The sequence below is a fragment of the Anomaloglossus baeobatrachus genome, chromosome 5 (assembly GCF_048569485.1).
Source record: "Anomaloglossus baeobatrachus isolate aAnoBae1 chromosome 5, aAnoBae1.hap1, whole genome shotgun sequence".
NCBI classification, from domain to species: Eukaryota; Metazoa; Chordata; class Amphibia; order Anura; family Aromobatidae; genus Anomaloglossus; species Anomaloglossus baeobatrachus.
The window spans coordinates 307,299,617-307,543,966 of NC_134357.1; the positions used below are offsets into that span (position 1 = coordinate 307,299,617).

At 48.5% G+C, this 244,350-nt stretch overlaps 1 protein-coding gene across 2 annotated transcripts; it reads left to right on the forward strand.

Annotated features, from left to right (window-relative positions):
• Positions 1-12,241: 12,241 nt before the first annotated feature.
• Positions 12,242-176,750, forward strand: USP36 (ubiquitin specific peptidase 36). Of its 2 annotated transcripts, none has more exons than XM_075349682.1 (19): positions 12,242-12,486; positions 15,425-15,675; positions 19,056-19,274; positions 19,825-19,935; positions 27,340-27,442; positions 48,098-48,165; positions 48,249-48,319; positions 65,348-65,430; positions 88,725-88,836; positions 88,938-89,078; positions 90,309-90,409; positions 117,722-117,860; positions 121,475-122,080; positions 124,296-124,426; positions 134,157-134,732; positions 156,693-156,847; positions 157,548-157,712; positions 172,431-172,546; positions 175,108-176,750. In XM_075349682.1, the coding sequence occupies exons 2-19, from the start codon at positions 15,432-15,434 to the stop codon at positions 175,234-175,236; spliced, it is 3,270 nt and encodes a 1,089-aa protein (XP_075205797.1). In that variant the 5' UTR covers positions 12,242-12,486; positions 15,425-15,431; the 3' UTR covers positions 175,237-176,750. The 2 variants fall into 2 exon arrangements, with proteins under 2 accessions (XP_075205797.1, XP_075205798.1); XM_075349683.1 differs by having other exon boundaries at positions 12,242-12,376.
• Positions 176,751-244,350: the final 67,600 nt, after the last annotated feature.

Sequence of the window (244,350 nt, forward strand, 5' to 3'; positions counted from 1 at the left end):
TCGGAATGGTGTGTGGTTGAGAGAGCGACGCATTTATGTCCCGGAGGCCGTAAGACTTCGGGTTCTCAAGTTGGTCCATGACTCCGTGTTGGCTGGTCATAGGGGGGTACAGAAGACGCAGGAATTTCTGAACCGTTTTTTCTGGTGGCCTACCTGTTTAAAGGACGTAAAGGACTATGTCCACTCATGTGTGGTTTGTGCCCGGTGCAAGGTCCCTCGTGTGGCTCCTACAGGACTCCTCCAACCGTTACCCGTGCCATCTCGCCCTTGGGGGTCTATCTCAATGGATTTTATTGTGGAGTTGCCCGTCTCAGACGGTCACAATACCATTTTAGTGGTGGTGGATCGGTTGACTAAAGCTGCTCACTTTATTCCGTGTGCCGGTCTTCCCTCAGCCGCAGAGACAGTGGATCTGGTTATCCAGAACGTATTCCGATTGCATGGGGTACCAGACGAGATCATCTCTGACCGGGGCGTGCAGTTCACGTCTAGGTTCTGGAAGGGGTTTTGTACGGCACTCCAGATTGATGTCTGTTTGTCTTCTGCATACCATCCTCAGACAAATGGGCAAACCGAACGGACCAATCAAACCCTGGAACAATACCTTCGCTGTTATGTCAGCCATCTGCAGGACGATTGGTTGAAGATGCTTCCGTTGGCGGAGTTCTCGTATAACAACACTCAGAGCAGCTCCACTAAGGTAACGCCCTTCTTTGCTAACTTGGGTTACCATCCGACTATTTTGCCTAGGTCACCGGTTGCGGTCTCAGTGCCTGCGGTGGAGGACAGATTGACAGAGCTACGACAAAATCTGGAGGTTCTGAAGGACACTGTGGCTACAGCTCAGGAGCGTTACAAGAGGTCGGCAGACGTTCACCGGAAACCGGCACCCATGTATAAGGTAGGGGACTCTGTATGGTTGTCCACCAAGAACCTGAGATTGGGTGTCCCTTCGCAGAAGCTGGGACAAAAATTCATCGGTCCGTTCAAGATCACCGGGATCGTGAGCCCTGTGGCCTGTCGGCTGCGGTTACCGCACCATCTAAAGGTACACCCGGTCTTTCATGTTTCTCTCCTCAAATCCGTCTCTCCCAATACGTTTCATGGTCGTGTCGTGCCTCCTCCTCCGCCTGTGATGGTCGGCGGCGAGGAGCAGTTCGTGGTTGAGGACATTATTGACTCCCGGCTCCATCGTCGTCGGCTTCAGTATCTGGTACGTTGGCACGGGTACGCCCCCGAGGACGATTCCTGGGAACCGGTGGGTAACATTCGAGCACCCCGGAAGATCGCTCAGTTTCATCGACGGTACCCGGACAAGCCGGGCCCTGACCCGTCCTGAGGCCGTTTCTGGGGGGGGGGAGTAATGTCAGGTTTCCGGGTTTTCCAGTCCTCTTTGGAAAGAGCTTGCCCTCGGTTAACATGGAGTTTTATGTTCTGTTGCCCTACTTCCTGTCCAGCTGCTTAAAAGGCCGCCTCTAAGCCTAGTCCAGTGCCTGAGTATACTGCTTGCTGTGTGCTCCTGCTTTGCTGCTGCTGCTACTTGATTACCTTTGGATCCTCCTGAAAATCTACCGACCGACTCTGGACCATACCCGGTTTCTTCAAACTGTGCCCGGACTCCGTCTGCCGTCTTTGGTCAGTACGTCTGCCCGGTTTCTTCCGGTTCATAACCATTCTGGACTTTCATCCCGTACGGACACTTCTGGACTTTACCGCTTGCCCCTTGTGTCCCGGCTGCGGCGCATTTAGGCCTTCCGGGGTTGATTGCCGGACAGTCCCTGTATAGGGGTTCGCTCTGGTGGTCTCCCTGGGGGAGTCCGGTGCGTGGCCCCGGGAATTCCCTTCGCTCCGTTTCGGAAAGGTATTTTCATGTGTTTGTTATACTGTGTATTTCCGTTGTGTATTTACCGTGGTTACATATCATAAACATCTTGTACCACAAACTCGTCTCTGGCTGTCATTGCCCTAACGCTATCGAAATCCTCAAAACATACAATAGTATTACAACCTCATTCACAAGTCAGTATTTTTGTATCGGTGTTTGTATGCCAAAGCCAGGAGTGGAACTTATACAGAACAACTATAATTGCAAGATTGACACCTGTTCTGTGATTTCGAGACACTCCTGGTTTTCGCATATAAATACTGATGTGTGAATGAGGCCAAAAATCTAGGAATCTCATTAGGGTTTCATATCGGAATCGGGTCATAACAGCTGCAAATACAGGGGTACTGTGGACAGTTTTTATTGCCCAGAAGGAACAGAGAGGGTTTTTTCACTAAACCCATGGTCAGGGTAATACCCCCATTTTTTTCTATTTCAGGGACATTTGTGGGGATTCATAAATGGAAATAGAAACAAATGGGTTTTTCAGTAATATATTGACGGATATATACATTTGTTTGATGGGCAATTCTAGGACTTTTTGGGTTACAAAAATTTGGAAAAACTCGAAGTGGGGAAAATTGGTGACATCTACTTTTATACTGGGGGTTGCTAAAAATGAGGAAATTTGAGGGGAAAATGCAGTGTCTGGATACCACATTGGAGGGGGGGCTGCAGAATTTGGCTCTGCCTCCGATGTTTCAGCAGTGACAACTCACTCCGCTACCTTTTGGCTGTGGGATCCCGTGGAGGAAGAGAAGTCGTCACTGTTTGAAGACAGTTCTGCTTCAGAGGCAGATTCTGATTCAGTCTCAGAACTGCTGGAACAAAACAGTCTGTACATCTGCTCCGCAGTAAACATTCTGAGCGGCATTATCATATCATACAATGGCATATAAAGCTTGGGCACCCCTGGTCAAAATTATTGGTTATTGTGAACAGTTAAGCAAGTTGAAAATGAAATGATCCCTAAAAGGCATAAAGATAAACATGACATTTCCTTTGTAAAATAGGCAAAAAATATATATTTTTATATTTTACAGTTTAAAATTTACAAAAAGGAAAATAGACGGATGCAAAAGTTGGGCACACTTACGGCCGTTTCACACATCCGACTTTTCGCCGGATTGACGGATTCCGTGCACTCCAGTACAGTGTGATACAGTACAATGGCAGCACAACAACTTCCGGGTCACATGCTCCAGTCACATGACAGCATGTGACCGGACCTTGTCATGCTGCCATTGTACTGTATCACACTGTACTGGAGTGCGCCGAATCCGGCGAAAAGCCGTATGTGTGAAACGGCCCTTAGAGATCTGTGTGCTCAGATAATTTTGACCAAGGTTTCAGACCTTAATTAAACTGTTAGGCCTAAGTCACACGGCATGAAAATCGGTGCGAGTGGAGTACGATGAAAAAAATCGCATTCCACTCGGACCAATATTATCCTGTGTGTCAGCACCTATGAGCGATTATTTTCTCAGCCCTAATCGGACCGAGAAAACAATTGCAGCATACTGTGACTGTAATGTGATCCAGGTTTATCTTGCACCCAGTCAAGTCTATGTGGCGAGAGAAAAATCGCACTGCACTCGCGGTACACCGGTGTACCACGAGTGCAGGGTGAGAACTGTAATAGCCGGCTACGGAGGAGAGAGGGAGATAAATCTCTCCCCTCCGCAGCGCCGGCCCTCCCCTCCTCAGCGCTCATTGGACCTCAGTCGCAGGGACACTTACATGACACTCAGCTCTGCTGTATGGGCAGCGTGAACCGAGTGTCATGCGAGGGGATCGCAGTAATCCCTGTGTGGTCCCAGCCTTAGGGTACCGTCTCACTAAACGACGTACCAGCGATTCTGACCACGATACGACCTGGGCGGGATCGCTGGTGCGTCGCTACATGGTCGCTGGTGAGCTGTCAATCAGGCAGATCTCACCAACAACCAGCCACCAGCGACTCTGCGCTTGGTAACCAGGGTAAATAACGGGTAGCTAAGCAAAGTGTTTTGCTTGGTTACCCGATATTTACCCTGGTTACCAGGGTACACCGCTTAGCGCTGGCTCCCTGCACACGTAGCCAGGGTACACATCGGGTTGCTAAGCAAAGCACTTTGCTTAATTACCCGATATTTACCCTGGCTACGTATTCAGGGAGCCAGCGCTAAGCAGTGTACGCTGGTAACCAGGGTAAATGTCGGGTAACCAAGCAAAGCGCTTTGCTTAGTTACCCGATATTTACCCTGGTTACCAGCGTACGCTGCTTACACAGAGTCGGTGCTCGTTGGTCTCCCACCGTCAAACACGCCGATGTGTGCTGCACAGTGGGAGACCAATGAGCAAAAGATGAACCAGAACAGTGTGTAATAATCAGCGATTTCACAGCAGGGGCCAGGTCGCTGTTTAGTGTCACACACAGCGAGATCGCTGATGAGGTCACTGGTACGTCACAAAACCTGTGACTCAGCAGCGATCTCGCTAGCGAGCTCGCTATGTGAGAAGTAACCCTTAGGATTATTACTTATTCACTATCATTGTTAGGAAAAGCTAAGTGATGCAAATTTCACAGCTTTATAAAAATCAGCCTCCTCTAACCTTGTGCCAACAACAAGCAGCCATGGGTTCTTGTAAGCACTACCTAGTACTCTGCAAATGAAAATGGTGTAGGCCCACAAAGCAGGAGAAGGCTGTAAGAAGATAACAAAGTGTTTTCAAGATGCCCTTTCCTCAGTTTGAAATGTATTTAAGAAATGGCAGTTAAAAGGAACAGTAGAGGTCAAGATAAGGTCTGGAAGACCAAGCAAGACGTCTATGATAGCTGCTGGTGGGAATGCTAGAGAGCCAAATCAGAATCCCCGCTTACCTGCAAAAGACCTTCAGGAAGATTTAGCAGACTCTGTACATTGTTCTACTGTTCAAAGACACCTGCACAAATATGGCCTTCATGACAGAGTCATTAGAAGAAAATTCTCCTGCATCTTTCTCACCATAAAATTCAGAGTCAGACGTAAGCAAAAGAAAATCTACACAAACCTGATGCATTTAGGAAACAAGTCCTGTGGACCAATGAGGTTAAAATAGAACTCTGTGGCCACAATAATCAAAGGTATGTGTGGAAAAAAAAAGGGTACAAAATTTCAAGACAAGACCATCTCGCCAACCATTAAGCATGGTGGTGGATCAATCATGGTGGTGGAATTGTGTTGCAGCCAATGAAACAGGGAACATTTCACAGGTAGGGGGAAAAATGGATTCAAAGAAATTTCCCCAAATTATTGATGCAAACATAACACCATCTGTAAAAAAGCTGAAGTTGAAGAGAGGATGGCTTCTACAAATAGATAATGATCCTAAACAAACGTCAAAATCCACAATAGACTACCTCAAATAGTTCAAGCTGAAGGTTTTACAATGGCCCTCAAAGTCCCCTGATTTGAACATCATTAAAAATCTATTGCTAAACCTCAAAAGAGCAGTGCATGCAAGACAACCCAGTAACCTCACAGAACTGGAAGAGTTTTCCAAGGAAAAATGGATGAAAATCCTCAAACATGAATTGAAAGACCCTTGGCTGGCTACAAAAAGCATTTACAAGCTCTAATACATGCCAAAGGGGGTGCTACTAGGTACTAACCATGCAGGGTGTGTAAACTTTTGCATTGGCCCATTTTACTTTTTTGTTAATTTTAAAATGTAAAACATGAAAGTATTTTTTTTTGCCTAAAATAAAAAGGAAATGTGTCATCTTTACCTTTATGCCTTTTAGGCTATATTCAAACAGGGCGTTTTTTCAGCATTTTCTAGCATGGTTTTTGCCTTGGTTTTATGCAAATCCATGCTAATAAAACGCTGTCTTTCACAGTTCCAGAAAGCTTATGAAATTTCAGAAATCTCATGCATACACACGCAAATCACCTTCCTATAACCAATAATCAACAAGATCTTTACACTTTTCAACTGGATTTTTGGACCACTCTTCTTTTGCAAATACCTCCAGGTCTCTCATTTTTGAAGGTGCCTTCTCCCAACAGCAATTTTAAGATCTCTCCACAAGAATTCAATGAGATTTAGATCCAGACTCACTGCAGCCACTTCCGAACTCTCCAGCAATTTGTTTCCATTCATTTCTGGGTGATTCTTGAACTATTTTTATGGTCATTGTGCTGCTGGAAGACACATTCTTCAGCAGAATGCAAACCCAGCTTTCGGACATTGGGCTCTACATTGCAACTCAAAATCATTTCGTAATCATCAGATTTTATGATGCCTTGCACACAGTCAAGGCACCCAGGCCAAGAGGCAGGAAAACAACCCCAAAACATCTTTGAACCTCCACCATATTTTACTGTAAGTCCTGTGTTCTTTTCTTTGTAGGCCTCATTCTGATGTGCTTTACCCAAAAGCTCTATCTTGGTTTCATCTGTCCACAAGACACTTTCCCAGAAAGATTTTGGCTTACTCACCTACATTTTGGCTAACTGTAGTCTAGCTTATTTTTCTATGACAGCAGTGAGGTCTTCCTGGGTCTCCTGCCATAGCGTTTCAATTCATTCAAATGTCAACGGATATTATGCACTGACATTGATGCACCTTGACCCTGCAGGACAGCTTTAATTTCTTTTAAACTTGACTGGCGCTGCTTATCCTCTATCCAAACAACCTTGTATTGCAATTTTTCATCAATTTTTCTCTGCTGTCTACGCCCAGGGAAATTAGCTACAGTACCATGGGTTGTAAAGTTTTTGATTGTATTACACACTGTGGACAAAAGAACCTCAAGTTATCTGAAGATTACTTGTAACCTTGAGATTACTAATATATTTTGAGTTGTAATCTTGAGATTGCTGATATTTTTCAACAATTTCTCTTCTCAAGTCCTCAGACAGTTCTCTTCTCTTCTTTCTTTCTGTTCTCCATGCTTAGTGTGGTACACACAAACACACAATGCAAAGATTCAGTGAACTTCTCCCCTTTTTATCTGGTTTCAAGTGTGATTTTCATATTGCTCACCCTGTTACTAGCCACAGGTGAGTTTTAACGAGCATCACATAATAATTTTGGAATGATGACAACAATTTTGTCCACACCATTATTGGGGTATTGTGTGACATTATGCTCAGTTTCCCTTTTTTTCTTAATTTTTTTGTGTTGTTCCAATAAAGACAAAGGAAAAACATGTGTAATTGCAATAATTTTCATAAAAAAATTCTTCATTTTCTGAAACAATTTCAAGGGTGCCAACACTTTTGGCCATGACTGTGTATACAGAACTGTAGTATAAGATTATGTGTACACGTTAGGTATTTGCAGCAGAACTTTCTTAATCTCTTGGAAGAAAGACCATTGTGTAAAATAGCTGTTTTTTTTTTACATGAGTTTTTGGTGCAGATTTTTTCCCCATAAGGCCAGAGTCACACTTGCGAGTGCCTCGCGTGAAACTTGCGCGAGTCTCTCATCGCATCACCCAGCACTATCCCCTCTTCTTCCTCAGGAAAATCCACCAATCTTTTCCTGAGGAAGAAGAGGAGATATCTCTCCGAAACGCGTAGAATAAACCATCATCATTGCTTTTATTATTTGGAGTGATTCTTTGTACAGCAGCACGGAGTATACCACAATTATCCTGGTTTTTGTTTTGCTTCTGCCTTTGGCACGTGGGATCAGCTGCAGCTGTTATATGTCTCTATAGTGGTTATGAGTCTCACAACCATTCCAGGTGAGCAGTTTTCCTATTAAAAAGTCACCATATTTTACACTGGTAAGACCCTATTGCGCTCCTTATATCCACAGCTTTTTCCTGTGCTATCCGTAATAGCACACAAAGATCAGGCAGTTCTATACTCACCTGTCACTGGCGCTGCTGTCCGTGGTGCTGATATCTCCCGCGTTGCAGTTGCAGTCTCCGGCAGCCAGTGTCTCACCGCTGCTGTTACTTCCGGGTCACTGTGCAGTGAATATTCATGAGCATAATTAGCCGGCCTAAAGCAGGAGACAGCAGCGGCCGGAGACAGCATCGCTGGAGACAGGTGAGTATAAAAATAATTTTATTTCAAAGACACGTGTTTTCTATGGTACGTGTCACACAGATCACATCACTGCGGGGTCTGTGTAACATCAGTGATGCCAGAGAAAAACTGACTTGTCTCTGTGCGAAACACACGGACATGCATATACAGTTAGGTCCAGAAATATTTGGACAGTGACACAATTTTCGCGAGTTGGGCTCTGCATGCCACCACATTGGATTTGAAATGAAACCTCTACAACAGAATTCAAGTGCAGATTGTAACGTTTAATTTGAAGGTTTGAACACAAATATCTGATAGAAATTGTAGGAATTGTACACATTTCTTTACAAACACTCCACATTTTAGGAGGTCAAAAGTAATTGGACAAATAAACCAAACCCAAACAAAATATTTTTATTTTCAATATTTTGTTGCGAATCCTTTGGAGGCAATCACTGCCTTAAGTCTGGAACCCATGGACATCACCAAACGCTGGGTTTCCTCCTTCTTAATGCTTTGCCAGGCCTTTACAGCCGCAGCCTTCAGGTCTTGCTTGTTTGTGGGTCTTTCCGTCTTAAGTCTGGATTTGAGCAAGTGAAATGCATGCTCAATTGGGTTAAGATCTGGTGATTGACTTGGCCATTGCAGAATGTTCCACTTTTTTGTACTCATGAACTCCTGGGTAGCTTTGGCTGTATGCTTGGGGTCATTGTCCATCTGTACTATGAAGCGCCGTCCGATCAACTTTGCGGCATTTGGCTGAATCTGGGCTGAAAGTATATCCCGGTACACTTCAGAATTCATCCGGCTACTCTTGTCTGCTGTTATGTCATCAATAAACACAAGTGACCCAGTGCCATTGAAAGCCATGCATGCCCATGCCATCACGTTGCCTCCACCATGTTTTACAGAGGATGTGGTGTGCCTTGGATCATGTGCCGTTCCCTTTCTTCTCCAAACTTTTTTCTTCCCATCATTCTGGTACAGGTTGATCTTTGTCTCATCTGTCCATAGAATACTTTTCCAGAACTGAGCTGGCTTCATGAGGTGTTTTTCAGCAAATTTAACTCTGGCCTGTCTATTTTTGGAATTGATGAATGGTTTGCATCTAGATGTGAACCCTTTGTATTTACTTTCATGGAGTCTTCTCTTTACTGTTGACTTAGAGACAGATACACCTACTTGACTGAGAGTTTTCTGGACTTCAGTTGATGTTGTGAACGGGTTCTTCTTCACCAAAGAAAGTATGCGGCGATCATCCACCACTGTTGTCATCCGTGGACGCCCAGGCCTTTTTGAGTTCCCAAGCTCATCAGTCAATTCCTTTTTTCTCAGAATGTACCCGACTGTTGATTTTGCTACTCCAAGCATGTCTGCTATCTCTCTGATGGATTGTTTCTTTTTTTCCAGCCTCAGGATGTTCTGCTTCACCTCAATTGAGAGTTCCTTAGACCGCATGTTGTCTGGTCACAGCAACAGCTTCCAAATGCAAAACCACACACCTGTAATCAACCCCAGACCTTTTAACTACTTCATTGATTACAGGTTAACGAGGGAGACGCCTTCAGAGTTAATTGCAGCCCTTAGAGTCCCTTGTCCAATTACTTTTGGTCCCTTGAAAAAGAGGAGGCTATGCATTACAGAGCTATGATTCCTAAACCCTTTCTCCGATTTGGATGTGAAAACTCTCATATTGCAGCTGGGAGTGTGCACTTTCAGCCCATATTATATATATAATTGTATTTCTGAACATGTTTTTGTAAACAGCTAAAATAACAAAACTTGTGTCACTGTCCAAATATTTCTGGACCTAATTGTACACCACACAGAAACATGGTCAGTGAGAAAACACCGATTATGTGCAGACCCATTGATTTTAATGGGTCTGTGTATATCCATGATTCTGGTATGTATAAAAACAGTAACATACCAAAATCACTGTCGTGTGAAGGGGGGCCTTAGTATGAGTGAGATCTGCAGCACAAAGGCTGAAATAACTGGCACGATGCAGATTTAGCTCTGCTGTATATCTGCAAGTATAAAATAAGCAACGTGTGGTGGTGCTAGGATATCCTTCTGAATACGTGACATATCTGCAGAAAAGCTGCGACAAAACCTAAGTGTGCACAGGCCCTTACTGGGTCAGGACAAAAGCGATCAAACCATCATAGGTTCAAGTTCCCAAGGGAATGGGGAAAGTTTAAAAAAACTTAAAAATCATTTAAAAAAGTTTTAAAAAAAATATATGCACCACAAAAACAACACCCAACAATCAACAGTGGGATTGCGGGATTTTTTCCCCACTATTTTACCTCAGTTGTTTACCCCCCCCCCCCTTTTTATTTATATTACATAGTAAAATGAATGGTATCTCACATCACTATTTTACCTCAGTTGGATTTTTTTCACCACTTTTTCATTATATTACAGAGTAACATGGTATCATTCAGAATTAAAACAAAACCTGTAAAAAAAAAAAGTCCTCATATATCTACGTTATAATAAAAAGTTAGGGGGTGGAAGAGACGAACGCTCAAAAAAAAAATGTCTCAGCCCTGAAAGAGTTAGGCTCTGTGCGCACTGGGAAATGGAATTTTCTTGAGAAAATTCCGCATGCCCTCAAAGATTACCGCACCCGCGGTAAAAAACCGCGGGAAACCGCACCCGAAAACCGCATGCGGTTTGCCGCGGTTTGCTGCGGTTTTACCGCGGTATTATTCGCGGTATTGCCGCGGTTTTCCCGCGTGCGGGTTGGGATGTACTTTATTGCATTCAATGCAATAAAGCACATTGAAGAAAAAAAAAAAAAAAATTACATTTAATTCTGATAGTAGATAGACAGAAGAATAGATAGATAGATAGACAGACAGATAGATAGAGGGAAAGATAGAGAACAGATCGCTACATTTCCCACGGTCGGCAGTGAGTTCACATTACCGGCCGTGGGAAATGACCGGTAATTACCTCTGCTGTCTGCTGCATTCAGCCTGTGTCTGTGACAGTCGCGGCTGGATGTCAGCAGTGCAGGACGCTGGAGCTGTGGATGTCGGAGCTGTGGATTACGCCGGAGCTTTGTTTGGGGGGGTTAATAAAATGGTGAACGAGGCTTGTTGGTTTTATTTAAAATAAAGGATTTTTGGTGTGTTTTTTTTTCACTTTACTTACGGGTTGATCATGTCAGCTGTCACATAGACGCTGCCATGATCAAGCCTGGGGTTAATGGCGGTGGTCCCCCATCACCATTAACCCCTTGTATTACCTTGTCACCACTGCTACACGGCGGCAAGAAGAGCCGGGGACACGCCGGTGCTGCCGCATAATGTATGCGACAGTGCCGGGGCAGCTGCGGCTGATATTCTCGGCTGCCGGAGGGGGAGTGAGGCGGGGGACATTAACCCTTGCCCCTCTCCCTCCCCAGCCTGAGGATACCGGGCCGCCGCTGTGTGCTTACCTCGGCTGGATGGTAAATATGCAGCGGAGCCCACGTTCTTTTTTTCCTATATTTCCGTTTTCTTTCTATGTGTTCTATGTGTCTGTGTCTATGTGTTCTATGTCTGTGATGTCTGTGTGTGTCTGTGCTGTGTGTGTGTTTACTCTCTGCTCCGCTTCCTCTTCCTGTAATGACATCACTTCCCTGCAAAACCGCAAGCAAGTGATGTACATTACCGGAGGTAAACCGCGAAATACCGCAGGGAATAACGCAGGAAAACGCAGTGAACCGCACAGAATTTGCTGCCTGCGTTATTCCCTGCGGGATTTCATGATTAACATTGAGTCAATGGAGTGAAATCCCGCAGCGATGTGCGGAAAAGAAGTGACATGCACTTGTTTTTGCTGCGGGATTCCCGCAGCAAAACATGCAGCTGTCAAATTCCGCCCAGGATTTTTTTTCTCCATAGGATTTGCTGGTGATTCACTGCAGAGATGTTATGCACATTTTCTGCAGCGAAACATGCAGCAAATCCGCGGAAAATCCGCGGCAAAATCCGGTAAGTGCGCACAGGGCCTTAATGTACTTTATCTTTTGCCTGCGGAATAAAGCATATGTTTTCGCAGACGTCATACATGAGGTGACTACCTCAGAGGTAGCGCCATGTTTAGGTGGACCGCCACCATGCCCCACTACCCCCACCAGACTGCAGCACAGCCATCCCCAGCAATAACTGACGTCAGCAGCTCGGTTCCGTCACAGTCACACAGTACAGCACAGCAGCCCCGCTACTATTGGCTGTACAAACAACCCACAAAATGGCGGATTCCGCAGGCTCCTCCTATAGGAGGCCCCAGCAGCCGCACGCTGCAGACGACAGAGGTTGCGGCTCACAGTCATACTCCAGTCTACAGTAGCGCTCCCTGCACGGTCTGCCATAGCCATTGTTATACCGCCGGACTCCACCATCATGGCGGCAGCTCGGCCGTGATATCAGCGTTTTACCCCGAGGCTGGTGTGAGCGCAGTCCGAAGCAGTGCCATTCCCCAGACGGTATGTTTAGCGATACTGTATTTACAGCATAACTCCCCAGTGCCATGAGGTAGCCATCACCCCGGGGGCGGGACAGGAAGTACTAGAGTGGAGAGCAGAGCCTGGCCCAGGTGGGTGCTGCATGTCCGTGTGGAGTGTCACCTCTGTCCAGCTGCAGTGCTCCCTCCTGGTACAGAGGGTGTACGTATCGTCAGGGTGGTGTGCCCCTGGAGTATGGCGCTGCCTCACCAGCCTGACCTCCGCGCTAAAGGGCCTTTACCGCAAGTGTGCGGCCATTAGTGTGTATGTAGCATGCTGTCCACTGCTCTGAGGCGTATGGTGGTGTGTGTGCACGGCATAGGGAATACCCAGCACGTGTGTATACGTCATGGAGACTGACTGTGGGCCCTTAATAGTTATTAGAAGAGGCTCCTGTGGAAGAACAGTATCTGGGCCATTTGCAGCCCAATAACTCATCATATTGCCCAATGCCACCTGCTTTGCAGGTAGAAGTGTCCCCCTTACCTCCTGGGCCCGTGTGTGGCTTCACCAAAGATCTGTGTGCCCCTGGTAGAGGCCATGGTGCTGGTATGAAAGGGAACCTGTCAGCAGAAATTTTGCAATAAACCTAAAAGATTCCCCCCTCTGCAGCTCCTGGGCTGCATTCTGGAAAGGTTCCTGTTGTTATTGTGCCCCCTTTGAGACCTAAATAAATACTTTATAAAGTCTTACCTTTTTTGTATGCAAATCTTTTTTTCTGGACACGGGGGCGGGCTGTCTTGCGTCTGTTATTCTCCCTCCTGCCGCTTTACGCCGTCCCCCATCGCTCATTTCCATACTGAGGACGCCGCCCAATGCTCCCGAGGTCTCGCGCATGCACTGTGCCACTCTCTTGGTACTGTGCAGTGTGACCACTGGTGACGTGTTGCGCAGGCGTGAGATTATGGGCTGTGATTGTCATCAGCAAGTGCCCGCCCATAATCTCGTGCCCACGCTTTCCTCTGCCTCCACCATTCTGCGCAAGCGCTGGCCAGATGAACCCTGTTGATCGGTGGTGTGCTCCGCTCCTCCCATCTATTTCCTGCTCCAGGGAAAGATGGGTAAGAGGTGACGTGGGTTCATCTGGCCAGCGCTTACGCAGAACGGTGGAGGCAGAGGGGAAAGCATGGGCACGAGATTATGGGCGGGTACTTGCTGATGACAATCACAGCGCCGCCCATAATCTCACGCCTGCACAATCACGTCACCAGCGGTCACACTGTGCACAGTACCGCGAGAGTGGCACGGCGCATGCGCGAGACCTCGGGAGCACTGGGCGGCATCCTCAGTATGGAAATGAGCGATGGGGGACGGCGTAAAGCGGCAGGAGGGAGAATAACGGACGAAAGAGAGCCCGCCCCCGTGACCATAAAAAAATATTTGCATACAAAAAGTAAGGCTTTATAAACTATTTATTTTGTTCTCAAAGGGGGCACAATAGCAACAGGAACCTTTCTAGAATGCAGCCCAGGAGCTGCAGAAGGGGAATCTTTTAGGTTTATTGCGAAATTTCTGCTGACGGGTTCCCTTTAAAGTTGTGACCTATGCAGTGTTTATAATGTGCGACCCAAACTTACTGTCTGGCTGCTACATCGCAGTATAGTGCAGATATATGGGGTCACGTTGTGACCTGCAAATAGTCTAATTTTTCAGGACTTGAGGGTCACATTGGACCCCCACTCCCCTTCTTTATGCTGCGGTGTTTGCCTGCACTTTCTGTAGCCCCAGCTTAATCCGGACCTCTTTGATTTTTTTAAAACACCTGATCAGCAGGGGTCTAATATCTGAAGGATGGGCTATTAATTTTAAAAGATTACCCATTTACTGTAACATCTGGTCAACAGAAACAAATCCACGATGTTTAAAGCGTAATACGCCTCAATGCAGTGGACAGCACACTACATACCCAGTGATTGCCGCACAGTTGAAGTAAAGGCCTTGTATTCCGGAGGTCAGGCTGGTGAGGCAGCGCCATACTCCAGGGGCACATGTGCGGCATTGAGTGACGCACTAATTTCTCTGATGCTGTGTAAATCCATGAGGTTTAGGTGATCTCATGCAGAGCTCTTTTGGTTTTCCCCCTTTAACTACTTATGTAGTTGCCATTTGGCACTTCCAGTTCAGGTGCTCAGCTGTTCCCGGTGGCAGCCAGATCTGGTCAGTTGTGGACAGAAGAGAACTGCTCTGTCAACTGTATGTGGCCACTGTGGGGTACTGCAGATCCACCCTATTCTTTTAGATTTGGGCAGCAGTGCAGTACCCCGCTGGTATGATCACTATACAATTGAAAGAGCTGTGCTGTTCTACTTCGCAACTGATCACATCTGGCCGCTGCCAGCAACAGCTGAGCATCTACCCCCCCCATCCTCAAAAAAAAAAAAAATCTGATGCCCTTTACTAAGGCTAGACCATCAATATAAAAGTCCCGGACAAGCCATTTTAATAGCAAAAACAGTAACAATCTTTAACCTAAGTAACCTATGGTGCGGAAATTCTGCAGCGTCAAAACTCAACTGATCGTGGGAACGTAACCCCATAAACCGCAAAGTGATGAAAATGTTGCGGCGAGGATTAAACCCGCAACCATACTCCATACACATGGTGATGCAGTGTGCATTTACTCAGTGGCTGAACACCGTGTTTAGTTCCTTGTCATGGATCCGAGTCACAACGTGCTGCAATGGTGTACCAACAGCAAAGCTTGAATAAAGACCACTGCTTCAATATGCCATGTTTAGCTGCTTCCCATAGTTTACCCCCCCCCCTACTTTGAATCAGGAAAGTCTTATGTATCAGACCACAATTTGAGTAATTGCTGCAGTTTATAGGAGTGTATAGCGTGGCTTCCAACCTGGTGCAGTTGTGTGTAGCCCTGGCCTATAATTGAAGGTACAGTGCGAGTCTAAAGCTGTTTATAGGCACCATAGCATCTTTGTTCTATGTATCCTATATACACCCGTAAGGATAAGGCATTAGTGTTGTCAGATGTGGAATGTCTGTCTAGTCATATCTATTCTTCTTCTACTCTAGAGCAAACATGCCGATTGTGGAGAAACTAAAAGATGCCCTGAAGCCAGGTAGGAAGTACTCTGATGATGTAGACCTGGGGAAGCTGCTCACCTCCTCTGCTAAGAAGATACTGTTGCAAAAAATCGATTTTGAGCCTGCAAGTAAAAGTTTCTACTACCAGCTGGAGACACTGAAGAGCAAATATATCATACTGAGCCCCAGCCTACAGCCCACCACATCTCAGAGGGGCTTGGAAGGAGGCCTGAAGCAAAGTATGTAACTGTAAACTTTATTTTTTGTCCTTCAAACTGCTTTAGCATGTAATATATTTATATCTGGTATCACCATAATTGTAATAACACCTAAAAGTAATATAGAACTTAAGGCTATGTTCGCACTGGGAAATGGAATTTTCTTGAGAAAATTCCGCATGCTCTCATAGATTACCGCACCCGCGGTAAAAAACCGCGGCAAACCACACCCGAAAACCGCATGCAATTTGCTGCGGTTTCACCGCAGTATTGTTCACGGTATTGCCGCGGTTTTGCCGCGTGCGGGTTGGGATGTGCTTTATTGCATTCAATGCAATAAAGCACATTGAAGAAAAAAAAACAGTCATTTAATTCTGAGATAGTAGATAGATAGACAGAAGAATAGATAGAGGGATAGATAGACAGAGGGATAGATAGAGGACAGATCGCTACATTTCCCACGGTCGGCAGTGAGTTCACATTACCGGCCGTGGGAACTGACCGGTAATTACCTCTGCTGTCTGCTGCATTCATTCAGCGCTGTGTCTGTGACAGTCGCGGCTGGATGTAAGCAGCGCAGGACCTCTGGATTACGCCGGAGCTTTGGTGCGGGAGGGGTTAATAAAATGGTGAACGAGGCTTGTTTGTTTTATTTAAAATAAAGGATTTTTCTGTGTTTTTTTTCACTTTACTTACGGGTTGATCATGTCAGCTGTCACATAGACGCTGCCATGATCAAGCCTGGAGTTAATGGTGGTGATCCACCACCATTAACCCCTTGTATTACCTTGCCTGCCACTGCTACACGGCGGCAGGAAGAGCCGGGGACACGCCGGTGCTGCCGCATAATGCATGCGACAGTCCCGGGGCAGCTGCGGCTGATATTCTCGGCTGCGGGAGGTGGGAGTGAGGCGGGGGACATTAACCCTGCCCCTCTCTCTCCCCAGCCTGAGAATACCGGGCCGCCGCTGTGTGCTTACCTCGGCTGGAAGGTAAATATACAGCGGAGCCCACGTGTTTTTTTTTCTTTCTATATTTCCGTTTTCTTTCTATGTGTCTGTGTTCTATGTCTGTGATGTGTGTGTGTGTGTGTGTGTGTGTGTGTGTGTGTTTACTCTCTGCACGGCTTCCTCTTCCTGTAATGACATCACTTCCCTGCAAAACCGCAGACAGGCGATGTACATTACTGGAGGTAAACCGCGAAATACCGCAGGGAGTAACGCAGGAAAACGCAGTGAACCGCACAGAATTTGCTTCCTGCGTTATTCCCTGCGGGATTTCACGATTAACATTGGAGTCAATGTAGTGAAATCCCGTAGCGATGTGCGGAAAAGAATTGACATGCAATTGTTTTTGTTGCGGGAATCCCGCAGCAAAACATGCAGCTGTCAAATTCCGCCTAGTGCGCACAGGATTTTTTTTGCCCATAGGTTTTGCTGGTGATTCACTGCAGAGATGTTATGAACATTTTCTGCAGCGAAACATGCAGCAAAACCGCAAAAAATCCGTGGCAAAATCCGGTAAGTGCGCACATAGCCTAAGAGTCTGTAGTATTTGAGAGCCTATTTCTCATTCTGCCCTCTCAACGATGATTATAATTGCTATGTGTAAAGGAAGATTCTGCAGTGGTCAAGGGGAAAGGAGGGAACCATGCAAACTTAAAGGCACAATCATTAAAAATTAGAAATGTTCTATATAATCTTATATCATTGTTGGTTTAAAGGAGTTTTCCATTTTCAGAAAACTCCAGTCCTAAGTATTGAGTGTCCAACGCGGTTTCTTGTCTTCATCGTGTGCTGCGCTCGCATCACATAGATAACGCTGCAGCCCATTGGTGAGCTCACAGGCTCTTTCTGACTAAATATCACAAATTACTAACTTTACTTGGCTGCAGCGCTGTTGATGTGATGTGAGCACTGCAGACACAGAGTACTGGACTTGAGGAGGTTAAAGGGAACCTGTCATCAGAAATTTCGCCTAAAACCTAACAGATTCCCCCTCTGCAGCTCCTGGGCTGCATTCTATAAAGGTCCCTGTTATGATTGTGCCCACTTTCTGACCGAAAAAAAGTGTTTATAAAGTTGTACCTTTTTGGCTTCTGATTCTGTAAATCCGTCACGGGGGCGGGCTGCCTGATGGCCGTTATTCTGCCCCCTGGTTCTGTATGCCGCCCCCATCGCTGATTTCAATACTTCTGGACGCCGCCCACTGCTCCAGCCATCCCCGCGCATGCCCAGTGCTCATCTCTCGGGGATGAGCACTGTGCCCAGCGTCACCGCTGGTGACGTGCACGCAGGGTTAAGATTATGGGCGGTGCTGTGATGTTTATTCCTAAGCAACCGCCCATAATCGCGGGGCCGCGCTTTTCCCCTCGGCCTGCTTCGTTCTGCGCAAGCGCGCTGCTGGCCGAAGCAGGCCGAGGGGAAAAGCGCGGCCCTGCGATTATGGGCGGTTGCTTAGGAATAAACATCACAGCACCGCCCATAATCTTAACCCTGCGTGCACGTCACCAGCGGTGACGCTGGGCACAGTGCTCATCCCCGAGAGATGAGCACTGGGCATGCGCGGGGATGGCTGGAGCAGTGGGCGGCGTCCAGAAGTATTGAAATCAGCGATGGGGGCGGCATACAGAACCAGGGGGCAGAATAACGGCCATCAGGCAGCCCGCCCCCGTGACGGATTTACAGAATCCGAAGCCAAAAAGGTACAACTTTATAAACACTTTTTTTCGGTCAGAAAGTGGGCACAATCATAAAAGGGACCTTTATAGAATGCAGCCCAGGAGCTGCAGAGGGGGAATCTGTTAGGTTTTAGGCGAAATTTCTGATGACAGGTTCCCTTTAAGTAAAAGCACCGTTTTGTGTATTTTTTTTTTGTTAAACTGCAGCTAGGGGAATGGGATTTTCTAAAACTGGAAAAATCCTTTAAGTCCTGTGTATTGATAAATGTAAGGAAGGTAATGTATGATGGACCATTTGGTTTTTGAAACACAAGAAGTTTTAAAGGGAATCTGTCAACAGGATTTTGCAATGTAAGCAAAGAATAGCATGCTGCAAGGGTTAAAAAAAAATCCACTGTGTTTCTCTTATCTATGTGCCAGCTATTAAGGGTTTATTACCCTGTGATTAGCATTACAGGACTACAAAGTCATATGCCTTGTTGTCCAGCACGCCCCTTCCCCTCCTTGTGATTGATACCTCAGTGCCAATGTACAATCTCTATTGAGAGCTTGGTGTGGACAGGGACAGCTCTCAGCTAAACTCAAGGCTGCACCCTGTAATCTAAGTTAAATATGGTTAGTTTGAGTGTTTGCCTTCATCATGCTGCTCTCAGATGAAGTAGCAAAAACCTGCTGACAGATACCCCTTATGTTTCTAATTTGTATTTATTTTTTGTTTCAGGTAGTGACCATGCGTCTAGTAGCTCAGATGGAATTCCACATCCTCAAAAGGTTCTCTTTCCAGTCGAGAAGTTAACCATGAAATGGGAGCGAATCTCCAGGGTTGGAGCTGGCCTTCAAAACCTGGGGAACACTTGCTTTTTAAATTCTACTGTCCAGTGTCTGACATACACCCCTCCTCTAGCTAACTACCTTCTGTCTAAGGAGCATAGCCGCAACTGTAAGTATATGCAGATTCTATTTGCAGCACTTTTTTTTTTTTTTGATCACTATTTTAAAGAGATTTTCCCCTCTCATGAATTGATGACCTATCACTAGGAAGTCAGACTGCATTCCTTCTAATTTAGGCCTTCACTACAGAAGTCCCCCAGACCATTGGTCACAAAGTGATGCCATTTCCTAGCAATTCTTGATGAGATAAAGAAACCCTATTTTAAATATGTTCAGCTTAAATCCTAATCTAGCTGTTCAATTAAACTGTGACTTAAGGGTACTTTACACTCTGCGACATCGCTAGCGATCCCGTTAGGGATGTGAAATTCTAGATCGCAAGTGCGATCTTTCGAGATCGCACATGTGTAAAAAGACCTATGTGCGACCTCAAAAGATTGCACTTGCGATCTAGAATAACGAGATCGCTAGCGATGTTGCAGTGTGTAAAGCACCCTTTAGTTTAAGTGATGTTTCTGTTTTAAATGGTTACCTCCATATAATGAAGGCCTTTCTTCACAGAGCGCAGTGATTACAATACCTTTGTACCTTGTTTTCAGGTCAGCAGGGTGGATTCTGTATGCTGTGCATTATGCAGAACCATCTGATACAAGCCTTTGCCAACAGTGGAAACTCTATCAAACCTGTTTCTTTTATTCGGGAACTAAAAAGTAAGAACATGCGAGATTTTACTTTTTATGCAGCAATTAATGGGTTTATTATTATAGATTTGTTGTTACACTATGAAACTAGGATGCTCTCAGATGCTTTTATCTTCAAATATGATTTGTCATAGATGTTCTGATATCCTTCTTGGGCAACAATGATTTGTTTAGCTAATATTGCCTTTATAGGGCTGTCCAGTCTGAAACGACAAGTCTGCAGTCACTATTGTGACTGCAGACTAGTGAATCCTTTCATCGCATGCACAGTGCTCTGCGAGGATTCTGTGGTGACAGCGTCGGGAATGGTGGACATGTGACTGCAAGTATACGAAATGCATAATCCTGGCTAGAATTTTACTCAATTGGTTCTGTACAAGAGCAATATACCTGCATTGTGCAAGGCCGGAGCCAGTGTCGTCGGATCCTGTCCAGGAGAATGCATTTCACATACTTGCGGTCACGTGACCGCCATTCCCTGCTCTGACACCGGAGAATCCTCGCAGCGCACTGTGCGTGCGATAAGGACTCACAAGTCTGCGGTCACAGTAGTGATTACAGACTTGTTTCAGACAGGACAACCCCTTTAACGCTGTGATGACTAGACTAGCAGGTCTCTTGCAATATGTGCATCTTCCATAGTCTTCTGTACTGAAGGAGCCTGTTTGTGGTTTTTTTTTTATGCCGTCTATGATGTGTACAGCATTTCACTCCTAATATGTGTCTTGTAAATATGATTTTATGTCCCATGTTCCCTAAAAAATAATTTTTCATAGATTGTCCAGCTGCTGGACCCTCAGTGATTATATATTCAGTGAGGGGAATATGGCAATGGGACAACTTCTGCACCACTAGTAATGAGCCTAGATTTACACATCCGCATGTTCCCATCTGAGAAAATTGGGTTCTCTTTTGAGAAAAAAATCACTTTTTTCCTTTTTTTTTTTTTTGTGTGCGTCATCCAAGTGTTTGTAGCTTATTTCCCTTCTGTTGTGTTTTTGTTTTATTTTTCTTTACTTTTTACATTGAAGAATTGTGGTTGCTTCCAAGCCAGTTTTACTCAGATTCATCACTAAGCAATAGATACATGAGACAGAAGCTTTCCTTTCTTTGTCGCTCCATTGGGAGACCCAGACAATTGGGTGTATAGCTTCTGCCTCCGGAGGCCACACAAAGTATTACACTTTAAAAAGTGTAACCCCTCCCCTCTGCTATACACCCTCCCGTGCATCACGGGCTCATCAGTTTTATGCTTTGTGTTGAAGGAGGCACACATGCACACAATGCTCCACATTTTAGTCAGCAGCAGCTGCTGATTATATCGGATGGAAGAAAAGAGGGCCCCTAACAGGGCCCCCGGCATGCTCCCTTCTCACCCCACTGAGTCGGCGGTGCTGTTAAGGTTGAGGTACCCATTGCGGGTACACAGGCAGGAGCCACATGCCGTTTTCCTTCCCCATCCCTTAGGGGCTCTGGGGAAGTGGGATCCTAACCGGTCATCCAGCCACTGGGACCGGGCTCCCTCCGCAGCCCCTGGGGGAATCTGCCGGACAGGAGACGGAGTATCGTCAGGGACATGGCCCTGCATCTACAGGTACTCTGTGTCCCCGTTGGGACGGTGCATGAAGCACCTTGGCCTCAGACGCAGCTGCGACTGCGGTGTGGATTTTTTGTCTGGGACTACCGCGCCGACCGTGCCTGTTTGTCGGCCGCGGTTTTTTACTTTAGTCCCCGGCTTTTGCGGCCTAGTGGGTTAAACTCCCGCCCCTGAGCCTGCCAGTCAGGGAGAAAGGCGGGACGGTCGGTATGATGCCGACAGTGAGGGCTGGAGCACACTTCGCTGTCCTCCGCCCCCCTCACTGATCACTATGGGCCACCAGGTTCCCGCACTTTTGCGGTTCCGCCCACGGCTCTCTCCTCCCCTCGGAACGCCGGCAGCCATTGTTATAATTCTGCCGGTGGAGGATCTCAGAATCTGCTCCACTGCTCTGGGAGAGGGGGATCCTAACCGGTCGCCATGCACTGGGACCGGGCTCCATCCGCAGCCCCTGGGGGATTCTGACGGACAGGAGACTGGACATCATCAGGGACAGAGCCCTGCATCATAAGGTACTCTGTGTCCCCTGAGGGACGGTGCATGCAGCATCTGTGTTACAAATGCCGCAGCGGTTGCTGAGTGGTTTGTGAGACTGGGACTACCGCGCCGACCGCGCCATGTTTGCCGGCCGCGTTTTTAAATTTAGTCCCCGGCTCTTGCGGCCTAGTACCATATACCCGTTCTCGGGCCTGCCAGTCAGGGGTAACGACGGGACGGCCGACTGGACGTCGGCAGGGAGGGCTGGAGCATACGTTGGTATCCTCCTTCCCCCTCACTGAGCACTGTGGGGCACCAGTTTTCAGGTGCTGACCCCCCTTGGTGCCGCAGTGTATATATATATGTTTATTTATATGGTATATGATCTCACTGTTCGGCAGCATTATTTGCTTTTGGCTGTATACCCTCACTGATTACTCTGCGGACGACATGCTGTTGTCTGCTCTTAAAGAGTAAGGGTGCCAAGGCACTGGCTTATTTTACAACCTGTACCTCTTGTGCGGCTATATTACAGGCAGGGTCCACATACCCTCATTGCGTACAATGCTTGGCCCCGAGGGCACTCACTCAGCCGGAGCCTCCGGCACTGGTGGGACCCTCGGCCAGGTGGTACCGCCGGTTTCCACTGCACAGATGACAGGGACAGAGTTTGCATGTTGGAATCAGCAAATCTCTGAGTAGCTTTCACATTCCAGGACTCAGTCTATGGACAGAGGGTCTGCTAAGATACTGGAAGCCTTGCAGTCCAGACCGATAACACAGGGCCAGGGAGCTGTGAGTTCATCGCTCCCGGGTCCCTCTGGGTCGGTACAACAAGGGGCTCCTGGGGTAACACCCAGATCCCACGGTGAGAACTCCGTCACGTACCGCGGCCTCTGATAGGCTAAGCGGGCCCGCTGGGAACCTTCCCCGACTTCATCAGGAGTGCGTGTTTCGATCACTCTAACTCCAGAGGGGCCATCCAGAAGCACAGAACTTTACGGACAAGCGCTTACTAAGCGCCTTATTGACACGCGTTACCCTTTTCCCCCCTGACGTTGTTAAGGGTTGGGCTCAGTGTCACAGGGTGGATTCTCCAGTCTCTAGGCTGGCGGCTAGATCCGTAGTATTAGTGGCAGATGCCATCTCTCATGAATGCCACTGACAGGCAAATAAAGCTTATGATGAAATCCATCTATGAAGCCATAGTCGCATCTTTTGCTCCAGCCTTCGCAGCCGTGAGGGCACTCCAAGCTATCTCAGCTTCTCTGGCTGAGATTATTGCGGTTGCACATACCTCTGCCCCGCAGGTTGTGTCCTTCACTTCTCAGGCGTAGGTTTTTTCGTTCTACGCCATGAACGCCGTTCCTGGACTCTGCGAGCCGTACAGCGGTAGCATCCACCAATTCGGTGGCAGTCTGCAGGGCCATGTGGCTACGTGAATGGAAGGCAGGCTCTGCTTCCAAGAAGTTCTTAACCGGTTTGCCATTTTCTGGCGACCGTTTGTTTGGCGAGCAATTGGATGAAGTTCCTAGACAGTCCAAGGGAAAGGTCTCGTCCTTGCCCCAGTCCAAAGGTTTCGGTCATTTCGGTCCTCAGCAAAGTTCCGTTCCTCCACGTCCAACAGGTCAGAGGAGGGCTAGAGGAACTCTTCTGCATGGCGGTCTAAGTCACAAGGCGGCTTCCTCATGACTTCGGCCTCACCAAGACCGCGTCCTCGGTCGGTGGCAGGCTCTCCCGCTTTTGCGACGCCTGGTGGCCACATGTCCAAGACCGATAGGTGAGAGACATTCTGTCTCACGGTTACAGGATAGAGCTCTGCTCTCGTCCTCCGACTCGTTTCTTCAAAACATCTCCGCCCCCCGAGCGAGCCGATGCACTTTTTCAGGCGGTGAACACTCTGAAGCCTCGATGTCACAAGGAGACTTCCTAGCATCAATTGACATCAAGGATGCTTATCTCCATGTGCCGATCGCACCCGAGCTTCAACGCTTTCTGCGTTTCGCCATCAGCGACGAACACTTCAGTTCGTGGCACTGCCATTCGGCCTGGCGACAGCCCCACGGGTCTTCACCAAGGTCATGGCAGCAGTGGTGGCGGTCCTACACTCTCAGGGCCACTCGGTGATCACTTACCTAGACGATCTTCTAGTCAAGACACCCTCCTGGGTGGCATGTCAACACAACCTGACCATTGCTCTGGAGACTCTCCAGGGGTTCGGGTGGATCATCAAATTTCCAAGGTCAAAACTGACACCGACCCAATCACTGACTTGCCTCGGGATGGAGTTTCATACTCTCTCAGCGATAGTGAAGCTTCCGCTGCATAGTCAGCGTTCAGTACAGACAGGGGTGCAATCTCTCCTTCGGGCCCAGTCACCCCTTGAGGCGCCTAATGCACTTTCTAAGGATGATGGTGGCAGCAAGGGAGGCAGTTCCCTTGCGCAGTTTCGTCTCCGTCCGATTCTATCGGACACCGCAAATGGGACAGGAGGTCGACGTCCCTAGACAAGAACGTCTCTCTTTCCCTTGCAGCAAAACCTCTCTTCAGTGGTGTCTTCTTTCCACTTCCTGGGCGAAGGAAAAATCCTTCCGGCCCCCAGCTGAGGCTGTGGTCACGACGGACGCGAGTCTGTCAGGGTGGGGAGCGGTCTTCCTCCACCACTCGGCTCAGGGAACCTGGACTCCGACAGAGTCCTCCCCTCGGTTCAATGTTCTGGAGATAAGGGCAGTGGATCTAACCCTAAAGGTGTTCCAGCGGTGGCTGGAGGGCAGGCAGATCCGAATTCAGTCGGACAACGCCACGGCGGTTGCGTACATCAACCACCAGGGCGGCACACGCGCAGTCGTCAAGCCTTCCGAGCAGTTCGGCGGATTCGGCTGTGGGCGGAAGCCACAGACTCCACCATCTCCGCAGTTCACATCCCGGGCGTAGAAAACTGGGAAGCAGATTATCTCAGTCGCCAGGGCATGGACGCAGGGGAATGGTCTCTTCACCCGGACGTGTTTCTAGAGATCTGTTGCCACTGGGGAACGCCGGACGTCGATCTAATGGCGTCTCGGCACAACAACAAAGTCCCGGCATTCATGGCTCGGTCCAAGGATCACAGAGCTCTGGCGGCAGACGCGCTAGTTCACGACTGGTCGCAGTTTCGACTGCCTTATGTTTTTCCTCCTCTGGCACTACTGCCCAGAGTGTTACGCAAGATCAGGTCAGACTGTCGCCGCGCCATCCTAGTCGCTCCAGACTGGCCGAGGTGATCGTGGTACCCGGATCTGTGGCACCTCACGGTGGGTCAACCGTGGACACTCCCAGACCGACCAGACTTGCTGCCTCAAGGGCCATATTTCCTTTGGAATTCTGCGGCTCTAAACCTGACTGTGTGGCCATTGAGTCCTGGCTCCTAGCGTCATCAGGGATATCTCCAGAGGTCATTGCCACCATGAGACAGGCCAGGAAACCAACGTCCGCCAAGATCTATCACAGGACTTGGAGGATCTTCTTATCCTGGTGCTCTGATCAGGGTTTTACTCCCTGGCCGTTTGCCCTGCCCACTTTTCTTTCTTTCCTTCAATCCGGAATGGACAAGGGCTTGTCTCTCGGCTCTCTCAAGGGACAAGTATCGGCGCTTTCCGGTCCCACCTTACAAGCGTCCGTTAACACCCTCAGATCTTAACAGGGTGCTGACGACTCTTCAGAAGCCACTTTTCGAGCCGATGCGTGATCTCTCTATCTCGCCTTTCGCAAAGGGTGGCCTTCCTAGTGGCAGTCACATCACTCAGAAGAGTGTCTCAGCTAGCAGCGCTGTCATGCAAAGCCCCCTTCCTGGTGTTTCACCAGGATAGGGTGGTTCTACGTCCGGTCCCGGACTTTCTCCCTAAGGTATCCCCGTTTCATCTCAATCAGGATATCGTCTTACCCTCTTTGGGTCCGCATCCAGTTCACCAATGTGAAAAGGATTTGCATTTATTAGATCTGGTGAGAGCACTCCGGCTCTACATTTCTCGCACGGCGCCCCTGCGCCGGTCTGATGCGCTCTTGTCCTTATCGCGGGCCAGAGTAAGGGATTTCAGGTTTTCAAGTCAACCTTGGCTCGGTGGATCAAGGAACCGATTCTTGAAGCCTACCGTTCTTTTAGGCTTCCGATTCCTGCAGGGCTGAAGGCCCATTCTACAAGAGCCGTCGGTGTCCTGGGCATTGCGACACCAGGCTACGGCTCGGCAGGTGTGTCAGGCGGCTACCTGGTCGAGTCTGCACACTTTCACGAAACACTATCAGGTGCATGCCGATGATTCGGCAGATGCCAGCCTAGGTAGGCGACTCCTTCAGGCGGCAGTTGCCCACCTGTAAGAGGGGGCCGTTTTTCGGCTCTTTTTATCGAGGTATTCTTTTACCCACCCAGGGATTGCTTTTGGACATCCCAATTGTCTGGGTCTCCCAATGGAGCGACAAAGAAGAAGGGAATTTTGTTTACTTACCGTAAATTCCTTTTCTTCTAGCTCCTATTGGGAGACCCAGCACCCGCCCCTGTTCCCTTCGGGCTGTTGTTCTTTTGTGTACACATGTTGTTCATGTTGAATTGTTCTTTTGGTTCATGGTTTCAGTTCTCCGAACATCCTTCGGATTGAATTTACCAATTTATAAGTTTCCTCCTTCCTGCTTTGGCACCAAAACTGATGAGCCCGTGATGCACGGGAGGGTGTATAGCAGAGGGGAGGGGTTACACTTTCTAAAGTGTAATACTTTGTGTGGCCTCCGGAGGCAGAAGCTATACACCCAATTGTCTGGGTCTCCCAATAGGAGCTAGAAGAAAAGGAATTTACGGTAAGTAAACAAAATTCCCTTCATTTGCATCCATATTGCACAGATCCAAATAGACTTGACTGAATCTGTAGACTTAAAAGCATTAAGTGGAATCTGCCAGTAAGATCAATACCATCACATCTCCTGCAGATTTTGTATAATGGCATTGAGGTCTTATATTCAGTATTCTGGAATGCTGAATATAATAGCTTACTGGTTCTGGCCGCAGCTTATAGGGGAAAATCCTGGTGACAGGTTCACTTTTAACCTAGTTTCATTAATATATACTCTTAAAAACAAATGAAAAAAACATTAGGATCTACAGAACTGAGCATCGTTACTTAAACATTTAAGCATTTGTTAGCTTGTATGTTCCCCCTATTGACCTACTCCCCCACCCCCCATTTACTTTATCACTACCTGTGATGCACCAAAAAGGTATGACCATCTAATAGTTACTCCAAAACTGAAAAGAAATAGTCTGCCAAGCAGTCCTGAGCTAATCCATCCTTTTACTTTTATCATTCTCTATTTAGAAATTGCCCGTCATTTCCGGTTTGGAAGTCAAGAAGATGCCCATGAGTTCCTGCGGTATACAATTGATGCCATGCAAAAGGCTTGTTTAAATGGTTATGCCAAGTAAGGAGCCAAATATCGTCTGCAGTGTTTATTTTTTCCCATATCAGCCTATCACAAGTATCATATCAGAGGCATTTTACAAGGGATTATAACATCACTTGTAAGTCTAGTGGATATAAAGCCCCTTCTGCATGTCTTCCGGATCTCGAGATGTATGCTGTGGCTGGAATCCGTCTGAACAAGACTTTTGGGTGGTGCATAGTGAGCAGATTTTCTTTAAACTGGCTTCAAGCAGTGCTTTTCCAAATGTTTTTTTTTTTTTTTTTTATTTAAGCTGGAATCGCACATGCAGTTTTTTGAGCCAAAGGCAGTAGTGGATCTGAAATGAAGGACAGAAAGTTCTCCACTTCGTATCCATGCAAGTGTTTTTAAAGGGAACCTGTCACCTTGAATATGCGTTCTGACCTATCAGCAGACACATGTGTGCCCTAATTACACCTCCCTACCCATCCCTGTGTTGTAAAATTCTATAATATGAAAGTAATACCTTCATATTCCGTATGTAAATAGCAGGGAATGTGGTCACAGGGGCAGCGCCTTGCCCTATGGATGTCTGCATATTTCCGTGATATCACGCCCCTGTGTGTGTGGTACCATGGAGCTATGTCCCCCGTCGCTCATTCTATCCTGCGCACATTGCAGCAGGCTTAGTTTCCAGGTGTTCAATTAATTGCTGGCTTCAGACGCGTACTGCGATGCGCAGTGGGCGTCTGAAACTGACAAGGAGAACCCGGAAGAGAAGCCTGCCATAATGCGCACAGTATAGAATGAGCGACGGGGACGTAGCTCCATGGTATCACACCCACAGGGGCGTGATACCACGGAAATATGCAGACGTCCATAGGGGAAGACGCCGCCCCTGTGACCACATTCCCTGCTATTTACATACGAAATCTGAAGGTAATAAACATTTTTTTATTACTTTCATATTATACAATTTTACAGCACAGGGATGGGTAGGAAGGTGTAATTGGGGCACACATGCGTCTGCTGATAGCTCAGAACGCTTATTCTAGGTGACAGGTTCCCTTTAACAATGAAAAACTGTAATAAAACAGAATGTGAATCCAGTTTTGTTTCTGTCTAGAATTAGCTCATTCACTATGTCATGATACAAACTGCTTACATTGCTAAGTAGATCTTAGACCTGATGAGACTGGTGTAATTACTCTTCAAATATACACTACAGTTCAAAAGTTTGGGGTCACCCAGACAATTTTGTCTTTTTCCATGAAAAATCATACTTTTATTTATCAAATGAGTTGCATAATGAATAGAAAATATAGTCCAGACATTGACGAGGTTAGAAATAATGTTTTCTTTGTCGCTCCATTGGGAGACCCAGACAATTGGGTGTATAGCTTCTGCCTCCGGAGGCCACACAAAGTATTACACTTTAAAAAGTGTAACCCCTCCCCTCTGCCTATACACCCCCCCGTGCATCACGGGCTCCTCAGTTTTATGCTTTGTGTTGAAGGAGGCACACATGCACTCATGCTCCCATTTTTAGTCAGCAGCAGCTGCTGATTATATCGGATGGAAGAAAAGAGGGCCCTAACAGGGCTCCCGGCATGCTCCCTTCTCACCCCACTAAGTCGGCGGTGTTGTTAAGGTTGAGGTACCCATTGCGGGTACACAGGCCGGAGCCACATGCCGTTTTCCTTCCCCATCCCTTAGGGGCTCTGGGAGAAGTGGGATCCTATCCGGTCATCCAGGCACTGGGACCGGGCTCCCTCCGCAGCCCCTGTGGGATTCTGTCGGACAGGAGACTGAGTATCATCAGGGACAGGGCCCTGCATCTACAGGTTCTCTGTGTCCCCTTGGGGACGGTGCATGGAACACCTTGACCTCAGACGCTGCAGCGACTGCGCTGTTGGTATGAGACCGGGACTACCGCGCCGACCGCGCCTGCTTGCCGGCCGCGGTTTTTAACTTTAGTCCCCGGCTTTTGCGGCCTAGTGCCTTAAACTCCTGCCCCCGGGCCTGCCAGTCAGGGGGAAGGGCGGGACGGTCGGTCTGACGCCGACAGTGAGGGCTGGAGCACACTTGGCTGTCCTCCGCCCCCCTCACTATTCACTCTGGGGCACCAGATTCCCGCACTTTTGTGGTTACGCCCACGGCTCCCTCCTCCCCTGTGAACGCCGACGGCCATGTTTTAAGCACATTCTGCCGGTGGAGGACTTCTGGCAGCACCTCTGGGAGACCCGAGGCAGGGAATCTGGTGGCTACACACTGCTTGAGCGGTTGGTAAGCCAGGTGGCTTCTTCCCACCGGTGCTGGGCCCCCTAGAGTGCTGAACTGTATATATATATATATATATATATATATATATATATATATATATATATATATATATATATATATATATATATATATATATATATATATATATATATATATATATATATATATATATATATATATATATATATATATATATATATATATATATATATATATATATATATATATATATATATATATATATTATATTGTATACATTTTCTCGGTTCGGCTGTACTGTTAGCTTGTGGCTATATATCCCTCAGTGATCACTCTCCTGGGAGACTACAGCATGTCGTTCACAAGGAGCAAGGGTCCCAAGACACAGGGTTATTTTGCAACCTGTACCTCTTGTGCGGCTATGCTACCTGCAGGTTCCACCTACCCTCACTGTGAGCAATGCTCGGGCCATGTGGCACTCGCTCAGCCGGAGCCTGGGGCACTGGTGGGACCCTCGGCCCAGGTAGAACCGCCGGCTTCCCCTGTCCAGGCGGCAGGGACAGAGTTTGCAGCTTTTGCTGAGAAACTCTCTGAGTCACTTTCACAATCCATGGCTCAGTCTATGGACAAATGGTCTGCTAAGATACTAGAAGCTTTGCAGCCCAGACCGGCCCTTACACAGGCCCCGGGCACTGCGGGATCGCCCCCAGGCCCCTCTCTGTCTGCGACGAAGCGTGCTCCTGGGGTGGCCTCTAGTTATTACGTGGAGGACTCCGGCATGGACCGCAGTCCCAGACCGGCTAAGCGGGCTCGCTTAGAATCTTCCCCGACTTCATCACGCTGTTCGGGGTCTCAGCTTGAGGACTCTCTAGAGGATGAGGCGGAGGTCGCAGCCCAGGACTCTGACCCTGACGTTGCTCTCAATCTTGATACACCTGAAGGGGACGCCATAGTAAATGACCTTATAGCGTCCATCAACCAGGTGCTAGATCTTTCTCCCCCAGCTCTACCTATAGAGGAGTCGGCAGCACAGCAGGAGAAACACCAATTTAGGTTTCCCAAACGTACTCTGAGTTTTTTCTTCGATCACTCGAACTTCAAAGATGCTGTCCAGAAGCACAGGGCTTTCCCGGACAAGCGCTTTACTAAACGCCTTAATGACACACGTTACCCCTTCCCCTCTGACGTAGTTAAGGGTTGGGCTCAATGTCCCAAGGTGGATCCTCCAGTCTCTAGACTGGCGGCTAGATCCGTAGTAGCAGTGGCTGACGGTTCAACGCTCAGGCAGATAGAGCTCCTAATGAAATCCATCTATGAAGCCATAGGCGCGTCCTTTGCCCCAGCCTTTGCAGCAGTGTGGGCACTCCAGGCTATCTCAGCTTGTCTGTCTGAGATTAATGCGGTCACCCGTACCTCTGCTCCGCAAGTAGCGTCTTTAACGTCTCAGGCGTCGGTATTTTCATCCTACGCCATGAATGCTGTCCTGGACTCGGCTAGCCGTACAGCGGTAGCATCCGCCAATTCGGTGGCAGTCCGCAGGGCCATGTGGCTACGCGACTGGAAGGCAGACTCTGCTTCCAAGAAGTTCTTGACCGGTTTGCCCTTTTTTGGCGACCGATTGTTTGGCGAACAATTGGATGAAATTATTAAGCAATCCAAGGGAAAGGACTCGTCCTTACCCCAGCCCAAACCAAAGAGACCTCAGCAACGAAAAATTCAAGCGAGGTTTCGGTCCTTTCGGCCCTCAGCCAGGTCCCAATCCTCATCGTCCAACAGGCCACAGAAGAGCCAGAGAAACTCTTCTGCATGGCGGTCTAAGTCACGTCCTCCAAAGACCGCCGGAGGCACCGTCTCCAAGGCGGCGGCCTCATGACTTTCGGCCTCCCCAAACCGCATCCTCGGTCGGTGGCAGGCTCTCCCGCTTTTGCGACGCCTGGTGGCCACATGTCCAAGACCGATGGGTGAGGGACATTCTGTCTCACGGTTACAGGATAGAGTTCAGCTCTCGTCCTCGACTCGTTTTTTCAGAACATCTCCGCCCCCCGAGCGAAACGTTGCACTTTTTCAGGCGGTGGACACTCTGAAGACAGAAGGAGTTGTGATCCCCGTTCCCCTTCAGGAACGTGGTCGCGGCTTTTACTCGAACCTGTTCGTGGTACCAAAAAAGGACGGTTCATTCCGTCCCGTTTTGGACCTCAAATTGCTCAACAGACATGTGAGAACCAGGCGGTTTCGCATGGAATCCCTCCGCTCTGTCATCGCTTCGATGTCCCAAGGAGACTTCCTGGCATCAATCGACATCAGGGATGCCTATCTCCACGTGCCGATCGCTCCAGAGCATCAACGCTTCCTGCGTTTCGCCATTGGGGACGAACACCTTCAGTTTGTGGCACTGCCTTTCGGCCTGGCGACAGCCCCATGGGTCTTCACCAAGGTCATGGCATCCGTGGTGGCGGTCCTACATTCTCAGGGCCACTCAGTGATCCCTTACTTAGACGATCTCCTAGTCAAGGCACCCTCCCGGGTGGCATGTCAACACAGTCTGACCGTGGCTCTGGAGACGCTCCAGAGGTTCGGGTGGATCATCAATTTCCCAAAGTCAAAATTGACTCCGACCCAATCACTGACTTACCTCGGGATGGAGTTTCATACTCTCTCAGCGATAGTCAAGCTACCGCTGGACAAACAGCGTTCGCTGCAAACAGGGGTGCAATCTCTCCTTCGGGCCCAGTCACACCCCTTGAGGCGCCTCATGCACTTCCTGGGGAAGATGGTGGCAGCAATGGAGGCAGTTCCCTTTGCGCAGTTTCATCTGCGTCCACTCCAATGGGACATTCTCAGCAAATGGGACAAGAGGTCGACATCCTTAGACAGGAACGTCTCTCTTTCTCTGGCAGCCAAGACCTCTCTTCGGTGGTGGCTTCTTCCCACTTCTCTGTCGAAGGGAAAATCTTTCCTGCCCCCATCCTGGGCTGTGGTCACGACGGACGCGAGTCTGTCAGGGTGGGGAGCGGTTTTTCTCCACCACAAGGCTCAGGGAACCTGGTCTCCGACAGAGTCCTCCCTTCAGATCAATGTTCTGGAGATAAGGGCAGTGTATCTAGCCCTAAAAGCGTTCCATCGGTGGCTGGAGGGCAGGCAGATCCGCATACAGTCGGACAACGCCACGGCGGTCGCGTACATCAACCACCAGGGCGGCACTCGGTGTCGTCAAGCCTTCCAAGAAGTTCGGCGGATTCTGCTGTGGGCGGAGGCCACAGCCTCCACCATCTCCGCGGTTCACATCCCAGGCGTAGAAAACTGGGAAGCAGACTTTCTCAGTCGCCAGGGCATGGACGCAGGGGAATGGTCTCTTCACCCGGACGTGTTTCAAGAGATCTGTTGCCGCTGGGGAACGCCGGACGTCGATCTAATGGCGTCTCGGCACAACAACAAAGTCCCGGCATTCATGGCACGGTCTCAGGATCACAGAGCTCTGGCGGCGGACGCCTTAGTTCAGGATTGGTCGCAGTTTCGACTGCCTTATGTATTCCCTCCTCTGGCAATGCTGCCCAGAGTGTTGCGCAAGATAAGGTCCGACTGCCGCCGCGCCATCCTCGTCGCTCCAGACTGGCCGAGGAGGTCGTGGTACCCGGACTTGTGGCACCTCACGGTGGGTCAACCGTGGGCGCTCCCAGACCGACCAGACTTGCTGTCTCAAGGGCCATTTTTCCATCTGAATTCTGCGGCCCTCAACCTGACTGTGTAGCCATTGATATATGGAGATAAGGTATGCACACCAGTGACTATGCAAGGGGAATACATGTAATAGCAGAAACTGCTGTGTGAATACTGACATGAAAAATTCAATAGCTATGTGTAAGAAAGAAATGTGAAAAATGGAACCTGCATTACTGCCATGAATATATGAATAAAGAGAAATTTAGCTACTGAATTGATCAATGCAATAGAGCCCCAACACTACGCCAAAGTATTTCTCTACGTTGGGGTCCCTAGCTTGTGTGTGTCCTCTCATGCAGTTAAAAAACTTACCATGTATGGGAAGCTGAGACCCAGGCTATATATACGTATTATGTGGATTGGCAATAGGTGTGAGTGGGGTGGGCTCGACTTCATCACACTGTTCGGGGTCTCAGCAGGAGGACTCTCTGGATGATGAAGCGGAGGTAGCAGATCAGGATTCTGATCCTGAGGCCGCTCTCAACCTAGATACACCTGAAGGTGACGCCATAGTGAATGACCTTATAGCGACCATCAATCAGGTGTTGGATATTTCTCCCCCAGCTCCTCCAATTGAGGAGTCAGCTTCTCAGCAGGAGAAATTCCGTTTCAGGTTTCCCAAGCGTACATTGAGTACGTTTCTGGATCACTCTGACTTCAGAGAGGCAGTCCAGAAACACCGAGCTTGTCCAGATAAGCGTTTTTCCAAGCGCCTTAAGGATACACGTTATCCCTTCCCCCCTGACGTTGTCAAGGGCTGGGCTCAGTGTCCCAAGGTGGATCCTCCAGTCTCCAGACTGGCGGCTAGATCCATAGTTGCAGTGGAAGATGGGGCTTCACTCAAGGATGCCACAGACAGACAGATGGAGCTCTGGTTGAAATCCATCTATGAAGCTATCGGCGCGTCTTTTGCTCCAGCATTCGCAGCCGTATGGGCACTCCAAGCTATCTCAGCTTGTCATGCGCAGATTAATGCAGTCACACGTACGTCTGCTCCGCAAGTGGTGTCCTTAACCTCTCAGGCGTCGGCGTTTGCGTCCTACGCCATTAATGCTGTCCTGGACTCTGCGAGCCGTACGGCGGTAGCATCCGCCAATTCGGTGGCAGTCCGCAGGGCCATGTGGCTACGTGAATGGAAGGCAGACTCTGCTTCCAAAAAGTTCTTAACCGGTTTGCCATTTTCTGGCGACCGTCTGTTTGGTGAGCGATTGGATGAAATCATTAAACAATCCAAGGGAAAGGACTCGTCCTTACCCCAGTCCAAACCAAACAGACCTCAACCACGGAAGGTACAATCGAGGTTTCGGTCCTTTCGGTCCGCGGGCAGGTCTCAATTCTCCTCGTCCAAAAGGCCTTAGAAGGATCAGAGGAACTCCGATTCATGGCGGTCTAAGTCACGTCCTAAAAAGACCGCCGGGGGAACCGCTCCCAAAGCGGCCTCCTCACACCGCATCCTCGGTCGGTGGCAGGCTTTCCCGCTTTTGCGACGCCTGGCTGCCACAGGTAAAAGACCGTTGGGTGAGAGACATTCTGTCTCACGGTTACAGGATAGAGTTCAACTCTCGTCCTCCGACTCGGTTCTTCAGAACATCTCCGCCCCCCGAGCGAGCCGATGCTCTTCTTCAGGCGGTATGCACTCTGAAGGCAGAAGGAGTGGTGATCCCTGTTCCTTTTCAGCAACAGGGTCACGGTTTTTACTCCAACTTGTTCGTGGTGCCGAAAAAGGACGGATCCTTCTGTCCTGTTCTGGACCTAAAGCTGCTCAACAAACATGTAAAAACCAGGCGGTTCCGGATGGAATCGCTCCGCTCCGTCATCGCCTCAATGTCCCAGGGAGATTTCCTAGCATCAATCGACATCAAAGATGCTTATCTCCACGTACCGATTGCTCAAGAGCATCAGCGCTTCCTGCGTTTCGCCATAGGGGACGAACACCTTCAGTTCGTGGCACTGCCTTTCGGCTTGGCGACAGCCCCACGGGTCTTCACCAAGGTCATGGCAACAGTAGTAGCAGTTCTGCACTCTCAGGGACACTCGGTGATCCCTTACTTAGACGATCTTCTTGTCAAGGCCCCCTCTCGGGTGGCATGCCAACACAGCCTGAGCATTGCTATAGAGACTCTCCAGAGTTTCGGGTGGATCATCAATTTTCCAAAGCAAATCTGACACCGGCCCAATCACTGACATATCTTGGCATGGAGTTTCATACTCTCTCAGCGATAGTGAAGCTTCCGCTGGACAAACAGCGTTCACTACAGACAGGGGTGCAATCTCTCCTTTAAGGCCAGTCACACCCCTTGCGGCGCCTCATGCACTTCCTAGGGAAGATGGTAGCAGCAATGGAGGCAGTTCCTTTTGCGCAGTTTCATCTGCGTCCACTTCAATGGGACATTCTCCGCAAATGGGACAGGAAGTCGACGTCCCTCGACAGGAACGTCTCCCTTTCTCGGGCAGCCAAGGCTTCCCTTCAGTGGTGGCTTCTTCCCACTTCTCTGTCGAAGGGGAAATCCTTCCTGCCCCCATCCTGGGCTGTGGTCACGACGGACGCGAGCCTGTCAGGGTGGGGAGCGGTCTTTCTCCACCACAGGGCTCAGGGTACTTGGACTCAGCCAGAGTCCTCCCTTCAGATCAATGTTCTGGAGATAAGGGCAGTGTATCTTGCCCTAAAGGCGTTCCAGCCGTGGCTGGAAGGCAAGCAGATCCGAATTCAGTCGGACAACTCCACAGCGGTGGCATACATCAACCACCAAGGCGGAACACGCAGTCGGCAAGCCTTCCAGGAAGTCCGGCGGATTCTGCTATGGGTGGAAGCCACAGCCTCCACCATATCCGCAGTTCACATCCCGGGCGTAGAAAACTGGGAAGCAGACTTTCTCAGTCGCCAGGGCATGGACGCAGGGGAATGGTCCCTTCACCCGGACGTGTTTCAGGAGATCTGTTGCCGCTGGGGGATGCCGGACGTCGACCTAATGGCGTCCCGGCACAACCACAAGGTCCCGACATTCATGGCACGGTCTCAAGATCACAGAGCTCTGGCGGCAGACGCTTTAGTTCAGGATTGGTCGCAGTTTCAACTCCCTTATGTGTTTCCTCCTCTGGCACTGTTGCCCAGAGTGTTACGCAAGATCAGGTCCGACTGCCGCCGCGCCATCCTCGTCGCTCCAGACTGGCCGAGGAGGTCGTGGTACCCGGATCTGTGGCATCTCACGGTGGGCCAACCGTGGGCACTACCAGACGGACCAGACTTGCTGTCTCAAGGACCGTTTTTCCATCTGAATTCTGCGGCCCTCAACCTGACTGTGTGGCCATTGAGTCCTGGATCCTAGCGTCTCCAGGGTTATCTCAAGAGGTCATTGCCACTATGAGACAGGCTAGGAAACCAACGTCCGCCAAGATCTACCACAGGACGTGGAGGATATTCTTATCTTGGTGCTCTGATCAGGGTTTTTCTCCCTGGCCATTTGCCTTGCCCACTTTTCTTTCCTTCCTTCAATCCGGATTGGAAAAAGGTTTGTCGCTCGGCTCCCTTAAGGGACAAGTCTCAGCGCTCTCTGTGTTCTTTCAGAAGCGCCTAGCCAGACTTCCACAGGTACGCACGTTCCTGCAGGGGGTTTGTCACATAGTCCCTCCTTACAAGCGGCCGTTAGAACCCTGGGATCTGAACAGGGTGCTGATGGCTCTTCAGAAACCACCTTTCGAGCCAATGAGGGATATTCCTCTCTCACGCCTTTCGCAGAAAGTGGCCTTCCTAGTAGCAGTCACATCACTTCGGAGAGTGTCTGAGCTAGCAGCGCTGTCATGCAAAGCCCCTTTCCTGGTGTTTCACCAGGACAAGGTGGTTCTGCGTCCGGTTCCGGAATTTCTTCGGCGCTCCATTGGGAGACCCAGACGATTGGGTGTATAGCACTGCCTCCGGAGGCCACACAAAGCAATTACACTAAAAAGTGTAAGGCCCCTCCCCTTCTGGCTATACACCCCCAGTGGGATCACTGGCTCACCAGTTTTCTGCTTTGTGCGAAGGAGGTCAGACATCCACGCATAGCTCCACTGTTTAGTCAGCAGTAGCTGCTGACTATATCGGATGGAAGAAAAGAGGGCCCATATGGGGCCCCCAGCATGCTCCCTTCTTACCCCACTTGTGGTTTGTAAGGTTGAGGTACCCATTGCGGGTACGGAGGCTGGAGCCCACATGCTGTTTTCCTTCCCCATCCCCCTGAGGGGCTCTGAGGAAGTGGGATCTTACCGGCCACCAAGCCCTGAGGCCGGGCTCCATCCACAGACCCATAGAACCTGCTGGATGTGGAGCGGGAGTGCCGTTCAGGGACAAGGCCCTGCCACTTTCAGGTACTCTGTGTCCCCGTATGGCAGGCCACGCACACCCCAGGCTTGCTGGGTGTGCTAGTGCGCCGGGGACTGTAGCGCTGTGCGCTGGGCTTATAGTCCCCGCAGATTACTGGGGGACTTTATGTGTGTGGATCGCCGCGCCGACCGCCCCTGGAGCGGCGGCGCAGCTGCGACTTGTAGTGCGCCGGGGACGCGCCGACCGCGTTTTTACGGCGGCGGCGCTTCTAACTTTAGTTCCCGGTTTCCTGCGGCCTAGCTCCGCTTCGTTAACGCCCCCCACCCTGTCAATCAGGGTAGGGGAGAGACGTTGTTCAATCGGCAGCGCCGAGGGCTGGAGCACGATTTACATGCTCCAGCCCTCTCACTGAGCACAGTAGGACACAGGCTTCGCGCTTTTTCTCTGTGCACGCCCTAGGCCCGCCCCCAGGCTTGCAGCTCCCCAGGACGCCGGCAGCCATTATACACATGCAGTCTGGCTGGAGAACGGACGCAGGCTCTGAGGGACCCAGGCTAGGGGTTTCTGGCGACCACACACCCGCGCTAAGCGGGCGGTAAGCAGCACATACGTGCGGCCCCACTAGTGCCACAGTGTTATATTTGTGTACTGCACTGTAAGGTCGCTTCTTGGCTGTACACCCTATATTGCTTTGAGGAGACAACAGCATGTCATCCGCAAAACGCAAGGGTGCCAAGGCACGGGCTGTATACACTGCTTGTACAGCATGTGGGGCTAATCTACCAGCAGGCTCCAACGACTCTCATTGTGTGCAATGTTCAGTCCCAGTGGCACTTCGTCAGCCAGAGCCTATTGTGGTGGTAGCCCAAGCAGAGACGCCTGTGAACCCTACCCCGGTGACGGGGACAGAATTTGCAGTCTTTGCTGATAAAATGTCTGTGACTATGACAAAAATCCTGGAGACCTTGCAGTCCAGGCCAGTTGCTCAGACCACGGACACCGCTGTGTCTATGTTCCCCGGCCCCCCTCAGCTGGAATTAATCCGTAATTCAAGGGGGTCCCAGGCATCACAGGCTGAGGGCTCTGACTCCGATGACAGTCCCAGTCCGCCTAAGCGAGCTCGCTGGGAGAGACCCTCCACGTCATCACGCGGATCAGGGTCTCAGCGAGAAGGGTCTCTATATGATGGCTCAGAGGTGGGTGATCAGGAGTCTTGTCCTGACGCCGCACTCAATTTGGATACGCCAGATGGTGACGCCATGGTAAATGACCTTATAGCGGCCATCAATAGGCTGTTGGATATTTCTCCCCCAGCCCCTTCTGCAGAGGAGGCAGCTGCACAGCAGGAGAAATTCCATTTCCTGTATCCCAAGCGTAAATTGAGTACTCTTCTGGACCACTCTGACTTCAGAGAATCCATCCAGAAACACAATACTTATCCGGACAAGCGTTTTTCTAAATGCCTTAAGGATACCCGTTATCCTTTTCCCCCTGACGTGGTCAAACGCTGGACCCAGTGTCCAAAAGTGGACCCTCCAATATCCAGGCTTGCAGCTAGATCCATAGTTGCAGTGGAGGATGGGGCTTCACTTAAAGATGCCAATGACAGACAGATGGACCTTTGGTTGAAATCTGTCTATGAAGCTATTGGCGCGTCGTTTGCTCCAGCATTCGCGGCCGTGTGGGCGCTCCAAGCTATTTCAGCTGGTCTGGCACAGGTGGACTCTCTCATACGTCCAGCAGTGCCGCAAGTGGCGTCCCTAACTACGCAAATGTCTGCGTTTGCGACCTACGCTATCAATGCGGTACTGGACTCTACGAGCCGTACCTCAATGGCATCCGCCAACTCTGTAGTTTTGCGCAGAGCCTTGTGGTTAAAGGAATGGAAAGCAGATTCTGCTTCTAAAAAATGTTTAACCAGCTTGCCATTATCTGGAGACAGACTGTTTGGTGAGCAATTGGCGGAAATCATTAAACAGTCCAAAGGTAAGGACTCCTCCTTACCCCAGCCCAAGTCAAGCAAACCTCCACAGAGGAAGTGGCAGTCAAAGTTTCGGTCCTTTCGAGGCTCTGGCAAGCCCCAATTCTCCTCGTCCAAAGGGACTCAGAAAGAGCAAAGGAGCTCTGATTCCTGGCGGGCTTACTCACGCCCCAAGAAAGCAACCGGAGGTACCGCTTCCAAGGCGGCTGCCTCATGACTTTCGGCCGCCTCCCTCAGCATCCTCGGTCGGTGGCAGGCTCTCCCGCTTTTGCGACATTTGGCTGCCACAGGTCAAAGACCGGTGGGTAACAGACATTTTGTCTCACGGGTACAGGATAGAGTTCAGTTCTCGTCCTCCGCCTCGGTTCTTCAGAACTTCCCCACATCCCGACCGAGCAGATGCCCGTCTGCAGGCGGTGAATTCTCTAAGAGCAGAAGGAGTGGTGGTCCCTGTTCCTCTTCAGGAACGAGGTCAAGGTTTTTACTCCAATCTCTTTGTGGTGCCAAAAAAGGACGGCTCATTCCGTCCTGTTCTGGACCTAAAACTGCTCAACAAGCATGTGAACGCCAGGCGGTTCCGGATGGAATCCCTCCGCTCAGTCATTGCCTCAATGTCTCAAGGAGATTTCCTAGCATCAATAGACATCAAGGATGCTTATCTCCACGTGCCGATTTGCTACAGAGCACCAACGCTTTCTACGCTTCGTGATAGGAGACGACCATCTTCAGTTCGTAGCTCTGCCATTTGGTCTGGCGACAGCCCCACGGGTGTTCACCAAGATCATGGCGGCAGTGGTAGCAGTCTTGCACTCTCAGGGACACTCTGTGATCCCTTACTTGGACGATCTACTGGTCAAGGCACCCTCTCAAGCGGCATGCCAACTCAGCTTGACGGTTGCACTGGAGACTCTCCAGACGTTCGGGTGGATCATCAACTTCTCAAAGTCAAATCTGTCACCGACTCAATCACTAACGTATCTTGGCATGGAGTTTCATACTCTCTCAGCGATAGTGAAGCTTCCGCTGGACAAGCAGCGGTCTCTACAGACTGGGGTGCAGGCTCTCCTTCAAAGTCAGTCGCACTCCTTAAGACGCCTCATGCACTTCCTCGGGAAGATGGTGGCGGCAATGGAGGCGGTTCCGTTTGCGCAGTTTCATCTGCGCCCACTTCAATGGGACATTCTCCGCCAATGGGACGGGAAGTCAAAATCCCTGGACAGGAAAGTCTCCCTTTCCCAGACGGCCAAGGACTCTCTGCAGTGGTGGCTTCTTCCCACCTCATTATCACAGGGAAGATCCTTCCTACCACCGTCTTGGGCGGTGGTCACGACAGACGCGAGTCTGTCAGGGTGGGGAGCAGTTTTTCTCCACCACAGGGCTCAGGGTACGTGGACTCAGCAGGAGTCCACCCTTCAGATCAATGTTCTGGAAATCAGAGCAGTGTATCTTGCCCTACTAGCCTTCCAGCAGTGGCTGGAAGGAAGGCAGATCCGAATTCAGTCGGACAACTCCACAGCGGTGGCATACATCAACCACCAAGGGGGGACACGCAGTCGGCAAGCCTTCCAGGAAGTCCGGCGGATTCTGATGTGGGTGGAAGCCACGGCCTCCACCATATCCGCAGTTCACATCCCCGGCGTAGAAAACTGGGAAGCAGACTTCCTCAGTCGCCAGGGCATGGACGCAGGGGAATGGTCCCTTCACCCAGACGTGTTTCAGGAAATCTGTCGCCGATGGGGAAGGCCGGACGTCGACCTCATGGCGTCCCGGCACAACAACAAGGTCCCAACCTTCATGGCACGGTCTCGCGATCAAAGAACGCTGGCGGCAGACGCCCTAGTGCAAGATTGGTCGCAGTTCCGGCTCCCTTATGTGTTTCCACCTCTGGCACTCTTGCCCAGAGTGCTACGCAAGATCAGATCCGATTGCAGCCGCGTCATACTCGTCGCCCCAGACTGGCCGAGGAGGGCGTGGTATCCGGATCTGTGGCAGCTCACGGTCGGCCAACCGTGGGCACTACCAGACCGACCAGACTTACTGTCCCAAGGGCCGTTTTTCCATCGGAATTCTGCGGCCCTGAACCTGACTGTGTGGCCATTGAGTCCTGGATCCTAGCGTCTTCAGGATTATCCCAAGGGGTCGTTGCCACCATGAGACAGGCTAGGAAGCCCACGTCCGCTAAGATCTACCACAGAACGTGGAGGATATTCTTATCCTGGTGCTCTGCTCAGGGAGTGTCCCCCTGGCCATTTGCATTGCCTACCTTTCTTTCTTTCCTGCAATCTGGGTTAGAAAAAGGTTTGTCGCTCGGCTCCCTTAAAGGTCAGGTCTCGGCGCTATCCGTCTTTTTTCAGAGGCGTTTGGCACGCCTTCCTAAGGTGCGCACGTTCCTACAGGGGGTTTGCCATATCGTACCCCCGTACAAGCGGCCGTTAGATCCATGGGATCTGAACAGGGTACTAGTTGCCCTCCAGAAGCCGCCCTTCGAGCCTCTGAGGGAGGTTTCACTTTCTAGACTATCACAGAAAGTGGCTTTTCTGGTAGCGATCACATCTCTTCGGAGAGTGTCTGAGCTGGCAGCGCTATCATCCAAGGCTCCCTTCCTGGTCTTCCACCAGGACAAGGTAGTGCTGCGCCCCATTCAGGAGTTTCTCCCGAAGGTGGTATCCTCTTTTCATCTTAATCAGGATATCTCTTTGCCTTCGTTTTGTCCTCATGCAGTTCATCGGTATGAGAAGGATTTACATTTGTTGGATCTGGTGAGAGCACTCAGAATCTACATTTCCCGCACGGCGCCCTTGCGCCGTTCGGATGCACTCTTTGTCCTTGTCGCTGGTAAGCGCAAATGGTCGCAGGCTTCTAAGGCCACCCTGGCTCGATGGATCAAAGAACCAATTCTTGAAGCCTACCGTTCTGCTGGGCTTCCGGTTCCATCAGGGCTGAAGGCCCATTCTACCAGAGCCGTGGGTGCGTCCTGGGCATTGCGACACCAGGCTACGGCTCAACAGGTGTGCCAGGCAGCTACCTGGTCGAGTCTGCACACTTTCACCAAACATTATCAGGTGCATACCTATGCTTCGGCGGACGCCAGCCTAGGTAGAAGAGTCCTGTAGGCGGCAGTTGCCTCCCTATAGGGGAGGGCTGTCTTGCAGCTCTAACATGAGGTATTCTTTACCCACCCAGGGACAGCTTTTGGACGTCCCAATCGTCTGGGTCTCCCAATGGAGCGCCGAAGAAGAAGGGAATTTTGTTACTTACCGTAAATTCCTTTTCTTCTAGCTCCTATTGGGAGACCCAGCACCCGCCCTGTTGTCCTTCGGGATTTTTGGTTGTTTTTCGGGTACACATGTTGTTCATGTTGAACGGTTTTCAGTTCTCCGACGTTACTTCGGAGTGAATTTGTTTAAACCAGTTATTGGCTTTCCTCCTTCTTGCTTTTGCACTAAAACTGGTGAGCCAGTGATCCCACTGGGGGTGTATAGCCAGAAGGGGAGGGGCCTTACACTTTTTAGTGTAATTGCTTTGTGTGGCCTCCGGAGGCAGTGCTATACACCCAATCGTCTGGGTCTCCCAATAGGAGCTAGAAGAAAAGGAATTTACGGTAAGTAACAAAATTCCCTTCTTCTCCCTAAGGTGGTATCCCCCTTTCATCTCAATCAGGATATCTCCTTACCCTCTTTTTGTCCTCATCCAGTTCACCAATGTGAAAGGGATTTGCACTTGTTAGATCTGGTGAGAGCACTCAGACTCTACATTTCTCGTACGGCGCCCCTGCGCCGCTCGGATGCACTCTTTGTCCTTGTCGCTGGCCAGCGTAAAGGGTCACAGGCTTCCAAATCAACCCTGGCTCGGTGGATCAAGGAACCTATTCTCGAAGCTTACCGATCTTCTGGGCTTCCGGTTCCCTCAGGGCTAAGGGCCCATTCTACCAGAGCCGTGGGTGCGTCCTGGGCTTTGCGGCACCAGGCTACGGCTCAGCAGGTGTGTCAGGCAGCTACCTGGTCGAGCCTGCACACTTTCACGAAACACTATCAGGTGCATACCTATGCTTCGGCAGATGCCAGCCTAGGTAGGCGAGTCCTTCAGGCGGCGGTTGCCCACCTGTAGGAAGGGGCCGTTTTACGGCTCTATTTCGAGGTTTTACTTTACCCACCCAGGGACTGCTTTTGGACGTCCCAATTGTCTGGGTCTCCCAATGGAGCGACAAAGAAGAAGGGAATTTTGTTTACTTACCGTAAATTCCTTTTCTTCTAGCTCCAATTGGGAGACCCAGCACCCGCCCCTGTTCCCTTCGGGCTGTTGTTCTTTGTGTACACATGTTGTTCATGTTCAATGGTTTCAGTTCTCCGAAATTTCTTCGGATTGAATTTACTTTAAACCAATTTATAACTTTTCCTCCTTCTTGCTTTTGCACCAAAACTGAGGAGCCCGTGAGGCACGGGGGGTGTATAGGCAGAAGGGGAGGGGCTTTACACTTTTAAGTGTAATACTTTGTGTGGCCTCCGGAGGCAGAAGTTATACACCCAATTGTCTGGGTCTCCCAATTGGAGCTAGAAGAAAAGGAATTTACGGTAAGTAAACAAAATTCCCTTCTTTTCACATTTCTTTCTTACACATAGCTATTGAATTTTTCATGTCAGTATTCACACAGCAGTTTCTGCTATTACATGTATTCCCCTTGCATAGTCACTGGTGTGCATACCTTATCTCCATATAGTGATGTTTTTTTAGGTTTTTTGCACCCAGTTCAGACATAGAATGGAGTTCCAAACGTTATTCCTTATTTGTTAGTTGTTTTTCGTTTGAGAACCCACCCCACTCACACCTATTGCCAATCCACATAATACGTATATATAGCCTGGGTCTCAGCTTCCCATACATGGTAAGTTTTTTAACTGCATGAGAGGACACACACAAGCTAGGGACCCCAACGTAGAGAAATACTTTGGCGTAGTGTTGGGGCTCTATTGCATTGATCAATTCAGTAGCTAAATTTCTCTTTATTCATCTATTCATGGCAGTAATGCAGGTTCCATTTTTCACATTTCTTTCTTACACATAGCTATTGAATTTTTCATGTCAGTATTCACACAGCAGTTTCTGCTATTACATGTATTCCCCTTGCATAGTCACTGGTGTGCATACCTTATCTCCATATAGTGATGTTTTTTTAGGTTTTTTGCACCCAGTTCAGACATAGAATGGAGTTCCAAACGTTATTCCTTATTTGTGTGGCCATTGAGTCCTGGCTCCTAGCGTCCTCAGGGTTATCTCAAGAGGTCATTGCCACTATGAGACAGGCCAGGAAACCAACGTCAGCCAAGATCTATCACAGGGCTTGGAGGATCTTCTTAGCCTGGTGCTCTGATAAGGGGTTTACCCCCTGGCCGTTTGCCTTACCCACGTTTCTTTCCTTCCTTCAATCTGGAATGGACAAGGGTTTGTCTCTCGGCTCTCTCAAGGGACAAGTCTCGGCGCTTTCCGTGTTTTTTCAAAAGCGTCTAGCCAGGCTTCCGCAGGTCCGCACGTTCCTGCAGGGAGCTTGCCACATAGTTCCACCTTACAAGCGTCCACTGGAACCCTGGGATCTCAACAGGGTTCTACGGGCTCTTCAGAAACCACCTTTCGTGCCGCTGAAGGATGTCTCTCTATCACGTCTTTCGCAGAAGGTGGCATTTCTAGTGGCAGTCACATCACTCCGAAGAGTGTCAGAGCTTGCAGCGCTGTCATGCAAAGCCCCCTTCCTGGTATTTCACCAGGATAAGGTGGTTCTGCGTCCGGTCCCGGACTTTCTCCCCAAAGTGGTGTCCCCTTTTCATCTCAATCAGGATATTTCCTTACCTTCATTTTGCCCTCATCCAATTCACCAATGTGAAAAGGATTTGCATTTGTTAGATCTAGTGAAAGCACTCCGGATCTACGTGTCTCGCACGATGCCACTGCGCCGTTCTGATGCGCTCTTTGTCCTTGTCGCTGGCCAGCGTAAGGGGTCGCAGGCTTCCAAGTCAACCTTGGCTCGGTGGATCAAGGAACAGATTTTTGAAGCCTACCGTTCTTCTGGGCTTCCGATTCCTTCAGGGCTGAAAGCCCATTCTACCAGAGCCGTGGGTGCGTCCTGGGCATTGCGGCACCGGGCGACGGCTCAGCAGGTTTGTCAGGCAGCTACCTGGTCTAGTCTGCACACTTTCACGAAACACTATCAGGTGCATACCTATGCTTCGGCGGATGCCAGTCTAGGTAGGCTAGTCCTTCAGGCGGCGGTTGCCCACCTGTAAGAGGAGGGCCGTTGTTGGCTCTTTTTCTCAGGGTATTCTTTTACCCACCCAGGGACTGCTTTTGGACGTCCCAATTGTCTGGGTCTCCCAATGGAGCGACAAAGAAGAAGGGAATTTTGTTTACTTACCGTAAATTCTTTTTCTTCTAGCTCCTATTGGGAGACCCAGCACCCGCCCCTGTTCCCTTCGGGCTGTTGTTCTTTTGTGTACACATGTTGTTCATGTTGAATTGTTCTTTTGGTTCATGGTTTTCAGTTCTCCGAACATCCTTCGGATTGAATTTACCTTAGACCAATTTATAAGTATCCTCCTTCCTGCTTTTGCACCAAAACTGAGGAGCCCGTGATGCACGGGGGGGTGTATAGGCAGAGGGGAGGGGTTACACTTTTTAAAGTGTAATACTTTGTGTGGCCTCCGGAGGCAGAAGCTATACACCCAATTGTCTGGGTCTCCCAATAGGAGCTAGAAGAAAAGGAATTTACGGTAAGTAAACAAAATTCCCTTCTTTTACTTGAAATAATAATTTTCTCCTTCAGACTTTTATTTCGGCACAGAATGCTCCTTTGCAGCAATTCCAGCTTTGCAGACCTTTTGTCATTCTAGCTGTAATGTGCTGATGTAATCTGGAGATATTTCACCCCATGCTTCCAGAAGCCCCCCACAAGTTGGATAGGCTTGATGGGCACTTTTTGCGTACCTTACGGTCAAGCTGCTCCCACAACAGCTCAATAGGTTTGATCTGGTGACTGGCCTGGCCACTCCATTACAGATAGAATACCAGCTGCCTGCTTCTTCCCTAGATAGTTCATGCATAATTTGGAGGTGTCTTTTGGGTCATTGTCCTGTTGTAGGATGAAATTGGCTCCAATCAAGCGCTGTCCACAGGGTATGGCACGGCATTGCAGAATGGAGTGATTGCTTTCCTTATTCAAAATCCCTTTTACATTATACAAATGTCCCACTTTACAAGCACCAAAGCAACCCCAGACCATCACATTACCTCCACCATGGTTGACAGATGGCGTCAGGCACTCTTACAGCATCTTTTCTGTAGTTCTGCGTCTCACAAATGTTCTTCTGTGTTATCCAAACACCTCAAACTTTGATTCGTCTGTCCATAACCTTTTTCCAATCTTCCTCTGTCCAATGTCTGTGTTCTTTTGCCCATATTAATCTTTTCCTTTTATTAGCCAGTCTCAGATATGGCTTTTTCTTTGCCACTCTGCCCTGAAGGCCAGCATCCCGGAGTCGCCTCTTCACTGTAGATGTTGACACTGGCGTTTTGTGGGTACTATTTAATGAAGCTGCCAGTTGAGGATGTTTGAGGCATTGATTTCTCAAACTAAAGACTCTAATGTACTTGTCTTGTTGCTCAGTTGTGCAGCGGGGTCTCCCACTTCTCTTTGTACTCTGGTTAGAGCCTGTTTGTGCTCTCCTCTGAAGGGAGTAGTACATACCGTTGTAGGAAATCTTCAGTTTCTTGGAAATTTCTTCCATAGAATACCCTTCATTTCTAAGAACAAGAATAGACTGTCGAGTTTCACATGAAAGTTCTTTTTCTGGCCATTTTGAGAGCTTAATGGACCCAACAAATGTAAAGCTCCAGAATCTCAACTAGCTCTAAGGAAGGTCAGTTTTATACCTTCTCTAATCAGCAAAACCGTACAGTGTAGTGTGTGTGTGTGTATATGTGTGTGTGTGTGTGTGTGTGTGTGTGTGTATATATATGTAATATATATATATCTCTCTATCTCTCTAATCTATGGAAGTTTTTCTGTCTTATAATAAAATTAGCAGCTAGAGTAGTGCTTCTCTTAATATCCGGTTTGTACAGTCATTCTGACATGGACTTTTAGCGTAAGGTATAACACCTTTAGCAATGTATGAGGGTTATATTGTGAAAGCTAGTGGCAGATCTGTTTAATTGTGTTCCAGGCATTATATACATAAATACTTCTACCCGGATTCCAGTTTTGGGAGCTCAGAGCACTCACAAATTTTTATTTTTTTTTTTATTTATTTTTTTTTTGACACCTCCTAGATGTTCTTGTCATATGGCCTTTAAACCAATAATAAAGTATTGACACAATTTTCAATCTTCTTTGTTGTAAAGCTCTTTGTAAGGAAGGTTGCCTGAATGTTTGTGTTCTTCCTAGGCTGGACCGCCAAAGTCAAGCAACAACTTTAGTTCATCAGATATTTGGGGGCTACTTGCGTTCTAGAGGTGAGTGAGGATATTACAATATACTTTGACAAAAAAGATGATTGTAATATATTTCAACAATTTTCTACTTTTATCTCTTTTAGTAAAATGTTCAGTTTGTAAGAGCGTCTCTGACACATTTGACCCATATCTGGATATTGCGCTGGAGATACGGGTAATTTTTAACTTTAACTACTTGTATCTGTATGGGGTTTTTTTTTTGGGGGGGGTGAGCTCTACTCCAAGCCTTATTTCTCAGGAAACTATTGTACATATCAGTTATCTGCTGCTAGGTAAGAACTACATTGGACACAGGACAGTGTCTAAGTACCGTGTCATTCCAGTTGCTGACTGTATCAGAAAAGAGTAGTTGTGGGAGAGACAGTACATGCGGTATATCCATTATTCAGACTTTGTGAGCTGTGATTTGATTGTGGTTATAGGATTCATACGATTAGTATAAATATACCAGTAAATGGAAAGTTAAAGAGGTTGTACACTTCCCTGACTCTGTTACAGGTTTTGACATAATGCCACTAAATAACCCAATTTCGTGTTGTTTTAAGCCTTTCTGCTTCGCTTCCTCTGCCTTGGTACCAGACTCTTGTTGTTATAGCCATCACTTCCTCTTCAGAATCCTCCACTCCCTTCTTACTTCATTTCCCATAATCCCGTGTGCTGGGCTGCAAGTGAGCACAGTCCTGTAACTCTGCGTAAACTCCTCCCACTCCTCAGCCGGAGTCACACAGCCCAGCACAATCTGTACAGGTCAGTGGTAGGGGAAATAGAAGTAATGCACAAAGAACCAGCCCTGACAATAAAGATTATAATCTACTTATTGCTGACATGGGTGGATGGACCGGATCAATGGATGGGGAGAGATCTGAATGTATCCATGTTATAAAGGTAATTAAGAAATAACGTCTGGAACACCAATTCTGAGTCTGAACTGGGTGCAAAAAAACTAAAAAATCTACACTATATGGAGAGAAGGTATGCATACCAGTGACTATGTAAGGGGAATATATGAAAAGCAGAAACTGCTGTGTGAATACTGACTTGAAAAATCCAATAGCTATATGTAAGAATGAAAATATGAAAATTGAACCTGCATTACTGCCATGAACATATGAATAAAGAGAAATTTAGCCATTGAATTGATCAATGCAACAGAGCCCCAACACTACTAGTTTTTTTAACTGCATGAGAGGACACACACAAGCTAGGGACCCCAACGTAGAGAAATACTTTGGCGTAGTGTTGGGGCTCTATTGCATTGATCAATTCAGTAGCTAAATTTCTCTTTATTCATATGTTCATGGCAGTAATGCAGATTCCATTTTCATACTTTCATTCTTACATATAGCTATTGGATTTTTCATGTCAGTATTCACACAGCAGTTTCTGCTTTTCATATATTCCCCTTACATAGTCACTGGTGTGCATACCTTCTCTCCATATATTATAAAGGTAAAACAGCAAGGTGTATATACATTAGGGCATACAGCAGTGTGTACATGTATATACATGCAGGGGTATGCATACATGTATGAGAGAGCTGGAGCTACACTAACCAAGTGAGCTCTGCTGAATGCAACCCCTTACCACCCCTTTCAGTTTCCAAAGCACAGAGTGAAGGAGAATCTGAGCACAGGAGATTCTCGGCCACAGATGATGTGACTAGATGAGCTGTTAAAGTAGCATTTGAGAAAGCAAACTTGGTGAAATTATTATCTATTGCAGGTAATCCACCTGAAAAGGGACATGTAAACCGGTGGCCAACCCCTTTTAACTTCTTATTAAGTACTTGCATATATGCGCTTGCCTACAGCAGGCCGTCATATAGTGAAGGAGCTCACCGTAGGGCCAGTGACACTGCAAAGTAAGGTCTTTCTTTGTCGCTCCATTGGGAGACCCAGACAATTGGGTGTATAGCTTCTGCCTCCGGAGGCCACACAAAGTATTACACTTTAAAAAGTGTAACCCCTCCCCTCTGCTATACACCCTCCCGTGCATCACGGGCTCCTCAGTTTTATGCTTTGTGTTGAAGGAGGCACACATTCACGCAAGCTCCACGTTTTAGTCAGCAGCAGCTGCTGACTATATCGGATGGAAGAAAAGAGGGCCCTAACAGGGCCCCCGGCATGCTCCCTTCTCACCCCACTCAGGTCGGCGGTGTTGTTAAGGTTGAGGTACCTATTGCGGGTACACAGGCTGGAGCCACATGCCGTTTTCCTTCCCCATCCCTTAGGGGCTCTGGGGAAGTGGGATCCTATCCGGTCATCCAGACACTGGGACCGGTCTCCCTCCGCAGCCCATGGGGGAATCTGCCGGACAGGAGACGGAGTATCGTCAGGGACATGGCCCTGCATCCACAGGTACTCTGTGTCCCCGTTGGGACGGCGCATAAAGCACCTTGGGCCCAGACGCTGCAGCGACTGCTGCGTGGGTATGGGTCCGGGACTACCGCGCCGACCGTGCACTGCCGGCCGGCCGCGGTTTTAACTTTAGTCCCCGGCTTTTGCGGCCTAGTATGGGATTCTCCCGCCCCCAGGCCTGCCAGTCAGGGAAAAGGGCGGGACGGTCGGTCTGACGCCGACAGTGAGGGCTGGAGTACACTGAGCTGTCCTCCGCCCCCCTCACTACTCACGCTGGGGCACCAGATTCCCGCACTTTTTGTGACTACGCCCACGCCTCCCTCCTCCTCAGAGAATGCCGTCAGCCATGTTTTCAGCAACTTCTGGCTGCAGCTGAGGGAGACCCGGGGCAGGGAATCTGGTGGCCACAAGCCACATCCGCAGCCCCTGGGGGGATCTGCCGGACAGGAGACGGAGTATCGTCAGGGACATGGCCCTGCATCTACAGGTACTCTGTGTCCCCGTTGGGACGGTGCATGAAGCACATTGGCCTCAGACGCAGCTGCGACTGCGGTGTGGATTTTTTGTCTGGGACTACCGCGCCGACCGTGCCTGTTTGCCGGCCGCGGTTTTTACTTTAGTCCCCGGCTTTTGCGGCCTAGTGTGTTAAACTCCCGCCCCTGAGCCTGCCAGTCAGGGAGAAGGGCGGGACGGTCGGTATGATGCCGACAGTGAGGGCTGGAGCGCACCTCGCTGTCCTCCGCCCCCCCCTCACTGATCACTATAGGCCACCAGATTCCCGCACTTTTGTGACTACAGGGACAGAGCCCTGCATCATAAGGTACTCTGTGTCCCCTGAGGGACGGTGCATGCAGCATCTGTGTTACAAACGCCGCAGCGGTTGCTGACTGGTTGGTGAGACTGGGACTACCGCGCCGACCGCGCCATGTTTGCCGGCCGCGTTTTTAAATTTAGTCCCTGGCTCTTACGGCCTAGTGCCATATACTCCTGTTCTCGGGCCTGCCAGTCAGGGGTAACGACGGGACGGCCGACTGGACGTCGGCAGGGAGGGCTGGAGCATACGTTGGTATCCTCCTTCCCCCTCACTGAGCACTGGGGGGCACCAGTTTTTTTCAGGTGCTGTCCCCCCCTTGGTGCCGCAGTGTATATATATATGTTTATTTATATGGTATATGATCTCACTGTTCGGCAGCATTATTTGCTTTTGGCTGTATACCCTCACTGATTACTCTGCGGACGACATGCTGTTGTCTGCTCTTAAAGAGTAAGGGTGCCAAGGCACTGGCTTATTTGACACCCGGTACCTCTTGTGCGGCTATATTACAGGCACTGCACAGATGACAGCGACAGAGTTTGCATGATGGAATCAGCAAATCTCTGAATAGCTTTCACATAACAGGACTAAGTCTATGGACAGAGGGTCTGCTAAGATACTGGAAGCCTTGCAGTCCAGACCGATAACACAGGGACAGGGAGCTGTGAGTTCATTGCTCCCGGGTCCCCTCTGGGTCGGTACAACATCCTGGGGTAACACCCAGATCCCACGGTGAGAACTCCATCACGGACCGCGGCCTATGATAGGCTAAGCGGGCCCGCTGGGAACCTTCCCCGACTTCATCAGGAGTGCGTGTTTCGATCACTCTAACTCCAGAGGGGCCGTCCAGTAGCACAGAACTTGACGGACAAGCGCTTACTAAGCGCCTTATTGACACGCGTTACCCTTTTCCCCCCTGACGTGCTTAAGGGTTGGGCTCAGTGTCACAGGGTGGATCCTCCAGTCTCTAGGCTGGCGGCTAGATCCGTAGTATTAGGGGCAGATGTCCATCTCTCGCGAATGCCACTGACAGGCAAATAAAGCTTATGATGAAATCCATCTATGAAGCCATAGTCGCATCTTTTGCTCCAGCCTTCGCAGCCGTGAGGGCACTCCAAGCTATCTCAGCTTCTCTGGCTGAGATTATTGCGGTTGCACATACCTCTGCCACGCAGGTTGTGTCCTTCACTTCTCAGGCGTAGGTTTTTTTCGTTCTACGCCATGAACGCCGTTCCTGGACTCTGCGAGCCGTACAGCGGTAGCATACACCAATTCAGTGGCAGTCTGCAGGGCCATGTGGCTACGTGAATGGAAGGCAGGCTCTGCTTCCAAGAAGTTCTTAACCGGTTTGCCATTTTCTGGCGACCGTTTGTTTGGCGAGCAATTGGATGAAGTTACTAGACAGTCTCGTCCTTGCCCCAGTCCAAGACCGATGGGTGAGAGACATTCTGTCTCACGGTTACAGGATACAGCTCTGCTCTCGTCCTCCGACTCGTTTCTTCAGAACATCTCCGCCCCCCGAGTGAGCCGATGCACTTTTTCAGGCGGTGAACACTCTGAAGCCTCGATGTCACAAGGAGACTTCCTAGCATCAATTGACATCAAGGATGCTTATCTCCATGTGCCGATCGCACCCGAGCTTCAACGCTTTCTGCGTTTCGCCATCAGGGATGAACACCTTCAGTTCGTGGCACTGCCATTCGGCCTGGCGACAGCCCCACGGGCCTTCACCAAGGTCATGGCAGCAGTGGTGGCGGTCCTACAGGGCCACTCGGTGATCACTTACCTAGACGATCCTCTAGTCAAGACACCCTCCTGGGTGGCATGTCAACACAACCTGACCTTTTTCTCTGGAGACTCTCCAGGGGTTCGGGTGGATCATCAAAATTCCAAGGTCAAATCTGACACCGACCCAATCACTGACTTATCTCGCGATGGAGTTTTATACTCTCTCAGCGATAGTGAAGCTTCCGCTGCATAGTCAGCGTTCACTACAGACAGGGGTGCAATCTCTCCTTCGGGCCCAGTCACCCCTTGAGGCGCCTCATGCACTGTCCCAGGAAGATGGTGGCAGCAAGGGAGGCAGTTCCCTTGCGCAGTTTCGTCTGCATCCGATTCTATCGGACACCGCAAATGGGACAGGAGGTCGACGTCCCTAGACAAGAACGTCTCTCTTTCCCTTGCAGCAAAACCTCTGTTCAGTGGTGTCTTCTTTCCACTTCCTGGGCGAAGGAAAAATCATTCCGGCCCCCAGCCGGGGCTGGGGTCACGACGGACGCGAGTCTGTCAGGGTGGGGAGCGTTCTTCCTCCACCACTCGGCTCAGGGAACCTGGACTCCGACAGAGTCCTCCCCTCGGTTCAATGTTCTTGAGATAAGGGCAGTGGATCTAGCCCTAAAGGTGTTCCAGCGGTAGCTGGACGGCAGGCAGATCCGAATTCAGTCGGACAACGCCAAGGCAGTTGCGTACATCAACCACCAGGGCGGCACACGCAGTCGTCAAGCCTTCCGAGCAGTTCGGCGGATTCGGCTGTGGGCGGAAGCCACAGCCTCCAACATCTCCGCAGTTCACATCCCGGGCGTAGAAAACTGGGAAGCAGAATTTTCTCAGTCGCCAGGGCATGGACGCAGGGGAATGGTCTTCACCCGCACGTGTTTCTAGAGATCTGTTGCCGTTGGGGAACGCCGGACGTCGATCTAATGGCGTCTCAGCACTACAACAAAGTCCCGGCATTCATGGCTCGGTCCAAGGATCACAGAGCTCTGGCGGCAGACGCGCTAGTTCACGACTGGTCGCAGTTTCGACTGCCTTATGTATTTCCTCCTCTGGCACTACTGCCCAGAGTGTTACGCAAGATCAGGTCAGACTGTCGCCGCGCCATCCTCGTTGCTCCAGACTGGCCGAGGTGATCGTGGTACCCGGATCTGTGGCACCTCACGGTGGGTCAACCGTGGACTCTCCCAGGCCGACCAGACTTGCTGCCTTAAGGGCCATATTTCCTTCTGAATTCTACGGCTCTAATCCTCACTGTGTGGTGGCTCCTAGCATCATCAGGGATATCTCCAGATGTCATTGCCACCATGAGACAGGCCAGGAAACCAAGAGTATCTCAGCTGGCAGCGCTGTCATGCAAGGCCCCCTTCCTGGTGTTTCACCAGGATAGGGTGGTTCTACGTCCGGTCCCGGCCTTTCTCCCTAAGGTATCCCCGTTTCGTCTTACCCTCTTTGGGTCCGCATCCAGTTCACCAATGTGAAAAGGATTTGCATTTATTAGATCTGGAGAGAGCACTCCGGCTCTACATTTCTCGCACGACGCCCCTGCGCCGGTCTGATGCGCTCTTGTCCTTATCGCGGACCAGAGTAAGGGATTTCAGGTTTTCAAGTCAACCTTGGCTCGGTGAATCAAGGAACCGATTCTTGAAGCATACCGTTCTTTTGGGCTTCCGATTCCTGCAGGGCTGAAGGCCCATTCTACCAGAGCCGTCGGTGTCCTGGGCATTGCGACACCAGGCTACGGCTCGGCAGGTGTGTTTATCGAGGTATTCTTTTACCCACCCAGGGATTGCTTTTGGACATCCCAATTGTCTGGGTCTCCCAATGGAGCGACAAAGAAGGGAATTTTGTTTACTTACCGTAAATTCCTTTTCTTCTAGCTCCTATTGGGAGACCCAGCACCCGCCCCTATTCCCTTCGGGCTGTTGTTCTTTTGTGTACACATGTTGTTCATGTTGAATTGTTCTTTTGGTTCATGGTTTCAGTTCTCCGAACATCCTTCGGATTGAATTTACCTTAGGCTATGTGCGCACTAGACCGTTTTTCCCGCGGATTTACCCGCGGATTTGCCCCGGAAATTTCTTGAGAAATGTCTGCAATCTTTGTGCAGACATTTCCCATGAAATTCAATGAGAAAAAAAAATAGCTGTGCGCACTGTGCGGATTTTTCTCAAGAAAATTTCTTGAGAAAATTTTCTCGAGAAACTTTCTTGAGAAAATGTGCATGTCCATTAATTTCCGCAGGTACCGGGGGTATTCCGGGGGTATTCCGCAGGTAGCAATGATGTGCGGTATACCACCGGAATAGCCGCGATTTACCTGCGGTAATGCCCATCGCTGCCTGCGGTTTTGCAGGAAGCGATGTCATTATGCCAGGAAGAGGAGCAGAGGAAACACACGTCGCACTCCCTGGACGCCGCACAGAAGCACTTCCGTGCGACCTCCAGGTGTCTGTGCAGTCTGTGTCCTGCTCCGGCCTCGCGGCTGCCTGCATTGCAGGGTATCAGTGTCTGCTCGCAGTGTCAGCAGCCTGTCACACGGCAGCGCAGGCAGACATGGACATCCTGCAGTGCTGGGAGCCGCGGGGATGACGATCGCTGCTGTCAGGAGGTGAGATCATTACCTGCTGTGACGATCTCCTGCCTCCTGACGTCAGCGCTGTCACTGCTGTCTAGGGCCGACTCGCGAGCGGCCCGAGACTGTCACTAGCGGTGACGTCACGGGCTCTCGCAATAAGTCAGTGACAGCGCTGACGTCAGCAGTACAGGAGATGATCACAGAAGGTAATGATCTCATCTATGCTCCTGATGGCAGCGCTCGTCATCCCCTGCAGTGACCTGAGCTGACCTATTGATGTTAGCTCAGGTCACTGCATTGCTCTCCCAGCCAATGGGGAACATTCTGTTTTTCATTGACTGGGACAGCGACTATGGTATGGATCGCCGTGCCCCCCCCCCTTATTGGATTACGCCGGACGTGGAATTGATTGTGCTCTTTTCAATAAATTGGTTAAAGAGGGAATGTTTTGGGGAGTGTTTTTTCAAATAAAACTTTCTTCAGCGCTCTATTGGGAGACCCAGACGATTGGGGTATAGCTACTGCCCTCCGGAGGCCACACAAAGCACTACACTAAAAAGTGCAAGGCCCCTCCCCTTCTGGCTATACCCCCCCGTGGTATCACGGGTACTCCAGTTTTCAAGCTTTGTGCGAAGGAGGTCAGACATCCACGCATAGCTCCACAGATTTTAGTCAGCAGTAGCTGCTGACTATTTCGGATGGAAGAAAAGAGGGCCCATATAGGGCCCCCAGCATGCTCCCTTCTCACCCGTTGATGGTGTTGTAAGGTTGAGGTACCTATTGCTGGTACAGAGGCTGGAGCCCCACATGCTGTTTTCCTTCCACATCCCCTTGTAGGGCTCTGTGGAAGTGGGATCCTGCCGGCCTCAAAGCTCTGACGCCGGGCTCCATCCACAGACCCATAGAACCTGGTGGATGCCGAGCAGGAGTACCATCAGGGACATGGCCCTGCATCATACAGGTACTCTGTGTCCCCGGCAGGCACAGACACACTCCGGGCTGGCTGGGTGTTGTAGTGCGCCGGGGACCGTAACGCTAGAGCTAGTGTTCCTACAGTTTAACTGGGGGACTTTTTTCTGTGTGTGGGAACGCAGCGCCGACCCCCGCTGGACCGGCGGCGCTGCTGTGACTTTTAGTTCGCCGGGGACACGCCGACCGCGCTTTTACGGCGGTGGCGTTTATAAATCTAGTCCCCGGCTTTTGCGGCCTAGGACGCCGGCAGCTCCGATTCGTTCCCGCCCCCACCCTGTCAATCAGGGTAGGGGAGAGACGCTGTTTCACGGCAGCGACGAGGGCTGGAGCCTGATTTACATGCTCCAGCCCTCTCACTAGGCACAGAGGGAAGCAGGCTTCCCGCTCTTAGCCAGGAACGCCCAGGGCCCGCCCCCCCTCCTCTCTCAGGACGCCGGCAGCCATTACATGCATGTCTGGCTGGAGGAAGGACGCAAGGCTCTGGGAGACCTGGACTAGGGGGCTTTGGAGATCACACACCCGCTCTTAAGCGGGCGGTAAGCGGCTTTTCAGCTGGCCCCTCTAGTGCCTCAGTGTGTATTAGTGTACTGTGTCACTGGACATATATATATTTCCTTATTGCTTGCACTGTGAGGTCGCTTCCTGGCTGTATACCCAGATCGCTCTGAGGAGGCAGCAACATGTCATCCGCAAAACGCAAGGCTGCCAAGGCTAGGGCTGTGTACACTGCGTGTGCTGCATGTGGGGCTGCTCTACCAGCAGGCTCCAAGGACCCCCATTGTGTGCAATGCTCAGATCCGGTGCTGCTTCGCCAGCCGGAGTCAGGAGAGATAGTGACCCAGGCTGAGACGCCTGTAAGTCCTGCCCCGGTGTCAGGGACAGACTTTGCAGTTTTTGCGGATAATATGTCTGTGACTATGGCAAAAATCCTTGAAACTTTGCAATCCATGCCTGGGGCTCAGTCTATGGACACGGCGAGGTCTCTGTCCTCTAATCCCCCTCAGTTGGATTTAATCCAGACTGCAAGGGGGTCCCCGGCTTCACAGGCTGAGTATTATGACTCAGATGATAGCCCCAGCCACCCTAAGCGAGCTCGCTGGGAAAGACCCTCAACGTCATCACACTGCTCAGGGTCTCAGCGCAATCAGTCGCCCTGTGATGCGTCTGATGAGAGTGATCAGGAGTCTTATCCTGGAACCCCTCTCAATCTGGATACCCCGGATGGGGACGCCATGGTAAACGATCTTATCTCAGCCATCAATAGACTGTTAGATATTTCTCCCCCAGCCCCTTCAGCAGAGGAGGCAGCTGCAGAGCAGGAGAAGTTTCGTTTCCTCTATCCCAAGCGTAAATTAAGTGCTTTCTTGGATCACTCTGACTTCAGAGAGTCAATCCAGAAACACGACGCTCATCCAGAAAGGCGTTTCTCTAAACGTTCTAAGGATACACGTTTTCCTTTTCCCCCTGATGTGGTCAAGCGCTGGACCCAGTGTCCAAAAGTTGACCCCCCGATTTCCAAACTTGCAGCTAGATCCATAGTTGCAGTGGAGGATGGCGCTTCACTTAAGGATGCCAATGACAGACAGATGGACCTTTGGTTAAAATCTGTCTATGAAGCTATCGGCGCGTCGTTTGCTCCAGCATTCGCAGCCGTATGGGCACTCCAAGCTATTTCAGCTGGTTTAGCAAAAGTGGATGCTATCTTACATCCAGCGGTGCCGCAAGTGGCGTCCCTTACCTCGCAGATGTTCGCGTCTTACGCTATCAATGCGGTCCTAGAATCTACCAGCCGCACCTCAATGGCGTCCGCCAATTCGGTAGTTTTGCGCAGAGCCTTGTGGTTAAAGGACTGGAAAGCAGATGCTGGTTCCAAAAAATGTTTAACCAGCCTGCCTTTATCTAGAGATAGACTGTTTGGCGAACCATTGGCTGACATCATTAAACAGTCCAAGGGTAAAGACTCTTCTTTACCCCAGCCCAGAACAAGCAAACCTCAGCAGAAAAAGTGGCAGCAGAGGTTTCAGTCCTTTCGAGGTTCGGGCAAGACACAATTCTCCTCGTCCAAAGGGACTCAGAGGACGCAAAGAAGCTCAGATTCCTGGCGGGCTCACGCGCGCCCCAAGAAAGCAAATGGAGGAACCGCTTCCAAAGCGGCCACCTCATGACTTCCAGCTCCCCCCCTCCGCATCTCCGGTCGGGGGCAGGCTCTCCCGCTTTTCCGTCATTTGGATGTCACAGGTCAAAGACCGGTGGGTGACAGACATTTTGTCGCGCGGGTACAGAATCGAGTTCAGTTCTCGTCCTCCAGCTCGGTTCTTCAGAACCTCCCCACATCCAGACCGAGCAGATGCCCTGCTGCAGGCGGTGGACTCCCTAAGAGCGGAAGGAGTAGTGGTTCCTGTACCGCCTCAGGAACAAGGGCGAGGGTTTTACTCCAATCTCTTTGTGGTTCCAAAAAAGGACGGCTCGTTCCGTCCTGTTCTGGATCTAAAGCTGCTCAACAAACATGTGCACGCCAGGCGGTTCCGGATGGAAACCCTCCGCTCTGTCGTGGCCTCAATGTCTCAAGGAGACTTCCTTGCCTCAATAGACATCAAAGATGCTTATCTCCACGTGCCAATTGCTACAGAACATCAACGTTTTCTACGTTTTGTGATAGGAAACGAACATCTTCAGTTCGTAGCTCTGCCATTCGGTCTGGCGACAGCCCCACGGGTTTTCACCAAGGTCATGGCGGCAGTGGTAGCAGTCTTGCACTCTCAGGGACACTCGGTGATCCCTTACCTAGACGATCTACTTGTCAAGGCACCCTCTCAAGAGGCATGCCAACTCAGTCTACATGCTACACTGGAGACTCTACAGACGTTTGGATGGATCATCAACTTTCCAAAGTCGAATCTGTCTCCGACACAGTCACTAACGTATCTTGGCATGGAGTTCCATACTCGAGCAGCGAGAGTGAAGCTTCCGCTGAACAAGCAGCGGTCACTACAGACAGGGGTGCAATCCCTCCTTCAGGGCCAGTCGCACCCCTTACGGCGCCTCATGCACTTCCTCGGGAAGATGGTGGCAGCCATGGAAGCAGTTCCCTTTGCGCAGTTTCATCTGCGCCCACTTCAATGGGACATTCTCCGCCAATGGGACGGGAAGTCAACGTCCCTGGACAGGAAAGTCTCTCTTTCCCAGACGGCCAAGGACTCTCTACAATGGTGGCTCCTTCCCACCTCATTGTCTCAGGGAAGATCCTTCCTGCCCCCATCCTGGGCAGTGGTCACGACAGATGCGAGTCTGTCAGGGTGGGGAGCAGTGTTTCTCCACCACAGGGCTCAGGGGACGTGGACTCCGCAGGAGTCCACCCTTCAGATCAATGTTCTGGAAATCAGAGCAGTGTATCTTGCCCTACTAGCCTTCCAGCAGTGGCTGGAAGGAAGGCAGATCCGAATTCAGTCGGACAACTCCACAGCGGTGGCATACATCAACCACCAAGGGGGGACACGCAGTCGGCAAGCCTTCCAGGAAGTCCGGCGGATTCTGATGTGGGTGGAAGCCACGGCCTCCACCATATCCGCAGTTCACATCCCCGGCGTAGAAAACTGGGAAGCAGACTTCCTCAGTCGCCAGGGCATGGACGCAGGGGAATGGTCCCTTCACCCGGACGTGTTTCAGGAAATCTGTCGCCGATGGGGAGTGCCGGACGTCGACCTTATGGCGTCCCGGCACAACAACAAGGTCCCGGCATTCATGGCGAGGTCGCGCGATCAAAGAGCTCTGGCGGCAGACGCATTAGTTCAAGATTGGTCGCAGTTCCGGCTCCCATACGTCTTCCCACCTCTGGCACTCTTGCCCAGAGTGTTACGCAAGATCAGATCCGATTGCAGCCGCGTCATACTCGTCGCCCCAGACTGGCCGAGGAGATCGTGGTATCCGGATCTGTGGCATCTCACGGTCGGTCGACCGTGGTCACTGCCAGACCGACCAGACTTACTGTCCCAAGGGCCGTTTTTCCATCAGAATTCTGCGGCCCTGAACCTGACTGTGTGGCCATTGAGTCCTGGATCCTAGCGTCTGCAGGATTATCTCAAGGAGTCGTAGCCACAATGAGACAGGCTAGGAAGTCAACGTCTGCTAAGATCTACCACAGGACGTGGAAGATTTTCTTATCTTGGTGCTCTGCACAGAGAGTATCCCCTTGGCCATTTGCATTGCCCACCTTTCTTTCCTTCCTGCAATCGGGGTTGGAAAAGGGCTTGTCGCTCAGTTCCCTTAAAGGGCAAGTCTCGGCACTGTCTGTGTTTTTTCAGAAGCGTCTAGCACGTCTTCCTAAGGTGCGCACGTTCCTACAGGGGGTCTGTCATATTGTGCCCCCGTACAAGCGGCCGTTAGATCCATGGGATCTGAACAGAGTACTTGTTGCTCTGCAAAAGCCGCCCTTCGAGCCTCTAAAGGACGTTTCCTTTTCTCGACTGTCACAGAAAGTGGCGTTTCTTGTCGCGATCACATCGCTTCGGCGAGTGTCTGAGCTGGCAGCTTTGTCATCCAAGGCTCCTTTCCTGGTGTTCCACCAGGACAAGGTAGTGCTGCGCCCCATTCCGGAGTTTCTCCCTAAGGTCGTATCCTCGTTTCATCTTAATCAGGATATATCCTTGCCTTCCTTTTACCCTCATCCGGTTCACCGGTATGAAAAGGACTTACGTTTGCTAGATCTGGTGAGAGCACTCAGAATCTACATCTCCCGAACGGCGCCCATACGCCGTTCCGATGCACTTTTTGTCCTTGTCGCTGGTCCGCGCAAGGGATTGCAGGCTTCTAAAGCCACCCTGGCTCGATGGATCAAAGAACCAATTCTAGAGGCCTACCGCTCTGCGGGGCTTCCGGTTCCTTCAGGGCTAAAAGCCCACTCAACCAGAGCCGTGGGTGCGTCCTGGGCATTACGTCACCAGGCTTCGGCTCAACAGGTGTGCCAGGCAGCAACCTGGTCCAGTCTGCACACTTTCACCAAGCATTATCAGGTGCATACCTATGCTTCGGCGGATGCCAGCTTAGGTAGAAGAGTCCTGCAGGCGGCAGTGACATCCCCGTAGGGGAGGGCTGTTTTTTGCAGCTCTAACATGAGGTATTTCTTTACCCACCCAGGGACAGCTTTTGGACGTCCCAATCGTCTGGGTCTCCCAATAGAGCGCTGAAGAAGAAGGGAATTTTGTTACTTACCGTAAATTCCTTTTCTTCTAGCTCTTATTGGGAGACCCAGCACCCGCCCTGTTGTCCTTCGGGATTTTTTTGTTGTTTGCGGGTACACATGTTGTTCATGTTGAACGGTTTTTTCAGTTCTCCGATGTTTCTCGGAGTTAATTTGTTTAAACCAGTTATTGGCTTCCTCCTTCTTGCTTTGGCACTAAAACTGGAGTACCCGTGATACCACGGGGGGGTATAGCCAGAAGGGGAGGGGCCTTGCACTTTTTAGTGTAGTGCTTTGTGTGGCCTCCGGAGGGCAGTAGCTATACCCCAATCGTCTGGGTCTCCCAATAAGAGCTAGAAGAAAAGGAATTTACGGTAAGTAACAAAATTCCCTTCTTTTTTGTTGTCCATTTTTTAATTATTACTGACTGGGTTGGTGATGTCGGGTATCTGATAGACGCCTGACCTCACCAACCCCAGGGCTTGATGCCAGGTGACATTACACATCTGGCATCAACCCCATATATTACCCCGTTTGCCAACGCACCAGGGCGCGGGATGAGCTGGGGCAAAGCGCCAGGATTGGCACGTCTAATGGATGCGCCACTTCTGGGGCGGCTGCGGCCTGCTATTTTTAGGCTGGGGAGTGTCCAATAACAGTGGACCTCCCTAGTCTGAGAATATCAGACCCCAGCTGTCCGCTTTACCTTGGCTGGTGATCCAATATGGGGGGGACCCCACGTTTTTTGTTTTAAATTATTTATATAATTTAAAATAACAGCGTGGGGTGCCCATTGTTTTGGATTATCAGCCAAGGTGAAGCTGCCAGCGGTGGTCTGCAGGCTGCAGCCGTCTGCTTTACCCTAGCTGGCTACAAAAAATGGGGGGACCTCACGTCATTTTTTTTTAATTATTTATTTATTTTATGGCTAAATACAAGGCTAAGCACCCTTTAGGCTACTTTCACACATCCGGCTTGAGCTCTGCGGCTCAATCCGGCTGTGCAAGCTATGCAACGGATGCGGTGAAAACACCGCATCCTTTGCATAGGTTTTTCCTTTGCGGCCAGTCCGGTTTTTGCCGCTTGCGGCATGCTACTGAGCATGCGCAGTGGCAAAAACCGCATGCGGCGGCCGGATACGGTTATTGCCGCATCGCGCCGCATCCGGCCGCCATAGGCATGTATTGAAAAATGTGCCGCATCGGCCGAATGCGGCGCGATGCGTTTTTTTTTTGCCGCACGAAAAAACGTGCCAGGCAACGTTCCATCCGGCCGCCGCATCGGCTACATCTGCCGCATGCGGCAAAAAACGGACGGAACGCAAGGCCATGCGGCACAATGCGGCACTAATTAAAGTCTATGCAGGAAAATCGCAACCGGCAGCAAAAAAAACCGGTTGCGATTTTCATGCAAAGTGCCGGATTGTGCCGCATAGCAAAAACCGGAGGTGTGAAAGTAGCCTAAGTGCCACATGAAAGTCACTAAAGGGTGCCAGCTTAGAAAATGCAGGGAGGTGGAACATTATATAGGTTTTTCTCATCTATCTATCTATCCCTCTATCTATCTATCTATCTATCTATCTATCTATCTATCTATTTATCCCTCTATCTATCTATCTATCTATCTATCTATCCATCTATCCCTCTATCTATCTATTCATCTATCTATCCCTCTATCTATCTATTCATCTATCTATCCCTCTATCTATCTATCTATTCATCTATCCATCTTTCCCTCTATCCATTATCTGTCTATCGATTATCTTTATTATTTATTGCAGGGACAAACCTGCGGTAAATCCGCGGTAAATCCGCGGCAAATTCGCGGCAAATCCGCGGCAAAAACGCATGCGGATTTGGTGCGGATTTTTTCCGCAGGTCCGGAAATCTTTCACTGGCAGAAGTTTCTCAAGAAATTTTCTTGAGAAACTTCACATTTCTAGTGCGCACATAGCCTTAGACCAATTTATAAGTTTCCTCCTTCCTGCTTTTGCACCAAAACTGAGGAGCCCGTGATGCACGGGAGGGTGTATAGCAGAGGGGAGGGGTTACACTTTTTAAAGTGTAATACTTTGTGTGGCCTCTGGAGGCAGAAGCTATACACCCAATTGTCTGGGTCTCCCAATAGGAGCTAGAAGAAAAGGAATTTACGGTAAGTAAACAAAATTCCCTTCTTCTCCCCTAGAATAATACTTTAGATTGGCATTGAAGGCCCCACTCCCTCTCACGCAAAAAAAAACCTTTTAGGTTTGAGGGCCACATTTGCAGATCGAACCAACACTGCTGCTATATTACCTAAAATCATCTTCTCAGACATTTTACTACATATTTAGAAGATGTGCCATAAGCATGTAATAGGTGCTGGTTCCATTTATAGGGCTTCCTCCTATAGAGACGGTAGAGGTACCCTTCTCATGGGTGCGGGCTTAGCAAGGAAGAGATCATACACTGTAGCATATGCCAGACTCTGAAGCAGGAGAGGGTATCCTTTCTGCCATAAAATACAATGAATATAGTAGCACTTTTCCACCTCATCTGCTCCTTTGTACGCTATAGGAGTCAAGACTGATAAAATATGGCTGGTCCGGAAATGACCACACAGCACCCCATTGAGAATTAACTGTGCCTATGGTGCTTTGCACTGACCTTCTCTATGCTTTGCACTGATCTTCTTCTCTATGACATGGAAAATACATGTGATCAGACATTATGTAGATGCTTGATAACCACACCGAAGGATATCGCTGGTTGAATGTGGCTGTGCACCGTTGCTTTAGACTAACATCGTCAACATTGATGGGTTTGGCAGTTTAATGTGTACGGACAGATGATTAGCAGGAGAGTTAAGGACCCTGCATGTCCGAGTTCGTATTGACAAATCCTTTTGCTATTAAAGAGATAAGCAGTTGCTAGAGATGTCTAGCAGCAGCTCCCTCATAGAGGATATGGTGAGCGCTTGGTGCGTGGGAGAGTCGGGTGAGATAGTAGCTGTCAGCCAAACTATGGTTTGGCAGGCAGTAAGTATGGGGTGCTTAAGAGTAGGTAAATGGTTATCATGGCTGCATCATAACATGAGTAATTGGATTTAAAGACATTGAATGAGATTTATTAATCTAAATGGACATGAATGCTGTTTCAATTCCCACAAAAAATAAAATCTGTCTTGTATCAGTTTTAGTCTTTTGGACAATTTCAGCTCTTTACCACAGTTATTTCAGTTTTGGAAAGTGAAACCAAATATTGGTGTAAAGTAAGCCAAACAGCAGGTGGCTCAGGGAAGAGCAGCATCTGATATGTCTGGCAAGATGGGCCAAATGTATGGGCCACAGTGTCAACTCTGGAGCACTTTCTACTTTGCTACTAAGGGTAGATTTGGACTTGACAGTAATAATCCCCTCCATTCTGTACAGATGTACACGGGATGTTTTGTATAGTTTAGCATGTTGCAGTTATTCTTATTGTGAGAGATCTAGAATATAAGTATAAAACAAACCTGTTTTTTTTTTCTTTACAGCATTCTGCAAACATAATTCGAGCCTTGGAGTTGTTTGTAAGATCTGACATTTTAAGTGGAGAAAATGCCTACATGTGTGCAAAGTAAGAAATCTTTAAATGGTTGGCTTTATTAGCAACATCCCTATAGAAGTGTACATTTTGTGTAGCACTTTTAGTCAACATAGGTTTACAATGCTCAGGATATTTATGAAATTTTTCCTGAATGACTAAAGGCATTCACACTATAAGGCTGGGGTCACATTAGCGTATGGCATTGGTTGCGAGAGCAACTAATTCCTTATGCTAATAACCCCCGGATCCTGTTCTGCTGCGTGAGATGAGTGTCATGTGACTTTGATCCGATCTTGCGATTGGATCACAGCTGCTGCGGAGGAGGGGGAGGGATTAATCTCACCATGTTCTCCATTGTCAGCCTGTGCATATACCGAACTGCACTTGGATGACTTCCGAATGCAGTCTGATGTTTCCTTTGCACCCATAGACTTGTATGGCTGCAAGTGACACTGCTCTCTGACAATCACAGTATGCTGCGATTTTTGTCTTCGGTCTGATTAGGACTGAGGAAAACTCGAAGACCTGAGCTGTAGCATTGTCTTAAATGGGGCCAAGAAAAAATTCTATCAGCTGAAAATTATAAAAGTAGGAAACTGTCTTATTGCTTGCATTACCCAAATGCACAGGAATACTAGTTTGTAAATGGGTTGGTCGTGTGATCGCTCCTCTGTTAATTTAGTGAGCCGCTATACGGCCATCACATGGTGCCTCCAATCTGGATCTCATGTGACTGTCTGTATCAGTGATCATCTCCCCCTGATCAATATGAGTAGAGACCCTGGTGTTAACCCCTTCACGACCGGCCGATTTTTCGCTTTCCGTTTTTTTCTTCGGCGCTCCATTGGGAGACCCAGACGATTGGGTGTATAGCACTGCCTCCGGAGGCCACACAAAGCAATTACACTAAAAAGTGTAAGGCCCCTCCCCTTCTGGCTATACACCCCCAGTGGGATCACTGGCTCACCAGTTTTCTGCTTTGTGCGAAGGAGGTCAGACATCCACGCATAGCTCCACTGTTTAGTCAGCAGTAGCTGCTGACTCTATCGGATGGAAGAAAAGAGGGCCCATATAGGGCCCCCAGCATGCTCCCTTCTCACCCCACTTGCGGTTTGTAAGGTTGAGGTACCCATTGCGGGTACGGAGGCTGGAGCCCACATGCTGCTTTCCTTCCTCATCCCCCTGAGGGGCTCTGTGGAAGTGGGATCTTACCGGCCCCCAAACCCTGAGGCCGAGCTCCATCCACAGACCCAGAGACCCTGCTGGAGGAGCTGAGTACAGTCAGGGACAAGGCCCTGCAACGTTCAGGTACTCTGTGTCCCCGCACAGACAGGCCACGCACACTCCAGGCTTGCTGGGTGTGCTAGTGCGCCGGGGGCACTAGCGCTGCGCGCTTGGGTTAGAGTCACTGCAGCGTAGCTGAGTGATTTTATGTCTTGGGAACTACCGCGCCGGCCGCTCCGGGAGCGGCGGCGCCGCTGGGACTTGTAGTGCGCCGGGGACTCGCGCTGCCCGCGCTTTTACGGCGGCAGCGCTCATAAATCTAGTCCCCGGCTTTTGCGGCCTAGCTCTGCTTCGTTCCCGCCCCCACCCTGTCAATCAGGGCAAGGGAGAGACGCTGTACGTTTATTCAGCGCCGAGGGCTGGAGCCTTATTTACATGCTCCAGCCCTCTCACTGGGCACAGTGGGGACGCAAGTTTCCCGCTCTTGGTCTCGCCCAGGGCCCGCCCCTCTCCACAGGACGCCGGCAGCCATTCCTGCATGCAGTCTGGCTGGAGAACGGACACAGGCTCTGGGGGACTCAGACAAGGGACTCTGGCGACCGCACACCCGCGTTTATGCGGGCGGTAAGCTGCACATAAGTGCTGGCCCCACTAGTGCCACAGTGTTATTTGGTGCATTTTTTCCCTGTACCATATATATTTATATTGCACTGTACAGTCGCTTCTTGGCTTATACCCTCATTGCTCTGAGGAGACAACAACATGTCATCCGCAAAACGCAAGGGTGCCAAGGCACAGGCGGTACGCACTGCTTGTGCCGCATGTGGGGCTAATCTACCGGCAGGTTCCAATGACCCCCATTGTGTGCAATGTTCGGTCCCTGTGCCACTTCGTCAGCCAGAGTCTATGGTAGTAGTGGCCCAGGCAGAGACGCCTGTGAACCCTGCCCCGGTGACGGGGACAGAATTTGCAGTTTTTGCTGATAAGATGTCTGTGACTATGACAAAAATCCTGGAAACCTTGCAGTCCAGGCCAGTTTCTCAGACCATGGACACTGCTGTGTCTATGCTCCCCGGTCCCCCTCAGTTGGAACTAATCCGTACTTCAAGGGGGTCCCAGGCATCACAGGCTGAAGACTCTGACTCGGATGACAGTCCCAGGCAGCCTAAGCGAGGCTTGCGGCTAGATCCATAGTTGCAGTGGAAGATGGGGCTTCACTTAAAGATGCCAATGACAGACAGATGGACCTTTGGTTAAAGTCTGTCTATGAAGCTATCGGCGCGTCGTTTGCTCCAGCATTCGCGGCCGTGTGGGCACTCCAAGCTATTTCAGCTGGCCTGGCACAGGTGGACTCTATCATACGTCCAGCAGTGCCGCGAGTAGCGTCCCTAACCTCGCAAATGTCTGCGTTTGCGACTTACGCTATCAACGCTGTCCTGGACTCTACGAGCCGTACCTCAATGGCGTCTGCCAACTCTGTGGTTTTGCGCAGAGCCTTGTGGTTAAAGGAATGGAAAGCAGATTCTGCTTCCAAGAAATGTTTAACCAGCTTGCCACTATCTGGAGACAGACTGTTTGGTGAGCAATTGGCTGAGATCATTAAACAGTCCAAGGGTAAGGACTCCTCCTTACCCCAGCCCAGATCGAGCAAACCTCAACAGAGGAAGTGGCAGTCGAGGTTTCGGTCCTTTCGAGGCTCCAGCAAGACCCAATTCTCCTCGTCCAAAGGGACTCGGAAGGAGCAAAGGAACTCAGATTCCTGGCGGGCTCATTCACGCCCCAAGAAAACAACCGGAGGAACCGCTTCCAAGGCGGCTGCCTCATGACTTTCGGCCTCATCCCTCCGCATCCTCGGTCGGTGGCAGGCTCTCCCGCTTTTGCGACATTTGGCTGCCACAGGTCAAAGACCGGTGGGTAGCAGACATTTTGTCTCACGGGTACAGGATAGAATTCAGTTCTCATCCTCCCCCTCGGTTCTTCAGAACCTCCCCACATCCCGACCGAGCAAATGCCCTTCTGCAGGCGGTGTGCTCACTAAGAGCAGAAGGAGTGGTGATCCCTGTTCCTCTGCAGGAACAAGGGCAAGGTTTTTACTCCAATCTCTTCGTGGTTCCAAAAAAGGACGGCTCGTTCCGTCCTGTTCTGGACCTAAAGCTGCTCAACAAGCATGTGAACGCCAGGCGGTTCCGGATGGAATCCCTCCGCTCTGTCATTGCCTCAATGTCTCAAGGAGATTTCCTTGCATCAATAGACATCAAAGATGCTTATCTCCACGTGCCGATTGCTACAGAGCACCAACGTTTCTACGTTTCGTGATAGGAGACGACCATCTCCAGTTCGTAGCTCTGCCATTTGGTCTGGCGACAGCCCCACGGGTTTTCACCAAGGTCATGGCGGCAGTGGTAGCAGTCTTGCATTCTCAGGGACACTCGGTGATCCCTTACTTGGACGATCTACTTGTCAAAGCACCCTCTCAAGAGGCATGCCAACACAGCCTGAATGTTGCGCTGGAGACTCTCCAGACTTTCGGGTGGATCATCAACTTTTCAAAGTCAAACCTGGCACCGACTCAATCACTAACGTATCTTGGCATGGAGTTTCATACTCTCTCAGCGATAGTGAAGCTTCCGCTGGACAAGCAGCGGTCTCTACAGACAGGGGTGCAGTCTCTCCTTCAGGGTCAGTCGCACCCCTTAAGGCGCCTCATGCACTTCCTAGGGAAGATGGTGGCAGCAATGGAGGCAGTCCCGTTCGCGCAGTTTCATCTGCGTCCACTTCAATGGGACATTCTCCGCCAATGGGACGGGAAGACAACTTCCCTAGACAGGAAAGTCTCCCTTTCTCAGACGGCCAAGGATTCTCTGCTATGGTGGCTTCTTCCCACCTCATTATCGCAGGGAAGATCATTCCTGCCCCCATCCTGGGCAGTGGTCACGACAGACGCGAGTCTGTCAGGGTGGGGAGCAGTTTTTCTCCACCACAGGGCTCAAGGGACGTGGACTCAGCAGGAGTCCACCCTTCAGATCAATGTTCTGGAGATCAGGGCGGTGTATCTTGCCCTATTAGCCTTCCAGCGGTGGCTGGAAGGAAAACAGATCCGAATTCAGTCGGACAACTCCACAGCGGTGGCATACATCAACCACCAAGGAGGGACACGCAGTCGGCAAGCCTTCCAGGAAGTCAGGCGGATTCTGATGTGGGTAGAGGAAAGAGCATCCACCATATCAGCAGTCCACATCCCGGGCGTAGAAAACTGGGAAGCAGACTTCCTCAGTCGCCAGGGCATGGACGCAGGGGAATGGTCCCTTCACCCGGACGTGTTTCAGGAAATCTGCCGCCGCTGGGGGGTGCCGGACGTCGACCTAATGGCGTCTCGGCACAACAACAAGGTCCCGACCTTCATAGCGCGGTCTCGCGATCAAAGAGCTCTGGCGGCAGACGCCTTAGTGCAAGATTGGTCGCAGTTCCGGCTCCCTTATGTGTTTCCACCTCTGGCACTCTTGCCCAGAGTGTTACGCAAGATCAGATCCGATTGCGGCCGCGTCATACTCGTCGCCCCAGACTGGCCGAGGAGGTCGTGGTACCCGGATCTGTGGCATCTCACGGTCGGCCAACCGTGGGCACTACCAGACCGTCCAGACTTACTGTCCCAAGGGCCGTTTTTCCATCGGAATTCTGCGGCCCTGAACCTGACTGTGTGGCCATTGAGTCCTGGATCCTAGCGTCTTCAGGATTATCCCAAGGGGTCGTGGCCACCATGAGACAGGCTAGGAAGTCCACTTCTGCTAAGATCTACCACAGAACGTGGAAGATTTTCTTATCCTGGTGCTCTGCACAAGGAGTATCTCCCTGGCCATTCGCGTTACCTGTCTTTCTTTCCTTCCTGCAATCTGGGTTGGAAAAGGGCTTGTCGCTCGGCTCCCTTAAAGGGCAAGTCTCGGCACTATCCGTGTTTTTTCAGAAGCGGCTAGCACGACTTTCTCAGGTGCGCACGTTCCTGCAGGGGGTTTGTCATATCGTACCTCCGTACAGGCGGCCGTTAGATCCGTGGGATCTAAACAAGGTCCTTGTTGCTCTCCAGAAGCCGCCCTTCGAGCCTCTGAGGGATGTGTCACTTTCTCGACTCTCACAGAAAGTGGCCTTTCTGGTAGCGGTCACGTCTCTTCGGAGAGTGTCCGAACTAGCAGCGCTGTCATCCAAGGCTCCTTTCCTGGTGTTCCACCAGGACAAGGTAGTGCTGCGCCCCATTCAGGAGTTTCTCCCTAAGGTGGAATCCTCTTTTCATCTTAATCAGGATATCTCCTTGCCTTCCTTTTATCCGTATGCAGTTCATCGGTATGAAAAGGATTTACATTTGTTGGATCTGGTGAGAGCACTCAGAATCTACATTTCCCGCACGGCGCCCCTGCGCCGCTCGGATGCACTCTTTGTCCTTGTCGCTGGTAAGCGCAAAGGGTCGCAGGCTTCCAAAGCCACCCTGGCTCGATGGATCAAAGAACCAATTCTTGAAGCCTACCGTTCTGCTGGGCTTCCGGTTCCATCAGGGCTGAAGGCCCATTCTACCAGAGCCGTGGGTGCGTCCTGGGCATTACGACACCAGGCTACGGCTCAACAGGTGTGCCAGGCAGCTACCTGGTCGAGTCTGCACACTTTCACCAAACATTATCAGGTGCATACCTATGCTTCGGCGGACGCCAGCCTAGGTAGAAGAGTCCTGCAGGCGGCAGTTGCCTCCCCGTAGGGGAGGGCTGTCTTTGCAGCTCTAACATGAGGTATTTCTTTACCCACCCAGGGACAGCTTTTGGACGTCCCAATCGTCTGGGTCTCCCAATGGAGCGCCGAAGAAGAAGGGAATTTTGTTACTTACCGTAAATTCCTTTTCTTCTAGCTCCTATTGGGAGACCCAGCACCCGCCCTGTTGTCCTTCGGGATTTTTGGTTGTTTTTCGGGTACACATGTTGTTCATGTTGAATGGTTTTCAGTTCTCCGACGTTACTTCGGAGTGAATTTGTTTAAACCAGTTATTGGCTTTCCTCCTTCTTGCTTTTGCACTAAAACTGGTGAGCCAGTGATCCCACTGGGGGTGTATAGCCAGAAGGGGAGGGGCCTTACACTTTTTAGTGTAATTGCTTTGTGTGGCCTCCGGAGGCAGTGCTATACACCCAATCGTCTGGGTCTCCCAATAGGAGCTAGAAGAAAAGGAATTTACGGTAAGTAACAAAATTCCCTTCTTTTTCGCCATTCTTTTTCTGAGACGTAACTTTTTTATTTTTCAGTCAATATGGTCATGTGAGGGCTCATTTTTTGCGGAACGAGCTGTACTTTTAAATGAAACAATCAGTTTTACCATATAGTGTACTAGAAAACGGCAAAAAAATTCAAAATGCTGAAAAATTGCAAAAAAAGTGCGATGGCACTATGGTTTTTGAGATATTTTATTCACTGTGTTCACTATATGGTAAACCTGATGTGTGGGTGTGATGCCTCAGGTCAGTGCGAGTTCGTAGACACCAAACATGTATAGGTTTACTTTTATATAAGGGGTTAAAAAAAAATCGGAAGTTTGTCCGAAAAAAGTGGCGCACGTTTTACGCCATATTCCGTGACCCGTAGCGTTCTCATTTTTCGGGATCGTTGGCTCAATGATGGCTTATTTTTTGCGTCTCGAGCTGACGTTTTTAACGGTACAATTTTTGCGCAGATGCTACGTTTTGATCGCCTCTTATTGCATTTTGCGCAAAAGTTGTGGCGACAAAAAAACATCGTTTTGGCGTTTGGAATTTTTTTTTGCCGCTACGCCGTATACTGATCAGATTAATTGATTTGATATTTTGATAGATCGGGTGTTTCTGAACGCGGCGATACCAAATGTGTGCGTATTTTTTTTTTTTTTTTTTAACCCTTTAATTTTCAATGGGGCGAATGGAAGGTGATTTGAACTTTTTTTTTTCTTCATCGTTCCTTATGGGAGACCCAAACCATGGGTGTATAGCTTCTGCCTCCGGAGGACACACAAAGTACTACACTAAAAGTGTAGCTCCTCCCTCCGAGCATATACACTCCCCGGATGACAAATCCAACCAGTTCAATGCTTTGTGTTCAGGAGGTCACACACACACACATGCATCCTCTGATTTTTGATTTTTGATTTCAAAGATTTGGAAGAAAAGCGGGTCCAATCTGGACTCCCGGCATGTCCCTTCTCACCCCACTGTGTCGGCGGTGCTGTTAAGGTTGATGTTACAGGGCTGGAGCCTTCACATGCCGCGCTCCTTCACCATCCCTTGGGCTCTGGCTTGAAGTGGGAGCCATCACGGTTCTCACTGCTTTGCAGGAGACCGGTCTCCATCCGCAGCCCTTTCAGGACCCTGACGGATGGAGCGATCATCCCCCAGGGACCTGGCACCTGCGTCTCACAAGCTAAGTACTGAGACGTTATTACCACAGACGGTGGTCATTCCAGGGGTCCCTTGTACTTTAATATTGGGGGAGAGTGTGTTTTATAACTGTGTTAACATTTCCGGCCGGTTCTCCAGTTTTCACTGGAGAACCGCGCCGATGGTGCCTGCACGCTGGCCGCATGTTTAAATCTAGGCCCCGGCTTCGCCTGAGGCCTAGTTTCGATTCTCTACCCCTGCATGTCAGTCAGTGCAGTGGGACAGTGTGGCTCCGCCCAGCGGCTATTCAGCACAGGGAAGGGACACTCCTCACTGAGGAAAGATTCCCTCCCCTGTATGCCTCATTTGCCCTCCGTCCTGCTCTCAGAGTAGGCCCCGCCCCCTCTCCTCGCTGCGGACGCCATTTTCTCAGCGTTCTCAATGTGTCATAACACATTGTGGCAAATGGGGGCCTGGGACAGAGCCCCCACTTCTGGGGGATCTGGAGGGCACAGAGATTGTTAAACGGTCTGGCAAGCCACAACCTCCGGTTGTGCAGCTGCTCATATACTCTGTTTATATACTCTGCTGGGGGTCATTCTGGACAGAGCCCCCACTTCTGGGGGATCTGGAGGGCACAGAGATGTTCCTATGTTAAACGGTCTGGCAAGCCACAACCTCCGGTTGTGCAGCTGCTTATATACCCTGTTTATATACTCTGCTGGGGGTCTTTCTGGACAGAGCCCCCACTTCTGCAGCATGTCTTTTATCAGAGCAGGGCTGCAAGGCTGTTTTTTTTTTTTTTTAAATTCTTTATTTTTAAGTGAAAACCTTCAACATAACATAATACAGTTCTTATGACCAATCAGGCCAATTTGCACTACAATACATATATCATTAATAAGATGCCAAACGGGAAATATATATTTGTATCTTGCTGAATCACGTTCCTTCATATATCTCCTCCCGGGTTCCTGATAAGTCTAGGTTCCACCACATTTTTGCTTTAATACAGATTCACATTAAAACAGATAACGAAGGTGACTCACAAATACATGTAAAACAAGAAAGATAGAAAGGCTAGAGAAGAAAGAGAAGTTATTAGGCAATCAGTGTGAGAAGAATAGAAAAGTAGGAAGAAAAATGGGAGGGGGAGGGGAAGAGAGGGGGGGGAGAGAGGGAGGAAATCGGGGGGGGGGGGGGTAGGGAGGGGAATTCAGCTAAGTGTTGCAAACTGCGGTTCCATCGGTAGCCACATCGCCCCCCACCAGGACGCTATATTCCTCTGAATGTTGGAAGTCCAACCATTCTCGCCAAGTGGACCAGAATTTCTCATATGTATCATGCAGCGAGGAGGTTAAATCCTCCATGTACATGAGGTCATTGACCTTATTGATCCATTGGACCAACGTGGGAGGGGTCGTGCTCCTCCATCTTTCAGGTATGCATACTCTCGCAGCCATAATAAGGAATTTCCTCAAAGAATTCTTATAGGTTTTTTCAGGGACCCCACAGTGATGCAATAGGGCAGCAGCAGGTCCCAGCTCCTCGTCATTGCCAGTAACCTGGCGAATGGTGTCGGACACTCCCTTCCAGAAGGGCCGGATCGCCTCACACCCCCAAAACACATGTAAAATGTTACCCTCTGCTGTGCCACATCTCCAACATGTGGGGTCTACTGTTGGAAACATGACATGTAACCTGGAGGGTACTCTGTACCATCTGGATAACAGTTTATAGCTAGCCTCCTGGAACCTGGAGCTGATGGAAGATGTGTGTGCCAATCTGAAGATCCGTTCCCACTGTATTGGTGTCAGCTGAATACCCAAATCACATTCCCATTGTGAAGCAAACGGGGGAAGTTGTTGGTCAGGGGACGAAGACAAAAGTGAATAAACCACTGAAAGCGAATGTCGTATTGTGCCTGAACCCATACACAATTTTTCAAACTGTGTCTTAGGACGTTGAAAGTGGGTCCTAGCTGGGAGACTACTGAAAAAATGCGTCAATTGTAAGCATCTCCATAGACCCAGTGGGATGGGATCCTGTCTAACCCCCAAACCCTCCACCTGCGGCCAGTTGTCCCGAATCCCAAAGTCTTCCACCCGGTCCACCCCGCCCCGAACCCATGCCTGAAATACTGGGTCTGTTCTACCTGGTTCAAAAGCAGGATGGCTCAAGATCGGTGTCAGGCTCGAGTGTCTGGGTATCAACTCCGATTGCACCTTCCCAGTATTGCAGTATGTCACGGTTGGTCCGATAGTTGGATGTGATTTCAATCTTGCAGGGACCTCAGAGAGTACCCACGGTAATTTGTTGAGGGGTATTGGGGAAAAGGACTGCTCTATCTGTACCCACGCCTTCTGAGACCCGTTCCTGCACCAGTCAATCATTCTAGTAAGATGCCCAGCTAAGTGATATCTTCTTATATCTGGCAACCCAATCCCCCCACCCCCCTTGGTCCTGTGTAAGATAGCTCTTTTTATGCGTGCCGATTTACCTCCCCAAATGAACGAAGACTGAATGGATTCCAGAGATTTGAAGAATCCAGACGGTATTTTGATTGGGAGCGCCTGTAACAGGTAAAGAATTCTGGGTAGGACATTCATTTTATATATCTGGCATCTGCCAAACCAGGAGAATAATAATTTCCCCCATCTGTCACAGTCTTTCCTGATACTAGATAACAGAGATGGGAAGTTCTGTGAGTAAAGTAGACCCAAGTCACTGGTCAGACGTACCCCCAGGTAATTTAGGGATTGGGCTGCCCATCGAAAACTAAACGATGTTTTCAACTCTTCCACTTCTTTAAAAGTAAGATTTATGTTGAGAGCCTCAGATTTTGTGAAATTTATCTTAAAGTTTGATAGGCTGGAGAATTTCTGAAACTCCCTCATTAAGTTTGGGAGCGAAATCCTTGGTGCCGAAACGAAAAACAGAAGATCATCCGCATATGCAGCTACTTTATGTGTTGCCTGGCCAACCCCAATGCCTGTAATATCAGAATTGGCTCGTACATGTCTGAGGAAGGGTTCTAGCGTCAGGATGAAGATTAGCGGAGACAATGGGCATCCTTGCCGGGTGCCGTTAGATATTTTAAATGGGTCGGACAGAATCCCATTTACCCGGACTCTTGCCGAGGGTACCGAGTATAAAGACATGATCCAATTCATCATGCCGCGTCCCAACCCAAGACAACCGAGCGTGGCTTCCATAAAGGTCCAGTCTACTCTGTCGAAAGCCTTTTCGGCATCTGTTGACAGAAGCATAGACGGTAGACCCCCCATTTTAGCTTTATGTATCAGATTAATGGCCTTAACAGTATTATCCCGTGCCTCACGGCCCGCCATGAAGCCCGCCTGATCTGGATGAATTATTGAAGAAAGAAAAGGAGCCAACCTGTTCGCTAAGATCTTGGCAAATAATTTTGTGTCCACATTCAGCAGGGATATCGGGCGATAACTGGCGCATTGTGTTGGATCTTTCCCTATTTTTGGTAATACCGTAATATGTGCTCTCAACGAATCTGCATTAGGGGTTGAGCCCTCTGAGGCCCTGGAATTTAATGCTGACAGGAGGTGTGGAGATATCATCTCTGTAAATTTTTTATAGTAAATCAGGGGAAGGCCATCCGGCCCTGGAGCTTTTCCCGGTTTTGATGACGTAATTGCGTCCACCAGTTCTTGCTTTGAGATTGGAGTTTCTAACATAGCTATGTCAGAATCTTCCAACCTCGGCATTTTTGCTTCTCTGAGGTACTCTGAAATTTTTCTTTCAAAAGATGATTTTGACTTCGCAGGGTCATTTGTCTCTAGATTATATAAGGACTCATAGAATTTTTGGAACGCCTCCGCTATTTCTACCGAAGAGTGTAATATTGAACCCTGGGGATGTGATGGGGATATTTTTGATATAAAGGTTGTCGCCTGTTGTTGTCTGAGTGCTCTCGCTAAAGTCCTGCTGCACTTGTTCCCGTATTCATAGAAGTGTCTACGGCATCTATTAAGGACCCCCTTTGCCTTGTTGTTAAGTAATTTCCGCAATTCATCCCGAACTTTAAATAAGGATCCCCCCAACTCTGCTGAGGGCATCTGCTTATGTTGTGTCTCTAAATCCCTCAGCTGTGTGAGCAACCTGTTAACCTCCAATTCCCTTTCCCTTTTTCTCCTTGCCCCTTGCTGTATGAGCACCCCCCTAATGACGCACTTGTGAGCCTCCCAAACCGTTGTTGGTGAAGTGTCCCCACCCGCATTCATTGTAAAGTATTCTGTCAAAGAATTCTGTACCATCTGCAGGCTTCCCGGGTCCTCCAGCAAGGAAGTGTTCAGCTTCCACTGCCACTGCTGTGGAATCGGGGACTGCAACAAGACCGACACTGTGCAGAGTGCGTGGTCAGAGAAGGTTATGTTGTCTATCTGGGCTTTAGAGATCCTTTCAAGGTCTTTGTGTTTCACAAAAAAGTAATCCAGTCTGGAGTACACTCCATGTGCATTTGAATAGAAAGAGTAGTCTTTATCGGACGGGTGCAGAAGTCTCCATGTATCCACAAGCTGCTGTTCATGTAACATGCACCGCAGCCTGCGGAGAGCTGATGTAGGATGTGCCGAAGTGCCTGTCGAAGTGTCCTGCGCTGGGTTTAGAGCAATATTGAGATCCCCCCCTAGTATGAGTGTCCCCTCCACGAAGTCCTCCATTGACTCCAGAAATCCCGCCAGGGTGTCAATCTGCCCTATATTGGGAAGGTATATGGATACCAGAGTGTAAATATGCCTGGCGATCCTGCCCTTCACCATTAATAGTCTGCCCATGTCATCACTGCGAGAGTCCATGAACTCCCAGGGAATTGCGCGAGCGATGAGGATGCTAGTTCCTCGGGACTTCGGGTCTGGTGAGAAGCTATGGTATGCCTCAGGGAACCAGCGTGATGTTAGTTTGAATGGTTTATGTTTGCATAAATGCGTTTCCTGCAGAAAGGCAACTTGGACCCCATTTTTTTTTAACGAGTTTGCCAGGATAGACCTCTTACCCGGGCTATGTAGTCCTTTTACATTTAGTGTCCCATATTTCACTTCCGAGACCCCTGATCTGTGCATAGTTATGTCAAGAGCTGTGGTGTACCCCCTACGGGAGAGGACGGGATATGAGAGAGTGGGATAGGGGATGGAAGGGAAGAGGGGGTCAGAAAAGTCAGGAAGGAGAGAGAAGGGTTCAGACCCTACAGAGAGAAAAAACGCAGAAGAAAGAAAGAAACCAAGAAGGAGAAAAGGATAATGAGTTAGAGAAAGAGTACGTTAAGAGTTAGACAAAATATAATTATAGACCGTACCGGCTGGCCTAAAAGAACGACCAGTACAATTATACACTCTAAAACTATACAGTCTCACTGAAACTTTCGGAGACCTGGTGTCCTCCTAACGGGAGAACCACCCTTGGGGTGCGTGGAAGACCAAGGGCAGAAGCTGAACAGGCTCTAGGCAAAAATGACATTGCTATTTTAAACTACAAACCCACATCTCACCCCCCCATACTGGGACAGGGCGGTGAGAGGCACAGAACTTAGATGACTACCAAAATTTCCAGACTATCCTCAAAACTTAACAATTCAAGGGTCCTTATAACCCACATGGAGAGGAGGGGGGGAGAGAGAAGGGGGGGGGGGAAGAAAAAAAAAAAAAAAAAAAAAAAAAAAGAGCGAAAAGCATGAATACTTCAGGACATTTCGCAAGACCTTAATACAATATTATGATGACCACACCAGGCCTAAAAATATGGCCTATCTCCCGCTCCTCCCACCATGAGACAAAAAACCATGATCAAACCCGAGTCATCAATCTGGCTCCTCCTGGGAACAATAACCGATCGGCACGAAGTCCCTGGAACTTTTCTGATATCTCGCAGGCAGACGTCTACTTCCTCTTTTTCTTTGGGGTAACCCGGCAGGTCTGTCCATCAGTAGCCAGTTAGGAATTTCCACCGCAGGCGTATCAAGAAATTGGAAGAGACTTTCCACTTCCTCCGGACGCTTCAGCAGGAATTGGTCCCCTTTGTGGCGAACTATTAGGTGAAATGGATGTCCCCATCTGTAGGATGCTCCTTTATCTTTGATCTTTTGCAAAATTGGCATAAGTTGGCGTCTCATGTACAGGGTTCTGGATGATATGTCAGGAAAGAGCTTGACTTCAGACCCTTCATATGAGACAGTTCCATAGGTCCATGCATTTCTCAGTATGGCTTCTTTATCGGTGTAGTAATGTAGTCTGCACAGAACATCTCTTGGTTGGGCAGTATCCCCCGGGCCTTGGCGGAACACTCTGTGGACCCTATCAATCACATAAGTGGTATCCTCAGCAGCCCCCATCACCTTGTTGAATATTAGAGTTACAGACTTGAGCAGGGCATTGGCTGTTATCACTTCTGGAATGCCTTTCAATCGGATATTATTTCGCCTTCCCCTATTCTCTTGATCATCTAATAGATTGGCGACATTTTGCAGGTGTGTTCTGGAATTGGAGAGATCTTGCTCCAGTGTGTTAACTCTTTCAAATAATGTAAATACGTCTTTTTCCACTGCTGTTGTGCGTGTATCCAGAGCGTCAATGTCCCCTTTCACAATAGACAGGGCCCTTTCATGTGCCGCCTCCATTTTGGTCACTAGTATGTCTAGATCATTTTTGGTAGGGAGAGCTGACAGTAATTGCAATATGCGATCTGTTTCTGCAGAGAGACATCCAGGGTTAACTATAGGTGTGATTTGGCCTCCAGTTTGCTTCCCCTGATTGTTTGGGGATGAGTTTTCCTGGGAACCTGATATCCCTTGAGAGTTCATGCTGTCTGTGCTTACAGGGTTAATTCCCTCAGCACCCACGCTCCTGTTCTCTGCATCAGCCTGACTTCCTGATCTTTGCTGTGAGGTTGGAATGCAAGGCTGTTTTTATTATGCACCGCATGTAGACTCGTACTGTCTGTACCGAGCACATAACCACATTGTGATGCCTGTTCTAACATAGTGGTGCCGCAGCCTGGCAGCTCATCCCCAGTGGTCCCTCCGGCTGCTCCGGCCCCGGTGGCTGAACCCCCCGGCTTGAGTAGAATCCCTCTCTCCAGGGGACAGCTGTCCCGGACACTGCTGAGCATGCATCAGCCCCCTTCTCAGGGCGCTTCTGCTGCTACGGCTCGCTCAGCAAAGCTCACAGAGGATTCTTCATCTGGCTCAGACCCCGTCCTAAAATGGAGACGCAGGGTCCCCTTTCCTTCCTCGTCCCGCGGCTCTGATTCACGATCTGACTCGCAGTACGGGGAGGATGCCTTTACTAGGGGCTCGGACGCTACTCCATGTACCATTTTGTCCGAGGGTGACGCAGATGCTAATCATTTGATTGCGTCCATTATATTTGTACTGGACCTCAATCTGCCTGTATCAGGGTAGCAACCCCCTCTAGCAGAAAAGCATCAGTATACCTTGCCTAAGAGAACGGGGAGTGTGTTCTTTAACCACTCCAGTTTTTTCAGGCCACTGTGACCAAACCCAGAGCCTGTCCTGACAGACGCTTCCCAAAGCGTAGTTCTGATGACTGTTTCCCCCTTCCACCAGTGGTGGTCAAGGAGTGGGCTCATTCACCAAGGGTGGACGCTACGGTGTCTAGTCTCTCAGCCCGGACAGTTGTGTCAGTGGCTGACGGCACCTCTCTAAAGATCCCACTGTCCGCCAAGTTGTCCTTCTGGCCAAATCTATATATGAGGCGGCAGGGGCCTCGTTCTCCCCATCTTTTGCAGCAGTGCGGGCTCTCAAAGCCATCTCTGCTTCTCGGGAGAAGAAGCGTTCCCTTACCAGGGTCTTTATGCCCGACATGGTTGTCTTAACTTCCAGGCTTCAGTCTTTTCATCCTATAGCTGGAGACTGTCACCGCACTGCGGTGGCCTCGGCTATTTCCCTCGCTATCCGCAGGTTCCTGTGGCTTCGAGAGTGGAAGGCAGATGCTTCTTAAGAAGTTCCTTGCTGGATTCCCTTTTGCTGGGACCAGTCTATTCGGTGAACAACTGGATGAAATTATTAAGGAAGTTTTTGGCAGGAAGAGTACTTCCATGCCACAACCCAGGAAACCTTTCCAGGGCAGGAACCAGTCGAGGTTTCGTTCCTCTCGTTTCCTCTAACTGGTCGTCCTCTAAGCCCTCGGCCTCGTCCACTAACTCGGCCAAGGTCCGTAAACCAACTGGCGCATGAAGCCGCGTCCTAAGTCGGCAGGAGCTGCTGCCACCAAGGCAGCCTCCCCTTGATTATCTGGCTGCGCCAGTAACGTCCTTGGTCGGTGGCAGGCTCTCCCTCTTGGGCGACGTGTGGTTTCAACACGTCTTCGTTCAGTGGGTGTGGGTTACCATCTCCCACGGCTACAGAATAGAATTCTATCCAGCCGCCAAACAGATTTTTTCCGTCAACTCCCCCCTGCTCCAAGGCCGCCGCCTTCTCACAGGCCGTGGCACTCTTGCAGGCCAATGGAATAATTGTACCAGTTCCCGACTGGGAACGGTTCTGAGATTTCTACTCAAATCTCTTCCTAGTCCCCGAGAAGGACGGTGCTTTCCGACCTGGATCTCAAGCTTCTCAACAAGCATGTTCAGGTGCGGCAATTTTGCATGGAATCTCTGCGATCAGTCAATGACCCAAGGAAATTTCTTGGCATCCATCGACATCAGAGATGTCTATCTGCATGTGCCATTCGCAGTTTCACACCAGCGTTGGCTACGTTTTGTAATTGGAGAGGAACATTTCCAATTCGTGGCTCTCCCCTTTGGGTTAGCCACGGCCCCTCGTGTATTCACCAGTTGCGGTTCAGCTCCTCCAGGGGTTGGTAGTGATTCCTTGCCTGGACGACTTTCTAGTCAGGGTTTCATCCAGTGCAGACTGTCAGCGGAGTGTCTCGCTCACTCTCAGCGGAGTGTCTCGCTCACTCTCAGCGGAGTGTCTCGCTCACTCTCAGCGGAGTGTCTCGCTCACTCTCAGCGGAGTGTCTCGCTCACTCTCAGCGGAGTGTCTCGCTCACTCTCAGCGGAGTGTCTCGCTCACTCTCAGCGGAGTGTCTCGCTCACTCTCAGCGGAGTGTCTCGCTCACTCTCAGCGGAGTGTCTCGCTCACTCTCAGCGGAGTGTCTCGCTCACTCTCAGCGGAGTGTCTCGCTCACTCTCAGCGGAGTGTCTCGCTCACTCTCAGCGGAGTGTCTCGCTCACTCTCAGCGGAGTGTCTCGCTCACTCTCAGCGGAGTGTCTCGCTCACTCTCAGCGGAGTGTCTCGCTCACTCTCAGCGGAGTGTCTCGCTCACTCTCAGCGGAGTGTCTCGCTCACTCTCAGCGGAGTGTCTCGCTCACTCTCAGCGGAGTGTCTCGCTCACTCTCAGCGGAGTGTCTCGCTCACTCTCAGCGGAGTGTCTCGCTCACTCTCAGCGGAGTGTCTCGCTCACTCTCAGCGGAGTGTCTCGCTCACTCTCAGCGGAGTGTCTCGCTCACTCTCAGCGGAGTGTCTCGCTCACTCTCAGCGGAGTGTCTCGCTCACTCTCAGCGGAGTGTCTCGCTCACTCTCAGCGGAGTGTCTCGCTCACTCTCAGCGGAGTGTCTCGCTCACTCTCAGCGGAGTGTCTCGCTCACTCTCAGCGGAGTGTCTCGCTCACTCTCAGCGGAGTGTCTCGCTCACTCTCAGCGGAGTGTCTCGCTCACTCTCAGCGGAGTGTCTCGCTCACTCTCAGCGGAGTGTCTCGCTCACTCTCAGCGGAGTGTCTCGCTCACTCTCAGCGGAGTGTCTCGCTCACTCTCAGCGGAGTGTCTCGCTCACTCTCAGCGGAGTGTCTCGCTCACTCTCAGCGGAGTGTCCTCGCTCACTCTCAGCGGAGTGTCTCGCTCACTCTCAGCGGAGTGTCTCGCTCACTCTCAGCGGAGTGTCTCGCTCACTCTCAGCGGAGTGTCTCGCTCACTCTCAGCGGAGTGTCTCGCTCACTCTCAGCGGAGTGTCTCGCTCACTCTCAGCGGAGTGTCTCGCTCACTCTCAGCGGAGTGTCTCGCTCACTCTCAGCGGAGTGTCTCGCTCACTCTCAGCGGAGTGTCTCGCTCACTCTCAGCGGAGTGTCTCGCTCACTCTCAGCGGAGTGTCTCGCTCACTCTCAGCGGAGTGTCTCGCTCACTCTCAGCGGAGTGTCTCGCTCACTCTCAGCGGAGTGTCTCGCTCACTCTCAGCGGAGTGTCTCGCTCACTCTCAGCGGAGTGTCTCGCTCACTCTCAGCGGAGTGTCTCGCTCACTCTCAGCGGAGTGTCTCGCTCACTCTCAGCGGAGTGTCTCGCTCACTCTCAGCGGAGTGTCTCGCTCACTCTCAGCGGAGTGTCTCGCTCACTCTCAGCGGAGTGTCTCGCTCACTCTCAGCGGAGTGTCTCGCTCACTCTCAGCGGAGTGTCTCGCTCACTCTCAGCGGAGTGTCTCGCTCACTCTCAGCGGAGTGTCTCGCTCACTCTCAGCGGAGTGTCTCGCTCACTCTCAGCGGAGTGTCTCGCTCACTCTCAGCGGAGTGTCTCGCTCACTCTCAGCGGAGTGTCTCGCTCACTCTCAGCGGAGTGTCTCGCTCACTCTCAGCGGAGTGTCTCGCTCACTCTCAGCGGAGTGTCTCGCTCACTCTCAGCGGAGTGTCTCGCTCACTCTCAGCGGAGTGTCTCGCTCACTCTCAGCGGAGTGTCTCGCTCACTCTCAGCGGAGTGTCTCGCTCACTCTCAGCGGAGTGTCTCGCTCACTCTCAGCGGAGTGTCTCGCTCACTCTCAGCGGAGTGTCTCGCTCACTCTCAGCGGAGTGTCTCGCTCACTCTCAGCGGAGTGTCTCGCTCACTCTCAGCGGAGTGTCTCGCTCACTCTCAGCGGAGTGTCTCGCTCACTCTCAGCGGAGTGTCTCGCTCACTCTCAGCGGAGTGTCTCGCTCACTCTCAGCGGAGTGTCTCGCTCACTCTCAGCGGAGTGTCTCGCTCACTCTCAGCGGAGTGTCTCGCTCACTCTCAGCGGAGTGTCTCGCTCACTCTCAGCGGAGTGTCTCGCTCACTCTCAGCGGAGTGTCTCGCTCACTCTCAGCGGAGTGTCTCGCTCACTCTCAGCGGAGTGTCTCGCTCACTCTCAGCGGAGTGTCTCGCTCACTCTCAGCGGAGTGTCTCGCTCACTCTCAGCGGAGTGTCTCGCTCACTCTCAGCGGAGTGTCTCGCTCACTCTCAGCGGAGTGTCTCGCTCACTCTCAGCGGAGTGTCTCGCTCACTCTCAGCGGAGTGTCTCGCTCACTCTCAGCGGAGTGTCTCGCTCACTCTCAGCGGAGTGTCTCGCTCACTCTCAGCGGAGTGTCTCGCTCACTCTCAGCGGAGTGTCTCGCTCACTCTCAGCGGAGTGTCTCGCTCACTCTCAGCGGAGTGTCTCGCTCACTCTCAGCGGAGTGTCTCGCTCACTCTCAGCGGAGTGTCTCGCTCACTCTCAGCGGAGTGTCTCGCTCACTCTCAGCGGAGTGTCTCGCTCACTCTCAGCGGAGTGTCTCGCTCACTCTCAGCGGAGTGTCTCGCTCACTCTCAGCGGAGTGTCTCGCTCACTCTCAGCGGAGTGTCTCGCTCACTCTCAGCGGAGTGTCTCGCTCACTCTCAGCGGAGTGTCTCGCTCACTCTCAGCGGAGTGTCTCGCTCACTCTCAGCGGAGTGTCTCGCTCACTCTCAGCGGAGTGTCTCGCTCACTCTCAGCGGAGTGTCTCGCTCACTCTCAGCGGAGTGTCTCGCTCACTCTCAGCGGAGTGTCTCGCTCACTCTCAGCGGAGTGTCTCGCTCACTCTCAGCGGAGTGTCTCGCTCACTCTCAGCGGAGTGTCTCGCTCACTCTCAGCGGAGTGTCTCGCTCACTCTCAGCGGAGTGTCTCGCTCACTCTCAGCGGAGTGTCTCGCTCACTCTCAGCGGAGTGTCTCGCTCACTCTCAGCGGAGTGTCTCGCTCACTCTCAGCGGAGTGTCTCGCTCACTCTCAGCGGAGTGTCTCGCTCACTCTCAGCGGAGTGTCTCGCTCACTCTCAGCGGAGTGTCTCGCTCACTCTCAGCGGAGTGTCTCGCTCACTCTCAGCGGAGTGTCTCGCTCACTCTCAGCGGAGTGTCTCGCTCACTCTCAGCGGAGTGTCTCGCTCACTCTCTCCACGCTTGCAAGTCCACTCTGACCCCGACCCAGGAACTTATGTCCCTAGGGATGCAATTCGAGACTCTGCTGGCACTTGTGAAGCTGCCCTTAGTCAAACAGCAGTCCCTTCATCTGGCGGTTCGCTCTCTGCTGAGGCTCCGCCGTCATTCCATCAGGCACCTCATGCAGGTGCTGGGTCAGATGGTGGCGTCAATGGAAGCGGTTCCCCTTGCCAGTTCCATCTGCGTCCCCTGCAGCTGGACATTTTCCGCTGTTGGGACAAGGGACCTCTTCCTTGCACAGGCTGGTGGCTCTGTCGCCACAGACCAGGAGCTCTCAAGTGGTGGCTTCGGCCCCTCTCTCTGTCCCAGGGACGCTCCTTTCTGGCCCCGTCCTGGGTGATTCTCACCACGGATGCCAGTCTATCCGGCTGGGGAGCAGTGTTTCTCCACCACCGAGCACAGGGCACTTGGACTCCGTCCGAATCAGCCCTCTCGATCAATGTGCTGGAGATCAGGGCTGTACTCCTAGAACTCGCAGCCGCCTAGCAATGTTGGAAGTTCAACGTATCCTTCAGTGGACGGAGGACTCCAAGTCCTCCATATCCGCAGTCCACGTCCCAGGCGTAGAAAACTGGGAGGCAGATTATCTCAGCCATCAAACCGTGGACAGCGGCGAGTGGGACCTGCATCCGGCAGTGTTCCGGTCAATTTAGCAGGCGGGGCACTCCGGAAGTGGATCTAATGGCATCCCGGCACAACAACAAGGTCCCGGTTTACGAGGCTCGCTCCCACGATCCTCAGGCCTTGGCAGCGGACGCGCTGGTTCCAGATTGGTCCCAGTTCCGTCTGGCCTACGTGTTTCCCCCTCTAGCTCTCTTGCCCAGAGTCCTGCGCAAGATCAGAATGGAGGGCCGTCGGGTCGTACTCATCGCCCCAGACTGGCCCAGGCGAGCTTGGTTCCCAGACCTGCTCCGTCTGTCCGTAGAGGTGCTGTGGCATCTCCCGGACCGGCCAGACCTTCTCTCAGAAGGTCCGTTTTCCGACAGAATTCTGCGGCTCTCAGATTGACGGCGTGGCTCTTGAGCCCTGAATCCTTACGGCTTCAGGCATTCCTTCCGAGGTCATCTTCACTATGACTCAGGCTCGGAAGTCTTCCTCGGCCAGGATTTACCACAGGACTTGGAGAATTTTCCTGTCCTGGTGTCGTTCTTCCGGCCATGCTCCTTGGCTGTTTTTTCCTTGCCGACCATCCTGTCCTTTCTACAGTCCGACCTGCAGCTAGGACTGTCCCTCATTCCCTCAAGGGACAGGTCTCGGCTCTGTCAGCGTTGTTCCAGCGGCATATCGCCCGACTGGCCCAGGTGCGCACCTTCATGCAGGGCGCATCTCACATCATTCCGCCTTACCGGCGGTCTCTGGATCCCTGAGACCTTAATCTGGTCCTCATGGCCTTACAGAAACCCCCCTTTGAGCCTCTTAGGGAGGTTTCGTTGTTTCGTCTTTCACAGAAAGTGGTCTTTCTGGTGGCCATAATTTCTCTCAGGAGAGTCTCTGATTTGACTGTGCTCTCTTCGGAGTCACCCTTTTTGGTTTTTCACCAAGACAAGGTGGTTCTCCATCCGACTCCGGGCCTTCTCCCTAAGGTGGTGTCTCCTTTCCACCTTAACCAGGACATTTCATTGTCTTCCCTTTGTCGGCCCCTGTGCATCGCTTTGAGAAAGCGTTGCATGCTTTAGATTTGGTGCGGACGCTCCGGATCTATGTGTCACACCGCTGTTTTTTTAGGCGGTGCACCTCTCTTTTTGTGCTGACCACACGTCAGCGCAAGGGTTTCTCGGCTTCTAAACCGACCCTAGCTCGTTGGATTAGGTCGGCCATATCCGATGCCTACCAATGTTCTCAGGTGCCTCCCCCGCCGGGGACCAGAGCTGTCGGTGCCTCTTGCGCTACGGCTCAGCAGGTCTGTCAGGCTGCCACTTGGTCTAGTCTGCACACCCTTTCGAAGCACTACCTAGTGCATGCTCATGCTTCGGCAGATGCGAGCTTGGGCAGACGCATCCTTCGGACGGCTGTCGCCCATTTTGTGAAGTTAGGTTTGCCTACTTCTCAGTTTCTGTCTATTTCCCACCCATGGACTGCTTTGAGACGTCCCATGGTTTGGGTCTCCCATAAGGAACGATGAAGAAAAAGAGAATTTTGTTTACTTACCGTAAATTCTTTTTCTTATAGTTCCGACATGGGAGACCCAGCACCCTCCCTGTTGCCTGTTGGCAGCTTTCTTGTTCCGTGTGTTTTCACCGGCGGTTGTTGTAGACAGAGGTTCCGGTTATTCCGGGTTTTACTCTATCTCTACTTATGGGTGGATGTCCTCCTTCAGCTTTGGCACTAAACTGGTTGGATTTGTCATCCGGGGAGTGTATATGCTCGGAGGGAGGAGCTACACTTTTAGTGTAGTACTTTGTTTGTCCTCCGGAGGCAGAAGCTATACACCCATGGTTTGGGTCTCCCATGTCGGAACTATAAGAAAAAGAATTTACGGTAAGTAAACAAAATTCTCTTTTTTTTTAATTTTACTAGTCCCTCTAGGGGGCTATTGCGATCAGCATTCCGATCGCTCTGCAGTATCTGCTGACCACAGCTACAAGGCTGTAAACAGCAGATACGCTGTCTTTCTCTTTTGCTGTGCCGCTGGCACAGCGAAAGTGAAACCAAGTCAGGTGTAGTACAGGAGTCATCACATGACCCTGTACTACCATGACAACTATCGGGAGTCACGTGATCGCGTCACGTGACTTCCGGTATCGGGCGGTAAATAAAACATTACCGCAATCGCGCTTATAATGGCGCTGTCACGTATTGACAGCGCCATATAAGGGGTTAATCGGCACGAGCAGATAACGATTCTGCTCGTGCCTAGCAGGCACACATCTCAGCTGTGAAAATCAGCTGAGATGTGCGCCGATTGCGGCATGCTGCCGCCGGAGGACCGCGGGCAGTAACATTATGACATTTAGGACGTAATTTTACTGCCCACGGTCGTTAAGGGGTTAATTAGCACTGGAGAGGGGGTGGTGTGTCAATAATGTAGAGGAGAATCGTAAGATTTGTTGGCTTTTGGGGGGGGGGGAGAATTTTGTTTAATTTTTTTACATTTATCTTTAAACTTGATTTCGTTTTCTGATACATTTTCTTTAGGGGGAACTTGACGGTGATAAGATCATGCTCGGACTTAAAGCAGCATGCATCAGACACTTTCTGTACGATCACAGCCATGTGTGTTTGACTGAAATGTTGCGGCGTCAGAGGAAGTTATAAAAAGCCGTTCGACTAGTCACCTGTGCAACTGTCTCTGGTGCTTTTTTAAGTGTGTTTTTCTTCTGACATCAAGTCAACATACCTGGCTGAAATTATATAGCCCAGTGCCTGATTAATGCTACCTGTGGATCGAGCAGCATGTATCAGCTGTCGGGTTACCTTTAATGGGGAATTGAACATTGATGGCCTACAATCAGCCCTTTCTGCTTTTTCTGCCATGGATTCTAACCATTTTTATTTTCTCCTGGGAGATGTAAGAGGAAAGTTCCTGCCACAAAGAGATTCAGCATTCATCGAGCCTCAAATGTCCTCACACTGTCGCTGAAAAGATTTGCCAATTTCAGTGGTGGCAAAATAACCAAGGTGAGAAACTAAAATGTACTTGTGTCTTCTAATAAAGTGGGATTAAGGTTATAATAGACACCTTTTGGCTGTACATTAATTATTACTTATGTGCTTTGTAGGATGTTGGATACCCAGAATTTTTGAATATCCGTCCATACATGTCACAGACGAATGGTGACCCTGTTATGTATGCACTCTATGCTGTTCTTGTACATTCTGGGTACAGTTGCCATGCTGGACACTACTATTGTTATGTAAAGGTAAGTACATCTACAAAATGTCTCCATGAAGCAATCAAGTATTGTGATGAGATGTATCAAATCCCTGTGATTCAGAGATCTGAGACTTCAAGGGGTATTCAATCTCCAAGATCCCAATATCTAGTAGGTATACCGTAATAATTATAGCAAATACCTCTAATTAGAAATATAGTATAGTTCTTCTTCTGATTCACTTTATCACTTATCTCATGTTCAAGGCATTGCAAGACCTTGGGTACCCATGATTATGGCCACAAAAAACTGACTATATGCGTGGTTGTAACCATGGATAACTAAGGTCCTGCAATGCCCTGAACATGAGGTAAGTGACATAGTGAATGAGAAGAACTATACCACATTTCTAATTAGAGGTATTTCCTAAAATTATTATTACACCTACTACATATTGGGATAGAATCTTGGAGATGGGAATACCCCTTTCTGGAGCCTATTGGCTGATTATTGAGGTACCTATCTTTAAAGGGGCTGTCTTCATTGATATTTTTATATAGTCTAAATGGGTCCCAAATTTTATTCATTTTAATAAAATATTTTTTAAAACCTAAAATTACTGCTGCTGGCCAGCCTGGTCTTAAATGTCACCTCTATAGTAGTCAAAACTACTGTGCCCTCCCCAGAAGCCACAACTCGGCCTCACTGATCCAGAAGTCACTGTACATCTACTCTTTCTCCTTCGCACCCAAACCAATCCCCTCTTCGTACTCCTAGTTGGCGTTCTGCCAGCTGAGCTGATTGTGTGTCCGGACCGGAGCTGTCTGACTGCTTCTTCTACGAGAGATGGAACTTGATGCTTCCAGTAAACGCCTGTAGCTGTATTCGCCCATTTGCTGAATGCACAGATACAAGAAGCATGAGGAGAGATTTTCTATTTCTCATTATGCTTTGTGTCCAGCAAAAACATATGGAAGCAGGGATTGAATGATAAAACAGAACAAAATCAATTTCCTGAAAATGTAAAAAGAGCTGTTCTAGCGTCCAGCAAGACTACATCAGAACACATGACAATACTAAAATGACATTTGTTCAAAAATATATTCATGCCGTACAGAGTTGCATGAAGTCTTCCAATGAATAAGGTGTGTTGCTGAGAAATCGGCTACCACAATAGATTTCTCAGTATTTTATACACATCACCTTTTGAGTGTTTTGTTTGTTTTTTTTGTTCTTTTTTTTTTTTTATTTTAATATTTGTGACTATTTCTTTTTCAGGCGAGTAACGGACAGTGGTATCAAATGAATGATTCACTTGTTCATGCTAGTAACATCAAGGTTGTGCTAAATCAGCAGGCTTATGTTCTCTTCTACTTAAGGTTTGTATGTCAGTTTGCTTTTTTTTCTTTTTTTTTTTGACATCTTTAAAATATTGAGGAATACATCTTCACAGATGAGACTGCATGTACAGTATAACAAAACTGCAGAGAAATATATGATAAATTAAAAAAACAGATATTGTCCTCTGCACTTTCTAACTTGTACTTTTCTTACTTTCACTTTTGTTTTTAATATAGACATGTATGTATATCTATGTGTGTGTATCTGTGTGTGTGTGTGTGTGTATATGTATATATATATGTATATATGTATATATATGTATATATATGTATATATATGTATATATATATATATATATATATATATATATATATATATATATATATATATATATATATATATATATATATATATATATATATATATATATAATATTTTATTTTTTTTTTACATTTTTGGCAATATATTTCAGAATTGTTTTGACTCAATAAGCATATTTTGAGTATGCCAATCAGTATTCATTCACCTCTTAACTGTTAATTGACTGTTATTGAGGGGGGAGTTTTGGCAGCCTTTTATTTCCCTTACTGTGTCCTCTGTAACGGTGCTCAGCACTGTGTGCCAACTGTTAAAGACAGGATTGGCATTAACTCCTCCAGTCTCGGCTGTTTACCCTCTCAAGATAGATTTTTTTTGTTAGTATGAACCTGTTTGATTTAAAAAGAGTTGGACGATTGTCTTCTGGGTTGTCATCCATGTGCAATCCGTGGGTTTTTTTTTTGTTTTTTTTAGCAGCAGCTATTAATAATTTAAAGGACCCCTTAGTTTAGAAATGCAATATACCAGTAAAAGTCAGATGCAATACTGTGGCATCCAATTCTTGTTGACAGACCATAACGGTGTAATACTGAAATGCGTAGTAGTGTCCATTTTTTATTTTTTTTTTCTACATGTAAACGCTGGTTTCCGATCTAATGATTTTACGAAAGAAATAAAGGTGAAGTTTTATATTAACCTGGGAGCCCTTTTGGGGCTGGAGTTTTTTCTCTTTTTCTCTAATAGTAATGTCAGGTTCAATACACTGCAGTATAATATCGCTGTGAATGGATTACATAGTCAGGTACCATAGTGGGACCAAATTGAAAGTAGTAAACCTTTAGGCTATGTTCACATACAGCTAAATTCTGCTCCTATAGCCGTAAAAATGCTGCAGTCATAACTCGCGTTTTTGCCTCGTTTCACTTGCCGCGTTTTTTGAATGCATATTACATCCTGTGCTTTTGCCACCTGTTTAATCAAGTTAGTTTTATTCAGCTTTCCCATTTTCTCAATGGTTTTGATGGGGGGAAAAAATGGTGCAAAAATGCTGGCAGAATTGACATGCTGCAGTTATCAAAAATGCTACATGTCTCAAATTTAGTCTGGAAAAATAAAAGCGAAATCTCATAGCTTTTGTTTGTAATGTAAAAGCTGCTTTTAATTTGCATAAGAAAATGCTACATATGAACATAGAAGAATAGTTGTTTTACATTGTACCTGAAATGACTTTGAGAATATTATTTCTCTGACGCCTCATTGGGGGACACAGGACCATGGGTGTTATGCTGCTTATCCATAGGAGGACACTAAGTAGATGCAAAGATGTTAGCTCCTCCCCTGCAGTATAAACCCTCTGGCCCAGCCAGGCTACTTCAGTTTTAGCTTAGTGTCTATAGGAGGCACATCTCTGCAGACTACTGCAGCAAGAATTTTTTGTTTCTTTTTCGCTCCTAATTGGGAGACCCAGACAGTGGGTGTATAGCTACTGCCTCTGGAGGCCGCACAAAGAACTACACTCAAAAGTGTAAGGCCCCTCCCCTTCTGGCTATACACCCTCCCGTAGGAGTACGGATTCCTCAGTTTTAGCTTTGTGCGCAGGAGGTCAGACACGCACGCATAGCTCCATTGTTTTTAGTCAGCAGCAGCTGCTGACTATGTCGGATGGAAGAAAAGAGGGCCCATACAGGGCTCCCAGCATGCTCCCTTCTCACCCCACTGTATGTCGGAGGTGTTTGTAAGGTTGAGGTACCCATTGCGGGTACGGCGGCAGGAGCCCACATGCTGATTCCTTCCCCATCCCTTTTTACAGGGCTCTGGGTGAAGTGGGATTTACTGGTCTCCAGGCACTGAGACCGTGCTCCATCTACAGCCCCTGGAGAAGATGCTGGATGGAGCGGAGTACATCAGGGACATGGCCCTGCTTCCTCAAGGTACTCTGTGTCCCCGTGCATTTGGCGCTCACACCGCAGCATGCTGGGTGTTGTAGTGCGCCGGGGGACATCAGCGCTACGGCGCTTGTGCCATGGCCTCATTCAGCTTCGCTGAAGCAGGCACACTTCTGGGAATCGGTCGCGCCGGCCGCTGGGACTGCGGCGCGGCTGGCACTTGTGGTGCGCCGGGGACTTCAGCGCGGCCCGCGCTTTTACGGCGGCCGCGCTGATAACTCGAGTCCCCGGCTTTTGCGGCCTGCTTCCGTTCGTTCCCGCCCCCAGACCTGCCAGTCAGGAGAGGGGCGGGACGCTGGCCAGTGCATCAGCGCCGAGGGCTGGAGTCGTTTTTACATACTCCAGCCCTCACAATCGGCACAGAGGGGACACTGTTTCCCGCACTTTTGTTTGGCAACTCCCACGGACCGCCCCTCTCCACAGACGCCGGCAGCCATTCCTGCTGACACGCTGAGCTGCAGAGGGGAGCCGGGGAGACCCAGACAAGGAATTCTGCGCCTCTTACCCGCTATTCAGCGGGCGGTAAGCAGCCCTCAGGGCTCACCCCCTCTTGTGCCAGTAGTATTCTTAGTATTTTGTTTCTACAAATACTTGGTATTACATAGCGCTGGTCGCCCTTTGGCTATAGACTCTCTCACATTGCAGAGAGCCAGCAGCATGTCGTCCGTAAAACGCAAGGGTGCCAAGGCACAGACATTATATGCTTCCTGCACCGCATGTGGGACTTTTCTACCGGCAGGCTCCACGGACCCCCATTGTGTGCAGTGCTCGGCCCCTGCGGCGCTTGCACAGTCGGGACCTCTGCTGGACGTGACCCAGGGTGTACCACCTGTGAATGCTGTCCAAGTGACAGGAACTGAGTTTGCAGCTTTTGCTGACAGAATGTCTCTCACTATGTCACAAATTCTTGACACATTGCGAGCTAGGCCTGTACTTCAGGCCACGGACACTGTGCAATCATTGCCCCCTGGTCCCCCTCAGCTGAATTACCTCCAAGCTCCGGGACGGGCATATACACCTCAGGGTGAAGACTCTGACTCGGACGATGGCCCCGGGCAGCCTAAGCGGGCTCGCTATGACGGGCCTTCACATTCATCTCAATGGTCAGGATCCCAGCGAGATGAATCTATGGGTGATGAGGCGGACGTAACTGATCAGGATTCTGATCCTGGGACCGCTCTCAATCTAGATACACCAGATGGTGACGCCATAGTTAATGATCTTATATTTATCATCAATAAGATGTTAAATATTTCCCCACCAGCTCCTCTTGTAGAGGAGTCAGCTTCGCAGCACGAGAGAATCCATTTCAGATACCCTAAGCGTACATTAAGCACTTTTCTGGACCACGCTGACTTTAGAGACGCAATCCAGAAACCCCACGCTTATCCTGAAAGGCGTTTTCCTAAACGGCTTAAAGATACACGCTATCCTTTTCCCCCTGAGGTGGTCAAGGGTTGGACCCAGTGTCCAAAAGTGGATCCTCCAATTTCCAGGCTTGCAGCTAGATCCTTGGTTGCAGTTGAAGATGGAGCGGCACTTAAAGATGCCACTGACAGGCAGATGGAGCTCTGGCTGAAATCCATCTATGAAGCGATTGGAGCGTCATTAGTGCCTTCTTTTGCGGCCGTATGGGCACTCCAAGCTATCTCAGCCGGGCTTGCGCGAGTCGACTCAGTCACACGTGCATTTGCCCCGCAGGTAGCACCATTGACCTCGCAAATGGCGGCATTCGCGTCGTACGCGATTAATGCTGTTCTTGACGCTACAAGCCGCACGGCAGTGGCGTCAGCCAACTCCGTTGTTTTGCGTAGGGCCCTGTGGTTGAGACATTGGAAAGCAGATTCTCATTCCAAGAAGTGCTTAACCAATTTGCCTTTTTCTCGTGACCGATTGTTTGGAGAGCGTTTGGATGAAATCATCAAACACTCCAAGGGTAAGGACTCATCCTTACCGCAACACAGACAAAACAAACCCCAACAGAGGAAGGGTCAGTCTGGTTATCGGTCCTTTCGAGGACCGGGCAGGTCCCAATTCGCCTCGTCAAAAAAGACTCAAAAAGACCAGAGACGCTCAGATTCTTGGAGGTCTCAGTCACGCCCAAAAAGGACAGCCGGAGGAACCGTTGCCAAGACGGCGTCCTCCTGACTTGCGGTCTCCGATTCCCACACCCGCGGTCGGTGGGAGGCTTTCCCACTTTGGCGACATTTGGCTGTCACGCGTCAAAGACCGTTGGGTGAGGGATATTCTGTCTCACGGGTACAGGATAGAGTTCAGTTCTCGTCCGCCAACTCGTTTCTTCAGAACTTCTCCACCACCAGACCGAGCCGATGCTCTGTTGCAGGCGGTGGCCGCTCTAAAGGCGGAAGGAGTGGTGACCTCCGTCCCTCTTCAGGAACAAGGTCACGGTTTTTACTCCAATCTGTTTGTGGTCCCAAAAAAGGACGGATCGTATCGACCCGTCCTGGATCTAAAGTTGCTCAACAGACACGTAAAAGTCAGGAGGTTCCGGATGGAATCCCTACGCTCCGTCATAGCCTCAATGTCTCAAGGAGATTTTCTAGCATCAATAGATATCAAAGATGCGTATCTCCACGTGCCGATTGCACCAGAGCATCAGCGTTTCCTACGCTTCGTCATACACGACGAACACCTGCAGTTCGTAGCGTTACCTTTCGGTCTGGCAACAGCCCCCCGGGTCTTCACCAAAGTCATGGCAGCAGTAGTAGCTGTTCTGCACTCGCAGGGTCACTCGGTCATCCCGTATCTAGACGACCTGCTTATAAAGGCACCCTCTCAAGAGGCATGCCAACACAGTCTGAAGGTGGCACTAGACACTCTCCAGAGTTTCGGGTGGATTATCAACTTTCCAAAGTCTCATCTAACCCCGACCCAATCTCTGACTTATCTTGGCATGGAGTTTCATACTCTCTCAGCGATAGTGAGGCTTCCACTGGACAAGCAGTGCTCGCTACGGACTGGAGTGCAATCTCTCCTTCAGAGCCAGTCGCACTCACTGAGGCGCCTCATGCATTTCCTAGGAAAGATGGTAGCAGCAATGGAGGCAGTCCCGTTCGCGCAGTTTCATCTGCGCCCTCTACAATGGGACATTCTACGCCAATGGGATGGGAAATCGACGTCCCTCGACAGGACTGTCTCCCTCTCTCAGACTGCCAAGGACTCTCTGCGTTGGTGGCTTCTCCCCACCTCATTGTCACAGGGAAAGTCGTTCCTTCCCCCGTCCTGGGCAGTGGTCACGACGGATGCGAGCCTATCAGGGTGGGGAGCGGTGTTTCTCCACCACAGGGCTCAGGGGACGTGGACTCAGGAAGAGTCCACCCTGCAGATCAATGTTCTGGAAATCAGAGCAATCTATCTTGCCCTGCGAGCCTTCCAACAATGGCTGGAAGGAAAGCAGATTCGGATTCAGTCGGACAATTCCACGGCGGTGGCGTACATCAACCACCAAGGGGGAACACGCAGTCGCCAAGCTTTTCAAGAAGTCCAGCGGATTTTGACGTGGGTGGAAAGCAGAGCGTCCACCATATCCGCAGTTCACATCCCAGGCGTGGAAAACTGGGAAGCAGACTTTCTCAGTCGCCAGGGCATGGACGCAGGAGAATGGTCCCTTCACCCGGACGTGTTTCAGCAGATCTGTTGCCGCTGGGGGACGCCGGACGTCGATCTGATGGCGTCACGGCACAACAACAAGGTCCCAGTTTTCATGGCACGGTCTCACGATCACCGAGCGCTGGCGGCAGACGCCTTGGTTCAGGATTGGTCGCAATTCCGACTCCCCTATGTGTTCCCACCTCTAGCATTGTTACCCAGAGTTCTCCGGAAAATCAAGTCCGACTGCCATCGAGCCATACTCGTCGCTCCAGATTGGCTAAGAAGGTCGTGGTACCCGGATCTGTGGCATCTCACGGTAGGCCAACCGTGGACACTACCAAACCGTCCAGATTTGCTGTCTCAAGGGCCGTTTTTCCATCTGAATTCTGCGGCCCTGAACCTGACTGTGTGGCCATTGAGTCCTGGATCCTAGCGGCCTCAGGTTTATCTCATGAAGTTGTTGCCACAATGAGACAGGCTAGAAAACCATCCTCAGCTAAGATCTATCACAGGACGTGGAAGATATTCTTAGCGTGGTGCTTGGCTCAAGGGTTTTCTCCCTGGCCATTTGCATTGCCAATTTTTCTTTCCTTCCTGCAGTCTGGGTTGGAAAAAGGTTTGTCGCTTAGCTCGCTTAAGGGTCAAGTCTCCGCGCTATCCGTATTCTTTCAGAAGCGCTTGGCACGGCTTTCTAAAGTACGCACGTTTCTCCAAGGAGTTTGTCATATCGTTCCTCCTTACAGACGGCCATTGGAACCCTGGGATCTGAACAAGGTTCTCATTGCTCTCCAGAAGCCGCCTTTCGAGCCTTTGAAAGAGGTTCCCCTTTCTCGGCTTTCACAAAAGGTAGTTTTTCTTGTGGCGGTCACGTCTCTTCGAAGAGTGTCCGAGCTAGCGGCGTTATCTTGCAAATCTCCCTTCCTGGTGTTTCACCAAGACAAGGTAGTACTGCGTCCAATTCCAGAGTTTTCTCCCAAGGTGGTTTCTTCCTTTCATCTCAATCAGGATATCACTTTGCCATCTTTGTGTCCGCATCCAGTTCACCAATTTGAAAAGGGTTTACATCTGTTGGACCTGGTGAGAGCACTCAGGATTTACATTTCTCGCACGGCGTCTCTACGCCGTTCTGATGCGCTCTTTGTCCTAGTCGCTGGTCAGCATAAGGGATCGCAAGCTTCCAAATCCACCCTGGCGCGGTGGATCAAGGAACCAATTCTTCACACATACCGTTCTGCTGGGCTTCCGATTCCATCTGGACTGAAGGCCCATTCTACCAGAGCCGTGGGTGCGTCCTGGGCATTGCGGCATCAGGCTACGGCTCAGCAAGTGTGCCAGGCGGCTACCTGGTCGAGTCTGCACACGTTTACCAAACACTATCAAGTGCATACCTACGCTTCGGCAGATGCCAGCCTAGGTAGACAGGTCCTTCAGGCGGCGGTGGCCCACCTGTAGGAAGAGGCTGTCTGACAGCCCGTTCATGTGGTATCTTTTTACCCACCCAGGGACTGCTTTTGGACGTCCCACTGTCTGGGTCTCCCAATTAGGAGCGAAAAAGAAGAAGGGAATTTTGTTTACTTACCGTAAATTCCTTTTCTTCTAGCTCCAATTGGGAGACCCAGCACCCGCCCTATTTGTTCTTAGGGTTTCGTTTTTCGGGTGCACATGTTGTTCATGTTGTTTCTTAAGTTCTCCGATCTTGTTATCGGATTGAATTTGTTTTTGAAACTGTTATTGGCTTTCCTCCTTCTTGCTTTGGTACTAAAACTGAGGAATCCGTACTCCTACGGGAGGGTGTATAGCCAGAAGGGGAGGGGCCTTACACTTTTAAGTGTAGTTCTTTGTGCGGCCTCCAGAGGCAGTAGCTATACACCCACTGTCTGGGTCTCCCAATTGGAGCTAGAAGAAAAGGAATTTACGGTAAGTAAACAAAATTCCCTTCTTTTAGAGGGCGATGGTTTCCTTCGGGGACCGATTTCCCAAAACCATAAACAGGCGGGAACGCAGAGTGTCGCCTCCCCGTACCCCTCCTGCGATGCTGGTTCCTGGGCTGTTACTCACTGGACGACAGGTCTCATGGCACTGATTTTCCAGAGCCCAGAGCAGATGAAAACTTCCTCAGCCCCTCTTGCAGGCTCTGAGTTGATACATGTTCTGCACCAAGTGTGACCAGGCAGCAGACTGCCATCTCCACAGGAGTTGAGGTGAGATCCTTCCGATTTTTCCCAGAGCAGATGAAAACTTCCTCAGTCCCTCTAGCAGGATCTGAGTTGATACCAGCAGGCGTCAGACTCTCCACACTGAATTGGAGCAAAGGTCACACTGACTGGATGCACATGAGCTGTGATTGCAGACTCCTGCAAAGCATTCCACCCGTGGCGGGGGGAGGGGAGAGCCCCCAGGACTCAGTGCACCCGCAGCTGCGGTACACTTATAGAGTTTTTTCTGTTCACCATTGTTGTGCAGGGCTGGAGAGGGGAAGGGGAGTCCCTTTCCACCATTTTTTTGTTTATTATATTTTCTCATGCCTTCTTGTCAGAGCTAAGCCCCGTCCCCTCCGACACTCGATAAGAAAGCGCGCGTAACCCTCCTCACACAGGATCTGCAGAGCATTGCTCCCTCTTGTTGTGATGAGAGCCTGTGGGCGTCTCTCAGAGCTGGCTTCCTCCTTCCCAGAACTGGGACACAGGAGGAGGGGTCATCAGGGTTCTGGGTGAGTTATAGCCTCACTTGCATATTAGCTCTGCAGAGCATTGCTCCCTCATTACAATCAGAGTTTGTGGCTCATCAGCCAGGGGCTGCAGTCACATGTTTTATGCCCTGCACAACTACAGCAACAACTATAAGACGCTGAGCTACTAGGGGATGATAGCACCTCTTCCTTCTGTGAGTCCGGTGCCCCTCTAGCTTGGCTGTCTCTAAGGGCTGGGCTGATCCGGCCTCGGTGGACCCTCACCCGGCTTCCGCCTGCCTGAAGGACCACTCCTGTCTTTTACTTGATGGATCCTCCTTCAAGGACCCGACAGACAGACAAGTGGAGCAGCTCGGTCGCTCTGCCTCGAGGCCGCGGGTCCCTCTCCCCTTCCGTGTGGGTCGCACAGGCACCAGGACTACCAGTTTCCCTCAGGTCCCTCAGACCCTCACAGATGTAACAGTTCACATTGCTGCGGCGGCAGAGTACCTCATGCAGGCCTCCCTCGGCGCAGTTATTGCCGCCTCAAATACCATAGCCATCCTAAGGCCCTCTGGTTCCGATAATGGAGAGCGGACTCTCTCTAAGAAGCCTCTCACAGTACTCCTTTTTTTTTTTTTCCCAGACCGATGGTTTGCCGAACGTCCGGACAGGCTTTTTTTTTTTTGTCTGACGCCACGGGAGGAAAAGAGTACCTCCCTCCCCCAACTCTAGCCCAGGATGTTTTTTACTAGACACGCAGGGCCCGACCCTCTCAGCCCTCCCCGAGTCCACCTCGTCCTGGCAGTCTAGACAAAGACCGAGGGGTCTCGTCGTCCTCCATCTGGGCCGCCGCCTCAGACCACAAATGGGTGTGATACCTTGTGTCTTCCGGTTACAACATTGAATTATGGACCCGATCCCCTGGTCAGTCTTTTCTCTCAAACCCCCCCCCCCAAAGGCTCCAAGACACCACGAGGCCTTCACCTCAGCGATCCACTCCCGCCAAACAGCGGGGGTGATGGTACCTGTTCCGGACGGCGAGAGGTTCAAGGCCTTCTATTCTAACCTCTCGTGGTCCCCAAAAAAGGACGGGTCAGTTCGTCCCATCCTGGACCTCGAATACCTGAGCAAACATGTGCACATAAGGAGATTCAGAATGGACTTCGAAGGAGAATTCCTTGCCTCCCTAGCTATCAGGGACACGTACCTGCACATACCCATCGCTCCAGCTCACCAAAAGTTCCTCCGCTTCGCGGTTCAGGACTTCTTCTTTTTTTTTTTTTTTCATTTGTGGCCCTACCCTCTGCTCTGCCACAGCACCAAGGGTCTTAACTAAGGTCATGGCAGCCGCCATGAGTGCCCTTCATGCCAGGAGAGTGGCTGTTCTCCCTTGCTTGGATGACCTCCTCATCAAGGGCTCAACCAGCGTGCAGATCTCTGTGGGCACCCTATCCCGCTTAGGGCGGCTTCTGACTCCAGTCAAATCATCCCCGATCCCGTCAAAATCAGTCACCTCACTGGGCATGTCCCTGGACACTCTTCGGGGCTTGATATTTTCCCCTCCAGACAAGGCGACCACTTTACAACAAGCGGTACACTGCCCTCTACGTACTCCTCTCTCTCCATATGATACAATATGAGAGTGCTAGGTAGGATAGTGGCGGCTATAGAGGCAGTGCTGCTCGCTTAGCCACACTTCCGCCCACTGCAGCTTGCGCTTCTAGCTGCCTGGGACAAGAGCCCCTTTTCCTTGGACGAACTTTTCACCTGACACCTTCAGTCAGGTATGCGCTTTGCTGGTGGCTTTAGTCCTCTTCCATATCGAGAAGGAGTTTTTCTCCCCCAAGTGGACTGGCTGCTCCTGACCACGGACGCCAGCCTCTTAGTCTGGGGAGCAGCGTACTGGCTCCACACTGCTTCGGGACGTTGGACACCCCAGGAGTCTTCCCTTCCCAGAAATCATCCTGAAAATCAGCGCGATCTTCTCGCGCTCAGGTCATTCCCCCTTCTGCTAGCAGGTCGTTTGATTCGGGTCCAATTGGACAATGCAACAGATGTGGCCTTTGTCAATCGGCAGGGAGGTACCAGCAGCAAGACAGCTTATCTCGAGGTCCTCAGGATCCTCACCTGGGCCTAATCGACGGGGGTCTGTGTTTTCAGCGTTACACATACTGAGAGTAGGGAACTGGGCAGCGGACCTTCTAAGTCGCCAAGGCCTGGCCGCCGGAGACTGGTTTCTCCACCCAGAAGTGTTCCCACACATCTGCACTCACTGGAGTACACCAGACGTGGATCTAATTGCCTCAAGGTTGAACACAAAGGTAACCGCGTTCTTAGCCAGGTCACGTGATCCACAGTCCATTGGCACGGATGCTCTAGTCTCCTGAAGTAGTTTCCGTCTGCCTTACATGTTTTTCGCCTCTGCCCCTGCTGCCGCGAGAAATCGGGAAGATCAAGGCAGAAAGAGTCCCGGTGATACTAATAGCACCGGACTAGCCCAGGTGCGCCTGGTATGCTGAATTAGTACAATTGCTCGTGGCGCCTCGTAAGCATCCCAGACCTGCTGACCTAAGTACCCATTTCCCATCAGAACTCCAGAGCCCTGAAGCTGACGGCCTGGCCATTGAGACCTGGACTTTAACAAGAGCGAGATTCTCTCCTGCGGTCATCTCCACCATGTACAGTGCCCGAAAGCCGGCCTTCATCCCGTATTTACCACCGTACGTGGAAAACTTTCCTTTCCCATTGCAGGGAATCTTATGTCCAACCTATGCCTCTGGCGATCCCCAGAATTCTTGATTTTATTTATTTTTTTTTTTTTTTGCAGTCAGCTCCCTTAAGGGGCATGTTTCATCTCTCTCAATATTCTATCAATACCGCCTAGCTTGCAATCCGCAAGTCAAGACTTTCCTCAAGGGTGTTTCCCATCTTGTTTCCCTGTATAAACGGTCGCTGGACCCATGGGACCTCAATCTCGTTTTGGACAGTATCCAGAGGTCCCCTTTTGAACCTCTTAAGGAATCTTCTCTTGCTCTTCTCTCCTGGAAGGTAACATTCTTAGTGGCGATTACGTCAATCAGACAAGTTTCGGAACTGGCAGCACTCTCTCTTGCTGCAAACCCTTTCTGATCTTTTATCAGGACAAGGTGGTTCTACGCCCCCTTCCGGATTTTCTTCTCAAGGTTACTTCCCCGTTTCATATGAACGAGGACATTGTTCTGTCTTCCTTTTGTCCACACCCAGTCCATAGGGTGGAAAGGGTTCTATATTCGCTAGACCTTGTGAGGGCTCTCAGATATTACGTATCCAGGACCGCCCCTTTAGGAACATGGACTCCTTGTTCGTCATTCTTGAAAGGCCTAAGAAAGGAGAGGCAGCTTCATAGGCAACACTGGCTCGCTGGATTCGCTCTGCGATCCAGGAGGACTACCGCTTGCAACTCAAGCCCATTCCTAGTGGGCTTCGGACTCATTCCACGCGAGCAGTTGGCGCCTCTTGGGCCATTAGGCATCAGGCTTCAGTCGAACAGAGGTGTAAGGCTGCGACCTGGTCTTGCCTACGTACTGTTTCAAAGCATTACTGAGTCCATACCCAGGCTTCGGCTGAGGCGAACCTAGGTAGGAAAATTCTGAAAACGATAGTGGAGTACCTATCTCAGTAGGCGCTCCTGGCTATCTGGGACTGGTTCCTAGTCCTTGGGTTGCTTTGTTTATTGTTTACCCACCCATGGACTGCTTTAGGACGTCCCATGGTCCTGTGTCCCCCAATGAGGCTTCAGAGAAAACGGATTTTTGTGTACTCACCGTAAAATCGTTTTCTCTTAGCCATCATTGGGGGACACAGCACCCTCCCTTTTGCCCTGTTGGGCCTTAGCTTTTTTTCTGTCTCAGTACTTTTTTTGTTATGAGTATTCACTCACATTTTTTGGTTACTTGTTCTCCTACTGCTTGTGTGTATACTGCAGAGGAGGAGCTAACATCTTTGCATCTACTTAGTGTTGTCCTATGGATAAGCAGCATAACACCCATGGTCCTGTGTCCCCCAATGATGGCTAAGAGAAAACGATTTTACGGTGAGTACACAAAAATCCGTTTATTGCCACACAAAGAACACAAAAAAAACCCCCTAAAAATGTAAATTGCTCTTATTTTCCATTACGTGGCATAAAAATGTAGAAAGTAAATAATTTCATTATAAACTGCTCACAAAACGTTAGGGCTTTCTGATGAACTTTCAGGATGATTGTAGAATGCACCCTAACCTTTTCAGGTGAACTTAATATGACCTGCTCTAAACTTTTGATTACAACTGTTTAATGTCTTTGAACTACAAATAACCCGATACATTTCTGGGTTCAATTAGGATTGGTATTTAAATAGTCCTCCTCTTCATGCTGTTCACATTTTGACATCATGAGACTAAGGCTATGTGCGCACGTTGCGTAAATACATGCAGTTATGCTGCGCTTTGTAGCGCAGCGTAACTTCATGCGTCCTGCGTCCCCTGCACAGTCTATGGAGATTGTGCAGGGGCCGTGCGCACGTGGCGTCTTAGAGCGCAGCGCTTCGGCTGCTGCCCGAAGCGCTGCGTTCAAGAAGAGACATGTCACTTCTTCCGTGCGCTTTGCCGGCAGCTCCTGCTCTGTCTATGGCAGGAGCTGCAGGCAGAGCGCATGGAATCGGCTTTTTTTTTTTTTTTCTACGGACATTTTCTGCAGCGATTTGAAGCGCACGTGTGCTCTTCAGATCGCTGCAGAAATTTCTGCAGGGCTAGTACGCAACGTGCGCACATAGCCTAAGATGACACGTAACAGTTGTTCAGGAGCGTCTCACCATTGTCACAGAAGTGACCACTGAGCTTAGAGTATCACAGAGTGTCATCAGCAGGTTGTAACAGAGAGACTAAGGGGTACTTTACACGCTGCGACATCGCTAACGATTGCTAGCCATGTTGAGCGCCCCCCGTCGTTGGTGCAATATTTGGTGCTCGCTGCTGTAGCGAATATTATCGCTACGGCAGCGTCACATGCACATACCTGGTCAGCGACATCGCTGTGACCGCCGAACAATTCCTCCATCAAGGGGGACGTGCGTTCGGCGTCATAACAACATCACTTCGGCGTCACTAAGCGGCCGCCCAATAGAAGCAGAGGGGCGGAGATGAGTGGGACGTAACATCCCGCCCACCACCTTCCTTCCGCATTGCCGGTGGACGCAGGTAAGGAGATGTTCGTCGCTCCCGCCGTGTCACACATAGCGATGTGTGCTGCCGCAGGAACGAGGAGCAACATCGTACCGGTGGCAGCAGCGATATTAAGGGAATGAACGTGTCAACGCTCACCGTTTTGGAACGATTTTGTGATCGTTGATCGTCGCTCATTAGTGTTACACCCTGCGATGTCGCTACCGACGCCGGATGTGCGTCACTAACGATGTGACCCCAACGATATATCGGTAGCGATGTCGCAGAGTGTAAAGTACCCTTAAGAGTCACAGAAAGGCACCCAATTGTAACATCAGACCATTTGAAACCATTTACATCAGTATAATCTGCATGCAAGACAACCTGCAAGGGTACCTGACCACACCACAAGGCACAGTTGTCATCGTCTTATTGGACAAGGTACCAGTGGGCCTCAGTGCTGTTCACTCATGAAAGTCAATTCATGCTGAGCAGAAATGATGGACACCAACAATGTTTTTGACATCAAGGAGAGTGTTATGCATCAGCTACTGTTGTCGCCAGATGAGCCTTTGGTGGTGTTAGTGTGGGCAAGTGTGTAGTCCATTCAGAACTGCCCTTCACTTTGTGAATGATACAGTAATAAGCCCCTACTACTGGAATAACATTACTAATCCAGTCATTGTTCCTCTACATAAACAATGCAGGCCTAATTTCATCTTCAAGTATGACAATGCAAGGTCTCATCATTAGGGAACAGCTGCTGGAGACTGAGCTAACTCAGATTGAGTGGCATGCACTTTCTACAGACCTGAATCTTGTAGAAAATCTATGGGAGCAGCTGAGTCGCTGTATAGAGGCTCGTAATTCTGTACCCCAGAATCTCAATTACCTGAGGGCTGCCCTTCAAGAAGAGTGGGATGCCACGCCTCAGCAGACAATAACTCCACTTGTGAACAGCATGAGACGTCATTGCCAAGCTGTAATTGATGTTCAAGGCCACTTGACAAGTTATTGAGACCTTTCACATTTCTTTATCGTTCCTTTGGGAGACCCAGACCATTGGTGTTTAGCTTCTGCCTCCGGAGGACACACAAAGTACTACACTAAAAAGTGTAGCTCCTCCCTCTGAGCTTATACACCCTCTGGTAGCCAGTCCTAGCCAGTTTATTGCTTTGTGTCAGGAGGCATACATCCACACATGCATTCTCATCTGATTTGTTTGACTTTTGGAAAGAGTTTGAAGAAAAGCGGGTCCATGTCTGGACTCCCGGCATGTCCCTTCTCACCCCACTGTGTCGGCGGTGTTGTTAAGGTTGATTTACAAGGCTGCAGCCTTACATGCCGCGCTCCTTCACCATCCCTTCTGGGCTCTGGCTTGAAGTGGGAGCCAGCACGGTCTCCATGCCTGACAGGAGTCCGGTCTCCATCCACAGCCCCTTGAGGATTCTGTTGGACCGGAGAACTCATCCCCAGGGACATGGCCCTGCGTCTCAGCAGCTAAGTACCTGAGACGTTTATGTTGGGGGTCCCGGTTCTTTATTGTAAGGGGAGAGTATGCTGTATGATATTGTTTTAACTTTTCCGGCGGGTTCTCTAGCTTTTGCCTGAGAACCGCGCCGATGGTGCCTGGTTGTCGGCCTCGCCGCTTAAATTTAGGCCCCGGCTTCGCCGGAGGCCTAGTTTCATTTTCCTGCCCTCGCATGTCACTCATGCAGAGGGACAGGTTCGGCTCCTCCCGGCGGCTGTTCTACACAGGGGAGGGACACTCCCCACTGCTGGGGCATCCCTCCTTCCCTGCAGGTCTCTATAGCCCTCCAGTTCCCGCTCTTTTATAGGAACGCCTTTCTCAGGCAGAGTTCACTCTGCTCTGGGACATCCTGCATTCTGCATCTCTGCTGCGGTGCTGCGACTGGGGGACCGGGCTTCGGGATCTGGAGGGCACACAACACCGTGCTCAGCGGTCTGGTAAGCCACAGCCTGTCTCCGGTTGTGGACCTCTGTATACCAGCAGCATGTCTCACACAAGGAGCAAGGCTCCAAAGCTTTATTCTGCATGCACTGCATGTAAGCTCCTGCTGCCTGAGCCGAGCATTTATCCACACTGTGATGGTTGCTCTAACTTGGCGGTGCCACAGCCTGGAGTCTCACCCCCAGTGGTCTCTCAGGCTGCTGCTGCACCTGTGATTGAACCCCCGGCCTGGGTAGAGTCCTTTTCTAGGTCCATATCCCAGTCATTTACTGAGTCCATGGGACTTTTGTCCAGGACTTTGAATATGCATCAGCCCCCCTCACAGGGTGCCTCTAATACTCTTGACAGAGGACTCCTATCCTCTGACCTCCGTCCATCAGAGCTCACGGAGGATTCATCATCTGATCCCAGACCCCGTCCTTCTAAGAGAAGGCGCAGGGTTTCCTCCCCATCCCACGGCTCTGTCTCAAGAGCTGACTCTCAAGATGAGGAGGATGCCCTCACTGGGGGCTCGGAGGCTATGTATCCCATCGATTTCTCTGAGGGTGACTCAGATCTTAGTGATTTGATTGCTTCTATTAATTCTGTGCTGGATCTCAATCCGCCAGTGTCAGAGGAGCAACTCTCTTTGGCAGAAAAACATCAGTTTACCTCGCCTAAGAGAGCAAAGAGTGTGTTCTTTAACCACTCCAGTTTTCAGACCGCTGTGACCAAACCCAGGGCCTACCCTGACAAACGCTTTCCAAAGCGTGGTTCTGATGACCGTTTTCCCTTTACACCTGAGGTGGTCAAGGAGTGGTCTCACTCCCCAAAGGTAGACCCTCCGGTGTCTAGGCTCTCAGCCCGGACCGTTGTGTCGGTGGCTGACGGCACCTCACTTAAGGATTCCACTGACTGTCAGATTGACCTTCTGGCCAAATCTGTGTATGAAGCTGCGGGGGCCGCGTTTTCCCCGTCTTTTGCAGCAGTGTGGGCTCTCAAAGCCATCTCTGCTTCTCTAGAGGAGATGCATTCCCTCACCAAGGAATCTATGCCTGAGATGGTTACCTTAACTGCTGAGGCTTCAGCCTTTTCATCTTATGCCATGTCTGCCATGCTAGAGGCTGCTCACCGCACTGCGGTGGCTTCAGCTAATTCTCTTGTTATCCGCAGGATTTTGTGGCTTCGAGAGTGGAAGGCAGATGCTTCTTCCAAGAAGTTTCTTGCTGGGCTCCCTTTTGCTGGTTCACGGCTGTTTGGTGAACAGCTGGACGAAATCATTAAAGAACCTACTGGCGGGAAGAGTACTTCCATGCCACAAACCAAGACAGGAAACCCGCCCAGGGTAGGAATCAATCGAGGTTTCGTTCCTTTCGTTCCTCCAACTGGTCATCCTCTGTCTTGCTAAATTCTACTAAAAAGGGGGCTGAAAGCCCGTACTTACGAAGCGCTCACTGATATCCTAATCAGGCACGAATACTAATATTCTTTATAGCAAGATACTATTTATTTTAATAGCACATGAATATAATCAATGGTACATAGGCATTTAGAATCTTATAGTCATAGAAACGTATACAATAACAGAAATATGCATCAACATTACCGTTATGTTGTAGCAATCCTTTCACATCGGAGGGAACTCGAGTTAAGATAAGGAATCAAAATGGCATGGCATCACAGGAACAGTGCGTACGTACACTTCAATGTCCTGGAAGGTATTTCCCTACCTTAAGCGAGTTCGGTGTATATTTTATAGGAAAATATTGTAGGTTGTGTCTAAATGGTCACCAGCATATGACAGCTGAGTCATGTTCATGTAACTTGACCACAAAATGTTGTAGGTAACGGCAGCTTCCTGCACATTTCCAGCACATCCTGTCAGTTGACAACTGGCTGACCACAGTTTGACCAGTATTAGTGAAATATTGCAATGAGCCGTAAATTTCATCCTTAAAACTGTCTTTAAGCTAACCACAAGTTTCCTGTAAGTGGAACTGTAAATGTTACTTCCTTATTATCTAAAACTGCTTCAAGACATGTATTCCTTGGCATTAGTGAAATATTATCCAAAGGACATCTTCTTTGATACTGAATTATTGATGGATCAAATAATATCTGGGATCACTCCTATCTTATGATTATGATCCCTATCTAATAGTCATTCAAACTTCAGTCATATCACATTGGTATCACAATCGGTCCTTGATCCCAGGGATTATTTTCCATCATCAGTATTCCACTAGAAGAAGATCACTCGGAATATACCATACCATGACCAAGAAATATTGTTTGCCACAAATTTTGTCTTTGTTTAGATAAACGTTGAATCACAAATATAATCAGTTTCACTACTTTTGTACAGTATATTAAAACTAAAAGCAATATTATCTGAAAAGCTCCCTTGAACATCATATGTTTTGGCATTTGCTCGATATTCAAAGGAATCATTACACATTACATTTCCCGATATGTTGCTACAAGTTTCACTAGACCCATTTATGAACATATTGGCATAAGGCCATAACATATCATGAATTGTCCTTTCCACTAAGCTGGGTTTAAAAGCATCTACAGTATTTATAGCTGTCCCAAAACTTATTTTTATATTCCCCATAGGGATGAATCCCAGGTTAGTCAGTCCAGTCTTATTTGTTGGTACCCAAATTCCTCCCTTAAAAGCCAGATATTGCAAATTGGTGACTGTTGCATTCAAATTGCCTTGCCACCATGGAAGATTGATCCATCCCACTATGGAAATGGGTACTGTAGTATTCTATAGACGAACACTTTGAGTGTCTTTATCAGCAAGATGATCAGAACAACTTTTCTACTTTAAGATTTCCTCCATCGATACCGGGACATCCAGATAAGGGATACTGGTGGCTGTAACCGGAGAATGTGTACAGATCCAGCAATCTGTGTGTTGAAAATGTGATGGTGCATCAGAAATTCATTCGCCACAGGTTCCTCCTGATGTAGACTTGTCCATCCAACGACCAAAGAGGCAAACATCGAACACAGGAATTTCTCCATCTCATCACTATCGAGCTCTTCCCAGTAACCGATACCATGGATTCCGCTTATTTACAACACCATCTGCAAATAAAGATACACTATTATTCTCGTAAATAACATTTTTCTTGTGGGACATATTCCCACTTCTCCACTCCTGGTCTCATTATCAGGAGAGTACGATCTTTTCCGACCGCTATTACCTCTGTCTCTGAGGGCGGTCCTTGGAGGTTTTGAATCCATATTTTTGCTCCTACATTTTTAATATTAGAGGATCCAAATCCTTTAGTACCCCGTATTGTTAATTCTGCTGGGGCAGTTCCTTCTCTTATTTCAGACAAGTTTATTGGGATTATCAACATCTGAGCAACCTTCTGGTGTTTCATCAATATCAAAGGTTCATTTCCCAAATTTAGCATCAGTACCTTGATTTCTCCCTGATAATCTGCCTCTATTACCCCTCCCACCACTATGGCTCCTTTTAACGCTAAGCTAGAACGAGTGGCTATTTGACCATAATGATCCTTTGGTGTATGGCAACCCAATCCTGTTGAAATTGGTTTTACCTTACCTGGGGGTACCACGACAGTTTCCAATGTACTGAGGTCTAAACCTGCTGAATAAGGCGTCGCTCTTTCTGGTGTGCCCAAACAGCTGTACCTTGCCTTGTCAACTGTTGGACTGACTTGTCTGATGGCTGCTGCTTTATCTGCTTCTGAATTAAACAAACGTTCAAGTGAGTTAGTAGGGACATGAGCATCGACATGAAATACAGTGGTCTTGGTAGATTGAATAATTCCTTCAATGTATTGCCACACTTCCCTGACCATTTCAAACACATTTTGCTGTTCCTCTCCCCATTGGAACTCATGTTTTTTCCTCGTTACGTTGTACAAATGAGCCAACATTTGTCCCAAATGAGGGATATGTTGTCTCCAAAAATCAAACAATCCAATATAAGACTGAGTCTCCTGTTTGGATTTAGGGACCAGAAAATTAATAATTTTCTGTCTGGCATTGGGCAAGATCTCTCTGTGCCCCTTGTTCCACTGAATCCCTAGACATGTTACCACCTGAGACGGTCCTTGAACCTTGGCATCATTGATTTCCCATCCTTTACTCCTCATATGAGCAACCAGTTTTGTCAATTGATCTTTCACACTTTGCTCATCTTGTCCTTGTATCATTATATCATTGATATAATGTGAGATCTGCATTTCCTTATGACAAGACATAACCCCAAAGGAGAATTTTCCTTCGGTTAGATTAAGAGTCATCCATTTTAGGATATCAATTCCCAAAATATATTCTGGTATAGGTACTACCAGTACCGTATACTCCTTGATAGGTAAATTACCTATCTTCAAAGCTACCTGTGTCTGAACCCCAGTGATCACTTGACCACCTAGTCCAGCAATTTTTACTCTAGGTCCTTTTATTTTTTCTGGGTTTCCATGAATTAAAGTAGCCTCCGCCCCCGTGTCAATCAAAGCTGGGACTCTTTGAACATGTATGCTAAGATTGACGTAGGGACGTTCGTCCCTTTTTATCAATAGGGGGGCTTGGCTGGCTACCTATGGTAAATCACTTCCTTCTGAACTTTCATTTACACAGACTTCAGTCTGTGCATTAGCCCTTCCTTCCGTGACCTTTGTGGCCACGGCTGCAGCCAGTTCTTCCCATGGATAAACTGACTGAAAATCTTCCCAAGACACATTCTTTGGGGTTTTTTCCCCTTTTCCCTCTGATTTCTTTACCTTGGGGGTTTTTGAACCCCCTTCCACATTTGTAGTGGTCACTTTCTTTGCAGATAGAACTTTCTGTTTGTACAACTTCCATAATTCTCCTGTCTCCTTTCCATCAATCGTTTCCTTATTGATCCCGGCTTTAAGCAAAGCCTGGAACATGTCTTTGCGAGACACTCGTGGGGCCTTCCCTACTGATTTCTCTTTACAATCAGGATTGTTTGGCTTACTGTTACCAAGATGGCCTCCAGGGGACGATTTATCCCACTGTCCCATATCCTGTAACTCCCTCATCCTCCCTAGAACTACACCGATTGATTCTCCAGTCAGCGCTACAGTTAAGGTTAAAATAACTGAGTTGTATGCTGGAGGAGCATGTTTAACCAGCCTATTTCTTATGCTGGCTGTCAATGGGTACTGGAGATAATCATCATCCATTCCCAAAAGAGGAAGAGCATTCCTCATTGCTTCTTCCTTCAGCCTTTCCATACCATCTTTTAAGGTATACCAAGGTTTATCATTGATAGGAAAGTCTGCTTCTGATGGGTATTTGTCCAGAAAAGCATGGGCTAAGATCATGATTAAGTTTTGAGTACCATGCTCATTATGATCAACAAAATAATTTTTTATTGATCTCTGAATTACTGGGTCACGAGACATGGTGACAAATTTTGCCACGTCTCCAGCGTCAAAGTGCACTCCACCTCCTCCGAGATCGTGCACCCTGACCAACCAGGGAATTTCTCCTTCTCCTGGTTTTTGTCTAAACTGTGTTAAAATGCTATCAACTTCTCCCTGAGAGTAATCTTCAATGGTTACTCGATTTTTTACATGAGGAATCGTTCTCGCATTTGTGATGGCATTACCATCTTCGTCATATTGCAGATTCCCCTGACCATCCCGGACATGTTCCCGGATGATCTCATTTTCTGTCCTCTCTAGGCGCCTCCGTACGGGATTAGCCTGAATCTTCCCTTTATGGTAATCCTCCTCATCAGATGATGAAGATGAATCCCACACATCCCCATCCCAAGTATCGGGATCCCAGTTTATAGAAGCTGAGACAATACTTTTATGTACTTTGGTTTTATTTACCTTTCCTCTTTTCTTGTACTTATTTTGAGCAATTTTTATGGCAGCTTTTTCTGCCACATTCTGATAATGTTCCAATTTATCCTTCAACAGTCTGGTATTACTTTCCAGAACTGTTTTCAGGCCTCCTAATTCTATCATCTTTTGTTCCATCTGGGAACTTTTCTTCTGCATCTTTAGAATACGCTCATGCATTACACTATATGCACTTGCCAAAATCCAGATGTGCCGTGCTAAAGACACTACATCACCTGCTTTCACAGGGATACTACCGAATACATTCACAACATCAGTAGCTTCACTACCCTTAAGCTTATCCTGCCATTGTTTGCGCCGTGCTAAAGACACTACATCACCTGTTTTCACAGGGACACTACCGAATACATTCACAACATCAGTAGCTTCACTACCCTTAAGCTTATCCTGCCATTGTTTGTGCCGTGCTAAAGACACTACATCACCTGTTTTCACAGGGGCACTACCGAATACATTCACAACATCAGTAGCTTCACTACCCATAAGCTTGTCCCGCCATTGTTCTGCCAATCCACAATTGACCAATTCATGTGCTATAAGATTGTATGGAGCCTCAGTCCAGGTGGGGATCTCCACAACAACCTCCTTAACATTATCCTTACGTTGTCTGAACATTTTGACACTATGCAAAAAGATTGAAAAATATCTGGAAATTTGCCAAATATATGTTTTTAATTTCCAAATTACAAAAATTTGTTAAATTACTTCTAATAGAAGTAATCCTGCCGACTACGCCAATTTATGTCTTGCTAAATTCTACTAAAAAGGGGGCTGAAAGCCCGTACTTACGAAGCGCTCACTGATATCCTAATCAGGCACGAATACTAATATTCTTTATAGCAAGATACTATTTATTTTAATAGCACATGAATATAATCAATGGTACATAGGCATTTAGAATCTTATAGTCATAGAAACGTATACAATAACAGAAATATGCATCAACATTACCGTTATGTTGTAGCAATCCTTTCACATCGGAGGGAACTCGAGTTAAGATAAGGAATCAAAATGGCATGGCATCACAGGAACAGTGCGTACGTACACTTCAATGTCCTGGAAGGTATTTCCCTACCTTAAGCGAGTTCGGTGTATATTTTATAGGAAAATATTGTAGGTTGTGTCTAAATGGTCACCAGCATATGACAGCTGAGTCATGTTCATGTAACTTGACCACAAAATGTTGTAGGTAACGGCAGCTTCCTGCACATTTCCAGCACATCCTGTCAGTTGACAACTGGCTGACCACAGTTTGACCAGTATTAGTGAAATATTGCAATGAGCCGTAAATTTCATCCTTAAAACTGTCTTTAAGCTAACCACAAGTTTCCTGTAAGTGGAACTGTAAATGTTACTTCCTTATTATCTAAAACTGCTTCAAGACATGTATTCCTTGGCATTAGTGAAATATTATCCAAAGGACATCTTCTTTGATACTGAATTATTGATGGATCAAATAATATCTGGGATCACTCCTATCTTATGATTATGATCCCTATCTAATAGTCATTCAAACTTCAGTCATATCACATTGGTATCACATCCTCTAAGCCTTCCGCCTCGTCCGCTAACTCAGCCAAGGATCAGAAATCCATCTGGCGCCCAAAAGCGCGTCCGCAGAAGACCGCAGGAGGTTCTGCCACTAAGGCAGCTTCCTCATGACTCTCGGCCCGCTCCAGCCACGTCCTTAGTCGGTGGCAGGCTCTCCCACTTTGGCGACGCTTGGTTAAAGCAAGTCTCCGATCAGTGGGTGAGAGACATCATATCTCACGGCTACAGGATAGAATTCTCTTCCAGCCCTCCAAACAGATTTTTTCTCTCAACTCCCCCCTGCTCCAAGGCCGCCGCCTTCTCGCAGGCCGTGGTGTCCTTGCAGGCAAACGGAGTGATTGTCCCAGTTCCCGCTCAGGAACGGTTCAGAGGTTTTTACTCAAATCTCTTCCTAGTTCCAAAAAAGGACGGTACCTTCCGGCCCATCCTGGATCTCAAGCTTCTCAACAAGCATGTCCGGGTGCGGCATTTTCGCATGGAGTCTCTGCGATCAGTCATTGCCTCTATAACCCAAGGGGAGTTCCTGGCGTCCATCGACATCAGAGATGCCTATCTACATGTGCCAATCGCAGTGTCACATCAGCGTTGGTTACGTTTTGCGATATGAGAGGATCATTTTCAATTTGTGGCTCTCCCCTTCGGGTTAGCCACGGCCCCTCGGGTATTCACCAAGGTCATGGTGGCAGTGATTGCGGTCCTGCACCTCCAGGGGTTAGCAGTGCTTCCTTATCTGGACGACCTTCTGGTCAAGGGTACATCCAGCGCAGACTGTCAGCGGAGTGTTTCGCTCACTCTCGCCGCCCTAGGCCAATTCGGGTGGATTGTCAATCTTCCCAAATCCCATCTGACTCCGACCCAGAGTCTCACGTACCTAGGGATCCAGTTCGAGACTTTGCCGGCACTTGTGAAGTTGCCCTTAATCAAACAGCAGTCTCTCCGGCTAGCGGTGCGCTCTCTCCTGAAGCCCCGCCGTTATTCCCTCAGGCGCCTGATGCAGGTGCTGGGTCAAATGGTGGCCTCCATGTAGGCGGTTCCCTTTGCCCAGTTCCATCTGCGTCCTCTGCAGCTGGACATTCTCCGCTGTTGGGACAAGTGGCCTTCCTCCTTACAGAGGTTAGTGGCTCTGTCGCCACGGACCAGGAGCTCTCTTCAGTGGTGGCTTCGACCCCTCTCCCTGTCCCAAGGGCGCTCCTTCCTGACTCCGTCCTGGGTGATTCTCACCACGGATGCCAGCCTTTCCGGCTGGGGAGCGGTACATCTCCACCACAGAGCACAGGGCACTTGGACTCCGTCCGAGTCAGCCCTTTCAATCAATGTGCTGGAAACCAGAGCTGTGCTTCTAGCTCTCCTAGCCTTTCACCACCTGTTGGCGGGCAGGCACATTCGAGTCCAGTCAGACAACGCGACAGCGGTTGCCTACATCAATCACCAAGGCGGGACACGCAGCCGCCTGGCAATGTTGGAGGTCCAACGCATTCTTCAATGGGCGGAGGACTCCAAGTCCACCATATCCGCAGTCCACATCTCTGGCGTAGAAAACTGGGAGGCAGATTATCTCAGCCGTCAATCCGTGGACGGTGGCGAGTGGTCCCTGCACCCGGCAGTGTTTCAGTCAATCTGCCGCAAGTGGGGCACTCCGGACGTGGACCTAATGGCATCCCGTCACAACAACAAGGTTCCGGTTTACGTGGCTCGCTCCCACGATCCTCAGGCCTTCGCCGCGGACGCTCTGGTTCAAGACTGGTCCCAGTTTCGTCTGTCCTACGTGTTTCCCCCTCTAGCTCTCTTGCCCAGAGTCCTGCGCAAGATCAGAATGGAGGGCCGTCGAGTCATCCTCATTGCACCGGACTGGCCCAGGCGAGCTTGGTATCCGGACCTGCTCCAACTGTCCATGGAGATGCCGTGGCATCTTCCGGACCGTCCAGACCTGCTCTCGCAGGGTCCGTTTTTCCGCCCGATTTCTGCGGCACTCAAATTGACGGCGTGGCTCTTGAGTCCTGGATTTTGACGGCTTCTGGTATTCCTCCTGAAGTCATCTCCACTATGACTCGGGCCTGTAAGTCTTCCTCCGTCAAGATCTATCACAGGACTTGGAAAATTTTCCTGCCCTGGTGTCGCTCTTCCGGCCATTCTCCTTGGCCATTCTCGTTGCCGACCCTTCTGTCTTTTTTACAATCCGGTCTGCAGCTAGGACTGTCCCTCAACTCTCTCAAGGGACAAGTCTCAGCTCTATCAGTGGTGTTCCAGCGGCGTCTCGCCCGGCTGGCTCAGGTCCGCACCTTCATGCAAGGTGCGTCTCACATCATTCCGCCTTATCGGCGGCCCTTGGATCCCTGGGACCTTAACTTCGTCCTCACGGTATTGCAGAAACCCCCTTTCGAGCCCCTTAGGGAGGTTTCTTTGTATCGTCTTTCTCAAAAGGTGGCCTTTCTAGTTGCCATAACTTCTCTCAGGAGAGTCTCTGATTTGGCTGCGCTCTCCTCGGAGTCACCTTTTTTGGTTTTTCACCAAGACTAGGTAGTTCTCCGTCCGACCCCGGACTTTCTTCTTAAGGTGGTCTCTCCCTTCCACCTTAACCAGGATATTTCCTTGCCTTCCTTCTGTCCGGCCCCTGTTCATCGCTTTGAGAAAGCGCTGCATACTCTAGATCTGGTGCGTGCTCTCCGGATTTATGTGTCTCGCACCGCTGCGCTTAGGCGGTGCACCTCTCTTTTTGGGCTAACCACAGGGTGGCGCAAGGGTCTCTCTGCTTCTAAGCCGACCTTGGCCCGTTGGATTAGATCGACCATTTCGGACGCCTACCAGAGTACTCAGATGCCTCCCCCGCCGGGGATCAAAGCACACTCGACCAGAGCTGTCGGTGCCTCTTGGGCTTTTAGGCACCAGGCTACGGCTCAACAAGTCTGTCAGGCTGCCACTTGGACTAGCCTGCATACCTTTTCGAAGCACTACCAAGTGCATGCTCATGCTTCGGCAGATGCGAGCTTGGGCAGACGCATCCTTCAGGCGGCTGTCGCCCACTTGTGAAGTTAGGCTCCGCCTACTTCTTAGTTTTTCTGTTTATTCCCACCCAGGGACAGCTTTGGAACGTCCCATGGTCTGGGTCTCCCAAAGGAACGATAAAGAAAAAGAGAATTTTGTTACTTACCGTAAATTCTTTTTCTTATAGTTCCGTATTGGGAGACCCAGCTCCCTCCCTGTTGCCTGTTGGCAATTTTCTTGTTCCGTGTGTTATCACCGGCTGTTGTCGTGGACAGAGTCTCCGGTTGTTCCGGTTCTTACTCGGTTCTACTTGTGGGTGGCTATTCTCCTTCAGCTTTTGCACTAAACTGGCTAGGACTGGCTACCAGGGGGTGTATAAGCTCAGAGGGAGGAGCTACACTTTTAAGTGTAGTACTTTGTGTGTCCTCCGGAGGCAGAAGCTAAACACCCATGGTATGGGTCTCCCAATACGGAACTATAAGAAAAAGAATTTACGGTAAGTAACAAAATTCTCTTTTTTTAGGGGGTGTATCCACCACTGTTGTTGGCTTTTGTTTCAATAAATTGTTTTAGATGAGGAAATCACCATTGCATGCTTTTACTTAAAGGGTACCGACCACCAGGATTTTGCTATATTAAGTAAAGACAGTGCCATACTGGCACTAGTATTTGGAATCCAAGCATACCTTTTGTTGAAAGATCGAATGCTTGGTTGCTGAAATATCTGTAATCAAAGTTGCAGAAATGCATCGCACCTTTTGATCTGAGCCTTTGTGGGTTGGGTCCTCACTGTAAAGTCGTCCTGCGTCCCCTATGGCGCCCCCCCTGTTCTTTATTTAAATAGCTCTGAAGCTGGAACGTGTACACCTGGCTTCTGAGGTACCCTGATACTGTCAACATAAGGTGCGCGCATTCTCAAGATTTCTAGGAGTCATCTCCTGGAATTAATGTTAAGACCCCACAGGGGTTTGAGAACATGGAGAGAAGGTCGACTAGTTTGGGGAACTAATGAACCTTCAACTAGTCAAAGGCCTAATTAGCAAATGAAAAATGGAGGCAATAAATGCTTTTGATAAAGTTTTTATTTTAGAGTATGATGTTCTACAGGGCTGGTTAGGAAGGGGATTTTAACATGTAAATGCTGCTGGCTTGGAGGGCATAAGGGACCTGTCAGGTTCCCTTTTAATTACTGAATTCAAATGCCAGGCAGTATATCTCTAAAATGAAATATTGAGACTCCTGTTTTACAGGGTTCCAGAGTCCAAGAAGAGTTTTGATCCCTCTGTCTATAAAGTGTCACAAAACCAAATGCCTCGTCCCAGCTCTGTCCCTCCTACTTTGAAGAAGACCCAGTCCAATGGCAGCTTGTCATCCCCTCTTATTGGGAAGGTAAGTAACTCAAAGGTCCTTTTGAATGTTTGAATTTCATCCTCCCAATAGTGACTAGATTCTCCCTTGTGACTGCACAGTGTATGTTTACCAGGAATCTGTGACCAGATGTGTAAGCAGTTTGCCACTAACTTGTCAATATGGTGTAGTTTCCATAAAATCGTGATCCAATAATTGAGGTTCTGTGCCTGTATTATTTATGAGGTGTGGACTAGCCCTGCCCCCCGCACCAGCTTCCCGCTGCTGACAGCTTTTTAACTATTATGCCAGTTTACGATGAATGTTTGAAAAAAACCATCAGTTTTTCAGCCTGAAAACAGATAATTTTTCATCCGTATTGGTTTCCATATGTGAACTGTTTGTTATTTATCTGTTTTATACATCAAAAATAAGAAAAATTTAAAGAATAATTTCCATTTCCTATATTAAGCAATTAATCTGTTAAAATTGGTTGCCATTGGGGTGGTGCTTACAAGGCATCCATAGAGCGGTATATATGACTGCGACGTTAGTTACGCTGCACCTGGGAATGGGGAGCTGGACGAATACAAATTGTTTTCAGCAATCATTGCATATGCTTGGTTCATGTGCTGTATCCATATGATATCTGTTATGTATATGCTCCTCTGAACAAAACCTTAGTTAGGGTATGTGCGCACTAGGCGTTTTTTTCACGCTGCGTTTTTATGTGCGTTTTTGTCTCAAAAAACGCACCCGCGGCTAAAAAAAACGCGATAAAAATGCATGCGTTTTTACCGCGATTTGATGCGTTTTTTGAGGCGTTTTTGCTCACTGCGTTTTTAATCAGTGCACAATGCCATTAAAGATTGTTGATGAAAAAAAAAAAGGGTCTGATGTCATTTCCTAAAATGTTCATTGTATGCAGGAGAGCAGACAGCAGCTGCAGAACTACAAGGCTCAGCATCCTCCATCCAGGACTGTATGCAGGAGTTTTTTGCCCCCCCAAAAAAATGACGTGGGCTTCGCCATATTTTGGTATGCTAGCCGGGTACAGCAGGCAGGTACAGGCTGCCCCAACCCCAGCTGCCTATTTGTACCCGGCTGGGAACCAAAAATATAGGGAAGCCCTTTTTTTTTTTTTTTTTTTTTTTTTAATTATTTCATGAATTTCATGAAATAATTAAAAAAAAAAATGACGTGGGCTTCGCCCAATTTTTGAGTCCAGCCGGGTACAACTAGGCAGCTGGGGATATGAATCCACAGTGCTGGGTGCCCATGCTTTCTGGGCACCCCCGCTGTGAATTGCAGTCCCGCAGCCACCCCAAAAAATGGCGCTTTCATAGAAGCGCCATCTTCTGGCGCTGTATCCAACTCTTCCAGTTGCCCTGATGCCGGGTGGCTCGCTGGGTAATAATGGAGTTAGGGCTAGCTGTATATTATCAGCTGGCCCTAAGCCCGAAATTCATGGTGTCACGCCAATATTAGACATGGCCACCATGAATTTCTAGTAATGATAAAAAAAAACAACACACAGAAAAATATTTTTATTAGAAATAAAACACAACACAATTAGTGACTCCATCTTTATTGAAATAAAGAACCCCCCTCCGCAGTAATCCTGGGTCAGGGTCCCGCGCCGTCCAATCCGGATCCAATATCATCTGATCGGTTTGCTGGAAGGCAAAGCGATCAGATGATGTGTCAGGTTCTAGGGGCTGAAGCACATCACACATCAGCTGATTGTATAAAAGCCGATTATACAATCAGCTGATGCATCGGTGCAAAAAAAAAAATAAATAAATAAATAAATACTCACGTCTGTGCTGATTACCGGGAGCTCCTGCAGCGATCGGATGAGAGTCTGATCCTGTCCCATCGCTGCAGGAGCTGCCGGTAATCAGCTGATGAAGTCTCCTGACGGCAGGATCAGCTGATAGCCGGCCAGGCGCGAAAAAGCCGGCGACACCGCGAGAATTACAATCAGCTGATGCGTCAGGTGACTGCATCAGGTGATCCACCGCCAGGTCCTGCAAGCTTCGTACGTGCCCCGGGGAGACTGCACACAGCCAGAGCGGCGGGACCGGGACAGGAGCGGGCATGGCACCGGGAGTCTGCAGACAGGTGAGTATATATGACATTTTTTTTTTTTCTACTGTTCACTTTGGTGTTCGCCGCTGCCTCCACCTCCCGCCCAGACATGGCGCCGCACGGAGCGGACATGGCACCGGGCGGGTTGTAGAAGCAGCGGTGACGGTACCGGGAGGATTCATGCTTCTGTGTTTACCAACAGAAGGAATCCTCTTCCTGTACACGTCACTTTACTGCCCACCCCTTGCGTTTATAGCTGCGTTTTTAGTCATAGAAACGCGGCTATATGCGGTTTTCATTGCGTTGTTGAACATCTCATTGAACTCAATGGGTGAAAAACGCAGTGAAAAATGCAGAAATAATTGACATGCTGCATTTTTGTGGTCACCACTAAAACGCAGCTACATAAAAACGCTGTGTACGGACAGCACTTCTGAAAACCCATAGACATTGCTGGGGAAGCAATGTCACTGCGTTTTCAGCACAAAAACGCGGCAAAAACGCCTAGTGCGCACAAGGCCTTAGGATAGGAACAAAAAGCTTTGGATCAGCGATGGCTAGAGCCCGCAGCCCATGATTATGGTGATGAACACTTAACATGGCATTGTGAGGCGTCCAAATCGCAGCCCTCAATTAATAAAATGTGATTCTGACACCAGAGAGAGTGCAGCATAAACGTGGTGACTGACCCTATTTATGTATGATTGTTGTTTCCATTTGTATTTTATGCTATCATTGAGACTTAATTCTGTCACTGTTGCTGCAGGAAAAGATTACTCAATGATAATACAGTGTAACCTTGGTTTACGAGAACAATCCGTTCTGGGAATGTGCTTGTAAACCAAGTTACTCATCCAGCAAAGCAAAATTTCCCATAGGAAATAATGCAAGCTCAGACAATTCTTTCCACAACTTGTTAAATGTCCCATTCTGGTCCCCTATTGTGCCATTCCACACACACAAACACGCACATTTTGCTCACCTTACCTTCCGATCCATCGCTGGCCTCCCGGTTCTTGTAGTTCGCCGGTACACAATGTGTATCTGGTAACTATTGCGACCGATGCCGGAACTTCCGCTGTCAGAGCGCTGACATCAAAGGCAGGAGCCGCTTGCCTCTGATTGGTTAGCACGCTGCCTTTGAGAAGCGGCTGACAGCGGAAGTTCCTCCCTCGTCGCCATGGTTACCCGATACACATCCTGTACTGGCGAACTACAAGTACCAGGAGGCCGGTGATGGAACGGAAGGTAAGGTGAGCATAATGTGTTTGTGTGTAGACTGTAAGAGCGGGTCAGAGCGCGATGGATGTACGGAACCGGAATTGTGTGCGGGGAGTATTTTGCTCGTACGGCAAAGCATTTTTCGTAAAGTGAGTTACAAATTTACAGCAAGCTTTGTTGGTAAGCGGAATACTCGCACACCGGGTTACTTGTTAAACGAGGTTCCACTGTATTGCATTGTCAGGGTGTGTAAAGAAAAAGAAAACGCCCTTTTTTCTTTTTTGTACATGAGTGTTTAATCTGAACTGATTTGTCCATGATTTTTTTTTTTTTAATATTACCAGAAACCCGAGGGTTTACATGAAAAGAAGCCACAAAAAGTGGAAGACATTGGGGTCCCAGTTGGTAACTCGCACACTTTGCCTTGCAACAAGGACCATAATGGAGTTAACCGTCCACGACCTCTTAGCGCAGGCCCTTCTCCTAAGCTCAGCTGTAAAACGTCATATGCCCCTTATTTTTTGGACGATCAGTTGAGTAGAATGAAAAAGCCTCTTCATGCCAAGTTAAAGGCTTCTAATGCCACAAGCCCCACTAATGAAGCAGTAATGCAGGAAGATTCCAAATCAAACTGGGACAATGAGGATCTAGCTCAATCTTCTGCTGCTAAAACTGGTAATGGTGAAAACCAGGCAAGTAGTAATAAGACAAAGCAAGAAGAAATGGAAAATGGAAAACAAGAATCTCGCATGAATGGCCAGTCTTCAACTCAAAGCTCCCCCACTAGTGGGAACCTAACTTCCCCATGCTGCTCCCCAACAATGGAAGCTGAGCAACCTGGGACAAGCAGTACTATGAAATCGAAGTCACCCACGCTAGCCAGTGTATGTGAGGCTTTGACGACAATGTCACCACCACCTGCCAAAAAATTAGCCCTATCAGCTAAAAAGGTGAGTTTGCAAAGAGGGCAATCATAAGGGCACATACGCTGTATAGTCAGACCTTGACCGTACACCGATGGGGTAAACTGTTTTGCTTAACTGCTAAGAACACATTAAATCCTATGAAGCCATTGTGATTAAATTAACATGAATTTCATTTTGTGTAAAAACCTCTTGTTTTAACAGTAAAATGCACACTTACCTTGACACAAAAAAACAAATCAGTGCCTCGATTCATCCATAATCTAAGCTTTGGAGGCAGGTACTCGGGGAGTTCGGTGTATGGCCCATGGATTTTAATAGCTCATTTATAGGTTAAAAAAAAAGGTGAATTTCTCTGCAGTAAGACATCAGATTGCAGATATCAAGTGCCATTTTATTCAGCTTTCTATGACTTCTAAGCCATCTATATGGGCATTGTCTCCTGACAAATCCCTTTTTAATGAAAAAAAAACAGGTTTTGTTCCAGAAACATTTCCACTTGTGTGTTTTTTTTACATTATATTGCAGTTTTGCTCCCTTTTAAAGGGAATCTGTCACCAGGTTTTTGCCACCTAATTTGATAACCGCATAACATAGGGGCAGAGACCTTGATTCCAGTGATGTCACTTACTGGGCTGCTTAGTGTAGTTTTGATAAAATCACTGTATAGTCAGCAGTAGATTATCAGTAGAGCACTACTTGGTGTGCTGCTAGATATGCAGAGCTCATGTTAGATCTGCAGCAGAGAAAACGTTGCTTTTATCAATATGACAAATAGCTCAGCAAGTGACACATCGCTGGAATCAGGGTCTCTGTCTCTATATTATACTGCTCTCAGATGGGGGAGCAAAAACCTGGTGACAGATTTCCTTTTAAAGTGAATACAACTCACAACGTTTGCATATGTTGATTCAATACTAGAAACTCCATCAAAGGGAATCTGTCAGCAGGTCATGGAGAGGTTAATAAATTGATACTTGTGATCTGAAGAGTTATTGCAGTGAAGCCCACGTTTCTCTTTCGTTTCATTGGGGGACACAGGACCATGGGACACAGGACCCCTGTGTCCCCCAATGAAGACTCAGAGAAAAAGATTTTACGGTGAGTACACAAAAATCCTTCTTTTTTTAATATGTAAATATGCTGTTCAGAATTCTGGGCATTGCAGTGTTATCCCATAGTCTGTCTCCTCAGCTTATGTCCATAGTTTTGGCCCCCTCTGTATGTAGATGGATCCCCTCTTAGCATGCGTAACATCAGTCTCCTTTGTAGAAATCCCAGGGTGTCCAGATTGCTGTCCTTGTGTTTGCGCAGTGCTCTGCCCTTCTATGGCACTGGCGTCGCGTTCCTTCCGTGCAGGAGCTGCTCAGCCTCACGTTTTTCCTGGATGAAGAAGAGTGAGTTGGGCAGCACCTGCGCAGAGGGAACTTTCCAATAGAAAATGTACCAGCACATGTGATGTTACCTTGCATGCGTGTGATTTGTCTACGATACAAGTAGTAATAGTGGCTATGTGGAGAAAAATAGGATTGGCGTGGTCCTGGATAGGCCTACATATTAATGTAGCATTACCATATGTAGTATTAGGTGGCTCGCGACTGAATAAGCGGACTAGTTAGACCTGTGGCACGGGTTAGGTTCAGGGGCTTACGGGGAAAGTTATTGAGTGAGTAGAATAACCACAGTGTTGCTGTGTGGTGCAGTCTACTACCTCTGGGTTTCCACCTACAGTAGGCGTATTCGCTCAAAAACGGTACACGCCAGATCACAGGGTGACTGTCTGCACCATTGTGGTCAATGGATCAATCGGCGCATTTGGAGGAATCTCGTTTTGCTGGAGGTTCATATGTAGGCCCCAAACTCACTTCTATACACAGCTGAGAACACAGGATTCATCATTTTCATTATTGTGGAATTGTGTAGGAAATAGAATGTTACAATTGAGAAGCCTTGTATTTATTTTTGTTTGATACTTTAATATCCTCATTATGTATCTTTTTCTTTATCCCCTATGTATTGTTTTTGCTCTGGCTGTGGTCTACCATTTCCACCTGTCGCTGTCCTTTTCTCTCTCATCTTGATATCCTTTCTTGACATCCCTATATTTCACATTTATTTACGTGGCTTATAGAAGTATATATAAAATCTCTATTTTTCCCCTTCTTTTTCATTTGTTTTAATTTGCCTCAAACCTCCCTTTTTCTTTACACCACCAAGATTTTATTTATGTCAATAACTACAGGGCAGCATGCCGCAGAAGGGAAGCAGAAATGACGCCCGCTCCCTTCCTCCTCACTCCATCACTGCTGGCTCCACTCATCCCATCTCAGTTTCCCCTGGTCCCACCGCAATCAAGCTGCTCCATACACATCGGTAAGTGAGGCCGTCTCATCTCTGAGAAATACCATATCATATGCTTTTCACTTTTCTTATTAAAATATTGTGGTGCATTAGATGCAAAGTTATCCAGTATCTTTTACCAATTTTTCTATTTTTTTTCAGCATTTTTATAATGCACTTTATTCTTGAGCAGGAAGGTTACTAGCCATTTGATCAATACTTTTGGCTGCATAGTATACACTGATCATTATTGGACATGCTAGTATTGTGTGGGAATCGGAGTGCATTGGATCCTCCTATTAGATTGAGGAACCAACGTTTTTATCTGCGCCGCTTCTGAGCGTTTCTCAGTGTGGGTCATGTAACCCTTTGGTGTCCTGTATGGTATGCATCCGGTATATTTTTGGTCTTGAATGAAATGACAAGAGCACATCACTGACTGGGTATAGCTGCATTTCATTGAATGACTGTGTTGGAGCATGCATGCCCAGATCGGTCATCACTGTCCTCTACTGCAGTGATCTTGCCACTGCTTTGAACCTTCGGATAAGAAGGGCTGCTTCCATTAGCAATCCTATCGTAGTGCTTGTCAGCTCTAGGGTATGGCGCTCCAAATCATTGGCAAGATACAGTGCTGGCCAAAAGTATTGGCACCCCTGCAATTCTGTCAGATAATACTCCATTTATTCTTGAAAATGATTGCAATCAAAAATTCTTTGGTATTATTATCTTCATTTAATTTGTCTTCAATGAAAAATAAATAAAAATTGTCATAAAGCCAAATTGGATATAATTCCACGCCAAACATAAAAAAGGGGGTGGACAAAAGTATTGGCACTGTTTGAAAAATCATGTGATGCTTCTCTAATTTGTGTAATTAACAGCACCTGTAACTTACCTGTGGCACCTAACAGGTGTTGGCAATAACTAAATCACACTTGCAGCCAGTTGACATGGATTAAAGTTGACTCAACCTCTGTCCTGTGTCCTTGTGTGTACCACATTGAGCATGGAGAAAAGAAAGCAAGACCAAAGAACTGTCTGAGGACTTGAGAATCCAAATTGTGAGGAAGCATGAGCAATCTCAAGGCTACAAGTCCATCTCGAAAGACCTGAAAGTTCCTGTGTCTACGGTGCGCAGTGTCAAGAAGTTTAAAGCCCATGGCACTGTGGCTAACCTCCCTAGATGTGGAAGGAAAAGAAAAATTGATGAGAGATTTCAACGCAAGATTGTGCGGATGGTGGATAAAAAACCTCGACTAACATCCAAACAAGTTCAAGCTGCCCTTCAGTCCAAGGGTACAACAGTGTCAACCCCTTACTATCCGTCGGCATCTGAATGAAAAGGGACGGTATGGTATGGATACCCAGGAAGACCCTACTTCTTACCCCGAGACATAAAAAAGCCAGGCTGGAGTTTGCCAAAACTTACCTGAGAGAGCCTAAAACGTTTTGGAAGATTGTTCCCTGGTCAGATGAGACAAAAGTAGAGCTTTTTGTGAAAAGCCATCAACCTAGTTTGCAGGAAAAAAAAAAGAGGCATTCAAAGAAAAGAACACGGTTCCTACAGTCATACATGGTGGAGGTTCCCTGATGTTTTGGGGTTTCTTTGCTGCCTCTGGCACTGGACTGCTTGACCGTGTGCATGGCATTATGAAGTCTGAAGACTACCAACAAATTTTGCAGCATAATGTAGGGCAGTTTGGAGAAGGCACCCTTCAAATCTCAGGGACCTGGAGCAGTTTGCCAAAGAAGAATGGTCTAAAATTCCAGCAGAGCATTGTAAGAAACTCATTGATGGTTACCGGAAGCGGTTGTTCGCAGTTATTTTGGCTAAAGGCTGTGCAACCAAGTATTAGGCTAAGGGTGCCAATACTTTTGTCTGGCCCATTTTTGGAGTTTTGTGTGAAATGATCAATGATTTGATTTTTGTTTCATTCTCTTTTGTGTTTTTTCATTGTAAGCAAAATAAATGAAGATAATAATACCAAAGAATTTGTGATTGCAATCATTTTCAAGAAGTAACTGAGTAATATCTGACAGAATTGCAGGGGTGCCAATACTTTTTGGCCAGCACTGTAACTACAAAGGAAGACTGATCTGAGCATGTCACACTGAACATGAACACTGTCAATTATAGAAAGGCAGCTCACTCTCCCATCAGTGACACCCTCTTGTCGTGTCTGATTCCGGTGCCTAGATCAAAAGTATCATACAGGAATCTGTGCCTGCAAGACAACAAACCTTTATATAATCCTCACCGAGATGCGCTCATAGAAGCAGAGCAGGTAATAAAAGTATAATAATAATTGATTTAAGAACATTTAGGTCAAGTGAAAGGGAAGGTCGAATAGTAGTGGAAAACCCTTTTCTTTGTCGCTCTATTGGGAGACCCAGACAATTGGGGTGTATAGCTACCGCCTCCGGAGGCCACACAAAGCACTACACCCAAAAGTGTAAGGCCCCTCCCCTACTGCCTATACACCCCCCGTGGGATCACGGGTTCCTCAGTTTTCATGCTTTGTGCGAAGGAGGCTAACATCCACGCATAGCTCCACTGTTTAGTCAGCAGCAGCTGCTGACTTTGTCGGATGGAAGAAAAGAGGGCCCATACTAGGGCCCCCAGCATGCTCCCTTCTCACCCCACTTTTGTCGGAGGTGTTTGTTAAGGTTGAGGTACCCATTGCGGGTACGGAGGCTGGAGCCCACATGCTGCTTTCCTTCCCCATCCCCTTAGGGCTCTGGGTGAAGTGGGATCCTATCGGTCTTCAGGCACAGGAGACCGTGCTCCGTCCACAGCCCTGGGGATCTGCTGGACATGGAGCTGAGTATCGTCAGGGACAAGGCCCTGCTACATTAAGGTACTTTGTGTCCCCGTACAAATCGCGCACACACACACCAGCATTGCTGGGTGTGTTAGTGCGCCGGGGGCAGCAGCGCAGCGCGCTCGTGCTATACTCACTACAGCTTGCTGAGTGAGTTTGTGTTAGGAACTACCGCGCCGACCGCTGATAGCGGTTTTTACAGCAGCGCTGCGACGCGGCTGGGACTTGTGGTGCGCCGGGGACTTCCGCGCTGGCCGCGCTTATACGGCGGCCGCGCTTATAAATAGAGTCCCCGGCTTTTGCGGCCTAGTTCCGTTTCGTTCCCGCCCCCAGGCCTGCCAGTCAGGGGAAGGGCGGGAAGCTGTGCTGAACTTCAGCGCCGAGGGTTGGAGTCTGCTTAGCATACTCCAACCCCCCTCACTGGGCACAGTGGGACGCCAGTTTCCCGCACTTTGTCTGGGGCACGCCCACGGCCCGCCCCTCTTCACAGGACGCTGGCAGCCATTCCTGTTTGCAGTCTCAGTGGAGAAGGGAGACAAGCTCTGGGAGACCCAGACACGAGATTCTGGCGACCACACACCCGCTTGGAGCGGGCGGTAAGCGGCACCTCGGGTGCTGACACCACTTGTGCCGAAGTGTTCATTTGTATATGCTTGTATTCTATACATTGCCCTGTACGGTTGCTATTCTTGGCTATATACCCTCCTAGGTTGCTAGACAACATGTCGTCCGCAAAAGGCAAGGGGGCCAAGACACAGGCTTTCTATGCTACCTGTACCATATGTGCGGCTGTTCTACCGGCTGGTGCCACTGACCCCCATTGTGTGCAATGTTCGGCCCCTGTGGCACTTGCTCAGCCGGGGCCTCGGCTAGAGGTGGCCCAAGGAGAACCACCTGTGAACACTGTCCAGGTGACAGGGACGGAATTTGCAGTTTTTGCTGATAGATTGTCTGTGACTATGACTAAAATCCTTGAGACTTTGCAGTCCAGACCGGTACATCAGACCATGGGCACTGTTGATTCAATGCTCCCTGGCCCCCCTCATTTGGAACAAATCCGTGCTCCGGGGGGGTCCCATGCATCCCGGGGTGATGGCTCTGACACGGACGACAGTCCCAGACAGCCTAAGCGAGCTCGCTACGAGCGACCCTCGACTTCATCTCACTGGTCAGGGTCCCAGCAAGAGGACTCTCTATATGATGAGGCAGAGGTAGCTGATCAGGAGTCTGACCCTGAGACCGCTCTCAATCTGGATACACCTGATGGGGACGCAATAGTGAATGATCTCATAGCGTCCATCAATAAAATGTTGGATATTTCTCCCACAGCTCCTCCAGTGGAGGAGTCAGCTTCACAGCAGGAGAAATTCCATTTCAGGTATCCCAAGCGTAAATTGAGTACTTTTCTGGACCACTCTGACTTTAGAGAGTCAGTCCAGAAACACCACGCTTATCCGGATAAGCGTTTCTCCAAACGTCTTAAGGATACACGTTATCCCTTTCCCCCTGAGGTGGTCAAGAGCTGGACCCAGTGTCCAAAGGTGGATCCCCCAATCTCCAGGCTTGCGGCTAGATCCATAGTGGCAGTGGAAGATGGGCCTTCACTTAAAGATGCCACTGACAGACAGATGGAACTCTGGTTGAAATCCATCTATGAAGCTATCGGCGCGTCGTTTGCTCCAGCATTCGCAGCCGTATGGGCACTCCAAGCTATTTCAGCTGGTCTTGCGCAGGTTGACACTGTCACACGTACATCTGGTCCGCAAGTAGCGTCCTTAACCTCCCAAATGTCTGCATTTGCGTCTTACGCTATTAATGCTGTCCTAGACTCTACGAGCCGTACGGCAGTGGCGTCCGCCAACTCCGTGGTTTTACGCAGAGCCTTGTGGTTAAGGGAATGGAAGGCAGATTCTGCTTCCAAGAAGTGCTTAACCAGTTTGCCATTTTCTGGTGACAGACTGTTTGGTGAAAGATTGGATGAAATCATTAAACAGTCCAAGGGTAAGGACTCATCCTTACCTCAGCCCAGACCAAATAAACCCCAACAGAGAAAGGGACAGTCGAGGTTCCGGTCCTTTCGAGGCTCGGGCAGGTCCCAATTCTCCTCGTCCAAAAGGACTCAAAAGGATCAGAGGAGCTCAGATTCTTGGCGGGCTCAGTCACGCCCAAAGAAAGCAGCCGGAGGAACCGCTACCAAGGCGGCTTCCTCATGACTTTCGGCCTCCTCTCTCCGCATCCTCGGTCGGTGGCAGGCTCTCCCGCTTTGGCGACATTTGGCTGCCACATGTCAAAGACCGTTGGGTGAGAGACATTCTGTCTCACGGGTACAGGATAGAGTTCAGTTCTCGTCCTCCAACTCGATTCTTCAGAACTTCTCCGCCTCCCGGCCGAATCGATGCTCTTCTGCAGGCGGTGTGCTCTTTAAAGGCAGAAGGAGTGGTGATCCCTGTTCCTCTTCAGGAGCAAGGTCACGGCTTTTACTCCAATTTGTTTGTGGTGCCAAAAAAAGGACGGGTCTTTCCGTCCTGTTCTGGACCTAAAACTGCTCAACAAGCATGTGAAAACCAGGCGGTTCCGGATGGAATCCCTCCGCTCCGTCATCGCCTCAATGTCTCAAGGAGATTTCCTAGCATCAATAGACATCAAAGATGCTTATCTCCACGTGCCGATTGCTCCAGAGCACCAGCGTTTTCTACGCTTCGTTATAGGAGACGAACACCTTCAGTTCGTAGCCCTGCCTTTCGGTTTGGCGACAGCCCCAAGGGTCTTCACCAAAGTCATGGCAGCAGTAGTAGCAGTCCTGCACTCTCAGGGTCACTCTGTGATCCCTTACTTGGACGATCTACTTGTCAAGGCACCCTCTCAAGAGGCATGCCAACACAGCCTGAACGTTGCGCTGGAGACTCTCCAGAGTTTCGGGTGGATCATCAACTTTTCAAAGTCAAATCTCACCCCGACCCAATCGATAATATACCTTGGCATGGAGTTTCATACTCTCTCAGCGATAGTGATGCTTCCGCTGGACAAACAGCGTTCACTACAGACAGGGGTGCAATCTCTCCTTCAGGGCCAGTCGCACCCCTTGAGACGCCTCATGCACTTCTTGGGGAAGATGGTAGCAGCAATGGAGGCAGTCCCTTTCACGCAGTTTCATCTGCGTCCACTACAATGGGACATTCTCCGCCAATGGGACGGGAAGTCGACGTCCCTAGACAGGAACGTCTCCCTTTCTCAGGCGACCAAGGATTCTCTTCATTGGTGGCTTCTTCCCACCTCATTGTCAATAGGAAAGTCTTTCCTACCCCCATCTTGGGCGGTGGTCACAACGGACGCGAGTCTATCAGGGTGGGGAGCAGTTTTTCTCCACCACAGGGCTCAAGGTACGTGGACTCAGCAAGAGTCCACCCTTCAGATCAATGTTCTGGAAATCAGAGCAGTGTACCTTGCCCTACAAGCCTTCCAGCAGTGGCTGGAAGGCAAGCAGATCCGAATTCAGTCGGACAACTCCACAGCGGTGGCATACATCAACCACCAAGGAGGGACACTCAGTCGGCAAGCCTTCCAGGAAGTCCGGCGGATTCTGACGTGGGTGGAAGACACGGCATCCACCATATCCGCAGTTCACATCCCGGGCGTAGAAAACTGGGAAGCAGACTTCCTCAGTCGCCAGGGTATGGACGCAGGGGAATGGTCTCTTCACCCGGACGTGTTTCAGGAAATTTGTCGCCGCTGGGGAATGCCGGACGTCGACCTAATGGCGTCCCGGCACAACAACAAGGTCCCGGCCTTCATGGCACGATCTCAGAGCTCTGGCGGCGGACGCCTTAGTTCAAGATTGGTCGCAGTTCCGGCTACCTTATGTGTTCCCACCTCTGGCACTGTTGCCCAGAGTGCTACGCAAGATCAGGTCCGCCTGCCGCCGCGCCATCCTCGTCGCTCCAGACTGGCCAAGGAGATCGTGGTTCCCGGATCTGTGGCATCTCACGGTAGGACAACCGTGGGCACTACCAGACCGGCCAGACTTGCTGTCTCAAGGGCCGTTTTTTTCCATCAGAATTCTGCGGCCCTGAGCCTGACTGTGTGGCCATTGAGTCCTGGATCCTAGCGTCTTCAGGATTATCTCAAGAGGTCATTGCCACCATGAGACAGGCTAGGAACCTAACCTCTGCCAAGATCTACCACAGGACGTGGAAGATATTCTTATCTTGGTGCTCTGCTCAGGAAGTTTCTCCCTGGCCATTTGCTTTGCCTACTTTTCTTTCCTTCCTGCAATCCGGGTTGGAAAAAGGTTTGTCGCTCGGCTCCCTTAAGGGACAAGTCTCTGCGCTATCTGTATTTTTTCAGAAGCGCATAGCACGACTTCCTCAGGTACGCACGTTCCTGCAGGGGGTTTGTCATATCGTCCCTCCTTACAAGCGGCCGTTAGAGCCCTGGGATCTGAACAAGGTTCTAATTGCTCTTCAGAAGCCGCCTTTCGAGCCTATGAGGGATGTTTCCCTGTCTCGCCTTTCTCAGAAAGTGGCTTTTCTAGTAGCGGTCACGTCTCTTCGGAGAGTGTCCGAGCTAGCAGCGCTGTCATGCAAATCTCCCTTCCTGGTATTTCACCAGGATAAGGTGGTGCTGCGCCCGATTCCGGAGTTTCTCCCTAAAGTGGTATCCCCTTTTTCATCTCAATCAGGATATCTCCTTACCTTCTTTGTGTCCTCGTCCAGTTCATCAATGTGAAAAGGATTTGCATATGTTGGATCTGGTGAGAGCACTCAGAATCTACATTTCCCGCACGGCTCCTCTGCGCCGCTCGGATGCACTCTTTGTCCTTGTCGCTGGCCAGCGTAAAGGGTCGCAAGCTTCCAAATCCACCCTGGCTCGGTGGATCAAGGAACCAATTCTTGAAGCCTACCGTTCTGCGGGGCTTCCGGTTCCCTCAGGGCTAAGAGCCCATTCTACCAGAGCCGTGGGTGCCTCCTGGGCATTACGGCACCAGGCTACGGCTCAGCAGGTGTGCCAGGCGGCTACCTGGTCAAGTCTGCACACTTTTACCAAGCATTATCAGGTGCTTACCTATGCTTCGGCGGACGCCAGCCTAGGTAGACAAGTCCTTCAGGCGGCGATTGCCCACCTGTAGAAAAGGGTCGTTTTTACGGCCCTATCATGAGGTATTATTTTACCCACCCAGGGATTGCTTTTGGACATCCCAATTGTCTGGGTCTCCCAATAGAGCGACAAAGAAGAAGGGAATTTTGTTTACTTACCGTAAATTCCTTTTCTTCTAGCTCTAATTGGGAGACCCAGCACCCGCCCCTGTTTTTTTGTATACACATGTTCAGGTTGAATGGTTTCAGTTCTCCGATATTCCTTCGGATTGAATTTACTTAAACCAGTTTATTGGCTTTCCTCCTTCTTGCTTTTGCACTAAAACTGAGGAACCCGTGATCCCACGGGGGGTGTATAGGCAGTAGGGGAGGGGCCTTACACTTTTGGGTGTAGTGCTTTGTGTGGCCTCCGGAGGCGGTAGCTATACACCCCAATTGTCTGGGTCTCCCAATTAGAGCTAGAAGAAAAGGAATTTACGGTAAGTAAACAAAATTCCCTTCTTTATAAAGAGGTTGTCCAAGACTGATCAACTGTTGACCTGTCTACTCAAATGATTTGGCGATGAGGTCCAGTACTCGGTGTGACCACTAAACAATGTATGGCCCTACAGTGCTCCACTCTGTACATTGCTTTCATCTGGAGATATCAACTAATTGATAGTGGTGTCAGACACCCACAGATCTCATATTTCTGATCGATCCAGGGAAAGGTCATCCATAGGTGAGTCTCGGACAACCTCCTAAGGGTACTTCTCACAGCGAGATTGCTAGCGAGATCGCTGCTGAGTCACAGGTTTTGTGACGTACCAGTGACCTCATTAGCGATCTCGCTGTGTGTGACACTAAGCAGCGACTTGGCCCCTGCTGGGAAATTGCTGTTCGTTACACACTGTTCTGGTTCATTTTTTTTAATCTTCGAGCTCCACAGGGCAGGACACATCGCTGTGTTTAACACTGTGTGACAGGGTCCCAATGACCGCTGAGATCGTTATACAGGTCGCTACTGCGACCTATATAGTTATTGGTCGTTGGTAAGGTCTGACTGTGTGACATCTCATCAGCGACCTCCCAGCGAGTTACCAGCGATCCTGACCAGGTCGTATCGTGGTCGGAATCGCTGGTACGTCGTTTATTGTGACGGTACTCTAAGGCTACCGGTCATCTTAAGATGAAAATGCCTCATCTGAGTGCAGAATGCTAAATGTTAGTTGTAAGGCCTAAGACACACTGCATAAAAATCGGAGCGAGTGGAATGCGATGTTTTATCACATTCCACTCGGACCAATATTAGCCTATGTCCCAGCACCCATGAGCGATTATTTTCTCAGCCCTATTCGGACCGAGAAAACAATCGCAGCATGTTGCGATTGTAATGCGAGTCTTGTTTCTCTCGCATCCATTCAAGTCTATGGGGCGAGAGAAAAATCGCACTGCACTCACAGTACACCGGTGTACCGCGAGTGCAGGGCGAGAATCGCAATAGCCGGCAACGGAGGAGAGAGGGAGATAAATTCCTCCCTCTCTTCCGTAGCGCCGACCCGCCCCCCGCAGCTAAGGTCTGATTGCCTGATTGGTCCTTAGTCGCAGTGACACTTGCACGACACTCTGCTCTTGCTGTGCTGCCAGCGTGACCAGAGTGTCATGCGAGGATCTCAGTAGATCCCTGTGTGGCCCCGGCCTTATACATACCTCTTCATGTAACCCTTGTAGTAGACGTCCTTTGAATTATCGCTAAATGTTACCCATGCATTAGCCAAGAACAATGGGTGGTACATATATATTCAAGCAAAAAAAAAGTTATCCCAGCTTGGTAAAGGCAACTCAATTATTTCTTGTCTTTTATAGGGAATCTCAAGCTGCAGACAACGGTCATGGGACTTGTAGCAATACTTTTAAACAGAACTCTTTCAAATTCCATGTAAAACATACACAGCATAGTGTCCAACCATCCCCACATCTTCCTCCACTTAGCTACCATGCCAGCCTTTCTTCAGAGAAGACTTCTTCCTCAGCCATGGCGCTCCAAGGCACTGTAAGTGACCAAGCTATACAAACATTGGCTTTCAGGTCCTCAAATGTAAGGGACAAATCCCAGTTAGAAGCGCATACCGAACATTGTAATGGGGACGTTGGAGTCCATAATATTCTGAAGAAAAAAAAGAAGAAAAAGAGGAAAGCTTTGGTAATGGAAGGACGGACGGAAAGTATTATATCTCACTTGGAGACACAGACTATAAATGATCATGAATTAAAAGAAGGCAAAGTAAAACGTAAGAAGTCTAAGTCTTCACAGGCCAAAAAACGGACAGACCCTATATCAGAAATGCACAACCTAACTTCACAAGAGACAACAATTAGAAAGAGGAAGAGTTTGCATTCTACTCGGCATGAGATGGAGAAGCCCCTGATGCACTTAAATGGGTAAGATCTCTGCCTGTTACTGGGTTGTGCTCAGGATTAGAGATGTGTGAACTCAGATATTTGGATTCAGCAGGTCCAGCCGGACTTAATCCCACACTTGACACTGAACCCCATATAAGTCTAAGGGACCCGGAATTAACTGTTATAAAGTGGTGTTAGTAAGGGCTAGGGGGCTGCAAAAGACAGCAAAACTGTGATAAAAGCAGGACAGTTATACTTTCCGAGCTTCCACGTAGCGGTCATACTGCTCCTGGTTCGCTCATTAAAGGTTATAAATGTTCACTGCTTCCCCTGTCCACTCACTGTGGATCACTCTGTGATTGGATGCAGTCAGACTGCCAGTGCCAATGATTGGTTGTCCTCACACTAGCTGTCTGGGTCCCAGAAGAAAATGAAATAATTGGAAAAAGTGGTGGTGTCCCCCATATTTTGATAACCAGGACAGATAAAGCAGACAGCTGGCGGCTGCAGCCCACAGCTGTATGCGTTATTCTGACTTATGTACCAAAATACGAGGGACCCCAATTGGCTTTTTTTATTTTATTTATTTTTTTAATTTATTAAAATATATGATTTAAAAAAGTCTTGGGTCCCGTCCCTAATTTTGATCCCCATGATAAAGCAAACAACTCGGGGCTGGTATTCTCGGGCTGGGGAGGCCCCCACCCCTTTCATTGCTAAGTGTGTAAGTAAAAAGAAATGCACACAAACAGATAAAAATCCTTTACTAAAAAAAACAAAACCTTTTTCTTCAATTTTATTAACCTCCACCCCAAAACGCCCCTGCAGGTCTGACTTAATCCACACCAAGACGTCCCATGACGATCCCTGCTCTGCTACATCTGAGGCTGCAGTGCACGGTCATATCATCTTAGAAAAATGTGACCGAGCACTGCGGCCAAGGTACATACGGGATTATTTATTTAAATAATTTTAAAAAAAGCCACATGACGTCCCTTGTATTTTGATACATAGTCAATATAATGCACACAGCTGGCTCCAGCTGGCTCCTTTCTTTGCTGGGTATCAAAATACAGAGGACCATATGCCATTTTTTCCAATTATTTATTCATTTTTACACTTCACTTCAGGGACCAAGACAGCTAGTGTGAGGGCAACCAATCACAGACATCGGCGGTCTGATTGCAACCAATTACAGACTGTGTCAGAGGCTAGGCGGGGGGAATCGGTGAATATTCATAACCTTTAATGAGTGAACCTGGAAGCAGTGTGACACCACGTGGAGACTCTAAGTATATTGTCCTGCTTTAATCCCCATTTTACTTCCTTATTTATTTTTTATCTGGTGACTGCATTTGAACAGTAAGGCCCTGTGCGCACACTGCGTTTTTACCTGCGGTTTTACCCGCGGTTTTGCTGCAGACATTTATTGAGAAATGTTTGTAATCTTCCTTTCAAACATTTCCCAGCAAAACCTATGGGAAAATAAATAGCTGTGCGCACACTGCGTTTTTTTCTCAAGTAAATTCTTTCTGCAGAATTTCTTGAGAAAATTTCTTGAGAAAATGTGCATGTCACTTCTTTTCCGCAGGTACCTGTGGTATTTCACTCCATTCACTGTAATGTAATCGCGAAATACTGCGGGTATACCGCAGGAAGCAAATGATGTGCGGTATTCCCTCGGTATAGCCGCGGTTCACCTGCGGTAATGTTCATCACTGCCTGCGTTTTGCAGGGAAGTGATGTCATTATGACAGGAAGAGGAAGCGGAGCAGAGTAAACACACACATCACACTCCCTGGACGCCGCACGGAAGCACTTCCGTGTGACGTCTGTCGGGTGCCCGTGCAGCCTGTGTCCTGCTCCAGCCCCGCTGCTGCCCGCACAGCAGTGTCAGTGTCTGCCTGCCCTGCAGTATCAGCAGCTTCTCACACTGCAGTGCTGGCAGCCTCGGGGATGACTAGTGCTGACTTCAGGAGGTTAGATAAGATCATTACCTGCTGTGAGGATCTCCTGCGCTGTCAGTGCCTTCTATGCCTGTCTCTCGGGCGGCCCGAGACTGTCACTAGCGGTGACGTCGCGGGCTCTCGCAATACTGCTGAGAACGCGGCGGGCATAGAAGGCAGTGACAGCGCTGACGTCAGCAGTGCAGGAGATCGTCACCGCAGGTAATGATCTCATCTAATTTCCTGACAGCAGCGCTTATCATGCCCTGCAGTGACCTGGGCTGACCTATTGATGTTAGCTCAGGTCACTGCATTACTCTCCCAGCCAATGGGGAACATTCTGTTTTTCATTGACTGGGACAGTGACTATGGTATGGATCGTCGTGGGACCCCCTTATTGGATTACGCCGGACCTGGAATTGATTGTTCTTTTCAATAAATTGGTGAAAGAGGGAATGTTTTCGGGAGTGTTTTTTCAAATAAACTTTTTTTTGTTGTCTATTTTTTTTTTTTCTTACTGACTGGGTTGATGATGTCGGGTATCTGATAGACGCGTGACATCACTAACCCCAGGGCCTGATGCCAGGTGACATTACACATCTGGCATCAACCCCATATATTACCCGAAGCACCAGAATTGGCACATCTAAAGGATGCACCACTTCTGGGGCGGCTTTGGCCTGCTATTTTCTTTATCGTTCCTATGGGAGACCCAGACATTGGGTGTATAGCTTCTGCCTCCGGAGGACACACAAAGTACTACACTCAAAAGTGTACCTCCTCCCTCTGAGCTTATTCACCCCCTGGAGAACCAGATCTAGCCAGTTTATCGCTTTGTGTTCAGGAGGCATACATCCACACATGCATTCTCATCTGATTTTTCATTTTTGGAAAGAGTTTGAAGAAAAGCGGGTCCAAACTGGACCCCCAGCATGTCCCTTCTCACCCCACTGTGTCGGCGGTGCTGTTAAGGTTGATTCCAAGGCTGGAGCCTTACATGCCGTGCTCCTTCACCATCCCTCCTGGGCTCTGGCTTGAAGTGGGAGCCAGCACGGTTCTCCATGCTTGGCAGGAGACCGGTCTCCATCCGCAGCCCTTCAGGATCCTGCTGGACCGGAGCACTCGCCCCCAGGGACTTGGAACCCTGCGTCTCAGCAAGCTAAGTACCTGAGACGTTTATATATGGGGGTCCCTTGTACTTTATTGTTGTGGGAGAGTGTGCTGAGTGTTTTTTGTGACATTTCCGGCGGGTTCTCTGGCTGTCGCCTGAGAACCGCGCCGATGGTGCCTGCGCGCCGGCCGCACCGCTCAAATTTAGGCCCCGGCTTCGCCGGAGGCCTACTTTCGGTTTCACTGCCCTCGCATGTCATTCATGCAGAGGGACAGTGCGGCTCCGCCCAGCGGCCATTCTACACAGGGGAGAGACACTCCTCACTGAGTTCATGTCTCCTCCCCTGTAGGTCTCTATGGCCCTCCAGATCCCGCTCTCAGAGTGAGTCCCGCCCCATCTCTTCACTCCGGCGCCATTTTCTCAGCGTTCTTCCCTGCGATCAGCGCTGGCTGCAGCATCCCTGCTGAGGTGCTTGGGGGTCCAGGCTTTGGGATCTGGAGGGCACACAAAAAAAAAAAAACACTCCAGCGGTCTGGTAAGCCACAACCTCCGGTTGTGGACCTTCTGTATATACTCTCTGGGGGTCATTCTGGCAGAGCCCCCACTTCAGCAGCATGTCTCACACGAGGAGTAAGGATCCAAAGCTGTATTCAGTATGCACTGCATGTAAGCTCCTACTGCCTGAACTGAGCACCTATCCACATTGTGATGCCTGCTCTAACCTGACGATGCCTCAGCCTGGAATCGCCCCCCCAGTGGTCTCTCAGGCTGCTCCGGTCCCTGTGGCTGAACCCCCGGCCTGGGTAGAATCCTTTTCTAGGTCTATCTCCCAGTCTTTTGCCAACTCCATGGGACAGCTGTCCAGGACTTTGCTGAACATGCATCAGCCCCCTTCACAGGGTGCCTCTGCTGCTAGGGCTCTCTCAGCGGAGCTCACAGAGGATTAATCATCTGGTCCCAGACCCCGTCCTCCTAAAAGGAGACGCAGGGCTCCCTCTCCTTCCTCGTCCCGCGGCTCTGATTCAGGAGCTGACTCGCAGGACGAGGAGGATGCCTTTACAGGGGGCTTGGAGACTAACTCCATGTACCCCATTGATCTGTCCGAAAGTGACTCAGATGTTAGTGATTTGATTGCGTCCATTAATTCTGTACTGGATCTCAATCCGCCAGTATCAGAGGAGCAACCCTCTCTGGCAGAAAAGCACCAGTTTACCTCGCCTAAGAGGACAGAGTGTGTTCTTTAACCACTCCAGTTTTCAGGCCGCTGTGTCCAAGCCTAGGGCCTGTCCTGACAAACGCTTCCCAAAGCGTGGTTCTGATGACCGGTTTCCATTTCCACCTGAGGTGGTCAAGGAGTGGGCTCGTTCACCAAAGGTAGACCCTCCGGTGTCTAGGCTATCAGCCCGGACCGTTGTATCAGTGGCTGATGGCACCTCTTAAGGATTCCACTGACCGCCAGGTCGACCTTCTGGCCAAATCTGTATATGAGGTGGCAGGGGCCTCGTTCTCCCCAACTTTTGCAGCAGTGTGGGCTCTCAAAGCCATCTCTGCTTCTCTAGAGGAGATGCATTCCCTCGCCAGGGAATCTATGCCCGAAATGGTTGCTTTAACTTCCCAAGCTTCAGCTTTTTCATCCTATGCCATGTCTGCCATGCTGGAGGCTTCTCACCGCACTGCGGTGGCTTCGGCTATTTCCCTCGCTATCCGCAGCATCCTGTGGCTCCGAGAGTGGAAGGCAGATGCTTCCTCGAAGAAGTTCCTTGCTGGACTCCCTTTTGCTGGGTCCAGGCTGTTCGGTGAACAGCTGGATGAAATTATTAAGGAGGCTACTGGCGGGAAGAGTACTTCCATGCCACAAACCAAAACCAGGAAACCTGTCCAGGGTAGGAATCAGTCGAGTTTTCGTTCCTTTCGTTCCTCCAACTGGTCGTCCTCTAAGCCCTCGGCCTCGTCCACTAACTCAGCCAAGGACCAAAAATCCAGCTGGCACACAAAAGCGCGTCCACAGAAGACCGCAGGAGCTGCTGCCACTAAGGCAGCCTCCTCTTGACTATCTGTCCGCGCCAGCAACGTCCTTAGTCGGTGGCAGGCTCTCCCACTTTGGCGACGTGTGGTTTCAACACGTCTTTGATCAGTGGGTACGGGATATCATCTCCCACGGCTACAGGATAGAATTCTCTTCCAGCCCGCCAAACAGATTTTTTTCTGTCAACTCCCCCCTGCTCCAAGGCCGCCGCCTTCTCTCAGGCCGTGGCATCCTTGCAGGCCAACGGAGTAATTGTACCGGTTCCCGCCCGGGAACGGTTCAGAGGTTTCTACTCAAATCTCTTCCTAGTCCCCAAAAAGTAATATTCTTGTAAGGAGAAGGGTATTTAGGTACCGCGCCAACGACCACTCATGCAGGAGATGAATTTAACGTAACTTTATTCCATGCTCAGGTCTACGCGTTTCAGGAGCATCCGCTCCCTTCCTCAGGACAATACAGGCACAAGCAACATCAAAATCAGCAGTCAAAGAATGGGCCGAAAACATATACCTTCAAGTGTGACGTCATTGATCCGCCCACTTAAACAAGAAAAAAATCGGCGGGAATTCCATACATTCATTGTATGACGTAGTCACATGATTTCAATGCAAAATCCGCTTTTCTTTATCATAAACATGTCTTATTAAAATTACCATCAGACTTCCAGTTTAATAAAGGGAAAAAAAGACAAAATGAGTCCCGTGTATTTGTGAAATGTGACAAAAATGTGAAGGATTAGTGGTTATAATGAGTGGACCGAACAGTGAGTCGGAATAGAACCCACAAGACATCGGGTCAATATGTGAAAGAAGTGTAACAGGGGATAGGACCATTAGACCAAACAGTGCAGACAGCGGTGCATATAGAAAAACCGACTCCTGCTTCAACGAAAAACTCAGATCTAAGGGCATTGAATACACTGTGCAAAGTCCAAAGGGAAGAAGCCGCAATTCTCAGAAAAAATGGGGTCGTGAAAGTTCAAGACCGTGGGAAAGGAACTAATGCGCATGCGGGAGGAAAGGTAAGAAGCCGGATTGATGTGTGGGGTCGAGAAAGTTCAAAGCGTGGGAAAAAACACTAAGGCTACTTTCACACTTGCGTTGAACGGTATCCGTTGCATTGCGTTGTGTAACGGATGCAACGGATGTGTTGCATATAGTGACACAACGGATGCTGCAAAACAACGCAATTCGTTTTGATTTTTTTTTTTTTTTTTTTCCCGGTTTTACCAGCGGCAGACTATAGTGAACGATCAGCTGATCGTTCCCTGCAGCCGGCCGCTGGGTGATCAGCTGATTGCTCCCAGTAGCCGGCCGCCGGGTGATCAGCTGATCGCTCCCGCCCGCCGGGTGATCAGCTGATCGCTCCCGGCTGCCGGGTGATCAGCTGATCGCTCCCGGCTGCCGGGTGATCAGCTGATCGCTCCCTGCAGCCGGCTGCCGGGTGATCAGCTGATCGCTCCCGGCCGCCGGGTGATCAGCTGATCGCTCCCTGCAGCCGGCCGCCGGGTGATCAGCTGATCGCTGTCACTTGCCGGCGCCCGGGCATGCCGGCGGGCGGGCGCTCAGCTGAGCGCTGTGACTTGCCGGCGGCCGGGCATGCTGGTGGCCGGTCATTCAGCTGAGCGCTGTCGCTTGCCGACGGCCGGGCGCTCAGCTGAACGTTCGGCCACCGCGAGCCAAAATAAAGTTTGATTTAAAAAAAAAAAAAAAAAAAAAAAAAAAAAAGAGCATGCGCAGTGAAATCCAGAGGATTCCGCTGCTCAAAATAACGTTACATGCTGCGTTCCTCCCGCTGGGCGGAAGCAACGGAGCGTCGCCCAGCGGAAGCAACGCAGCTCCTTTTGGTACAATCCGTCAACCATACAAGTCTATGGGAAACAGCGGAATCCGTTAACGGATTCCGCTGTTTCCCAAAAGGGCGGATTGTAACGGAAGGAAAATAACGCAAGTGTGAAAGTACCCTAATGCGCATGCGGTGAGGGGTAAAAGGGATTGCCATGCTGAATATGCACGGGAAAAATATACTAAGCACAGGAGCAAGTATAAGATAGTGAAGGAAACAGTAAAAATGTGCCAAAGCCAGAATTAAACACCTAATGGCAAGGACTGGACAGCGGACAATAAATACAGACAAAATTACATTGGAGTTGATATATAAATATACAATTTTTGTGCTCAATTGAAATTATACAAGAAAAGACATGGATACTAGCAAGGAATTAAAATGAGGAATAAATAACTGTCAAAAATTATTTAAATATAATTATAAAATGGTACCATATTAAAATATAGGGTAAGACCTGATCATGAGCTATAATAAAACCATTAGCCAGAAAAAACAGGCATAAAAACAACACAATGATTTGCAATTACACGTGTATATCAATACAATTAATTAATTGTGTAATTGCAAATCATTGTGTTGTTTTTATGCCTGTTTTTTCTGGCTAATGGTTTTATTATAGCTCATGATCAGGTCTTACCCTATATTTTAATATGGTACCATTTTATAATTATATTTAAATAATTTTTGACAGTTATTTATTCCTCATTTTAATTCCTTGCTAGTATCCATGTCTTTTCTTGTATAATTTCAATTGAGCACAAAAATTGTATATTTATATATCAACTCCAATGTAATTTTGTCTGTATTTATTGTCCGCTGTCCAGTCCTTGCCATTAGGTGTTTAATTCTGGCTTTGGCACATTTTTACTGTTTCCTTCACTATCTTATACTTGCTCCTGTGCTTAGTATATTTTTCCCGTGCATATTCAGCATGGCAATCCCTTTTACCCCTCACCGCATGCGCATTAGTGTTTTTTCCCACGCTTTGAACTTTCTCGACCCCACACATCAATCCGGCTTCTTACCTTTCCTCCCGCATGCGCATTAGTTCCTTTCCCACGGTCTTGAACTTTCACGACCCCATTTTTTCTGAGAATTGCGGCTTCTTCCCTTTGGACTTTGCACAGTGTATTCAATGCCCTTAGATCTGAGTTTTTCGTTGAAGCAGGAGTCGGTTTTTCTATATGCACCGCTGTCTGCACTGTTTGGTCTAATGGTCCTATCCCCTGTTGCACTTCTTTCACATATTGACCCGATGTCTTGTGGGTTCTATTCCGACTCACTGTTCGGTCCACTCATTATAACCACTAATCCTTCACATTTTTGTCACATTTCACAAATACACGGGACTCATTTTGTCTTTTTTTCCCTTTATTAAACTGGAAGTCTGATGGTAATTTTAATAAGACATGTTTATGATAAAGAAAAGCGGATTTTGCATTGAAATCATGTGACTACGTCATACAATGAATGTATGGAATTCCCGCCGATTTTTTTCTTGTTTAAGTGGGCGGATCAATGACGTCACACTTGAAGGTATATGTTTTCGGCCCATTCTTTGACTGCTGATTTTGATGTTGCTTGTGCCTGTATTGTCCTGAGGAAGGGAGCGGATGCTCCTGAAACGCGTAGACCTGAGCATGGAATAAAGTTACGTTAAATTCATCTCCTGCATGAGTGGTCGTTGGCGCGGTACCTAAATACCCTTCTCCTTACAAGAATATTATTTCATCCAAGGGGTGACTGCTGCCGCTGATCCAGTATATGTGCCTGCATAGTGGTTGTGACTTTCACAACTCCACTTGGTGAGTAACCTCTGTGAATTATACCCTATTTTTTTGTAGGGTAAGACCCTATTGCGCTCTCTTTCCACAGTGTTTTCACGATAGTCCCCAAAAAGGACGGTTCCTTCCGGCCCATCCTGGATCTCAAGCTTCTCAACAAGCATGTTCAGGTGTGGCATTTTCGCATGGAGTCTCTGCGATCAGTCATTGCCTCAATGACCCAAGGGGATTTCCTGGCATCCATCGACATCAGAGATGCCTATCTGCATGTGCCAATTGCAGTTTCACACCAGCGTTGGCTACGTTTTGCAATCGGAGAGGAACATTTCCAATTCGTGGCTCTCCCCTTCGGGTTAGCCACGGCCCCTCGGGTATTCACCAAGGTCATGGCAGCAGTGGTTGCGGTTCTGCACCTCCAGGGGTTGGCAGTGATTCCTTACCTGGACGACCTTCTAGTCAAGGCTTCATCCAGCGCAGACTGTCAGCGGAGTGTCTCGCTCACTCTCGCCACTCTAGCCCAATTCGGGTGGCTTGTCAATCTGCCCAAATCCACTCTGACTCCGACCCAGAGGCTCACGTACCTAGGGATGCAGTTCGAGACTCTGCCGGCACTTGTGAAGCTGCCCTTAGTCAAACAGCAGTCCCTCCAACAAGCGGTGCGCTCTCTGCTGAGGCCCCGCCGTTATACCCTCAGGCACCTGATGCAGGTGCTGGGTCAGATGGTGGCGTCAATGGAGGCTGTTCCCTTTGCCCAGTTCCATCTGCGTTTTCTGCAGCTGGACATTCTCCGCTGTTGGAACAAGCGGCCTTCCTCCTTGCACAGGCTAGTGGCTCTGTCGCCACAGACCAGGAGTTCTCTTCAGTGGTGGCTTCGGCCCCTCTCTCTGTCTCAGGGGCGCTCCTTCCTGGCCCCGTCCTGGGTGATCCTCACCACGGATGCCAGTCTATCCGGCTGGGGAGCGGTATGTCTCCACCACCGAGCGCAGGGCACTTGGACTCCGTCCGAGTCAGCCCTCTTGATCAATGTGCTGGAAACCAGAGCTGTGCTTCTAGCTCTCCTAGCCTTTCACCACCTGTTGGCGGGCAAGCAGATCCGAGTCCAGTCAGACAACGCGACAGCGGTTGCCTACATCAATCACCAAGGCGGGACACGCAGCCGCCTGGCAATGTTGGAGGTTCAACGCATCCTTCAAAGGACGGAGGACTCCAAGTCCACCATATCCGCAGTCCACATCCCAGGCGTGGAAAACTGGGAAGCAGATTATCTCAGCCGTCAAACCGTGGACAGTGGCGAGTGGTCCCTGCATCCGGCAGTGTTTCAGTCAATCTGCCGCAAGTGGGGCACTCCGGAAGTGGACCTAATGGCATCCCGTCACAACAACAAGGTTCCGGTTTACGTGGCTCGCTCCCACGATCCTCAGGCCTTTGCAGCGGACGCTCTGGTTCAAGACTGGTCCCAGTTTCGTCTGTCCTACGTGTTTCCCCCTCTAGCTCTCTTGCCCAGAGTTCTGCGCAAGATCAGAATGGAGGGCCGTCAAGTCATCCTCATTGCTCCGGACTGGCCCAGGCGAGCTTGGTACCCAGACCTGCTCCATCTGTCCATAGAGGTGCCGTGGCATCTTCCGGACCGTCCAGACCTTCTCTCACAAGGTCAGTTTTTCCGCCAGAATTCTGCAGCTCTCAGATTGACGGCGTGGCTCTTGAGTCCTGGATCTTGACGGCTTCTGGTATCCCCCCTGAAGTCATCTCCACTATGACTCGGGCCCGTAAGTCTTCCTCTGCCAAGATCTATCACAGGACTTGGAAGATTTTCCTGTCCTGGTGTCGCTCTTCCGGCCATTCTCCTTGGCCTTTTTCCTTGCCGACCCTTCTGTCTTTTCTACAGTCCGGTCTGCAGCTAGGACTATCCCTCAACTCTCTCAAGGGACAAGTCTCAGCTTTGTCAGTTCTGTTCCAGAGGCGTATCGCCCGGCTGGCTCAGGTCCGCACCTTCATGCAAGGTGCGTCTCACATCATCCCGCCTTACCGGCGGCCCTTGGATCCCTGGGACCTCAATTTGGTTCTCACGGTTTTGCAGAAAACCCCCCTTTGAGCCTCTTAGGGAGGTTTCTTTGTTTCGTCTTTCACAGAAGGTGGTCTTTCTAGTGGCCCAACTTCCCTCAGGAGAGTGTCTGATTTAGCTGCGCTCTCTTCGGAGTCACCTTTTTTGGTTTTTCGTCAAGACAAGGTGGTTCTCCGTCCGACTCCGGACTTTCTCCCTAAGGTGGTTTCTCCTTTCCACCTTAACCAGGACATTACCCTACCTTCCTTTTGTCCGGCTCCTGTTCATCGCTTTGAAAAAGCGTTGCATACTCTGGATCTGGTGCGGGCGCTCCGGATCTATGTGTCTCGCACCGCTGCTCTTAGGCGGTGCACCTCTCTTTTTGTGCTAACCACAGGTCGGCGTAAGGGCCTCTCTGCTTCTAAGCCGACCTTAGCCCGTTGGATTAGGTCAACCATTTCGGATGCCTACCAGTGTTCTCAGGTGCCTCTCCCGCCGGGGATCAAGGCACACTCGACCAGAGCTGTCGGTGCCTCTTGGGCTTTCAGGCACCAGGCTACGGCTCAGCAAGTCTGTCAGGCTGCCACTTGGACTAGCCTGCATACCTTTTCAAAGCACTACCAAGTGCATGCTCATGCTTCGGCAGATGCGAGCTTGGGCAGACGCATCCTTCAGGCGGCTGTCGCCCACTTGTGAAGTTAGGCTCCACCTACTTCTCAGGTTTTCTGTTTATTCCCACTCATGGACTGCTTTGAGACGTCCCAATGTCTGGGTCTCCTATAGGAACGATAAAGAAAAAGAGAATTTTGTTTACTTACCGCAAATTCTTTTTCTTATAGTTCCGTATTGGGAGACCCAGCTCCCTCCCTGTTGCCTGTGGGCAGTTTCTTGTTCCGCGTGTTATCACCGGCTGTTGTCGTAGATGGAGGCTCCGGTTGTTCCGGTTCTTGCTCTGTTTTTACTTGTGGGTGGCTATTCTTCAGCTTTTGCACTAAACTGGCAAGATCTGGTTCTCCAGGGGGTGTATAAGCTCAGAGGGAGGAGCTACACTTTTGAGTGTAGTACTTTGTGTGTCCTCCGGAGGCAGAAGCTATACACCCAATGTCTGGGTCTCCCAATACGGAACTATAAGAAAAAGAATTTACGGTAAGTAACAAAATTCTCTTTTTTAGGCTGGGGAGTCTCCAATAACAGTGGCCCTCCCTAGACTGAGAATACTAGACCACAGCTGTCCGCTTTACCTTGGCTGGTGATCAAATTTGGGGGGTACCCCACGTTTTTTCTTTTAAATTATTTATTTAATGTAAAATAACAGCGTGGGGTGCCCTCTGTTGTGGATTACCAGCCGAGGTAAAGCTGTGAGCTGTTGTATGCAGGCTGCAGCCGTCTGCTTTACCCTAGCCGGCTACAAAAGATATGGGGGACCTCACGTCGTTTTTTTTTGTTTTTTTTTTCATTTTATTTATTTTTTGGCTAAATACAAGGCTAAGCACCCTTTAGTGCCACATTCAAGTCACGAAAGGGTGCCAGCTTAGAATATGCAGAGGGGTGGGACATTATATAGGTATTTCTCTATTATCTATCGATCTATTCATGTATCCATCTTTCCCTCTATGCATTGTCTCTGTCTATCTATCGATTATCTATCTATTATCTATATTATTTATTGCAGTTACAGCATAAAAAAACCGCAGGGACCAACCTGCGGCAAAAACGCATGCGTTTTTCCTGCGGTTTTGGTGCGTTTTTTTTAACGCAGGTGCGGTAATCTTCATTTCCCAGAAGTTTCTCAAGAAATTTTCTTGAGAAAAATCACTTTTCTAGTGCGCACATAGCCTAACAGACTTCCCTGAGACTACTACTGATTCATCTTGGTCTGAGTGAATCTGCAGTGAAAAAACACAAAATGTATGCACTAGAATGAGTATTAGGCCGGTGTCACACTTGCGATTTCCTTGCGTGTATCGCGCTTGAGTTTCTCGGTGCATCACCCGTCAGACTCACACTCTGCTCACAGGAGCGGGTCGGTTGCATGCATCCTCTATGTGAGGAAAGTGTGAGTCCGTGACGGGTGATGTACCGCGAAACTCGCGTGAGATACATGCGAGGCAATCGCAAGTGTGAAACCGGCCTAATGTGGATTTCATCAGCATGTTAATACTAATTGCAGGGCTTTTCTGCTATAAATGGATATGGAAAACCTCTTATCCACCATTAATTGTACTGCAATGCTGCACCCCAGGGTCCCATGTCTAATTTCTATATAGGAAAACGCCCCAATCAAGGACAGATATCTAGAATAGAGTGACCATTAAAGGGGTTGTCCGACATAACAAAAATTTTTGAGTTTAAGCTAATCTGTGCTGTATTGTCATATAAAACACCCCTACATTGTTATTTTTTGTTTTCTAACTTTTGTTCCTCTTGAATTCACCCTTTATTCTCTGCAGCTCCTTGTTTACATTCAGCTCCAGCAAACATGATAACTTCCTGTGCAAAACCTCAGTCAGAGCTGGCACTGCCCGGCCTCAGGGTTCAGCCCCTCCCCAGTGTCCAGCCTCGCCCCCTGCCCGCCCCCTGCACACAGTCCGTCAGTATATTCTGCCCCAGCACCTGACCTGTTATCACTACAGCATTGCAAATAACAGCCCCACATCAGGCTCTGCACCGCACGCACACGTCGGGCTCTGCACCGCACGCACACGTCGGGCTCTGCACCGCACGCACACGTCGGGCTCTGCACCGCACGCACACGTCGGGCTCTGCACCGCACGCACACGTCGGGCTCTGCACCGCACGCACACGTCGGGCTCTGCACCGCACGCACACGTCGGGCTCTGCACCCCTATAGGGAACACATGTAGGGAGTACATACTCACCCGTCCTCGGTCCCTGCCGCTCCTGCACGTTCGTCCGCTGTCTGTGCTGTGGACATATCAGCACAGTAGTGACGTCACCGCTGTGCTGAAGAGAGCACAGACAGCGGGACAGTGATGAGAAGCAGCGCTGCTTCTCATCAGCACTTTCAAATGTACCGGCATCTGTGATCTGTGATGCCGGTATATTTGAATGTGTGACCCTGCGCAGGGGCCCGGTGCTGGCGCTGACACCACGGCAGCCGCCGCCAGGCCCCTCCCCCAGGTCACGGGTCCCACAGAAGTGCAGGAGGAGGTTGTGGGCAGAGTACGGGGTGCGGGGGAATGTGTGGGAGGGTGCAGGGAAGGGGGGCGGGGACTCCACGCACTGTACAGCCCAGCAGGGAGGCGACATGCTGTTTCCACAATTGCATGTCAACATGGCCCTGCCCATGTTGACATGAAATGACTGGAAGCAGCAAATCGCGGCAGGAGCGGTCACATGAGCACTCTGAGCCTGGGGTGAGGGGCTGACAGCAGGGCAGGAAGTGCTCTCTATCTACTTACCTGCCCCAATGTAGCCCAATAGGGTAATAATGAGAAAAACTCAAAATAAGCCGGATAACCCCTTTAAGTATTTCTTCGTCGCTCCATTGGGAGACCCAGACGATTGGGTGTATAGCTACTGCCTCCGGAGGCCACACAAAGCATTACACTAAAAAGTGTAAGGCCCCTCCCCTTCTGGCTATACACCCCCAGTGGGATCACTGGCTCACCAGTTTTCTGCTTTGTGCGAAGGAGGTCAGACATCCACGCATAGCTCCACTGTTTAGTCAGCAGTAGCTGCTGACTATATCGGATGGAAGAAAAGAGGGCCCATATAGGGCCCCCAGCATGCTCCCTTCTCACCCCGCTGGTGGTTTGTAAGGTTGAGGTACCTATTGCTGGTACGGCGACTGGAGCCCACATGCTGTTTTCCTTCCACATCCCCCTGAGGGGCTCTGAGGAAGTGGGATCTTACCGGCCCCAAAGCCCTGAGGCCGGGCTCCATCCACAGACCCATTGAACCTGCTGGATACGGAGCTGGGTACCGTTCAGGGACATGGCCCTGCACCATTCAGGTACTCTGTGTCCCCGTACACACAGGCACAGCACACTCCAGACTTGCTGGGTGTGCTAGTGCGCCGGGGACAGTAAGGGGTTACAGTCACTGCAGCCTAGCTGAGTGACTTTATGTATGGGGAACTACCGCGCCGGACGCTCGGGAGCGGCGGCGCGGCTGGGACTTGTAGTGCGCCGGGGACTTAGCGCCGACCGCGCTTTTACGGCGGCGGCGCTTATAAATCCAGTCCCCGGCTTTTGCGGCCTAGCTCCGCTTCGTTCCCGCCCCCACCCTGTCAATCAGGGTAGGGGAGAGACGCTGTACAATAAGCAGCGCCGAGGGCTGGAGCCTTATTTACATGCTCCAGCCCTCTCACTGGACACTGTGGGACGCCGGTTTCCCGCTCTGACTTGGGGGCACGCCCACGGCCCGCCCCTACTCACACGAGCTGGAGAAGGACGCCGGCAGCCATTCCTGCAGTCCGAGCTGAGAGATCGGACTCTGGGCAACCAGGCACAGGACTAGGGCGACCACACACCCGCTTATAGGCGGGCGGTAAGCGGCACATGAAGTGCTGACCCCACTAAATACCGCAGTTGTCCATTTGTATTTTTATGCTTGCACTGCATAGGTCGCTATTTTTGGCTATATGCCCTCTTAGATGGCGACACATCAGCAGCAGGAAAGCAGGGGTGCTAAGGCACTGGCTTTCTATGCTGCTTGTATTGCATGTACTGGAGTGTTCATGTGTATTTATGCTTGTATGCTATACACTGCACGGTACGGTCCCTAGTCTGGGCTATTTTCGCCTAGAATGACTAGACTACAGCAGCAGAAAAGCAGGGGTGCTGAGGCACAGGTTTTTTCCATGCTGCTTGTATTGCAGGGGTTGCAGTGTTCATTTGTACTTATGCTTGTATGCTATACATTGCACTGTATGGTCGATATTCTGGGCTATATTCCCCTAGATGGCTAGTCTACAGCAGCAGAAAAGCAGGGGTGCCAAGGCACAGGCTTTCTATGCTGCTTGTATTGCATGTGCTGCAGTGTTCATTGTACTTTATGCTTGTATGCTATACATTGCATTGTACGGTCGCCATTCTTGGCTCTATGTCCTAGATGGCTAGTCGGCAACAGCATATAAGCAACACAGGCTTTCGATGCTGTTTTTACTGCATGTGATACTGTTCCACGGCACTGAACCCCATTGTGTGCAATGCTCCCCTGGAGCGCTTGGTCAGCCGGGGTCTCTACTAGACGTGGCCAAAGGAACCACCTGTCAACCCTGTCCAAGGACAGGGATGGAGTTGCAATGGGATAGAGACTTGCAGTCCGGACAGGCCATGGGCAATCTGGAATTGCTCCCTGGCCACCCTCATTGGGAATAAAATCGGTGCTCCGGGGGGGGTCCCAGGAGGCTCTCTGTATGATGAGGCAGACGTAGCTCATCAGGACTTTGATCCTGACAACGCTCTCAATCCGGATACACCGGATGGTGACGCCATAAGGAATGATCCTATAGCGTCCATCAATGGAATGTTGGATCTTTCTCCCTCAGCTCCCCCAGCGGAGGAGTCAGCTTCACAGCAGGAGAAGTCCCATTTCAGTAGCTCAAACGTATATTGAGTATTTTTCTGGCCACGCTGACTTCAGAGAAGCAGTCCAGGAACACCACGCTTACCAGATAAGCGTTTTCTCCAAACGTATTAAGGATACACGTTATCCTTTTCCCCCTGACGTGGTCAAGCGCGGGACCCAGGGTCCAAAGGTGGATTCTCCAATCTCCAGGCTTGCGGCTAGAGCTATAGTTGCAGTGGAGATGGGACTTCACTTAAAGATGCCAGACAGATGGACTCTGGTTGAAATCTGTCTATGAGGCTATCGGCGTGTCGGTTGCTCCGGCATTTACAGCCGTATGGGCACCCTAAGCTTTTCAGCTGTTCTTGCACAGCTGGTCTTGAGCATATGTACATTTGTGCCGCAGGGGCGTCCGTAACCTCGCAATGTCTGCATTGCGACTTACCCTATTAATGCTGTCCTGGAAGGACAGTCGAGGTTTCGGTCCTTCCCAAGCTCGGGCAGGTCCCAATTGTCCTCGTCCAAAAGAGCTGAAAAGCCTCAGAGGGGCTCAGTTTCCGGGGGCTCAATCACGCCCAAGGAAGGCAGACGGAGGAACCGCTACCAAGGCGGTCTCCTCATGACTCTCAGCTCTCTCATCTCTCCGCATCCGCGGTTGATGGCAGACTCGCTCGCCTTTGGCGACATTTAGCTGCCACAGGTCATAGACCGGTGGGTGAGGGACATTGTGCCCACGTGCACAGGACAGAGTTCTGTTCTCGTCCTCCGACTCGATTCTTCAGAACGTCCCCACCTCCCCACCGAGCCGATGCTCTTCTGCAGGCAGAAGGAGTGGTAATCCCTGTTCCTCTTCAGGAACGAGACACGGTTTTCCTCCAATCTGGTTGTGGTGCCAAAAAAGGATGGCTCTTTCCGTTCCGTTCTGGACCTAAAACTGCTCAACAAGCACGTGGAGGCCAGGCGGTTCCGGATGAAACCCTCCGCTCCGTCATTGCCTCAATGTCTCAAGGATATTTCCTAGCATCAATAGACATCAAAGATGCTTATCTCCACGTGCCGATTGCTACAGAGCACCAATGTTTTCTACGTTTCGTGATGGGAGACGACCATCTTCAGTTCGTAGCTCTGCCATTCGGTCTGGCGACAACCCCACGGGTGTTCACCAAGGTCATGGCGGCAGTGGTAGCAGTCTTGCACTCACAGGGACACTCTGTGATCCCTTACTTGGACGATCTACTTGTCAAGGCACCCTCTCAAGAGGCATGCCAACTCAGCCTGAATGTTGCGCTGGAGACTCTCCAGACGTTCGGGTGGATCATCGACTTCTCAAAGTCAAACCTGTCACCGACCCAATCACTAACGTATCTTGGCATGGAGTTTCATACCCTCTCAGCGCTAGTGAAGCTTCCGCTGGACAAGCAGCGGTCACTACAGACTGGGGTGCAGACTCTCCGTCAAGGTCAGTCGCACTCCTTAAGACGCCTCATGCACTTCCTCGGGAAGATGGTGGCGGCAATGGAGGCGGTTCAGTTTGCGCAGTTTCATCTGCGTCCTCTTATTGGGACATTCTCCGCCAATGGGACGGGAAGTCAACATCCCTGAACAGGAAAGTATCCTTTTCACAGAAGGACTCTCTGCAATGGTGGCTTCTTCCCACCTCATTATCACAGGGAAGATCCTTCCTACCACCGTCTTGGGCGGTAGTCACGACAGACGCGAGTCTGTCAGGGTGGGGAGCAGTTTTTCTCCACCACAGGGCTCAGGGTACGTGGACTCAGCAGGAGTCCACCCTTCAGATCCATGTTCTGGAAATCAGAGCAGTGTATCTTGCCCTACTAGCCTTCCAGCAGTGGCTGGAAGGAAAGCAGATCCGAATTCAGTCGGACAACTCCACAGCGGTGGCATACATCAACCGCCAAGGAGGGACACGCAGTCGGCAAGCCTTCCAGGAAGTCCGGCGGATTCTGACGTGGGTGGAAGCCACGGCCTCCACCGTATCCGCAGTTCACATCCCCGGCGTAGAAAACTGGGAAGCAGACTTCCTCAGCCGCCAGGGCATGGACGCAGGGGAATGGTCCCTTCACCCAGACGTGTTTCAGGAAATCTGTAGCCGCTGGGGAAGGCCGGACGTCGACCTAATGGCGTCCAGGCACAACAACAAGGTCCCAACCTTCATAGCACGGTCTCGCGATCACAGAACTCTGGCGGCAGACGCCTTAGTGCAAGATTGGTCGCAGTTCCGGCTCCCTTATGTGTTTCCACCTCTGGCACTCTTGCCCAGAGTGCTACGCAAGATCAGATCCGACTGCAGCCGCATCATACTCGTCGCCCCAGACTGGCCAAGGAGGGCGTGGTATCCGGATCTGTGGCATCTCACGGTCGGCCAACCGTCGGCACTACCAGACCGACCAGACTTACTGTCCCAAGGGCCTTTTTTCCATCGGAATTCTGCGGCCCTGAACCTGACTGTGTGGCCATTGAGTCCTGGATCCTAGGGTCTTCAGGATTATCCCAAGGGGTCGTTGCCACCATGAGACAGGCTAGGAAGCCCACGTCCGCTAAGATCTACCACAGAACGTGGAGGATATTCTTATCCTGGTGCTCTGCTCAGGGAGTGTCTCCCTGGCCTTTTGCATTGCCTACCTTTCTTTCTTTCCTGCAATCTGGGTTAGAAAAAGGTTTGTCGCTCGGCTCCCTTAAAGGGCAAGTCTCGGCGCTATCCGTCTTTTTTCAAAAGCGTCTAGCACGACTTCCTAAGGTGCGCACGTTCCTGCAGGGGGTTTGTCATATTGTACCCCCGTACAAGCGGCCGTTAGATCCATGGGATCTGAACAGGGTACTAGTTGCCCTCCAGAAGCCGCCCTTCGAGCCTCTGAGGGAGGTTTCACTTTCTAGACTATCACAGAAAGTGGCTTTTCTGGTAGCGATCACATCTCCTCGGAGAGTGTCTGAGCTAGCAGCGCTGTCATCCAAGGCTCCTTTCCTGGTCTTCCACCAGGACAAGGTAGTGCTGCGCCCCATTCAGGAGTTTCTCCCGAAGGTGGTATCCTCTTTTCATCTTAATCAGGATATCTCTTTGCCTTCTTTTTGTCCTCATGCAGTTCATCGGTATGAGAAGAATTTACATTTGTTAGATCTGGTGAGAGCACTCAGAATCTACATTTCCCGCACGGCGCCCCTGCGCCGCTCCGATGCACTCTTTGTCCTTGTCGCTGGTAAGCGCAAAGGGTCGCAGGCTTCCAAAGCCACCCTGGCTCGATGGATCAAAGAACCAATTCTTGAAGCCTACCGTTCTGCTGGGCTTCCGGTTCCATCAGGGCTGAAGGCCCATTCTACCAGAGCCGTGGGTGCGTCCTGGGCATTGCGACACCAGGCTACGGCTCAACAGGTGTGCCAGGCAGCTACCTGGTCGAGTCTGCACACTTTCACCAAACATTATCAGGTGCATACCTATGCTTCGGCGGACGCCAGCCTAGGTAGAAGAGTCCTGCAGGCGGCAGTTGCCTCCCCGTAGGGGAGGGCTGTCTTCGCAGCTCTAACATAAGGTATTTCTTTACCCACCCAGGGACAGCTTTTGGACGTCCCAATCGTCTGGGTCTCCCAATGGAGCGACGAAGAAGAAGGGAATTTTGTTACTTACCGTAAATTCCTTTTCTTCTAGCTCCTATTGGGAGACCCAGCACCCGCCCTGTTGTCCTTCGGGATTTTTGGGTTTTTTCGGGTACACATGTTGTTCATGTTGAACGGTTTTTCAGTTCTCCGATGTTACTCGGAGTGAATTTGTTTAACCAAGTTATTGGCTTTCCTCCTTCTTGCTTTTGCACTAAAACTGGTGAGCCAGTGATCCCACTGGGGGTGTATAGCCAGAAGGGGAGGGGCCTTACACTTTTTAGTGTAATGCTTTGTGTGGCCTCCGGAGGCAGTAGCTATACACCCAATCGTCTGGGTCTCCCAATAGGAGCTAGAAGAAAAGGAATTTACGGTAAGTAACAAAATTCCCTTCTTTTGCACTATTTTCCCACACCGCATAAACACATTTTTATTTTTTGTGCTCAAATTCGGCTATACTCAAGAACATTTCAAAATGCTTCAGAAAAGGTTTTTGTTTTTGCTTTAGACTTTTATGGGGAGTCTGAGAAATGCATTTAAAATCACAACTGCCTTTTTAAGTGTGGAATCGCAGCATTTGTGCTCTAAGGGAAAAAAAGGAATTAACCCCTTCACGACCTTTGACGTGCTGGTACGTCATAGGTCGTGTCCCTACCTTTGATGGCTTGCACGCTTTCCCTGCACATGTCTGATTTATTAGGCCATCATGTGCCTCTAACAGCCGCTGGTGGATCGTAGATGCGCCCTTAGCTGTTTACCAGTTAAATTCTATCACAGCGAGATTTCAACACACTTTCGCTTTCTGTTTTCAAAAGTTTTTATTAATCTCTAATAAAGAATCAAGTTGTATTAGGGTACTTTCACACTTGTTTTTTTTGGGGGGTTTTGGCGCAATCCGCTGTCTTGGGAATCAGCGGAATCCGTTAACGGATTGCGCTGTTTCCCATAGACTTGCATTGATGACGGATTGTGCCAAAAGTACCTGCGTTGCCTCCATTGGCCGACGCTGCGTTGCTTCCGCCGAGCGGAAGCAACGCTGAATGTAATGTTATTTGCTTGTGTCAAAATGACGCCGACCAGCGCATTCCGTTGCTTCCATTAAAATTTATAGTGGCTCCCTATGGTAGCGGATTCTGTTGCAAAGTGCTTTACAACGGAATCCGCTGCTGGATTCCGCTAATTTCTACTGGACATGCCCAGAATGAAAAAACTGGAAAAAAAAAACAAGAGCCGACGCATTCCGTTAGACGGACACCAAACGGATGCAACGGGTCCGTTATTTCACAGGAATCAGCTAATGGATTCCTGTGAAATAACGGGTCTGTTGCATCCGTTGACACCGCAAAAATAACGGATGTGTCAAAACGACGACGCAGCAACGGACCCAGCGGATTTCGCCCAACGTAAGTGTGAAACTAGCCTTAGTTTCTTACATTTTTGAATATACAGTACATAGGTTTATGAAAACAATGCAATTGAAATAATTATATTAAACCATTTATGAAGGCATGGGTATGGTAAAAATCAGGGAGGATTTATATTGGGTCAGGATATAATTTTATTGGGGGTAAAAAAGGAACAAAAGAGGTAAAATGGTGAGGGAAGGAAGGCTTTTTCCCTCTTTCACTTCTCGCTTTCCAGTGCATCACATGACAAAATGAATGATGACATTCAAAAGTACAATTTTGTCCTACAAACAACAAGTCCTCATACTACTATGGGAACAGAAAGTAAAATAATTATGGCTCTTGGAAGAATGGGAGGAAAAAACAAAAGCGCCAAAAGGGAAAATCTAGTGAAGGGGTTAAAACACAATCTTGCACTAAAAACAACACAAAGGAAGACAGCATGAAGAAATGCCATAAACAAAACATATTACTATAGCTTCATTTGAGGCAGATCCCTTCGGAGAACATGGGGGGGGGGCTGGTTGGAGTAGTGGGAACATGGCCTTAATATCAAAATGTAAAATATTTACACTGGAAAACTAAAATCTTTAATTATTAAAATAGTGAAATGTATCCTGAAATTGATTGTCAAAAAGAAATCCTAAACTAGCTGCTATACAGATAGTAATCTACATCTTGACTTCATCTTAGTACCACAGACCGTTCACATGATGACAAAGGAGTGGATTGTGTTGCTAAAAAAGCAAAGAAAATGAAGCGGAAAGGACAAAAACTGGACAGCGTTAAGACTGAGGAAACGGCATCTAGTGGGAAACAGAAGCTGAAGAATCAGGGCGAAAATTCTGGTAAGATGAAGTTACTATTTCAATGGGATTCTAGGTTCAAATTCCAGGAAGGACAACATCTGTCTGACGTGTGTTTGTTCTCCGTGTATTTGCGGGGCTTTCCTCATGGTGCTTGGGTTCCCTTTCACACTCCGCAGCCATACTGATAGAGAATGGGGACAGTATTGGCAACATATGTAAAGAGCTGCAGAATGTCTGCATTGTAGAAGTAAGGATAAGAACTGTAGCTGTCTTGCAAGCACATAGTGAACCTTCACCTTGGACATACTTCACATATAAGCAGTTTCTTAAAGGGAATCTGTTACAAAGTTTTCTTTATATAATCGAAAGCCACCTTTAACTGGTCCATTTCCACAGTCCATCAATCTGTATACAAGCCTACCATTCCCTCTGCATATCTCTCACCATATGCTTATCCGTCTGGTCCCATGGATGTGTGCCTATAGATAGTTGACTGACAGCTGTTTTTCCCGAGTTGTGTTTTCAATGGGGAGAGGGTGAAAAGCTGCTGCCAGGAGGCTTATCTCCAGCAGGAACAAAGGATCGTTGTATGTTAATAATCTAGCTATTTGTGACTTTTTACAACTCAATAAAGATAAAACTGTTGCCCAGTCCTATTGATTTTTATACAACCCTATATAGGCACCTTAAGGTCTTCTCTTTCAATCTAGGAAACTAGTCTTGTTCCTTCCCTACTTAGATTCTGTTTTTGTATGGGACACCCACATCAAAGATGGATACAAGCGATCTAATTCAATTAATGGTGTGGAAAAGAAATTTCGCCTAAATTGGGATGGTACGAGAAATTCGTCAGTTGTTCAAGAACTGCTGAAGAACTCAAGTAATAAAGCCTATGGGATGGAAGGTAAGATTTGGTGGAAGGGTAAGATAAACCATTTTATTCTCATATACAGTTACGTCCAGAAATATTTGGACAGTGACTGAATCTTCGTGATTTGGCCTCTGCATACCATAATTTTTTATTTCAAATGAAACAACTGTGATACTTTTGAAGTGTAGACTTTCAGGTTTCATTAAAGGGGTGGAACACAAATATCCTGTGAAATGTTTCAGGGGCTCACAAGTAATTAGACAAATTACTTTACCATAAAAAAAAAGTTAATTTTTAATACTTTGTAGAGACTCCTCTGCAGGCAATTAAGAAATAACGTCTGGAACACCAATTCTGAGTCTGAACTGGGTGCAAAAACCTAAAAAATCTACACTATATGGAGAGAAGGTATGCACACCAGTGACTATGTAAGGGGAATAATGAAAAGCAGAAACTGCTGTGTGAATACTGACATGAAAAAACCAATAGTTATATGTAGGAATGAAAATGGAACCTGCATTACTGCCATGAACATATGACTAAAGAGAAATTTAGCTATTGAATTGATCAATGCAATAGAGCCCCAACACTACGCCAAAGTATTTCTCTACGTTGGGGTCCCTAGCTTGTGTGTGTCCTCTCATGCAGTTAAAAAACTTACCGTGTTGGGAAGCTGAGACCCAGGCTATATATGCGTATAATGTGGACTGGCAATAGGTTGGTGGGGCCGGGTTCACAAACGAAAGACTACAAATCAATTAAGAAATAACGTCTGGAACACCAATTCTTAGTCTGAACTGGGTGCAAAAAACTAAAAATCTACACTATATGGAGAGAAGATATGCACACCAGTGACTATTGTAGGGCGTAGTGTTGGGGCTCTGTTGCATAGATCAATTCAATAGCTAAATTTCTCTTTATTCATATGTTCATGGCAGTAATGCAGATTCCATTTTCATATTTTCATTCTTACATATAGCGATTGGATTTTTCATGTCAGTATTCACACAGCAGTTTCTGCTTTTCATATACAGTCATATGAAAAAGTTTGGGCACCCACGTTTATGTTAACCTTTTTTCTTTATAACAATTTGGGTTTTTGCAACAGCTATTTCAGTTTCATATACCTAATAACTGATGGACTGAGTAATATTTCTGGATTGAAATGAGGTTTATTGTACTAACAGAAAATGTGCAATCTGCATTTAAATAAAATTTGACCGGTGCAAAAGTATGGGTACCTCAACATAAAAGTGACATTAATATTTTGTAGATCCTCCTTTTGCAAAAATAACTGCCTCTAGTTGCTTCCTGTAGCTTTTAATGCGTTCCTGGATCCAGGATGAAGGTATATTTCTTGTTTACAAAACAATTCCAGTTCAGTTAAGTTTGATGGTCGCCGAGCATGGACAGCACACTTTAAATCATCCCACAGATTTTCAATGATATTCAGGTCTGGGGACTGGGATGGCCATTCCAGAACATTGTAATTGTTCCTCTGCATGAATGCCTGAGTAGATTTGGAGCGGTGTTTTGGATCATTGTTTTGCTGAAATATCCATCCCCTGCGTAACTCCAACTTCGTCACTGATTCGTGCACATTATTGTCAAGAATCTGCTGATACTGAGTTGAATCCATGCGACCCTCAACTTTAACAAGATTCCCGGTGCTAGCATTGGCCACACAGCCCCAAAGCATGATGGAATCTCCACCGAATTTTACTGTGGGTGGCAAGTGCTTTTCTTGGAATGCCGTGTTTTTTTGCCTCCATGCATAACGCCTTTTTGTATGACCAAACAACTCAATCTTTGTTTCATCAGTCCACAGGACCTTCTTCCAAAATGTAACTGGCTTGTCCAAATGTGCTTTTGCATACCTCAGGCGACTGTTTGTGGCATGCTTGCTGAAACTGCTTCTTTCGCATCACTCTCCTATACAGCTTCTCCTTGTGCAACGTGCGCTGTATTGTTGACCGATGCACATTGACACCATCTGCAGCAAGATGATGCTGCAGGTCTTTGGAGGTGGTCTGTGGATTGTCCTTGACTGTTCTCACCATTCTTCTTCTCTGCCTCTCTGATTTTTTTCTTGGCCTGCCACTTCTGGGCTTAACAAGAACTGTACCTGTGTTCTTCCATTTCCTTACTATGTTCCTCACAGTGGAAACTGACAGTTTAAATCTCTGAGACAACTTTTTGCATCCTTCCCTTGAACAACTATGTTGAATAATCTTTGTTTTCAGATAATTTGAGAGTTGTTTTGAGGAGCTCATGATGCCACTCTTCATAGGAGATTCAAATAGGAGAACAACTTGCAAGTGGCCACCTTAAATACCTTTTCTCATGATTGGATACACCTACCTATGAGGGTTAAACTCAATGAGGTTACAAAACCAATTTAGTGCTTTAGTAAGTCAGTAACAAGTAGTTAGGAGTGTTCAAATCAAGAAATTGATAAGGGTGCCCATACTTTTGCACCGGTCAAATTTTGTTTAAATGCGGATTGCACATTTTCTGTACAATAAACCTCATTTCAATCCAGAAATATTACTCAGTCCATCAGTTATTAGATATATGAAACTGAAATAGCTGTTGCAAAAACCCAAATTGTTATAAAGAAAAAAGGTTAACATTAATAGGGGTGCCCAAACTTTTTCATATGACTGTATTCCCCTTACATAGTCACTGGTGTGCATACCTTCTCTCCATATCCTCTGCAGGCAATGACTGCCTGAAGTCTAGAAGACATGGGCATCACCAAATTCTTTGTTTCGTCCTTTTGTGATGCGTTGCCGGCCTTTACCCGCAGCTGAGTTCAGTTGTTGCTTGTTTGTGACTTTTTTGGCCTTAACTTTTGTCTTAAGCATGTGAAATGTATGCTTGATGTGGGTTGAGATCTGATGGTTGACTCGGCCATTGCAGAATATTCAATTTATTTACCTTAAACTCCTGGGTTGCTTTCGTAGTATGTGTTGGGTTATTGTTTATCTGTACTGTGAAGCACCGTCCAATCAACATTGCTGCATTTGGTTGCATTAGAGCAGAAAGTAAAGTACAGCCCTGTTCACTTCACAATTCATCCAGCTGCTTCTGTCTGTAGTCACATCATCAATAAACACTAGTGACCTAGGGCCATTGAAAGCCATGCATACCCATACCATCACACTGCCTCCACCATGTTTTATAGAGGATGTGTTGTGCATTGCATCATGAGCAATTTCAAGCCTTCTCCATACTTTCTTCTGTCCATCATTCTGGTACAGGTTAGTTTCATCTGCCCAAAGAATGTTTTCCAGAACTGGGTTGGTTTGTTTACATTTTTTTTTTTATATAGATAGATATAGTTTGCATCTTGTGGAAAACACTCTGTATTTGCCCTCATGAAGTCCTCTCTATATTTTAGAATTAAATACTAAAACACCTACTTATTGGAGAGTGTTCTTCACTTGGGTTTTTCTTGACCATGGAAAGGATTCTGTGATCATCCACCACTGTTGTCTTCGGGGGTTTTTTAGTTCCCAAGCTTACCAGTTCGTTTGTTTTGGGGTTTGTTTGTTTTTTGTTTTTGCACAGTAACAACATTTTGATCTGGCCACTTCTAACATTTGTTATCTCTGATTTTTATTTTCAGCCCATTGATGGTCTGTTTCTCTTCCACTGAGCGCTCTTTCTTTATCGTTCCTTTGGGAGACCCAGGCCATGGGGTGTTTAGCTTCTGCCTCCGGAGGACACACAAAGTACTACACTAAAAAGTGTAGCTCTTCCCTCTGAGCTTATACACCCCCTGGTGAGCAGACCCAGCCAGTTTATCGCTTTGTGTTCAGGAGGCATACATCCACACATGCATTCTCATACGATTTTTGCCTTTTGGAATGAGTTTGAAGAACTGTGGGTCCACGTCTGGACCCTCGGCATGTCCCTTCTCACCCAACTGTGTCGGCGGTGTTGTAAGGTTGATTTCCTAGGCTGGAGCCTTACATGCCGTGCTCCTTCACCATCCCTCCTGGGCTCTGGCTTGAAGTGGGAGCCAGCACGGTCTCCATGCCTGGCAGGAGACCGGTCTCCATCCGCAGCCCTTCAGGACCCTGCTGGACCGGAGCACTCATCCCCAGGGACATGGCCCTGCGTCTCAGCAGCTAAGTACCTGAGATGTTTATATTTGGGGGTCCCTGTGCTTTATTGTTGGGGGAGAGTGTGCTTCTTGTATTTTCTGACATTTCCGGCGGGTTCTCTAGCTGTCGCCCGAGAACCGCGCCGATTGTGCCTGCGCGTCGGCCTCGCCGCTCAAATTTAGGCCCCGGCTTCGCCGGAGGCCTAGTTTCGTTTCACTGCCCTAGCATGTCACTCATGCAGAGGGACAGCGCGGCTCCTCCCGGCGGCCGTTCTGCACAGGGGAGGGACACTCCCCACTGCTGTGCGTGTCTCCTCCCCTGTAGGTCTCTATGGCTCTCCAGATCCCGCTCTTCATGCAAGTCCCGCCCCCTCTCTCCGCTCCGGCGGCCATTTTCTCAGAGTTCTCTCAGCGTTGGTCTGCGTTCTGCATCCCTGCTGAGGTGCTGTGTTTGGGGGTCCGGGCTTCGGGATCTGGAGGGCACACAAGACCACTCTGCACAGCGGTCTGGTAAGCCACAACCGGCTCTGGTTGTGGACCTCTGATATACTCTCTGGGGTTCATTCTCTGGCAGAGCCCCCACTCCAGCAGCATGTCTCACACGAGGAGCAAGGCTCCAAAGCTTTACTCTGTATACGCTGCATGTAAGCTCCTGCTGCCTGAACCGAGCACCTAGCCACATTGTGATGCCTGCTCTACCTTCGCGGTGCCACAGCCTGGAGTCTCTCCCCCAGTGGTCTCTCAGGCTGCTCCTGTGGCTGAGCCCCCGGCCTGGGTAGAATCCTTTTCTAGGTCTATCTCCCAGTCTTTTGCTGAGTCCATGGGACTTCTGTCCAGGACTTTGCTGAATATGCATCAGCCCCCCTCACAGGGTGCCTCTGCTGCTAGGGCTCTCTCAGGACCAGAGCTCACAGAGGATTCATCATCAGGTCCCAGACCCCGTCCTCCTGAGAAGAGACGTAGGGTTCCCTCTCCCTCCTCCTCCCGCGGCTCTGATTCAAGAGCGGACTCGCAGGATGAGGAGGATGCCTTTACAGGGGGCTCGGAGGCTAACTCCATGTACCCCATTGATCTGTCCGAAAGTGACTCAGATCTTAGTGACTTGATTGCTTCCATTAATTCTGTTCTGGATCTTAATCCGCCAGTATCAGAGGAGCAACCCTCTCTGGCAGAAAAGCACCAGTTTACCTCGCCTAAGAGGGCAAAGAGTGTGTTCTTTAACCACTCCAGTTTTCAGGCCGCTGTGTCCAAGCCCAGGCCCTGTCCTGACAAACGCTTCTCAAAGCGTGGTTCTGATGACCGTTTTCCCTTTCCACCTGAGGTGGTCAAGGAGTGGGCTCAGTCCCCAAAGGTAGACCCCCCCCGGTGTCTAGGCTCTCAGCCCGGACTGTTGTCGGTGGCTGATGGCACTTCCCTTAAGGATTCCACTGACCGCCAGATTAACCTTCTGGCCAAATCCGTATATGAAGCGGCGGGGGCCTCGTTTTCCCCGACTTTTGCAGCAGTGTGGGCTCTCAAAGCCATATCTGCTTTTCTAGAGGAGATGCATTCCCTCTCCAGGGAATCTATGCCCGAAATGGTTGCCTTGACTTCCCAAGCTTCAGCTTTTTCATCCTATGCCATGTCTGCCATGCTGGAGGCTTCTCACCGCACTGCTGTGGCTTCAGCTAATTCCCTCGCTATCCGCAGGATCTTGTGGCTTCGAGAGTGGAAGGCAGATGCTTCTTCTAAGAAGTACCTTGCTGGGCTCCTTTTTGCTGGGTCCCGGCTGTTCGGAGAACAGCTGGATGAAATTATTAAGGAAGCTACTGGCGGGAAGAGTACTTCCATGCCACAAACCAAAGCCAGGAAACCTGCCCAGGGTAGGAATCAGTCGAGGTTTCGCTCCTTTCGTTCCTCCAACTGGTCGTCCTCTAAGCCTTCGGCCTCGTCCACTAACTCAGCCAAGGACCACAAATCCAACTGGCGCCCAAAAGCGCGTCCACAGAAGACGGCAGGAGGTGCTGCCACTAAGGCAGCCTCCTCGTGACTATCTGCCCGCTCCAGCAACGTCCTTGGTCGGTGGCAGGCTCTCCCACTTTGGCGACGCTTGGTTTCAACACGTCTCCGATCAGTGGGTGAGAGATATCATCTCCCACGGCTACAGGATAGAATTTTCTTTGTCGCTCCATTGGGAGACCCAGACAATTGGGTGTATAGCTTCTGCCTCCGGAGGCCACACAAAGTATTACACTTTTTAAAAAGTGTAACCCCTCCCCTCTGCCTATACACCCTCCCGTGGATCACGGGCTCCTCAGTTTTATGCTTTGTGTGGAAGGAGGCACACATCCACTCATGCAATCTCATAACTTAGTTGTCGGTTGGAAGAAAAGTGGACCCCCACGGGGTCCCCGGCATGCTCCCTTCTCACCCCACTATGTCGGCGGTGTTGTTAAGGTTGAGGTACCCATTGCGGGTACAAAGGCTGGAGCCACATGCTGTCTCCTTCACCATCCCTTATGCGGCTCTGGGAGAAGTGGGATCCTGAGCGGTCATCCATTTACTGGGACCGTGCTCCATCCGCAGCCCCTGGTGGAACCTGCCGGACCGGAGCCTTTTCAACCCCAGGGACCGGGCCCTGCTACTTAAAGGTACTCTGTGTCCCCTTCGGGGACTGTAGAGGGAGCGCACCTTCTTCCCGGAAGCCGCGGTAGTCGTAACACTGAGGAGACAGGTGGACTTCCGCGCCGACCGGGCCTGCTTGTCGGGCGCGGCCTCAAATTTAGTCCCCGGCTTCACCGCGGCCTAGTCGCGAAAATCCCGCCCCTGGGCCTGCCTGTCAGGGGTAAGGCCGGGATTACCGACATGATGTCGGATGTGACGGCTGGAGCATCCTGCATGTCTTCCTCCCCCCTCACTGGCCACTGTGGGGACCCCAGACGGTACCCATTGCGGGTACGGAGGCTGGAGTCACAGGCCGTTTCCTTCACCATCCCTTATGCGGCTGGGAGAAGTGGGACCTGAGCGGTCATCCATTGAATGGGACCGTGCTCCATCCGCAGCCCCTGGTGGAACCTGCCGGACCGGAGCCTCTTCAACCCCAGGGACCGGGCCCTGCTACTTAAAGGTACTCTGTGTCCCCATTGGGGACTGTACAGGGAGCGCACCTTCTTCCCGGAAGCCGCGGTAGTTGTAAAACTGAGGAGGCAGGTGGACTTCCGCGCCGACCGGGCCTGCTGGTCGGGCGCGGCCTCAAATTTAGTCCCCGGCTTCACCGCGGCCTAGTCGCGAAAATCCCGCCCCCGGGCCTGCCTGTCAGGGGTAAGGGCGGGATTACCGACATGACGTCGGATGTGAGGGCTGGAACATCCTGCATGTCTTCCTCCCCCCTCACTGACCACTGTGGGGAACTCAGACTCCCGCTCTTTGCTGGCGCCGCCCTCGGCCCCACTCCTCCCCTGAGAGCTCCGGCGGCCATTTTCTGGCATTCTGCCGGTGGGTGCTTCTCAGGGGAGCTCAGGGTGAACACAGCACTCGGTGCTGGTCCCCCTAGGGTGCCGGATACATATGTATATATTATATATATTTCTGTTCGGACAGACTGTATACCCTTTTGTTCAGGGGTGCAATCACATTTGCCTTCAGTGGTCTCTTGATACTCCTGAGGGGGACGCCTTAGTAAATGATCTTATCTCGATCCATCATCCAGGTGCTGGTTCGCTCTCCTCCGCCTCCTCCTGTAGAGGAGTCGGCTTCTCAGCAGGAGAAACACCAGTTTTGGTTCCCCAAACGTACAATACGTTTTTGATCACTCTAACTTCAGGGATGCTGTCCAGAAACCCTGAGCGGTCCCGGACAAGCGCTGGGTTACACGTCACACTGACACGCGTTACCCCTTTCCATCTGAAGTCGGTAAGAGTTGGGCTCATTCTCCCAAAATGGATCCTTCAGTCTCCAAATTGGCTGCTAGGTCCGTGGTGTCTGTTGCAAATGGCTCATCCCTGAAGGATGCCACTGACAGAGCTCTTGGTGAAGTCCATCTATGAGGCCACGGGCACGTCATTCGCCCCGGCCTTCGCAGCCGTGTGGGCTCTCCAAGCAATCTAGGCTTGTCTGAAGGAGTTTAATGCTGTCACATGGAATTTTGCTCCGCATGTTCCGTCTTTGACTTTCGGGCATCAGTTTTTCCGTCCTGCACCATGAACGCCGTCCGGGACTCCACTAGCCGCACAGCTGTAGCATATGCTAACTCCGTGGCAGTTCGCAGGGCCATGTGGCTGCGCGAATGGGAACCAGACTCGGCTTCAAAAAGGTTCTTAACTGGTTTACCTTTTTCTGGCGACCGTTTATTTGGTGAACGATGGGATGTTATTATTAAGGAATCCAAGGAAAAGGTCTCCTCCTTACCCCAGTCCAAACCTAAGAGACCTCAGCAAAGAAAAATCCCATCGAGGTTTCGGTCCTTTCGTCCCTCCGCCAAGCCACATTCTTCTTCGTCCAACAGGCCGGAGAAAGGCCAGAGGAACTCATATGCGTGGCAGCCCACGTCACGACCCCAATAGGCCGCAGGGGGCACTGCCTCCAAAACGGCCTCCTCATGGCTCTCGGTCTACCCTAGCCGCATCCCCGGTCGGTGGCAGGCTCTCCCGCTTTGGCGGCGCCTGGTGGCCACAAGTTCAAGACCGATGGGTGAGAGACATTCTGTCTCATGGTTACAGGATAGAGTTCAGTTCTCGTCCTGCGGCTCGTTTCTTCAGAACCTCTGGGCCCCTGCTCAGGTGGCGTGTCAACACGTTGCTCTGGGACTCTCCAGGGACAAACAGCTTTCCCTGCAGGCGGGGGTGCAATCACTTCTTCGGAGTCAGTCACACCCCTTAAGGCGCCTCATGCACTTCCTGGGGAAGATGGTTGCAGCTATGGAGGCAGTGCCGTTCGCGAACCAAGGCGGCACTTGCAGTAGTCAAGCCTTCCAGGAAGTCCGGCGGATTCTGCAGTGGGTGGAAACCACAGGCTCCACCATCTCCGCAGTTCACATCCCGGGCGTAGAAAACTGGGAAGCAGTCGTTTTTCAGTCATCAGACATGGACGTGGGGGAATGGTCTCTGCACCCAGAAGTGCTTCAAGAGATCCATCGCCCCTGAGGAACGCAGGACGTCGATCTCTCAAGGTCCCGGCCTTCATGGCACGGTCTCAGGATCACAGACCTCTGGCAGCGGATGCTTTTGTCCAGGATTGGTCGCAGTTTCGACTGCCTTATGTGTTTCCCCCTCTGGCGATGCTGCCCAGGGTACTACGCAGGATCAGGTCCGACTGCCGTCGCGCTATTCTCGTCGTGGTATCCGGATCTGGGGCATCTCACGGTGGGTCAACCGTGGGCACTTCCAGACCGCCCAGACTTGCTGTCACAAGGCCCGTTTTTTCCATCTGAAATTCTGTGGCCCTCAACTTGACTAGGGGCCATTGGCCCCTGACTCCTAGAGTCTTCAGGGTTATCTCAGGATGTCATTGCCACCACGAGACAAGCTAGGAAGCCAACGTCCGCCAAGATCTATTACAGGTCTTGGCAAGTCTTTCTATGCTGGTACGCTGATAACGGCTTTCCTCCATGGCCGTTTACCTTGCCCACATTCCTTTCATTCCTACAATTTGGAATGGACAAGGGTTTGTCCCTCGACTCTCTCTCTAGGGCCAAGTATCCACGCTCTCCGTGTTTTTTCTTTCAAAAGCGTCTAGCCAGGCTTCCGCAGGTCCGCACGTTCCTGCAGGGGGTCTGCCACATGGTCCCACCTTACAAACGTCTGTTGGAACCCTGGTATCTTAGCAGAGTCCTGACGGCTCTTCAAAAGCCGCCTTTTGAGCTGCTGCGGGATGTCTCTCTCTCCCGTCTTTCACAGAAAGTGGCCTTCCTGGTGACAGTCACATCTCTTCAGAGAGTGTCTGACCTTGCAGCACGGTCATGCAAGGCTCCCTTCCTGGTTTTTCCACCAGGATAAGGTGGTTCTTCGTTCTGTCCCGGAATTTCTCTCTAAGGTGGTATCTCCTTTTCATCTAAATCAGGATATCTCCTTGCCTTCCTGTTGCCCTAATCCAATTCACCAGTGTGAAAAGGCTTTGCACTCTTTGGGCCTAGTGAGAGCACTCCGGTTCTATGTGTCTCGCACGGCACCCCCTGCGCCGTTCAGATGCGCTTTTTGTCCTTGTCGCTGGCCAGCGTATGGACTCTCAGGCCTCCAAGTCGACCTTGGCTCGGTGGATCAAGGAACCGATTCTTGAGGCCTACCGTTCTTCGGGCCTTCCACTCCCTTCAGGGCTGAAAGGCCATTCTACTAGAGCTGTAGGTGCGTCCTGGGCATTGCGGCACCGGGCAACGGTTCAGCAGGTGTGTCAGGCAGCTACGTGGTCTAGTCTGCACACTTTCACGAAGCACTATCAAGTGCATACCTATGCTTCGGCAGACGCCAATCTCGGTAGGCGAGTCCTCCAGGCGGCGGTTGCCCACCGGTAAGAGGGGGCCTTTTTCGGCTCTTTTTATTGAGGTATTCTTTTACCCACCCAGGGACTGCTCTTGGACGTCCCAATTGTCTGGGTCTCCCAATGGAGCGACAAAGAAGGGAATTTTGTTTACTTACCGTAAATTCCTTTTCTTCTAGCTCCTATTGGGAGACCCAGCACCCACCCCTGTGCCCTTTGGGCTGGTTATTTTTTTGGGTTATGGTCTTCAGTTCTCCGAACATCCTTCGGATTGAATTTACCCTAGACCAATTTATAAGTTTCCTCCTTCCTGCTTTTGCACCAAAACTGAGGAGCCCGTGGTCCACGGGAGGGTGTATAGGCAGAGGGGAGGGGTTACACTTTTTAAAGTGTAATACTTTGTGTGGCCTCCGGAGGCTGAAGCTATACACCCAATTGTCTGGGTCTCCCAATAGGAGCTAGAAGAAAAGGAATTTACGGTAAGTAAACAAAATTCCCTTCTTCTTTCAGTCCGCCAAACAGATTTTTTCTCTCAACCCCCCCCTGCTCCAAGGCCGCCGCCTTCTCACAGGCCGTGGCATCCTTGCAAGCCAACGGAGTAATTGTACCGGTGCCCGCCCGGGAACGGTTCAGAGGTTTCTACTCAAATCTCTTCCTAGTCCCCAAAAAGGACGGTACTTTCCGGCCCATCCTGGATCTCAAGCTTCTCAACAAGCATGTTCAGGTGCGGCACTTTCGCATGGAGTCTCTGCGATCAGTCATTGCCTCAATGACCCAAGGGGATTTCCTGGCGTCCATCGACATCAGAGACGCCTATCTGCATGTGCCAATTGCAGTCTCACACCAGCGTTGGCTACGTTTTGCAATCTGAGAAGATAATTTCCAATTTGTGGCTCTCCCCTTCGGGTTGGCCACAGCCCTTCGGGTATTCACCAAGGTCATGGCTGCACCTACAGGGGTTGGCAGTGATCCCTTACCTGGACGACCTTCTAGTCAAGGCTTCATCCAGCGCAGACTGTCAGCGGAGTGTCTCGCTCACTCTCGCCACTCTAGCCCAATTCGGGTGGCTTGTCAATCTTCCCAAATCCACCCTGACTCCGACCCAGAGTCTCACGTACCTAGGGATGCAGTTTGAGACTTTGCCGGCACTTGTGAAGTTGCCCTTAGTCAAACAGCAGTCCCTCCAACTGGCAGTGCGCTCTCTGCTTAGGCCCCGCCGTTATACCCTCAGGCGTCTGATGCAGGTGCTGGGTCAAATGGTGGCGTCAAGGGAGGCTGTCCCCTTTGCCCAGTTCCATCTGCGCCCCCTGCAGCTGGACATTCTCCACTGTTGGGACAAGCGGCCTTCCTCCTTACACAGGCTAGTGGCTCTGTCGCCACAGACCAGGAGCTCTCTTCAGTGGTGGCTTCGGCCTCTCTCTCTGTCCCAGGGGCGCTCCTTCCTGGCCCTGTCCTGGGTGATCCTCACCACGGATGCCAGTCTATCCGGCTGGGGAGCGGTATGTCTCCACCACAGAGCGCAGGGCACTTGGACTCCGTCCGAGTCAGCCCTTTCAATCAATGTGCTGGAAACCAGAGCCGTGCTTCTAGCTCTTCTAGCTTTTCACCACCTGTTGGCGGGCAAGCACATTCGAGTCCAGTCAGACAACGCGACAGCGGTTGCCTACATCAATCACCAAGGCGGGACACGCAGCCGCCTGGCAATGTTGGAGGTACAACACATCCTTCAATGGGTGGAGGACTCCAAGTCCACCATATCCGCAGTCCACATCCCAGGCGTGGAAAACTGGGAGGCAGATTATCTCAGCCGTCAAACCGTGGACGGTGGCGAGTGGTCCCTGCACCCGGCAGTGTTTCAGTCAATCTGCCGCAAATGGGGCACTCCGGACGTGGACCTAATGGCATCCCGTCACAACAACAAAGTTCCTGTTTACGTGGCTCGCTCCCACGATCCTCAGGCATTCGCCGCGGACGCTCTGGTTCAAGACTGGTCCCAGTTTCGTCTGTCCTACGTGTTTCCCCCTCTAGCTCTCTTGCCCAGAGTCCTGCGCAAGATCAGAATGGAGGGCCGTCGAGTCATCCTCATTGCACCGGACTGGCCCAGGCGAGCTTGGTATCCAGACCTGCTCCATCTGTCCGTAGAGATGCCGTGGCATCTCCCGGACCGTCCAGACCTTCTCTCGCAAGGTCCGTTTTTCCGCCTGAATTCTGCGGCTCTCAAATTGACGGCGTGGCTCTTGAGTCCTGGATTTTGACGGCTTCTGGTATTCCTCCTGAAGTCATCTCCACTATGACTCGGGCCCGTAAGTCTTCCTCCACTAAGATCTATCACAGGACTTGGAAAATTTTCCTATCCTGGTGTCGCTCTACCGACCATCCTCCTTGGCCTTTCTCCTTGCCGACCCTTCTGTCTTTTCTACAGTCCGGTCTGCAGCTAGGTCTGTCCTTCAACTCTCTCAAGGGACAAGTCTCAGCTCTGTCTGTTCTGTTCCAGCGGCGTCTCGCTCGGCTAGCTCAGGTCCGCACCTTCATGCAGGGCGCGTCTCACATCATTCCGCCTTACCGGCGGCCCTTGGATCCCTTGGACCTTAATTTGGTTCTCACGGTTTTGCAGAAACCCCCCTTTGAGCCTCTTAGGGAAGTTTCCTTGTATCGTCTTTCACAGAAAGTGGCCTTTCTAGTGGCCATTACTTCCCTCAGGAGAGTCTCTGATTTGGCTGCGCTCTCTTCGGAGTCACCTTTTTTGGTTTTTCATCAAGACAAGGTGGTTCTCCGTCCGACTCCGGACTTTCTTCCTAAGGTGGTCTCTCCTTTCCACCTTAACCAGGACATTACCCTACCTTCCTTTTGTCCGGCTCCTGTTCATCGCTTTGAAAAAGCGCTGCATACTCTGGATCTGGTGCGTGCTCTCCGCATCTGTGTGTCTCGCACCGCTGCACTTAGGCGGTGCACTTCTCTTTTTGTGCTAACCACAGGTCGGCGCAAGGGTCTCTCTGCTTCTAAGCCGACCTTAGCCCGTTGGATTAGATCGACCATTTCGGACGCCTACCAGAGTAGGCACATTCGACCAGAGCTGTCGGTGCCTCTTGGGCTTTTAGGCACCAGGCTACGGCTCAACAAGTCTGTCAGGCTGCCACTTGGACTAGCCTGCATACCTTTTCGAAGCACTACCAAGTGCATGCTCATGCTTCGGCAGATGCGAGCTTGGGCAGACGCATCCTTCAGGCGGCTGTCGCCCATTTGTGAAGTTAGGTTCTGCCTACTTCTTAGTTTATTCTGTTTATTTCCCACCCAGGGACTGCTTTGGAACGTCCCATGGTCTGGGTCTCCCAAAGGAACGATAAAGAAAAAGAGAATTTTGTTTACTTACCTTAAATTCTTTTTCTTATAGTTCCGTATTGGGAGACCCAGCACCCTCCCTGTTGCCTGTTGGCAATTTTTTCTTGTTCCGCGTGTTCTCACCGGCTGTTGTCGTGGACAGAGTCTCCGGTTGTTCCGGCTCTTGCTCTGTTCTACTTGTGGGTGGCTATTCTCCTTCAGCTTTTGCACTAAACTGGCTGGGTCTGCTCACCAGGGGGTGTATAAGCTCAGAGGGAGGAGCTACACTTTTTAGTGTAGTACTTTGTGTGTCCTCCGGAGGCAGAAGCTAAACACCCCATGGTCTGGGTCTCCCAATACGGAACTATAAGAAAAAGAATTTACGTTAAGTAAACAAAATTCTCTTTTTTGACCATATGTTGTGGGCGTACAGTAACCGCTTCCAAATGCAACACTTGAAATCAGCTCCAGACCTTTTATCTGCTAAATTGATGATGGATTAATGAGGGAATAGCTTATGCAGCCAATAAGATCTTTGAAAAGGAAGCAGCTACATAAAGAGTTGTAATTGCTAAACTCTTGCTTGAACTAGGATGTGAATACTCTCAAATCAAACCTGAGGGTCTGCGCTTTAAGTCCATATTGATTATATAACTGTATCTTAAATATATTTTGTAAACCCCTAAAATGCCAAAACTTGTCACTGTCCAACTAATTCTGAAGGTAACTGTATGCAATAACTAAACAAATGTGAGGGAATGCAATTTAAAGCAAAATGCTACACTCAGGCTGGCATGATGGAGTATAATGAAGTGGCATTTCTTGCAATTTGTTGGAATTCAGTGCTCACTATATATTCTTTTTTGCTATAGTGCATACTTGGGATGGAGAAGCGTCTGCTGTGAGCCGAGATGCTGTGAATTATGCAGAGGAGGCAAAAAGTAGCACCGTTATAGATGAATGGGATGAAGAATTTGACAGAGGAAAGGTAATTATCCTAAGTGTGGTTTGAATTTGATATTAAATATAAAGAGGTTTTCCAATTTTTGCATTGATTGTCTCTCCTTTAGAGGATAACTCATCAATGTCTGATTGGCCAGGGTCCAAAACCTGTCGTGTCCCCCTCCCCCCACCGCTTTCCGACACTCGGCTATTCTCTGTGCCAGCTCCCCTTCAAATAAATAGGAGGCGGATGTTGTGCAGTACCCGGCTGTGGCCACTATTATTTGACAGGGCAGGTTCAGACCTGAACATTTCTGCCTACCTGCAGTGGCAGCAGCATCAAGAGCACGTGATCGGCAGCTGGCTGTTGGACCACGGCCGTTCAGACATTGATGACCTCTCCTAAGGATAGACTCACCAATGTAAAAGCAGTGGACAACCCCTTAATGACCAAGGACATACCGGTACATCCTTGGTCATGTCAGGGTAATCACTGCTGGCTACTGCGGTGATCCTTGCATATGTCTGCTGATTTGAACAAGTGTGGCTAACCCGCTGTCAAAATGTGACAGCGCAAAATTAAATGGCCACGGCAGGGAACATGCTGTTCATCGCTGCCATCGGAGGGCCCTTGACTTGATCACTGGGAGCCAATGGTTGCCATGGTAACAGGTCATGTGATGGCTCCTGTTGCTTTATAATGTTCTAACAGGAACTGATAAACAGAAATGCACAGGTGATCCATAAAGTCCCCTAGGGGGACTAGTAAAGTAAAATAAAAGAAATGTAAAAAAAAATCCAAACGACAAAAATACGTTTGGTCGCCGCAAAATATTTTTTAAATGCAATAACGGGCGATCAAAACATAGCATCTGCACAAACATGGTATCATTAAAAACATCAGCTCAAGACGCAAAAAATAAACAGTCACTGAGCCCCAGATCCTAAAAAATGAGAATGCTATGGGTCTCAGAAAATGGAGCCAAACGTGCAATTTATTTTTTTTTTTTTTTTAACAAACTTCTAAAAATTATTAACTGTTTAGATAAAAGTATACATGTTTAGTATCTCCCTGAGGCATCTCGTGGACAAATCAGTTTTACCATTATAGTGAATACGGTGAAAAAAATGTCCCAAAAACAATTGTGCAATTGCACTTTTTTTGCAATTTCACCGCTCTTGGTGTTGTTTTTTTTTTTTTCCTGTTTACCAATACACCATATCGTAAAACTGATTACTTCTTTCAAAAGTACAATTTGTCCCGCAAAAAACAAGCCCTCATATGGCAAGATTGATGGGAAAATAAAAAAAAGTTATGGCGCTCGAAAGAAGTGAAGCAAAGAAAAAAAAAAAAAAAAAACAGAAAATTGCTTGGTCCTTAAGGAGTCAATTGAGGCAATTTAACCCCTTTCTGACATAGGACTTATAGTAGAACAAAATAGTAAGTGCAACTGTATTGAACTGGCAGGGGACTGAGTCCACTCCATACAAGGCAGGTGCTGGCCGTATCATACAGTCCGTATCGGCGTCTTAACAGCAGCAATCAGACCTCTTAAATAACTTACATGAAACTGTCAGTCTCTGACCTTTAAGTGGTGCAGCGTTGCTGGGGTGTGCTGTCTCGTGTCAATCGCTTTTACTTTGACCCCACTAACACTCAGCAATGGTGGTGATCAGATTCCATGGTAGCCAGTAGCTTACTGATTTTTACTACCGTGTTTCCCCGAAAGTAAGACCGTGTCTTACATTCTTTTTACCCCCAAAAGTCCCACTATGTCTTACTTTCAGGGTATGTCTTATATTGGAAAAAATCCCACAGCAATCGCAGCAAGTCTCCATGCAATGTACCGTATGGGGACTTGCCGCGATTGCGCCCTAAGTGTACCGCAAGTTAAGGAAACTTAACCACCAGCGGCTGCACATGAGGGCACTGAGGCAGCGTGATTTTGTATGTTGTCCATGGTCCTGATGGACCACGGACAACATTACTGCAACATTTCAACATTTCTCGGTAGCCGAGCGTTCAGCTGAGCGCCAGACCGCCGGCATGTGTCAGCTCTCAGCTGAGCGCTAAGCCGCCGGCATGTCAGGGCGCTCAGCTGAGCGCTCGGCGGCTGGCATGTCAGGGCACTCAGCTGAGCGCTCAGCCGCCGGCATGTCAGGGCGTTCAGCTGAGCGCCAGACCGCCGGCATGTGTCAGCTCTCAGCTGAGCGCTCGGCCGCCGAAATGTCAGGGCGCTCAGCTGAGCGCTCGGCCGCTGTAACTGTACTGTAAAGAAGAAAAAAAAAAATTTTTTACTACGTCTTACTTTCGGGGTACGTCTTACATTAGCCGACCCCCCCCAAAACCCCCACTACGTCTTACTATCGGGGGTGTCTTACTGTCGGGGAAACACAGAATATAATACAATATTGATGTATTACAGTTTATAGTACAACTCCCCTAGAAGGTCTGTTAAAAAAAAACAAAAACCTAGCCATATGCCTCGTATAATATATAAGGTCAGCCCTTTAACTCTCACCGCTAAGTAAGCATATTTTTTATATACAAGGAAAAAGTAATCGGAAAAGATGTCAGTCTTGCTTATGTATCCATTTTTTTTTCAGGAGAAAAAGATCAAAATTCGTCGCGACAAATGGAGAATAAAAAATGGTTTTCAGTCTCTACAGAGCCGGCGTAACTTCTGGTCAGTCACTCACTCCCGACAGTTCTCCGTGATGGCATACAAGTACTGACTACAAGATGCAAGGTCACTTGTGTTCTGATTCCCTACATTTATCTTCTATACAAATTATCAGTAATAAAAATAACTGACCGAGAGCTGTGCGCTGTGTAATGGCTCTGTTATTGTCAGACATGACAGAGTCTGCTCTCCACAACAAACAATATAAGAAAATTGCAATGAAAGCTTTCTAAATCGAAGGTATGTGATTAGAGTAATGGAGATTTACAGCAGGTAAAGGACAAAGAAATCATCGAGAAGCAATATTTCCCAGTCCCTGCACACAAGGAGCTAACCATACACTCTTCACCATTATGCCATGTAGACTGATCAGTCAAAGGCTGTTTCACACCACATTTAGTGTGTATACCCTGCATAAATCTGATGTGTGCAAGGGCATTTATCTGGTATTGATTACCATTGTCAGCAAAGCTAAAGCTGCATCCCTGTAAGATATATCCCAAATGTTCTATGAAAATGTCATGCATATATGTTGGATGTTTTTGACAATGGGAAATAAAGTGCACACTTCGAGGACAATGCACATATCAGCAATTTTCCCACCTGCTAAACCCTTAAAGGCAAAAGTGTTATCAGAAAATAATCTATATTGTTTAAATCAAGATTTTATCTTAAAATATTTTTAAAAAAAGTGAGTGATTTATTATTTCTTTTGTTATGTTTGTTTATTTCTATAAAAAACAATCCCAAACCGGATTACAAAGAAGGGGAATGTCTGTATACAGATAACACCAGATTACAATATTCAAAATAGCTGATGGTCACAGCTCACCACCTCTTTCTCTCTGCAGTGAGCTCTGCACAGGTCACAGAGCATGCCTAGAAAACTCCTATCGAAGTCAATGAACATCAGCAGTTGCAGATTCTTATTGTCCAAGTAACCGCTGTAAAAGCATACGTTGGAGTACTGTTAACAGCTTAGTAAAAATGGCTGATGGATAATAGACGAGGGGGAAAAAAAATCAGTATCTGCTTATTAGTAAAAAATATGGTTGATACATCGTTGTAAAAGGGAACCTGTCATGTAGTGTGTGTGTGTGTGTGTGTGTGTGTGTGTGTGTGTGTGTGTGTGTGTGTGTGTGTGTGTATATGTATGTGTGTGTATATGTATGTATGTGTGTGTATGTATGTATGTATGTATGTATGTATGTATGTATGTATGTATGTATGTGTATATATATGTATATATATATTATATAAATATAAATAACCGCCCCTGATTTGTATTTTAAATGATGCAATATGTGTCACTAACATGGGTTTAAAACAAAAATCCATGTATTTGTCTTAAAAAATATATAATAAAAAAAAAAAAACTTTATCTGCTTAGGTGAATGCAGCAAATAAGAGGTTTCAGTCATTGGGGTGGAACTTTTGCTGGGATCAGTCACTGTCACTCAAGTTCAGGCATGATTCTTTTTAACTTGGTCATGCCCCCAGTATTGTAATTGATTACACCACAGGTCCTTCAACATTACTTCTCTGCTGACCTCCGCCCGTTACGGTCACATGACCGTGAAATCAGCACAGGTCCTTCACCACCACTTCCCCAGTGCTGAGCTTCGGAGCTCAACATTGGAGAAATGGTGGTGAAGGACCTGTGCTGATTTCACGATCATGTGACCGTATTGGGTGGAGCTCAGCAGAGAAATATTGAAAGACCTGTGGTAATCGGCAGATTAGAAGTGGTTCTGCAGGTCCTGTGCTGATGTCGTGATCATGTGACCATAATGGGCGGAGGTCAGCAGAGAACTGATATTGAAGGATCTGTGGTGTAATCAGTTACAATGCTGGTGGCATAATTAGGTTAAAAAATAATCATGTCTGAACGTGTGACTGATCCCAGCAAAAGCTCCGCACCTATGACCAAAACCTAAGTATATAATGTCGTTTTTTTGTTTGTGGGGGTTTTTCGTTTTTGTTTTTTTTTATATATGGATTTTTTTTTCCTTTTATTTTATTTAAACCATGTTAGTGATACACATTACATAATTTTAAAATACATTAGGGCTATTTAATATAAAAAAACGACATGATAGGTTCCCTTTAAATCCCAGACTAGTAGTTAGTTAAGAGTTTTTAAGGAGCAGAATAAAACCTATTCCCTGGTGCTTTAATTTTCCAGGACAGGATACAAGACCTCAGGTGATCATATTTTTTTTTCATAACTTTGGAGGCCTGCTTGACTATTTTATATTGGAAATATTTGAAACATCTTTTACCTGTTTAGTTAACTAAATATATTTTTTATTCTGTGTAAAAGTCTTCTTTTACAATACCCTTTTTTTGTTTTGGCGACTTTTGATGTATGCCAACTAGGTCATTTTAAAATACAAAGTGATGTACTTTTTAGTCCAGCAGCCTGTAGCACTTCTCTGTACTTTGCCCATTTAAAAATTTACATTTTATTAAGAAAGGTCCATTTTTCACGTTTAGTTGATGCCATATTATAAGTGGTTGACTCGTGAAGACAACCCCCATCCATACATATGTCCTGTTTGGGATTCTAACTGCATCAACGAGCAGAGAGCTGAACATTTAAAGCTGCTTCTGTACTAGTGACCAAGGGTTCCTCATATGTATCCATTCATTTAAATTGGGGCCATATAATGCTACATTTCTCTATCATGACCTGTGTGGCCGGATTCAACATTGGAAAAAGGAGGGTGTTTGTCCAGCTCCATCCAATGGATGGATGAAGCCTTCCCTGGTGAGAACTGAAGGACCCCTGGCTTTTATTTTTCTCTTTAACGATTAGGCAGTCTTCATGAGACAACCCTTCTAAATAATTTTAATGTATAGTATTTGTTCACTCCATTTCAGTGTACAGAATTGAATAGATATTGTAAGTAAATATTGGCTGGACGTAAAAGAATATCTATTCCTTTTTATACATTAGAATTCTTTACCTATATATTAGTATATGTCCCGTATATTAAATAATTTATAACTTTTACATGGAAAAAATTAACATGACATGTATTAAACTCGTACTAAGGCTAGGAAATGTTTGCCCTAGGAAAAAATGAGGAATATTCTATATTTACCAGATACTGAAATGTATGAACAGAAAGTTTAAACCTCAGCGTTTTGTTAATGAATGTGCACTTAACTTATAAGGTTGGATTCACATGATGGTATGGCATCCGATGTGAGTGCATCAGATGCGATATGCTAATAACCCTCTGCTCCCGCTGTGCTGCGTGAGCCGAGGGTCATGCTACTGTGATCCGATCCTGCAATCGGATCACAGCTGCGGAGGAGAGGAAGGGATTAATCTACGCATCGCTTCCATTGTCAGCTGATGTGATTATCAGAGTGTAGTTCGATGTTTTTCTCGCAGCCATAGACTTGTATGGGTGCGAGTGACATGGCTCTCGCTGACAATGGCAGCATGCTGGCATGTTTAAAATCAATCATATCCGATACTTATTTATAAACCTATGGATTGCCGACAGACCTAAAACTGCCAATGTTTATTTAATGTGTATAACCTGCTATAGTTTGGTTAAATTCCTGTAGAGCAATATTTCAAATAAACATATGCATTAATGGCATTCATCTGTTTAGTTATCCTCTTTACATTTTTACTAAATTCGGACAGTCAGAGGGAGGTCATATCTTTTTGCCACCAAATTGGCAGCAGCTTTGGGGAGGGTCACATCACTTTTGGCTCCACACATCTCTTTCCTGTTGCTGCAAGAGTTTCAATCAGCTTGGATCATACATTGGTGTCATATCCCAGTCCTTTACTAGTATGCTAGACTGCCAATAGTATGTTGTGCCAAGCACAGTTGTTTTTTCTCTATCTTTACACGCAGGCCTACCTGCCAATGGACTGCAAATGTTCTCATTTTTTGTGTAGTAAGTGTAGGGCAAGATATTCACAAGCATGATATATTTGTCAGTGCTGGAGGGGGAGAAATGATTCTAAACATGGTTACAAAATGCCATGTTTGTTGCCATAGCTTTATTTCATAGTGGTCTAGTTGTGCTATTTGGGGGATGAATCTGCCACAGTTCTTTATCCGTTAAGAGCCCTACTGCCCTGATAGTTGGCTATGATGTCCTAATAAAGTGTCCATATTTTTTACTTTTTTTTTTTTTTTTTTTTTTAACACAATGTGCAAAATGACTATACTACTATGTTCACAATCATATTGTGAAGATTCCGAATGATTGTCCTTCTAATGGTCTTCGTCTTTCAGCTTTATCCCAAGAACCACTAAGTTTTCTCCTTTGAGATTATAATGTGAATTCTAATTTCTGATAAAAATAATAAAATCTAATGTGTCCCTTTTATTCATCAAAGGGAGATGTTTGCAATGTGTTTTTTTGCATCTTTTTCTACTGCACTATTGTTCAGGTAAACAGTTTTATTGTTAATGCATCCCCTGGATCTTCCTATGTATCATACATACTGTAAGACACAGCACATGTGTATAAGTACAAATAAATATTCAAGTATATAGATTGGTGTCGGTTGTGTTTTTTGTTTTTTTGGGTTTTTTTTTTTCTTGTTGTTGTTATAGGTACAATACTGCATTGATCACAAAGCCTACAAATTTAAAGGGCAGGTAGGATTCATGGCTTATTTAAAAACATCCCTAAGGCTATGTGCCCACGGGACAATGTACCCCCGGATATATCCGCAGGTTTCCTGCAGCAGCTCCCCGGAATCCGCAGCTATCCATTGCTGCGGGATTCCAGTGAAATATCTCCGGTAAACCTGCGGACATTCATGCGACTTACCTGCAGAAGTCCCGCCCTCTCTTCATAGTGGAGGGCCAGGAATTCCATAGCTATTTCCGCAGGAATAATTGACATGCAGTTACGTGCGGCTGCGGGACATTCGCAGCATATTCCGCAGCCGCACATACCGCAGCATGGACATAGACACTCCCCATGTCCCATAGGAAGTGTCTGTACTTGCTAAAACCTGCGAAAATCCAGATAAAGCCGCAGATTTCCTTGGCAAAATCCGCGGGTACATAGTCCATGGGCACATAGCCTTACAGTCTATGAGGAAATAGGGGAGGCACAAAAGGTGAATGAGGGAGGGGGGGGGCAAGAGAAAAGCTTGTTATATATAGTCCAGCCATCGATTTTAATAGGGGATTCAAAACCAGCTGCGTGAACCGGTTGCCAGCCAGAATTTATACAGGTACAGAGTGTAAAAAAAAAAAAAGTACCTGACAAGGGGACAAGAATTGGAAGTAAATTTTATGAAGGGCAGAATGGGACTAGATTTAGATCCGGGAGGTGAGGTGATAGGCTAGTCTAAAGAAATGCGTTTTTAGGGCCCGCCTAAAGGTGTGGATGTTGGGAATTAATCGGATTGTTCATGGTAGTTTGTTCCAGAGCATAGGTGCAGCTTGTGAGAAATCTTGATACTGGAATAGGAGGTTCGAATTGTTAAAGATGTCAGTCTTAGGTCATTAGCAGAGTGGAGGGCATGGGTAGGGTGATAGACAGAGATAAGGGAGGAGATGTAGGGTGGTGCAGATCTGTGGAGGGCTTTGTGAGTGAGATTGAGTTTTATATTGGATTCTGTAGCGGATAGGCAACTAGTGCAATTACCTGGCACAGAGTAGAGGCATCAGTGAAGCGATTGGAGAGGAAAATGATCCTGGCTGCGGCATTCAGAATGTATTGGAGAGGGGAGAGATTAGTAACAGGGCGACTAATTAGCAAAGAATTACAATAATCCAGGCGAGAATGAATAAGAGCGACAGTAAGAGTTTTTGCAGAGTCAACGGTAAGAAAAGGACGAATTCTAGAGATGTTTTTAAGGTGGAATTAACATGAATGAGCGAATGAACGAATATGGGGAGTGAAGGAGAGATCCGAGTCAAATATAACCCCAAGTAATGGCAGAACCACGCACAGAAATGGCAATATTGGGTTTTAGAAGGTTGGGGGACGGAGGAAACATGCGTTCAGTTTTTGACAGGTTCAGTTTTAGATAGAGGGAGGACATGATGTTGGATATGGCGGGCAGACAATCGGAAGTATTTTGTAGTAATGCAGGGTGATGTCAGGATATATGTACAGTTGGGTGTCATCAGCATAGAGATGGTACTGGAAACCAAATCTGCTGATCGTTTGTCCAATAGGGGAAGTGTATAGAGAGAAAAGTTGGGGGCCTAGGACTGAACCCTGAGGAACCCTGACCGTAAGGGGAAGAAGAGCTGGCAAAAGATAGTGAATGAGCGGTCAGAGAGGTGTAAGGAGAACCAAGAAAGAACTGTGTCCTTGAGTCTGATAGAGCGGAGCATAGTAATGAGGAACTGCAAGGAGCAGAAATCGGATTGTAGAGGTTCAAGGAGAGATTTATCTGACAGTGGATTAAACGAGAGTGGACCAAGCGTTCCAATAGTTTAAAGATGAACCCTAAAGAAGAAGAGGTCAAGCATGCACATAGCTCTACAATAGATCATGTTTCTGTGGGGGGGTTTGTATTTTTTTTTTTTGCTACCTAATGATTCTGAACTCCCATAAGCTACAGTGAAGCGAGCTACCGACACAAAGGCCACGAGTCTAATTCACATACTGCTCTCTGTGCAAAACAGGTGACAAGACCCCCCCATTCTCCTGGTATGAGGCTTCCAGAGAGGTCTGCACAGTGCACCATTACTATTTGCCAGTCTCAGCTGCTTACCACTACTCTTAATCGGAGTGCTTCTTTAGCTATATGTGAGCAACCACACCCAGAAGTTTTTTTTTTTTATTATTCATTAAGTGTGTGTAATGTAGTCTGGATGTGTTATCCCTGGTGTCCAGCTCCCTTCTACTCAGTAACATCACCCTTTTGCAGACTACAGGTCACGCTGCATTCTGCATAACCCTATGGAGCGCCAGAACAAGGCTCTATTATCATTTATTTATAGAGCACCATTAGTTCCACGGTGCTGTACATGAGAAGGGGTTACATACAGAATACATATCCAAGTTACAATAGACAGACTGGTACAGAGGGAAGAGGACCCTGCCCTTGCGAGCTTACATTCTATAGGATTTTGGGGAGGAGACGATAGGTGGGGTGTTGGTTGGGTGGCGGCTCCGCACGGTAGTGAGGCAGTAGCTGTGGTGGTGATGAAGCAGTGCGGTCATTGAAGATTATAGGCATTCCTGAACAGTTGAGTTTTCAAATTTCGTTTGAAGCTTGCAAGGTTAGCAGATAATCTGACGTGGTGAGGCAGAAAATTCCAGAAGACAAGGTCTGCACGGGGGGGAAGTCTTGGAGGCGGTTGCATGAGGAGCAAATGAGAGAGGAAGAGAGAAGGAGATCTTGGGAGGACGGGAGATTAGTTCAGAGATATACGGAAGAGACAGATTATCGATGGCTTTGTAGGTCAATGTTAGTTTGAATTGGATACGGTGGAAGATTGGGAGCCAATGGAGGGATTTGCAGATGGGAGAAGCTGGGTGGTATTGAGGAGAGAGGTGGATCAGTTGGGCAGCAGAAATAAGGATGGACTGGAGAGGGGCAATATGGTTAGCAGGGAGGCCACAGAGGAGGATGTTGCAGTAATCCAGGCGGGAGATTGAGGGCATCCACTAGCATTTTTGTAGATTGCGAATTGAGGAAGGTACAAATTCTAGAAATGTTTTTGAGTTGAAGACGGCAGGAGGTGGTGAGGGATTAGATGTGTGGTGTGAAGGACAAGGCAGAGTCGAGAGTCACTCCAAGACACCGAACTTTGGATACTGGGGAGAGCATGATGTTATTTATTGTAATAGATCAGGTAGAGAGTGAAGTTGAGATGAGATGGAGGAAATATGATTAGTTCAGTTTTGGCCCCATTGAGCTTTAGGAAGCGAGAGGAGGATGTAGCCAATAGACACTGGGATTCTGGACAGCAGAGATGTGACATCTGGACTACAGAGGTAGATCTGAGTGTCATTGGCATATAGGTGGTACTGGAAACTATGGGACTTTGAGTTGTCCCAGGCCAAATGTATAAATGGAAAAAAAGTAAGGGTCCCAGGACTGAGCCTTGAGAGACGCCAACAGAGAGAGGGTGGGATGAAGAGGTTGTGTGGGAGACACTAAAAGTGCGATTGGAAAGGTACGAAGAGATCCAAGAGAGGGCAAGATCTCTGACACCAAGAGAAGAGAGTATTTGTAATCGATTCGAGTTGTCGACAGTGTCAAAGGCTGAGGACAGGTCTAGAAGTAGGAGTATAGAGAAGTGATTGTTAGCTTTGGCAGTAAGTCGTTTGTGATTTTAATCAGGGCAGTTTCAGTAGAATGACAACCTACAGTCTGGCTTCCGTCCACATCAAAGAGAGTTAGATGAGAGGTGGGAGGAAAGTTCAGCATGGACGTGCTGTTCGAGGAGTTTTGAGGCGAACGGGAGTAGTGATATGGGGCGATAGCTGGTGGTAGAGGTTGGATCGAGGGAAGGTTTCTTTAGGATGGGTGTGACTGTTGCGTGTTTAAAGGCAGAAGGGAAGGTTCCAGATGTTAGGTTGAAAAGATGGGTTAAAGGGGTGGTTCACCCATTTTTTTTATTTTCTGTAGGAGTTCTACTTACCTTTCTAGGCGTTTTCTCCTTTGGCTTCTGTTTCCAGTTCTGGCACTGAGCGGCGCTATCCTGCACGCTCAGTGCCGGTCACATGACCCCCTGGAGCTGTGGCCGCCAGCATCCTCTGACGTCCCGGCATTTCCGGGCTCTCAAACAAGACGGGTACGTCAGAGGAGGCTGGCACCACTCAGATTGACTGACAGGGCTGTGGGCGGTAACTACCGCACATCACAGCCCAGCATCGAGGGGAGGAGCCGGAGGACGTCAGTGTGGAGCCGGCCGTCCTGCAGATGGTGAGGCACGGGGCGCCAGTGTGCAGTACAGGGGGGGGGGGGGGGGGTTATTCAGCTGAATCCCCCCCTGCACGTAAGTATGTGCTCACACTGTCCACCCGCCCGCTTTGCTGCGATGTCAGGAGAGCGGCCGGTGTCGGGCAGTGTGATCATCTGCTCCTCCCAGCAGCAAGACACTGACAGGCATGTCACCGCTGTGCTCTGCCATCTGTCCTGCTGCATGGGACCAACTGTCTGCACTCTGTCACCTGCACCACAAGTCATAGAGTGGAGACAGTTGGTGACAGAGCACCTCTGCCCCCCCCCCGTTCTTTCCCCACTCTCTTCTCTCCCCCCACTCTTCTCCCCCTCCCCTCTTCCCCCTCCCCTCTTCCCCCTCTTCTCTGCCCCCTCTTCTCTGCCCCCATCTTATCCCTCTCTCCCCTCTCTTTTCCCTCGCTTTCTTTTCCTCCCCCTCGCTCTCTTTTCCTCCCCCCCTCGCTCTCTTTTCCTCCCCCACTCGCTCTTTTCCTCCCCCCCGTGCGCTCTTTTCCTCCCCCCCGTGCGCTCTTTTCCTCCCCCCCGCGCGCTCTTTTCCTCCCCCCCGCGCGCTCTTTTCCTCCCCCGCGCGCTCTTTTCCTCCCCCCGCGCTCTTTTCCTCCCCCCCGCGCTCTTTTCCTTCCCCCCCCGCGCTCTTTTCCTCCCCCCCGCGCTCTTTTCCTCCCCCCCGCGCTCTTTTCCTCCCCCCCGCGCTCTTTTCCTCCCCCCCCGCGCTCTTTTCCTCCCCCCCCGCGCTCTTTTCCTCCCCCCCGCGCTCTTTTCCTCCCCCCCGCGCTCTTTTCCTCCCCCCCGCGCTCTTTTCCTCCCCCCCCGCGCTCTTTTCCTCCCCCCCGCGTTCTTTTCCTCCCCCCGCGCTCTTTTCCTCCCCCCCCGCGCTCTTTTCCTCCCCCCCGCGCTCTTTTCCTCCCCCCCGCGCGCTCTTTTCCTCCTCCCCCGCGCGCTCTTTTCCTCCTCCCCCGCGCGCTCTTTTCCTCCCCCCCGCGCGCTCTTTTCCTCCCCCCCCGCGCGCTCTTTTCCTCCCCCCCCGCGCGCTCTTTTCCTCCCCCCCCGCGCGCTCTTTTCCTCCCCCCCCGCGCGCTCTTTTCCTCCCCCCCCGCGCGCTCTTTTCCTCCCCCCCCGCGCTCTCTTTTCCTCCCCCCCCGCGCTCTCTTTTCCTCCCCCCCCGCGCTCTCTTTTCCTCCCCCCCCGCGCTCTCTTTTCCTCCCCCCCGCGCTCTCTTTTCCTCCCCCCCGCGCTCTTTTCCTCCCCCCCGCGTGCTCTTTTCCTCCCCCCCGCGCGCTCTTTTCCTCCCCCCCGCGCTCTCTTTTCCTCCCCCCCCCGCGCTCTCTTTTCCTCCCCCCCCGCGCTCTCTTTTCCTCCCCCCCCGCGCTCTGTTCCTCCCCCTCCCTCGCTCTCTTTTCCTCTTTTCCCTCGCTCTCTCCTGGCATGGTCAGTACAGAAATCTCTCCATCGTGGAGGGGTGAGAGGGAGTAATAAACATGGAGTACCTACTGTGTCTGTGTATTTATTTCTAATAAAGTATTTTTCTCTGTGTGGTCTTTTTTTTTTTTTTAACCCTTTATTGGAGATTCTTAATGGCCAGGTCAAACTTAGCCTGACATTAAGAATCTCGGGCTTTATACCAGCTGGTAAAACATAGCTGGTATTAACCCCTTATTACCCAGCTTGCCACCTGCCACCAGGGCCACTGGAAGAGTTGGATACAGCGCCAGAAGATGGCGCTTCTATGAAAGCGCCATTTTCTGGGGCGGCTGTGGACTGCAATTCGCAGCGGGGGGCCCAGAAAGTTTGGGCACCCTTCACTGCGGATTCCAATCCCCAGCTGCCTAGTTGTACCTGGCTGGACTCAAAAATTCGGTGAAGCCCATGTCATTTTTTTTTTTTTTAAATTATTTCATGAAATAAAAAAAAAAAAGGGCTTCTCTATATTTTTGGTTTCCAGCCGGGTACAAATAGGCAGCTGGGGGTTGGGGGCAGCCCGTAGCTGCCTGCTGTACCTGGCTAGCATACAAAAATATGGTGAAGCCCACGTCATTTTTTTAAAAAAGTTTTCAGGCAAAAACCTTTATAAAAAAAAAAAATGCTTCCCTGGATTTCTATTGCCAGTGAAAGTAACACCAAGCAGCGGGGGTTAGCAGCCAGTAGCTGCTTGAGTTACCCTTAGCAATAGAAAATGCAGCGGGAGCCCACAAACAATGTGATTTTTTTTTTTTGTTTTTAATGAATTTTTAAAAAAAAAAAATCGACATGGGCTTCGCCCATCGAGCACCAGAGCATTTTACTGCTCAATTCATCCCAAGTAATCAGATGACTGCAGTGTCTGCCAATTACTTGTTCTGTGTCCCCCTGCAACCATTGCAGCGTGTACGGGCTGTGAGGTCAGCGGAGTTCACTCCAGCACTGGAGTCAGATGATCTGAACTCAGCTGAACTTCAGCCTGCACACGCTGCGATGGATGCAGGGGGACATAGAACAAGTAAGGTCTAAGCCACACGGCGAGAAACACAGTGCGAGTGGAGTGCGATAAAACATCGCATTCCACTCGGACCAATATTAGCCTGTGTGTCAGCACACATGAGCAATTATTTTCTCCGCCCTAATTGGACCAAGAAAACAATCGCAGCATGCTACAACTGTAATGCAAGACTCTCTCTTTTACCCATTCAAGTGTATGTGGTGAGAGAAAAATCGCACTGCACTTGCGGTACATCGGTGGACTACGGAGGAGAGAGGGAGAGAAATCCCTCCCACCACTCCTCCGTGCTGGCCCACCCCTCGAGTGCCGGTCCGCCCCCGCAGCTGAGGTCTGCTCGCACAGTCGGACCTCAGTCGCAGGGACACACGCATGACACTCAGCTCTGCTGTACTGAGCATGAGCCGAGTGTAATGCGAGGGGATCGCAGTAATCCCCGTGTGGCCCCAGCCTGATCGGCCGACACTTGAGTCAGCTGATCTGAACTCAGCTGAACTCCTGTACACACAGCCCGCACACGGTCACATGTGATCGGCAGCAGGCAGCGACTGCTGTTAAGGCTACATTCACATGACCGTTCCGTTTTTGCGGGGCACAAAAAACTGTCCTTTTTGTTTCACGGATGCATCCTAGTGGCATCCGTGTGACATCTGCGTGCCTTCCGGGTTTTTTTGCGGACCGCAAAAAAACGGAAGCAGCAAGAAAGATAAATAGATGAGTAGATATAGAGATGGATAGATAGATATAGAGACAGAGGGATGAATGAATGAATGAATAGAGGGCTGGATAGATAAGAAAGACATATATAATGTCCTACCCCCCTGCATATTCTAAGCTGGCACCCTTTTGTGACTGTCATGTGGCACTAAGGTGCTTAGTCTTGTATTTAGCCAAAAAATAATTAAATAAAAAAAAAATGACATGCGGTTCCCCTATCTTTTGTAGCCAGCTAGGGTAAAGCAAACGGCTGCAGCCTGCAAACCACAGCTGGCAGCTTCACCTTGGCTGGTAATCCAAAACAGAGGCCCCCCCACACTGTTATTTTAAATTAACTAATTTAAAACAAAAAACACGGGGTCCCCCGAAATTGGATCACCAGCCAAGGTAAAGCGGACAGCTGTGGTCTGGTATTCTCAGACTAGGGAGGTTCACAGTTATTGGACACTCCCCAGCCTAAAAATAGCAGGCTGCAGCCGCCCCAGAAGTAGCGCATCCATTAGATGTGCCAGTCCTGGTGCTTCGCGCCAGCTCATCCCGTTGCCCTGGTGCGGTGGCAAACGGGGTAATATATGGGGTTAATACCAGATGTGTAATGTCACTTGGCATCAAGCCCTGGAGTTAGTGATGTCAGGCGTGTATCAGATACCCGACATCACAAACCCAGGCAGTAATAAAAAAAAAAAAAGACAACAAACACATTTTTATTTGAAAAAACACTCCCCAACACATTCCCTCTTTCACCAATTTATTAGAAAGAAAAACAAATCCAGGTCTGGTGTAATACAAGGGGGTCCCACGATGATCCATACCATAGTCAATGTCCCAGTCAATGAAGAACAGAATGTTCTCTATTTGCTGGGAGAGCCCGTGCAGTGACCTGAGCTAACATCAATAGGTCAGCCCAGGTCACTGCAGGGCATGACGAGTGCTGCTATCAGGAGGTTAGCGAGGTATATTACCTGCGATGATCGCTGAACTCCTGACAGCAGCGCTGTCACCGAGTTCAATGACCGCCGCCTTCACAAACAAAGTATCGCGAGCGGCCCATGACGTTACCACTAGTCACAGTCTCGGGTCGACAGCGAGAGGTGATGTGACAAGCGGCGGGCATAGAAGGCAGTGATGACCGCTGACGTCAGGAGGGCAGGACTTCATCATCGTATGTAATGAACTTACTAACCTCCTGACGGTAGTGCTTGTCATCCCCGCGGCTGCTGACACTGCTGAGCGGGCAGCCGCGGGGCTGGGGCTGGAGCGGGACACTGACTGCACGGGCACCCAACGGAAGTCACATGGAAGTGCTTCCGTGTTGCTTCCGGGAATTTTGCGGACCCATTGACTTGTATTGAGTCACGGTTCGTTATTACGGAACAGAATAGGACATGTTCCATAATAACGGAGCGGACATACGGCATCCGATGTGTTTTTTTTTGTAGGATCAGATGCACATGGAAGTGCTACCGCGTGCCATCCGATCCTACACAAAAGACATTGAAAAGATGGTCCTGTCTGTGGGGCCGCAAAAAAACAGGAACTGACCAGGACAAACGGAACGGTCATGTGAATGAGCCCACCTGCAGCCATTGCAGCGTGTGCGGGCTGTGAGATCAGGAGTCAGCTGACTCCAGCCGATAAATTCTGTGTCCCGCTGCAGAAGGATCCGGTAAAATAACAGTTGCATGCGCTGCACATTTAATCCACAGGATCCGGTCATATGCGGTTTGCGGATGATACAGACGACACACAGACTAGGCAAGAGGGGAAAAAAAAAAGCAATCTCATCACCCCCTCACTTTTTTTCCCCAATTATTTTTTTCACATGTTGCGCCGGCTAATAATCATAATTTCTGTGTACACACACACACACACACACACACACACACACACACACACACACACACACACACACACACACACACTCACGCACAAATACACACAAACAGACACACACACTCACACACACACACACACACTTTCTTCTCCTGGTTGTGTGCAGAGCTGGCAGCTTCGGATGTCTCTGTGTGATTTCTCTCATCCACACAGGGAGGAGGCTTTGGGTGGAGATCTGAGGGGGGTGTGTTAGATAAGCTAGATACCACCCTAGAGCCACAAAGAATTCTGGAACTTGTAGGAACTGAAGACAGGAAGTCAGAGGAGAGATTAACCCCATCAGAGCTGGAGCCAGCAATGAGCATGTGCTGCTAGTTCACAATAAAACCTAATTTTGCTGAAAAAACATAATAGATGTGTTGAGGGGCACATATTAGCAAGATTTATCAGAAAAAAAATCAGTTTTGGTAACTGGACAACTTCTTTAAGGCTGAAATAAGGATAGTGAGGAGGAGGAGGTGGGATGGGGTCAAGTGCGCAGGTGGTGAGGTGCGCTTTCGAGAGAAGACGTGTGAGCTCTCCGGTGATGGTGGGGAGGAAGTTTATGGGGGAGGGGTAGTGGTCTGTTGTTTGAGGGGGTTGTGGAGGTTGAGCAGAAAAGACTTGCCTGGTTTGGTCGATCTTTTCTTTGAAATATGTGGCAAAGTCTTCTGCAGAGATGAGGGCGGTTGGGGTGGGTGAAGGAGGATGTTGAAAGTATTGAATAACTGTTTGGGGCTGTGTGTTTAAAGAGGATATGAGGTTCTAAAGTAATCCTGTTTCACAGCGGTGAGGGCTGAACGAAATGTGTGAATTGCATTTTTCTCATTTATCAAGTTTCAAATAAGATAAACAGAAACATTCATGTTACATGGGAAAATAGTACATTGCCACACTTAATCACAATAAATGAGGGTCAACCAGCAAGAATACACTTCTTCTTTTAGTGACCACAACCAAGGCCACTTTAACGACTGTAACAAAGTGACCCACTCATTTTTCTTTCCCCTTTTATGTTTTAACACTAGAAGTCCCAGAAATTTCGAGCTCCCCCCCCCCAAAAGGTAGAAATGTTAAATGACCCCTCTCTGGGTCTTCTAGTGTTAAAACATATAAGTGAAGAAGGAAAACCATTATTCCCCAAACACACGGAAAAGAAACACCTAAATAAAAGATCCATAGAAGGAAAGATAGTGTAAAGGAGAAAGGGGAAGAGGGATTAGGATACCACGGGCACCCTCACCTACCAGGTCCATAATACATAACCGAGAGGCGTACAATCTCCTCTCATCCCAAGTATGGCTGCAAAACCGCGCACTAACTCGTGGCGCAGAAGCCGGGACTGGTTAAGAAAGATACCCAGAGGAACCATTTTGTGGCAGTGGACGCTACATCGTTGCGGGTCTGCGCCAGTATCCTGTCCATCCGATAGGTCACGTCTACTTCACCCACTTATTCCTCCAGAGACAGGGGATCCACCGATTTCCAGTGTCGGGAAATTACGGTCTTGGCAGCGTGAAGGAGGTCTCTAAGCAGAGATTTTTTTGTATAGTTTTTTAGATAAGGAAACCTATATAGGAGGACCGCCTCTGGTCGACTGGGCACCACGATCGCTTTCAGGACCCCATCCCAGAAAGCCGCCAAGACCGCACAAGACCATTATATGTGGGTTATGGTACCCCCCTGCTGCCCGCATCTCCAGCAAACATCCTGAACCTCAGGAAACCATCTGTAGAGCAGAGTGGGGACCCTATACCACCGTGATAAAATTTTGTAACTCGTCTCCTGAGACCTGGTGGCGGTTGCTCACTTGTGGGATAGATGAAAACAGCGGTCCCACTACTTTTTGGAGAACACCTGTCCAATCTCGCTCTCCCAAGCCTTACAAAAGGGGGGGGCGATGAACTAAACCATTGGTAGTCAGTAACTTGTAGATGCTCGAAATAGCATGTTTGGGGCTAGAGTTCACGGCACACAGGGCCTCATAAGGTGTCAGCGAAAGAGAGAACTAATTTGTCTGATTGACCGAGGAGAGGAAGTCTTGCAGCTGCGCATGCTCGAAGTGGTAGCGTGGTCTCTGTGGACGATCCCCCAAAATCAAGGGGAGCGACAGAACTGTACCCTGGGGGGCAACATGCAGTACGCGCAGAGGTGTCCATTTGGTGGCCCCTAGGAAAGAGGCAGTGGGTGCCCCAGGGGGAAACCTCGGGTTGTCCGTTATTGGCATTAACGGGCCCATGGGTTGTAGTAAAGAGTGTTTCCCCTCTGCAGTAAACAATGTTCGCAAAGTCTGCTCCACACCGTAAGCAACAGTAAGTTTACGTTTGTTCAGCAGGGGCCAGGTCCATGGCAGAGTTGGGTCTGACAAGGAACAGGTGTCCTGGGTAATGCGCACCCATAATTTGGAGTTTCTATTATGTAGCAGGTCAAGGGTTCTCGCATGCGCTGCCGCCAAATGGTATCTCCTACCGTCCGGTAGTCCCAGTCCACCCGCGTGCCTCGGACGGGTCAAAACAGAGCCTCATATCCTTGGATGACCCTTGGATCAGACAAATTGTGTAAATAGCTACTGGACTTTGCGCCAGAACGACATGGGGATATGGACAGGCACCGTCTGCAGGAGATATAACAACCTAGGCAGAGCTGTCATCTTAAGGGCTCCAACCCTGCCAAACCAGGACATGACTCCCTGATGCCACGTGTTAAGATCCCTCTCCAGCCTAATGAAAAATTGTTGAAAGTTAAGATGGAATAGCCTGGAAAGGTCAGAGGGTATAGTAATGCCCAGGTAGCCAATGCTATTACTTTGGGGCCACTTAAAGGGGGAACCGGACTGCAGCTCAGAAACTTGACCCCGAGACAGGGTCACACTTAGGGCCTCCGCCTTATCCAGGTTAATTTTAAACCCTGACCATCCACCAAATTGTTCCAACTCGGACATCAGAGCAGGGAGTCCGACCATAGGGTTGGAAAGATAAATCAACAAATCATCCGCAAATGCAGAACACTTACATTCATTATTCGCAATATTAATTCCTCGGATATCCATGTTGTCCCGAACGGCCGCCATCAAATGCTCCATTACCAGAATGCATAATAAGGGGGACAGGGGACATCCCTGTCTGGTCCCATTGCGTATCGTAAGGGGGAGGGATAGGGTACCATTTATTTTAATGCGGGCAGACGGGAATCGATAAAGCGCTGATAGTTTGGAGGTGAGGTTGGGCCCTAAATCCAAATGACTTAGCGTTTGCCCGAGGGCCTCCCATGATATTCTGTCAAAAGCCTTTTCGGCATCTAGGGACAGAACCATGAGAGGGACCTCTTTTTCATGGGAGTAATGAATGATATCCAGAGTCTTCAGAGTGTTGTCCCTGGCTTCTCTTCCGGGGACAAAACTGACCTGGTCTGGATGTATCAGGTCTGACAGGCGGGGATTCAATCTATAAGTTTTGCGTAGAATTTGAGATCTACATTTAGGAGAGAAATTGGTCTATAGCTACCGCATGCATTAGGGTCCTTGCCCGCTTTGGGGATGACCGTAATATATGGTACCGTGGAGTCTGCTAGGAAAGAGACAACCTCGGAGATTGAATTAAAGGATTCCAGCATCAAGGGGGCGAGAAGTTCCGGGAAACATTTATAGAATTTTGCCGTCAGACTCGGGACCCGGGCCCTTATTTACCGATGCTCCCTGAATGACCCGCATGAGTTCCTCCAGTGTGAACGGGGCCTCTAGATCCTCAGTTATGGCTGTAGACCTCTTTTTAAAAGGGGAGTCAGAAGCATAGGTGACGCCTCTGGGGGCCGCAGGGGGTGGGTTTAAGTTATATAGTTTAGAATAATAGCAATGAAAGGCAGCTGCGATGTCGGGTGTAGTATGCACTAATTTATCCATTGAATTCTTAATGCATGGGATTAAAGGATGACGCCTGTTTTGCCTGGATCGCGTTTGCTAACAATCTCCCCGGCTTATCTCCAAATTCATAGAATCTGCTTCTACCTATTTGAATAATGTGCCTATAAGCAGAGTCCATCAGTTTCTTAAGCTCCAACCGGGCTCCCAGAAGCTTTCTCAGATTAGTGGTATTAAGCTCACGTTTATGAAGCAGTTCTAAACTAGTGACCTTCTGAGGGCATCTTTTCCAATTTAAAGTTTTATTGAGTTTATAATAAGAATATAAAAAGAAAATATACATCCATGCTCTAACAAATGATATAGATCAAAGGTCTAAGCGACACAACACAGTCGTAGACCTGAAGGCAGAATGTAAATGATTAATATAGTACATGGGTATTCAGTTTAAACCATAAGAAAAAGAAAAAGAAATAATAAAATAGAAAAGGGAAGTAAAGAAGAGCAGCAGTCACGTTATGCAGAGAAAGAGGGATGAGTCAGAAAAAAGAAGAAGAGATAGAGGAAGAAAGAGTGTGCCGGCCGGGTCTGATACATTGTCCGTTGGACCAAAATTTGTCGGATGGGCGGAGTATGTTATCAGGGGGGGGAAGGGCCAGAGTATCCAGTCTCCGGAAGTTAAAGTAGATCAAGAAATTTTTCGCCAGACAGGAATGATTCCCACTGAAACCATTTAGTGGCCATCCCTACCGTCTGTCCACGTGACTGGGCCATCACCATTTCCATGCGGTGAATCACATTCACTTCCAGTACCCACTCATCTAACGTGAGGGGAGCAGGGTCCTTCTGGAGGGCATCTTTTATGTACTGCGACCTCTGTTTTTTGATCCGCACCATGTGTAATAAATACTCCCCATAGGACACACTTGAGAGCCTCCCATTTAAGGGCCGGCGCCGTGGTGGCCGACGCATGGTTCGGGGCAAAATTAGCAATGGAGGACCGTATTTCTGAGGCACAGAGCTCGTCTAAAAGCAGAGACTCATTCAGCCGCCAGGACCCCACTGTCTTCATCATGGAGGGCACACGCACGGAGCAGAATACCGGGGCGTGGTCCGACCAGAGGATATTTCCGATCCCCGTATGGGAGAGCCAAGACAGCGCATTATGCTGCACTAGGATGTAGTCCAGACGGCTGTACGAGTCCTGCGGGTGTGAATAGAAACTATAGTCCCTCTGTATTCGCCACACTTCGTACAGTTGAAGGAGTAGTAATGATTTTTTAATCCGCTTAATGAATGAGTAAGATAGATTGGATTGGCCCTTGGAATTATCCAAAGCCGGGTACAATGTTACGTTCAGGTCCCCGCAAAAGAGCACCGTACCTCTCACCAAGGTCAGGGCGGTATCCATTAACCTGGCGACAAAGAGGTCCTGATTCTGATTGGGAGCATAAGCATTAATGACCGTGAGAACCTGACTACCGAGTGATATAGAAAGAATAATGTAATGAGCATCCTCATCTATTTTGAGATCTAATATTTGGTGTGGGAGAGATCTGTGCACCGCTATCGCCACCCCCTTTGAGCAGGACTCTGGGTTGTTGGAAAAAAACATATAGGATAATATTTATTTTTAATCTGGGGAGAGTGATTGGTCTTAAAGTGGGTCTCCTGAAAACAGGCCAGATGTACCTTGCATTTGTGAAGATGGTATAGGATCTGAGCCTGTTTCTCCGGTTTATTGAAACCCTTCATGTTGAAGGAAGCGATGTTCAAGTCCGCCATTCGTGATATAGCTCGGATTCTATACTTGTCAATGGAGCAGACCTAGACTTCCATGAGGAGCACCCGTGGCTAGAACAGGAGTAGAGAGTAAGAGAAAAAGACAAACATAAACAAGCAGAGGTACCACCTCTGCGCTTAACTCAAAGCACTCGATAGCGCACCCTGGGGACATGCCCGTTTCACACCAGTCAGGCAGAGGTTTCCAACCTATGTGGGGGAAAAGGTGGTAAAGCATCGTAAAAGAACAGCTCCTGCAAAGAAAAATAAGCACTGGAAAAAAAAAGGATGAACATATATAAAACACCAGCATCCGAACTACAATTATCCCTAAAATGTTTGAACAATTGATAGTCATATTAATCTGCGAACAGAAGGCCCAAGGGCCGCATTGGAGTCCCATGACTCCTCACTCCGAGACCCTCCCACCAACTGAGGGTAATCAGACCCAGGGGGAAGAAATTGAAGGCAACAGTCAGGTCCATGCCCGTGCCACACAGAGTCTAGGTGTGGTCCCAAGGGTTCCGAGGGCCAGCATGCCGGAATCTCCCCTCCCCCTGCCGGTCCAGTCTCCTCGGCGGGCCTGTCAAGCCCCTACCAGAAGAAGGCTCCCCTGAGGGTCCCGCCCTCCCCCCTGGACGCCAAGGTCGCAGCAGGGTGTCGGGCCAGGTGGAAATAGATACGGTCGGCAAATCCAATCCGGCCAAGAATGTTGGTACGTCCTCCGGGGAGTGCAGGACGTGGGTTGTGGACCCTTCACGGACCGACAGGGAGAAGGGGAAACCCCACTGGAACTGAAGCCCCTTCTCCCTCAGGACATCCAGCAAGGGGCTAAGGGCTGCTCTCTGGGCCAGGGTATGCCTGGACAAGTCTGGTAGGATCCGGATTGGTCTCCCATTATGAGAGAGGCCTGCCTTCTTTCTCGCCGCCTGCAGGATGGCTTCCTTAACTGCATAGAAGTGAACACGGCACACAATGTCCCTTGGTCGTGGATCATCTGGGTCCATGGGAAGAAGTGCTCTGTGGGCCCTGTCCAGTTCAATTTGGGCTCCTGGAGGGCGGTGCAGGAGGTTGTTGAAAATGGAGATTAGAACTGAGGGAATGTCTGCTGGAATAATAGACTCGGGTAGGCCCCTTATACGGAGATTATTTCTCCTATTTCGGTTTTCCAGATCATCAATGTTTTGCTGTAGGGAGAATAATTGCTTGGCTTGGTCTTGCGTCTTACTTTGGAGAGAGTGAATAGAGGCAGTATTGAAAGCTTGGAAAGAGGTGAGGTAATCCACCCTGGAGGTGAGGGAGGAGAGGTCTGATCGAAATTGAGCGAACTCCTGCTTACACTCCGCCACCACCTGGTTTGCCAGGGCCATAATATCACTTTTGGTGGGTATAGCCTGCAGAAGTGCGAGAAGATCTGCCAAAGAGGCCGGCCAGACCTCCCCCATAGGAGACATTGGGGGAGGCAGGGGGGGGCCCTGATATGTGCCATGTGGGGTTGCAGGGTATGTCCATTGAGGGCCACTGGGTAGGTATGGTCTCTCTCTCAGGGGGACAAGAGTTGCTTGCTGAGGGGCATGCCACTGGAGTCTGGGACCCTCCTGAGTGTAACCATGCTGCGTTTCCAGTAATGTTAGAGGGTCTGAAGGAGGGCTACCCCCCCAGGATGAGCCTGTAGACCACTGTGGGGACTGTCCAGGAGTGGGAGTCCCCCCCGGTAGTGTCCATGAGGGTATCTCCAAGGCCCCTGAGGGAGGGAGGGAGGGAGGGGGGCTGCACCCATAGGCCCCGAAGTAGCACCCCCCCCGCGAAGGCCAAAGAGCCTCCGTCACCTCGGGCCCCAGCAGAGGCAGGTAAGGAATGAGGTTGCTGAACCGGGGGCTTTCCAGGGGTGATCCCCCACACCCCGCGCTGCTCCCGCACAGCCAGGCATTGATCCAGGCGAGGCGTCCATCACCCCTCCCGGCCGGGATCCTGCATGCTGTACAATGTCCTGCAATCTTGCAATGGGGCCCCGGGATCACCACTTCCCTCTGGATCCTGGGTCAGGGCTCCCTTCAGTGCATCCTGGCACTCACCCAGTGCGCCTCGGTGCACGGTGTCCTCGGCCGTTTTCGCTTTGTGGTAGCCTTTTGTTCCTCCTCCCGCATGGCTCGCAGCTATCTCCTCCATCTCCCATGCAGGCCGCGTGGGAGCTTCAGCTGACAGGCTCCTCGTCTCAGAGAGGTAGGCCGTGAGATCGGGTCCCTGGGGTGTTGGGCAGGTGGAGGGGCAGGTCCTGGACCTTCTGGTGTTTGTTTTGCCCATGATAGCAGACGGATGCCGGTGGAGTTGAGATTTGTGCTATGGAGCTGACACAGAGCACGTCCTCACTCAGCCATGTCCAGCCACGCCCCCCTTCGTGAATTGCATTTTTGAATGTGGTGAAATCTTCCTGGGAGTGCATTTTCTTCCACCGCCGCTCAGCAGCCCTAGACAGTTGCCAAAGCTTTTTAGTTAGGCTGTTGTGCCAGGGTTGTCTATTGATTCGTCTCGCTCTCCCGTGCATGAGAGGGGCGACTGAATCAATAGCTGATGTGAGAGTAGTGTTGTAGAAAATGGTGGCACTGTGTGTCATGGAGAGAAGATATGGAGGATAGAGGTAGGATAGAGTTAGAGAAGGTGTGCATGTTGAGATGTGCAAGGTTTCTGCGGGTGTGTGCTAGGTGCTAGACGGGGGGGGGCAGGTCAGTAGGTTGTGGTCAGATAGGAGGAGAGAGGAGGTTGTGAGGTCAGATAGAGAGCAGAGGCGGGTGAAGATGAGGTCTAGTGTGTCCATCTTTATGGGTGGCAGAGGTGGACCACTGAGTAAAGGCCGCTTTACACGCTACGACATCGCTCAAGTGATCTCGGGGTCACGGAATTTGTGACGCACATCTGGACGCTTTAGCGATGTCGTTGCGTGTGACACCTATGAGCGATTTTGCATCGTCGCAAAAACGTGCAAAATCGCTAATCGGTGACACGCCCCTATATTGCCAATTATCGTTGCTGCTGCGTGTACGATGTAGTTCGTCGTTCCTGCGGCAGCACACATCGCTATGTGTGACACCGCAGGAACGAGGAACCTCACCTTACCTGCGGCTGCTGGCAATGAGGAAGGAAGGAGGTGGGCGGGATGTTACGTCCCGCGCATCTCCGCCCCTCCGCTTCTATTGGGCGCCCGCTTAGTGACGTCGCTGTGACGCCGAACAAACCGCCTAGCGATGTTGCTAGGCAGGTAAGTAGTGTGACGGGTCTGAGCGATGTTGTGCACCACGGGCAGTGATTTGCCCGTGTCGAAACAACTGATGGGGGCGGGTACGCACGCTAGCGATATCGGTAACGATATCGCAGCGTGTAAAGTGGCATTTAGACTTAAATTTTAAAAGAGACTTTCGGCTCATACAGAGCTTACAGTGAGCCGGCTAGTCGCAGCTACAGTGACGTCACTCAATAGCTGGACACTGGAGAGAGCAGTGCTAGGAGAGTATATTAACACACTTACAATAAATAACATGTACATAAAACACACACATTTAATGCACCATTCCAGCATTTTGTTTTTCTCACTGATGGAGTGGTGCTACTAATCTAAGGTCCCTGCCCCTAGTAATATACTCACCCTCCAGCATCTTCACCTTTTTCCAACGCCATCTTGTGACTACAACCTCTGAATTGTCCGTTAGTTAGAAGTTATGTCACAAGCTCTCAATGCAAGTCTATGGGAGCCAAAAAGGGGCCCTCACAGACTTACATTGAAGAGTGACTGTTAATCTGATCACGTGCAACCATACAAGTCTATGAGTGCTTGTGAAGCATTGGACTACATTCTGATGTCATCTGATATACAGTACGTGCAGACAGGCAATGGAGAAGATGGAGAAATTAATCTCTCCCATCTTCTCTGCACCTGTGATCCTATTCTCACATGCAAGAGAATCAAAGCACAGTAGAATGACTGACTCTGATCAGGCTCGCAGCAGAGACTGAGCCGAGTGTCATTAGCATCCAATGCTATATGTCTTATAGAGAAAACAGTGGGAATACACTGTGTGCAGAATTATTAGGCAAATGAGTATTTTGATCACATGATACTTGTTATACATGTTGTCCTACTCCAAGCTGTATAAGCTTGAGAGCCAACTACCAATTAAGTAAATTAGGTGATGTGCATCTCTGTAATGAGGAGGGGTGTGGTGTAATGACATCAACACCCTATATAAGGTGTGCTTAATTATTAGGCAACTTCCTTTCCTTTGGCAAAATGGGTCAGAAGAGAGATTTGATGGGCTCTGAAAAGTCCAAAATTGTGAGATGTCTTGCAAAGGGATGCAGCATTCTTGAAATTACCAAACTTTTGAAGCGTGATCACCGAACAATCAAGCGTTTCATGGAAAATAGCCAACAGGGTCGTAAGAAGCGTGTTGGGCAAAAAAGGCTCAAAATAACTGCCCATGAATTGAGGAAAATCAAGCGTGAAGATGCCATTTGCCACCAGATTGGCCATATTTCAGAGCTGCAACGTTACTGGAGTATCAAAAAGCACAAGGTGTACTATACTCAGGGACATGGCCAAGGTAAGGAAGGCTGAAAAATGACCACCTTTGAACAAGAAGCTTAAGATAAAACGTCAAGACTGGGCCAAGAAATATTTTAAGACTGATTTTTCAAAGGTTTTATGGACTGATGAAATGAGAGTGACTCTTGATGGGCCAGATGAATGTGCCAGAACCTAGATCAGTAAAGGACAGAGAGCGACACTCAGACGTCAGCAAGGTGGAGGTGGGGTACTGGTATGGGCTGGTATCATCAAAGATGAACTTGTGGGACCTTTTCGGGTTGAGGATGGAGTGAAGCTCAACTCCCAGACCTACTGCCAGGTTCTGGAAGACAACTTCTTCAAGCAGTTGTACAGGAAGAAGTCGGTATCGTTAAAGAAAAACATGCTTTTCATGCAGGACAATGCTCCATCACATGCATCCAACTACTCTACAGGGTGGCTGGACAGTAAAGGTGTAAAGATGAAAAAATAATGACATAGCCCCCTTGTTCACCTGATCTGAACCCTATAGAGAACATGTGGTCCCTCATAAAATGTGAGCTCGGCAGGGAGGGAAAACATTACACCTCTCGGAACAGTGCCTGGGTTGCTGTTGTGGCTGCTGCACGCAATGTTGATCGTAAACAGAGCAAGCAACTGACAGAATCTATGGATGGCAGGCTGTTGAGTGTCATAAAGAAAGGTGTCTATATTGGTCACTAATTTTTGGGTTTTGTTTTTGCATGTCTGAAATGTTTATTTCTAAATTTTGTGAAGTTATATTGGTTTGCCTGGTGAAAACAAGTGAGATGGGAATATATTTGTTTTTTATTAAGTTGCCTAATAATTCTGCACAGTGATAGTTACCTGCACAAACAGATATCCTCCTAAGATAGCCAAATCTAAAAAAAAACCACTCCAACTTCCAAAAATATTAAGCTTTGATATTTATGAGCCTTTTGGGTTGATTGAGAACATAGTTGTTGATCAATAATAAAGAAAATCCTCTAAAATACAACTTGCCTAATAATTCTGCATACGATGTAGACACTGTTAACACTGGGCATTGGGTGGGTGATTGTCAGACATGTGAACGCATGAGATTCTGTAAATATTGCTGCAATGTTGAGACTAGGAGTGTTTTGAGTTAGCAGCATTCTATGTGCAGACGGCAGGAAAAACAAGACTGGTAGTAATTTACCCACCTTGACGTTTGAGATGTCTGCATACTAGCTACAGTGAGCAAGAGGAAAGGAAAACTTTGCAGTGACTTTGCCATTTTGAGACTATTGGAGTCTTACAATGACTCTTTCAAGGTGGAGTGGGCAAGCGCAGAGACGGGTGTGTATGAGCTGGATACAGTGCTGACAGAGAAGCCAGAGCACAATGCCTCTTAAGAAATGTCGTCTAGAAGCACCTGAGGGAGTGCCGACAAGAAGCATCATACATAAACAGTAACAGACCACTGTCGGGCTGAAGAGGAGGGCTTAGAGATCAATACAAAGGGGTTTAAGTCCCTTTAAGATAAATTACTCACAGATGTCTTTACCATTTTTCCTACATCAGATCATACTGCATACTGTCATGCGTCCTCCATAAAAGCATCTTTGCCACTGAGCATTTGCAGCTTAGAAAGAGCCCAATTCTGAAATGGCTGAAAGAAAGAGGACACAAATTAAAGAAACAGAAAAAGAAACAGCCATTACTCAACACAATGTCAGATTACAAACGCCCTAGCAAAATGCAGCAGGCACCGATGATAACGGTGGGGGCAGCACAGGTGCAAACTACTGATGAAACAGTCACTCATAACTATGAATGAGCGGTCCCGTGGTTGTTTGGGTTCTGCCGAACTGTAGTTAAAAGTTTGGTTTGGTACCTGAACTTGACCCCCAAACACATAGAAGTCAATAGGGACCCAAACTTTTCTGCTGGAAAATGGTTGCAGCAAGGGCTAGGTGACTGCAAAAGGAAGCAGAATAGAGGTAAGAGCAGGACAATTGCCCTGCAAGCAAATGTGGATAGGGAAATGACAAAAGGTTTTGTCACCATAGCAATCATGGATGTAAATTAATAAAATAAAATGTAAGACTGCCTCCTCAGCCAAAGTTTTAAAGAGTTCCCCCACATAGTCAGAATTTTAAGAGTGCCGTCACAGCCTGTTATCAGGGTTACCCCACAAAGCCAAGATTTTAAGAGTGCCCCTACAGAGCTTGTTTTTAGATTTCCAGAGCCAAATTTTAAGAGTGCCCCCACAGAAACTTTTTTTTTTTAAGAGGACCCCCATAGAGCTTGGTGCAGAGTGGTCACATAGTCTTTTTAAGAGTGCACCAGGCTCTGTGGGGGTAGAGTGCTCACACAAATCCTGTTTTATGAGTATGCAGAGAGAAGAGCAACCTAACACTGTTGCTCACTCAAGCAGTATCCTGTCCCTATGCTAGTCAGAGCTCAATGGCGGCGCCACCTGCGATCTTGCAGTAATATAAGCCAGGTTACGTGGTACACTGGCCAATCACAGCCATGCCAATACTCGGCATGCTTGTGATGGCTGCAGAAGTGCCTACAGTCGAAAAGCTTGTTGATTGGCTGTGCTGCAGTTTTTCAACAAATTTTATTCAACATCCGAAAACCAAACCCGACCATGAACCTACAGGTCCGTGTTCGGGTTTGAGTATCCGGTACAAACCCGAAACTTTATAGCTCGGGTTCGCTCATGCCTACCTATGGAGGAGGTGGATGCTAGAATTAAACATCCACACATCTAAGGTTTGCATAGTGCGCCAGTCACACAGGTACGAGCGATGTATGTCTTACAGCCAATTGATGGCGCCCATACTATTGGATCAGGTGGGCTACCGAGCACTACGTAAATACACCCTACAAAACAGATACCCCAACAGCTCACAGAAAAAAGGACATAAATTGGAAAAATAGTGGATTAGAATTTTCAGTCTGGTTGAGCACTAATGAAAGGGCTGCCAGTCTTGTAAGGTGAATTGCTTTATTATTAATAGTAATAAAAAAGCTCCTGTTTTACACAACGCGTTTCAGCAAAATCTGTTGCTTTCCTCAGGTTACCTGAGGAAAGCAACAGAGATTTTGCTGAAACGCGTTGTGTAAAACAGGAGCTTTTTTATTACTATTAATAATAAAGCAATTCACCTTACAAGACTGGCAGCCCTTTCATTAGCGCTCAACCAGACCGAAAATTCTAATCCACTATATGCACACTCCCGACAAGGTAATTTGGTTAGAGCTGCTTAGAGGAACAGGACCTGCCAAGTCTTACTCGAATCATTTAGCTGAAGGACGGAGGATCGCACAGGTGCTCCAGGATCCAAGGTGCCGGTGAATCTCAGGAGCCAGCAGCAATACCAAATCCGGATTCATTCAGCATAACAACGGTAACGTCAGCGGAGACAACCTCTACTCCGGAGGAATTATCTATCTACCACCGGGGTTGTACGAGGGTGCACAACCTCATCAGGTGAGCAAACCCTTATTATATTAATATAATTTCAGCCCACGGGTGCTTCTCATATGCGCTACCTCTTCCTTTTTCAATGATAAATTGGAAAAAACATCATATAAAAAGAAACAGCCATTGCCAACACAAGGCCAGATTACAAATGCACTAGCAGGATGCAACAGGCCTCCCCATGATAAGGGTGGGGGCAGCACAAGTACAAAATACAGATGAACATCTGACAATTCATGGAGGAGGTGGCGGCTGCTATTATTAAACGTGCATACAGATAAGGCTTGTGTAGGGGGCCAGTTTTACAGGTACATGTGATGCTCAGTGTTTGGCTTACAGCTTATTAATGACATCTGCACTATTTGATTAGGGAGGGAAGGGCTGCAAAGCACTATATAAATGCACCCCACAGGACAGACACGCCAGTTCACCCAACCAAAATTGAACTGAGTGAAGACACTTGATGCGGGTTGCGATCTTGCGTATTTTGGCCAAAATATGGACCAATACCTAAAGTATTTTATATATCATTTTCATTTTTTATTGCACATTTTTCCATTTTTATATAGTTTGCAGCCAGGCCCTTTAGTGTTGGTTGGGTGAATTGATGCTTAACTGTTGATGTCGGGTTTTTTTTTTTTTTTTTTTTTTTTAAATATCTGTAATTGTCCTACTGGGAATATCCACTAGATGGAGTACCAGTATAAGAGTGTATTGCCATTCAAAAACCTCCTGTGTTACCATATTTTGTTGAATGTTCTCAGTGAGAGGAACAAAATTATATTCTTGTGATACCTTTTAATGGCTAACTAAAATAAAATAATGTGATGTTACAAAGCAAGCTTTCGAGACATCTCAGGTCCCTTCATCAGGCATGGTATGACAAAATATCTGAAGAAACACAAATATATGTGTAACGGGGTGCCAGGGGTGCCTCGGGGTTTGTAGTCGTGGCCCCGGTTTCGCTCAGGCTAACCCCCGGCTCCGCCGTCACTATTGGGACGGGAGGTGACTTGGTGGGGCAGAGTGTGGTAGTGTAGATGCCGCCGTCAGTTGCACAAAGACTCTGTAGACGTGGATCAATTGAACCAGCAGGCTTGTTTATTGAGCACTTTTCCATCACAGAGGCACAACACAGTAGATGACTTCACACTTTACTAGGGGAAAAACCTGTTCCTGACGTCTCCTCCAGTGGGGATGTGCCCGGCTAATCAACTTCACCTGGCTCCCACTCCGGCTAACACAGACTGGACCCACACCAGTCTTGCTTCGCACTTGAGGCTACTCTTTCTCCTCTTCTCTCCGGCTTTCCTGTTCACCCAGTTCCCACACTCTGCCCCTTCTGCTTCTTCTCTCCCGTCCCGGACTCAACTGCCTCCTGGTTCTAGCTTTTTCCTAAACAACTCTTTTTCTCCCTCCCCTTTCTTCTGCCGGCTCCTCCTTTCCTTTACCCCGTTCCCATGGGGACAGCCCTCCCACCCGGCCACTAGGGGAACCCACTAAAAACAGTGCAATTACAATAAAACATTTTTATTAAATAACATCTATGTTAACTATGTCCAGGGGGCACTACCTCCTTGTAAGGGGTCTGCCCACCCCTTACATATGCACAAACAGAGCAGAGGGATGGCATAATAAAAGACATTTATAAAAAAAACACTGCGCTTAGAAAGTGAACTGTTAATTAGCTTTGATTAGTGGTGTGAGTTTTATTGTCCCAATATCCATGCAGGATCAGAGGTCTGGTGAGTCTCTGGAATGACTCCTCAGATTTTGTAATGGGCCATGAATCCTCCTGACAGATTGAGTCCTGTGTCCACAGAGCTAAACATTGTGATGAATTTGTATTGCCAGACCCTGCGATGGCTCTGTGATCTGAAGTTGCCTTTTAATATGACAACTTTCATATGGTTTATGTTGTGTCCTGAAGCGCAGAAATGTTTGGCCACAGATAAATGAATTTTTTGTCTGTAATTGTGTGGTGGTGAGCTCTCATCCTTGCTCTCAGTCTCTGTCCTGTTTCTCCAACATAGAGGCCCCCAATAGGACATATAGTGCACAGGATTAAGTACACCACGTTTGAAGAGGAACATGTGAATGTCCCAGGAATTTTAGGCTATGTGCGCACATTGCGTACAGTCACTGCAGAAATTTCTGAAGAGCACACGTGCGCTTCAAATCGCTGCAGAAAATGTCCGTAGTTAAAAAAAAAAACGGCTCTCAAAAAAAAAAGCCGATTCCATGCGCTCTGCCTGCAGCTCCTGCCATAGACAGAGCAGGAGCTGCTGGCAAAGCGCACGGAAGAAGTGACATGTCACTTCTTAGAACGCGCGCTCCGGGCAGCAGCTGAAGCGCTGCGCTCTAAGACGCCACGTGCGCACGGCCCCTGCACAATCTCCATACATTGTGCAGGTGAAGCGACCGGTGGTAGGGCCGCGGGTGTGTGTGTATGCTCTATTCCAACAAAATCCCCATACTCAGATTTTACCGGTAGTAACATTTCTTTACTAGGAAACATATTTATAATACAATCAACCGAACTATCTGCGCACATGAGTATAGTGGAGTCCCTGGATTTTCACTCCTTCCGGGTACGCAGCAAGAAGAAAGGAAAAACAACAACAAAGAAATGGCGGCAACTTTCCCTAACTTTCCCTACAATCACGTACCAGTCTATCCCGGAAGAAGATGCCGCTCCCACGTCGCAGGCCTGGAGTCTCACGATGATGGGTCCCGGTGCAGCGCTGAAGGGATGCAGCTCCTCGGTCTTTTCCTTTGATCTTCCCCCGCTGGTAACGGATTATAATCAGTCTTTTAGTCCCGGGGCACGCCGAGCAGAAGAAGGGAGGTCACAGCCCCTGCACTTACACTCTGGTTGCGATGCTCTGCAGTCCGGTTAGATCCTTGGTGAAAACAAAGTCCTGCAGACCGGGAATGGCAGAAACCACTTCCACAGGGTGATTTCTCCAAGACTCCAGTGGCAAAAGAGCCCTCTGTTTAGGGAGACCACACGCAGCTCTCCTCTGGCTGAGCTCTGGAGCTGAACAACCTTCCCGCACTTTTTTTTCTTCCTGGTTTTCACACACAAGCTGCAGTAGGGGATTTCCCAGCTCTGTGTTTGTGATTGCACAGTCTGACACTGCCCCCTTGTGGGCAATTGCTGAAACAGTATTCAAATCCATTTCTACATTAATGATGCAGTCTGAATTGTTGATCCCATTACATACCCCCCCACTTAAAGGTTGGCAGTCCCTGTCAACTACCGTCGGTTCCCAGGCAGCGATGACTGCAGATGTCACAGGGGTTGGTTGAGAAGTGGGCCATACATACTGGTCCCTGTAAGACCGCCCGGGCGGGATCCCAGCAGTGGTGCGGTCAGTGCGTCTCAAGGGTCGGTTGTTCCCCTCCCTGTCACTGTCTTTACGCCACACTTCAGTCAGCACTCCGGGGGAAGAACTGGGTTGTGTAGGTGGGTCACCGATCTCAGAGTCAATGTGATCACTATGCTGGGAAACGTCCGTGACGTCAGTCGTGTTGGTAGTGTCACCCCCTCCGGGTACTGTGGTAGGGGAGTCAGGCTGGGATCGGCAGGGACGCAACATATTTCGGTGCACAGTGCGGATGCTGCGACTGTCTTCACCCCGCACTCGGTATACATGCCCGTTGGGGTAGGGGCGTTCGATTACCTGGTAGACCTCAGTCTCCCACTTGGCTCGAAGTTTCCCTTGGGGCTTCTTGATACGGAGCAGGACTAGCTGTCCCAACTTCAAGGGCTGCTCTTGCACGGGGAGTGGGTCAACATGTATCTGGCCCCGGATTTGTTGGCTCACCAGCCGGTGTACAGTCTCCATCTTCTGTCGGTGAGCATTTAGCCAGGAGGGGTAGTTATGGCAGACATCATCTCCAGGGCGGAATAGGTTCAGGTCATGGACCCCTTTTCCGGGGCGGCCAAAGAGAAGGGTGTGTGGGGTGTAGCCAGTCACAGAGTGGACCTGGTTGTTGTAGGCCCATACTAGATCAGGAAGGAATTGGGGCCATTGGTCTTTCTTATCATCAGCCAAGGTGTGGATCAGCTGGAGTAGGGTCCGGTTGAAGCGTTCACATGCACCGTTCCCTTGTGGGTGGTAAGGAGTGGTCCTCGACTTCTGGATCCCATACATCCGATGCAGCTCTTCGATGACTCGGCCTTCGAAACAAGCCCCCTGGTCGGAGTGCAACCTCTCCGGGCACCCGTAGACATGGATGAACTGTCGACAGATGGCCCGAGCAGCCGATTCAGCCGTCTGGTCTTTGGTAGCGACAGCGACAGCGAATTTTGTGAAGTGATCCACCATGACTAGACAGTACTGATAGCCACTGCTCGCCGTCCCAATCAGCAGATAGTCCACCATCAACAGCTCAAGGGGCCTGGATGTTTTAATTGTCTGAACAGGTGCACGCTGCTCAGGGGACTTGTGTAGTTCGCAGGTGCGACAAGTCTGGCAGACGTCTTCAACCAGCTTGCGGAGCCCCGGACAATAGATGGACTGTTGAATCCACCGAAAGGTCTTGTCTATTCCGAAGTGTCCATTCCTTTTGTGGGCTTGGGCCACCATCTCACGGGCCAATTGATCAGGCACCACAACTTGTGTGCATTCCTCCAGCATGTGCGACAAGAGAACCTTCCGGTATAGCACTCCTTCTCTCAGAATCAGCCGGTCCCACTGACTGAGCAGGGTCAAGGTCCCGGTAGACAGTCGTGCCCGTATATCGGCGGGAGGCTTCTGCTGCCGCTTCACCCATTGTTTGAGTAGAGCCCATTCAGGGTTCTGGTCCTGGATCCTGCACCACTCCTGGGGTGGCAAGGCGACTCCCACTGGAGTTCCAGCTTCGCCCACAACGAACTGGCGGTAATCCACCATCTGTTGGGCGAGCTTTGCAAAGTCAGGCGTCTCGTCCCCTTCTAATTCTTCATCCCGGTCTCGGTTGAGTAAGGGGTATGACACTCTAGACAGGCTGTCCGCATTTTGATTCTCAGCTCCAGCCCTATATTTGATCTTGTAATTGAACTTGGAGAGCCGAGCCATCCAACGCTGCTCCATGACTCAGAGCTTCGCATTTTCTAAGTGGGCCAACGGGTTGTTATCGGTCAGGACTAGTACTTCGGTCCCCGTGAGGTACCCTGCAAATTTCTCCGCCATAGCCCACGTTAGGGCCAACAGCTCCAGCCGGAACGAGCTATAATTGGTGGGGTTCTTCTCGCCCTCATGTAGGGACCGACTGGCATAGGCTATGGCCCGTTCCTTGCCTTCTTGTACCTGTGAGAGTACTGCCCCTAGACCCTGTAGACTGGCATCGGTGTGTAGTTGAAAGGGCAGGTTGTAGTCCGCATATGCCAGGATGGGGGGAGACGTTAAGACACTCTTTAGGGCTTGGAAGGACTCTTCCTGGCTGGGTCCCCAGCTGATGGGTCGTCCTCTGGGGCTGTTGGTGGTCCCTCGAAGCAGGTCATGCAAGGGTGCAGCAAGTCGGGCGAAGTTTTTGACGAACCGGCGGTAGTAGCCGGCCAACCCCAGGAAAGCCCTGACCTCCTTGACGTTTGTGGGCTGCGGCCAATCCCGTACGGCGGCTATCTTCTCTGAAGACGGCTGAACACCTTCGGCTGAGATCCGGTGGCCCAGGTAATTGATCTCGGGCTGCAGAAGACGGCACTTGCTGGGTTTCAACTTCAGGCCATGTTCTCTCAACCTACTGAACACACGGCCCAGCTGCTGCAGGTGTTCTTCAAATGTGGCCGAATAGACTACAATGTCGTCCAGGTAGATGAGGGTGAAGTCGAAGTTGAAGTCTCCCAAGCAGCGCTCCATCAGCCGCTGGAAAGTCCCCGGCACGTTGTTCAGACCAAAGGGCATCCGGTCGAACTCGTACAGGCCCATGGGTAAGATGAAAGCAGTCTTCTCTCTATCTTTCTCATGCATAGGTACCTGCCAATATCCGCTGGCCAGATCCAACGAAGAGAAGTATTTGGCTTTCTTCAGGGCTGTCAGGGATTCTTCGATCCTTGGCAAAGGGTACGAGTCCCGGATGGTGCAAGCATTCAAACGGCGGTAGTCCACACAGAATCTCAGGGATCCGTCCTTCTTCTTGACTAACACTACCGGTGCCGCCCAGGGGCTCTGGCTTTCTCGTACCACTCCCGCGTGTAACATGGAATTCAGGAGATTTTTCACTTCTTGGTATTGCTGGGGAGGAATTTGGCGGTACCTTTCACGGATAGGAGCAGTGTCACCGGTGGGGATTTCGTGCTTGATACTGGTGGTGCACCCAAAGTCGGTGTCATGCCGGGCAAAGGACGCCTGATGCTCTTGAAGTAGCTCTTCCACCTGGGACACCTCCCGTTTGGAGTATTGGGATACGTCCAACTGACACTTCTCTCGTAGTTCTCGCCCCGCGTTGGTGTCACCCGCGACAGCGGCCATGGCAGAGACCGTCACTGTCCAATCTCCCTCTGTAGACGGTACAAACTGGAGGGGGCTCATAGGGTTCACCTCTTCGGTTAGAGCGTAGACTCGGGCGAGCTGTGTCCCGGCTTCTAGGTCAACGCTCACGTTAGCCGTGTTGCCCATCCTGACAGGAATTCTTCCCTTTCTCACTACTGCTAGAGTTCGAGCGACTAGTGGATTCAGCTTCCCTTCCTTCGGGGAGCGCGGCTCAATCAGCACCTCCACGCCTTCAAGCTGTCTCATGGTGCTAAGGGGTAGTGAGATAACTGTCTCTTTCCCAGCTGGTAAGGTGATCCTAGTATGGCGGGGTACGGTGACCGTGCCCAGCGGCAGTTGTTCTTCTGTCATTCGCTGGAGGTTGCAGGTCCGGACCACTTGCTGAAAGGCACGGCGGGTGGCCCTATGTGCGGTCACTTCTTGCCAGTACTTGGGCCCCTTCTTGGTAAACAACACCAGATTCAGGTCTTTCAAGATGTTCATCCCAATAATCATGGGCGTTTCTGATCCAAAGCCTTCCCTGACCACGATTATCCCTCTCTTCCCGAGATCTTGGCCACAGATTTCGGTGTTCATCCAGGCAACTCCCGTCACCGGAATGGGTAGATTATTGGCTGCTTTGATCTTGATGGCGGTATCAGGGTCATAGGCAACCCGCGGCTTTAGACATTCTTCGTAGAACTGCTCGGAGATGGTGGATACCTGAGACCCAGTATCCATTAACCCTTGTACGGCGATCCTTTCCAGTAATACTTCCAGGGTGGGGCTATTTGATGCAAGTTTGTTCCGTGGCTGGCTCTGTTTTCCTACACCCCTCTCTTTGGCATCCCCTGCCGAGTGAGCCTCTTTGGCAGGGGCGTCTAGTTTAAAGGCGGCCACTGTTGTGGGACATGACTTGCTGGTTCTGGTAGATCGGACTGTGGAGGAGCTTGAAAGTTCTGGGGGCAACGGTTGGCTCTATGGCGGGGATCGCCGCATGTCCAGCATCTTCCCATCGGCCGGCTGGGTTGTTGTCTCGCTTGCCGGCCCGCCTGTTGGTCTAAGGTGAGCTGTAACACCTGTTTCTGCAACTCTGCCACCATCTGTTTCAGTTCTTCCGTGTTGCTGTTCGGAGTCCCGATACCAGATATGGACCTGCAAGCCGCGGTATATGTCTGTGTCTCCACGACAGGTCCCCTTGAACATTCTATAGCTTCTTGTTTGGCCTCAGCGAACGTAAAGGCCGGATTTCTCAATCCGGTCACGAACTGATCTCTCAACACCAGGTCACGGGTACCCGTACTAGCTATCTGTTCTTCGTTTCTACCGACTTGTTCTAGTAGCACTTGAAGGGCATTGGCATATTGAGGAATGTCCTCCGACTCGAGTTGAGTACGCCGGAAGAACATATAGCGCAATGTTCCCGCATATGTGGTCGGCCCATAGGTGTTCTCCAGCACCCGCACCAAGTCATCCAACGTACGCTGGCCCCTAACCGTCTCCAGCCTGACTGTCGTCCACGCTTCCCCTTCTAATGTTAGCATGGCCATTTCTGCTAAGGTCTTAGGATCAGTGTTATACATTTCCCCCACTATCTTAAGTTGTTCAGTCCATTCAGTTACAGGATAGTTCCGTCCGTCAAACTTCCTCACCTGATTGACAATAGACGGCGGGGGAGCTGTCCGGTTATAAGTTACTACCGGGGGATGATTTTGTTGGTCACACATCCTGCCGACTACGCCACATGAAGCGACCGGTGGTAGGGCCGCGGGTGTGTGTGTATGCTCTATTCCAACAAAATCCCCATACTCAGATTTTACCGGTAGTAACATTTCTTTACTAGGAAACATATTTATAATACAATCAACCGAACTATCTGCGCACATGAGTATAGTGGAGTCCCTGGATTTTCACTCCTTCCGGGTACGCAGCAAGAAGAAAGGAAAAACAACAACAAAGAAATGGCGGCAACTTTCCCTAACTTTCCCTACAATCACGTACCAGTCTATCCCGGAAGAAGATGCCGCTCCCACGTCGCAGGCCTGGAGTCTCACGATGATGGGTCCCGGTGCAGCGCTGAAGGGATGCAGCTCCTCGGTCTTTTCCTTTGATCTTCCCCCGCTGGTAACGGATTATAATCAGTCTTTTAGTCCCGGGGCACGCCGAGCAGAAGAAGGGAGGTCACAGCCCCTGCACTTACACTCTGGTTGCGATGCTCTGCAGTCCGGTTAGATCCTTGGTGAAAACAAAGTCCTGCAGACCGGGAATGGCAGAAACCACTTCCACAGGGTGATTTCTCCAAGACTCCAGTGGCAAAAGAGCCCTCTGTTCAGGGAGACCACACGCAGCTCTCCTCTGGCTGAGCTCTGGAGCTGAACAACCTTCCCGCACTTTTTTTTCTTCCTGGTTTTCACACACAAGCTGCAGTAGGGGATTTCCCAGCTCTGTGTTTGTGATTGCACAGTCTGACACTGCCCCCTTGTGGGCAATTGCTGAAACAGTATTCAAATCCATTTCTACATTAATGATGCAGTCTTAATTGTTGATCCCATTACACAGGGGACGCAGGACGCATGCAGTTACGCTGCTCTGCATCAGATCACAGAGCAACACGTGCGCACATAGCCTTATAGTCCTTCTGTGTGTTATGGATCTGTATCCGGTCTTTGGTCTCTACATGAGTGCAGGTTTTGCAGCTCTTTACATTGCAAGGATAAGTTCCTCTTAGTGTGTCTGAGAGCATAGAACTTCGGATCATGATGCTCCTTAAATTAGGAGGTTGCCTGTAGCACAGCAATGGAGGATCTTTGAATATTGTTTTTAACCGGTCATCCTTGTGTAGAATGTGGTGAAGTTTCTTGGCCGTTCTTCTCAGTACCTCGAGCTGTGGGTTGTAGGTCACCACCAGAGGTACTATTTTCCTCTTTTTGTTTGTATTGAAGCAGTTCACTTCTAGGGGTCCTTGTTGCTCTAATGATCTGGTCATCTATGGAGGTGGGGTCGTAGCCTTGGTTTAGAAATGTCTTTTTAAGATGGGTTAAGTGTTCATCCCTGTCTGCAGGGCTGGAACAGATACGATTATATCTGAGGGCCTGGCTGTAGACAATGGACTTTTTAATGTGTTTGGGGTGAAAGCTGTCCCATCTGAGGTATGTGGGACGGTCAATAGGTTTCCGACACAACATAAACCATATGAAAGTTGTCATATTAAAAGGCAACTTCAGATCACAGAGCCATCGCAGAGTCTGGCAATACAAATTCATCACAATGTTTAACTCTGTGGACACAGGACTCAGTCAGAAGGATTCATGGCCCATTACAAAATCTGAGGAGTCATTCCAGAGACTCACCAGACCTCTGATCCTACATGGATATTGGGACAATAAAACTCACACCACTACCTTGATTATAAGCATAAGGAGGAAATATTGAGGGCTTTTAGAGAACGAAAGCGTCCACTACAATATCAAGGCAACAGACTGCTAATTTTTGGGGATTATTCAGCGGAAGTATCCAGAAGGAGAAAAGAATTTACCAAAATTTGCTCATTTCTGTACAACAAAAAAGTAAAGTGCCAGCTATTATACCCTGCTACACTGAAAGTTAGAAACCCCAATGGCTCGTTTGTATACTACAAGGACTACAAAGAAGCAGAAAACATTCTCATGGCAGAGCTCAACAAGACTAGGTCAGAAAGGCAAGAAAAAGGAGCTAGTGGAGAAGGGAATAATAGAAGAGGATCCCCCACAAGCTCAGGAAGAGATGTGGAACGTCTTGGGGGACAAAAGCAAGTCGAGATCAGGGAGGAAAGGAGGCCAAGCCCGGGTCGACAGCATAATTCTCGCCTGGAACACAGGAACCAACCCTTGGAGAGAAACCATGATACCTGAACTGGAACTCGCTCATTGTTTTTCCTTTTTTTGCCTGTTTTTTTTTTTTTTTTTTTTTTTTCTTTTTCTCTTCCCAAACAGGGAGAGGCGTTGAGGAGGATGCATTACGGAGAGAGGGTTGGGGAGGTGAGAGGAGGAGGGGGAAGGGAGAAAAGAGAGGAAAACATCCCAAAGTCTGGGTCCTCTTCCCCCCCCTCTCTTCTTTTTTTTTTTTTTTTTGTTCTTCTTCTTTCTTTCTCCATCTTCTCTCCCCTTGGTCTTTTTTTTCTTTTTCTCCTTTGTCCAGGAACATCATCCAAATTCAAATGAAGTGGGCCTGTTCTGGGCGGACTGATGGCTACCTGGAGTCTGAGATAAGTAGGACTGGAGAATCTTGCTGAGGTTTTGACATACTGTGCTAATTTTTGCATAATTTTCAAAGGCTTATTCAAGTTAGTCCGGGGATAGAACATATATTTTTTGGGGGGTGATTAGGGAGCTACATATTTTGGCTAGGAATAGGGGAGCTCACCAACGTGGCGGGAAGCGCCGTGGATTTCTCGGAAGGGAAAATATGTTTTACAGTTACATGCTTTTTGTTGTATTTGTTATATTTGCAAGGTGGGGAAAGGGAGTGTCGATTTTGTGGTACCAACTGTGATTCTAGTGTCGAACATCTCGTCTTCCTTGATGCAGGGGCCCATAGGGGAGGGAGTAGTAAAAGCAGAATACACAGGTTAACATGATACAGATAACTACGTGGAATGTTAAAGGGCTGAGATCACCTAACAAACGAGCAATGATATTGAGACATCTGAAAAGACTAAAGACAGACATTGCCTTATTACAGGAAACCCACTTGGGGGGGAGGACTTTTTCCGCATGAAGAAACATTGGGTGGGCACCGTTTACGGGGCAGCGGCACAAGGTAGAAAAGCGGGCACTATGATTCTAATAAATAAACAATTCAGTCATGAGGTAGTGGCACATGAGGCAGACGACCATGGAAGGTGGCAGCACTTAACAATCGTTAGTCCAGCGGGTAAACTCAGTATTTATAATGTCTATGGCCCAAATTCACAACAAATCACATTTCATGATGACATAAAGGCCATCATATTAGCAGATGGGGAGGCTAACATTATAGTGGGAGGCGATTTTAACACCGTCCCAGACTCAGCTGAAGATAGGAGGAGGGGCGAGGAGGGGACAGCTAATGTGGGCAGGAGTTTAGACAATAGGGATGTAACATTAGAAGACTTAGGACTGAAAGACATCTGGAGACTTAGGGGTGCTTCACACACAGCGAGCTCGCTGCCGAGATCGCTGCTGAGTCACGCTTTTTGTGACGCAGCAGTGACCTCATTAGCGATCTCGCTGTGTGTGACACTGAGCAGCGATCTGGCCCCTGCTGCGAGATCGCTGCTCGTTACACACAGCCCTGGTTCGTTTTCTTCAAAGCCGCTCTCCTGCTGTGACACACAGATCGCTGTGTGTGACAGCAAGAGAGCGACAAATGAAGCAAGCAGGGAGCAGGAGCCGGCGTCTGACAGCTGAGGTAAGCTGTATCCAAGATAAACATCGGGTAACCAAGGTGGTTACCCGATATTTACCTTAGTTACCAGCCTCTGCAGCTCTCACGCTGCCTGTGCTGCCGGCTCCGGCTCTCTGCACATGTAGCTGCTGTACACATCGGGTTAATTAACACGATGTGTACAGCAGCTAGGAGAGCAAGGAGCCAGCGCTAAGCAGTGTGCGCGGCTCCCTGCTCTCTGCACATGTAGCTGCATTACACATCGGGTTAATTAACCCGATGTGTACTGTAGCTAGGAGAGCAAGGAGCCAGCGCTCAGTGTGCGCGGCTCCCTGCTCCCTGCTCACACTGGTAACTAATGTAAACATCGGGTAACCATACCCGATGTTTACCTTAGTTACCAGTCTCCGCAGCTTCCAGACGGCGGCTCCGTGCAAGCGCAGCGTCGCTTGCACGTCGCTACTGGCTGGGGGCTGTTCACTGGTCGCTGGTGAGATCTGCCTGTTTGACAGCTCACCAGCGACCATGTAGCGATGCAGCAGCGATCCTGACCAGGTCAGATCGCTGGTCGGATCGCTGCTGCATCGCTAAGTGTGAAGGTACCCTAACTCACCCACATGACAGAGAGTATACACACTTCTCTCACCCTCATGATAGCTGGTCACGTATTGATCAGTTCTGGATCTCGCAAGACTTACTGAGTGGTACGCAAGATTGTGTGATAGAGAATATGGTGATCTCTGATCATAGTCCGGTGAGATTGGGCATTAGAGAGAAATTCAGGAGAGGTACAGATATCATATGGAGATTCCCATCGTTCCTTCTCAGGCAAGATAATTTCCATAAGGTGCTACAGGAGTGGTGGGGAGAATTCGCAGAGGACAATAAGGAACATAGAGAGTCCCCAGTGATATTTTGGGAAACGGCAAAAGCGGTCCTAAGGGGCCGTCTGGTGGGGTACGCAGCCATGATCAAACGGAAAACCAATGAGAATTATAATTTCCATAGTGAAGCAGTACGGGTAGCATATACAAATTATGTGACAAATAGATCTCCCATGACAAAAGGCAGATGGCTGGAGGCAAAAGAGGGATTTGACGAATGGGCCAAAAAAAAGGAACAACTATTCTGGTCGCACAAGGAGGTTGACTTACATAGGTTTGGCAACAAGGCGGGAAGGATGTTGGCCAATCTGGCAAGGGGCAGCAGAAAGATGACAGTGATCTCTAAACTGAAAACAAAGGGGGGAGAGGTGACTACGGATCCTAAGGACATTAATAAACTGTTGGGAGATTACTATAGAAAACTATATGGGTCAGGGAATAACGACATGACTGATGAGGCAGAGTGGCTAAGACAAGCCCAAATGCCTAGCTTGACGGAGGAAGATTTGAGTGCCTTAAACGCAGATATCACAGTAGAGGAGGTGACGAGAACAATTGGGGAGCTTAACACCAACAAGGCACCGGGACCTGACGGTTTCAATAGTGAATTCTATAAGGCTCTGAAGGATATGATCTCGCCGGATCTAACCTCAGTCTTTAATGCTTTCCTGGGAGGGGCGGAAATAACCAAAAATTCCAACATAGCATATATTAAATTACTCCCCAAGGGAACCAAGGACCTGGATGATCCCTCTAGTTATAGACCTATATCGCTCATAAATCAGGATTTAAAAATTATGTCCAAGATCATGGCTAATAGACTGGCCGAGATCTTACCTAGGATCATTACGAATCACCAGGTGGGGTTTATTAAGGGGAGAAATGCCGTTACCAATATCCGACAGACAATTCTAGTGGTAGACGCGGTTAGACTGGGTCTCACTGAGGGAGGGGCTAGACCTGCCCTAGTTACACTTGACGCAGAAAAAGCGTTTGATAATGTAAATTGGGGGTGGTTAGACAGGGTAATGGAGGCCATAGGGATTGTAGGCAAGATGAGACTTTACATTAGAAACCTTTATGCCAACTCGGGAGCTAGGGTACACACTCCGGGCTTTCTATCAGACGTGTTCCCTTTGATGAAGGGAACAAGACAGGGCTGCCCATTATCTCCTCTTTTATTCAACCTGGCAATCGAGCCGTTGTCAAGAATACTACAGGGACAAAATAGCTTTAAAGGAATCAAGATAAGGGGTTCAGAAGTAAAGACAGCGCTTTTTGCTGATGACATCATACTTTATATGGGGGACCCCGGTGCGGATTTGCCACAGACTCTTGCCTTGATTGAAAAATTTGGCTCATTCTCCGGTTTCAAACTGAACAAAAAAAAATGCGAGATCATGTTCCTAAAGGGGCATCATGGGACAATGGGGGGACAAATAAGGGATGGCTGTCTATGTGGAATTCCTATAGCACAATCTTCAATTAAATACCTGGGAGTGCATATAGGAAGATCGGTGGAAACAATCTATAACTTGAATTATGGACCGCTAATCAGGAAAATTATAGTTCAATTAAAGGGATGGAAAGGTCTGCCGCTTCCATTACTGGCAAGATGCCACCTGATAAAAATGATGAGCTTTCCTAGGCTGCTGTATCCCTTCCAGACAATCCCGCTATTGCTAAAACTAAAGGATGTGAATAAGCTCAACTCCGCGTATACAGAATTTCTGTGGAGGGGAAGGAAACCCAGAATAAAGCTGCGTACGCTGATGAAGTCAGCAGAGGAGGGAGGTCTAAACTTTCCAGATGTCCAAGGGTATAATCTTGTATGTATCATGAGGCATGTAATTGATTGGGTGAGAGGAACGAGTAGGCACTCAGATCATGCGATGGAAACTAAATATGCGTCACCGTGGGATCTGACGTCCATTCTGCACTCCCCACTATCCAGGGTTGAAGGGCACATAAGGAACTCAATTATATTCCGAGACACCATGCTAACATGGAAGTCGGTAAGGAAAAAACTGGGGCTCTCATGGAAAGTGTCCAAGTACTTGAACCCCTGGGCATTCCCAAATTTTCCCCTGGGACGAGAAAACAAGCTATTTACTAGATGGAAAGAGAGGGGAGTCAGGAGAATGATAGATGTTATGAATGTGGAGGACAGGAGGTGGATGACAGGTCGGGAAGTGTTGGATAAGTACAACCTTAATAGCTCACATGTCATCCAGTATGAACAATTGAAACATGGAATAATAGGAGACCTGGGTGTGGTTGGAAGAGAGCTGAACAGAAGTTCGATTGATGAGTTACTGGAATGTGATGTAACAAGTATAAATGTCTCTAAAATATATCGATCGCTAAGGGGGGTGCTTATCTCACGGGAGGATAGTCGGACTTTAAAAGCGTGGGGGAAACAATTGGGAAGGGAAGAAGTGGTGGATGATATACTGAGAGGATGGGTACAAGTGCGGAAACATATTACCAATGAGAGATGGAGAGACACTCAATTCAGAATTCTACATAGGGCCATTATAGGTTTCAACATACCAGGTAGGGATAGGTGGTGTCCTAAGTGTCAAAAAGAAAAAACGGATATGCTGCATGGGCTATGGGAATGTGAGACAATCGCTAGGTTCTGGAACCAAGTCAGACTATTTGCCCAGTCAACATGGGGAATTTTCAGCAAACTAGACTTAATGGTGTGGATTTTCCACTCCTTTGAGGGAGGAGTAGGAGGAGGACCGAGCACGCAGGAAAAGAGGAAATACGCAATAACGCATGACATAGCCATGATAGCTAAGCGTTGCATCTTAAAACACTGGATTCAAAGGGAGGGCCCATCCATAAAGGAGGTTGTGGGCGAATTACACAACCTTCTGAAGTGGGAAAAACTAGAAGCGGAGAGGGATAAAGATGGGTTGACAGCCAAGTTTTTTGTGAGATGGAGACATTTTATTGAAAGCCAATTCACACAGGGAGAAATAATTAACCTGATGGCACCTTTTGTTCACTCGGAGTGGTATATCCTGAGCGATATCCAGGACAGCCTGGGTAAACTGAGAATCACCTAGGAGGGGGCTCTGGCGGGAGAGGGAGACGAGACGGTTGGGAATACCAAGACACGCTAGCAAAATTGAAATCATTCAGGGACGACACAGAGATTTAACGAATTGTATTGCATATGTTATATTATATTTCATTACCTCTGTTTTGGTTTAATGTTACTGTATACTATCTTAAATCGAACAGCAACATGGAACTCCAAATTGGGGTATCACCCACCTCTATGTCACATTTTGTCAGACGAATGTTCTTTTTTTGCAATGATACTTGTCATGTTTTTACAAATTTGAAAAATCAATAAAAAACGTTTTGGAAAAAAAAAAAACTCACACCACTAATCAAAGCTAATTAAGGATTCACTTTCTAAGCTCAGTGTTTGTTTATTTAAATGTCTTTTATTATGCCATCCCTCTGCTCTGTTTGTGCATATATTTGTGTTTTGTTCAGATATTTTGTCATACCATGCCTGATGAAGGGACCTGAGATGTCTCGAAAGCTTGCTTTGTAACATCACTTTATTTTATTTTAGTTAGCCATTAAAAGGTATCACAAGATTATAATTTTGTTCCTCTCACTGAGAACATTGAATAATTTTTCAACTGGCTAACACGGTACCAAAACCTTTTCACTTGTAACCATATTTTGTGGCATGCAGTTTTTGAATGTGAAACACTTTTTTTCAATAATTTTTCATTAGTAAAACAATGCAGTTTTATTCTTTGATGAAGTCCTTTTCAGAGTGTTTGGGACATTGTCCAAAAGAAAAGGTAACCGCTACTATAAATCCTGTGTCATGCCAACAGTAAAGGCCGCTTTACATGCAACGACATCGCTAACAAGATGTCGCTGGGGTCACGGAATTCGTGACGCACATCCGGCCTCGTTAGCGACGTCATTGCGTGTGACACATACGAGCGACCGCTAACTATCAAAAATACTCACTACATCGTTGAACATTGACATGTCATTCATTTTCAAAATATTGTTTACCCTATGGGACGCAGGTTGTTCGTCGTTCCTGAGGCAGCACACATTGCTACGTCTGACACCCCAGGAACGACGAACAACAGCGTTCCCGCGTCCTCCGGCAACGAGGTGGGCGTGACTTTCATGCGTCTGCTCTCCCCCCTCCACTTCAATTGGACACCTGCCGTGTGACGTCGCTGTGACGCACGAACCGCCCCCTTAGAAAAGAGGCTGTTCGCCGGCCACAGCGACATCGCTAGGAAGGTAAGTATGTGTGACGGGTACTAGCGTTTTTGTCCGCCACGGGCAGCGATTTGCCCATGACGCACAAACGACAGGGGCGGGTGCGAACGCTAGCAAAATCGCTAGCGATGTCGCAGCATGTAAAGCCTCCTTAAGTCTATGTGCCCACATGGCGATTTTTTTGCAGGTTTTTAAGGAATTTTTTGCTTGCTTATTTTAATCAATAAAAGCATCCCACTAAAGTCTATGAGAATCCTGACTTGCTGTGCACACGCTGCTTTTTTTCTTGCACATTTGTTGCTGAAAAAAGAAGCAGCATGTCGATTGTTTATGCGTATTTTTTCTATGTTACTATAATCACCTGCAGTGCTTTATCACAACAGTGTATTATATCACAGCACTTCACCTCACACACCATGCATACAGTATGGTGTGGGAGGCTATCCGTAGCACAGTAATTCGGGGTCGTCATGGTGATGACCCAGAGTTACTATGGCAGCAATCGGGTCATTGTGATCACATTACAGGGACCCGATCGCCAGGGAAAGGTAAGCGATTCCGCTCCCTGCCTTCTGAATGCTGCGATTACACTGATCACAGCATTCAGGGGGTTAAACTGCCGGGTCACAGCTATAAGATCAGCTGGAGACTCAACGGCGACAGCACCTGAACCCCTACCTGCCATGGCTAAAAAAAAAGCAGGAACAAACGCAAGTGAAAAAAGCGCAAATGCAATAAAAAATGCGCTTTTTTTCAGCTGCGTTTTTCCTGCCAAAACAAGCTTTTTTGTGTGCAGAAAAGAAGCACATAAAAATGCAACATGGGCACATAGCATAAAGCATTCATTTGGCCAATAATGTAGAAGAACTACATGCAATAATTTACTCTATGACTCATCATGACAAGCCACTCTTTTTGGTCCACGATTTTAATTAAGTTTGTAATTAAAAGATTTATACAAAGATTCTGTAGAGTTCTGTTCTTTGGATCAGTGTTTGAAACCCCAGCTATCATAAGTTACTCCCTAGAGTGTGTATAAAGTATACAGTGGGTATAAAGTGTATATAAAGAATAATTTTCAATCCTCGTAAAACTGCTTTAACCGCTATGACGTTCAGTTACATCAAATACTGACTCCTAGAAACTGAGCCCGCATCTCTGCCAGCAAATGACAGCTATTTTATTCAGTGGTCATCTGCCTCCAACAGCTGCATTGAAGCGGAGCTCTGCCCACAGGTGTTAACCTATGTTAAATTCCCCTGTCATTCAGTGACAATAGCATTTACGGTGCACTATTTTACCTGCCCATCAGCGCTCCCACGTCATGATCATAGGGTACCAATAAGTTGCCATGAACGAGTGGGCTGAATACCTCCATTTCCATTACGTACAACAGTACTCCTGTGAAAGCCCATGATTTTTGCTTTATACAGCAACAAGTCCCCTAAGGGTACTAGAAAACACAATAAAAAAAAAGTTTGAATATATATATATATATATATATATATATATATATATATGCCGTGTTTTTCAAAAAATAAGACCTCCCCAAAAAAAAGCCGTAGTTGCGGTTCAGTAATGAAGTGTCTAGCAGCTAAAAAAGTTAAAGACACTGCAAGACACTTCAGTATGCACAGCGGACACCCCACAATCATTCTCATGAGACGCTGAGCGGGAGGAACTGTAGTGGATTGCACACCCACACACATCAGATCTCACGCCCGCACAAATCAGATTACACACACTCACCACATCCAGCGATACCGATTACTTCTGGCCATCAGAATCCTGAGATGCAGTGCGGTGGAATGCAAAGACCTGTGGCTGTGGATGGAATGCTTACAGGACCTGCGATGCGTAACTTCCTCTCATCTTTCCCTGCGGCCAGAGGCATTCTGTGCCTCCGGATATGGTCAGTGACTAGTAAGTGTGTGTCTGTATGAGTAGGAGTGTGTATGTATGCGATCTGATGTATATAAGTGTGTTGGCCAGAATCAGGGGAGGACGGCATGGCGCATACAGTTAGGTCCAGAAATATTTGGACAGTGACACAATTTTCGCGAGTTGGGCTCTGCATGCCACCACATTGGATTTGAAATGAAACCTCTACAACAAAATTCAAGTGCAAATTGTAACGTTTAATTTGAAGGTTTGAACAAAAATATCTGATAGAAATTGTAGGAATTGTACACATTTCTTTACAAACACTCCACATTTTAGGAGGTCAAAAGTAATTGGACAAATAAACCAAACCCAAAACAAAATATTTTTATTTTCAATATTTTGTTGCGAATCCTTTGGAGGCAATCACTGCCTTAAGTCTGGAACCCATGGACATCACCAAACGCTGGGTTTCCTCCTTCTTAATGCTTTGCCAGGCCTTTACAGCCGCAGCCTTCAGGTCTTGCTTGTTTGTGGGTCTTTCCGTCTTAAGTCTGGATTTGAGCAAGTGAAATGCATGCTCAATTGGGTTAAGATCTGGTGATTGACTTGGCCATTGCAGAATGTTTCACTTTTTTGCACTCATGAACTCCTGGGTAGCTTTGGCTGTATGCTTGGGGTCATTGTCCATCCGTACTATGAAGCGCCGTCCGATCAACTTTGCGGCATTTGGCTGAATCTGGGCTGAAAGTATATCCCGGTACACTTCAGAATTCATCCGGCTATTCTTGTCTGCTGTTATGTCATCAATAAACACAAGTGACCCAGTGCCATTGAAAGCCATGCATGCCCATGCCATCACGTTGCCTCCACCATGTTTTACAGAGGATGTGGTGTGCCTTGGATCATGTGCCGTTCCCTTTCTTCTCCAAACTTTTTTCTTCCCATCATTCTGGTACAGGTTGATCTTTGTCTCATCTGTCCATAGAATACTTTTCCAGAACTGAGCTGGCTTCATGAGGTGTTTTTCAGCAAATTTAACTCTGGCCTGTCTATTTTTGGAATTGATGAATGGTTTGCATATAGATGTGAACCCTTTGTATTTACTTTCATGGAGTCTTCTCTTTACTGTTGACTTAGGGAAAGATACACCTACTTCACTGAGAGTATTCTGGACTTCAGTTGATGTTGTGAACGGGTTCTTCTTCACCAAAGAAAGTATGCGGCGATCATCCACCACTGTTGTCATCCGTGGACGCCCAGGCCTTTTTGAGTTCCCAAGCTCACCAGTCAATTCCTTTTTTCTCAGAATGTACCCGACTGTTGATTTTGCTACTCCAAGCATGTCTGCTATCTGTCTGATGGATTTTTTCTTTTTTTTCAGCCTCAGGATGTTCTGCTTCACTTCAATTGAGAATTCCTTAGACCGCATGTTGTCTGGTCACAGCAACAGCTTCCAAATGCAAAACCACACACCTGTAATCAACCCCAGACCTTTTAACTACTTCATTGATTACAGGTTAACGAGGGAGACGCCTTCAGAGTTAATTGCAGCCCTTAGAGTCCCTTGTCCAATTACTTTTGGTCCCTTGAAAAAGAGGAGGCTATGCATTACAGAGCTATGATTCCTAAACCCTTTCTCCGATTTGGATGTGTAAACTCTCATTTTGCAGCTGGGAGTGTGCACTTTCAGCCCATATTATATATATAATTGTATTTCTGAACATGTTTTTGTAAACAGCTAAAATAACAAAACTTGTGTCACTGTCCAAATATTTCTGGACCTAACTGTATCTGCTGGCAGCAGCAGCCAGAGATCACAGGGAGGACCTGGGAGCCACGCAGACGCCTGGGGTCTGGTAAGTATGTCTCTCCTGGGAAGGGGGGAAACTCTTTTTTTGGGGGGTAAACTTATTCCCAACCATGTTTCTCCAAGAATAAGACCTACTCCAAAAATAAGCCCTAGCGTTTTTTGGGGGCAAAAAAAAGTCTTAGACAGTGCCTTATTTTTGGAAAAACACGGTATATGTTCCTTGTCACCCATTAAAAATGAAGAAGCAAGAAAATGCCATAATTGATATCATACACTCACTACATTCATAAAAATACAATCTTTCAAAATGTAAAATAAATGAATCCAATTGACAAATGGCATAAATCCAAATGCCAGAATTCCACAAAAAAAGTAATAATAGGCGATAAAAACATTGTATCTTCCCCAAAATGGTATCAATAAAAACATCAGCTCCAGGCACAAGAAATAAGCCTTCATACAGCTCCAACTGACAAAATTTTAAAACATTATGACTCTCAGAAAATAGCGGCACAAGTTAAATGTTTTATTTTTAAGTAAACCAAGCCTATGCATTTTTTGTATCGCTGCAGTTGTACTGACCTGGAGAATCATATTTCCAGGTAAATTTTACTATAAAATGAACGCTGTGAATGAAAAGAATACAATTGAGAAAATGCGCTTTTTTCGCTATTTTGCCATATTGGAATTTTTTTTTACATGGTAAAATGAATGGTGTTATTCAAAAGCACAACTCGTCTCACAAAAAAAACAAAACACAAGCCCTCAAACTTCTATGTCGACAGGAAAATAAAAGAGTTATAGCTCTTGTAAGAAGGGAGGAAAAAACGAAAGCGCAAAGAAGGAGATTGGCCTCGGTAGGAAGGAATTAATTGTTAACTTTTTGCACTAGTTTCATTTTTCTGTTAAAGTAATGTAAAAAGAAAAAAAACTCCAAACGCCAGTGTGATTAGGCCGATTTGGGGATTACATTAGAAAAATGTTCCTGCATCCACTCATTTTTAACACATGGGTTCGCCCAAAATGTACATGAGCGCATCATATACACTTGGATTGCAGTAAATTCCTCCTTGGCTTCTATCCCTGAAATAGATTTGCTCTCCTCAAATTTATCTATTCAGCTTTCTAACCATCTATCTGTGGCGCCCTGGACAAGCCAGGGCGTCACAGAACAACACCTACACACCCCACACTCCCGGTCAGGCACACCAAAGTCAGACAAAAACCCTTGTTGCCTTCCTCCAGGGGCTGATGTCCACACCAGGGGGTTGGCCAGGCGGTTGGCCCCGCCCACCGAGGAGTTCACAGTCCTGGAGGCGGGAAAAGCAGGCAGATGAGATCAGATCAGTTTGGAGTAGAGTTGAGAGAGGAGTGTAGTGGCAGTTAAGCAGCCTGAAGTTGGTCCAGGTGTGTGGCCCGGACGGATCAGCAAGGTTGGCAGACGGTGGTGACCGTCTGCAGGAGTGGCCTATTGGAGCTAACCGTAAGGACCGTGGACGGGCGGTGGCCCAGCGGTACCGGACCGGTACGCAAAGAGAAGCCAGCACCATCCGGCAGGGGCTTACTGACCCCGGCAAGGCTAGGAGTCGCCGTGAATTTGCCAAATCAGTTAGCGAAGGGAACCTCCTGGGTTTCCCAGCAGCCAAGTTCCGTCAGAAGACAACAGTCCAACCGAGAGAGGGAAACACAGTCACTGCCAAGGCTAAAGTTCCCAGGGCCAGAGCCTGCGGGCAAAAGGGGCTCCTTCAACACCCATCCAAGCTGGGGAGCGGGTTACCGGTGGGAACCCATTGGAACCGTACACGTTACACAGGGGCAGGGAAAGGCAGTCACCATCAACCTGCCGGGAGGAGAAACACCGCAGCCGTCTGTAGGACCCGTCCATCCAGCCATGTGTTTTACCGAGAACTGTGTCCTCATCATTGGCTGAGTGAGTACCACCGTGCCGTGCGGCACAGCGCTGCCCCCGCGACCCTGCACCTCACCAGGCCCCGTAACCCGCCTGCAATCCATCCCTACCCCATCACCGGGCCCCGGGACAACCAACCCCATACCCACGGAGGGGAGAACTAACATCCAGGCTGCTCCCTGTCATCGCTCCCGGGATCCCCGTCCAGAGCAGCGGTGGTGTCACCAATCTCACCACAACCGTGGGTGGCATCACGGACAATAACCAAATCCCCACAATCCAATCCCCACCCTTTTCACTCACGGGCGAGGAGCGCCGCTCGAGTCCCCGGGATCCGGCCCACCGCTCGAGCCACCACCAAGCAGCAGCAGCCGCAGCAGCAGCGGCCGGACCCGAGCAGTGGGAGAACGCAGCGTCCCCTCCTCCGCCCGCGACACATCCCTATACTGAACCCTTCAATGGTTACTGAACAACCAGGAAATACAGTTAAAAATTCTTAAAATAACAAACAAGGCGTATAAAACCACTGCATACATTTCTGCTCTAATCTCCAGACACCAGATTCTCTGCTGAACCCACTCTTGTCTCTTATACAGTGAATCTTCCATTTTTTCTGGTTGTCACTACTGCAAAAGATTAAACTTTGGAAACACCAAGCATCTACAGTAACATTAACTATGCCTTAAGTTATGTGTATACTGCTTGTTGGGTTACTACACCGTCTGTCTTTCTAACTGCATTGTAAACTCATTTTGGCCAAGTCCCTAATTCTGTAACCATCACTGTTTTTCTGTGAGTCTGTACCTTTTCTACTAGTATGTGAATGTATTAAAGATGTATCCATTTATATAGCATTGGAAAGCAGCATACTGTAAACGGGGGACCCAATCTGTGACTCGGAGGTCACGGGTCCATGTTGTGTCTGCCAGCTTGGTGCGTTATGGTGACTTGATGTGAGTAGTCCCACACAGAAGTGCATCTCAATACATTAGAATATCATTAAAAAGTTATTTCAGTAATTAAATTCAAAAAGGGAAACATATATAGATTCATTACAAACAGAGGGATCCATTTCAAGTGTTTATTTCTGTGTTTAAAGGCATAGTACTCTAAAAGGTGGCTTTACACGCTACGAGATCGCTAAAGCGATCTCGTTGGGGTCACGGAATTTGTGACGCACATCCGGCCGCTGTAGCAATCTCGTTGTGTGTGACACCTATTAGCGATTTTGAATCGTTGCAAAAACGTTCAAAAATCGCTAATCGTTGACATGCTCCCCTCTTCCCAAATGTTGTTCATCGTTCCTGCGGCAGCACACATCGCTCCGTGTGACACCGCAGGAACGAGGAACATCACCTTACCTGCGTCCCGACAGCAATGAGGAAGCAGATGGGCGGGATGTTCGTCCAGCTCATCTCCGCCCCTCCGCTTTGATTGGGCGGCCGCTTAATGACGTCGCTGTAATGCTGAATGAACCGCCCCCTTAGAAAGGAGGCGGTTCGCCGGTCACAGCGACGTCGCAGAGCAGGTATGTGCGTGTGACGCTGCCGTAGCGATAATGTTCGCTACAGCAGCGATCACCACATAATGGCCATATGATGGGGGCGGGTACTATCACGCTCGACATCGCTAGCATCAGCTAGCGATGTCGCAGCGTGTAAAGCGGCCTTTAGTGTATGTAAACTTTTGACTATTCGGAAAGTAATAAAAATGCCTTAAAACATTCTCTCTCTCTCATTATTCTGGCATTTGGCAAATATACATAATTTGGTTAATCCTAATTTACCTAAAACGGGAAAGGTTTATTCTGGTTTCATGTCATGTCTTTTTAGTATATGTAAACTTCTGGTTTTAACTGTACAGTGGAACCTTGGATTACGAGCATAATTGGTTCCAGGAGTGCGCTCTTAAACCAAGTTACTCTTATATCAAAGCAAATTTTCCCATAGGAAATAATTGAAAACGCAGACAATTCGCTCCACAACCCAAAAATATTTACTGTATTTACACAAACATATTACAGTAATACATAATGTGCTGCATTCATATACAATTATTACTTTACACTAATACAAAATACTGTAGAGTACAATAACAAACATGTAAAACAAATTAAACCACTTTAGCTTACAATAGAATTGTTCGAGAGCGAGAGGTACAGTACAAGCAATGTGATGTACTGGTTAGCCAAAAGAGTACAGTACTGTATGCACAAATGTAAATTGATAGAAATGCTATACAGTATATACTGTACTGTGCAATGGTATACTGTATACAGTAAACAGTACATATGGACAGAAAGTTACCTCCAGAGCGGGTCAGAACGCGGTGAAAGGATGGAACCAGAAGTGTGCACGGTAGGAATTTGCTCTTAATGCAAAGCATTGCTCTTAAAATCTGGCGGCACGGTGGCTCAGTGGTTAGCACTGCAGTCTTGCAGCGCTGGAGTCCTGGGTTCACTTCCCACCAAGGACACCATCTGCAAGGCGTTTGTATGTTCTCCCCGTGTTTGCGTGGGTTTCCTCCGGGTACTCCGGTTTCCTCCTACACTCCAAAAACATACAGATAGGGACCTTAAATTGTGAGCGCCAATGGGGACAGTGTTGCCAATGTATGTAAAGTGCTATGGAATTAATAGCGCTATATAAATGAATAAATATTATATATATTATTAAACCAAGTTACAAATTTTTAAAAAGCTTAGCTTGTCTTTCAAAATGCTGTCAAACCAAGTTACTCTTAAACAAAGGATCCACTGTATCTCCTATATATGTAGTACTTTAGTTAGTTGTTTCTTTCGATTTGAAAATTCATGGTATATATCTCTTCAGTTACCATAGGTTTTGTGTTCACATGGTGACCCCTTAGAATTACATGGCTTTATTTTCTGGTTCTCTTCAGGAGGTCACAATTTACCAGAACGTCATGCTTAAATTGCATGGAATGTGCCACTCACTTACCCCACAGTGAGGGAGAAAATATATATCACAGCACAGAATTGCAAATTATTCTTTCCTTGATGTAAAACTTTTTAAAAACAGGCAGGGAAATGTTTTACCTCACAAAAAGAATCAGCTTTTTTTTCCATGCTGTGCTATCTGTATACTCTCTTTTGCATCCTTCCTTGACAGGAGATATGATCAGACTATGTCCCTGTATTGTCATACACGGCCACTACGCAGTACATACTAGGGGCACATTTACATGATTATCTCAGCACAGGGACATTTATATTAAACACATCCAATTGGGGAAATTATTATTATTCCAAGATCTATTGATTAAAATGAACTTTAAAATGAAGGTTCTTGGTGGGAAAATCCCTTTAATGAACATGATTACACAGCTCCTGTCAGTTCAGAGATGACAATTAATACTCCCTGACTGTATACCCTTCAGAGCCAGGGTGTAGTTACAGCTGCCGCTCACTATGTACTGAGGATGGACTGAGGATACAGCGGATACACCTCTAAGACTGAAAGCTGGAGGCTGCTAGAAGGAATAAAGTTAAATCCTGACTGTATACCCATCAGTGCCAGGGTGTAGTTATAGCTGCCACTCACTATGGATGGAGTATGGCCTGAAGACGCATCTGCTACACCTCTATGACTGAAAGCCGGAGGCTGCTGGAAGGAATAAAGTTACTACCTCACTGTATACCCATCAGTGCCAGGGTGTAGTTACAGCTGCTGCTCCCTATGTACGGAGTATGGACTGAAGACACACCGGCTACACCTCTATAACTGAAAGTTGGAGGCTTTTGGGAGGAAGAGAGTTAATTCCCTCCTGGGAACTGTGCTTTCAGTGCGGTGGCAGCAGAGCATTACAATGCAATTAATCATTTGGCTGACCCCATATGTGGAGTTTAATAATGTTTGGGCAGGTGACAGGTTCCCTTTAAATGACCAGCTGTAATCATGTCTAGTAGTGACCACACACTTCTGTTAATTACACCCTTAAGGGGTGCTTCACACACAGCGAGCTCGCTGCCGAGATCGCTGCTGAGTCACGTTTTTTGTGACGCAGCAGTGACCTCATTAGCGATCTCGCTGTGTGTGACACTGAGCAGCGATCTGGCCCCTGCTGCGAGATCGCTGCTCGTTACACACAGCCCTGGTTCGTTTTCTTCAAAGGCGCTCTCCCACTGTGACACACAGATCGCTGTGTGTGAAGCGAGAGAGCGACGAAATGAAGCGAGCAGGGAGCAGGAGCCGGCATCTGGCAGCTGCAGTAAACTGTAACCAAGATAAACTTCGGGTAACCAAGGTGGTTACCCAATATTTACCTTAGTTACCAGCCTCCGCAGCTCTCACGCTGCCTGTGCTGCCAGCTCCGGCTCTCTGCACATGTAGCTGCATAACACATCGGGTTAATTAACACGATGTGTACTGTAGCTAGGAGAGCAAGGAGCCAGCGCTAAGCAGTGTGCGCGGCTCCCTGCTCTCTGCACATGTAGCTGCAGTACACATCGGGTTAATTAACCCGATGTGTACTGTAGCTAGGAGAGCAAAGCTAAGCGGTGTGCGCTGGTAACTAATGTAAACATCGGGTAACCATACCCGATCTTTACCTTAGTTACCAGTGTCCGCAGCTTCCAGACGCCGGCTCCGTGCAAGCGCAGCGTCGCTTGCACGTCGCAGCTGGCTGGGGGCTGGTCGCTGGTGAGATCTGCCTGTTTGACAGCTCACCAGCGACCATGTAGCGATGCAGCAGCGATCCTGACCAGGTCAGATCGCTGGTCGGATCGCTGCTGCATCGCTAAAGTGTGAAGGTACCCTAACTCTTGCAGATCTGATAAAGCTATCACTTGGTATGGGTTCAGGTGAAGCAATTTCGGTACAGATAGATATTGTTCTGCTGTCGTTTGTGGAACAATTTCTTTTAGTTTCTCATAATCCTCTTCTGAATGTCTGCAGGAACGCTGGGTGTCTGAACGCATTGTTCTCTACATTTTGACATTGCCAAAGATCCTGTGTTTCATGACTTCTGCATCGAACCATGTATCTTGCTTTTGCTATGACAGAAATGTACAGAAATTAACTAGTAAAAAAGTCTGTTTCTGTGAATAAGCCTGTTCATATATAAGCTTCCACTATCACAATTTTTTGTTATATGAAATACAGCTAGTTGGACCCACTCAAATGCCCCTCACAAAAAGTTCCATTTACTAGTAAAATAAAAACGGAATTGATTGCAATGGGCAGCAACTCGTATGGATGTCATAGTGATAGGACGTTTTACTGATTGGTGAGGTTCCCAGGTGTTGTACTGACACGCATTATACATTACTGAACTGAATATCCCAGAACACCCCTTTAAGATCATTCATGACGCTAAAGTGCCAAGGAAAAAATTACAAAAAAGGGGAAATGAAACAACATTCACAAATATGTTTATTCATTAATATTCTGACCTTCCTCATTCTCTAAAATAAGATTCCAGTTATCTGCAAACTAGCAATTGTTAATTATCACAATGTGAAAAACAAACACCATCTGCCTTCGGTTGTTTGCCAGGATCTGCTGTAATTGGTAAAGAAAGAACAGGAATGTGGAGAGCTGACAGGCTTCTTCAAACTTAATTATACAATGTGGAGTTTCTAGAAGGTAAGTTAAAGGGAAGGTGCCACCCCTCCATTTTTTTTCTCAATAATTGAAAAAAAATGTACACTATTACATAGATGCATAGTTATATAGGTTGAAAAAAAGACTCAGGTCCGTCTAACTTAAGCTTCCTCCACCAGTTCTATATTTTATCACTAAATCATTTAAACCAAAACTGTTGTGTGTACTGAGGAAATCATCCAGCCCTTTTCTAAAAAGTTGTTATAGTATCTACCATCACTACCTCTTGTGATATGGCATTCCACAGTCTGACTGCTCTAACTGTAAAAAACCCTTTCCTATTTAGCTGATGGAATCGCTTTTCTTCCACTCGCAGTGAGTGCCCCCTGGTCCTTAGTATTGTCTTTGGAAGAAATAAGTCATGTGCCAGTCCTTTATATTGACCACACATGTATTTATACATATAAATGAGATCTCCTCTGAGATGTCTTTTTTCTAAGCTAAACAAATCCAAAGTTTTCAACCTCTCATCATATGGGAGGCCTTCCATTCCTTGTAATAATATAGTTGCCCAGCTTTAAACTAGCTCTGACGTCTGAATGTCCTTTCTAAAATGTGGAGCCCAAAACTGGATCCCATATTCCAGATGTGGCCTTACAAGTGATTTATAGAGGGGTAACAATACGTTGGAATCACGGGATCTAATCTCTCTTTTATACACCCTAAAATCTTGTTTGCTTTAGCAGCTGCTGCTTGACATTGAGTGCTGCTGCTCAGCTTATTTGTAATGAGAATACCCAAGTCCTTCTCCTGTTCTGTAGTCCCGAGTTTACTTCTATTTAATATATATGCAGCTATAGGATTACTCCATCCTAGGTGCATTACTTTACATTTATCAACATTAAATCTCGTTTCCCAAGTATCTGCCCATTCAGACATCTTATCCAGATCGTTTTATAATATTGTAATACCAAGGTCCATTTTCAATATTTTCTAAGGCTTCAAATAAGTTAGGGGCCCACTCAGAGGTTTGCTGTGACGTGGCAGTGGGCTTCATACAGTCTTATCAGAATGTTAAACCAAGAACCTCATGTTCAGGTATATAAATTTTTGCCTAGCGGCATTAGATCAAAGTATGAATTTTGGATGTGCTGTTCATGTCTTTTTCTACAGCTAAGGCTTAACATTCTACATAGTTTGGTGTCATGAGCAAAGAGTGACACTTTACTCTCAATCCCATCCACAAGGTCATTAACAAAGAGATTAAAAAGATTTGGTCCTAGCACAGATCCCTGTGGTACATCACTGCCGATTAAAGTCCAAATAGAGAATGTACCATTTATGACTACTTTTTGTTTCCTATCTTTTCATATTAATGGTTGATTATTATTATTTTTTTTTTTTAATTAGAATTTAATTTTATTGAAGTAAAATATTTAAATAACAATTTAAAACGTTATATTTTCCACTTCTAAAAACTAGAAACACTATAGTGAGGAGCAGCTGCTGAAATTTGCCATGAAAGCCTAGTGCTAGTGTACAACAAGCCTGCATTACAACTGTAGTAAATATGGGTAGGATCTGCTCAGATGTGTCTGACATTACTCCTCTCTTCCCCTTCTGGGAGCTTGCTAAAGAAAAAGAAGGTTGAAGCTTGGAATCACAGTGCGGGGCCATTTTGTTGGTGACTACAAAGTGATATTGACATGTGGAAAATGTCACAGAGGACGTCTGGCAGCGCCAATTCTTTTAGTTGGTGCGGCTTGTTGTATCATACACTGGGGTTAGATACATAGACTGTATCACGTGCTGCGATTAGATAAGCGGAGTGTAATACTTCTAAAGGACCAGTGGTGTAATGTGCGACATTACTCAGTTTATTTTTACGGGGTGAATAGTGTAATCAGTCACACCACTCAGTTCATTTCTATGGGAGCAGTAGTATGTGTGACCACGCTCAGTCCACTCCTATGGGAGCAGTGGTGTTGTGTGACCCTCTGCTCCATTTCCTTCTATATGAGTAGTAGCATTGTGTGACCCTACTAATTCCATAGGAGCAGTGGTGTAATGTGTGACCCGCACACCATTCACTTCCATGGGAGTAGTGTAATATACAATCCCACACCATACATTTCTATAGGGGCAGTGATATTGTGTGACACCGCTCGGTCCATTTCTATGGGATCAGTAGTGTAATGTGTGACCCCCAGCTCCATCTACTGCTTTTGAACAGTAGTATGAAGCACACATGATCGACATTAGATCCATGGTTGGGGTACATGATCAGCACTAGATACATGGCTTTGGGGGGTTATCACACCTGATAGGTATTAGATACATGGCTATGGGGTGGTGTCACACATGATCGGCATTAGATACATGGCTCTGAGGTGTAGCACAGATGATCGGCACTAGATACGCGGTTCTGAGGTGTATTACAAATGGTGGGCATTAGATACTTCCCAGAGCCATGTATCACATGATGGGTATTAGATACACAGCTAAGCCATGTCAATGTAGTCTCCTTCAGATCTGTATGGTGACATAGCAGAACTTAGTCAGTGTTCAGAGCACAGCAGCGTGATTATTACATTGCTGTGCCCTGAAGTTCAAGTTGACAATAGCAGGTAGTGGTGATCAGCAGCTTAGTAATGAACTACTGATCCCAAATTGCTGATCACCGCTCACCGCAGATTACCGCATCCCATATCTGGACTCCCTGCACCTCCTCCTGTCACACTTGTGTTCCAGCTACTCCTGTCACCGCCTGCGCTGAACACTGTGGGCAGTGGCAGGGAGAAAGTGAAGCTTGCAGAGTATTATTATTATTATTATTATAGCGCTATTTATTTCACGGCAATTTACATGTGAATAGAGGTATACATATTAGGGACAAGTACAGTGAAGGAAATAATTATTTGATCCCTTGCTGATTTTGATAGTTTGCCCACTGACAAAAACATGAACAGTCTATAATTTTAAGAGTAGGTTAATTTTAACAGTAAGAGATATAATATAAAAAATAAAATTCAGAAAATCATATCGTATAAATTATATACATTTATTTGCATTTTGCAGAGAGAAATAAGTATTTAATCCCTCTGGTAAACAAGACTTATTACTGTGCAGATCATCTCTAAATCATTAAGATTTTGAGGCTGTCGCTTGGCAACATGAAGCTTCAGCTCCCTCCATAAGATTTCTGTGAGATTAAGGTCTGGAGACTTGCTAGGTCACTCCATGACCTTAATGTGCTTCTTTTTGAGCCACTCCTTTGTTGCCTTGGCTGTATGTTTTGGGTCATTGTCATGCTGGAAGACCCAGCCACAATCCATTTTTAATGTCCTGGCGGATTGAAGAAGGTTGTCACTGAGGATTTTTTGGTACATGGCTCTGTCCATTGTCCCATTGATGCGGTGAAATAATCCTGTGCCCTTAGCAGAGAAACACCCCCAAAACATAATTTTTCCATCTCCATGCTTGACAGTCGTGACGGTGTTCTTTGAGACATAGGCAGTATTTCTCTTCCTCCAAACCAGCGAGTTGAGTTAATGCCAAAGAGCTCAATTTTTGTCTCATCCGACCACAGCACCTTCTCCCAATCACTCTCAGAATCATCCAGGTGTTCATTGGCAAACTTCACATAGGCCTGCACATCTGCCTTCTTCAGCAGTGGGACTTTGTGGGCACTGCGGGATTTTAATCCATTACGGCGTAATATGTTACTAATGTTTTTCTTGGTGACAGTGGTCCCAGCTGCCTTGAGATCATTAATATGTTCCCCCTGTGTAGTTTTAGGCTGATCTGTCACCTTCCTCATGATCCTGGACACTCCACAAGATGTGATTTTGCATTAAGCCCCAGATCAATGTCAATTGACACTCATTTTGTATTTCTTCCATTTTCTTACTATTGCACCAACAGTTGTCTCCTTCTCACCCAGCGTCTTACTTATGGTTTTGTAGTCCATTCCAGCCTTGTGTATGTCTATGATCTTGTCCCTGACATCCTTAGAAAGCTCTTTGGTCTTGCCCATGTTGTACAGGTTAGAGTCTCACTGATTAATTAAGTTGGAGGTTGGAGGGGGAGTAGAGGCACCTTCCCTTTAAATGTTTGTTTTCAAATTTGCAGTATATGCCATTCCATTCACAAAAGCAGGTAGCTTCTTAGGACATGTTCAGATGGGACTGATTTTCTGGTGCATTACTGTCCACAGCAGATCTGGAGTGAAATACACAACACAAATTTACATGCTGCGACACAGTCGTGAGTATCTTCCATTGCCCAAGAATCAACTACGAATACTCCAGTGATAATTGGCCATATGCAGATAGCGACATCACTGAAGCTTCCTGGTGCTTAATGGAAGTTGACAATGGATGTTGTTCAGTGGAATCCATACTGCATGGGTTATTATGGCATTCATTAAGCATATACATTTTATTTTACAGGATACCGTAATAAACCATGGACACAGTTAACACAAAGTGAAGATATGTGAACAGTTATTATTACATCTGGGCTGTGACATCATTGTGTACTGTACTGTGACACCAATACCTCTTCATCCTGACATCCCTGTGCCCATTATCCGTGACTATTTTTTATTTGTTTTGCTTATTGCAATTACGCAGAGCGGTGTTTATAATACACATCAATGGAAATTTTCTATTGATGTGTGTAATTAATATCTATATAAACACCACATTCTTTTGTCAGGACCTAATAATTATAGAGATGAGTACTGCTACGTACATAAGCAGTACATTTCGCTTCCTGCTAAATCATTCACAGATTACCATTAAAGAAGCTTCCATCTTTAGTGCCAATAGATATCTGACTGATGTAAAGTGCTCACTCAGTCTTTATGGAGAACCTATCATTGAGAGACAATAATTAGGAAGGTAGAGACAGAAAAAGAGGCTGATGGGTGGTCCTATTGTCTCTGATGTTTGGTGGTCTGCCATTACTACCCCTTGCTTTGCATAGCTTCACTATAAGGCTGTGCGCACAGTGCGTTTTTCGTGGCGTTTTTGCGCGTTTTTCGGGTGCGTTTTTGGCCTTAAAACTGCAGGACTTTGCTTCCCCAGCAAAGTCTATGAGTTTTCATTTTTACTGTCCGCACACATCTGTTTTTTTTACCTGCGTTTTTGAGTTAAAAAAAAAAAAAATGGACATGTCAGTTCTTTCCTGCATTTTTCTGCGTTTTCCGCCCATGCAATGCATTTGAAAAACGCAGCAAAACGCAGAGATCAAAAACGCAGCAAAACGCAGCCAAAAACGCACCAAATCGCGGCAAAAACGCATGCGTTTTTCGACGCAGGTGCGTTTTTGTGCGTTTTTAGCGGCCAAAAACGCACAAAAACGCAGCGTCAAAAAGACGCAGTGTGCAAACCTAGCCTAACTGTGAAAAACTCTTTTCCTATATTATGGCCTAACATGCCTTTTCATCAAATGTAATACATTTGCAATAGTTTTTTGTACAGGTCTTGGAAAGACTAAATGATGTTCTTTGTATTCATTGATCAGCCATAACATATTAAAATAATATGAATTACCTTATCACAATGGAACCAGTCAAGAGAAATTGGTTTCTTGAGGTTGGTATGGTGGATGCAGGAAAAATTAGCAACCATAAGAATCTTTGTGCTTTGACTAAATAAATGCAGGTAAAATATATTTTTGTACCGTGTTAACCAATGAACTGAGAGTCCTCAGTGGTTGATGCCTTTTAATGGCTAACTGAAAAGATGGTAATAATAGCAAGCTTTCCGGACTACTCAGGTCTCTTCTTCAGGCTCAGTATAACACAAAATCTGAAGAGTCACATATTTCTACACAACAGGACATAGAATAGAGCAGTAAATAAGAAACTACTAGTTAAATGGTGAGATGATTTGTGATGCATTCCGGTATGCAGTGGTTAGTACCAACTAAACTTAGAGAACAGAAGGGACAACCAGAGAACTAGCAACAGGCTCATGATTTCCTCAGGCTCATTGATGCTCACTAGTAGTGAAGACTAGCATGCCATCTCCAATCCCATAAAAGAGCCAGTGTGGTACAAATTGCTAAAAGTGTTAGGCTATGTGCGCACATTGCGTTTTTTCCTGCGTTGTGGCTGTGTTTAAAACTGCACTGTGTCATTGTCAAAATGCATGCGTTATGCTTCCCCAGCAAGGTCTATGAGAAGTCAGCAAATTCTATGCGCACATTGCTTTTTTTTTTAGCAGCATTTTGGATGCCAAATATTTGCCAAAATCGATGCCTAAAAAAAAAGCAGCAGGTCACTTCTTCAGTGCATTTTGGTTATATTTTGCACCTATTGAAATGAATGAGGTGTGTCAAAACACAACCAAAATGTTTAGCTGTGCGATTGCACTGCATTTTTGTTACGTTCTGCAAGATTTTTGGACAAACAAAACGCAGGTCTTTTGGTCTGTCTCTGTCGGCGTCGGTCTCTCTCTCTGTCGGCGTCGGTGTCTCTCTCTGTCGGTTTCTCTCTCTCTCTGTCAGTTGGTCTCTCTCTGTCGGTCTCTCTCTGTCGGTGTCGGTCTCTCTCTATTTCTGTCGGTCTCTCTCTGTCGGTTGGTCTCTCTCTGTGTTGGCGTCGGTCTCCCTCTCTGTCGGTGTCTCTCTCTCTCTGTCAGTGTCGGTCTCTCTCTCTTTCTGTCGGTCTCTCTGTCGGTGTCAGTCTCTCCCTCTCTCTGTCGGTCTCTCTTTCTCTGTCGGTTGATCTCTCTCTGTCGGCGTCGGTCTCTCTCTCTGTCGGCGTCGGTGTCTCTCTCTGTCGGTTTCTCTCTCTCTCTGTCAGTTGGTCTCTCTCTGTCGGTCTCTCTCTGTCGGTGTCGGTCTCTCTCTATTTCTGTCGGTCTCTCTCTGTCGGTTGGTCTCTCTCTGTGTTGGCGTCGGTCTCCCTCTCTGTCGGTGTCTCTCTCTCTCTGTCAGTGTCGGTCTCTCTCTCTTTCTGTCGGTCTCTGTCGGTGTCAGTCTCTCCCTCTCTCTGTCGGTCTCTCTCTCTCTGTCGGTTGATCTCTCTCTCTGTCGGCGTCGGTCTCTCTCTCTGTCGGTTTCTCTCTCTCTCTGTCAGTTGGTCTCTCTCTGTCGGTCTCTCTCTCTCTGTCGGTGTCGGTCTCTCTCTCTCTGTCGGTCTCTCTCTCTGTCGGTGTCGGTCTCTCTCTCTTTCTGTCGGTCTCTCTCTGTCGGTTGGTCTCTCTCTCTGTTGGCGTCGGTCTCTCTCTCTCTGTCGGTGTCTCTCTCTCTGTTGGTGTCAGTCTCTCTTTCTGTCGGTATCAGTCTCTCCCTCTCTCTGTCGGTCTCTGTCTCTCTGTCGGTTGATCTCTCTCTCTGTCGGCGTCGGTCTCTCTCTCTCTGTCGGTCTCTCTCTCTTTCTGTCGGTCTCTCTCTGTCGGTTGGTCTCTCTCTGTTGGCGTCGGTCTCTCTCTCTCTGTCGGTGTCTCTCTCTCTGTTGGTGTCAGTCTCTCTTTCTGTCGGTCTCTCTGTCGGTATCAGTCTCTCCCTCTCTCGGTCGGTCTCTCGGTTGATCTCTCTCTCTGTCGGCGTCGGTCTCTCTCTCTCTGTCGGTCTCTCTCTCTCTGTGTCAGTGTCGGTCTCTCTCTTTCTGTCGGTCTCTCTGTCGGTGTCAGTCTCTCCCTCTCTCTGTCGGTCTCTCTCTGTCAGTTAATCTCTCCCTCTCTCATCTCACCGATCACTGATCACCGGCGAGGCGCTGCACAGCTGTCACAAGGCTCCGGCGGCTTCTCCTGCTTTTGAAAATGCCAGCCGCTCATTAGGCCATCTTATATTCACTGCTTTCCCTGCCCACCAGATGATTGGTTGCATTCAGACGAGCCCCCACGCTGAGTGACAGCTGTCTCACTGCAACATATCACAGCCGCCGGTGGGCGGGTCTATATCGTGCAGTAAAATAAATAAATCATTTAAAAAAACAAGGTGCAGTTCCCCCCCAAATGATACCCAGCCAAGATAAAGCCACACAGCTGGGGAATGGTATTCTCAGACTGGGGAGGCCTATCATTTTTAGGCTGCCCCCAGCCTAAAAATATCAGCCAGCAGCCGCCTGGAATTGCCGCATCCATTAGATGTGACAGTCCTGGGACCTTACCCGCCTCTTCCCGAATTGCCATGGTGCGTTGGCAATCGAGGTAATAAAGAGTTAATGACAGCCCATAGCTTCCACTAAGTCCTAGGTTAATCATGGCAGGTGTCCATGAGACAGCCCCCATAATTAACCTGTAAGCTAAAGAAAATAAACATACACCCAAAAAATCCTTTATTTCGAATAAAAGACAAAAAACCCCACCCTCTTTCACCACTTTATTACCCACCAGACAGCCCTCCAGGTCCGACGTAATCCACACGAGGTCCCACGACTCTTTCAGCTCTGCTACACCGGAAGCTGACAGCGAGCGGCCGTAGAGCACGACCGCTCTCTGTGAGATCCACGGAGCAACTGAAGGGAGTCTCGCTATCAGCGGTGACATCGCTCAGGTTACCCGCGGCCACAGCTGGAGGCCTCCAACTGTCTCAGGTGGAGGATTCAGCTGTGGCCGCGGGTAACCTGAGTGATGGCACCGCTGATTGCGCGGCTCACTACAGTCACTCAGGTGATTTGCAGTCACTGGTGAGTTCTTCACCTGTGATCGCAAATCAGGCCGCGACACAAAAACAGAGGCGCGCGATGACAGTGAACTCGGGGGAATCTCTGACATTACTGCTGCGGACCCCTGTGTCCTGGCACTGACCTCAGAGGTTCATCTGAGTTCATGACAGCACACAGACAGAGCCGCGGGATGACAATTTAGTCGGGTGAAGTTCATCCGAGTTAATTCTCTTCGCGCGGCTCTGTCTGTGTCTGCTGACAGCGGGCAGTTATGTGGACAGGGATATAGCGGAGCTGAATTGCCGTGGGACTGCACTGTCAAAAATGCATCCAAAACGCATGTAAAATGCATGCAAAATGCATCCAAAACACGTGTTTTAGATGCATTTTTTTTGGTCAAACGCAGTGTTTACAGTTGTCAAAGTCTGCCAGAGGGTACATTTTTTTGACAATTACAAAATGCAACATGCGCACATACCCTAAAAGCTTGAAAATAATGAAAGGGGTCAAAAACACCATCCATCACAGCTTCCGTGTAGAGGGCTGTGTAGTTTCAGAACAGCCAGAGTGCCCATGCTGACCCCTGTACCTGCCAAAAGAGCTTACAACAGGAATATGAACAAAAGAAATGTACTATGGAGCAAACACAGGAGGCCTGGTCTGTGTTGAATCACATTTTTCTTACATTGTGTGGATGACAGACAGTGTGTGTATTTTTTTACCTGGTGAAGTGATGGCAACAGGATACACTGTGCCGCTCTGGGCAATGTTCTGCTGGGAAATCTTGGGTGCTACCATTTATGTGGATGTTACTTTGAGTCATACAGCTAGCCAAACATAGTTGCAGACCAGGTAAACCCATTTCATGGCAGCAATATTCTCTAATGGTAGTGATCTGGTCAGTCCAGACATTATTACTCTGTACTAATGATCTAAAACGTCAATGCAATGTAAGCAGCTTGCACAAGATGGTGGCCAGACCCAGTTTGACTCCTCACAGACAAGATACACGTGGATTATTACCATGTTTACCTTCTCCATTGTTGTGTATTCAGCACTGATCCAGCCCTTGTGTATACAGATTAGGAAGTACTGTACTGTCAGTGCTTTATGCTCCAGAATGATCAGTGTAGGAAGAGAAATTGCTGGATTCTAGGAGACCAAGACAGCTCTGCTATGCACGCAGTAGACTGAGATTCCTTTATAACCAGCCTCAGTTATGGAAAAAGTAGCAAGAATAAGGCTATGTGCGCACGTTGCGTAATTACATGCAGTTACGCTGCGCTTTGTAGCGCAGCGTAACTGCATGCGTCCTGCATCCCCTGCATAATCTATGAAGATTATGCAGGAGCCGTGCGCACGTGGCGTCTTAGAGCGCAGCGCTTCGGCTGCTGCCCGAAGCGCTGCGTTCTAAGAAGTGACATGTCACTTCTTTCGTGCGCTTTGCCTGCAGCCCCTGCTCTGTCTATGGGAGGAGCTGCAGGCAGAGCGCATGGAATCGGCTTTTTTTTTTTTTTCCACTACGGACATTTTCTGCAGCGATTTGAAGCGCGCGTGTGCTCTTCAGATCGTTGCAGAAATTTCTGCAGTGACTGTACGCAACATGCACACATAGCCTTAGATTGTATTTATAGGTTAAAATGTCCCCCCAGGTATCAACCACTGAGGACTCTCAGTTCTTTTAAACAATTTTTTTTAATGTCCCCCCAATCAGCAAAGCTTTTTTTAGAGCTTATATGGGAGCCACACCATGTAAAATGCATGAACAATAATAGAAGAAAAGCATACATAAATAAAACAAAAACTAAAACAGAGACATTGCCAGTCTCAATGAAAAACAAAGTATGTCCAATATATAAAAAGAATTTCTATGGATAGTGGAACGCAGTTAAAAATGTATTTAGAGGGGAAAAAAATACCAAACTAAAAAATTGAGACATGAAAGACATAATCTTATAACATTCAGCTGTTAAAACGAAAATAAATAAATGCATTTTTCCCACAAACATGATGCTTTTGTCTCAGGTTTTTCATTGTTATAAGGGTAACAAGAGAAAATGGACCATAGAATTTGTTGTTACTTTAATTTTGGAGCACTATTTTGGCTGGAATAGATTGCAATTGCCATGTCACATTTGCAGATCCCCTGACATGCCAAAACAGCAGAAGCCCCCACAAGTGAACCCATTCTGGAAACTACATCTCTCAAGGAATTCAACTTGGGGAGTAGTGAGCATTTTTTATCCTCAAGTGATTCGCAGAATTGTATAACATTGGGCTGAGCAAATGAAAAGTTCCTATTATTTTTACTACTAAAATGTTGTTTTAGCCCGAACTTTTTATTTATTTTTTACATTTCTGCTATCTTTCTGATAGATTTTGTCTTTTTTTTCAGCCTACTGATGCTCTGTGTCTCTTCAATTGAGAACAACTTTGACCGCAAATGGCGGATTCATAGCAACAGCTTCCAAATGCAAATTCTACCTTGAATCAGCTCCAGACCTTTAACTTAACTGATGATGGATTGATGAGAGAATAGACCATGCACACCATTAAAGAGCTTTTGAAATAACTGTCCAATTAATTTTGGTCCCTTGAAAAAAAGGCAAGCTACATATTAGACCTCTCACACATCAGTGAAAAACACACATTTTTCACTGACGTGTTAAAGACGCATATGGCCCTCCGTTTGCCTTGATTTTGACACACGTGTGTCCTCTATGTACTATCCGTGATAGTACACGGAGATCAGGCACCTATACTGACCTTTCCACGCTCCTGCTATCCATGGTTCTGATATCTCCGGCCGCTGCTGTCTCACCGCTGCTGATACTTCTGGGTCACGGTGCAGGGATTATTCATGAGCATAATTAGCCGGCCTGGAAGCAGGAGACAGCAGCACCAAAAACAGCATCGCTGGAGACAGGTGAGGATTATATAATTTTATTTCAAAGATACGTGTTTTCTCTGGTACATGTCACACAGATCACATCACTGTGTGGTCCGTGTGACATCAGTGGTGCCGGAGAAAAATGGACTTGTCTCCATGCTGCATGTAAACACGATCCAATAACAAATCACTGTTGTGTGCGCAGCCCCTTTGATTTTAATGGGTCTGCGTATGTCTGTGATTTTGGTACGTATAAAAACAGTAACATACGCACCAGAATCACTGACGTGAGAAGGGGGCTTTAAAGAGGTTGTCCACTATTTGGAAAATTGCTTCTCATTTCCTATGTTTGGCCCCATTAAAATAAGAAGGCTTATACTCACCTCCCGTGCCAGTGCTGTTCCAGGCTTATGTGAGGTTGTGACATCATGCAAGTCCTGTGCCCAATCACCGCCAGCTTCTCTCCCCGCATTCAGGCGTATAAGTAATTAACAGGAAGTGAGAGCTGCTGCTGGCAGCTTGCTTTCTGGTAATTACTTATACGCCTGAATGCGGAGAGAGAAGCTGGCGGTGATTGGGTGCGGGACTAGTGAGCGCTGGAACAGCACCGGCATGGGAGGGGTGTATAAGCTTTTTTTATTTTAGTGAGGCTCAACATGAGAAAGGTGTTGTCCTAGTAGTGGACAACCACTTTAAAGAGCCTCAAGTTAAAGGGAACCTGTCACCACTTTTTTGGCGTATAAGCTGCGGCCACCACCACCGGGCTCTTATATACAGTATTCTAACATGCTGTATATAAGAGCTCAGGCCGCTGTGAGAACATAAAAAACACTTTACGGTCGCTCGGTTGGCCATATGGGCGTCTCCGTTCTCCGGTGCCGGCGCCGCCTCTTTCAGCCATCTTCGTCCTCGTTCTTCTCTAGCCGCGGTGTATGACGCGTCCGACGTCATCCACACTCACCGGCATTAAGGTCCTGAGCAGGGCAGATCAAAGTATTGTAGTGCGCCTGCACAGGATCGGCGAGTGTGTATGACTTAGGACGCGTCATGCACACAGGAGTCAGAAGGAGGACGAAGATGGCCGAAAGAGGAGGCACAGGCACCAGAGAACGGAGACGCCCATATGGCCAACCGAGCGACCGTTAGGTAAGTATTATAAAGTGATTTTTATGTTCTCACAGCGGCCTGGGCTCTTATATACAGCATTCTAACATGCTGTATATAAAAGCCCAGTGATGGTGGCCGCAATGCCAAAAAAGTGGTGACAGGTTCCCTTTAAGGCTTCATTCACACATCAGTATTTTTACATCAGTGTATTCCAAAGCCAGGTGTGGAACTCACAGATTAAAACTATAATTGAAAGATTGACAACTGTTCCCTCCTTTGGCATACAAATACTGGTGAAATACTGATCAAAAAATGAAATGTGAATGAGGCCTAAAGCTGAGAGTCTGCACTTTAAGCCCATATATATAACTATATATTGAATATGTTTTGGTAAACAACTAAAACTGTCCAAATATTTCTGGACCGAACTGTACAAAATGGATATGAGAGTACATCACTAGATATTTTTTTTTTTATTTTTTAGGACAGCAATTCTCATGAAAGCCATTCAATCAAATACTTCTCTGCAACTTGATGTCATGCAACTATTTTAGACCTGCAATTTTGCTGTAAAAATAACCAAGTTGCAGATAAGTCACACACGTCACAGGGAAATGTCACTTTCACTGACATTTATGGCAAGTGAGTCGTGTTGGACCAGTGATAGAAAAGCCAACACACGTGGAAACATTTGCGA

Excerpts from the sequence above, each read along its gene's own strand:
- USP36 (XM_075349682.1), top strand. The coding sequence starts at position 15,432 with ATGCCGATTGTGGAGAAACTAAAAGATGCCCTGAAGCCAGGTAGGAAG. Across the intron at positions 89,079-90,308 it reads ACTACTATTGTTATGTAAAG|GCGAGTAACGGACAGTGGTA; the intron begins GTAAGTACATCT and ends TTTCTTTTTCAG. Across the intron at positions 156,848-157,547 it reads GAATCAGGGCGAAAATTCTG|ATTCTGTTTTTGTATGGGAC; the intron begins GTAAGATGAAGT and ends TTCCCTACTTAG.